Consider the following 277,788-nt stretch of genomic DNA (forward strand, 5'->3'; position numbering starts at 1 on the left):
TAATCTCTCATTATTTCTTGTCATGGTTGAGGCATCTTGAGAGGACTGATAGTATCAGGAAGATAGATAACTTATGATTTAAGTGATGAGAAAGACCAACATTTACTAATGTGGGACATCACTCACAGCAACAGCCCATTTCACTCTGTGAACAGTTAATATAAAACTCAGCCACCTGGAATACTCTGGCCAACCTCCTTTTAAACCTGCTAGCACAACAAGGCCTGTGCTGGTACTTTCCCCCATTCCCTTTCCATACCTTTTAAGTTGAGGATATGGAGTGAGTCAGAGTACATTGTATATGCCTGTACTTCATTTATTCAGTGATTATGTAAAGTGAGAAGGTAACAAGACAGTCCTGTTATTCTTTGTCATGGTTAGTATGGATTAAATTTGTTATTAAGAATTCTAAAGAGTTAAATTACTGACTGATTATACATGAAATACTGGAGCTTTCTTGCCAATTCATCTGAGTATGGGTGACTCTCAGAAGATTTTTAAGTTCTAAAAAATGGTTTTATGAAAGGAATAGAAAATACATTGTCTAAGTAGATATATGGGTTAGTTAATATAGTTCAGGTAGAAAACTGGTGTTTCCTAAGGGAATATATTTGCAAAGTAATTGGTTGATTGAATAAAGTACAGGCTTCTGCTGAGGCCTGTACTACTTTTTTTTTTTTTTCATCCTTTTTTTCTTAATGGCCCTTTTAAGTTTTATTATTCTGCCCACGACTGACTTGGGGAATGGGGTCCTTCTGAGTGCCTAGGCATATCTAATCATTATTGCCATTAATCTGGCAGTGTTACTGTTGGGTACTTAGGAAAGTGTTACTCCCCATGTAATGTGTCCAGAGTTGAGATGAAAAGTGGTAGAATTATATGATCAAGGTTATGGAAGGACATAGTACCTACAGCTCAGGATCAACAAGAGGTTTCTATGAATTCAAGTGTAACACGTCATTGATAGGACCAATACTTTTTTCCTCTTAGCTGATATCTGTATTTTCTGGATTCCTGCTGTTTCCCTCTCTGTCTCCTGTAATGTCATTTCTGTTCCAATGGCCTCCTTTTAAACTCCCATCATTGGATTTCCCCCTGATTTCACCTATTGAGAGGGAGAGGAAAAAAAAGAAAACTGTATCTTTACTCTTCGAATTTGCTATACTCTATCCCAGTCATACTTGTTCCTAATATTTTGGAATATTTTTTTGTACAGGTATAATTTCAGAAAAAAAACTGGAACATGAAATGTGAATTCATGTGAATACATGCAAAGGTCCTTTAACAGATGTGAAATCCTCTTCCAGAGGCACAGTTTATTCAGCAGCACACTGTGTGACACTGCATACTGGTAATACAGATCAAGAGAAACGATGTTGTGCTATCAACAGAGTTTAGTATTTCAGTGATTTATTATCTCTACTTTTCTTTTGATAGAAAGGTGCTTTCTATCAAAACATAAGAGCAGAAGTGTTCAAAATCCTACTCTATGATGCCTATTACATTCAATGACAAAACTACTTAAAGGATGAAGCAGAAAACTTCTCAAGATATCATTGGTAAGGTGAATTGTGATAGATTGCAAGTATGTAAATAACATGCTCCCATAAACTATCAAGAAATGCTCAACCTTTGTTGAAAAACTGCCAAAGTACAAGTTTGTTGTGATTTGAGCACTTATTGTGTGAGAGTGAGACCTCTTATGTCTCTCTAAATCGTAAGTTATGTAGGTTACATGAGGATCCTGTGAAATACCTCAGATCCTGCTAAGTGGTTTTATACCCATTATATATTCAGACTGCCTCTAAATGAAAACATGCTGATTCTCTGGATGCTGTAAATAAATATTTTGTTCTGTAAACTCTGACATTAATTCAATTTCCCCCTCTTCACCTAGCTAGATTTTTGCTCTTTAGAGTGCAGTATGCTGATGATTTTGTGATTTGGTTGCCTGCTCACCATACAGAAGAGAAGGAACACTTTGCTTTCTTTGAGTTTGCCCTACTTGACTATCACAGCAAAGTATTAGCTTTGCAGTGATATTTTTGGATTCACTTTTTTCTGACTGAATCTAACCTCTGTTTGTTTCAAAGGTTAATACAGCAAATCCCATCATACTGAAACGCTTTCTGCTTTCAGAAAGCTTTTCAGAAATTGTCTTGTAGTGTGTTTCTATGTGTCTCCTGCAAGGTGTAGACCCTTGTCTGGGGTGTCTGAGTTTTTGCAATAAACATTAATATCAGATATGTGATCTTGAAAATTTGTCTAGGTTGTGTGATGTCCAACTGATAATGTGGTAAAATTTGATGTGATAAAATTTATTTGATAAAATTTATTTGAGGGAGCCTGTAGAAAAGACAGACTCATACAGAAAGGAGAAGGTGAGAGAGAGTGGAAAAGCAAATTTGGAGAGATACTGGCTGGAGAGATACTGTTAGTGCCAGGGTAATTTTTTGGCTTTGTTGTTAAATGTTGTAAATATTGCAATAAAGATTCTTTTAATATGTGACCCAGTTTTTCATAGACAGGTCTGATATTCTTGATTTTGAGGATTGGTAGTGTTAAATGTGTGACTATAGACAGGCACTACAGTAAAGTAACTGCTTGTTCAATTTCCATGAATTACTTCATGTGAATACAGATTATGAACAAAGTTGGATTACTTGGAGTATAATTTAAGAAAGCTCACAGCAGGATCATGTATGCTTTGACCCCTATTCTCTCTAAGCATTTTTTAAAAGTAACTTTACTTTTTTTTTTTAATTCAATTTTTTTGTAAAGAATCTTTTATCCTCTCACTTTTCAGCCCTGCCATCATTAGGAATTCACAGAGGGCACTCCCTTGATGAACAATGATTTTTCCTTCTTTTTCAAGTGAAACTTCCAGTTTTGAAAACACTCTGTTTAGAGTTTTCCACTGGTCTTGAAAGAAAGAACTGTCATCCTTTAAATCTGCCTTTAAACATCCATTCTTCCCAGAAAGAAAGATCCTGCTTGTTTGCTGATTTTGCTATCATATTGTATTCATGTAATATTGTAATATTATATTAATAATTTGATTTCCACATAAAATTTTGACTGAGTCCCTGTGAATCTCTTAGGTGGGACTCAGCCATCAACCTTCTCTGATACTGTCTCAAGGGCAAAGAAAATGTGGAAAAAGGACTGTTCCTTTCTGCTAACTTAAATTGCACTAAGTAGGACTACTTTTTTTTGCTTTAAATATCAGGCTTAGCTGCATGTGGGAAAGGTAAGGGCAAAGGTCTGAAGAGGAAAGGAGAATAATTAGTAGAAGAAAGGAAGGAGAAGACATGGGAAGATATATTCAAGAAAAGGGGGTCATTTAAAGGGTCACATTTGCAGAAAGCAGGACAGTGATACCTGAGCAAAAATGTATTCTCCAAGCCAAACACATTTGGATGCCTAACACACAGTCTGCTGTTACATCTGCCCTCATGTGGCTTAGGTATTTTGAGGTTGATGTTTAAGGATGCCAGGCCTTGGTACCCCACAATGGTCAGTGGAAGGAGGTGGTCCCAACACTTTGCATTAGGCAACACTCCAAAAAGTTTGTGTGTATACATCTTGTGAACAGGTAATTACATACCATTGTGGTCAGTTCTGGTTAAAGTTGTAATTGTATTTTTCCCTATACTTTACACTGCTATGATAATTAGCAACATTTTTCCCATGGAGGTGGTACTATTAAAAAAAACCCCAAAACTCCAGTATTCACAATCATTAGGTTTCTCACTGCTGGTTATCTTTGTAGATACTCAGGAACTGTTTTGGGTGTTTTAGTGAAATACTATTATACCATTTGTTACTCTAAACAAACACATCTGTGTCCAAGACCACCATGTCACAGGGCTGTTGCTTTACTGGGTTGATATATATACCAGAATATCAAGAGAATATCAAGGATATTAATCTTCATAGGGTGCATGTTCTTAACAAAGGCATGTTTTCCCCTTTAATTCCAACTTTGGAATCATGCAACCTTTTTTTTTTACCCCAGAATAGACTGTTTGCCTAGCACAAACACACACACACACACACACACACACACACACACACACACACACACACACACATATATAGAAAATAGCTCCTTCTTGAACAGCCTAATGTATTTTTTACTATTTTGAAAGCTCAGGGTATGGTCACCAAGTTTTAGAGTATTTAAAATACTGAATATCTCTAATAGAATGATACTCTGATATAAGCAAACTTACATTTATCAAGGCTGAGATATGTGTGTGTGTGTGTGTGTGTGTAATGCATTGTAATGAATTGACTATAGGATTGCCTTAGACTATTTGCCATACTGCTGTGTAACACTTTGTGGAATAAGCATAATTTTGTCTTTAGAGGATTTTATGGAAAACATCAAATGGGCTGAGCATTACAATTTTGCAGTGTAAAGTCCTGAATGTGAAGTTACAGTTCTGTCAGCCATAAACCTTCCATTTACTGGTAAATATGCATTCAAGAAACAAAAAATATTTCCAAAGAATATTTAGAATATGCTAAATTACTTTATAAATAGTTAAACATTATACCTTTATTCCTATTTGTTGCTGTTGCCACATTGTGTCAGTATGCACATAAACACATTTTTCTCTAGTAAACTCTCATAGATAATTATTCAGGACCTATTTTGATTATAATATACAGTATGGATCACTTAATAGTAGCAATGTTGAATATAATTCAAGCATCTTAGTATTTTTTCAGATTCTACAACTTCCTTTCAGTAAAACGCAGCATGTTGAAAGTGAAATTTTAGTCCGTTCATTGACCTGTGCTGTTGATTTTCTGCTAGTGAAATTCAACCTAAGAGACATTGAAGTCAACAAATATCTTTGTCTTCTCTATTCTTTACATATAACAGTCACTTTTCCCTATTATTGACATTAAATACAGATCTTGAAATGCTCTTATTAGTTCACATTATAAATTTTCACCTTATTATACCAAATCATTGCTTCATTGGCACTAATTTGAGAGGTTAAGTTTTTTTTGGCTTCTTTTGCTCAACACTCTTAGGTCTATAGGTAGGAGAAAGGTGCCTCTTTCCATGGGGATACTGTAATGTCACATTCACATTATACATTAGAACAACTGAGACATTCCATAACACATAAAACATGAAAAACCACCCATCTCTATTCAAAGACAATTCCAGAGACTGGAACCCATCTCTTAAGCAGCCTGAGCCAGCCAATGCTTTTACTCACAAACCTGGCCATGTCCCTTGTTTTTGCCTCCTTCTCTCAGCACCTGTGTTCAGTGCTGGTTGTCTCAGTGCACAGATTGCAAGTTTGGCATTGATCAAGAAACAAACTCAACTTCATAAGCATGACCTCCTTCAAGGTCAGCCAGATGAGCTGTCTTGCCTTTCTCTTCCCAGCTGCTGAAATGCAGAGTTGCATCTTTCTCCAGGCTTTCCAAGGAGAAATATGGCAGGAGGAGCCAGGTTTTCTTCAGATTTGTCTTCCAGTCAACTGACTTTGGTGTAGGCTTTGCCATAAACTCTGTCCTTTGTTTTTCAAAATGGGACTTTTTGTAGACTTTTCCTGCTAAGTTGTCTCTTTTACCTTATTTTCCTGAAATATCTTTGAGATATTTGAATTTTCGAGACCTCTGCTCCTGTCTCATATTTCAACAAGCATTTGAAATAGACCACACAAGGAAATGGGGAGGAGAGACAGGGAATGGACACAAAAACATGCTTGTGAATGAGGTGATTACACACGTATCCTTAGCAAATAATATTAAAAATTTGATGCTAAAGTATAAAATGTACAGTTTATTCAAAGTGCTATAGGTGTGCTCTTATCACAGTGCTGCTTTGTGCTACCTTCTAGTGTATAGGCCTAGTTATTTTTTTAAGATGTAAAAGTACTCTAAAATAGCTTTTTTAGCTGTGAGTGATCAATATGTGTATATGTATATTTTTATATATGTGTCTAGGACATAGCTTGTAAGTTGTTTGCATGCAGGAGAGGCAGTCCTGGCAAAACAAAGCAAGTTGTGTGAATAGGAAGAATGGCTGATGGTCTGCTCCAGCAGAATGATTCAATGATTCCTAATAATTTTCTTCTTTTGTGTGTGCATTGGATGTTTATGCCACTAGAATAGTAATAGAAATTCTTAACTCAGAGAACCTTATTCAAGTGTTTAAGATCATTTCAGAAATAATTTTCTTGTCAGACTCATCACTGTAAACCTCTCTGATATGTCTGTACTGCCATATGTTGAATTATATAAAGCATGTTCCATTCATGGTGAAAATAACCTAAATGGAGAGGCTCTAGCAATAAGCCTCACTTAGGACGCTAAAGCACAACTTAAGTGCCGTGCACATACTCTGACAATTTGTCTGCATGGAAACACATTTAGGCTGCAATTGAAATAGTAATAAGGAACTCTGCTGCAGCTTCTTAGGCAAGCAGCTGGGATATATGCCTACTTTCTCTCTGGTCCCATCTGATTATACTGGCATTTTGACATTTGTCATTTTTCAGCACGTATCTTTGAAGAGCAAAAGCATTGTTTAAAGCCTGCGCCATCATGGCTGTGAAAAATACTTGTTTCACACAACACATACAATATATTGTGATGGTGCTTTCATCAGGTTAGCATTTTTTTCTAACCAAGGTATGAAAGACTATGTGTCAATGCAAGAAAAATGAAAGGAGCAGAGGAAGAAAAAGTTTGCACAATTTTACAGTCAGCCAGAATTATAGATTTTGCAATATTCTTTAATAATTTTTTGTGATGCTAATGATTCATTATCTATTTTTCAATTGCTATTAAAAAAGCTGAATGTAAGTAAAAATTGATCCAGATAGAGAATCTGTCTCTTTCAGCCTGAAAAAATAAAAAAGTGTATTAGTTTTTTATTTTGAATGGAATCATTTAAGACACATATTTTTGTGGCTTGTCAGTAGAATTAGTCAAATTACAGTGCTGCAGCAGAATTTAGCTAAAATGCTAGTTGTCAAATGCTTTTATATTAGTGCTTTGATGCATATACATGGAAAATGAAATTTGAATTAAACTGTTAATGTTACAGGAAAAGATAGTTCATTACAAAGTTTGTTACAGTAGTAAGAGTCCTTTCAAAAAAAATCTCAACAGCATAAAGGCAATGCCTCCTTGTATCAAATTATTATTAGAAGGAAAAATGAAATGTTTAACAGCACTGTCTAAAACACTGTGCTAAAAATGGTGTTTCCAGTGGTCAGTGAGTTACAGGTGTGTACAGATGCACTGTAGAGGATAATCACAGTAGAATGAACTTCATTCTTCTGAATAAGGTTGGCACAAAGCTTGTATGTCTCTTCAGTTCTTACTCAAGCCTTATTTGAAGGGTTAAATTGAAATTTAATGATGCAGAAACTGCTCCCTCTGTCTCTTTGTGGAGGAACCGAGCTCAATTCCCTCAAGGATATCTCAGAACTGCCATGGCTGATTTTTGAACTGGGGGATGGGGGGGGCACAGGCCACAAATAAAGCACAGTCAAATAGGCCATAAATGGGATATATAAAAGATTTGTTAAATAGACTCCAACAAACCCACCCCCAAAACATTCATGATTTGAAAATAGCTGAAATCAAACATTTATTTATTGAGCATGGTGAAGAGCACAGTTATAGAAACTTCTGATGATTTTCTAAATTCTTGTTCAAGGCAGAATAAAAAAGCTGCTAAATTTGTTTTGGTGACATTAGTGAGAGAAACAGCCTCAGGTCATAATCTTTTTATTACAAGTGGGAAATATAATCTAAATCAAAGGAATCTATTCACTTTCTGTCTAGAGTATGTTTTCTAGTGAGCAAGAACTCAAGCTTCAGAGTTGCCTGTAGAAATTTACAGTTAAAGTGCTAAGGTACCTATGGGGTGCATGAATGCACCCCCAGATATTAAAGTATTATGGACCAACTCTGAAACATCGACCCTGTATGTTTATGATTATTTTAGACTCTTCTGCTATCTAGCTGTGGGGAGCAGGGTCATGACAAGCACTTTGAACTTCTGTGTAATTGTTTGTCTGTGCATACTGTGCTGCTATTCAAGAGTTTGAGGGACAGAGTTTACAAGAAAATTTTAACGTTTTTCTCTTGCCATGGTTCATGGTCTAACATACAGAAAACGTAAAATGTTTTAAGATCATAGAGTAGTGGTTCTTTTCAGATTACTTCAGTAAATAACTATTGCTCAATGGCTTTTATGGGAGATACCCCAATCAATCCTGTGTTTGTATAATAGACAGTGCTCTGGTGTATGAATGATATGCTTTGAGGAGCTGTTGTTGATCTTAGATTGAAACAAACATTTTGAACATTCCCTTGCTTTAAACATTTATTATTTACAATGTGGGTATTTGAGGACATTATTCAGATAGAACTTCCTTGATTTAACATTCAAGACAGCCCAGAAGATAACAACCTTGAGAAACTGGAAGGAGATGGAATTGGGTTTTAATCTTAATGAGCTGCAATGGTGAGTCTCTCAGCAAAGCTTGTGCTGATGATCTGTGCTGTCAAAATTATTTCCAAATAATACCCATAGAATTTAAAGAAAATCAGATATGCTGATAATAAAATAATCACAAAATGAAAAAAATACCTGGTTTCAAGACAGGCCTGGTTCATGCAAGATACATCATGAGCCTCAGAAGAGGGCAATTTTCTGGCAGACTAGGAACCTGCGTAGGCAGCTGAATTTCACTAGATAGGTTAAACTGTAAACAATCTTAATTAAGTAAGCAACCTTACTAATGAAGTTTTGTATGTTTCAAATAATGAGACAGCGAGGTCTTTTCTCAGGTTGTCTCCTGACAGAAGGAAATAATTGCAAAAATATAATTATGTCTTAATAGATGAGGAATATAGTTTTAACTATGAGGAACAAGAGAAACAATGATGAAGAGAAAGAGACTTTCTGAGTCTTCTTTTCCCCTCTAACCATTCCCTCCTGCACATACTTCCATTTAGAGTATCTACTGTGCTAAATTTAACTAAAAGAGCAGATTATTTTAGTAGGGCTTTTTTTTTTTTTGGAGTGGAGACTAATCATATATGTATAAGATACAATTATTTGAGGGATGAGGGGGGCAGCAGGAGACAATATGTAAGGAAATTCTCACTCACTGTATAATGTCATACATAAAATTGCTTTAATGAAGTTGTGATATTTACACCAGGCATGGACCTGTCTCCTGGGATTTAATTCTTCTCTCATTTACATTGCTTTAAGCATGCTTAACTGCTTAACATTTCAAGGGGTTACTACAGATTTGCACAGTGATGGGCTAAAATCAGAGTGACCTTTTCCTTGCTTTTGTAGCAAGATGTTGATTCTGATTAACCATAGGATAGGGGCAACTTGCTCTTTGGCTTTTGCAGGGTTAGAAATATAATGCTCTGTCTTTAAAGCAAGACACGAGCACTGTGTCAAAGGAGCATCACACCTGGGCTCCCTTTGAATGCCTTGTAAGGCTGGCCCTGCATACATCTCAAATTTAGCGTGTTCTCTTCATTCCAGTTTTGCTTACAGCTGTTTCTGTCTAAAATTATATAGTTTGCTAAGCTGTACCCTTATATCACAGTATGGATTCTTCAATTTTCTTCTTATTTTAATATAAATATATGAAATGTATAAATATTAAATAATTTTTATAAAATGCATTTTTCTATAACTAAATTAATTTACATGCCATTATGTTTGTGCAAATTTTGGGCTTTCCACATTTTGTATATCAGACTACTGAAACAGACCTGCTTTTTAAACACAGAAAATAGTCTGATAAGTGTTACATTGTGCTTTTCTTTTATGAAAACTTGCAAATAAGAAAATGAGAATTTAAAGGGCAATGTCACAGGATAGGTTAAAAAAAAAGTGTCCTTGTCTAATTATTTTCAAATGAAAATACACATTAGGTATATAAAAGGAGTCTTCACATTAGCTTCATGTGCCCTCTTTGCTACAATCTTTACCTTTTGATCTACTTACATATAGACAGATATCTATGTATGTACAAACTCTCCAACCTGCAACTTTTCACATACCTCACACATTTCAAGAAGTCATATTAACACATTCCAACTACAGATTTTGGTTGAGCCAGCTATTATTTAGCATTTGCCATTAACATTTGGATTTTTGAAGGCTGGTTAAAACTTTTTTGAAAACAAAAATGAAAAATAATTGAATGTGATTTTTTGGAGGGACTTCCACTGAAGACTATGAGGTTTTCATTGGCAATATGAGATAACTGCCGCCTATTTACATCTCTGCCTGCTTGCTCACCCAGACTCCTTTCTGTGTGTTAGTTCAGGAGGCATCTGGAACCCAGAGAAATTTCCATCCTGTCAGGAATAAGGGAATATTAGGGTATATCAAAATGGAAAAATATTTCAAATACTAGAAATTGTTATTCAGAAATGCAATTAGATTTTCTATTTTGCTTCATTCTCATCAGTATGTATGGAAGATAAAGACTTGGTCTGTATCTTCCCTTCCTAGTGTCCCTTAACAGTCAGCATGCACATCTCCTTTTGTCTCCCATCAGTGCTCCAGGAACAGCACCTCTCCTTCTGTCAATGTTTTTGTTTGAAGGAGATGATCTTCCATTTTCACCAGTAAAGCTGCAGAGTATCTCTGAAAGCAAGCAAGGAGGTGATGAGACAAGAAAGCTTGTTCAGTTTCAGACCTGACTGCTCAAGCACGACAATATTACCTTGGATAAACAGTGTTTTTTAAGCACAAGCTTGAGCAAACAGTGGTATGTAAATTGCATCAGCCTACAAACAGCTCTGGGAGGCATTGTGTTTTGTACCACAATTCAGAATAATTGCCTACTGGCTTCCTTTTGCTCTTGGGGGATAATAATCAGCTGCTTACCTCTGTCTGTAGTAAAACTACTAAACATCAGCACAGAAAGCCTAACACAAATGTACACTTGCTCCTCTGCTTCATTTAGCTGCTAAAGCTTTCGTATCACTCACTCCTTATTTGATGCAGAGCATGCAAGTCGTAGCCTGCTTCCTATGTATTTGGAATCTTTATCTCTCATAACCATATAAAGTTGTAATTTTTCTCTTCTTTCACACATATGAAGTTTGTGCAAAACTGCAGCCCATAATGGTCTGTTTGCCCTCCCCCATTTGTAGAGAGGAGATAATAAAACTCACTCATAGTCCTAAAACATTAGAGAAACACTGATTTTCAATTCTGTGTAATATATAACATGTATGTACACCATGTTTATGTTATAATAATGTTATATGTTGTTATGTTGTTATGTTATAATAATGTTATGTTACACCATGATGGTGTAAAGCATCCTCTCCTATATATGAGAATCAATCTCAAACAAATAACACTCAGTGATATGTTCAGGTGGAAGGCATAGAACTCCATACTGTGGGAAGTTAAGATGCTAAGAACTTCATGTAGTTAATAGCTTGTGTCACTCTGTGCCATAAGATTGGATATATTATCCCTGAATCATTATAGTTGTATTTAACCCCTTTGTAATTTCACATAGAAATATACTTACTGGGTTAGTCTAATTTCTTACAAGTACATGACCCAGTAGGAGTCATTTAAGAACTGGGCTGAAAGAGAAAACACAATTAGCCTTCAACTTAAGTGGTTCTTTTGGTTTAACCTCCAAAACTTCTGGTTAACCCCTGCAGTCCAAAGTAAGTGCACCAGTGTAAAGCTCCTTGGAACAGAAGCCATTTGCGTGGCTGGGCAAAATAGATCTTGAGGGGTTTTATGTTGTTTTGCTTTCCTTTTAAAAGTTTTCAACATAACAACTGTGATGTTTATAGTGTTTTATTCTGAAGAGCATCTTCTCATTCTAGAGGAAATTGAGACTGCTCCACACCTGCTCCCAAGCACATCCTGACATTTTGAAAATGAATACATACAGGACACACAACATGCTCAGGTTGAATAGCTGTTCCAGTATATAGTTAAATTAAAATATATTGATTGTACATCAGGATTAAAACAGACTTAAAGTTCTCTGAAATTAGAGCCCAGAAAATACTAATCCTTTACCCTGTCAACTCCTTCTTCATTGATGGCATTGAAGGGAACAGATGAATATGCTCATATTAATTTCTTCAATCAGCACCAGATTTGTAATTCTGCAAGTTGACAAATAGGAGTAAAGTTGTAATGGATGGTGGTATGCTAAGCAGTATGCCATAAATTCTTATAAGTGTTTTTAATATTAAAATGTATTGATAAAATGTTCTTGTCTGGGGATTATAGACATGTCAAAGTTAGTATGCGCAGTTGTGGAGGGGGCAAAATTATTTTTAGCAACCCACAACATTTTGGAAGTGTTATCTGCTACAAAATGTTGGTCCAGTCACCAGAGGGATTTTGGACAGTAACTATTTTTCCTTTTCTTCATCATCACACCATATGCTTATTTTAATATTTGAGAAATAATGCCAAGAGCAGTAGTGTTGTTTTATTCCCATGGGGTGGGGAGTGGACTTGGCACATTTTGTTTGACATTGCCATGTCAACATGACTTTATCCTGAGGTCTCATCACACCTGAGCAATTCTTCTAATGTGACAGTATTTTCTTATTTTCACCATAGGGCATTAGGAAAGAGAAGTGTCATCTGTTTGTCTTTAACCCCAGTTACCTAATTTGAAATCCAGGGGTGCAACTAATTACAAGTAGTGCCTGCTAGCATAAACTTTCTTGTCGCTGATGGAGTTTAAATCTTTAAACAAACACAAGTGTTCTATTAACTTAAATATGTTCTGTTTTAACCTTTAAATATTCTATTTCCTTATAGAAAATGAGCTGAGACTGTATACCTATTTCCATAGGTTTGGTCTTTAGCTGTTTTATCTTGGTTTCATCACCAGCTTTGATTTCTCTTATATCATTGTGACAGGACCAATTTATTTACATATGGTGTTTTTACAGATACTAAGCCAAATGCAAGGTCCTAATTTTTTCATAATTCATATCAGGTGAAGATTAATTCATTTGAAATGCAGGCCTTTGACTGCAATGTGTTTCCTTAAACTCATTTATTGTCCTCTTTCTAAACTGTGATTCAGGCACTTGCTTAGTAAATATTGTTCGACACTTTACTGCATTTCCATAGCAGCAAAAAAGCAGAGCAGTAAAATATAAAAATATAGGCTCCAAAACGTATAGTTTTATTTCTCATAGTGTTAAATATGATTTTTTTAACAGCAGCTATTTATTATTCACCCTGTCTGCCCTTTTCTGCACACACTTACTCATAGCAGCAGAGATTTTGTAGTAGTTTAGTTCCCTCAGGCTGTGTCAAGAGGTCCACAATAAAATATAAGACCAGAATTAGTGCTAGCATAAAGCTGTGGCAACTGAAATCTTGCTTCATCATTGATTAGTGATTGGTATCCTGCTGTAGCCATTTCACTAATATGGAAATAAAGGAAATTGGCTGAAAAGGGAAAAGGAAGCAATAACTTCCTTTATATAAGAGAGGTTTTTCTCTAGTACATCTCCTTAGTTTGCTTACAAAGAAATTCAGCAGGATCATAATGAGGAAGGATCAAAGCACAGTATCTTTGTAATGTACAATCTAGTAGATTGCCTGAGAAGTTATTTTACATAATTATAGGGCAGAATAGATTTTAACAATTCTAAAAGTATTTGCCATTTCTGTATAAAGTTCTAGAGATCTAAGTTTATGATATGGTATGATGACCAAGACCCTATATGTAGAAATAACTGAAAGTTTCAGATTTACTTCCTTCGTTTAATAAATATACAACATATAAAACCCAAATGGCTACATAATGGTCACATTATACAACTTACTGGGCTTTTGTCTAAACCACAGAATGTACATCTTAACCCTTGGGAAAAAAAAGTCTTCCTTTTCTTTTCCCTTAAAACTCAAGAAATGAAGGTCAAGAAATAACCCACTTCACTTAGCTTTATGTTAACAAAAAAATTATTAAATTTATTGTATCCAATGGTAGCATTTGAACATACATAGAAAGGAAAATGAAAATATATCAGAAAGAGATCGATGCATATTCCAGCATGTTGTAGAAAAATACGTATCTGTGTCAGAAGATTGCTGAAATCATCAAAAGAGGGCACTGAAGAAAACTGTGGCAATGGAGATAGAGCACGGAAATAAGTATTAATTTTGAAGCAAAAAGGATCTTAACAGGGATGGAGATCTCTAGAGCAATGATAGAATAGTCAAATTGCTTAAAAATGTATAAATGACAGAAGTGATATCTTAGTATTTCTTCTCCATTTTTGAGAAAAAATTAAAGCAGTAAATGATAGGGGTGTTTGAAAAGATAATGGTGGTAAAATCTTTTTCAATCTTGTGGTAATTTAAGAGAATGCCTAGTACTAAATAGTAAAATGATAGACATTTTGAAAAGAGCATTTGTCTTTCATTTAGAGGTTTTGAAAGAGTTCAGTAGTTGAAGAATTCTCTCAGGATCTGATCTTAATTTTCACCATATTTTGGAACACCAAAGAAGTTCTGGAAGAGAGATAATGTTAGATAATATAGTTTAGAAGGAGTCTTAAGGAAATTATTTATGTTATTTATATTCAGTGCTTAACAATGTTCTTAATTGAGCACCTTACAAAGTTTCAATCAAGAAATAAAAGTGTTACAGAAATTATATGGCATTCCTCAAATGCACTCATAATACATTATCTCTACTTCTCCAAATGTAACCACTTCCTCAGGGATTTCTGTTTAAGAATATTGTGTTTAAAGGCTAAATTCCTACTGGTTGTATAAGTGTTTTGAGTACTTTGATGCCGAAGATTTCAAGGATGGCCAACAGAATAATAATATTTATAACATTATGTAATACAATAATTTATGAGATTTACAGGAATGAAAAGGTAGGGAAGTAGCACATAACAAAGATAAACATTGAAATTCTAGTGTTCTTGTTTTTAAAAAGCCTTGAACCTCCAAAGTATTTAGAATTCTGTAACTATTATATTCATGAGTGCTTGGTTATTTTTTGAGTATTTTTTAAAAACTAGCATGATTTGATGACCTGATACCTTCACAAATCTACTAAAAAAAAAGAACTTTATTGCAGTGGCTTTTAAAATGGGTATATCATGTCTTGGGAGAAGAACTCTAACTTACTATGTCTGACATGCTTTCGTCCAAGAAGGACTTAATCTTGTAGTATGAGGCTAATTACAGTACTTTTGTTCAGTCAAAGAAAGCATCTTTGAGAAAAAGTTTATGTGGCAGTTTTGAGTAATTGCTTTATGTCAAGTTGTCGTTGTATCTGAAGAAGCAGATATTCCAAGTCTAGTAAATATTTCATCACATCAAAGTGATATTTAAATTCTTAAGAAAGAACTTTAATGTTAAATTCTTGGAAAAGAACTTCAACATTAAGTTCTTTGAAAATAACTACTTCTAATATATTAATGCTGTACCCTAATTTAATCACTGAAAAGTCATTTTTTACTTCAGAATACATATAATACATAAACTTTGTTGCTTTCAAAAGAACAATTTATTTCAGATACAGGAGTTTAATTCTTAATCAGGCAGTGTTAGACTTCACCAAATATGAACCAATTTAACAATATTTCTGAAAGCAAGTTAATATGAAATGTAAAAAGAGGAAAACATATTGAACAAGTAAACTCAGAAAATACCTAAGGAGTTGTGTTTGATGCAGGAATTCAGTCTTTACAATAACTATGTTATGAAATTACTTGGAGGTGCAGGTGTAGATATGGTGAGAAAAGGCTCCCTGAATAGCTGTTCCCCATCTCCTGCCCACACCTTTTCAATATTCTGGCATTGTGGTTGTCTCCGGGATTTGGATTCTGTGGGACACCGACTGACTTAAGTGAATTTGTCCTAGTGCTTGATGGAGATGAGCCACAAGGCGGTTCTTTCCCCTGGAATAAGGCCCTCACAGCAGGTGAATGGATCCAGTGTTGGTGCAGGGACCATGTTGATTATTCTGGGTGGTTCTGCAGTTGTCCTGGTTTGGGGCAAATTTGGGAGAAAAACTCCAAAAGGGTTCCTCTAGAAAGCTGATTCAAGTGGCCCCTACCCCAGCTGGTTCAGGAAAAGATTTACTTGGAGAAATTGGAAAAAAAACCCCATTTATTTAACAGGCAAAGCATTCACCAGCACAAAAAATGAACAATATTAAACAACAAAACCTCTAACTGCTCTGAAGAGATGACAAAGTCAGAAAGGCCCCTTCGTGGGCTGTAACTCGTCTCACTCAGTCTCTGTTAGTCCCTCCGGTGCTGGAAATGCTCTGTCCCCGGTCCCAGTGAGCCACAGGTGTGAGGTCCCAGTGTTCTTCTGGGTTTTCAGTCCAGAGCAGGTTTAAACAGGTCCAAGAAAATAAAAAAAAAAACACAATCCAGGTTTCTTCTCTGCCTCAGCTGGCTAAAAACTAACTAAAAAGCAAAGGACAGCTCTCTCTCACTGTCCACTGCAGACAACACAGTGCAGGAGGAGGATGTGGAGGAGCAAGTGCAGTTTCTGAAAACAAACTGTGTGTTTCTTCTCTTCCCCACACTTTGCTCTCAGAACCAGTCCTAAAGGTACAGAACTTATTTCTGGGCTAGACGAATGGAGGTGCAAGCACCATAAAGTCACCCCAGGGCATGAGTGCATCCTCTACTGAACCTAGTAGTTTTTTTGAGGGTAGAGCTTTTGGGTTAAATAACATTATGATTATGCTATTATAATTTTAATACTTACAACATTTTCAGGATTTATTTTATTCAGAAAATGTAACTGTTTTCTCTCTAGATAAATTGCATGTGTGATTGGGTCAGATTTCAGAATGAATTCTATATAATTGCTTGTTTATTCAAAGAGTTAGGGACACTGAATTAATCACACACACATACACACACACACACATGCACACATATATGTATACATGCATACACATATATGTATATGTTAGCATATATATGCAATCTATATAGATATGAACTAACTCCCTGCATATTTGGGTATTTGCATGAACATACATGCCTTGGCTTTGTGTCTCATATTAGCTTTCTTAAATTATACACAGCTTTATGGGGAGAAGATCAGGAGCTTTTTGTGTCCCCTTTGTTTTAAATACAAGGCTCTTCCTTAATAATTAAAAGAGAGTTTGCATACTTTGGGGCATATTGAAAGGAATGCTAAGAAATAGAAATCAACTCTGTTCTGCATCCAGCTCTTCCAAAGACTTGATTATATTACTTCAATGGAACATTTTGGTATAAATTATATTGTTTTTTTTTAACTGGCTTCTTAGAAATTTAGGATGAGAAATGCAAAATGGTAACTTCTAATGCCATGGAAAAAAGGGAATGAACACTGAAGGTGGATGAAAGCGTAATGCAACAATGTAATATAGTTACATAAACTTTGCAAACAGTAAAAAAAAAAAAAAATCAGTCATGATTTCGCATTCCAGTAGACAGACTCAGCATTTTTCACAGATTTATGATTGAAATCTTGGCCTTATGGTGTAATCCTGTGTTCCTGTAATGAGAATGAATCCTCACTTAAAAAAAATGGAAGATCATTATTCCCAAAGAAATGCTTGCAATAAGACAGGAACAGAGTATGTGAAGAGAAAAAGAAGAGAGATAATGATTCCTTGTGTGTTCCCACAGCCACGAAGCATCTCCAGGCTTTCAATATCAAGTGACAGCTTTAATTTACAGTTGAGCTTGGAGACATTTTTATAGCTCTGCATCCAGTTCTTTTATGTGGGCAGTACAAAGTGCTTATCAGAACAAGCACATTTTTTGAACCAGAAGGCACTGTGTATACTGTGTATCAGGAGTAGGGTCCTGAATTTAGGATTAGAGAAAATATACCATGAGTTGGATCATTAGAGAGTCAAAATGGAGATAAGATTAATGGTGTACCTGAGAGCATACGTGCCTTGTACATTATCCCTGTCCTATAATTCTTATTTTTATTTTGCTTTTTAAGACATGGATTTGCTTTGACTCTGGAGAAAAATAGAAGATGGGTATCTTACCTGGTTAAACAGGTGTTCATTGCAGAATAGGCAATACTGCTAACAGTTATCTTACTGTGCATTGTGTGTATTATGTAAAGAATTTTAAAAGCCTAGTAAAAGTTTGTGCAAGTGTAAATGGAACTGAAACACAGGAAACATCCACACTCTCAAAGACAGAAGGGAATAGCAGGCTACCCTGTGATTTCTGTGGTGTACCTGTGATGCAAAACCACAACTCTTTTAGGCGGTTTTCTTCTTTTCCAAGACAGAAACTTGAAATAACAAGTGCAAACTGTGTTGCAGCATCTTAGAGTTATGTTTTTACAGCATTAAAGAGGTTGATACATATTTATTGTCAACCAGTGGTAAGGGAAAAAGGGAGGTTGAGTGTGAGAATAATATATAGAAGTCCTTGAAAATCAAAATCTTCCTAGGGCCAGTTGTGTGCAAGATATTTTCAAGAGTGGATCTAGAAATCAACTATCATGAGCAAGTAAACCATGAGAAAGTTGAATTACATTTGAGAAAGTGAATTTGGATTTTGTCCCTGCCCTTTTTTGTGTAGAGGAAATTACCTAATTGCATGATTCCACATCTTCATCTGAATATAAACAGTTTTTCAATTGGAGCAGCAGTTTTCTCACTTTTGTGGAAGAATACTTCATAATGAAGGAAATCTGATGAGGCTACAGTGGAGAATGAAAGTAGTGATGATAGCCTCTCACAGTATTTTGTAAGTAGTTCTAAAACAGAGATAAAGACAATACTAATCTCATTGAGTTTCAATATCCTTGGAAGTAGTAAGATGGCAATAAATTACTCCCAAGAATTCAAGAACATTCAAGAACAGGAGTGTGGTCACACTGAATCAGGGCAAATATTTAGGTAATCCTAATAAACTTTCTTGTCTGTAACAGTGCCCAGATTTTTAGGAAAAGCATGCAAGAAACATACAGGGACTTCAGGGGGGATTTTGTCAGTCAGACTGTCAGTGTTAATATATTGCCCATTTACAATCAAAAAGGGTTATTGTTTAATTAATTTTACCAAAGAATTGCAGTAATAAAAATTTTATCCCTTCTCAGCATACTATGCAGCTGACTCTTGAGCATGAAACATCATCTTGTTCCCCACATTTCTCTTGTAGGGGATAAAGGATGGACAGATGGCAGAGGACACAAAAAACAATATAAACTACATCTTTCCTGGCTCCTGTGGTTCAGTTTGTTTCTTCAGTGAAAGTAGAGGCATGTCATTAAAATTCACCATTGCTGTTTCTCTCCAAAGTAACCCTAGAGCAGAACACCTAGACATCAACTCTTAATAAGGCCAGGAATAAAAAATCCATAAGTTTAAGTTTCATGGTCAAAGTGGCTGTGTTGTAGTATATTTCTGAACAAATAATCTGTCACCTTGTTGAGCCTTAGGTATCAAAACATAACTTATACCATATATTTGCTGTCCATTTTGTTTGACAAATATAAATTTGCCAACACCTTAAGGTGTGTATGGTTTGCCCCAAACTCTAGGAATACATTAGAAAGACTTAGTACACAAGATGATGGGATATACCCCAGGTGATACAAAAATGTAGCAGTCATTATGATTAAGAGTTTACAAAAGAGTTTGTTGGAGATGCACAAGAGACAATCTGGTCCTAAAGAACTGGAAGGGAGACCTGTGGATTTGGTGGGCAGCATGTCCCTAGGGAGGTGTATGAATGTGCAAAGGCACCATTATAGCAGGACAAAGTGAAAGGTATGGCAGCTCAAACAGAAGGGGGAATAAACATATTTGCTGCCTCTCCAATTCTGAAGTTACAAAGGAAAGGGGACATATGGGAAACTTGCCTCCCATGGAGAAATATGGAGGATTTTATTTGTATCAGCTTCCTCCATGTAACTCCCATCTGCTGAATCACTGGCTTAAAGAGGTTTCTTTTCTGACAGTGGATTTTCCTGAGCTCCTGCAAGATAATAATGCATGTTTATAATTTCTTGCCATGGCATCAGATAAGGCAGGCTCACCTTGTCTTTATGCCTATTCCAGCAATGATAAGGAAAGAGATTAAAGCACACCTTCCCTGGAGTCTGAAAACTTCCTGTCACAGACTGATTGCTTAGCCTTGCTGAAAACAGGTGTCTCTCTCCAGGGAGGTATAGCTGGAATGAATAAGTCTACAGTGACTGAAATCTACTGGATGTATAATTCTGTGACAGCCTAATGTGGTTACTGGTATTCACGAAGACACCTAGCATTTTCTCTTCACGGTTTTCCCTTTCTGAGCTTGCACAGTAAAATTAAATGAGGCAGAAGGTCTGAAGCAGGATTTTTTTCCTGGGTTTAAAGGCTTCCCTTCACATTTTGTACTAATCCATCTATTTGGGGTAGATAAAATTTGAGTAAGGGAGGAAGGCAAGTAACATTTTTATCCACTCAGTCTTTTAAAGATTCTTTTCACTAACATTTAAGAATCACTTTCACAGCAGTAAGACCTTCTTCAAATATTATACTAAAGATGAAACATACCAATTTGATAGTCATAGTTTTGGTCATAATAATTTCTCACTTTTTGTAGTATTTGTGCTCAAATGAGATTTTGGAGTATTCTGAATAATTTCCTTTTTTTTTTGTTTTCCTGATTGAAATTAAGTCATATTACTGAAATTTCAAGATCACAACTCTACTTCTCTGGGGAAATGGTGGACAAAAATCTCATAAAGGCCCCTTTTTGAGATCATATAAATAGTACAACTTCTTCTAAATTTTGAAGTAGATAGAACTTAGTAAAGTCATATTTGGTAAAGATATGTTTTCCAACCTTGTGCATATTGGGCAGGTGAGAATATATTCTGGCACTGCAAAGTAAATGCGTGTAATTTGTATCTTTGGCAGAAAAGCAGGCAAAGGAAATGTCCTCAGGCATGCTTAATGGCCTGCTCACAGAGGAGACAAATGGTATTCCAGTGTTCCAACTGCTTTTGCTGTCAGTAATATGAACTTCAATACTTCCATAGTAAGTATCTCTAGATGATGTCTTCCAAAAGTCTCACAGTGGCCTGTAGTCCCAATAGTTGGGGTAGGAAATGTTGAAGATTTCTGCCCACAACTGTTTTTCCCAGGTATAATTTTTTTCAGCCATGGAGCCAGCAAGACCATCTTCCTTATACAGCCGCTTGAGATACGTTAATTTTTTGATCCATATATGATATTTATTCACTTATCAATTGATTTCTTGGTCTTACAATTTTCTTCACTGCAAGAGCGTCTAATCAGATTCTGATTCATCTGATATTAATTTTGCTTAAGTTAAACTCATGATTCAATAGAGAGAATTGGATAGTGCGGTGAAGTTCCAGACACATTATAAAGATCTTCCTTTATTTCATAGAGATGAGAGTGAATTTTGAGAGTTCTGCCATTTAGCACACTTACTATTCAATCATTGATGTCATTCAGTAGCTCGTGTGTTCCTAAAGGACATTAACAGCGTTATTTGGGTTACTGATGAGACTAAGGGTTCCAGGTTCTGAGTTTTGCCAGGGCCTTTGCTCTAAACTTGTTTTAGCTTCTTACTTGGTACTGTCTCCTTTTGTTCTCCTTATGAAAACTAACTTGCTCAAGTTTACAAATTTGATGCTGATTTTGTCATACCAGATGTACCACAACAATGAAACCAGCATGTTTTGAAGACAGAAACATGCCTTGGAGTTTCTTGTATTTTCTAAAAGTTTCCCCTTTTCCACAGAGACTGTCATAGCACATCTGATGAATTCACTAGAAATCATATACTGAAAGGCTCTGAAAAAGGAAGTACTTTTACTGTGAGAGGGTGACCGAGCACTGGCACAGGTGTCCCAGAGAGGAGTCCCTATCCTGAGAGATCTTCAACAGCTATCTAGACATGGTCCTGGGGAAATGACCCTAGGTGGCCTGGGTTGAGCAAGGGGCTTGGACCAGGTGACCTCCAGAGGTCCCCTCCAACCTTTTCCATTCTGTGAACCATTTTTGCCATATTAGTGCTCAAGTAGGACCTATGCATTAACTTAAACTTTGGTCTCCTGTAAAACTGTCCAATCTCTTGATGTTTCTTGGGCAAGTTCACACAGTTCTGGATGATAGCCAAGAGGTATTTGCACAGCATCAACCTATACAATCCGAGTAGTCTGGAGGAAACATGATTGTGCTACAGCTCAGAAAAGCACAGCACACAGAGGTGTGAAACTAATTAAGGCTGTTTTGGTCTTGCCTCAGTTGTGTAGGAACATTAGGTACATATCATTAGCACAAACTGACAAACATTTGAGGAATTTTGCAGATCCTGGGGATCAGTATTCTGAAAACCAAGGAAGACATCTTCTACCTTGGGAATCTATTATTACTATATGACTTAAGATCAGTCTCTGTCTTCACTTTTGCCTGTGTAATCTTGCTGTAACCTCTAGGTAATTAGGAATAATTACCTCCAGCCTTTGAAGAGCATTGGTGTCTTTTGTGACACTCTGGTAGCCCCCCTTCTTTCCTCAGCTTGTTTGTTCTGCTCCAGGCCTTTTGAGAGACAATTGACAAGTACAGGTATGTTTTGGCAGTGCCTAGGAATGGACACAAAAGAGCTGCTGGAGAAGGTTTGACTGATGGGATAAATAGAAAGACCACTGCTGAGATAAGTGAAGAGCACCACTGAATATCACTAGACATCATCTTTTTGTAGTGCATACTGAAATACCAGCAGTGGGGCTAGTGGATAGTGGCAGGAATCAGGAAGGTATAGGGAGATAATTACTGCATCTGTGGTTTGCAAGGACAAGGCTAGATAAACTTTTTTGAAACACTGCAGTCCAACTGCTATGAAGAAAAAGCAAAAGTTGGATGATTAAAATAGACCTAAGTCACTGAGAGATTAATTACATCCTGTTAAAATCAGAGAAAAAGTTTAGATTAAACAATTTGAACACTTTATGAAAGAGATTAAATATATAACATATACAGAACTTCTACACTTCTAACATTTACCTTTGAGTTTTAAAATGACCCTGAAAGGTATCATCCCTACGTCTAAATACTTGTTTTAAATTCAGAACATAATTCATCCTTCTCTCTTATAAATGATAAATTGGCACTTTGTAACATGCCAAAGTCAAGATCATCTTATTTGATCCCAAATGAAAATATGCATTTCCATTGGAAAAGGAACATGAGGGAGTTTGTCTGCACATCGAGAAGAGTGCTGGCTGCACATGTTCAGGGAAGATGAATTCAAAGTGAAACGGATGCTGCTTGAACAATGACGTTTTGGAATGGCATTTTGAAAGGGTTAGAGGAACCAAGACAATTTATGGAGAAATTAAACTCCTTGAAAGGAGTTGAGTGGATTTAATTTTGGTATCAAAAAATCTAGCTTAAATGACCTGAAAGACATCTTTTATTTCCCTGTAGCTCTATAAGAATATATTTCCAGAACGAGTGTTTCTGTTGACAACTTTCTAGTAAACCATACATATACATACCTTGAGAACTTTATTTTCCATTCTGTGTGAGTAAGCTGCAAAACCACAGAAAATAATGCAAATTTGGAGTTTTATTTCAAAATAGAATGGCGAGATCTTACACTACCTGTAAAAGAGTGAGATTTAAAGCAAGATAGGGCTATGTTGTCACCCACCTCTAACTACAGTATTCTTCTTTCACGTTTGAGAATCATCTCATACTTCCCATTCTTTTTAACTAAAACATACTTACATGTCTTAATGAGAAAAAAATTACCATATAGCCCTCTATTGTAAGTTATTAATACAATAATCTTCATTGATTAATTACTTAAGGTAACATGAGGTCAAAATATTTGTCATGCTATTATTCAGTCTTATTCCAACCCTTCTTCCTGGCCAAATAAGCCAGGAGGTGGAGGGATGTTTTTGCTATGCTGTAAACAAAGAAGGCTATTTCTGTATTTTACATGACAACATGAAATGATCCAGTATCAGAGAGTCTTGTTGTCAGTGCAATGGCAACATCAATGCAGTCTCATCACATGCAATGACAGAGTCAAAGGATCCATGAGTGTTGCTACTATGCCTGAAATTGGCATGTGAGAGCAAGTGAATGACCTGCAGTGCTGGGACCTATTCAGACTTCTGAGCTGGTGCTAAACTGCCTTTTTTTTTTCCTTGTGTATCTATTGAACATAAGCAGTCTCTCGTTCTTCTATTTTTGCTTGGCTGGCATTTGAGAGATGCATTGGAGAGATGTTTTCTGGGGGAAAATATTGGAAATATTATCCAGGCAGACATCTGAACTCCTGCCTGCTGTGGAAATAAGGCTCTGTGCTGTGGCTCAAATTAGGGGTAACAGCCAACACATGATTTTTATTACTTGGCTACCTTGGCTTTATTTTGCCTGAAGAGAGTTGGTGATTAAAGATACACTGCCTTTTTGGAACCACAAATTCAAGATGCACCATCCTGTGGGAAATCATGTTTCTGAAGATCTGGCATGAATCAGTTTGTGCCATTTGATATTTCATGCCAAAGGCTCATATAGAATAATTTTAGTTTGTTAAATTTGGATTTGTAATTGTACAACTTGTCCAGGTCCATGTGAGCTCTGAACATGTATCTTTCTTAGTCATGGAAAGAGAGTTCCAGCTGGTTTAATTTCTGTCTTCCTTTGGAGTCTGCATTAAAACACAGGTTTGGAAGGCTTTGAAGAGTCATAAAAGAGTTATTTCAAGAGTGGAGAGTTGCTCTTTGGCAAGAAGGAGCATGACATTCATTTACTAGAGGTTCTAAATACTGTTTTTACTTGTTTACCTTACAGAGATTTCAATTCTTCTTTCACCTCACATTCTGGGTACCCATCTCAGCATCTCTTCCCTCACAGTCAGACTCTTCATGCTCTGGATGGGTTGGGTACAGATCCTGCTTTTCCCACCTTTTTATTTTTCACTCATTTTTCTCGCTTTTCTTTTTTTTTTTTTAAACTGGATCCCATAGTCATCAGGATCTAGGAGGAACTTAGGGCTGTCAGCTTCATTGTTATCAAGTTACTTCCTTATCTGTTACCTCCTTACCTTGCCTGCTACGCCTTGAGAATTCAAATAAATAGTAAACCTGTTCAATTCTCACTTTTGTTATTTTGTCAGTAAGTACTTCACTGTGTCTTAAACCAGTGCATTGAGGAAGCCTGTAAAGTTGCAGAGATTAACTGAATATGTTCAAAGGTAGAAATAAAGAAAAAACTCCATTACAATTACAATAATTTAGTATTTGAAGATGTGAAGGGATATAATGGTGTGGCAAATGAAAACTTTCTTTTGGACAAAATTCACCACATATGCAGCTTGATATAATTATAAAGAAGTCAATTGTAATTTGCTTTTCCATTCTCTCTAGTATCTTTTGACATGGACTTTTTCATTCATTTAAAGATTTTTAACCTATAACCAAGTCTTACACTGTCTTTTGCTGTATGTGGGCTGGCATTTAAATGAAACAACCAAGGGAGTCTTAAATGCCATTATAAGCACGTTCATTCCAGTTGTTTGAAGGATTTTATAGGTCAGGCAGCCAAGGGGCTTGACTTTAGTGTTTTGGGATCAGTTACAGCTTCATTGGAGGGTTGAAATTCAATCTTAAATCACTGTCCTGTAACGAGTTGGTGCTATGGGGTTTTATTACAATAGCTGGCTTCTTCCCTATCGTGGCTACCCACAGACTGTAACTGCATTTTTATGGGGTCTGTTTGGTACAGATGTAGCCATCAGCCTCAGACATATCACCCTGGCACCCGTAGTGTGCTGGGAACTGGAACTATCTGATGCCACCTTTTATATCAATGCAGTCAAGCAACCCTGCAGAATAAATATTAAACTCTTCTTCTCATGCTGATGAGATTCTTAAATAATTTGCTATTGCTTTTCTGAGCCAGATCCTGCAGCCTTGATGCAGTCATGGCTTCTTTTGATTTCATGTGAGCTTTTTTAGAGACAAAACTAGAGGTCTGGGCTCAGTTTGATAAAATATCATATCAATATCATAATATATTATGATATTGAAATATAATATAACAATATATCAAATCCATCACTCAAAAGTTTCCTGTACATCACCAGTGTAGTTTCAAGACTTTTGTAGTACACTTAATTAGAAAAACAGTTTTTTATTAAGAATTACTTTTGTTTTGTGTCTGTCTGATAATGTTTTGTGATGATAATGTAATGATGAATGATAATGTGTCTGTCTGATATTAAATGTATGTATATATTTGTTAAAATGTGGAAAAAAATAATCTTTTCAGCACCCTCTAATTACATTTATAGATTTTAATGATCTGGCATTTACCAGCTCATTTTTTATACTAGGGTCCAAATTACCTGATGAGATCAACTTCTTTGCCATTCATATAGTGGGGTCTTTTGGTTTGAGTTGTTAAAGCAGTGTATTGGCTTTCAAAAATCATTGAACATATACTGCTTGCTCCTTATCTGTCTTTTTCTTAAGCATTTATCAAAGAACAACTGGTACAGTATTGAGGAGTGAATTTTTTTTCTCCTCAGAAATTTTTGTTTTGTTTTTTTAAAATACCATGTCTTCAGTAATATTATATGCTGTCACTACCATCACCCTCCACTGAACTCATTCACCAAAGCAGTTACCAGAATGGTGGGAAAACCTTTACTTAATTCTGAGTGTTTTCCATATGAGTTGAACAACTGAATAAGAATAGCATTTGTTGTTGAAAAGCAGCACAGGCTGTCTTAACAAAGACAAGGTATTTCTTATTGAACCTGCATTTATTTTCTTTGATTTTATGCTTTGGCCTTCACTAATCTTGGCTATTGCTCTTTTATCAAGCTCCTTCAGCACATATATTTCTTTTGCTTTACATTTTACTTAAAATTACTCAAGTGACAACCAATTACCTATATGTCTGACCAAGACTGCAAAGGCACTTTTGATCATCAGGTTTTTTCTTCTCCAACAATTATTTGTCAGAAAGCCAAGTTTCTCCTTTTCTCCATTAAACTGAACTCACTATAAATATTTGTGATTTACTCAGACTCTTTCCTGACATTCAATAACCTCCATTACACATAGTCTTATAAATGTATTTAGTGAGCTGTTATAAGGGATTACCACCTTAAAATCACCCCAAAACTAGTATTTCACCTGGACAAGTGAATGCAGCTCATTAAAAAAATCTAATAAGAGTTTCCTCTGTGGTCAGATGATTCCTTTAACTGTCACCAAAGCTATGAAGTAGTGATCTAAGTCAAAGTTAAACATTTAATTGTGACACTGACTGCATTCATTTTGGTAATGAAGCCTCTAGTGAAAGATGGTAACTTACAGATAAGGAGGCTGTAATATTTAGTTGAGGAACAGTAACTTGCTAAATAGCATTCTTCACCTAAGAGTGATCATCTGACCCCTCCCTTCCTCTTCAGGTTGAAATGCTCTCCCCTGCATTAAAAACCTGGCATTTCTCTGGTGTTAAATCTTATCTTCCTTTTTACTGAAGTCAGTCTGTCAGTAAAATTCTGATATCACAGCAGGAGTATAAAAAGTTGTTTATGCATTACCATTGGTCTTTGATGAAACTTATTTATTTACTTATTTATTTTAACATTCTTCTTTCATCACCTGTTAATTTCCTCTTAGAAATCCTGGGGTTTACCATGTGGTAAGTCAATCCAATGCTGAGGTTTTATCCAGAGTAGCTTGGCAGCTTTTTGATGTCTTTTCCCCTTAAATTAGAAAGTGCATATTTTCCAAATGTGAACTTTGAGCATTCACCCCAAGGTTTTACAAAAAAATGTTTTCTCAGTGGAACATCTGTCAAGGAAAAAGAAATACATACCTAAGAGCCCTGGAATATGAGACAGACTTTAGGTCAAATGTGCCTAGTGCTAAGAGTGACCTTGATCCAAGGTCTTGTTTATTCCAGCCAAATGCAAAGGATGCAAGCAAGGTGGTGTAGGAGACTCCCACTGCTCCTCTCCAGCCTCGCCATTGCCCTCTCCCTTGTGTTGGTGTGTAGATTTTTGGGAGTGCCCACCAATCTGGCACAAAATAACAAAGAGAGAAGGGAAGGAAAGAATGAAGGAGGGAGATGAGAGGAGGGGATGTGTTGGGATGTGTTGGCATGGGATGGGAAAATAAGTTGGTGAGGAAAAAGTGATTGCACTGCTGAGATATCTTGGGGTTTCAGAACAGAGGGCACTTAAAGCTGCAGGAGGAGTTCCCTTGGAGGAGGCTGGGGAACCACTTCAGTTTTTATCAGCTGCACCTGCCAAACTGCACTAAACTGAAAATTCAGCACAGCACAATGCTAATGGTAAAAAGGCCAACAATCCTCAGAGATTCATCATGTCCAGGAAACCCTTCCTGAAGCCACAGGTTAAGTTTATGATCATTAGATGAAGATGAGAATTTTGGAGAAAACATCTTTATCCTTAGAAGCAGCAGTTAGTACAGATGATGCACTGTGCCCTGGAACTTCTCCTGTGATAAGTATAATCAATATCAGCCAACTCTGAGTTTTACATGCATAATTCAAATGTTACAGATAATTCCTGGCCTGAATTTAGAAAATGAATGCTATGAACAGTAACTTTTTTATTGACCATTTTTTCTATACTATTTTAATTTTTGAAAGCCATTTGTAACAGTAACAGTGTCCATTTGTGAAGTCATAATTTTTCTCCTTTTTTTTACCTCTAGCTTGTATAATTGTTTTATTTTCAAAAAGGATTTCAAAGCTATATAGTTTTACACCTCTTCAGTTATTAAATATTTCTTTGATCTTTGTTAGATTTCTCAAATACAAGATTGTTAGATAGTACTGATATTTTTCTGGTTGCTATAATTTCTAGGGATTGTTTTACATGACAGATTGAAGCAATTTTTTAACATCAAATGAAGAGTAGATTATGCCTGCCAGTTTCTTAAATTTAGTAATTTATAGGGTATAAAATTTGCAGCTGCATCATTAACATTTTATTTTTACATTTAGCAATTTTACAGTCTTCTGTTTATATCATGACACTTTTGGGTCTTTTCTTGTATGAAATGATCTTCATCTTGATAAAGTGACTTCTGTTATGGATTTGGTTCTATTTATTAATCTCAAACTAACATGTCATTTATAAAACTTTTCCATTAAACTGTAAAACTGACTGTTTTCCTTGATGTTTTTGACAGAAGAGAAAATTGAGTTTTAACATGTATTTGGAAAGTTTACTTTATAACTCTGCTGTGGTGTCTCATCACTCAGACAGCTTCTGATATGTATTTTGAAGTATAATAGGACCTGAGAATTTAGAAGAGGGGTTTAATTCACAGGGCACCCTGTTGAATCCTTCTCTCAAAAATGTTTTTTGCTTTCTCTTGATGAGGAACATCTTGGTGGTTTCTTTCTGCAAATCCTATGAAGCACGGCCTTTTATTTTGGTACTCCTTTGCCTTAAACTGCTTGTGAAACATTAGTGCTACAGTTGCAGCTATTTTTTCTGTTCAGGAGGTTTCAATTGTCTTGTACATCTGGTTGACCCCTCTAGATGAAGAAGCTCAGAATTCAAACAGATTAGTTCACCTAAAGTTTTTGCTGCTCTCAATAAAAAAGGTCTTGAGCACAGCTGGAAGAGAAAGTTCACCCTGAGTAACTTTATTGCAGCTCCATCTTACAGCTTAGTACCTTCTCCTTGTGCTCTGCAGGAAGTGGGAAATGGGAAATGTTTGGAAGACTTAGTGAAACAGAGTTAAAATCCCAAGATTTCATTAAGTGAAGTGCTACAGTCCCACTAGAGCATTTTACTGCTAGTCCTGGTCTCCCGAGTCATGCACTTTGTATTACAAAATTGTCAGTGATGATGATGACTAAATAACAAAGCACTCCCTTGACAGCTGTAATAAGAAATATGCACCCTTTTGCAAGTGTTGTTATGATAAGAAAATGTTATTTCCCATCAACTTTGATAGACTATTTAATTCTCATGAAAATATTTCACTCAGCTGGACATAGCTTTCATTACGTATATACACCTAATATCTAAGTTGCCAAAACAAGCCCTCCTCTTATATTTGCAAGAAAGGTTTGGGTTTTCATTCCACTTCTATGTTACTCATTTAAAAAAAGTATCAAACAACAATTTATTATGTACAGTCACAAACTTGGCTCTCTTAGTTGTCACAAGCAGTGGAGGTGCAGCCTCTCCCAACTTGGAAGGGAATTTATATGACAGTAAGCCCTCAGAGGACCTCAGTCACATTTAGCATGTCCCAGCTGCAGCCTCAAGCTCCTCTGCCCTACTAAATTGATTATCTGTCTACTAACACTGGAAGAAGTGGAGTCAGCTAATTTTGGGAACCTCTCCCTTCCCTTTAGGTTTCAGTTTTTTAGGCTATTTTCAGAAGAATCTAAAAATGATGATGAAATTAGAAATTCATGTGGGAAAATATCTTGTTGAGAAAAAGAAAATTCTTGAGAAAAACAGCCTCTTTATAATCAAAATGTTTCTAGTATAACATTTTGAAGTACTCACATGCAACTAACTCCAAGTGAAACCATCTTTCATAGAATCTAGGCTAGTTTGGTAGCCACCGATGGACAAAAAGAATTTGGATTTGGGCAAGCATCAATAGTATAGGCTCTTCATATCTGTGCAAAACCAGCATCTAATTGTTCACAGATGCCTGTTTCCTCCCCTTTATTCTGATGATTTCTGTCAAATCACCTGAATCACAGCCTGTGTTAGGGATTGCTTTTTCATTTGCACAGAGCTAAAAACTTTGTGGCCTTCACTGCTTCTTGGAGGCTATACTAGACATAAGAACAGCAGCAGTCAGATGCTTCCTCTATTCAGTCCATATTGATCATGGTATAAAGAAAACAGATCTTAATATGTTTCCTCAGCCATGATAATGAATTATTAGGTTTTTAACTTCTGCCTGTTTTGCCTGCAAGGTGTTATAATTTAGAAGAGAGTAGCAATTTGAGGAGGAAAGATGTGCCTCCTACCTCTTTCTTTTCTTTAGATTCCCCTTGGCCCTGCACCACCCATGCTAATGCATTCTGTGGGCTTTGGCAATGAGAGAAATTACTCTGTGTTGGTGACAAGAGTAGGATAAATGAGACTTACCTGTGCAGGAAAGTCTCTCTGCATAGCCTGATGGTGAAAGCACTTCTTAGTGGAGAAGGAGTGGTACTGTATGCTTGGCATCCTGCTTCCAGGGCTCCTTCAGTGGCTTCATGCTGTCAGTATATATAAAATAAAGAGCGAGCCCTGCAGGCAAGAAACATGAGCAACTCTCCCAGTTTTGTGCAAGTGCCATAGGCAATACTCTGTACTCTCATGTTTCTGCTTGTGCTCTCTTTTTGACTCGTGAAATACAAATTTGTATTTTTTGCCTGTGACACAGCTTCAAAGAGAAGCTCTTTCCCTTGGTATCCTAATGGATAGGAAGTGGGAGGAGAAGAATGAATAACTCATATTCTGGTTTGAAAGCAAAACCAGTGAGAGACTCCAAGTCAGAAATACAATTGATTAGGAAAAGGAAAAAAAAAAAAAACCAACAAAAAAACCAAACAAAAAAACCCCACCAAAACCAAAATTCATGCAATATTTCAAAAGAAAAAAAAACAACCCACTGACAAAGTCAGACTACAACTGACATCATTTTGGTCAAGGTGATGGTAGCAGTCCAAATTGGAATGGCTGCAGTCCTCCTGGAGTGGCAGATGTGGTTCTGTTGGAGCAGTGATCCTGTAGAAGGGTGTAGGCTTCCTCTGAAGGTCCAATCAAAAGACCCAGCTGTTCCTCTTGGGAATCCAGTGGAAAGGCTAAATCTAGTGTCCCAAAAACTCAGATTATATCCAGTTAGGACTGCCTTGCTCCTCCTTCTGGGCAGAGCATCTCACAATGGGATGCTGTAACTTTTACCAGTCATGCAGTGACATTCAATAGGCCATTAACAGCAGATGTCTCCTGGGGGAGGTGGGTGAGAGGATTGGTTTGTGGAAGAGATAAAGAAAACTGCCCAATTAACAGAAGATAACTGCCACACCTCCAACTCAGTATGCAGCAGGAGAGGAAATTGAACTTTATTCTTCTGTGGAGTGTGCCTTAACCACAGTAATCCATGAATCCATGGAAAGACAAATAATTTTTTTTTAATGTGTAACAGTCTATGGTGAATATATATACATGTGCACCCTTATCTTTGGGAATATATTTGTGGCCACTGAGGTGTTTCGTGGGAGCCCAAACCTGCCTAATGGATGTACTCAGAACTTGCTTGGCAGGTATCAGGGAGATGCACATGAAGGCAAACTTTTTATGTGATCCGGTTTAGGCATGAGCTGAACACTCAGCCTTTTAGCATGAGTCTGGTGGCAAAGTGCAGTGGTTGTGTTCATTTATGTTCCAGTATTGCATTTTTCAGGCATTTAAAGTGATTGATCTCAAAATTTATCCCAAGGGTCAATTTAAGAAGGAAGGGACAGATACTGAACAGCTTCATTCATATCTGTGCTGCAGGCTTCTGTCTTTCAGCTAGCTCTACATATTTCAAAGCTACATAAAATGCATAATGACATCCATGATCCATCAGTGTGAATTTCTCCCATACCCACTCTGGGCAAGCTCTCTGCTCCTGACAGCAGCACATTCTCATGCCTGGGGAAGTAGCCAGGCAGTGACACTGTGTATGTTAGTGAATCATTAGAGTTTTCTGTCACATTAACCCAGGTTATTGTAACCAGTGTTCTTCCCAAAGAGAGGGAAACCCATGGCCAAGGCCCCTTTTGAGTAGGTAAGTATGTCGTTTGCACACAGCTGCCCTGTTTCAGAGCCAAGGACACTTTAATGGACACAATGCTAACTAAGCCAGCTGTCTTCAGTGCTGGGAGTGTGATAGGACACACTCAGTTTATTGGTGCAGGTGAAGACCAAAGCTGCAGGAGGATTTCAATGAATGTCAGGGCAGAGGTGGCACTAAGCAAATCCTTGTCTGATTTGATAGCTCCAACTTCTACTTTCTTGCTAATGTCAGGGCTCCAGGAAGAAGACACATTGTCTCTGAAAACTGGTGGTCTCTGAATTGTTTTAGCTATTTTGCTGATCCAGAAGATTTCCACTTGTAATGGGAATGAAAAAGTCTCTGGCTCTGGTCATGGATGTCATTAATACCTTTCTACATGATACAGGACTCTTAGTATGTTGTCGCTAGAGCATAAACTGCAAGTTCTGCCTGTGCCAAAGAGTTCTCTTCACTGTCCTGCATAAGGGATTTGGGGTATCCTTGTATTGTACTGTGTGATTTTTCATATATACATGCTGGGTCAGATGTTTAGCTGAAAAATGTCAGTGTAACTTCACTAATTGTAAAGGAGCTGCATCAAGTTGACGATTCAACTTTTATAAATTTCATTGTTTAGATTTATCATATTTATTAAGCTTGGCAAGAGAATATGGTTTTCATGTCTGCTGTAAGGGAGGGTTTTTGTACAGAAAAAAATGCACTCTGCTCTCAGTGACACCTAGCCTCATCTTGCAGGTGAAGATTGAATCTGGCCATAATGTGTGAAATTAAATAGTTTATGTGAAATACCCACATATGATAATACTTTGGTTGATATTCATAAAGCCACACTTGCTCCATCTGTCTCAGCTATAAATATTATAAGTGTATATTTCAGTAAATTTTAGGGTTTGTAACAATGTAGTAAAATCAAGAAGATGTTAATAAATTCTAGCAAGCACAGAAATTCAGTTGTTTCTCAGTAGATTTCTATTTAGCTGCTCAAGATTATCTTGCTGCAGCTGCAAAAAATATTGAACTAAGTTTAAACTCCAATAAAAATGCTGCTAAGAAAGTTTATTTTCTACTTTTAGAACAGTGGATTGGATTGTCAAAAATTAGTAGCAAATGTGTTAGCAGAAGAATTTTATGTCTCGCTTTTTGTTTTTCTTTTTTGTCTAATGTTCAGAAATGCAGAATTACCTAAGAACCACATGCTGATGCAAAGATGAAGGCTGATGTTTCTTAGTTTCCTCCTTTTTCATACACAACTAAATCCAGACCCAAAATGCCCTGATACAGCAGAAGAACTTTTAGCTGCCACCATTTCTTTCTGATTCATAGTTGCCCAAAAGTTTTGTAGCAGCTTTTGAACAGCACAGATGGATCATTTGGCTGTTGGTTTTGAAGCAGTTTGCTCTGAGGTCTTCCAGCATTTTCTGCTGCCTTTCAGCCCTGAGCCTACGTCTGTGCCTCAGGTAGTGAGGAGCTCCCAGCAGTCTCCCCTAATTCCTGCATTAAGGAACCCCTGGGATTACAGTGGCCACATGGGGGACTTGTCTGGGCCTTTTGGACTTTTAGGAACAGATTAAGGAACTTGCAGTAGAGTTTAGTTGAGAGTAAATCTTAGTAAACAAAGAATTGGGAAAGGCAGGGAGTGTGATGGTGTTTCAGAAGCAAGGTTTGCATAGCTTTGCTCACTTGCTGGTGAAGCCTTGTGCAAATAATAAAATATTGAGTGTTCTGTCCAACACATAATTAAAAAGTGGATGTTCTGTTTATGTGTTTTCTTACAGCTGGCAGCATTAGAGAGACAAATCTTTGACTTCCTCGGTTTCCAGTGGGCTCCTATCCTTGGCAATTTCCTACAAATAATAGTTGTCATTTTGGGTTTGTTTGGAACCATCCAGTTTAGGCCTCGATATATAGTTGTGGTAAGTCTCATTTATTATATTTCTTTTTGGTTTTTTTGCCATAAAACCTGTCATATTACAGAACCAAATTTTCTTGGTTTCAAAACACCAGATGGTATTTCTGTAGAAACTGTAGAGGTCTCCATGTCTTTTTACAAATTTAGGACTACTAAGTGAGCTTTTGTTTTGAGATTTTGGACATTATCAAAAGCAGTTAACCTGGAGAAAGTGCTGCAAAAACTATGACTATGTTACAAGTAAACTAGACTATATGTAAATAAATAAAGTACGAACTGTTGTTTTTGTAACAGACAAGCAGAATTGATGGTGTTTAAAAAAATATTTGCAATGGCCAAGTTATATTTAACTACATCTTTCTCTTAAGCAGAGAGGAAAAATAATTATAGAAATTTCTCTAGTTCTGTGACCCATGGGTTCCAAAGAAGTCTCCTTCTCACTTACATGTAATTTTGTCAAGACCTGTACTTATGGCTTTCACCCTAAGTTATTGTAAATACTTTTAACTTGAAGCTTCTTGGTTGTTTTTTTCCTATGTTCTCCATATAGCCAGGAATAGAAAGAAATTTCAAAGCTGTGAAGTAAACTGCCAACACAAAAATCTCTGTTCCTCCCCCATGTTCATTTTTGAATGTAAGAATATTATGTCTTTACCTAGTTATGGCTGTATTTGGAACATTTTTCTTGTGTTGTCAGTAATGGATTTTAAGAGGCTAAAGTGATCTTTTTCCTCACAAAGGAATGAAATAAATGTCTTCTGGGGAAAACTCATTAAAAAGTACTTTAAAAGCTTCATCTTTTCTAGTCTAGCCTGGAATCCTGTACTTCTTTGTCATGTCTTAAAAGAAAATATGAACAAAAAATGCATCCAAGATTTATACTCATGTTAGCTAAGCTTACAAGCAGACTATAATGAATTGAAATGGATTGATATAAAAAACAGGACTTTTATCTATTATCTGTGGTCGAAGAACTGGGAATCCATGAATTGATGACTCACCTTTCTGCTTCATGATCTCCATTTTATGCATAAGAAGTGAGTGTAGGCATCTGTAAAATTATGTGGGAAATTCATGTCTCAAGTGCAATACTACAAAATTTCTTGCCCCTCAGGTTCAGCAGTGCTGTTCAATGATGCAAGCTCTGTTTTAATTTTCAAATGAAATGCAACAGATGTTGACTGTTTCTATATTTTTTTCAATATAATTGAAGATTTTAGGCTATACAAAGTGGTTTTAAAGTAGAGGTAGAAAAGTCATAATTAAACAAAAGAAACACCTCCCCAGTATCTTCCTGTTCCCACTGTTCTCTGACTGAACACTTCTCCAGACCCTCTCCCCCACTTCTGGTAAGAATTAAGTGGACCTGTCAGTAAGTCAGTTCCACTCTAAGCTGTCAGAAAACCAACCTAGCAAAAAGTGGAGATTTTTCTGTAAACTGGTTTCCTGGATCCAGTCTGTGAGGTTCCAATGTTTGCCAAGGTTGGCACAAGGCAGGGATTGGGACTACATGTTTATGAACAGCAGTGTGGAGGTGGAGGGGAAAGGAGGAGTTGCAAGACTTCTCCTGTTGCTAACTCCAAACTTGTCAGTTCAGCCTCATGCCTAGCCTTGCCCTCAGGTTGAATTCAGTGAATGCCTCAAGCCAGCATAAGAAAAACTCCCTTTGCTGAGCTGCTGCCTTCAGTCCCTGTGCTGTTCCTCTGATTGCACCAGCACAGGTAACAGTTCAACCACTTGGTAAACTGTCAAACCAGATCCAGGTGAAAAGCAACTATTTTCTTTACTGGTGTTAATTTAAGTGTAGGTCAGCTCTTTGATGTGCTTTGCTTGTTCCAGGAGATGGGGGAGGGGAAATGGGTAGAATTAGCCAGAGGAAGGAGAAAAGTGCATGGAGTTACACCAGTTTGAAGTTCTTGTTGAGCATAGCCTAAGGACCTTCCAGTCTATATCAGCACAAGCTCCCCAGAAGCTGGGCTTCCTAGGGCTGGGCCAGCCACGGTTTAGCTGTGTCCACTGTCCCCAGAAGGAGTCAGTGATACTGGCAGTAAAGACCCCTACCAGTGCCAGCTGCATACTGCAGTATTCACTGAGCAAAAGTCCACCTGTAAACTTTTACTGTTGACTTTAAAATCCGTTTAATGCAAATCTTCAATAGTGTTCTGAATTTCAGTATTAAACACAATGCAGAAAGATTCTTACCAAGTTTCTGAGTGGTGAATTAGGCTTCAAATTTATGGAGAGGCTTCATGGCCTTCCATGTTCTTAGGTCCACTTTCAGCCACATCTAAGCCCCTGGATTCATTAGTGGTTGGTATCCCAAGAATTTGGTACTGTGTCTATGGCTGAAGTATCATGCTTTTATGTACTCTAGTTGATGAAGCTTCTGGTTTAGATTAAGTTTAATCAAGTTTAACTGGAAAAGTAACTAATTGCTTCAAGAAAATTATGCTTATTATCCACTTTCTTTTCCAGAAGATGTCCCTGGAAATCAGCTTAACTAATGCAGATGATCCCATCACAATATGAAAAAGCTGAAGTAAAGAGAGAATCTTGTCAGATACAATGGTTTACTTCTGTAAACTGTCTCCACACAATTAATTGCACACAAATTATCCTCATGATAATCTGTCATACACTGGTGGTGATCTTGACTTCAGCTGATCAGCTCTAGAGCCATTGTTTAACCTCAAGACAATGTCTTTAATCTATCTTCTGTGCGATGAATTCTGTGCCTGAAGGTTTCCCTGACAAGTAAAGTTACACAAAAGCTTTCACTTTGTCATAAGAATGTTGTGTATGTCATGTTCAGTCTCCTCAAATTTTAAAATATGTAAAGAATAGGAAACTAAGTGAATAAATGTAATACATGTCGGGCCATAACTTGAAGTACATCTATACTGCAGTCAAATATGAAACTGCTTCTGCAGGCACAATTGAGCAGGTTTTTGTTGCAGGTACATAGAGCCAAGGAGTTCGGTGAGGGCTGCAGTAGAAACTGATAAAACAATAGCAGTTGCATGCTTCTGACTCTTCCACTACCATTGAACCTAGGTTAGCCAGTTTAGCACTAGGACTTAGTGACCACATAAACTGCACCATAGGCATAGTCATTGTAGATTAGAAGTCTGAATAAAGAAATTAGTGTGAGTGATATAAAATTTATCATGAGAGCTTTCTACCAAAAATAAGTCTCACTGTCTAAGAGCTGACATGCTGTGGCTGATACATGAGGCATCTCTGTTGAATAGAATTCTCATTCCAAGTAGTTAAAGATAGTGGTTAATGTTCACTGTCTACAGTCCCTCAGATACAGGACTATATGGATGGTGACTGAAATAAATTAGGAATTTCACTTGTTCATACTTAAAATTCCAAGTCCTCAGAGCTTAGGAAACAGGGAGAGAGGGAGTGACAACATTGACTCCAAGTGTACTAATTAGTTTAAATCCAATAATTATTTCTAATACGTTTTGTATTAATTAGTACTTTAGATAAATGTTGTGAACAATTTGTCCTGTCACTAAGCGGATGTGCTATTTTCAGTATTTGAATATTTTGTGACTGAATTAAATATGTGTGAAGTTCCCAGGGGGCATAAAAGTGCAGAGCTGATTTCTCATTTTCCTATATTAGCTCATTTGAAACTTACCCAAACATTTGCAAAGAAGAAAGAAACAGATGAATTTCAGTTCTAACTATGCTGTTGCACTCTTGTCATGAAGCTCCAGAGCTCTGCTATGATCCATTTCCTTGTTCATGCTTTTCCTTTCTTAGCAGATCTTGCTTTCACCAGCAAGATTTTCAAGCTGTTAAAATTGATTCATGATGATGACAGGATGCTTGTTAAAGCTGGGGATCTTCTCCCTCTGCTACTTCTGATATGGGACTTCAAAAGGCTTCTGAATGATGAGTCATATAGCTAAAATTGCAAAACCCAGGCTCAAAGCTGAAAAAAATGTGTTAATAAATAGCGAGGGATGAAAAGAATACATTTAAATAGGGAGAATCTATGGTGGAAATCTCTGCTTTACTTGCCTTAACGTATTCCATTAAATAATATGATACATAAGCAATGAATGAAAAGCCAAGAAAGACTTTCTTAAAAAAACCCCAAACAAATAAAAAAACAGAACAGCAGAAGAAAGGCGGCATAGGATACTTTATTCAGTATTCAAGCAAATGTTATACAGTCAGTGAAAACATATATGAAATATTTAGGCTTCCAAAATTACTCACTGACTATCCTTTCTGGTAAGTCCTGTGCTGTTCCTGCTCCATTGTGCTGATTTATGTCACTTCCCTTGCCACCTTTCATAAATATGGCTAATAAGGCTCTGCAAGTACTGATGCCAGGTATTATAGGGGGATGGTTTGACAACTCAGTAGTTGCTGCTTTCCCTTGAAGTATCCCCAAGCCAACATTCATTCCCTCTCATGCCATGACTGACACTGTCAGAGTAGTTGCTGCACTTCAGATTTAAATATACTCTTGAGATAGTTTATTCATTAAAGCTAAACTTATCCCACATTCCTTGTAATATTCAAACCTAGAAAATTCCCTTTTTTATTTTACCTTAACCAGTTGTTCTTGTGACATTGTGTCCATCCAGTGCAAATGTTTTAACTCTAGAAATGTTTGCATTTCAGTGATATATGAAATATATCTCTGCATTGGTTTCAATGTGATTGTAGAGTCAAGAGGTATAGAAATCTCACTGTTGCAGAGAGGCTGATATTATGAAAGGGGATATTTATTAGATGTTTAAACTATAAGGTTTAGTGAGTACTCCCTCCACATTATCAGTAACACTTCAAATACTTCCTCACTCCACATCATATACAATCATTTGTGTAAAAGACCAAGAGTAAGAAAAGATATAGTCCATCATGGAGAGAAATAAGCAAAGAATATGACCTAGTCCTAGGTCCTTCTTCTAGAAGGGATCTGTTACAAACAAGTCTAGGTGATTTTTAAGTGGTGCATCATTTGAGTTATAAAATAAAAATACCAACTCTTCTCATTGATTCAACCTGTGTGGAAAATTCCTTTTTCACGCCAGATATAGTGAGGGTTGTGACACTGAGTATGAGGCCAGCTGAGCTGGGGTGCTCAGAATGTGGGTGGCCAAAGAAGTGGGCAGGAATTGCTGGGTGTGGGGAAGGAAGAGTGAGCAGACCCAGCAGGATGGACAGAATAATGTCCAGGACATGGAGTGGTAAAGGTTAAATAGCAGGTCAGATCATGAAGCAGGTTAGATGCCTGGGAGGAAGGTGAAACCTGAGGGTCTGTGTGAACCAGATGTCTCAGACCTTAACCATTCCTACACTGAGAGAAAATTGCCAGCATGCATGATATGTCCCTTCACACAGAGGATGGCAATTTGGACTGTTTCTCTGCTAGCAAAAATAAGAAATCTGCATCATGGATCTAAAAGTTGCACCTTTCTTAATCACTCAAGCAGGTGTTGCTGTGATGCTGCATAATGGAATATTGCTTGGTGGAGATTTTTTTAACCTAAAAGGTATATACATATAAATTTATTCAATGCATATAATGTCAGAAAGCATTACAATTTTTTTTTTTTTTTTTCAGGAAGACACACTCAAAATGATAGAAAAGTTGCTTTTAAAGCCCTTCTGTTCAGTCTTACTATGATTCTTTCATATATTTGCAGATTTAAACTAGATAGGTACCTACTAATTCTTACATTTTTGCCTCAGTTTCAGTGAAAAGGATAGACATTTTGGGATTTTCTGGTGATCATAGATGTAGAATAAAAACCAGATTTTCAGAAAACAGAAGACAATGGGAAAAGTGAGGCACATGCTACGAAGAAAAAAAGGATTGCTTTTGCTGTGAAGGCTGTGCTTGGTAGCTGAATTTTATCTCTGCTCTCAACCACTGAAACCCCTTTTGACACAAAGTGAGTCAGTTTAACAAAACCTGTCACATGCTTTGATTTCCCCTTGCATTCTGGATTCTTGTCTTGAGACCTTGTGGTCTGATTTGCACAAATGCTGCACGTTCAGTCACAGGGAGCTGTACACTGAGTTTATAAACTGAGTGTATAACCTCAAGCATTCTGAAAAATGAACACTTAAGGACTTCAAGTTGGATGGTTATAATGTAGGAATACTTCTAAATGTAATCTCTGAATGTATCAGAACCTTGTTTGCATTCTGAGAGCTGTATCATTCCCTTATAACATAAAATAAATTAGTTAATGTTTGTGCAGCTCTCACACGTTACAGAGAGGAGCATCTTAGTAAACCTCATGAGGAAATTAATATTCTGTCCTCAGAGCAGGGTCTGAGCTACAAGGAGAAAAGAAGTATTGAGCTAGCTGCTCATAAAATGTGTTAGGGGAGGTAAGATATTTTAAAATAAAAATATATCTCTGATGATTTTGCTAATGTTTGGATTGTATTGTACAGCCACAAAATAGAAAAATGAAGTTGGCATGCACAGCCCAAATTCTGACATATCCTAATTTTTCTTTCTTGCTTTTCTGTCTTATAACCTTTCCTTAAGTACCTATAAAACTATGCAAGGAACGAATTTGCTTCTTGAATATCCAAGAAGACAACAACTTTCCTACTTAAAAAATTATATAGTATTAATTACTGAATATAATGTAATTGTTGTGTTTACAAAACAAATAGAGCTCAAATTTATATCTCTGACAGATCAGAGCTCAGTGAGAGTGTAGGAAAAGCCTTTCCATATACTGGGTTTCAATGTTCACACCTGGATTGCACCTGCACATTCCATTTCCCTTTCAGCTTCTCTTTCTTTTCACTTCTTTTTATCCTCAGGGTGGATCAGAAACCAAACTGGTCCTAAATGTGTGAAACAACATAGCCTGGCCTGGGAAAGAAGGCTCTGACAGTTTTTGCTTGCATAGGTGCCCATTGGACAGAATGAGGCCATTAACAGATTTGGCTTGGCCTGGAAGATCAAATAGAATTCCTTTTGTTGTGGTGACAGATTTAGTTCATGGAGAAATAAAAAATTCTTTCTTGAAAAGGAGAATACTTCCAAATTGTCTAAATTCTGCTTTTTACGTGCAATTTGGATTGTATGAGTTGTTCATTAATTTTTAACTCTCTGCACATAATGTTCTGAATATAAATGTTAGAAAATCAGTCGTTGATGATGGCATCAAGTAACTACAAAGTCAGCAAATACAGTAAAATGTGATATGCTCTAGCTTGGTCATACGAACAGTACAGACCTCATATTGCTCATAGACCACAACAGCTTTGTCTATTTTATAATAATCCAGCTTTCAGTTGTCACACTGCCCTTTGTATGACAGAGGAAATGGCTCAGGAGTGTTACTCTTGCTTTGGCTCTTAGTGACCTACTTCTTGGGCCATTGCCCAACTCCCTACATACCTCAGAAGAAATTGTCTTAAAGAAGTCAACCTTTTTGATGCGCAGAAATGTCCCTGTGCAGGGGGGAGTAATCAAGGTGGGGAAAAAATTCCATCCTCTATACCTGAACTTTTCATTATACATGACAAGGAGAGGAACAAAGAGGGGAACAAAACCCAAAACTGCCCAAGAAAGCCAAACTGATGGCACCTGTGCAATGCATTGTAGTTCAGTATGTGGAGCTTTAATGATTATATTGAAGCAAAACAATAGGAACTAACCCTCATCTGGCCACAGCTAAGTAGACTTGCAGAAGCTCTTAGCAGCAGTTCCCCACTGTGAAGGCTCCAAGTGTGTAAATGTGAAGTGGCAGTGCTGCTGCTCACTGCCCTTGTTCTGGTGGATGTAGCTCCAGCATGGCTGCGTGGGCACTTGGCCCATCAGGATGAGATGCTCCTGAGGTGGAGTGCCTGGAGAGTTCCTTGGGAATAGGGTACAGCTGTATGTCAGTAAATAGTGCATCCATAAAGAAATGATGCAGTCTGTTGTGCTGACAGTTAAAATGCAAAAAAAGATTCGGAGTACTCAAATTAATGTCCCATTCATGCTGTGGGTGCTGTATGAGTTCAGTATGATGCTGGAGAACCCAGAAGAGTTATGGATATGTTCAACTGTTACGTATGCTTTTTAGGATCAGGTTCATGGTAAAAGGCTTGGAGAAGTAGTGAGCTAATTTTAATGTAATAAAGTTCGTTTTACTGTGAAAGACTCTCAAGAGATCAGATTTACACTTTGCATATTTGTTTAAAAAGAAAAATAGCTAGATTGCCAAATCAATAGAACTTCTGTTTTGTTTGGTGGTGGAGTTTTTTCTTGCACCTTTCTTCATAATATTTAAAGGTTATTTCAATAATATTTTTTTAAGGTATTTTTCTTATATGAAATTTTTTTTAAGAAAGGTAAATTATGATTTAAAAATGACTCAGAGCTGTCCCAAAACCAGTGTTTCAGTCAGCATTTTGGACTTAATTGATTTCAGTAGGATAGGGTAAAACTGTAAAGAATAATTCTGTTTTATTGGTATTTATTTAGTACAGCAATGAATATTGAATTTGTAATTTCCTGTGGTTCTTAGGGGACTTCTGCAGGGGGAGCTCCTTTTTTGAACTCTCTATTCTCAGCTGTTCCCAGAAGAACAATGCTTATTGATAACAGTTTTTTATTATTGATCTGCTCAGTATGAAGTAATTTCATCTTAACGTTTTATTTTTCTCTCTTTTTTGCTCTCATCCGGCTTTGTGTTCAGTACACGGTGTGGACTGCCCTGTGGGTCACCTGGAATGTTTTCATTATCTGCTTCTATTTGGAAGTAGGTGGGCTTTCTAAGGTAGGTCACTTACCCTTCTTCAGATTTATGGGAGGGTATCTCAACAGCAGGACTCTCAGATTTCAGAAGACTTCAACCACAGAGGAGAAATGTGATTGTTTGAACATACAGTTTGATCTTTGGAGTTTCCTCCAACAAGAACTGTAATGTTTGAACTTGTCCCTGCTAGTAAATAGCCACAGGTTTGAAGTACATAAATGCAATGGATCTGAATTACATTGCCTTCTAGAGAACCAATCCAAGGTGAGAGGTGGGAAGGTATTCAGTTGTAAATTTGCGGTCCTTTTTGATTGTTGAAAAGCAGGCAGTGTCGTTTGTCATGTGTGTGTAAAAAGTGTGAATTTCCCAGACTGCTTTGAAAAAAAATTACTAAGAAGGTTAATGTTATAACTTGCTGAGCAAATTGATCTCGCAGTGAGAATGTTAATTCGTTATAAAAAAGAACAAATGACAAAGGGTGACTTTTCTCACATCTGAATAAAACTTTCCTTTATATGACACTCAGTGTTTTAGGTCACCAATTCTTTATTCAGTCTTCTGTTTAGAGCAGAAATATTTGCTGGAATTATCCAGAGATGTGTGCTTGTTAAGGTAGCACTTATGTTAGCATAGGTTATGTTCAGCATTGTATCTGCAGGGAGTTTCACACAACACCTGCTGGTTTTTATGCTCCAGTTGGACACAGATGATACAGACCTTGATTTACCACATTTACCACATTTAAATGGTTCTAGGCACAATATGCCCATGGCACATGTTGATCCTGGCATTCTTACTAGACTAAATGTCATTGTAACTGGTTATAGATTTAATGATTTGAACTGCATGACTGTTAATTCATTCAATGATTTTAGAGAATGAAGTCCTGTGCCATGTGCTCTGGGAAGACCCTGCTGGAGCAGGGAGGTTGGACCAGGGACCCTGTGGTCCCTTCCAACCTGACCCATTCTGTGATTCTGTGAATTGTTTACTCCATGCAGTTCAGAGCAGAATGTTTATGAGTTACGTACTTTCTAGGATTAAAGCTCCTAGATTTTGGTTGACAACAAACAGAAAACTGATGAAACCAATTTAATAAGAAACAAGATTTAATTTACTCAGTAGAAATGCTGTTTACATTTAAGCTTTCAGTGATAGGTTCCTTTGGTGATACAATTTTGTCATGAAAAGCTGCAACAGTTTATTTTTCCTTCAATTATGTAGCTCATGAAAAGTTACTGGCTTGATAAAGAAATTAGGACACTTCACAGAGGATCAAAATAAATGATCCTGATCCTAATGGTATGTTCTAACTTAAAAATCTATTAGATAACAGAAGAGCAACAGATAGAAATGATAAATAGCCAAATAATTGTTCAGTCTTATGATTCATAGAGGTTGTATACTTTTATTTAGTTGTGTCATGTCTATTTTTGTAGTGACTATTATATTTTATGCGTAAGTAATATATTTATCTATGGGCCTAGGAAGTGAAGCAAAGCTTTTAGTCTGATCCTTGAATTTCTTTGCAAATTCAGATGCAGATTCTGATCATATGCTCATTTAAGAAGTTTATAAATCAGCAAGTATGAACTGAAGTCCTTCCTTCATCTTCCAGTTTCACTTCCATGTTTCACTTTTTGCTTTTTATACTTAACATGACAAATCACACTGCAGAGAAATAGTAGCAAAAATAGTACTTGGCAGTTGACAAAATTCCCTTTTATTAGTGCATACTTCAGTTAATCTCAACATTTTTGTGGAACTTTTGTCTTGTGGTTTATAATTACATTTGAAAAGTGTTTCTCAACAAGGTGATAGACACAAAATTATTTCTGTGGAAGTTAACTGCTCTTGTATAAACTATGCCAAGGGTATGAGTATAGAGACCAACTTAGTAATGATACAATTAAGAAAATTTTTCAGTACATCATGGTATTTTGGGCCTATTTATTTGTCTTTCTGAAAATTTTGTTAGATATAATGAGACCATCAAGAGACTAAGGTCTTTTTGCCCCATATACACAAAATAATGGGTATTTATTATTTGGCTAATATGTCACACCAAATTTAATTGGGACCCATATTTTATCCAAGATTCTAGTTAAAAATTCATAATTTCTTCCTTTAGTATGTTCCTGTGGTGTCAGACATGATAGAAAACTGTTGTTATCAGAGTAGATTAGTGTGGCTGGGATATCAAACACTGTAATATGGTTTCCAAGTATGGCTCTTTATTCAGCATTGAAATCTTGGCAGGCAATAGTCACTTTTTTTCCTTCCTATTGTTCTCTTTTTCCATTTAAATAAGAAAAAGAAACTGTATCTCTGAAATGAATACAGATTGATTACAATTTTAAATTTCTGTTGACATTCTATCAGGGAAAATTTTAACGCCATCTGGCAGGTGACTTATTTCTGTTGGCTTGTTTGCTTTTAAGCACTACCATGTTTGCATTCACTCTGACCAGAATGAGTTAGCTCTTGGTTGGCATCCCATGAGTTTATTAAGACTTCAATCATGAATGCTTCTGAAAATCTAACTTCATACAATAATAAATGGTAATTTTAATTCAATATCTGCCCATGGAGTAAGCAGGCAATAGGGACAGACTTTTCAAATGTCCTAGTAGAAACCTACCACTGCTGAAATTTTGCTCAGATCTTATTTCTGAAGTGGGGAGGAGGATCTCCTTTAAATAGTTACTGTTTGACTTCTGCCAGGAAGTTCCACTGCAGGAAATTTGAATGAGAATTAGAAAGACATAGGTAATGTAAGTCTGTTCACTGTGAAAGTTTGAAATATTTTCCCTTCAATTACATTAAATTATAATTTTCTTGATAAACTAAGCACCCTCCAATAGCTACACTATGGTGATTAAGGCAGTCTCCTGGGAAAAGGATGATATAGATTCAAGTCACCTTGGGTGTGAAAGGGAAATAAACACAGCTTTCCCACAGTTTCTGATGTCAGTAGAAATCTAATGAGCAACTGTTTCCTCTTTAACTGCCTGATAAACAACATAGAGGTCAAGATCCTTCTTCACTCATGTTACAGATGTGCAAATAAAATTGTAATGCTTTTTTCAGGGCTAAAGAAATTGTATTTGATCAGAAATAAAATAAAAATACCTATATACACGTCTTTTATTTGTATTAATTTTTTCCTGATTTTCACAGCAATGAAACTACCCATAAGAAATAAATTAATTTTGCCTGTCTTTTTACATTTACTTCTTATCTGAAATTGGAGACATAATATTTAGTGTTAACCATTCCATATGAGAGAAACAAAGCTGTTATTATAACATGACCTTTTAATTCTTTGCTGCAGGATGACAGCTTGCTACAGCCATACATAAGCTCATTAATTGTTTTGATCTCATTCTGTCTTGAAATGAAATTAAATTTTAATTGACACATTCCAGAGTATAGGCATTAAAACATGTAGACAAAAACACAAACTGTTTTCCTGAAGTTTTGTATGTGCTTAAATATGGACTGCATAATTTCTAATGTGTGTAAGCCAGCCCTCCATCTGCAGCAATGCATGGTGCAATGTACTCCTGTACAAGGGAGTCTTCACCTGTTTAGAGTGTACAGTCAATAATTCTGTTGTTGTATCCCTCAAGTATTTCAGATCCAGTATGAAAATAGCTGTATTAATTTGTATTTATAATTTGCTATTCCAATTTTGGTTTTGGAGAGACCATTTTTCTACTGCTTTTGTATATGTGAGTTACTGGCATTTCTCTGCATGTGTTAAAACCTTTATTTGGTAAATGTATAGCAGCACTGTGGTATTATGTACCTGTTGTACCTTTCCTGTTGTTTCGTATGCCTTACCTAAGCAGCTGGGGAACATTGATGAGCTCTTTTTTTTTTTGTAGGATACTTCTGCTCACCCTGCATGTCTTTTCCATGGCATGCTTCTTTGTTGTGAACTGGGCCTCATTCCGGATTTATGTTTTGCTCCCAAAATTAAGCTCTGTGTCAACTGACTCTTCTTATGTTTTTGGCCAAGGATTTGCCTGACACACTCTCATATATTCAGTAGGAAACTACTTCTAAACAGCTTATGTTTATTACCTTGTTCTTAGTTTTACACATTGAATGAATGTGAGCTTTCTGATGTGCTTGTGGCACCAATTTAATCAGCCTTTCTTCTGAAGCCAAAGGAAGTTTTGCTTATGTCCTTTAATTAAATTTTTTTTCATGTGTTTTTTCCTAGTAATATTTACTTTTGTCAATGAGCGGTCAAAGTTTTTAGGGCTCCCATCCAACTTTATTAAGCTGGAGACAGAAGTATAGGCCAAATTATTATATGGATCTGTAGTTGGAGGATAGAATTATCTGACAAAATTAATGATTTCTTCCATCTGAGGAAAAAATGGACTAATAATTTACCTATTAAAATGCTGAGAGACTGGAAACCTAGTGCTCTTTTCAAAAAAAAATTTTGTATGTCAGAATGAGAGTTAATTATGTGAACTTTACACTGGCTGCTTGCGAAATCAAATTTATTTCATCTGGTGCATGTCAGTCAATCCTTAATTGTTCTGCAATTATATCTAATAATCTCAAATGGAGTAAGTTAAACTCAGAACCAATGCTAATTTGTATTAATAGAGATGTTATGGTGTATGCTTGGGCTTGTGTCTTTTTTTTTTTAATGAGAGATGAGAGCATTGGTTGAATTTACCAATAGCAATCATTAACAATATGGAAGAAAAAATTATTCTCTTTCTAACTTGTGCTGATATAAGTGACAAAACAGACAGCATTATTTTGCTTTAATTATTATCATAATTAGCTCCATAGAATTACCCACTCCAAAAAGCTCAGGGACAAAGTTGGCAACATCCATAAAACCAATATTGAAAATCAATAGATGAAGGAAAAAGGACTTCCTTAGTCTAAGCAGAGAATAGATCATTGAGCCTCTACTCATATGTAAGTGACTTTTATGTGGAGGAAGGGTTTTTTGTATCTATTGGGAAGAAGAGCAAGAAATAATTTGCTGAGCATGTGGCAAAAAAGATTTGGTTGGAGGTCAGGAGAAGCATTTTAATAATAAGGACACTGAAGAGGATCTAAAGCTGTTATGAAGCCTTAGTAATGGACAACTCTTCTACTGCACTATTTTTGATCTATAGAAACAAACCTCTGTCAAGATATAAACTCAAGTGAGTGTCTATGGATGGTTTAAATTCAAAAAGTTAGTATAATTTGAAGACTCAAAACCTCATCTTCAGAGTCCTGAACATTTTATCATGACTGTCATTCCAGTTGGGGAGCTCAAAGTGTCTCTGGCTTTTCTCCCCAGAGGATGTGTAGGGACACAGAAGATAGGGGACCCTAGAGAAGTCTCCTGGGAGGCTGACAGAGGGTTTTGGGTGTGCACAGGTGGGCTTATACTGTTCAGATGTGTGATAACAAGAGGGAGAAAACACTGTCATTGCTGCTCATTCTTGGCAGAGATTAGATCTCTGTTACAGACAAAACTCATGTGCTGTCTGTTCGATTGATGGATTTTCAGCTGAACACAAATGACTGCCTTCACTGAGAGCAAAGCAAGAGTGATAACAGTGCATTTTTTCACTGCTGTACATAGTGTATACATTCATGTACAGCTCAGCTGAGAATATCTTCCCACACACCTCTTATTCATCATCACATCCTTTTGATCACCATCTCTCTTGGGAGACTACACACCCTTAACTTCTAATTCTCCCCACTGCTGTGTGTTCATTTGCTCCAGGTGATGCTATCAGCTGCTACCAGCTGAGATGTGCAGTGATGGATCATGCACTGGATGTGGTTGTAGGCCTGCAATTTCTAGATGTTACAAATTACTAATTTTATAGCAGTAGTTAAATACAATCTCTTCTGAACATATGCACTAGTAGAATTCAAATTGCAGAAATTAAACCTGGTGAAAAGGTTGGGTTTGTTTCTTTGAGGTTTAGACCCTCTCACCTTCTCCTCCTTCCTACCTTATTTTCCCAAAGTGTTTAAACATTTTGGTTTTTTGTAAGTAATGCTCTGAAACATTTTCTGACATTAAAAAAGGAGGAAAAATAATCAAATAGTACTTTAGTAAATAGAGTTAAGATAATATAAAGCAAGACCAGACCAAATAAGAGTTTTAATGTTCGCATCATATAATCCATTTAACTCCCTTGGCCTTCACCCTTTCTTTGAACCAGCTCCCAGAAGTAATTTTTTGTTTTGTTTTGGTTTTTTTTAAGGTTCTATAAACAGTTTCTTCCTTTTACTTTTTCTTGTGCCCTTTCCTACAGTAGAGGCTTCACTGAAATGTGTTTGCTAAAATATGAACTTCTAATATGACCTCCTTATTCAAGTTGCTCCTCCCATCCTACTGCTCTCTCACTATAAAAAGAAATTATCACCAGGTTCAATTGTATTTAATACTTTTCCATAATGTTCTGCTCAAACAGCAACCTTTTGAATTTTTAATTACTTTGGCAATAAACCTGGAAACTAATTTACTGTGAAGTTATGCAGTGTAATATTGAACAGAAACAACATTTCAGCACTTCAGAATAATGGCTCTGGCCTTGGCTGGTGTTAGGTACTGTTAATCACAGATTAACTTCTTGTTGGGGTGCCTTCAATGGTATTAGCAAACAGTATTTTTAATGTTGTGTTAGGCTGACATCAGTATGTGCAGGAGCAGAAAATCTGTGTGGTAGTTTCTTATAGAATACAATGACTGTTTCCATGAAAAATCAAAGAATTAGCTATGAACTGTGAATTCATAATGATGAAGATATGGAAAATAGAATTTTCTTTTTATTTGCAATTTAAATTTCTCAGACAAAAAAGATGACTTACAAAAGATGACTTAATATGTGCTGTCTTAAAAAAAAATTAAAAAGGAAAAGAAGGAAATTGAAGAGCAAAAAGGTGTGAATCTATTGTAGCTGAGGAGACTTTGTTGCTGGTTAGCCACAAACAAGAGACTTTGATGTTCCAGATTTCATGTTCCAAAACTAATTTGCTGGTCACTCTGTTTTATTCTACTATGTAAAGGTGTTGCATTGTGTAAGGTCTAATGAAAAATCTTCTTGAAAAGAGAATTAACATGCACTAGCTTCATGGCACTATTTAAGCATAAGGTCATTCTGGGAAAAAATTTACATGGAATAAATGGGACACAGATAAATGCCAGTGAAACTGCAAAATGGGTCATTCGATGTTAATTAGTTTGTTTAGGTGATACAATCACATTGCTGAACAACTTAATCAGGTATACATTCCAGATGGTGCAAAAATTCAATTTTATATCCTTTCAGGTGACATTTACAGTGGTTAAATTTATTATATGCAAGCATCATTAAAATGGGTATTTCAACAAAACTGGCTTTCTTTTATAGCCCCTAATGAATGCAAAATTCTAATGTTGATATCTGGAGTGGAGGATACCATCTTCTTCATTGGCTTGAATCACTGAGGTTATATCTCTGTGGAGGTTTTTTTTAATAATGCATTTAATACCATTAATAGTAAATTACAAACATCACAGTCATATTTGTTTGAGTTTATTGGTTTAATTTCTAGGATCTGTTTAAAGGAAAAAACCTAAAATGTCAGCTTATGACAAGGAGATAAGTAACTCAAGTAGCTTGGTATATTTCTCCACTGAGATCTTTGGATATGAAAATGTGTTCTTGTGATTCAGGAATCCATGCTGCAATGGCTAAAGGTGCAGGAAGGGTAAATCCTGCATACCTAGGGTTTGTGTCTTAAGCCCAGGGCAAAATGCCTGAAAAACTTGTGGGTATTTACATGAAGAACCAAAACCATACAGAAAAAGGAATGAGAGAATACAAGAGTAAGAAGGACCATCTAGACATCTATTCTAATCTTATATTTCTGAAATAAGTAAAATTGTTCATGGAGTGAGGGAAGGAAATTTCCCTGAGCTGTGGTTTGGTTGTAAACAACTATGACACACTCATCTGCAGGTAAAGTGAACCTAGATTTCATTACTCCGGGGATTTTTATATCTACTTATTGACATTTTGATATGTTTTGTAGTATTTATTATGCTCTTTTTGTAGAAATAGAAAGGCTGTTGCTGGGATTTCATTTTCTTGTTTGCAAATGTGATGCCCTTCTGGTAAAACTGCAGTGAAAGATATTTTGATTATTTATTGAATCATATTCTTGTTTAGACATTAGATCAACCATATCTGCTGGCTATCCAGCCACTTCTAACTATGTGTAGAGATTTTTGACCCATATGTGAAGCAGTCTACTTATTGTAGTGCTACTGCCAGATCTATTTGTTACCTACTAAGGTCAAATTTATGTTTTTTTGATAAAAATTTCTATAAGGTGTTTTTACTGCTATAGTGTATCCTTTGGGATTTTAGTTCCAACAATTGCCAAGCAAGGACTTCTTCCTAATTATGGAGTGTTGTATTGTGTTTTATATTATTATATTGTATTATATTTCTATTTTTCACATTAGCACAGCAGCAATGGGGAAATCTGTAATTTCATTAGTCTTCCGATGAAGATTTAATTATTTAATTGATGTCTAGTTTGAAAGGAGTTTAACTGTTTTGAAGGGAGTTTCACAGTGATTCATAGGTTGTTTGCTTGGGTTTTTCCGTCCATTAGAAGACATTGCTTGTTAAGAAGAAAATGTAATTTTAAGTTTGTTTGGTAATAATTTGCACATGAGGCAGTCCTAGACTTTGATGAATGTACAGGGCATTTGTTGTTGATGATAGAATCTGAAAAAGTTATTCTCGTAAATTGTGGTGCTGAATCTCATAGGATTTTTAAGTATGCTGCATGTTTCTTATGGGACTTCATAACTATAAAACCTTAAATCATTGAGATTGGAAAATACTTCCAAAGTCATCAGGTTCAGTCATTAACCTAACTGCCAGGTCCACCACTAAACCATGTCCCCAAGAACCACATGGACACATTACTTGAACATTTCTTAGAAGAGTGATTCTGCCACTTCCCTGGGCAGCCTGTCCCAATATTTGACAACTCTATGAGTGAAGAAATTTTTTCTGATATCACATCTAAATCTCACCTGGCATAACTCGAGGCCATTTCCTTTTGCCACTTGTTAACTGGGAGAAGAGACTGATCCCCACTTGACGGCACTCTGCTTTCAGGTAGTTGTAGTGCATGATAAGATCTCCCCCAAACTTCTTTTTTTCCAGCTCCTCATTAGACTTGTGCTCCAGATCTTTCATTGGCTTTGTTGCCCTTTTGTGGACTCACTCCAGCACCTCGATGTCCTTGAGTTGAGCAGCACAGGATCTAATCCAGCATTCAAGGTTTGGCCTCACCAGTGCTGAGTAGAGGGGGACAATCACTGTGGTGGTCCTGCTCACCAAACCATTTGTGATCCAAGCCAGGGTGCCCATTGGACTTCTTGGCCACCTGGGCCACCTTGGCACACCCTGGCTCCTGTTCAGTCAGCTGTTGACCAGCAGTCCCAGGCCCTTTTCCACTGGCCAGATTTCCAGCCACTCTGCCCAGCCTGTAGAGCTGCCTGGAGTTGTTGTCACCCAAGGGCAGGACTCTGTACTTGGCCTTATCAAGCCTCATAAAAATGGCCTAGGCCCATCAATCCAGCCTGTCCAGACCCCTCTATAGCTATTACTTGGATAGATGTGTTAACATGGGCTTATTTTTGAACTAGAAAAGAAATATAAGAAGCAGGTTATTGTTTATCATCTCTAGATGTCATCCAGGTGGCTTCTTACATCCTTTGGGATACATAAACTCTAATTTAGAGGAAAAGGAAAGGAAAAACCTTGGCTTACTTTTCATAGATCTACATTTGACAACCAAGGAGATTTTTCCGAACTACATAGATCCTCTATATCCACTCAGAGCTTTCCTTATTCTCCATTCTTTTCTAGTGTCTTGTCATTAGATGTACATAATCCTGAACTTTCTTTGTTAACATCTTCTTTAAATTACTTTCCATGAGTCTGGTGTAGTAATTTTGCCTTTGATTTTTACAAACCTTATAACTGTGGTGTTCCTACCTGAAACTGACTTTCTGCAGATATTTCAGAAGAAAAAGTGGAAGCAAAAAATTTGCACTTCAGCTCCTATTTAGTGGTTCTTTCTTGGTGGACAATATGGCAGTGTCCCTGCCTTTACTCCCCATATTAATTTCTTTTCAAGGCTTCAACAAACAAAATGCTTTAGTTCAATAGCATAACCTTGGTAAGCCTTAAATGTATTTCCAACATGTCTGTTTTGGCAATCTTTTCTTCTTTCATAGAATGCTTAATGTTTGTGTTGTGTTAAATTGTCTTAATTAGAAGATTTTTTGATTCTGTAAGGTCATAGGAAGAATTCTCATGATCTTTGTGGTTTGAATCCTGCAGCAAGTTTACCTCCTAAATCTGGTTTTCATCTAATAATTTATTTAACCTCTATAAGGTGAACGGGCTTTGAGAACTACTTTTCAATTGCATAAGGGAATTGGAGGGATTGTTCCTTCTCTAGGTTATTATATATACTCTCTTTCTTTTTCAGCTGTCCTTCAGGGAAACTCCTTGCTTATGTTGTGATGTGACTGAATTTATTATTCATGAGTATCAGAATTCCTTTGAGCAGACTTCTTCAGTTTGGATTAATGGGGAAAGGGTGAGAGAATCCTATTGGGGATTAAGCTGCTCTCCTGCCCTTTGCTTTGCTAGGAGGTTTATTGTCTGAGTGGCTTTAGTACAGCAGGAATAATGCTGGGCTTCTTGACCTATTCAGTCAAATGGGGAAGGCAGGAATGTTGGAAGAGAAGTCACAGGAATGGCCACAGTGCCTGACTAACACTGTCTTCCAAGAGTAAATGCTGCTTGAATAATATTATTGTCTCTGGGTCATAGCAGCATTGCATTCTGTACTTAGATTCCCTTTCTGCTTATACCTTTAGAGAGCATGTAAAAGTTCTTTAAAATGTTGTTTTGAAAGATGTATTCGATTCCAGGGGGAGAATATGTTCTACCCATCTGCAGAGGATTGCTACTTCTGTGTTATTGTGTTGCTGTTCTACATGTTTAGAAGCTGGTTTTTTTTTTTTTGTTTTGTTTTGTTTTGTTTTGTTTTTTAGTGCTTTCTTGGTAAATCAAGAGCTCATGTTTGATTTGGAAGTTTTGGCTGAAGATTTTTGTTGTTTATCTAAAAAAGTTTGAAGGCTTGGATAGATTTTATGCTGAGACAGTTCCAACATTCTGAACTGCCTACTGAAGTCTGTCTGGTTCTACTTCAAGGGGCATAGGTGTTATTCCTCAACCCTTGATTACTTATTTGTAGATATAACACAGTTGATTCACTTTACTTTTGCTTTCTTTGAATTATCAATGATATCAGGATTTCTTTCAGCTTTCTTTTCATTCAGTTTAGTAATTTTCTTCAGTTTGATCAGATATGGCCAAACTACTGGCCAGCTTGCCAGGACATTTTTTTCCTTTTGATCTATGTAATCTTGACTAAATTGATGTTTCTTTATCTGTTACCAGGGCATTCACAAGTGCTCTTATTTTTTCCATTTCAAAGGTGGGCCATTGAATAAAAGACTACAGTCAGTGAAGAAAAAGCTATGTACATGTCCAGCTGTGAATGAACTGATTTTCACTAAATCTTCATCTCAAGCACACTTGTACATTGTTAACTTCAGAGTAGTTCATGCTGTGTTGGGACCATTTTCATGCGCTTCACATCTACCCTGATTTGCAACTTTTGTTTGCTTTAGAGTACCTTCTGTCCTTATGTCTTGTTTTTCCATGAGGTAGCTATTTTTATTCTTAAATGTTCTAGGCATGTGGATATTGTGTACTCTGAAAATATTAGCACAATCAGTGTAAACAGTTAATTTGGAAAAACAAAAAATTGTTAATAATTGCTTTTTAGTTAGTATTTCTTGATATTTTTATCTATTTTAGATTTAGATTGCATATATTTTATTCTTATGAATCAACTGAATACCTGATTAGGTAAAAGTATAGTTTATATAATAGGTGCAATTGCCTTTAAAAATGAAAATAATTTTGTGGCTTCCTTTTCTTTGAAAACTTCTTACTTTACTCTGATACAATATGCTAATCTTTGTGCAAATGTCTCCATCCTAAAATATGCTTGGGACACAAATTTACCTTGTTATAATGCACGAAATAACCAAATGGTTTTGAAAGGTATTTAGAGGGTTTTAAAATGTTCCTAGATTTTCGTATCCTAGGATATTAATTTCTGGATGTCTAAGTAAGATCACTTTTTATATCTGTAGCTAGGCAGCTTGTTAAACATCCCAGGATCATATTAACCTTTATCCAAATATTTTGTTTTCTAGAATGCAGTTTACAGATCTGTGTCATGACTTGTATTTCCCATTTCCAGGCTCTATAATTTTGCTTGTGCTTGCCTATAGTTTAATGGATTTTGTTTCACTGATCTCAGCTTACCAAGTAGTCCAGATGGCCCTGTACAGCTGCCTGCCTTTTCATTATTTTCCCTCCTCTCTCTCTTTGTGTCATCTGCAAATATATCCACTGCAAGCAGGGATTTTTTATGTACTTCTAGATCACTGATGAAAATGTGGAATAACATCAGAACATGCATCAATCCCAAGGGAGTCCTGCTAGGAACACTCTTATTCAGCTGTGATTTTCCATTGAAAACTATATTAATTAGCTAGTTTTAAATCTATTTAAATCTCAGTCCATTAAATTTTATTTTCAATAAGAATGTTTTGTGAATGCCTTATAGATCTCTAAGTATATCACCTTCTTACAGCTACTATTAACTCAGCATTTAACCTCTGGAAGCAAAGAAATGCAGTTTGTTTAACAGGTCCTAATGTCTTAAGAAATATTATTGACTGACATCAATTATACTGCTTTTGCTGGATCTCCAGCATGTTTTTAAGCCATTTTTCTAGTTTGCTTTGGGACAAAAGCTTGATTAATGACCCTTGAACCATTGCATGTGTATTTTCTGTAACTTTTATAGGCTTTAAAGTTTTTCAGTCTTATGCAGTTCCAGAGATTTATTAAAAAATTACTTATTTGCATTCATGGATCTTGATACCCAGTGCTTTTATGTGGTTGCTAGCTGTCTAGGCCTAAAGATTGCCTGTGAGTTATAAATTCATAGACCTCTTACTAGTGGTTTAGAAAATGTTTGTTTCTCATCTTGTAATTCTTTATGGGGAAAAAAAAAAAACAACAAAAGAATGTATTACATGGTCTACTTCTTTTGCTTCTTTAAAAAGAATCACAGTAAACATTATTTAGAAGGTCGATATTTCCTCTTGCTTGTAATAAGCTTAATGAACAACTTTTTGCTGCCTTTGACCTTGCTACCATAGATCCCACCTGACTTACTTTTCTTCACCATTAAATATTCTCTACTATATATCTTCTAATTTATATTGACTGAAATAATTTCGCCACTTTTATTCTTGTTTCTTGAGGAACGGGATGACACAATTTTTTTGGGTTTTGTCTGACACTGAAAGCTTTTGTACCTATTGACAGGAATATTCAAAGGATGAATGTTTCATTATTAAATTTTTGTATATATGTGCTGTTAGAAATGATAAAAGATATCCAGAAGAGGGTGGGCAAAAGGACTTTTCTCATGCTGCCAAGGAAAACATTGCTGCAATATCTCATTAGATGCTCTAGATTGCTGTCTTTAGTTTAAACCATAGGGAAAACCACAGCATCCTAGTTCTGAACATGGAACAGTCTTTAACGTACAGACCCCTGAATGTGCCATTCATCTGAAGTCTCCACAGCCATCCTCCCTGTATTGTCCCTGAACAAATTCTCTTTGAAGAATGTATTGTCCCTCATTGAAAAGTCTTTTCTGTGTTCTTAATTTGCACAGACTTTGCTTCAGAAAGGCAAGGAGAGCATCACCCCTCCAATGAGGTGCTATAGCCTAAAGCACATGGGTAGTGTGTGCAAATTGTCCTGACACATCGTGCATCCCTACTGCTTAGGTTTCTGTGTGGGGGCTTTTTCTGCTGCTTCAGTAGCAAGATTAATTTAAAATGCATGAGTGGTCTCATTAAACTCAATGAAATTACTCACATGCTTACCATGCATTTAAGTGGTTTGTAGGATCAGCATTAAAATAAGGGGCAATCCATAGACCTCTCCACTTCTCTTATATAAAGTTTGAGACAGGAAGAGGGCTTTAATAGAAAAGCTGAAAAAAACCCTAGGAATTTTTCAGGTACCAAAATCTTGTCTTATGCAATGAAGTTGAAATTCTCAGGTTTGACATAAACTGTGTTAAATAAGTGCTTTGTATTGGTCTATCTATATAATTCTGTGTATTATGCACAGAAAATGCTACATCAGTTGCGTATTATGCACATTACAATATTGCCTAATAGTATCTCTTAACAGCCTTTTCAAGTAATCTAGGTTGCATTTGCTTGTATTGATCTTGTATATATTATGGTGGCACCTCTTCTGTAATTCTGTTGTGCTTTTGCTTTATAACTTCTCCCAGTATATAATAGGAGGTGAGAGAAATCCAATGAATTTGAGTCAAAAAAAGTCAGGGAAGGGTATGTACATGTATGAAATTTGTCTTATATGTTTCTCTTTTTTTAAGCAAACATCTGCCTTAGTTTATTATTTTGGTGCATTTCTGAAACATTCAGTATTTTAAAAGACAAATCATCCTTATAAGGGAAAATAAAAAATCGCTACATGTTAGAGCCACTCTTAGAACCCAAAAAAGATTTAAAGATGAAGAAATTTGTATTCTATTATGATCAGTATTACATTTGTGTGAAAAAGACTGCACAATATGTTGCTTTTTATGTTCTGCAGCTTAGTCATTACAGTTTGTCCTGCTACATCCTATCACCAAGGTCTTGAATAGCTTAATAAATAATCTTTTTTATATAGATTGCCTTTTAATTTAATACTTACATTTTGAGTCCCTTTATTAGCATGGGAATATAAATGTGTTTCTGTGTTTAAATGTTTTGCCAACAGTGAAATAAGTTAGTGCATCAAAAAAGTATGATCTAATATTTCATGGGGTTGTGTTCTTTCTAGCAGAATATATTATATTCTATATATTTCTTTTATCCCTTGCTTTCCAGACAGCCATTTCTTAGGTGCTTGTCTCATGGAAGACAATCTTGGCTTCACTGTGTTTTTAAGAGGGACATGGGTACTGTAGTTTTCTGGATCACCCTTATTGCAGACACCAGTGACTCTGAGGTACCTGATGTACTATACAAACATAGTCTAAACAACTGTATATGTTGGGGGTTTGGAAAAAGCATTCCCCACTTACCCTTGATGAGTAAGATCAGATATATCACAGATCTTTGGTACCAGGACAGACTTTCTGTTTTACACTTGAGAAGAAAAGTCAAACATTAGATTTATGTTTATCTAGCAAAAAGGTACACTACAAGTTCCTGAAATCAATGACTCTCAAAATTGCTCAAACATTGAATGATATGCATGAATAATTTAAGAATGTTTTGTTAAATGTGCAGGAGTCAAGTTATCCTTGCAGTGAGACTCATTGCAAATCGCCAGCAATTTACTGCGTTTTTGAAAATCACAGGCAGCAATTTACAAAAAAGATTGGGCCTGCTACTATACATGTGACATTTTCTTGATTTAAACTGTCATTCTGAAAAGTGTTTACTGACAGTCAGAGTTTGGAATGAGGTTATAAAGTTTACTGAGGAATTCCTTACCACTTGAGGTTGAACTATATTTCTGCTTGGGTAGAGAAGAGCATGTAGACCTCCTACTGCAACTGAAGTATCAATGCATGCAAATTAGCACTTCCAAGAGAAATTATACATGATCTTTTGAGACATTCATGTGCTGTAATGGTATGTGGTGCTGTGCTGACATTTTACATCTCATAAAAAGGAATGTATTTCCAACACATCTGACTATAAGCACTACATACACATGCACTATAGTGATATGCAGTAGCTTCATCATTTTTGGTCTCTAAGCAATGGTTATCAAAATAGTTTCTGAAGATGATCTACTGCCTTCCAGAATATCATGTTGGAATAGAGGGGTGAATATTCATCTTTATTAATTTTTTTTAATTATTAACTGAACTAGGAGTTGTTCCACTGCCTTAGTTCCTGTTACATTTCCATGGCATGTAGACATGCAGTATATGGCATAAGGAATATTTTCCATCACTGTCTTCACTGCCTTCTCTTTGACATTCTGAGAGCAGTTTCAGTATAAGTATACAAAGATATAAGATACTCACTGTGGTTCTCTAGTAACCTTCAGAAATGAACATACACTCAGACATGCACTAATCTAGATACCCTTATGTTCCTCAGAACTTAATTTTAACATAAAATAACTTCTGCTCAGGTTCCCTGTCTTTTAAACAGTTTCAAAGTATAGTCACTCAACCACACCTGGCCAGTTTTGCAGGCTATTCTGGATAAGTCCTTGGTATGAAGAAGTCATTTTAGTTGAACAAAAGCTGGTCAGCCTAAAATTACATTGCCTGGAACATTGTAGATATCATGTCCAAGTGAGTAAACCCAGAAATTAACAATATTGACAAGACACTCTTTCCTTTGCCATTTCTCTGGGGATACATCAGACTGTTTTTTTCTAGGAGATGGACACAAAGAAGAATGTCTTATAGTGCTGCTTACTTTGAAACTTATTTGACCAATATGATTCAGACATTAAAGCAGAAAGTGATCATAAACACTGGAGAACATTTGAGGAAATGCACTGTAACTTGAAAGTTCAACATTTTCAGAAGAATCTCTTGTGAAAAGAGATACTCAGATAGTACCATATAACAAAGAGACAAAGGAAAACATGCAGACCACTGGGATTGGAATTACATGTGCAAGTGCTTTGGAGATCTAGAGACAGCTCTGTTCACCTGTATGAGTCAGGAATGCCCAGGACCTGATGAGCACTTGTGTTATAGGCAGGTGGTTAAAAGAGACAATGGAAATGTGTGGCAAACCTAAGAGAGATAAGAATTTAAAAAAAAAAATGGGCTTCTCTGTAAACCAAACAAGCTAGAGTTGTTGCAGTCAGGTGACAGTTTGGTCTTCTGGAAACAGGGACCAAGACTGGTCATTGCCAAACCAGGCATTGCCATTCCTGTTACTGCAGCCAAACTGGCAAAAGGTTTCAGCCATTGGGCATTTTGGGAACACATCTGACGGTGGATTTGAGTTTGTTTGTATGGAATTAATGGATGCTGGTGTTATTCTCCAGCAGTGAATTCAGTGTTTCCTATGCACTCTATTGGTATTAGTGCCCATTTGTATTAGCGTTCATTAATAGAGCCAGGCTGGGATTCCATTGCCTTCTTCAGTTGTATTGTGTGGCATTGTCTTTGGAATTCTGCTTTTGTGAAGAATTTAGCGAGGGAGGAAAAAAGCAAGTGATGAGCCAAAAAAGGCAAGCATCAAGGGAGAAATCAGTTCTCTTTCCTCTTAAACAGCTTTGTAGGAAGAACACACTAAACCAATAAGGTTGAAACAGAGAGTAGTTGGTACTGGGATATTTCATTAAAAGTAAGTTCTTTAGAATATTCATGAAAAAATAGAGGGAGAAATAGAATGAATTGAGTTATCCTTCTGTAAGTAAAAGTCTAGCTTCAGAGAGAGCCTGGATTATTCATCATGCCAGACTAGACAGGGTGTTGAAAAAATGTTAATATGGGGGAATCTAATTGTCTCTAGCTGATATTTTAGTCACTTTCTCTGTAGTAAAAAGTCTCTAGTTCCTGATTTTTTGCAAATGCAAAATCTTAACAGCACGCTTTCTTGCTATGACATTTTACTGATGCATCTTTGATTCATAATTCAGTTCTAGTACCCCAGATATGCACACGCCTACATGCAGAAATGCACCTCTTCCCTCTTGCTGTATTAAAAGCTTTATTTTTTGTTTCTGTGAGGTAGGTGTACAGTCCACTTAGTTCTGTTTTCTTTGGTGGAACATTAGTCTGGTCTGTCTGGACGACACAAAGCTACCACACTGCTAATGGTGATACAGAGTTCTGCTGTTGTTCTCCTGCCTCACACATAAGTACAGAAATTTACCTCACTGGGTGCCAGTATGAGTTATGCAGCCTCCTCCGGAATTCAGTGACGCTCCTTTGTGGATAAGCAAGGCACAAGAAAAGTCTACCTGAATCTGTCCTAGAATAATTTTTTTTTTATTCCTTGCATTTCAAATCAGCCTACTCCAAATTAGTACCTCCTTTCATCTCTGGTTTGCCTGAATGGCAAACTTCACTCAGTTTTTTTCTCAAATAGGAAAGCTGTGGCAGTTATTTAATAAATTACTATTTTTCTTTACATTTTTAGCTTCCATGAGCAAAACCAGGAAATGTTAGAACTTTCTATCAAAGGAATTAACACTTGAAGTGGTCAGTGAATACAGATTAATGGTATTCCAGTATTCTGGTATTACCTGAGTTATTTCATTAGTCAGATCAATATTACACAAACTAGTTCAAAGTGGCCTCTGAAATCTTCCATCAGCATTAGGTTTTTTTCACAAATATTAAAAGACAGCTTTAAATTGTATCTGCTACAGTAAGTATTTTACCAGCCAGACTTCAAGTATGGAGCATATCTGGGCAACATATTATTTGCAAAGTCATAAGGTCTGACGTGATAACAGAATCATTACTTTGAGTTATGGGGAAGAAACACAGTTTCTTTACTCATCTTAAAAAAAAAAAATCCAAACCTACTTTTCTCATTGATAAGCACTGAATTCAAATCTCTAGCTCTTTTGAACTGCTTTAAACCAGCTCTATTTCCAGTGTTAAATCTAAACAAGGGAGATAGCCAAATTAATTTTTGTAAACACATTTTTTTATTAATATTAAATACTTTATTCACTTGTGTGCGCTCATTTGCTCTATCTTTCTGATGTTCTACAAATGCAAGTCTCTCCAAATAACCATCCCTGAGCTGTTTGTTTTTGGTCTCCCTCTCATCTTTTGCAATGCCTTATTCAGTTCTTGGTCACCTGTCATGAACAAACACAAGGTATTTAAACAGATACTTGTGAGTACCAAATAACACCACAAAAAAAAGCAGTAAGTTAAATTGCTACCATATTGCCCTTTCTCAAGTATAAATATTTGACTTAAAATATTTTGACTTAAAAATCAACTTGATTGAAACCTGTTTATTTAGAAGAACTTGGTTTTAAAAAGTTAACTGTAGCACTGTGACTAAATGCATCCTAAAAATGCAGTTGGGGATTCTTTTATGTTTCTCAATATATACATGCACCACATCTGACTTTGATCTGAGCAAGGTGCAACTTTTAGTGTGAATTTAGCATTCTTTTAAAATATGCTGGAATCCTCAGCTTCAAAATGTGCTGTAATAAAAAGCAATCCTGCAGAGAAGCTATTTTTCTTTTAGTTTCATTACTATTTGAAATGAAAACATGTAAAAACAACATAATCAAAAAAATAATAAATCATGAGTGAATATTTATTAATTGCTGACTTGTTTGAAGATCCCTGGATTTTTGTATGTAATTAAGAAATAGAGCAGCATCTTGTGGTATTCTCTATCAATGTTTTAAAATGTGATGCTTTAAATGTTCTGCGACACGTAATTTATAACTTGTTACTGTCAGTTTCTGATTCTTTACTTTGTTTTAGCTTTGGTTTTTTAGTGGATGTAAGGAGGATCTTATTTTATCTCCTACCATGAAAAAGAGCATAAATGGAACCAAGAAACTTTGTGGAAATCTCAGCATTGTACGGACTGCTTTTTTCTATCTGTGGATTTTTGTTTGCGTATGTCAGGCAATATCTTCCCCTAGAATCTTTGAGTGCTCTCAACCCTGGCATTTTATCATCAGTTTTTGTATTGGAAAATGTAAGCTGCTTTGACATCTTGCGATCAAATATTTTTTAGGGGCATGAGTCATCTGGGGTCAATTCACTTGGGAAAATACTTTTTGATTAATAAAGAAGGTAAAAAACTGCTGAAAAATATGAAAAAGCATATTCCTAATTTCAGTATGAAAATAACCAAATGTACCGTGAATTTTTAGGAGATGCTTTAATGAACAAATTAAATAATTTTGTCATGTGTTGCCTTTGAGCATATTGTGTGAACTTAGGAGTTCTGCATGAAGGAGAGTTGTGAAAAAAAAAAAGCAGGATGTGGTGGTGGTTGTGAACTCCACATGAAGGTGCACAAATAGAGTGGTTTGAATTTAGTTTGTTATTCTCTTTATCTAGACTTCCATTGCTTATTCTACCCAAGCAGTTATCTTTGTACACAATACAAGCATGTGTCTGAAGATAAGGGAGAGCACTATAAATTCATCAGATTACTATATTTTTTGAAAGTGTCATATAGGACTTCTATGTGATGTACATTACATTGCAAATTAAAACAATATTGGAATTTTCTACCTGAGTAGCAGGCTTATATTACATTCTGGAGAAGAGAAAACAATCAAGAAGATGCATAAGTGAAATCCCTGAGTAAACATGTTTAAGTTGGTGCAGGTGTGTGAGGGGTTAAGGGACCAGGAACACAAGTTTTAAGGATACTGTTGTCTAGAGACCATTCTTGGTCACGAGGTGGTTCCTGATCATGAGCTATCCCAAATCACATCTTCAAAATATTTTTCCAGAGTCAGGTTTTTTTTTTGGCTTAGAATTCTTTAATTACATGCAGGTATGATAAATTAGTTGGGAGGGGTTAATGTTTATTTTTATATAAAAAACTTTAATGCTTACTTTTAGAATAGAATGGAATGGAATCTTTTGTTTGAAAGGACCCACAATTACCACCCAGTCCAACTCCCTGACCAATTCAGGGCAGGACAAAAGTTAAAGCTTGTTGCCAATGACATTTTTCTAAAGCTTCTTAAACACTGACAAGCTGGGGGCATCAACCACCTCTCTAGCGAGCCTGTTCCAGTGTTTGACCACTCTCTCAGTGAAGAAATGCTTCCTCATATCAGGTCCAAACCCCCAGTGGCACAGCTCTGAAGCATTGATAAAATAAAAAAAATAAAAAAACAAACAAACAAAAAAAAAAACCAAAAAATAAAGGAAGGAAAAACCAACAACAAATTTAAGAAGCAAACAAAATACTTGACAAATAAGAAAACAAAAAAAAAGCCTTGATAGTTTCTGTGTAATTAGATTCACTTGATGGAACTCCCTTCACAGACACATCTACATATATGAAACATAGAGGAAAAGTTTATCTGAAATTTGATCTTATATTTACTCTATCAAAAGTAGTCTTTTTGGATATGACTAACTGAGAGTAAGATGTTTCTGGATTGTTCATAATTTTCATTCAGAAAAATCTATTGGTTCTCCAATTATTTTTTTGCAAGTCTTATTAAGGCAGATGTTTTTGTTGTTTTTCTGGAATTTTTCATTCTTTTTTCTGGTGATTTGGAGTTGAAGAAAGTTCAGTCAGTTTTAGAAGACTTGGGGCTTTTGTATTTTATCCAGTTATTTTATATCAGAAAATGTTTGATATAACATGTAAAGTCTCTTCTGGGGCATACTAAGCAGCAGCCTTGTTACTGTTACAGCTGAAAGAGAGTGAAGAATATAATTTTAATTTTACTAGAGTGTCACCATTCCCAGCCATCAAGCTACTGACACACCTTTTGTATACTGAAATTGTGGATATATCAAAATGTGGTCCTAGAAAGGCTGAAATTTACATTTTTTGGGGGGGTCAATGCTTAAAATAATGAAAGGTGCAAGTTAGTAATTTGAGAACCACAAGATGCATTTACCTGAAAGGTCAGGTAAATGGAGGAGCTGGTGCAGAAAGCTGTGAGGCTGGGCATTAATTCCAGCCAGTTTCTTGGTATTGATTACACAGATTGCAAGTGCTTATTTGTAGGCCAGAAGGCAGATACAGCTCTTTGCAGACCATTTGTCTCCTTTTGTTTCTTAATTAATATCACAGATTTGAAAACCTGTGGTAATGAAATTGGCCTGTTAATTAGGCCAGTCTTTAGCAGTAAGGTTTTGATGGCTTAGTGTTTTTCCAGCACAGTTAACAGCAGCCTTGTTAAAATTCATGTTTGTTTTTCTTTTGCAAAAATGCCTATCATGGAAATACAATGACATGAGGAATAAACACATTCTGTGCTTGGTAATAATTTTAATGTTAGATTTTAGGAAAAAAAAAATGCTGATTATAAAATTCACTTTTTCTCTGGATGTCTTTAACCTGCTGCTTTATACAATTGCATTAATATCTTACATGGGAAAAATATATTTGTATTTTCTTTATTTTGAACATTACGCAATATTTTGACTGTTACTGTATTGTGATATTTTGATGCAACTTTCCTTGGTACAGTTATTTTTTTCTGATGATTGTGCAGGTTTTTTTCCAGAACAGTGGAAGAGATGCCTTATTATTTTTATGAATCTAAAAAAATTAAGGCATAGCTAAGAAATGAGAGAAGGAGCAGGGATGCAAATGGAAGATACACTTAGACTTTTTGTTAAGTGTTTTGTGAGGAATAAGTTCTGTTTTATGTACATTAATTTTCTTCTTTGACTTTTGGCATGAATTAGAAGACAACTCTTTAATTTTTTTTCCAATTTTCTGGTTGGTTGTGACTTCATGATAAAAAATAAATAATATCATTTTGCTTTGTGTTAAATTCTGAAGAAGTTAGCAGTAGAAATCAATGGTGAAATCCCATCTGTGTTGACATTTCATTCTGTGTGCTGTGTACAGCCCTTGCAGTTCACACTCAGTGATGTAACCTTTCGTTACCCTCTCATATTTGCATCCTTTAGGTCACTTAAATTAGTATTGCTTCATTTTTGCAGATTTTTATTGGAGTGAATGATATTTACATCAAACAGAGGAAAATATTAAGTCAGAAAATAGGAGTGGATTTATTAGAAGGATGTTATCCCTCTAGAGTGTTAAGTCAGAAAACATTTTTACATCATGAGATATTACATGTTTTCAATCTCCCCCAGGAGAGCTGAATGCAGTCAAGTGCAGTAGGTATGACTGGTCACATACACAGATAAAAAAAGCATTTTTGAAATTACTCTTTTTTTCCCCCTCTGTGTGCTACTGAGATATTGTGATCTTCCTTTAGGAAGCATACATGATACTATGTTATTTTAAAGCATCTGGAAGGGGTAGAAAATATTGTTGAAATTCAAACATAAACTACTCAGGAATTTGTTAAAAGATGCTTTTGTAAAACATAACTTTTCACAGCCTATGGCCTTAGGTATATGCAAAGATAAATATTTTGTCTATCAACTCAAGTGAGGAAATAAGCTACTTATTCTTTCCTTGAACAGCTAAAGAATAGGTTTCCATACTTGGCTCACATTTTCTGAAAAACATTGTGATTAAGAAGAAAGATTGAATATATAATCTTCCTCAAACCTCAGTTTTAAATTGTTTTAAAGTTGCTATAGCAGAAATTGCACACTAGGTTTAACTATAATGATTTCTACGTTTCTACTGTATATTTTACATTGCTTTTTCCACATTCAAACCTTTCTACCTTTGTAAATCTTAGATTTCAATAAAATCTAATATTCGTCTGTCAAAGTAACTTTGCTAATTTAAAGTTTTGTCTCAGTGGCATTGTTTTTCCATTTTTAATGAATCTTTACAGATGTCATACATAATTTCTGTATTTGCTTTATTATTTTTCCTCAGGATTTGCAGAGGAATTTTTCCTGTTTTTCAGAGATACTATAGTGCAATGAGGCTTTTGGATTACCAATCCATTAGCTGTGACCCAGGCAATATGAGACACATCCAGCTGGTATTTCCTAGGCCAGCCAGGTGAAGTAAATATCTCAGAAAATAATCCAGGAACAAGTAGCATCCAATGGGACATCCTGTTAAGAGTATTTCCATTTTGTGAGCTAACCAGTAAAAGGGGGCTGGATTAAAGAATGGGAACATAAAAGACACTTAGTCACCAAATGCAGTCGTGGTCCTGTCATATAATCTCCTTCATAAATTAAACAATTTGTTATGTATCCGGTGTGATACATAACAAATCCACAATACTGTGGATTGTGTGATCCACTCTTACGTTATTTTGCCATATCATAAAATACACAAATGTTATGATCCACATACCACATAATCATTTGCAGTTGTGAATTTTGGATTTGGTGGATAACATGATGGACTTCTCTTGATCCTAAGTATTTTTTATAATCATACGAAACCCCTTTTGTCATCTTGTCTCTTTTTTTAACTCCTTCTCTCACTTCAGCATTGTAAGAGAGAGCATTGCTCAGAGACTCTCATTCCAGGCATCTGCTCTATAATTTCAGCATACCATCCCACTTTGCACAACAGAAAAGTGAGAGTTGTTTTGAACTTTGTGCAGACTGAGATTTTAGTTTCCAGAGAAGAACCAATAGAACACCTTAAAAAAAAAAAAAAACAACAGAAAAAAAAACAACAAAAAAAAACCAAATTAAAACCAAGCCAAACAAAAAACAAATGCAAAAAAAACCCCCAAAAAACCCCAGCAACAACAACAAACAAACAAAACTTTTTTTTTTTTTTTAAACCCAACCAAAAAATCCCCCAAAGAGCTGAATCCATTTCAGATAAGCAATTGGTCACAACTATGTGAAAAGTGCTTGCAATAGTTGTGTGCCATTTGTTCCTAAACTGAACTTCACTGAGGGTCTGCATATAGATCTGATAAGGTTACAGCTGAGCCTGGGTAATTATATTGTTTTATAGGACTATACAAGTGTTACATTGCTGTAAAGGAAAACACCTTTTTTTTTTTTTTCTGAATTCAGAGATAGCTGTAACCAAACCTCCAAGAGAAATTGACTTTTTTCAGTACTTTCAATACTGAGTTAGAGCTGTTAATTACAAGCTATATCTTTTCAGGAAGTGCTCCAAGTACATAACTTTAATTCTTTCTGCTGATTCTTAGCCTTCTTTCACAACAGAGATATAGAAAATTATAGTTCATCACTTTTGAGATGAGAAATGAAAAACAAAGAGGAATTGGAAGGTTAAGACATGGCATAAGTGATCTTTTGATGCGTGTTGGGGAAATATTAAAAGCACTGTTCTCTATCCTAGGGTCACACGCAGTTGCTGCATACAAGACTTTTCAGCTTTGCTCGTGGGCATAGGAAATTAAAAACATAAAAATAAACCCTGGACTTTCAAAGGAAGTGAAGGATGTTGTTGCCTACTTCTCACTGTGTCAGTACTGTTGCCTGTGGACAAATATGGCTGGGACCACAGTTTTCAGATATAGCTCAAAGTAATAGTGTTCCATCTGGTACATTCTGGGTTACAGCACTATCTCTGACCTCGTTGAGGGAAGGGTAAATGTGGAATATAAAAATAGTTTTTCCTATTGTATTGTCATTTTTTTCAACATTTATGCTACAAAATTACTGTTTCACCCTGAATTGAGGCAATATTTACAGAAATTCAGTGCTGCAGTAAGGTATCTCATATAATGTTATAAAAAATGAAGTTTTTATTATGATGGGCAGAGTTTTGTATGGCTTTGAGAAGCATCCCTGCAAATACTGAGAATACCTTTAGGGGTAATTCATGATTTTCAAGACAAGTAAGAATTTCCCGATGAAACAGCACCTTTGCTTGAAATCTGATCATTTTGACCCAGATGTGTTCTACAGCATCTCACAGGACTAAAAGTACAGCCTTGTGTCTGAGTCTCCTTTCTGATATGGAGATCTGAGGTGAGCACATCCCTTATTGAACCATGCTCTCCATTCTTGCTGAACCTCTGTGACACTGTGGTCTGTAGTCAGCTGAAGGAGGCAGAATCAAAGTACAGTTGCCATTAATATCAAGATGATATTTCAAAATCCTTTCTTTTCCACTCCAAATTGTTTTCAGAAAGCTGGTAGTTATGTGTGTGAGACTTTATTTCTGTATATCAAGGCTAAGATGTTACTAAACAGGTATTTTTCACTCTCCAGGAGTAAACAGAGTACCCCTATAAAAACAATTTTAACAGGGATGTTTAAACAATGTGTTTGAACAATTCTTGTTTAAGTTTTGTCACCTTCTTTGGTTTTTATTTATCCAAACTACTAGATAAAGCTAAAGTAGTAAACAATCTATTTATTTCAGTTGTATTTACATCATCCATATCCATATGGGACAGCTTACAGCTAACAGCTTACAGAAGTGTGACTAGGTACAGAAAGTCATTATTTCCTGGAACAGAGCCCAGCCATTAGGGAGTCATTTTTAACACTGGCCAAAAACTAATGAACTGCATTTTTAAATGTACTTTTTCAAATGCAGTAACTGGCACAATTCCCAATGCAGACATTAGGGAAAAAAAAAATTAAAATATATGTACAGCACATCATCCATATAGGCACATATATTTTCACTATATTAATACAGCATTAATGTATTAAAACTATTTAGTAAATTTGATGAAAGAATAAGATGTAGTAAAGATTTTAATAACATTTTCTGGTATGTAGTGCTGATTTATAGGAAGCAGAAGCAGCCCTAGGGTACTGCTCCCATCAGGTGAAGACTGGGGTGCCTTAAATAGGTGACACGTGTATTGTGCTTCCTCTCATGCCAGCTAGATAAGCTTGCTTTAGCATCAAGAATGAACTGTTTTGTTCTCTGGAATGATATAGATAGCTACTATAGCAAATTTTAAATTTTTGTGGTTTTTTTTTTTTTTTCAACAAAAGGTTTGTCTCCTGAATGAAGCAGCAAAATTGACTGACCCCAACTCCCCCAAAGTTTCAGGAGTTTGGTTTATTTTGGAGATTTCTTCATCAGTCCAGATTCTTGAACTAAGTGCAAGTGATATGCAAATATGTCTGCTTTTTTTTTTTCAGTCATCAATGACCAAAGCAAGTAACCACAACATGGGACAAAGGGGCTCATGGTATAATTTGCTAGTGCACAGGTGGCACTGCCTCAGTCACAAGGGCTGTCTGCAGCAAGACACAACATAAGAACAGATAATTAAAAGTATTCCATATTTTTATTCCATACAAATGCTATATAAAAACTTTCAAAGGGAGCTGGTCTCCTCCTAGGGGCAGATACAAACCCAGATTTTGGAAGAAAAAGAGTTTCTGCTGCCCTGGACTTCTTGCTTTAGTGTACTTTGAAAAAGATATATTGGATGTCAAGCATCCTAGACACTGAGCATCCATTTAGTGGGCTGAGAATAGTGGATTATGCTCTGGCATACCTGCACTGTGTGTCAGAGTAAGACACTCTTGTGTATCACTCACTCAGTAAGATCTGTCTCCCAGGGATCCAAGTGCAAGGGCACTATCTTTCAGCTCTTACAAATGGGAGAGAGGGAAGAAGATTGCAGGGGATCACATCTTTCATTCGTGTTATAGATTAAGTGCCACCAGTCAAATGCCTTGCAGACTCCTTTGTCAAGCTGGGTTCAACAGCCAGTTTCTTATTTGCTGGCTCTTATATATTATTTCAGCTCTAAACAGATATATAAGGATGCTGATTTCATTTAGTACCTCATTTGTAACAGGGGAGAAAGCCAAAAGAAAAGGCAGGAAGATTTTCTGCATCACTCCTGGATGGATACTCTGGGTAATGCATTAAAAGCACAGAAAGTAGACAGTGTATAAGACAACAGAAAGAAAATTTTTCAAGTTGGTGAGATGTGGTTTTGCCTTTTCAATGAACAGGTATGACTAGACCGCTTCTGCCTCCTTATGAAGGCAAAATTATCTTTCATACTTTGACAGCTGCTGGGAGAAGTCTTTTTCCCTTTCTAAAAGAGGAATGCTGCAATAACACTGTTCTAACTGGGTGAGTCAATTGTCCTTTTTGCTTCAAAACCTGGTCATCATGCAACTACATGAAAGGTTCATATGTACTCCTGTCACACTTGGTAGTAAAACAGAGGTACCATGTGGCTGGGTTTTTTTTCTGTACTGTCTTTCAAACAACCATCAAACTAGGTAGTAAATCCTGTGTTAAAAATTGAGGCACAATTAATAATAAATGCTATCAGAGAAAGAGGGAGTTAAGGGAGAGAGAACAGAGGAATTTTTAAGCTGGTCTAGAAAATAACTTAATCACACAGTGAAACATTTCTCCAATACACCTTTATTTTGACTTTGCTGCAAGCAAGAAGGAATGGCCTGCAAGGTTGCAAGGCTGAGACCACCCTGGAAAAAGCTTTATAGTGCCATAGGATTCACATTTTAATGACAGTAGCTACTATTTTGTATAAGCTTCCAGAACAAAAGAAGGGGGGTATTTATGCCAAGGAATATTTCTTCTAGCTGAGTATCTGAGGATTTTTTGACAGTATTAAGAACATTATTAAGTGTATAAGATTGAATCATTAATTCTTATGCTCATACAGGTTTCAAATCTAACTTTCTCCTATAGGCTGCCCTGGAAAATCCCTGAAGGACACTGAGATTTTAATTTATATTAGTTACTCTATCTTTACACTCACTGTGCAAATCCTGAGTCCCTAAAATTTATTAATTAATTCAGTTCACTGACTACATACTGATACCCACACCAAGAGTTAAAATTAGGTAGTGAGCAGCAGACTGACTTAAATTGTAGCAAATTCCAAGAAAAGGCATGTATTCCAAGAAGTCCTTCAGCTTCTGATAAATAGATTCATTAACTCTCTCAATAAATATTTCTGTGTGTTTAACAATTTCATCCTGTGATTTTTAAGTAGCACAAAGTCTCATTCCAAATTCCCTGAATTTCATTTTGTCATCAAACTACTAAGCACAAACCAGCACAGAAGGAAATGTGCTATTAGGCATTACTGGATTACTGATGAGTTTTTATTGTTGGGATTAGCCCTTTTCCACTAAATCTTATAGCTGCAAAGATGAATGCAGACTGTATTCTACAACACAAAGCTTACTCAGCAACTCTTAAAGAAATCTGACTTCCTGGGGATGGAATAAGGTTTATGCAATAGAAGTTGAAGCTATTATGAGCATTAAAAATTTAATGCCTACAGAACAGTTTCTGCAAATGTCTTGGTTTCTGGCACCTTTTTTTACTGCAAGTTACCAAATCAAACACTGTAGAAACCTAAGTCTGTGCAATGATGTTTTTCTTCATTCAAGGGAAGTTGAGTTTGAAGAAGAGGAACTGACATAGCTGAAAGCTCTCTGAATATTATCTTTTAATATTCCCTTCCACTCCTCCATCTCTTTTAGATCTTAGACATGGAAGGCTTCTCTCAAATGTAATGTTCACTCTTATGTTAGAGGTTAAGATTTTCTGTTAAATGATCTATACAGGGTTCCACTTCAAAGTTCTACAGATAGAAGACTATGAGAATCTTTTAAACTTTTGACATATTTTTTCAAGATCCAAGAGTATAAAACCCTGAGCAACTTGGTCTGATCTCATGGCTGACCCTGCTAGAAACAGGAGGTTGGATTAGAGAACTCCTAATGCTCTTTTCTACCTGAAGTATCCTATGATCCAATAACTAATTTAGTATCATAATTTTGCTTTCTTGCAGTCTGGTTATTAAACTTTGTAAAGTGTGCTTCTACGGGTTTTCATGTTGTCCTTGACTCTTCAGAAATTCAGAGTAAAGGAACACTATTAATTGCCACATTTAAGGAAATGCCTTCTGTAAATACTTTTGGTACCAGCTGGACTTCCTGGAGAAACCATTGTGCAAAATTTGTCATGGAAGAACAGGTCCATCTGTGATTTTAAGCATTATCTTCAGATGCTCCCAGGAGGAAAAAAAGAAGGAAAAAAAAGCTAGCTGAGGCATGCAAAATGTCTCTTACAGCAATCTGAAATTATAGGAGAATCATGTCCCAGTGGTATAGGCCCATCTATGTGAAGCTTTTTCTCATTTCTTCTGATTAAAGCTTCAAATCAATTTCTTGGTTTGTGGGTTGGTTTGTCTCCCAGCAACTGAGTGAAATCTTTTCTTCAGCCTCTCATTAGGCGAGTCTGCACAAAATTGCAAGAGGCCAGCTGCTACAAGATCAGCTGTGACTGAACAGGAAGAAATTATATAGGATGATGTGGAATGATGTCTATGGCCTGAAGCCGTCAGCTATTACCCAATACTACTTGTGCCCAGCCACTGCAGTGGTTCTATTAAGAAGAAAAAATATGATTGGCTTAGGTGTGATAGCTGACCTTCTTCTCACAACCCAGTTTGCCATTTTAGCAAGGCCACTCTCACAGCTGGATACCACGAGCTGCTTTTAAGTCAGAGCATGGCAGTCTGCTTTTGTGTTCCCCTCAAAATAGTGTAAAGCACTTAGTCATAAGCCTCACTCCATACAACTACAATTTGTCATTTGGAAAAATAAAAAATAAGCCTCTTCAACCACATCTTATTACTGAGTTTGGCTGTGGACATCAAGGGACTCCGTGGTGACCAAGGCAGTGCTGCCCAACTCCTGTAAGCTGCTGGAGCTGCTGTCCTCCTTCCTTCTGGTGTTACCACCTTTGGCACTGGCCAGAGCAGTTGGTGTGCCTGTGTTTGTGCCACCAGAGATAGAATTGTCACTTTGCTCTGTTTTTCACCTGGCTCTGTGAGTTTTGTGGTCCACACTGCAGGTCTAGGGATGATTCTGGATATAGGTGAGCACAGAGCTTTACCTGCCCCTGGCATTTCTCCTCGTCAGAGTTGTGCTTGTTCTTTCATATCTCAGCCACTCCAGAATGGACGGGGTCGTGCAGGGAAATATTTGTCTCTGTGGCAACCCCATCTTCCCATCTCACCCTGAACTTTTCCTATTGCTGGATAACCCATTAGTAACATCCAAATAGATGAATAGCTTCTCCTAATCATTTTGTTGCTGGCACAGCACAAGACAGTTCCTGATACAAACATTGTAATAATCATTAGTTGCACGTTCCTCATTTTTCTCATTTACTGATTAGACAGAGTGGCATAAGTTCTGCACAAACAAAGTGTATGTTTTTGTGATGGTTTTAAAAGCAAAAAACAATACTGGTCTTAATCTTTTCATGCTTGATCTGCTTTTGCTTCTGTAAAATGGGGTTTATGATACCCTTTCATATCCCAAGGAAGTTGTGGAGGCAAATTTAAGGCATACCTCCTTGATCAACATCCAGTATAAGTAAGTAGATTGTTTGCAGTAAATATTATGTGCTAAATAACAGGTATGAAAGGAAGGAGTGAATAATTATGCAAATACTTATTATCAAGTACATAATTTTTTTGGGGGGTAAAAAAGACGTGTGCGTAGAATTGAAGTTTGTATCAAACTGCAGATGCACAAAGGGACCAAGTAAAGGCTTATTGAACAAATTTAATTCTTGAACTTAATAAGTTTTTATGCTTGATTTTGCAAAATTGAGGTGCTTTAGGCTTCTATGGAGGAATTTGGTAGAAATACTAACCATAAATTAGGTTGCTTACTGATGAATATCAGAAAGGAACTACTGTTTTTAAAAACAGCACCAGTAAATAATACACTTTGTTATTTTTGGGGTGTATGAAGTGTTAATAAGATTTGTAGGAGCAATTGTTATTCTAAAAAAAGCACAGCAATTTATTGTTGCTAATTACTCTCTTGGCACTGCATATATTTCAGATTAATTGGAATGTCTGTACTCAGTAATGAGGTCCCATGTAGTTTACAGTGACTGACAACATCTTCCTTTATCTGGAAAATTACCCCACTGAAAAATTTGTAAACAGGGCAGTAGCTCTTGGCAATCAAATTTTCAAAGTCTTAATTGATACAGTATCTACTGAGTTATGGTAAAAAGATCAACCAGTTCCAGCAGTTAATGACAATAAAAAAAAGTCCAAAGGAATTGTCATGAAGGTATAACTTGCACTTAGAGAAACAGATTTTTGACTCCTATGTAATCCAATTTAGTATTCAGACAAAGACTAATTTCTCAGGATCATACAACATCATGAATTAAAACAGCAGAATTTCTCTGAAATTTATATTTATCACTATTTTGCTAGTGTACATCCACCAAAGGGTGGATGCTGGAAAAGCAATCCTTTCATCTCCATCTTAAAAAAAATGTGAATAAACAATAGTAGGTGTCAATGACAGAGAGGATTGTGTTGTACTGTGCAACTAGAATTTTTCTGAAATGCTTTTTTTCTGTGTACATGTATATGCATATTTGTACATGTGATTATTTCTTTGGTGATTTCTTGCCTATTTCTGCAATTCACTTAAAAACAGGAACATTGTGTAATTCTTTCTTTGATGCATTTATCGGATGGGACTGATAAATAATCATTACTACAGTCTTTTTTGTCAAAAAAAAAAGGGGAAATGACTGCTAGTGGTAGAATTCATTATTATTTGAACTAGAAATCTGGTCTTCCCAGCCACAGCCTCTTTTCTGGTGTTAGACACACAAAAAAATCCAACCACCAAAAAAAATACCAACCCAGACCCTGTAACCTTGTCACTTCAACATTGCAAAATTGAAGCAACATTTGTAACTCTGTCCAAAAAAAAAAAAAAAAAAAGCTTTTTGTGAGCTCATAATCTTCTTACAGAAATCATAAGTTAACAGGGAAGTATTTTGCAAAAGGTATATGGATGCAACTTTTCATGCAGTGTTTGGAAAATTCAGACATCAACCGTTTATTTTGGTTTCCTTCCATTTCCATATTATGCAGTCAGTCTGTCCAATCAGTCAGAATTGTCTTGAGCATTTCTTAGATAAGCTCTTGAACTAAACCAACAAAGTTGTAACATTAATGACCAACAGATATAGTATTTTACTATCTGCATATTTTTATTGTTTCAGTGTTCAATTTTATAATTTCTCATTGGCTCACCTCTCTGCTTAACTGCTGATTAGAACTGCTAGGACCGAAGTTACTGCAAAATTAGCAGATATGCTATGAGCAGTACTTGCTAGGAGCACTGTGTATCCAAGCATTATTGTTGATGCTTGAATTTAATTTGGAATTGCATTTTAAATGGAAAAAGCATGGATATTTACACTGGTGTTTAATGGGACTGAATTAGTCTCAGAGCACAATTCTATTCTATTGATTTTTTTCAGGGGATGGGGAAGAGACAACTCTTCTGGTGATTAGTTACGCATCTCCACAGCATTTCAAAGCTAAACTGTGTCTAAGGCAATGTTTGCTGGTACACATTAGTTACGAGAGGTTCTGCCCAAAAGAGATAACAGCATGCAGTCTCCTTTCAGCTGCCCAATACCCCAGTGTGAGTCAGGACTGTGGATGAAACACTGCTTCTCATTTCCAGGACACCTCTGGGGAAATTCGCACTTCAGGGGTTGATACAAGAGCAGTCCCTCCTTTCCCCAAAGCCTGGCTTTGTCCAAAGGGCACAAAAAAAGGCCAAAACTCCTCATGTGCTTGTTTATAGCCCTGTGCATCTGGGCAAGGGCTAGGGAAAGTCTGTCTCTTGATTAACAACACTGTTCCTTATGCACCAAATGCTTCTTTTCTCCTTGCTAGCATCACGCTGACCTTGTTCAGAGAGCTCAGAAAGAGTGAAACCAGAGGTGCTGGTTATTGTGCACAGTGGCTAAGTGTGCCCAGTGCTTTTGCTTGCTGGCATTTCCCCTTGCAGGCAGCCAGAGGAACCAGGGAAAGGGATGGTGTCCAACTAGGTCAGTCTTGTCACCCATTTTGTCACTGTGTAATCTTTGTTACCCAAATCAGTACATATCTGTAGGCAATAGCTTTTATCTGAGTCATTTGTGAGATAATTCTTGAGTGGCTGTGCAATGTGAAATTACTATATGGGCATCCTTTAATTGAAATGCTGCTGTCATTCTGTATTGTGAAATACCCAAGGATTTTTAAAGACCAATTATTTATTTAGATTTCTTTTGATATCTTTCAAAATAATTGAGTCAATTACTATCTCAGAATGATTGGTAAGGTCAAGTACTGCTAACCTAGACAATCAAAAGTAATGAATAAAGCCCATAAAAATAATGAGATTTCTAAATATGATATTAATTCTATTAATTTACTTCTATATTTCTCATATCTCTAGATATCCTCAATAATAATGTCTATAATAACAAGGGATAAATCCTTGCATTTTGATCAAGGTGCAGTTCTTAAACATTCTTCTGCTGAAATGGTAGCACAGCATTTTAATAGAATAAATATAATAGTATATATATTATACATTAATAATACAATAAATGTTTCAACTACTGATAAAGTAGTGGTATAACTATGGGTAAGAGGTTACACAGGGGGACTAAAATAAGCACACTTACTGAAAAGAAAATAGAGTAGAGTTTCAAGAAGAAGGTACCTTATGACTCCTGAATCACAATGAACATGTGAGATGAGTCAGGGAATGTCTCATTTTGCTTCAACAGTAGAGTTCTGTCCACATGGGATGCTGACAGAAACAAGTATCAAGGAATTGCATGGATCAGCCATTGTACACTTTTGCTCTGCAGACAGCTCCAAGGCTCCAATGATCTGTTATGCAGCACTGAAATAAAAGGTTTACAAACATTCCAGTTATCCTCAGGGTCTAGGTGAAGCCATTCATGTCCAGAAGCCTTCCCTGAAAGTGCCAGAGTCTAGTAGGAGAGCTGACTGCTGAGCACTTCCAGCACAGAAGGTGTTCCCAGATGAGCAGATGAATAGTGCCAACAGGTCTACTGAAGCTGCAATAAGGAAAGTTTCTGGCTGGTAGTAATGAAATAATGGGATCATTAACTTAGGTGTGCATGCTTCTACTGAGGCATTAGAGACACCATTGGCAAGCTGCACTTCATCCTTAAATTTTAAAATTTCTTGTCAATGGCTTAATTTGAGTATTACCTCAAAGAAACTACCAGCTTTAAACTCAGATGAAATTTAAAGCAAGAGTAGCAAAATCTCTTAAGGGGAGCTAATAATGCAGCACAGTCTTTGTCCTTCATCCTCTGAGGTTTATAAAGATTACCTCCTAGTGACTTTCTAGTAATAGGATTTTTTAAAAAATGGTTTTCACACAAGAAATATCTGATTTGCAGGTCCAAGCCTGTGTCAATCATTCATGGTTTATTAATCCTTAATTGTTATTGCTTTCTTCCCAGTGCCCAATCTCTTGATTAAAATTTTGTCTACTTCTTTACTTGCAGTTGAATTGGTACATTGTATTTTTGAACATTCAAAATTATCAAAACTAGAGAAATTGAGGGTATGAATTAATTTTGCAAAATACTGAAAGCTATGACCAGTTTGGACTCTTGAATGATCTTAATATCTTATTAGTTTCTTTAAGAGTTTTCATCTGACTATTTTCCCTCAGTGGGCTGTCAACTACATTAGTACCCATCACCCAAACAAATCAAGTAGAGATAGGTCACTGCAAAATAATGAGATTATCTTTTCATTTTGCTCAAGTACTCCTACTCTTCCCAGGTTATTTTAGTATTTCCTACAATTAAAAACTTCTTTTTAAACATAGTGATTTTGAAAGCTGAAAAGTAAAATTATTAATGTTATTTTAAAAATATAGAGAAAAAATGGGGCATTTATGTAAAATGACGATGCTTTATCTGTTATTGCCTCCTTGGGGGTTCCCAGTCTATGGAAGATAAATTGAATCATTGGAACTTGACAGCTGATGGCATTGGAGAAGAAGGTAATGCCACCCTTTTAGACATTTCTTTTGAGAACTTCAAAGTGAGGAAATGAGTGAAAGAAGTGTTCATTACTGTTATGATCTTAAAGGGAAAGAATTACTGGGTTTATAGGCCATAGGGAGAGATAAAGCTGTGTTTGTGTAATACATTGTACTTCTAGTAATATGTGGTTGTTCAGATGCTTGTTGTCTTGATGTTACCTTATGTTTCTTTAGCCTTGCAAGAGTATTCTCTTTGAAAGAGCATTCTGTAAGATTAATTGACTGGGTGCTGTAAATCTTTTTGACCAGTGCAAGACAGCACATCCCAGAATTGCATTTATGAGAAACAGTGGATGCCTTAATAATGTGAAGATTTTTAGTCCCATAATAGATACTGTATTGCTGTTCTTTGAACATCTTGTTCATGGAAAAACAAAAGGATTCTTATTGCTTTGCTTTGACTTAAACCAAATAAAAGAAACAAAGCAGGAATCCTCAAATGACCATTTTCTTCTTAAAGCAATCATCCAAGAAAAGACTCATTGTATGCTTTGTTTCTTCCAACATTTGAAATAAAATAAGTAGCTTGGCAACAATCGTGCTTGTGACACTCCTAAAAAAGATTTCACAGCAAATGCAGGTCTTGTGCTTATATGAATAGCACCTTATGCAGAGAATCACAGAATGGTTTGCACTTGAAGGGACAAGGGACCTTAAGCATCATCTAGTTCCAAACCCTCCTGCCACAGGGAGGGATGTCATTCATGAGATCTGGCTGCTCAGGACCCCATCCAGCCTGGCCTTGAACACTTCCAGGAATGTGGCTTCCACAGCTTCTCTGGGCAACCTGTTGCAGTTCCTCACCACTCTCATTGTAAAAATCTTCCTTATAGAAAATTTTCCTTCCTAATCCAAATCTACCCTCTTTCAATTTAAAACCACTACCCCCTGTCCTAACACAATGAGCACTGCTAAAATGTCTCTCCCCATCTTTCTTACAAGTCCCTTTAAAGTGCTGAAAGGTTGCAATAAAATCTCCCCTTAGCCTTCCGTATAGACCATCTTTCAGCCAAACACTTAAATGCCTGTCTGATTTCTGAGTTATTGTTAAATCCAAGACATTCTTGAATTCCTTGATGCATTATCTCAGCAGTGAAATGTGCCAAATACAGAGCAAGCAATAAGATAGAGTGTTTTGCTTGAGCAGCATATATGTTGAAGCAGTGGTCCCTAATCTTTGCTGGCAAATAACCAGTAAGACCAGTGATGCATTGCAGTAAGAATCATCTCTTGCTCTTCCTGTGGGATTCAGTTTTCTTTGTTTTAATCTCCTTGCTCATGAAGTACACCAGAGGGATTCCTGGGCTATATGCTTTTTAGCTGAGGACCTATGAGCAAATGGCTTATATTGTTATACTATAAAGATTATACTTGTCACTGATGCCACAAGCAAATATTTCCACTGTAGATCAGGACACTTCTCTCTCTGAGGATGCCTACCACTGCTTTTCTGTGTCTACATTTTCAAGTAAACATGCCTTCTGAGCATTGCCAGTTGAGCCATACCTCATGCTGATGCAAGTTGTTGGCAGCAGTCTTTTTCTTTTCTGAGATGAGCTCCTACTCCTCCTGTCATTTACAATTTTATATATGAGAGCACAGACAGTGTAGCCTCAAGGTCATTGAATTCTATCAAGTACATTGTTTGACTGTGTGTGCTCTGGCAGAATTGGTAATTATCACATGCTATTGTTCCACCATAGTAAGGGGCCACAGAGTCATGAAGTACAGCTGAGCACAGCCAGTTTACATTAAAACTAGGTTTGAGCAATTAAAATTTGCCCACTCTTTCTTCCCTAGTTGAAAACATGCTGTAGGAGTGCTACTGAAGTGTATTAAACCAATGCATTAAAATAACTCTAAGTGTCTCCATTCTAGAATAATTTTACTGTTCACAGACACCATGTAATTTTTATGTAAACTACCTATTACAAGACAAGCTATTCATCAGCATAGATGTGGTGCATTAGCTACATTCCCTGACAAGAACAAGAATACTTTTTTTTTCAACTTTAAAGCTGAAAAGTAAGTTATAAATCCTATGTCTGTTGCTAATTTATTATGTTTTCTGAGAAGAATCTAGGATTCTATGAATCTTTTTAACCCGGAATAAGTAACTGTTGCATTAAAATATTATGGTTAGGGCAAATGTAGTAGCAAGTGATAGGAATTCAGATATGCACTAGAATATTCTAAAGGAATGCCAGAAGTCCATAAATTATGTAACAAACAAGAAGCTGATAACAATTGGTAAAACCTTTAAAGACAGAAAGAAGACAGTGAGTTTAGTTCTATGTTTTAATTCTCAAGCCTGGCTTGGCCTTTTAGACACACCATATAAACCTTTATGCACAGCATTTTGCATGTAACTATTTACTTTTCTGGCAAATACTGCTATCTTGTAAATGCTCCAGCAGTTTTTTTACACCATCCCCATGGCATCTGGGTTATGTGTGTGATAGGCACTGTATTTGGGCTTGTGTATACATATATGTGTGTATAGATTGATAGATACCCATTTGATCTATCTGTATATAGATATATATGTACATTTACCTGTATAGAGATGTATAGAAATGTATTGTAAAATCTGTGACCATTAAAAAAAATTTAAAAGAGGATACTATCTCCCTTAACGCATTGTATTATATGTGAGATACCTCACATTATCCAGAGAACCTATTGTATTGCCTTTGTACCTATAACCTCCATGAGTGTTTTTTTGCTGAATTGGAGGTGATAATCAGTGGAAGAAAGGATGGCAGTCTTGCTTGTGGTAATATGAAAAAAATGTTTTAAATTGTTTATCCAAGTAACATATTTTTTTCAATATTTCTCCAGCTATTCTTAATTTGAATCTGCTGCAGAACTGAAGATCAAAAAATTGAAATAATTTGAAAAATATCATAATCAGATGTTATTTAGTAGCAGAAAATAAATCTGCAGGGTAACAATTGTACATGAATGTAGAGCAGTGACATTTCTCCTTGGTAGCACATGGAGCATATCTTGTAATGGTTTAAACAATACCACTAATAGAAAAGCAACTTGATGTTGAAAAAACATCATGACCAAGTATTTTAGGAACAATAACAAACAAAATACATTATAGTAATGTGTTGATGAAAACAGAAATAAAATTAAGAATACATAATTCTCATAATTCCTTTCTCAGAATAAAGCAGTTTAATTGGGTTTTAATATAAGAACTACTAGTATAAATATAACTAAAATAATTAAATTCAATATAGTTAATCCTGGAGATAAGGCATAGTCTCTGAAGACCTCACTTCTGAATACATAATACATTAGCTTGTCTTATGTTTTTCTCCAGCATGGGGGAGACCTAGGAAGTGAATTTTTAATGGAGTTGTGTTGCTATAGTGAAGCAGTGGAAGGGTGCTCAGGGAAGTGTGCAACTCTGGCACAGAGCAGGGATCACTAAGCAGTGGCTCCAGCTGGAAGAGTTTTGGTGTAAAGGCGGCTTTAGGGTTCAAGGTGGGATGCTGCTGACCCCCATTTCTCAGGGCTCCTACACCACCACAGCAAATGAAGACACTTCAAATGTACGTTCCCTGTGCTCTGAGACTTCTGGAAAGTCAGGGGCTCAATTGCTGGCTGACATAGTAGGTTCCAGAGACTTCTGTTTGGATGGATTTCTTAGGTGGATATGGCTGCTGAAAGGCACTGGAGAAAGGACAAGCAGTTGGAGTTGAATGTGCATAGCTGCTCTCATTCCTTGTTTAAACTGAAAATGGCTTTATCTTTGGGGATTTCTACATTGGAAATGTTGTGGCTATCAATAGCCTGACTTTTCCTTTTTCATCCTCTTCTCTCTTGTGTTGATGGTAGTGTAAATCCACAGCAGTAACTCAGTCTCTGACAAGGCTGAGGGTGGTGGTGCTGTTCTGAGTCACCAGATTAGGTACTAGAAAGCTTGGGACTTTGGAAGAGAGGACTTCAAGGTCTGGTCACCCCACAGGCCCAATACACCCAGTTTATCTGAGGGTTGCTCTTCCAGAGATCCAGCAAAGTGCTCCTGTCCCTGGATACTGTTGAAAAGCTAAAGAACTTGCACACACACCTGGCAGTCCCAAAACAGACCCCAGCACGACAAGGGAGATGCAGGCAGTGACAACAGCAGAAGTATATGAAAGGGAAAGATGTTCCTTCTCTATATTGTTTTGTGTGTTCTTCCTTCTGTGTTTTTTTTTTAATGGATTGTCATATCCTCTCTCCCATACTTCAAGTTATTATTGATGAAGAAAGCAAGCAATCCTTTTGGATGCTCACCAATGTTTGTAATCACTTAATGCCAGAATTTTAATGTGTCAAGTTGGTAGAATATATACATTCAAATATTGGATTCTGTGTGTGTTTCTGCAACATGTTTTTTTCTCTGTGTGTGTGCATGTGTATGTGTTTGTTCATCACTTATGGAAGAATATTTAAAATAAAGATTTCTGTGTCTCAGCTACGCATATACAATTGGCTGTACAAGACCTTACTTTTAAAATAACAGTCTTTGCTCTCCGTGGAAAGAAGAGACCTCTATTAGAAGAGCCTCATCTTAGTTCCTTCTTATTGTCTTAATAGAACCTTTGAATTGTGGTCAGAAAAAGCTCACAGCAAATACAGTATTCAATCAGATGTATATTTTTAAATTAATCTACATTTGAATACCTTCCCTGATTTCCCACCAGCACCTGAAAAGGAAAAAAAATAAGGGTGGGGAGAGGGCGGGGGGAAAGGACAAATGTTTGAAAAGAAAAGGAATACATTTGCAAGTTTAATTTCCCTAGGGAGAAGTGAGCTTTTCAGAGCAACTTTGATATGTTTCTTTCTTCTTTGTGTAACCTGTAGTTTAATTTTGGTTCTCATTTTTGCAGTGATATTTGCATGATAAAAGAGGTTCCACTTTTCTTTCAAAGATTGTTCCAGAAAGTCAAAATTATTCATAGGCAAAAACCATTAATAAAATGAAAATTTAAAAAGTGTTTCCTTTTTCAGTAATTTGTATATGCAATCCACCATGATTGCCAGTGCTTTCACTGATCTGTTCAGACATCTATGTCTGATCATCCCTGGAAATGTTCAAGGCCAGCTTGGATGGGGCCCTGAGCAACCTGGTCTGGTGGGGGACCTCCCTGCCCCTGGCAGGTGGGATGGAAATGGATGATTTTTAAAGTCCCTTCCAACCTTGCAAGATATATTGTTGCACTGCTGTTTTTGAAGTGATTCTGTGAGTCTTCATTTTTAGTAGAATGAGGCATCCCAAAGATGAAAATTTTGATCTTCAGTGATCTTCAATCAGCATATTTCCTCAGACCCAAGCAGATGTTTGGTGTATTCAGCATCCCTTATAAACTATTCCTTCATGCCATCCATCCTGCAACTGAAATTTGATTGTGAAACTGGGACTGAAAGGAAATAGAAAATTCTTGGAGCAGAGCAGAAAATTTCTGTGATCTGTATTTATTAGAGCCAGAGGCCTGTGGTTAATTTTCTGCTCAGGCATGTTTTACACAGGGATTTCCTAACTTGCTCTTGACCACTGAGAAAACAAAAGCAGCACATCCTAGTAACTTTTATACATCTCTATATCTATGCACTTATACCTGATATGAGATGTTTTCTTATCACACAGGATCTGTGTTTTGCTTCCCTGTGGTTCACCTGTCATGTAGAGATATGTGGAGCTTAGTCTGGTAACATATTTTTGTCTTTTAATGTGATGCCTGCCTCTGCCCCTCCTGCTGGGTTTCTCGGCCCAATCAAACCTAACAGGAGGATTGTAAAGCAACACAGAAAGCTGCAAAACAAAAACCCTGTTTATGTTATACCTCAGGAAGCAGGATCACAAAGAAATTTCTACCTGTCTAGAGCTAGAAATCTAACATTTACTAACTAAAACTTCTTTCTATGCCATATATTGCAGGACATTATATTACAGAACAGATCTGTGCATCTGTTCAGGTGCACAGATATGTATGTACATACATATGTGTCTTCTGCCACCAATTATCACCTGCACACCCTTGCTGTGTTTGGAGGAGCTCCAGCTTGCAAGTGACCTTTTCAAGGGGATGGCATATATGAGGCTATTCACAAGCCCAGCGTCATCTGAACTGCTGGCCCATTGTGTCCTTTGCCTGGCAGCATTCAGTCTTATCCAGCTTTATTCAGCATTGCTCAGCCCCATACTGGGTCCTAGCTGCCAGTTTCTATCTTAATTATCAACTAAAAGATTGTGTCAACCTCTATCATATGCTGATTAGCATCCTCACCTACAGTAATACAAATTTTATAAAGGATAATTCTTTGTGTGTTAAGTGTTATTGTGTTGCAAGGAGTTTGAATCCTACCTGTTTACTTATGTGGTATGAAAAACACACAGTAAATGTGTGAGAGAGAGACAGGGAGAGAAAAATGTATTTAGTGGAAAATGTGAAAGTAATTCCTGCAAATGGGGAGCCATCTGGTATCCTTTCTTGGTCAAGCTCATATTCAAGTTCTTCAAGTTCCGGTCCTTCACTTTAGAATTTTTTTATTTTTCTCTTTGCCAATACTAATCAAGTTTGACTGTCATTTGGAAGGATTTTTTTTCCTATTCTCTATTTAATTGTATTACATGGAATACTTTCCCCCAAGTTCTGTGTGTGGACATTCATGAGCACTGTCTGTTTGAGATTCAAAAGCAGCTCCCAAATATCCTGGGATTTCAACCACACAGGTGAAGATCTTGTCCTTAGTGGGGAGTGCTGCAATGAAATCACATTCTTCAAAGAACATTGTTTCCTCTGGAAATCCTTTGCTTCAGTGTTTTGCTGAAAAGCAGAAAAAATTAGTGAGGTTTCTTGGTCATTAAGAAAAAATAAAAAAAGGTGGCTTGTTTTTATATAGAGGATTCCTTAAGTTTTAAATTTTAGAAAGCATCCTGTATTATCTCAGACACCTGTGTGCAAAAGCAGGTGCACCTGTTCTTGCAGGAGAAGGTTTGATGTAGACAAAATATTGCCTATAGGGATTTGGTCTGGGTGATATAAATCTTGTGAAAGTTGCTCCCAAACACCCTTACAGCCTCTTCAAAAAAATGAAAATATACTTGGTGTTTGTCAGCAGCTAAGATTGAGGAGAGCTCTTGGACACTGCATGAATGTACACCTCACTGCTCTGGGCACCAGCTTCCCCCTTAGGATCAAGTCCTAAACACAACTCTGAGAGAGAAAGGGTAACCTGCACTCCTGAGTGCCAGGCCAGCTCAAGGGTAAAGGAGAGAATTCACACTGTACAAGAACTGCAACACTGCTGGAGGCCAGAGATGTCCATAGACCCTGGAAACACTGGCCCCACCTGCTGCTGCTCCTCAAAAAGGTCAGGGTCAGAGCTGCAGACCATGTCCTTGGTGGCCCAGATTGTACCAAATGCTACTGGTGTGCTGTTTGAAAGCAGATCCTTCCTATTCTCTGGCCTTCTTCTGGCTGTGGGGGATGGTGTTGTTCAGTTGTGTTGTTCACTGGTGTTGTGCAGTTTTTATTTTCCTGATGACTGTCAAGCCATTAAGGATGATGTCTACACTTTCATGCTCCTATCGTGTGCTAAAGCAGATAACCTTGGGCCAAGGCCCTTGCTTCTTTGTCAGTAGAGTCTGTTCTTCCCCAGCACTGATCTCAAAATCCTGTACCACTGTAAGTTTCACACACATCCTAGGAGACACTAGGTCCATGCAAAAATTTTATCTGTTGGAAATATACAACATTTTTAAAGAATCCTATGTACTCCTGAAAGAAGTGTGTTGTTCCATTAAATATTTTTCACATTTAATAGCTTTTCCTATTTTATTAATGCTTCTCCCCATCTGATATGTAGGCCAAATGTTTCTTCTTTGTTCAGGAGCTTGAGCAATAAAACTTTTATTACTCACATACTTTTTAACTTTCTGTTTATGGGATACTTTCTGATTAGTTTTTTTCATTATGTCCTTATTACTTATAATGGTAGAATGTCGGGATTTTCTGTATAGTTGGTTATCCCACATTTAAGTCCAAAATTTACTGCCATCACTAAGAGTTATAAAATAGAATGAGCAAGATGGAGAAAAAACAAATCTTATAGAGAAATCTTAGCATGTAATTTTAAATTACCATTTTTCTTGCTGCATTTTTAAAAATCTCCTCATTGATATGTGTACATACAGCCACAAACCCAAGGCCAAGGCTTACTAATAGGATCACAAGAAACATTTCCTCTTATTAAAAACAATTTGATATTCTGGTGTGATCTTCAGTGATTCTAAATTATCCTTCAGCCTAAGCCCTCCTCTTCATTCTCTACCGTAATAAAAACAATAAATACATGTCTTCCACAGCTTTTTAAATATTTTAATCCCCAATACCTTACCTAATAAATGCAATGGAAGTCAAATCAGCTGCAGTCATTCCTGATTTCTTTTTACTTTTCCAGTTTATATTTTGAAACAATTGTCTATTTTACATTTTGTTGATTATAAACAAGAAAGCTCATCTCTATGTGTAGATACAAATATGATTTGATTTAATTTAGTGTCAATATTAATAGGAAAATAGCTTGTAATTTTCCTATATAAGACATTATGTAATGATTTTTCTCTCACCTACTCTCCTCTTAAACAATACCTTTCTTTTATAAAAATAAAATACTTTTCCACCAGATAGGAAAACTGTATGTTATTGATTAAAAAACAAATACCAAAGAAAGAAAGGTACTATGTTTATATGAATAATAAAACCATCTGGTGTCAGAACACATTAACAGAAATGCTGTTGCAGGGCTAAAAGTGTGATGTTTCAATATGTAACACTGAAGTTGGAGTAGGATTCAATTTTCATAGGTGGTAGTTTATTTCCTGATAATGGGCCTGTTGCAATTTCACACACATTCGCTTGATGTTCAGTCACTAACTGGTCTTACAGGGAAAAAATGAGCTTGGATAGTGCTTTTGTTTTCACAAAACTGCTGGTTCAGTAAGAAAGAAAAGCAAAGTAGTCCTCACTCTGAACCAACAAATTTTGGGAGTTTCCAGTGCATCATGTCACTGTGAAGAGGAGGTAAATAAAGAAAAATGTAGTTTTAGATGGAAGTCCAGGCCCAGGTGGTGTAGAGGCACAACTCTAGTGAACTAAAAAGTGACCTGGTGACATCTTCAATATTTTAAATATTTTGGCTTTAGGCTATTTGTTTGGTAGTTTCTATTTATTTATTTATTTACAAATGAATCCATCCTACTTCACAAGCAAACAGACAAAAGCATTCAAAGGAAATACAGTTTTTTCTGCTACAATTAATTTTGACAAAGAACTTGTATTTGGCCATAATAAATGTGCTGAAACACTCGAAACAAAGTACATTGCTTGGCTTTGAAATAACTACAGGCTAACTGGTGACACTGAGGAACTCTTCACATATGCATCCATTCCCTGCTGATTGTGAGCAAAGGAACATGCTGAGAATGAGATTTTCTTTCATTTTGTTCACTTAGCAGGTGGATGATTGGGTTAATTTGATTTAATGGTGCATTGCAGCACTGATATTCTTCCTTGCAGTCAAGAGCAGCTTCCCTTTATGACGGGAATATCTTTGTATGGTCTGCTGGACAAAATAGGGAGCAGCGCCTTCCCAAAGCCATCACACACAATTTTCTCAATCCTTAGGGCTTTTGGATCAAAATTCAACAGTACATTTGAGTTAGATCACATAGAGGTAGAATGTTTCTGGCTGAATAAGTGAAAGTTTTTATGCTTAGATGCATTTGAGCAAAAGCCTCTGTGCCTTCACCGAGAGATCACATTGTGTGCAAAAGCTCCTCTCTGTCCATGGGTGTGATCAGAAAATGGCAGTTCAAGGCAGCAAGGGCCTAATGTATCAGTTAGTTAACATTTGGCTAAGGCTTTTTAAATGACCAAAAATAACAGTTATGTAACAACATAGTAATGTGTTAATTGGTTCCAAGGTGTTGATCATTCCCATCCAGTTTGGAAAAACAACTGAATAGCCCCACTAAAACTGATTACATTTCAGCACTTTTTCTGCTGTTCAGAGTTATTGTAAATAAAAGTTGTATTTCAATTTGTTTTTATAAAACTACTTGTGAGCATCATTTCCAGACCTGATGTCTGAACCTAATTTGATTTCTAGAAAGTTCTAGTTAAATGGTTCAGAAACAAATACCTGTGAGTAAACACATTGTAAAATAATTTATTGCAATAAAATGTTAAGTTCCTTTAAATAAAAAAGCCATTAGGGAAATTCATGGCTGTTCTGCTTGACTTCTAGTATTGATTTTGAGATTTTTTTTGAAAAAAGATCATGAAATTTAAAGCACTATGGAGAACATTGAAGTAATTGTCAGAAAGAAGACTGTGTTTAGTAGAATTGTGTTAATTATTTTCAAAGTTTTTTTTGTTGTTGTTGTTCATTTGTACTATTAAGGATTTACAAGACCCTACTTGTGATGTTGGGACATATTCTATGATTCTGGGCGTGAATGAGAGGGGGAAGAGGTGGGAAGACACAACCGCATCATTTCTCCTGCACAAGGTGCAGCCAGCGGCCCTCTAATGTCTCTGGTCCTTTTCATTCCTGCATCAGTTCTGCCTTTGCTGTGACTACTCCATCTCAGGTTTGAAAAGCCTGCTTTGTATCTCTGAAAACAATCTGGGCTGCCCTTATGAGAATGACATGATTTTTTTCATATTGCTTCTCTCTGTGATTATTCCAGTCCAATGTGGCAAATTGTTTCTGCATGTCCCTAACTTTTCAGAATAAACAGTCCTGGAATGGACTCATGGTCTTTAGATTCTATACATGAACAAGCCCAAGGATTGTCTGTTATAAAAGGAATAATTCAGCACTGCCTTTCCAAAACTCTCAATTTGACCCAACTGAACTTTAAACTATAAAAACATTCACTGGACAACAGAGTAGATAGATAGGAAGGTAGTTCTCATTCTGCATGTGTCTGTATCAAACCCCAAAGTTACAAACCCTGTAAACAGCGTATCTAGAAGAAAAAGGTGAAAACTCTGAGTAATTGATAGGATTAAGCTGACAATCAGCAACTTTAGGAAAGGCTTCAACCCTGTCCCACCTGTATGGAGAAAATAGTGCTTGCAAAACATCTTTCAAGAAACAAAAAGGAAAACAAGGCAAGGTGTTTTCCCCCTAAATATTAGTGACATAAAATTTTGATATTTAATTTATTATTTGTTTGTTTATACATGTGTTTGCTCACTAAGTCAGGCAGTCATTGAATTGGTCACTGTAATCTTTTGTCAGTAAAGCAGCAATTATTTCTGATTGTAGTGCAATACAAATAGATTGTGTTGAGAACCTTCATATCCTTGAACTGAACCAGTTTGGTGCTGAGTCTCTGGGCACAGATCCTGAACTCCTTTTTCTAGGAGTTAGCTAGTCAGCTTTAAAACAGCTAACCTTTGCACAGAAAATATTGCTGTAATGGCAGTGTTCAGATACACTGACACTGTCTGAGCCCCAGTTTTCAGACTGATCATTGTATTGCTCCATCTTAATGAACAGTTATAGTACACTAAATGTGCTGATTATACATATGTTAATGCATATTTATAATATATTTATTTTATACTATATATATTACATTTATAACATACATACTTTTTCTTGCTTTGCTTTTAAATAAATCCCTTCAAAGCATGCAGAACTAGTTTATTCAATTACCTTTCAGTATCACATACTGATTCATACTCAAAGGCTGTGGGTGACCTCAGATCACAGCTTTAAGAGTTGCTTTCCTATGCTTTGAAATAAACCTCCATGTCTTTCAGAGGGGCTGTGAAATTCATTTATATAAAAATTCTGAATGTTTCCTATAGAATGTATCCTTCACAGGACAAAATGTAAATGTTCCACTCTGTATTTCTGAGACTTAAAAGATTTAAGAGTGTTATATTCTCTAGCTCTCTCTGGCATTAATTTAATCAACATTTTAAGGCTTCCTTTAAGTGACAGTTGTTTGTTAGGTTTTTTCCTAGCTCATCTTCTGAAAAAAACCCAAAAAGTGTTATGCATACGACTATTAGACCAGAGACCAAAATCTGCCTTCTTGTATTCATTTAGTTTGCTGTCAGTCCTTCTTAATCCTATTTTCTGTACTGTAATCTCTGTTCAAAGGAGAAAGTGTGCCCTGCAACACAATGTTCACACTAATGTCTTGCTGTAGAAATAAATATTGCAAGAATGGCAAATAATTAACTTGAGGCAGACAGAGAAAGAGAAACATTACCAAGAATTGCTGGAATGTCCAGAGAGTTTATATTGTGCTTTCACTGTCTTCTTTCCTATGACTTCCTAGAGCAATTATAATAATAATTTCAAAATATGCATTCATTTGGTTGTAACAGTTGTATGGAAAGAGATGAACCATGATAGATGGAGCTATCTTAAGTCCTGCTGAGCTGGATATTTAACTATTGGGCCAGTGGATTATATTTGCTAGCAGCTGTACCGTGGGAAGTTGGAGTTGCCTTCATCTTCCCTTTTCAATCTGATAAAGCAGTGTATAGGGGCAAAATCTATACAGATTTTGAAGTAATTTAAGATAAACTTTTCACTTATGCATAGGTTAAGCATATCAGACAGATGATTTCACAAAGATCCTGTCCTCAGAGATTTTCAGTTAAAAAATTAATAGTGCCCTTCTAAACTAACTCAGATCAAAAAATGAATCCATGACAGTATCACATATTATTAGGTGAAACACAGAGACCAAGTCTTAGGCCTCTGAGTATTTTAATGAAATGAAGAAAGCAGTGCCATGAAAGGACAAAACAATAATATTTTCTGGTTTATGGATCCTCTCCTAGTTCTTCCTTGTAAAACATATTACCTTGACATTTCAAAATAAAGCACTGGATGCTTTCCTTTTAGATACCTTGTTTCAGTCTCTTCTTGTTTCTGGGAAAGCTGAACTTGCATAGTCCATAAATTTTCTGAGTGATATATTTTAATTTTATTTGAAGTGTCTTCCTTCCATAGTGGAAAGTGATAAGATTTCTGTATATTTGCTTCTTTTTTTTGCTTTTTTTTTATTTATTAAAAATATATAGATCAATAAAATCATTATTTGTAATGTAGAATTGAATAATTGTAAATAAAAATATTAAGGTGGTTTCTTTCAGTGCTTTGAAAATCTTTGTGACCTGGGACATGTGTAATGTGTAGACCTTCAAAATTATGTTAGGTCTCAATTAGCCTCATTTTATTCATGGTGAGAGTTGAAGTTACTGTCCTGTAGTTGGGCTGTGGGAGAAAGGTACCCAGGAATGCCTCTGATTTTCAGAGCACCTTCAGCTTGTATGTATTCCAGGGAGCTTCCTGTGCACCTTCTCTAGATCCTAGATTCTGGGTTCTGATCCTAATTAATACTATTTAAAGGGCCACACAAAAGTGGTGCTGGTGCCAGTGGTGGGGCTGGGTTTGTGCTGATATCTCCTCTCCCCTTGCCCCTGACACCAACATTTTCCACTCCTTTTTCCCTGATCAGTGCGCAAACCCTATAGCTTTCATTTTGTTTGGCCTAAACATGACAGCCTGCTGATCTCCTCTCAGTCTGCTCTTCCAGTCCTCCCTGAGCAGTCCCATAAATCTTTGCCTCTGCTCCAATTTTTGAGCTCGAATGGTCTCAGCTGAGCATTTGTGACCTGACCAGTGTCTGCATCACAGCCTCTCTATTTCTTTGGAAATTCCCTCCAATGGATCATAGCTGCCTTTTCCTTTCTACACTAGTAGTTCTGAATCACTCCAAAATTTGCTACCATGTCTGGTCCTGCTTCAACTCAGCCATTTTCAAGTCATTTTATAGCATGGAAAATTTGTCATTTAAAGTGAAAGACTTTAGGAGGATTGGATTTAATCTGTTACTAAAAATTAAGTTCATTTACACCACTTATTATTGTGATTCTAGTTTTTTTAAAGATATTTCTGCTTCTGGTGTGTCCAGAGAATACATTTTTACTAGGTCATAGCTACTTTTTTGCCAGAACAGGTATTAATAGGTGACACTACTCATTATAATCTTTGGTACCCCTGCTAAACTTTTATATTCTGTTATTTTGTAGTAACAGAATAAAACTGTCCATGGAAACAGGCTGATACAGTGTCTTTGTACTTCATGTGGACAGAAACAGATATGAATTCTTGCAACTTCCTGGGTCTGACCTATACCTGATAAGGAGGAAGGGGATGAAGTTTCTTGACATCCTGTTTCAGTGTTGTGTGCCATAGGACTACTCACTCCAGCAATACCAAACCCCTCTTCTGACTGTCACCATTATATGTTCTTAATCAATAACAACTTAGAGGACTTTGCTAAATTAAATATCTTCCTGGAAAAGAGCTTAGCATGATAAGGATGTTTTCTGTCAAGTCTAGGTCAGGCTTGTATGGCATATACTGTTCAAAGTGAAGATCTTTCTGTCTGAAATTTGAAATGTATAGGTATTTCAGCTAAAATAATAGACAAGCAAACAAAAATCTTTAGTCTGTAAGTTACCTACATGTGAGGAACCATTGACTGCTTTATGCATATGATCACACAAATGTGTTGTATATAAAAGTGACCAGAGCATCTGTAATTTATGACAGCCTAAAAGCAGAGCTTTAAACCATTAAATAACCCGTGGGCAACACAGCGTAAATTGGAAAAAGTAGTACAAGACTAGTCCTTGACTTCAAAATATACAATAAAGATATTATTTTGTCTGAAAGTGTGGTTTATTAGTTTTGAAACTCTCAATTTAAGAGAGAATCTTATTTCCCTTGGATCCAATTCATCTCTGTTCTCTGTATAAGAAACAAGAACCAGGTCTCTGAAACAACTGCTGTTGTGGCAGCCACAAATTACACTGTGGTGCTGCTAATTCCTTGTGGAGCACAATGCATTTACAGCCTTCTTTTTTTATTGATTCTTTCTGTTAGTCTGCACTCAGCTCTACAATAGAGATACAGAATTTCCAATGTAATTTCTAGCAAAATGATGATAATTATTGCATAGCTGTTATCATTATGATTATTATTACTATGTTGCCATTGAAGATGCAGTATTGCCAGAAGAAATTGAAATAATTGTGGTTTTCATCTATGGGTAATAATCTGTTTTCTATAGTTACTGTTTTGTGAGGTTTAAAGCAGCTATCTGTGGCCAAGAAAATTCCAGTATTTTTTCTGCCTTTATCCTGAGTGTTTTTTGTTTACACACACTTTAAACTTTTACCTTATGTGCCACTCTACTATCATTGGTTCTTTGGAAGCAATGTGGTTCTTGGCCAGAGTTACATAATAAAATAGAAAAAAAGACATTTCAGATTACAGTGGAAGAGTCCAAGTAATCAAATGACTTCCCTATTCAAGCTGTCAGATATGAGCCAAGTATTCAGACCAAAAAATCCCCCTCTACATGTATTTATATTTATGCAGATGAAATAAGTTTCTTCCTCCCTACATGCTAGCTGTATTTCTACATGCAAGTGCTTTTCTTTTTTCCCTTTTTACATAAATTTCAAGAGTATTGAGTCATGAAAATTACATAAGAAGCGAAGTCTAATAACAAAAGCTTAAGTCCTCAGTCCATTTTAGTATTTGGTAATGTATTCTTTACGGAGTGCTTTGACCTGATTTTTTTTTTTCTTTGTTAAATTAGCTATCTTAAGAACCAGGGTTTTCTTAGCTTTACTTTTAAGAATCTGCAACTCTACAAAAGGTATTTCACTGCTTCATTTCTCTTTCACTCCTGTTTCTCACCCAGTAGTTTGTAAACCCTTTCAAGTTCTGCAAAGTACTATCACCTTCCCACAGATTGGATAAATACACAGGGAGGGAAATACTCTTTTTAAAGGACTGACATTTTACTTAGAATTTACATTATATAGTCAATTCATTACAAATATCTAGGCTGTGGTTTCTGATCTTTTATATCTCCTCCTTACTTTCTATACTGCATGACAGAGATCCCCTAAATATTTTTTTTCCACATTTATCTATCTATGGTCTACTATTGTCTATTTTTGAATGAGAGACTAGTCTTTTACTCTAGAATCCTTCCTCTTCAAGGAGGCTTATTTTTGACAGAGACGTCCGCTCAATTTCTTTCACGTCTCTTTGTGTTCTTCTACTGCACTTTTTTTCTTCCCCTCTCTTTCTCCTTCTCTGTTTTTCACTCTATGCTAGCAGAGGAAGGATGTCACTTGTCAGTCCCACTCCACCATGTAGGAGCCATATCCTCTCCCTGATGATGCATTCCTTTGGCACCTCTGTCTTTTCCTTCTTCCTTCAGTGTTACATTTCTTCTGGACCAAGACTAACAGTCCCAATCTCCCTCTTAGGACCTTTTGTTCCCTTCTCACCTTCTCTCCATTATATAGTATACTTGTAAACTATTCCCAGCTCTCCAGCTGCACATAAATCAGTTTCCTACGCTGCAATTTGAAACATCTTTTAGCTTGACATCTTACCTGAACTTTATTGCTGGTAACAAACTCTCTCTTCTGGATCGTTAGTGAACACATGAAATGTTACAGAGACAAATTACATTACATGCACTCGGTGAGAAAGGTACTTTGGGAGGGTTTTACATTTTATTACATGCTTCTCTGCTGCTGAAGATCTGGAAGAAAGAAAATTAAATACAATTTAACAACATGGCAGTAAGTCAAAGAAGGCAGCATTAAAAGTTTAAATTTGGATGTGTCTGCTAACTATTCTATTTCTGTCTTGCTTTCCAAAGCTATCATAAAATGTCCTCTGTGCAAATATTTTCTGAGTATGGACAAATAAAGGTGTGTATAAAACACAATGGAAGAGTCTTCAGCACAGTGAGCTAATGAAGAGACACAACAGAAGTTAATGTGCTTGCAAATTAATTTTGAGTACCTTTTTGCTAAATGGCTTATCTCAGCAATGGAATTTTGTGAAGAGGTGAGCAAGTATCTGAGAACATGAAAAAGTGATTCTTCCTTGGCAGGATGAACAGTTATGAAGGTCAGTGTAGCTTCAAGATGGACTTTTTTAAACAATGAGTATGGGAAATAAGGAAGTTTTTCATGATTGGACTTGCTTTCCCAGAATTACCTGTAGTGATGTCTTTCCCCTGCTCATCTCTCTCTGTTTCCCTTTCCAATTTTGTTTCCTCCTTTGTCATTTTTTGTACACTTCTTTGCTACTGCTACTGTCTCTGCTTGCTAATGACCTTTTTTTGAGCTCTAGCCCTCTTTCTGTCGCATCCCATCATCCTTCCACTACCTTAATTCATCTTTCTTTGCCCCAGTATTATTTCTTATTTATTTCTCTCCTCTTCTAGTTTGATTCTGTTACTTAGAGGAGTCAGAACACAAGTGAGTGCAATATAAATGACATTGCTGTTCTTTCTCTTCTCATCAATTATTTTTCCTTCCACCTCACTTTTCTACTTGACTGTACTTTAAAACAACTTTATATTTTCCAACTGAAGCTATTAAAAATATGGTTTTGCACACTTAGCTTCAAAACTTAGCGATGTCTGTATGTTATTCCATCTCTTATGGTGCACACAGAGAAAACTGTAGGATCCACAGTCATCTGAATGAGATTGTGAAACAATTTCATATCAGGACTACCTCACCAGTAAACATGAGTGGCTACAAGAGGGAAGTAAAAAAAAATAATCTTTCTGATGTGGCAAGCAAAGGGCGGTATTTCAGGAGGGTCAGAGCCTTCAGGACCATTTGGCAGGTATAAATACATAGAAGAGATAAAGCACAGATGCCCCAAATCTCCCCCAGCTGAGGTCTACTCTGTGAGCCTGCCAGGAACCCAGCTGGAAGATCCTAATGTATGCAATAAAATAAAATAGATTGCTCTTGGCTTTATAATTCCTCATCTCTGTTTCAGAGATGGGAGGCATGACAGGGCCATGATCCTTCTTTTGCCAGTATGAATCCAGAGTGAAACAGTTTTCCCCGAAGAAATGTTAGAAAGGGAAAATGTACAAACTATATTGGAAAAAATGTTGTCTGTGTCATTTAGTACACAATGAAAGATGCACTCATAACCAGGAAACCCACAGAACTCCCCAAGTGTTCTAGAGGAACTGAACATATTTATATCTCCTAATTCTTATTTGTGAAGTCCTCCATGAATGCAGAAGATGAAAGAATCTGGATAAAAGGCAATTTCTTGAAGTAGATGTATATATTCAACCTCATCAGTGCCATGATTAACTCAGAGCAACTAAGCTATGTTTTTATCAGTTTTTATCAGTTTTGGTATTTTGTACTGCAGGTCGTACATTTTATACAAAGTTCTGGGAAGGGTTTTGTGGATAGATACAGGAATTGGTTGAAAGATAACCATGTGGTTATCTTTCTGAACTGAAAAATCTAGTGTGCAGTTGCCCATAGCTCATAAAGTTAAGTTGAAAAGTTGGAAAATTCTTTGTTATTTAACTTTTGGCTTCTTCTCTTAGTTAGGAGACATTAGAGTCATGAGAGGGAATCTGAACAACTTCGAGCCACACCTTCTTCAACTGTCAGCCAAACTTTTCGGTGTTCCAGAACATTTTCAGTGTTCCAGAATAACTCCTAATAACAAGGGGTTGTTTAGTCATGAAATGGAGGATTAAGATTTGGGTAGCTAGAAATTAAGAACCAGCTTGAGGTACACAAAAAGAACTTTGCATTACCCTCCCTATATGGTTCTCTGTGAAACCTTTAGTATATTTCTCCCTCACAATGTTCTTTGGTGCTTGCAATGGTATTAAATGTCAAAGCCTGGGCAATGACATTGACTCCGCTGTCCCTCATTGAATTAAATCCTATTTCATATTAGAAACAGCACTATGGGAGTGCATCTTTCTGGGAGAAGAAATTATTTACTCTTTGGCCTTTCATCTGGCATAGATACTGAGGTGGCATCCTAATTGTGCAGCCTCACTGCCTGTCAGCTCTTATTTTTCTATACAATAATGTAACATTGTCCTAATTATACAATAAAAACTGATGACACAGTACCCTTAGTGGTACATAATTATCCCTCCTTTTCATTTTTCTATTTTTTAAAAGTCACCATTTTAATGAGAACTAAAGTCTGCAAGTTGTGTGATAATTAATCACTGAAAAACTGGATTATTTCATATATGCCTGACAAATGTTCTTCAGAAATAGTTAATTTCTCTAGGATGTACAAAACACTTTTCATAGAATTATAGAAGTTATTTTTCATGCTTATGCACACATTGAAAAAATACATAGGAAAAATTCTCCCAAGTGATGTAAATTAAAGCCATGATTTCTCTGAAATTTAGCAAAGAAGTTACTTATTGCAATAGCCATTTAGAAAGTGATTTACATAAATGTCATCTCTGATGTTGCTGATTATATAAGGATGCTACTGGTAACTTGAAAATATACCTGATTACTTGAGGATGGCATTTTTCAACACTTTGTGTTTGTGGATCTGAGAACACAAGTCTGCTGGCAACTCTTCACAGCCAATGTACTCATTCAGTCATTTGTCATCTAAAAGGAGTTGCACTTTATTTATTTACATGGAGATAAAGGACTTTTCAGTTGGTGTTTGATGTCAGAGCTGCTTTGCCTTTATTTCAAAGATTCCTGCTGGTACAGCAAAAGTTTTTTGTTAAAAGCAGGTATGTATTTTGCAGTTGATGCAGTGATCATCTTGTTTGCATCCACACAGAGTGTTATTTATGGGGTTTGTACAAAGTCTGATGACAGGCAACAGAGGGCAGGTTTTCCAGAGATTCCTTTTAAATGTAACTGTAAGGTCAAATTCTCATCCTGACTATAATTATAGGAAAGTTCCAGTACATCTGGAAAAGAGAGGAACTCCTCTTTTGGTTTTGCTTCACTACTGACCATCAAGAAAGAGGACATGTATAAGTCCTCAATGTGTATCTTTCCTATTTTATTCATTAAATTATTGGAGGATTTCGTTTTCATAGGGGTGCTATATAAGTTTGGGCCTCTTTACCAAGAGCTGCATGGTGATCACAAGTCAGCAAACTCGAGACTGTGGTACTCATCAGACTGGAGTGTATGAGATGTCTCCTGAAATTAACCAAGAACTCTTTGTTGTTGTTTTATTCGGAAAATTGTTAAGATTTTGATCTTTTTTAATAAATCATAGGAGAAAGAAACCACATTTATTTCTGGTTTTGGTGTCAGCCTGGACTCCAATGAGAAATACACTACTGCACTGACAATATACACCACTTAAGCAATTTCATAGCTATGCATTTCAATTTCATACCCATGGGCTGGATTCAATAGACTAAACATAACCTTACATCATATCTTTCTTTCCACATATACATGAGAACTTTTCTCTGAACTGTTCTAGAAACTTGTATCTTTGCAAGAATAATTCAATTATCTTGGTGTAATTATTTTCTTAACATTTATTCTCCCAAGTCAAATTTTTCATGAGGACAAATACTGCTGGTATCATTATTATCTTAGGAAAATGTGACTTTTTGCAAGAGAGCAGAAATTCTGCCAGATTCATATTTGTATTTATCCCTATGTGCATAAATAAGACTGGATGCTGTTCAGAGAAAACATGAATTTTTATTTGATTTGGTTTCACAGATATGTCTGACTATGTCTGAATGCAGTAGAACTAATTTTTGACTATTGGACAACCTAACTTTGTTGACCCAGTTTGCTTTTAACTTATATAGGTGAAAAGAACTGCATCGCATTGGAAAAATTAATATTGTTTTCCTTTTTCATACAGCAAATTTCACTTTGGGAGTTTTTAGCTATAAATGATGAAAAGTTAGCAAAGTAAAATACTGAATTATTGAATAATTTATTTCCATGCTGTTCTTAAAGAACTATTTGAGGGTTTTTTCACGTATTCCTCATTATTTGAAGTCCAGTTCTCTGGACTTGAGCAAACTGTCATTGATATTGCTTAACATTATCCAGAGCCCCCTGTTCACTGAGAAAATTGCTGATTCTCGGGCATGGGGTATTATTTGGGATTGTATTTTCACATATTACACAATTCTGTAGCTGGCATTAATTAAGTGCAGAATTCAGGCACTCTACTTGCAAGAGTAACTGCAACTATCAAAACAGGCACACTCACAAAATATTGGCTTCTGGAAGTTTTCAATATTTTTTTTTCATTTTTATGGAGATTAATGGTGTGATTTCTGTGCCTGGAAGCTGTACAAGAAGGAAATGTAGAAGCAACTTCCTTAAAGCATTAGAAGTGCTTTCTGGAGAAAATTGGAAAGCAGTATTTTTGCAAATTTGGTTTAAAACCTACATGAACTAGGTCTGCATAATGCTATACAGAAGAGAAGGTTAGGGATAAATCTAGTTTATTATAAGGCAAGGAGCAGAAAGGATTATGCACCCCTGAGGAAAGGTTCTTTTCAGTTTGATAAATGCAGCGTAAGTTATTTGCTACAAAATGCCAAGCTATTCTGGAAGTACACTGATCATGTCTACTTTGGGATTGCAGGCTGCTTTCACATTTTGTAGTTTGGAAGAAATCAAATAATTATGAAATGGCTATTCTGTAGATACTGATAAATTGTGAGTATGCAAAAATCCTTTTTTTCCCCTAACACATGGTACAAATATAAATGTATATAAACCATTCCTTTCAGAAGCTCTTTCTGGGGAGATTTTAGAACCCTGAGATTTTGGGTTCTAAAATGTCTGATACACCAGGAGAAGTAAGGTATATATGGAAAGCAACAGGGATCAGGTTAGGTAAGAAAGGAATGGCAGTCCAGTGCAACAGTATGAAAGAACTGGAGATTTGGTGTTGGACCAGCTCTAGACTAGAAATTGGGCATGTTTTGGTTGCTTCCACAGATGGATGGCCATCCTCTGATATCACATAATTTAAGATCTTTGCCCTTTCTGTGTGAAGGTGGATTCTCTTACAGATTATATGATATTTCCATGGGGTTTTTTTTCAGCATTTTATTCTCCTGGGAACAAATCAACCCAATCTTCAATGGTTACTATTGAAAGCAATGTGGATGGAGGGCTTGCAGCCTTGTTGGGTTGCCCAGCATGCTACTCTTCCTGTGCTCCCAGAGACCCTTTGACTTTCTTCTTAGGACCCCATTATACTCTTGTAAAGTCTCCAAGTGCAGTTTATTCACTTGAACATATTGTCCTGCTTTGGAGTACCTGGTACTTAAAATGTTTGTGTCTGTCCAGCTCCTCCAATGTGCCCTCAGAATAGCCTTTTCAGTTGCTTAATAATTTTCTTTCTCTTCCTCTTTATCCTCTAATTGTCAACATTTTTCAAAATCCAAAAATCTCATAACAGCATTATTTATAGGCTGGAAATTGGATTCATTTTTCACCACTAAAATAAAAAAGATGGAAATGTCAACTTGGAATGAACTGGTTTATTAAAGGAAAATATTATTAATAAATGCTAATATAATTTATTGGTATGATTACTGCATTTAAAGAAAGCCAAGCTGTTGCCTGCTTCTTAAATTACTACATTTCAACTTTTCAACATGTTATTTTAAAATATGAAGTAGTCACCTTATTAAAAACCATCTTCCAGGACTTGAAAGCAACTTATACATATAAATGGATTTAGCCTCATCAGTGCTTCTAAATGATGAAAAAAAATGACATTTATTAAGTAAATGCATATAGTGCAGATCCTGTCTGCTGGATTTAAAGTCTTGATTTACATTTCAAAACACTTTGGAGGATTAATCACCTCAAACTAGTCTAGGCTGATTATGTGGGCTCCTTCTACCCTCAGCAGGAAGAAGGAGAGACATCCTCCAGAGTCCTGTCACACTACTTTTAAATACCTATTTGTAGGAACAGCCCTAGAGCCCTTTATAGGTACATCTCACTTTCCAGGAGGGATAGACAATTGGGTGAAATGAGGTATTAACTTTTTGACAGTACAGACCTACTGAAGATAGGTGAGATTGATCTCTGCTCCTGAGAGCCTATTCATTAGTTTCCTTTCAACAGCCTGCAAGAGAACTCCTACTCTGTGTCATTGAAATACTTTAGATAAGTGGTGAATGGGCTGCATGGTTCTACAAATTGGATTCACCTAATAAGTAGTAAGAATTAGTAGAATTAAGCATAAGTTTAAACCAACAAACTGATAAGGAAAGACAAAATTCTCTTTTTGTCTTTCTTGCCTCCGAGATGCTTAAGATTCTTTGTCACTCTCCTTGCTATTAATTGACTCAGAAATTGTTATCCTCCATAAAAATCTTCCTCCACTTTTTTATTTGAGTGTAACAAGATTATTATCAAGGAAAAATATTGAAAGTTGGATCATCCTTCCATTTAAATACTAATTCAAACCTTTAAAAATGGATATTTGTTTGATATAGAGTAGTTGGAAAGCCAGAAATCAGATGGGACTGTTCTCCAGTAGCAATAGTAATTATTACTTGCATGCTGTTACAAAATTTGGTATCCTGGAGTCTACCTTCTAATTGGAGAAGGCTCAATTATGATATGAGATGATCATTTCTGTGACAAGTCATATCAGGAACAGTGCACACCTTACCCCCAGGTCACCAATTCAAATTGTTTTTTTCTGTCCTACCCAGTTTCATTGTTTGCACCTTCCTCTGAACTAAGTGCAACTTCTTTAACAAACAGTAACTCTTTTCATTATTTCCACTTCCACAGTTCAAACTTCAGCAGTTAATAATCTCCTAGTCCTCAGTCTATACGATCAGCAGTCAGTTTTCCTTCAGCTGAGGAAAGAGATGTTGAATTTTTTTTCTTTCTTTGTCTTTGAACTAATGGTAGTTTTCTTTCCTTGGTTTTTTTGTCTTTGTTTTTGCTATTTCTCTTTTGCCTGTCAAGAACTGGGTTTTTGTGCTTTTACAGTAACATAGACATTCAAGTGTCTTCTGTAAAACTTTAAGGAAATCAAAGTGAAACCTACATGGATGACTTATGGGCCATTTAGAGCACAGAACCAGCACATGGAAAGGTCTTAAACATATTAAAGAATAATTAACAAAAGATCTCAAACATAATTAAAGAATAATCCCATACTGTATGAACATGCTAAAGCTTTACTAGAGACCAAAGATAAATGAACGAAGAGACTGTGCTTGTCCTTGGGATCTCTTGAATAACCTTTTCAGCACATCTGAGCCCGTGACTGTCTCAAGATGTGCCCTGGTCTTTGGGGAACACACAAATCAGTGCCTTAATGGGAGTGCAGAACAAAGCAAATCCCATTGCCAATACAGAAATTATTTTCTACATAGAAAGAATAGCTATGAGACAAAGCTGTCCGTGGCAGCATTTAGTGTTAGTCTGGGTTTTTTTAAGAAATTCTTTTAAGGTTATGAAGTGGGCTTTCACTGAACGGATTACTTTGGGAAGAGTCAGGGAAAGAGAAAGGACTGGAAGGTCTGTCCATGGAGACAGTGTCCCCTTTAGCCATATACAGAAAAGAGAGGCCACTCTCACACTGTGTTACACATATAGAAATAGACTTCTGCAAAACATAAAAATTCCTTCTGCAATAAACAAGGATTTCCTTAAACGTTCTGTGGGTTGTGAAAGAAACAATTTTGCCTGTTTTTTCTTTCTTACTAAGATTTTCTTTATCTCACTCTCCTCTGAAGGAAAAGGCAGAGCTGATTTTAGAGGGAAAAATTGACTGCAAGTGTCTTAGGAAACTCTAACTTTTTCGCTTTTTTCAAACTTATGGAATTTAATTTAAGAACCTGTCAAAATAAAGCTAGTCAGCCTGTATAGATTGTATCTTTTTGTTCTTTGGCATTTTCATAGAAAAATACACCCTTGAATATTTGGTTCTTGTTTTGTCAGAAATGAGAGAAAACCTTAATATATGCTGTGATTCCTATTTGTTATCTGGAATAAATACAAATAATTAAATGAGGTCATGAAACTATTTACTTCAGCATTAATCTTTTGAACATTACATGGCTATAAATGCTGAGCAATAGTAATGGAGATATTCTAAAAATTAAATTCTATGGGAGAGAAAAGACCCCATATAGAATTCTGTGTCCATCTCTAGGACCCCCAACATAACAAGGACTATGTAATAATCTATAATAATGTATAACCTGTTTGACTGAGTCCAGAGGAGGCCATGAAAATGCTCAGAGGTCTGAAGAACCTTGCCTGTGGAAGCATCCTGAAATACTTGAGGTTGTTCAGTCTGGATAAGGGAAGGTTCCAGGGAGATCTTACACCAGCATTCCAGGATATAGAGGGGACTGCAAGAGAGCTGAGGAAGTACTTTTCACAAGGGCATAGAGCGACAGGACAAGGGGGAATGGCTTTAAACTGGAAGAGGGAAAATTTAGATACGATATTAGAAATAAATTCTTTACCAAGAGGATGGTGAGACTGAGCAACAGGTTTCCCAGGGAAGTTTTGGTTACCCCATTCCTCGTAGTGTTCAAGGCCAGGTTGGATGGAGTTTAAGCAACCAGGTCTAATGAAAGGTGTCCTTACCATGACAGGAAGGGTGGAACCAGATGATTTTTTAAGGTTGCTTTCCACCTAAGAAACCAGATGAGTTTTTTAAGGTTTTTTTCCATTTTATGATTCTATAAAATTGAATCTGATATTTTTAATACAGAAAAATTATCCAAAACATCAATATCAGGGGCAGTACTTTTTGTGTCTTGACTTTAACTATCACCTCCCTATTACAACTAAGCACAGAAACACAGGAAACATCTGAAAATATCTCAGAACTGAGATAACAAAAGAAAATATCTTTACTATTTTGGAGCTCTGTCTGTCATAGGGCTCTGTTTCTACTCTGCTCTTGGTATTGCAACTGGAATATTGGAAACTGGAAAGGGACCTACCTATGGCTTCTATAAAATATGTTGTTCTTGTTCTCACTGGCTAGCTGGATTTTTTTTTTTTTTTTTTTTTTTTTTTTTTTTTTAAGGATAATTAGCAGGCACAATATTTGAAATGGAGAGAAGAAAAGCAGCCTACCCACTTGAGTGTAAGTGTAGCTTTACTCACTGCATCTCCAGTGAGACCCACTTTCTGAAATATTGTGCCAGGACAGATGTGGGATCTGGGAAAATTTCCAGAGAAATCATTGTAAAATTAGATTCTCAGCATTAGCTGCTGTGTTTACCCTTTTTCCTCTCTTGAACTACCACTGGCAAGAGTGAAAACACTGGCTGATGGACTGAGAGCATAAACAATTCACAAAAGACCTCTGAGGCAAACACAGTCTTCCAGCACACTTTTACCCTTCCTTGGAAATCCATAGCCATTTTTAAAGAATAAGAAAACTCTTCCACTGCTATTGCACAAATTTGGGCAAACAGGCCACATGCTAGAAAACTGAAAATTTAGGCTTTTGCTGTAATGTCTGAGAGGTAATGCAGTGGGAGCAATTATGTGATTGCTGATGGTACTCATGGTATTTCCCTGCCTGGCTAATAGTGCTAATTTATTTTACATATTGTGCTTCTGGGAAAAAAAAATAATTTCTAAATTGAAGAGGGAGGTGTTAATGATGTTATTGCCTCCAGCTTTTTACTTGTGACATCTTACTGATGTTCCTGTCAGTACAGATGGTGTCTATCAGGTGCCACCTATCTCAAATATTTGCAATATTAAGAGTGTAAAGAAAAACACAGAAAAGTGCATTATGTACAGGAGATTCCATGACAAATGATTACTTTGGCTAGTGAAATAGGGAGCTACAAAAAGATTGAACTGAACTAGTCTGACATGAAGATCTGGCAAAATAGTAAGTCTTAATTAGAGCTACTTTCCCCTTTATTAGACAGCCAAAATGCACATAAAAACTGAACCTAAGCAATGGATAATATGCGGAGCTATGAAGACTTTGGTCAACATTCACATGATTTCAGACTTAGTAATTTATACAATTTACAAAATGAAATACTGAAATAGGAGACATGTTTGTGATATTTACAATTTCCAAATTCCAAGTATTTTTTCTCAAAAAAAAAAAAAAAAAGTTAAAATATTCCGAATCCACTATAGTATTCTGAAAGCTGAAAGCAGAAAGATAGGACAACAGACTTCTCTGAACATGGCAGGGATTAAATATTAACAAGATCATATTGGGATCACTGTATCTTTCAGTTCAGTCACCTGTAATTATTAGTGGCAACAGACAATATTGTAAAATATGATGGCAGTAGTTATCTGACTGGAAGTCTAATGTGCAACATTAAACCTAATTCCCAGGAGATTTTTAAACTTTTAATAATCACTCTATGGCTATAAATGGCAATGACATTTATACCTAGAATATTGCAGCTGCAGAAACTAATTACCCAACTGATGCTGTCAGTATGCACAGCTGTTGGTATTCCTTATTCTTTTACTACTGGCTTTCCCAAACAAAATCCCATGCCTTATTTCTGTTCTTCCCTGACTGCTACATTCCCAACACCAAAATTGTTAGTGTGCTAAATGTTCTTTCCCTCATTCACTTCAGTGCAGGTGCATCCATGCCTTTAATTGCCCACTTTCTCTAGCAGAGAATCAGATTTAGTGGGAGAGGAAAGGAAATATCCTAGAGAGACAGTCTTTTTTTCCTGGAGATACTGTTCCATACTGCCACAGTCTCATGTCATGTTCTGTAGCAGTAATTTCCATGACTTTATAGTTTGTTTGGACTATGATAGGAAAGAAATTCTCTGATTGATTTAAAGAAGAATATTTTTTAACTACTGTGATTTTTAGGTAAGGGTTGTTTTCAATTATTCTTTACTTCTTTAGGTTTTAAAAAAACACAGAAAAAAAAGTGCTTCTAGTTTTTTGGTGCTTGGCAAAATTTAAGGGAGCAAAGATTGTTATAAAATAACTGTTCCAGAATGGCATCTGAGTTGGGAATGAGAAGGATCTGGAAGACAAGGACAAAGTTTCAATAGAGGACATGGAAAATTTAGACAGAGGTGGAAGCAAAAGTAATGCATTTGAAGGTAAACTTCAGCCCCAATGGAATTAACAGAGAAACATATGTTGGTTTCAGTAGACCAGCATTTCACTGGATGCGATTATTAATTTTTGCAGCTGTTCTCTGCACAAATCAAAATATGCAAAATAAACTGTATTATGAAAATAGAACAATAAAGAATGAATTGGTCATGTTTGCTGAATTAACAACTAGAACATGATATAAATCTAAAAAATATAATGACACAGAAGACCCAGATGGTTTCTTTAGGATAATACTTGTGGCTTGATGTAAAGTCATGGTGGGCAATCAAAAGAAATCATACTGAAAGTGAGTATTACAAGAGTTAAGCTGGAAACTCTCTTCTGATGACTTCCCTACTTCAAAAAGGTGTGCTTGCTGTTAAGTGGACTCAACAAGTCCTAAGCACCTCTGATTTCTTGGATATATTCCCTCTTTTCTCATTCATCAGTTCCCCATGATCATGACAGTCCAGAAACCTGGTGGATTATTTTTAAGACTCTATAAAGACTTTGCTTTAAACTTCCCCAACCTACAGCTTCTTCATTTTCCTCATACCATGATTTTTTTTTTCACTTTCTCATTTAAATTGAAGTCATATACTCTTCAGAATAGTAAGTATTGTTTACAGGTTTGGGAGTGAGTTTCCTAGCTTCCTCTACTCTCTTCATTAGATCACTTGTTTGTAACTGATTGTCTATTCAGAGCCTTTCTTCTTTTTTTTTTTTTTTTTTTTTTTTCAACTATGTTTTCTTCAAAACTCTAGACTGGACTTCTGTTTCTTTTTCCATGTGTCTTAAAATATCAAAAAGGGAAATAGGAACTACCAATCCCTTTTGGTTGGGAATACATACAAAGAAGCTGAGACCTGAGAAGCTCCTTTGTAACTTTTCAATACAGCTTATCTAATAATTTTTGGGATTCTTTTTCAGCCCAGTCTTCAGACATTCTCTGTACCCATAAAACTCAATGGCAACATGCTCTTTGACTGCTTATCCTTATTGCAACAAACAAGGCCTGCCAGGAAGGTGTACTTCTCATGAACTTGGATCAACCACGAGCAGTTTTTAGGATTTGGAACCTCTCATCTGATACATCTGTATGTTTTGTTTCAGCTTTGCTTGGTATTACAGAATCTTCTACATCCAGCAGCCCTAGACATCCTGCCTGAATGCAGTATTCAGGAAAGCGTCAGCCTGTGCCTCTCCATGCCATTTGAGCAAGCTTTTTTTAAATTTTATTTTTATTTTTAATGGGTACGTAATGTGTATTGATAATTTGATAACAATTCACAATTCCTGGTGGCCATTCTCACAAAAAAAATAATAATTTAATTGCTTGAAAACATTCAATTTTAACATTGTTGAAACGCCAAAAATATGTACTGTAAGTGGCTGTAGGAGCAGCAGAAGTAATTGTGCCTCATTTTATACTTGTGCATTGACATCAATCTCTCTTATGATTTCACAGTTATCAGAAAAAGACAAACTTTCCCTAGGGTTCTTACTCTTTTCCTGGGTTCTTATGTTAATGAAATCTTGAGATTAAGTTAATATATATGAAATGTTTGCATAGCTGCTAAAATGCTCCAAAGGACAGAGAGGAAGAAACTGGTGTGTATTGAGATGCTGTGAATGTTCTTTCTTTAGGAAACCAAATGAAAACCAGATAGGGTGAGACTAAAAAGCATACCTGATTTTTTATACACCTGTGAATGTTGGCCATTCAAGACAAATAGGTCTAATACTTCCCACTAGGAATGTATTTCCGGAAACTTGACACACATCACTATCAGAATTTAGTAGATTATTGGTGAAGCTGTTAGGTACAGATAAAATAGGCTTTCTAATTTCCTTAAAAAGTATCTGTAAGTACCATGTGCAGAAGAATTCTTCAGTCGTGCCTTCAGTGAATGGCCAGTTCTAATCTAGCCTGCAAATGAAATTTACTCTTATAGTTTACAGACAGTAAGGGCTTGGGCTAAACAGCAATGCTACTACAAGATTAGGGGTTAAATTTATTTTAAATCAGCTATTAAAATGGTATGGTCACAACTGGTCATTATTATGCCTCAATTACAAAGCCTCCTCATCTTGTTATGGTTTATTCTCCATACTGTAGCACAATAAGAAAGGTGGTTAAAATGTCTTTATAACATTATTAATTGTTTCTGTGGTGGTGGAAGTCATGACAACTTAATCATAATAATTTAGCTGGAAAAGTACCTCTCTGTGATGAGGCTTTGGCTGCCACAGTGTGTGATTTACTTCTGTATGATTTCCTGATACTGTATTAATAGGAAATTTTTGTTCGGTAAGGATTTTGTAATATTTTTCATTCATGAGTTAGTTCAATATAGACATGGAGAGCTCTTAGAGATTAAAGACTGTCCAAAGAAGCATCTGTGACAGCATTTAAAGTGAGTGTAAGTAAACCTCTTTGTTTAGAGGTGTTTCCTCCTTTTTGCTTTACTATGAGAACCTTGAAGAATTTATTTGACACATTCCTATATAAAGTTTGTCAGGTTTTATGGCTTTTATTTCTTGGAAAACAAATTGTTTGCTTTCTGAGAAATAAGGTGTTTTGTAGAAAGCGGGCCTATTCAGAGAAAAACTTTGAGACATATGGTCTTTTAATTACTGGGTTTTAGTACTTTTACTTTGGAAAAACATTTTCAGCTGAAAAATTGCTTCATTTCAAACGCATTTAAAATTCAACAGAACAATGTGAATATTCAAGGATTTTTTTGGGGTGGATTGGGGTGTTTTTTGATTTCAATATTTTACTTTTTTATTTTCAGGTCATAAATCTTTACTGTATAGTATTCACTTTTCTTGTTGGAAAGGGGAAAACATCATAAACAACACTGTTTAAAAGGATTGCCAAGTTCCAATGTGTGGCTGTGTTTACCTTGTTTTCCAACTTGCAAAGCTAAGTACTCTCTCCCCACAACATTCTGCCAGCTGTGCAAACACCTGCCTGGTTACAGTGTATGAATGATTTAATGCTCTCTGTGTGTTTGCATGAGTAGTTGTATTTTTAAAAAAGGACATTTCAAGTAGGCAAAATCTATTTTGATGCCAAGGAGGAAAGTTCAATGGAGGGCAGTGAAGGTGTATCTGTTTCCTAGGTTGTGCCTTTGTAGCTGTGCTGTCATCTCCAATCCCTCTGGTTTTGTGGTGCGTGTGCTTCCCTGTCCCACATTTATGTTTAAAGGGATCCAATCCAAAGCTGTCAGAAGTCCTGAGGCTCTGCATTCCCAGTGGCTGATTGAACATATCACTGCTGTGCAATTCACTTTTAAAGCCAAGTGTGTGGGTGTCAAGACTTGCAATATTTTAGATGTGAAGATATGAGTGATACCCAGAAGTATCAGGAGGGCTGGCATTTGGTGAGATTTTTCCATTGTGTTTCCTGATCCCTTTGTTGGACAATATCCAAATGCAAGACACTGAGGCATAATTTCTGGGCAGGGCTGATTTCTGTTCTTTCCTACAGACACCTTCACCTGAGCTGGCAGTGCTTTGATGCCCACAGCCTGTGCCCAGCCAGCAGACAATTAGAGCTGAGCCATCCTCTCTCATCCTCACAGCCCTCAGCAGAGTTTTAAGAAGCAAAACTCTCACACAGTCTGTGGCTCTGAGAAGAGGTAATTAGTGAAGGAGCAGCAATGGGAAAGTCTGCAAGGGCCAGGGAGCAATCAAGGCAGGAAACTTTCTCCCATCCTTCTTAATATCTCCACATCATTAGATTTCTCTGCTTTCTCCTAACTGATACTAACTAGATACTAATCAGCTTACAGAAAAAATGCCTGATATTGACAATATTTTGATTCTTTTTTTTCCTCAGGCAAACTGAAAATTCTTTATATATATATATGTGTGTGTGTGTGTATGTATGTATATGTATATATGTTTGAGGAAAGTGTTTATATAGTAATTTTGTTTTCAGTAAATATGTAAATTGGTGTTAATATTATTTGTCCTTTTGCTGTTGTGTCCTCCTGCTGTCATTCACAAGTCTATCAGTCTATCTAAAAATTGTTCATCTTTCTTCTCTTTGTTAATATTATTTCAAAATTGATAGTGAAATCAATCAATAATTTCAAATATTAATATGGTCTTATATCTTTGTTCTGGTCTCATTTTGTTCTTCTTTATTAGAGGAGAATATACTAAAACTTGCATGATGTTTGCAGACAAGTCTGTGACGTTAAGGAGAGAATGGGTCATTAGGTTTCCCTGCGACTTTATGCATCTGTTAAAATGACCAGATTTTTAGAACATCTGTTAAAGGATCATTAAGTAATCCACCTAGACTTGTTATAAACAGAAACTTTTATAGTTGCCTCTTGAATTAAAAATATTTCTGGGGATCATAGTCAACTGCTTTGATAAAAGTAGCTTCTGTGAGAAATTTCTTCATTATGAAAAAAAGGAAAAATTAGAAATTAGGCTTAGCACCTCACTGTTTTACTTTGACATGGAAAACTTGAAATTGTCCAAAAGGTACTGGGCACTGTCAAATACTTTTGATTAATCTTGTCAAAAGAATTTGAGAAATTTGATTATGATGATTATAGACTTACCCATAGAAAGGTGATGCCAGAGCAAAAAGGATCCTTGTTTCTGAAACAGTCCTCTGAAAACATGAAAATTCCTGAGAGAACAGATAAAATCTCTTTTGTGTGAAAGTCTGTGAGACTTACTGTGGTTTGGAGGTGGATTAAGCTGCAAATTAAATTAACTTGATTAAGATCAGGGGACAATGAAGTGCTGAAGTAGATTGGTAATGCTGCCTTCTTTGACTACAGTTGGCATTTGTTCATGGGAAAGCACTGTTTAGTCATTAATTTGTACAGCTAAATATGAATATACAAATACATGCATACTGAATATACATAAATAAAATAGACTATGCATATTTTTAGATATTTACATAAATGTATAAAATGTTTCAAGGAACCTAAAATATGGACTAATGCCTGTCATAAATGTAAAATGAAAAATTAAATTAATTGTATTAACTGAGTTCTCCTGCTGCAGATTCTCTTTTCTGTAGTCATAGGTACTTCACTTCTGCTGGGAAAGGGAGGATTTCAAATTTCATCATCTGACCTAAAATTTTCTCTAGGAACTGTCTTTGCTGTTTAAAAAAAATGTTAGCAAATTCTTTTTGGAGACTGTCATTGCTTCAGCAAAATGCAAATGAAGCCTGTGATTAAAGGATTGCTGTGCTAAAGCCAAGGTCACTGTCAAACAGCACCACAAAAATTGAGGGACTGGCAAAAATCTGATGACCTTTTATCACAGAGAAGAAATACAGAAACAAAAATGTTGCGAGAAAAAGTATTTTTCTGAGAGCATCTTGTGCTTCTTTGAAATGAATGCAAGTAAGAAAACAGACCCCTCAGAAGCTCAATAACTTCTGCTGCTTATTGCTTCTTGTTTCTTTTTGCATTCTGAGTCTTCAGAAGAGCTTCTGATAGTGAGTACTCTCACTTCTTGGCAGTCTGTTGCGGCAGACAGCCTTATGCAATCAGCTGTATGGAGTTCATTCAAAAGATGGAGTGAATTAGCACATCTTTCTCATTGCCTTTTGTACACACTCTAAAAAAAAAAATTGGATCTTTTTACAAAATTACCATGAATCATGGAGTTTGATTTATATATTAATATTCCTTAATGCCTCTTTTAAGCTATTAGGGTACACTTGGGTCATTACCTTTGTTTAAACATTGAAAAACAGTTGACTTTTCCCGATATCCTGATGTATCCATGATTGCCCAGGATGCGGGACTATGGTAGGTGATGTCCTAGCTAGCTGTAATCTGAACTTGTGATGCAGAAGCCTCCCTTCTAGACTCCAGGATCCAGCTTAAAGGAAACAGCAAACAGTGCAAATTACAGCACAGAGTGGAAGTGCCTAGCAGCAGAGCTCATGAGTTTTGAAGTTTTCCTATTCAGCTCACTTTTTCACAACAAGACAAACTTCTTATTGTAATTTCATGTCCCTGGGAACGAAGGCTTTAGCAAAAATGCTGAACATTACCAGAATTGTCATAAAACAAGAGCTGGCAATATCATGAGCAATTGCATTGCTTTGAGCAAGCAAAGCAGAGAACACAACAGCAGTTGCTTAAACTGGCCTATTAATCTTTAAAAGTGTTCCTGGGTGCAGGTAGGAGCTTTCTGGTTAGTCTTAAAACAGGGAGTTATTTTTCTTGTCAGAAACTTTAATATTCAAGGGAGTTTTTAAGAGTCTTTTTATGGTGCATTTTAGTGTCATCAGAGTCTGGGACAAACCTTTAAATTTAGGACCCAGGCTCTCATGTGTTTCTTTCCAGCATAGAATTTTTCTCTTTGCACAGCAAGAGATGTTATTGTATTCTTATAGTCAAGATGGACAGACAAATATAGAACCCAAAAGAAAAGAAGGCAAATATTAAAATTAACTGTAATGTGGTTACAACATTATATTCTTAATCATGCCTTTATCCCCATGCTTTGTCTTTGTTCACAGCCACTGTGAACAAAATAATGTTATTTGGATAATAACAAAGTTAAATCCTGTTTTGACTAGAGGCTACATTGCATCTGTTCCTCATATAGGATTATGTGGGGTTTTGGCACAAACTGTCCTCTATTTCCATGCATTTTATAGTGACATTAAAACTAAAAGTCCATGCAGAGTTTGTAATATTTGGGTGTCCAAATATTACAAACTCTGACATAGTGCTATAAAGGATTAGTACTTTTAGCATGACCAACCCAGGACAGACCTCTCCATTTTAAGTGTAGAAAAATCCAGCTCCCACCAACACTGCAAGAGTCTTCTCCATTTCTTTAAGTAGTGTATTTGTTGAATGTTTAGAGCCTGTAAACATGGCGAAGTACTCAGGCACATGAGTCTGATCCTGTCTGCTTTAATGAGAAATATTAAATAAGAAAAATTAATAAGAATAATTTAATAAAAAATATTGTAAATATTATGAAATAGTGTAGGAAAGAGTTTGCTATAAAGGTTGTGGCAGCTTATTTTTGAGGCATCAAGTTTTAATTTCGTGATATTTCAAATGTATGAATGACTCCATAGGGATCTCAGCAATTTTGCTCAAAAACAGCAGCAACAACAAAAAAGTTTAAATGTTCTTGCTGAGCTTTGAAATTGTTTTATGTTATAAACTAATTTTTCAAATGCTTATAGTTTATAAACCTTTTGGACAGAATTTTTATGGCACATAATTGTAATGTTTTCCCATTTCTGTACGCTAAGATGTTTCAACCTTTTTTAACCTTTCCCATCTCTCTGGCTTAAGGTGTTTTCCTACATCATTGGTATAGGTGGTTGTACATGGCTTGCCAAAGATGTTTCTAATTCTTCACTGTGTTACATTTCAGTCCTGCCTTGCTTCTTCATTTCAGCCCAAATCAGGTATGGCTTGAGTGAGGGACACACTAATCTGCACAAACCCTTGGCTTTATACAAACCTTGTCATATTCTCAGCCCTCAAAACTCAAGGCAGTGCTCAGAGTTTGGCATCACTCCAAGTCTGTGTTCTGTCATAGCTCTGGGTCATCAGAGGTAATAGGTGAGAGCAATTTTCAAACTAAGTGCTCAGCTTAATCACATTTCCACTGGAGCACTACAGCTTTTCTGAGCAGCTGTGACTTCTTTGTGTTCATGTTGAATTTCCTATGACAAGTGGTAGGTAAGACTCGTATTGATCCAACTGCCCCATCTCAGCTGCTTTTTCCTTGTGTGCTGAAGCTTTCTCCTGCCATACTCTGTTACCTCTCTGAGCTGTTTCTCAGACAGACTGCCACAAAAGGGAGGTTGAACAAGGAAACGACATGGAGCTGGTATTTGAACATAGATCTGATTATTGCCAAAGATCAGGGCTCATCTTCAGGGGCAACAAGTTTCAAAAAGAGCCCCTTGCTAGTTCTCATAATTTCTTCTTGCAACTGATACTAAGACTGCATGAAGAAGACAGCAGTATGCTTCTCTTGTTGACTTCTTGCCTTCTGACTTCCTAAAGACATTCCACTGCATTCCACTTTTCTAGTAAGTTTGGTAAATCTAATTTTAAAACTGTTTGCTTTGCGAAAGAGTATACAGATCCCTGAGCATGTAGCAAATAAAACCATGAAAGGAAACCATTTTTATAGCATAGGTAGATCATCTGCCTAATTTCCAAATAAATTTCCAAAATTATTGTGTTCACTTAAAAAAATAAAATAAAATCTGGCAACACTCTCCATAGCCGAATGAATAATAGTAAAAGAAGGAGAAGCCAGTACTTGGTAACCTTAACTCATACATTTTTTTGGGGGAGGTTGTAGATGTGGAGGGTAGCCTGTCAGCAAATGAATAAAAACTATTGTAGTGTAGATAGATTTGAAAAAAAATAATTATGCTTAATATAGAAATCTTTCCCTTTAGTCATGGTCTGATGCCATGATTACAGTCTGTGAACTTCTAATCTCTGTCAGTGGAAACTATGAGCCTCTAATCACACCAACCAAAAATTACTTTGCCTCTGTACCTCGTTTAACCATTCTCAGCCCATGATGCTGGGGTTACCTCATTGTCTATGTCCAAAGATTTTCATCCTGTGAACTTTCTCTTTTAGTGGTAATTAATTTAGGTGTATCACATGATTGCTCTGGTTTAGTGTGCTCTGCTAAGCACAGAGATGAATTTGCTATGTCTTGTCTGACATCCAGTTCAGATGGATGAATAATCCCAGTAGAGTCAACCCTTAAGCTTCAATTTAAGAATGCTCTTCATGTCATTTATTCTCCAGAGTGCACAGGATAAGGTGAAGCTGCTGATTGTGTTATATCTTGAGCAGCTTGGAATCAGCATGGTTCATTGTCCCATTAGCAGTTGAGAGGGTTACCACAATTATTAAGTGGGCTACCTTCAACCTCTAGCTCATGGAATAGGTAAAAGTCATCAGTGTAACACTGAGGTAAGAATTTAAATTAAAAAACAATGGGAAAAGATAGTAGTCAATATTCAAAAATTGTTATCCCAATAAAGACAATGTGAGAGCTGGTGATGCAAAATTCCCCATTTGGAAATGGGAAATGGCCTCAGTCTTCTTCAGTATTGTCTGCCCAGGCCTTCAGAACTGTTTGTTCAGCAGTACACTCCTCCTTCAGTGAGAGGAGATTAAATGTAACTGGTCACACACAGAGTAAGCTGGAATCAGAACCTGATGTTTCAAGCAAAAGCAGGGTGGAAAAGTAAGGTGATGCTGCCAGAGGGAGTCTTTGTCTAATAGCTGATGGTCATATTTCCAAGTACTTGCACAATTAGAGTGGATTTCATTAATGCTGAGACACATCATTTATATCTAATGAGAATTAATGTCTCCTTGAGATTAGATAATAAGGAATGTGTGTGTCCCTTGTCCCTGCCAACAACCCTGCATCTTAATTACAAATATAATTTGGTCTAGGGAATTTCAAAGAAATGTACTATTCCTTTTCTAGCATTATGCATATAAACTTTTATTACCTGTTGAACAGGTGTTTGAAAATCTTTTCTCCTCACTGCTTAAACAAAATATGTGTAGCAAGTCAGAATAGAGCATCCTTGTTACACTTAGGAAATGGAATGGAAATATTTAATGTCTCAGCCTAATGTCTATTCATAATAATCAATATAGTATGTATCAATAAAATAAGAAGTGTTGGGAAGGGCTAGGTACCATACAAGCAACATACAGTCAAAATCTCTAACATTATGTTTTGCCAGGCCTTTCTGCTCCTTCACTTGTCTATAAAATTTCAAGTGCTGACTGCTGTTTTCTGAAGAAAAAAAGGGACTTTCCTCCATTCTGCTCAAAGCACTGTTTTGTTATACTTTTCCTAAGAGTGTATTTTTAAATACTAATAAAAGAATGAAAGAAATAGAAAATAACATGTCATAAAGCAGAAGAATACAATGATAGAACAAACAGCTGTGTTGGTAATCATGTTGAGTATAATATTTGTTTGTTATGCAAGGCAATCTTGGTGCATTGGGTTTTCTCCTTGGAGTTTCAGTGCATTCTTTTTGTATTCCTTAAAAGTAGCGAATTTAGGTAGTCCAAATTTCTTATTAATTTTTTGTGTTGTTGTTATAGACATTGTGTGTAAACTTTACACAAATAAATGAAAGGAACATCATTTGTAGTTTTAAAATAAACCATCTTATACTATGATTTGTTAATTTTTACCTAGATTCACCACCTAAAAATTGAATCCAAAAAAATCACAGAATTATTTGGATTAGAAGGCACCTTCAAATATCATCTAGACCAGCCTCCCTGCTATGGGCAGGGACATCTTTCACTAGATCAGGTTTCCCAAAGCCCTGCCCAATAGAAAATGTCTGCTTGAAACCAAATGTAGAATTTAAGCAGACATAAAAAATTAAACATTATCCCCAAGCACTAAGAAACAGCATTACTCAGATTCACAGGGATTACATCTCACCTTAAAAGGATGTATCTGCCATAGCAATGATTTCCAATAATAATCAAAATTAATCCTTGGTCTGACAGCCGACACAAATCCCATATATAGTTTAAAGGCTTAAAATGCTGTAGACAGGTAAGTGGGACTCTACATCAGTAAAGTATGATTATGGGACTGATCCTATACCCAGGAACAAACTTCTTACCACAGACTGGAGTATTGCTTTAATGCTGACTAAAGATGGGAGGAGTAGGAGATGGAACTTCTCTTCCCTGTGTCACTTCCCCAAGCCTCACAATCTTACTGGAAGACCTGTAGTCTGTGTTCTGCCCCTCTCTGTTCTTGGTGTCTATCTGAGTGGTTATTAGCTGAAGAAGTATATTTTATGTGCTGATGTATGGTATTAAATTCAAGATGTATGCTCAGAAGAGAGCAATTTTTCATCTATGATTGAAATTTCAACTTTTGAATGAATCCCAGCTGGGTTAGTTAGAAGGACAACTTGGTTTCTCTTGTACAGAGCCTGAAATGTGAGTCTCTTGCTTTGAAGCAGCAGCATTTTTTCCTAAGAAAGAAGCATTTGAATTGTCACTGATGATTAAACATTTTATACAATTTTTTTTAATATGAAAAATTAGAACATAATAAATGATTTATTGAAAAACTTTAGGCATCTGCTTGTACTTTCTGAAAATTCTTAACTTTCATTTAACGTAGAACTGAAAATAAGCTACTTGGGCAGCAGCTTTTCCAGCATGCTCAGAGTTTCCAAGATGTGAATTTACTAATACCAAAACACTCTCAGGAGTTCACTGATGTTTTAAACCTGTTCATCCCAGCAAAGAGTCTTTGAATTTTCTATGGTTCTGTAAATTACTATAAAGATACAAGTTAATAATTTTTTTAATGCTTGTTGCATTTGACTCACTTTATGGATTAAGAATCTTAAAGTAGTCAGAGAGAAGTGTTTCAGCTGCTAAAAAAAATAAAAATTGATTTTTCCTGTTGTCAGGCTTTCTTTTATTGGTTAACAGCTTAACATTTATCAGCTCAAAAGGCTTATGGCTGCCATTTTGGCAAGTGATATCTCAGAGGTCAAGCAAATGCACCAAGTGGTTTGTTTGCATTTTTAAAACTGATCCTTGTTGGGCCATCATTATCTGCTTTTACCTGCTTTGAGAGCTCAAGATGTAATACACAAATTGAAAAGGAATTATGAAAATTTCCTCCTCTACTTTATTCAGAATGTCTGAATTTCTTTTTTTTTAAAGGTAGCAAGTGCTGTGTAACTCTTTGGGGGGTTTTTTGGGGTTTGGTGTTTTTTTTCCTTCTTACCTGAATCATCAGGAGCCTTGAACATGAATAAGACCATCAAGTTGGCAATTTTGTTTAATCACGTCAAGAGCAATACATAACAGTATTCCAGAAATGAAAGTTTTTATTTATAAGGGGGTAAATTGTACTATTCATATGCCAAAATCTTACATTTTACATGTGTTGGCAAAATTGTTCTATTTCCCTATGAGATTTTGTCATTGGCTGTGAACCAGCCAAGTATGAATATCCAACAGACTATAACTGTAAAAAAAATAAAGACAAAAACCAATAAAGGATAAATAAACCTTCAAGAGCAAAGAAATCTGGACACCAGCACCATGGACTTCACAACTTTTTCCCACTGTTGTGATAACAAAGTGTTACCTCACATTATTTGATCCACACTAACCCACCAATCCATATTCCTTCTCAGCAAAGGGCTTCTGAGCTAGGTTAGACTGAATATGTGTGTGCTGCTTGACAACTGGCATTTCTGTGAGTTGACAATTTTTAAAAGCACTTGATAACACTGTGCAATCTCTGGCATTGTTGTACAAGGTATGCCCTGGATGTTTCCTGTGATTCTATATTTATGATTATATTTTCATTAAACTGAGTTGTCTGTCAGCTTCTTATTTCACAAGCTGTTTTCATGTTGCAGCTGAAAGTTTTCTAAACCAGTATCAAGGATTGACATGCAAAGTCAAAAGATGAATGCCTCATCAACTCAAAATAATGCATTTGGAAATCTAGCAACTCTGTATTTAAAGGGTAGAGAAGTGGTGGAGAAAAAACATGCAGATCACAAAGGCAGATTTCTTACTGATAACTAGGATATAGTTAGGATGGCAGGATTTAATTCCCATGTTAATTTTCAGGTGTAGCCAGAATAAAGGCAATCAATGAAGAGAAATAGCAACCACTTCTGCAACTGGAATTTGGGCTGAATTTCCCTTTGGTCAGGTTGGAAGTATATGGGCACAGACAGAGCATATTTGTGGGATGCAAAGGGTGAATTGGTGTCACGGCAGTGCTCACAAACTGTCACGTGTGGAAGCCAGGGGTATTTTGTGGGCATATGGCTGAGAATTTTGCAGACATTTTTTACTTGGAGTTCAGAATGCAAAGCATGGGAATATAAATCTGAATTAATTGTTTCAAGTATCAGTATAACTCAACTCTCATTTATTTCCAGTGAGGAGGCTGGGGTGTTTTTTGCATTTAAATGGCATTCATTCGACTTCAATATATTTTTTTTTTTAATACATGACCTGAAGAACCAAATATTTTGTTAATTCAAATGAATTTTCTTGTTTGTACTTAATAGGTAAGCTCTTAGAAAATCTTTAGTACATTAGTAGGTTTACCACTTCCATTGCTCCAAGTGGAAGTGGTATGATGCTTACTAAAATGCACAGACATTATATATCCTGTGTGGGTTAGACGGCAACCAGTACTCATCTGGGTAGGTTTAATGTCTGATCTGGAAGGTGATTTGAGTGAAGAGAACTTACTGCTTTTATTTTAAACCCAGATCTATTCACAAATGTATGTTCCTCCACTAAGTTGCGAATCTTGTAATCTGGGTGAGGGGCAGAGGGAAGAAAAGAGAGCAGGGTTCTTGGCTGGGGACGTTTGAATCTGATGATGGAAATCATCAAATATTATGTAAATTTGATTTAGTTAAGTGACATTCTAATCAAATAACATTAAAATTGCTTTTCAGACTGTATGTCCAAGGGAACATGTATTTGTACAGTACCTGGTATGATGGTTCTTATGCCAGGCAGAAGTTCCTGTGCACAACTACAGAATAATCAATGCATGTTTGCCATTTCCTCTCTCCACTTTAACATTCTACTTTCATTAGAAACTACTGGGTTTAGGATTAAGGATAATTATCTCATTGCCTTTATCTTTTATTTCCCTTTTCTTTATCTTAAAAACAGAAAGTCAAATATGCTCACACCTTTCCCCTCCCTCTTCTAGGAAACGGATCTCATGACCTTTAACATCTCAATGCACCGCTCGTGGTGGCGGGAGCACGGGCCTGGCTGCATACGAAGGGTGGTGCGTCCTTCTTCCCCTGGCATCCTAGAGGATTACTCCTACGTCTCTGTGACAGGCTGCATCATTGATTTCCAGTACCTAGAAGTCATTCACAGCGCTATCCAAATACTCCTCTCCGTAAGTTCACGGTTCTTCTTGTACTGGGATTCCATTGGTCCTTTCACACACACCCTGCTGTTGTTGCATGTCCTGAAAAGGGGATGTAGCTGATGAAAAGTGGTTGATGGATGGCTGCAAAGACTTTTAATTGTGTTACACAATTAGATTATTAATAATAGTTAATTCATAATTAATTATTATTAATAATATTAAATTATATTATTTAAATGTGCACTGTTCTTTTCTTTCCTTATATTTCTTCAAGCTCTGTACAGGCATAGTACCCATTCGGGCCATAGCTGGGATAGGTGGAAATTAACTTGAGTCCTTGGCTCTCATTCATTTAGATGTCGCACAAATCAAAACAGATTTGTCCAAAATTAATTTACCTAAACCCTTCTGAAGTTCACAATCAATGACACCATTTTTTAGCCCTGATTGTAAATATATTTTACATGATGCATAGCTAAGTTTCTTCCTATACTCAGCTATGGATTAATACTTGAGAAAGGTCAGAAAAATATTAGGAATTAAAGTATGTGTTCATATTTAGCCATGTTATTTTTTCTCTCCTTGAACTCTGCATTATCAGAACACTTTATCTCCATTGTCCACATTTGTTACAACACCAATCAAAAATGCAATTACAAGAAGTTGTTGCAATAGCCTGCAGTGCAGGGAAGTGCTGGGATTCAATGAGTTGCTTTGGGAGAGACAACCCAGTCTTGGCCACAGTTTTTCCTCTTGGCTGCTTCACCTTGTGATTAACAGGTTGTTTGGCATGAGCTGTGTGTGATCTCCTAGAAGTGATAGCTCTTTCTCTTCATAGCTGTGTGTAGTGCACTGCAACTGGCTGACTCTACATGGTTGCACACAGGATTGACCACCCACCCCAGATATTTTGAGAACATAAATGCTCGTGACTTGTGGCCCTAACTATGGCCACCAGGTCCTGTTAGACAGTGGGAGAAGAGCTGCAGTCTGCAGTCCACACGTGCTAGTGAGGTGAGCTACCTGGTCTGAGCAGCCAGAAGGGATGCACATTTCTGGTCTGTTCAGTATTTCAAGCTGTTTCAATATAAATCTGGTTTATACTACCACTTGCAAAGTAAACAGCATCTGTGAAATAAATCTCACTCCTTCATTTAAAATGATTTTTAAATTTAAATTTTTACTTTTCAGCATAAGGGCATTTCTCTTTCAAAAGAGAAGAAATCAGTATATGTGGTTATATCTATCATTCTGTCCAGCTGTCTGAAAGCTCAAGATAATTCCTCTCCACTACTAAATGCCTTTTGTAAGATGCCGTGTTTCTTCCTTGCCACTAGTTTTAGTCAAACTTGGATAAACTTATACATCTGTAATTAGTGAACTTCCACTTGATGATCCAGGTTGGAATTAGTGCACTTGGTGTGCATTCCAGTGACATCACTTGCACCTACACAAGATATGTGTCTTATCCTGGTCTATCAGCTCCTCAGGCATCAGGAACATCACAAGACCTACACAATCCTTCTCCTGACCATCCTTCAGTTGGGCAGCAAAGACTTTGTGTCGGGATCTTTTTCAGTGAAGACAAAATTACTTCTCTTGCGGCCCTGTTTATGCAACATTAATTATAATTAATGAAAATGAAAATCGGCCTTCCAAAACAATTCTGCATACTCAGGCTTAACTGCATGCACCTTCCTTGTATTTGTGGGGCCCTGATACTCAAAGCTGGTTGCTTCTCCCTTGAGTTCATCTGCAGCAGATCTCCCTCTCAATGCAGTGTCATCCACTCTGCATCAGCGAGCCTGTACAAAGGAAAACAAAGTGTGGTAGTTTAAAAGGGGAAAACCATAAATATTTCAAACACTGCTTCACTTCTATAAGAAAAAATACTTATGTTAAAATTTCTTCTAGTATTTTTTGTGATTATCAACAAATTTAGAATTGTATCGAAATACAGCTGGTTGTTGATCACAGTAAATGTTTTCTTTGGCACTTATTTGTGCAGTACAGTTCTGTCTAATGGCATGAACACAAATATTATTAGACTAGCACAATTAATTGATACAAACTAAAAAATATTAAAATTTAAAAATATAGCAATTCTGTAATAATTATAAATCATAAGATGTAACTTACCTTCCCTTTCTAAAGAAGTGATTGCTATGATGAATTAAATAATAACTCAAAATTTTAATTAAATTGAAAATTTAAAATGTTCCAGGAACTTATAAGTCATGACTGTGAATTAGTTTCCCATTTCAGATACTGCTTTGATTAATATAAACAATGATAAAATTAAAATACTGTATGGAAAGTAAGGTTTTCCTCCAGTTTTACTATCTTGCTATGCCATCTGTGACATATTATAATTAACATCTCATGAATCTGTACTTCAGTTTCCATTCTGAGTTGTAATTTATGCCTGTTTCATGTACTGTCACACAAGACCGAAGTCACTACCTGGATTACCAAATAATTTGCAGTTTCCTTCCATTTTCTGAATACTACTGGCTTGAGGAAGTTCCCATCTCTTTTGGATGCGTAACTGCTTTCCTAATTAGGGTACCAATTTCTGTTGTTAGTTAAAAGGTCGTTTAGGTTGTCTTTTCAAAGGACTGGGGAACTGTGGATCATAAGATCATTCTTTTTTTTCTTTTCCTATTAGCTAGTCCCAAAAGTAGACTATTTCTTTTTGGACCTTACAACCTACTTAATTTTCATAACATTTTTGTGTAGCAATAGTAGTGTAACAAACCATTTTACACTGTAACAAAAAACTTTATTGGCATAACAAATCATTTTATCATGCTAAGCTTTGTCCAAGTGACTGGGAATGCAAAACACTTGCATTTGGTAGGGAGTTAGAACCTCTGAAAGAAGAAACACCTCTGAGGGGTAAGTATTGGATACCTGTCAAGATATATGTAACTCAGTAGCAGCATTTTTGAAAGGTAACTTTTTATTTTTTATTTTTTTTTAACTGGTATAAAGATTTTTATATGCAGAGAATGCTGCAGCTGTGACTACATTAAACCCTGCTTCAGGAAATAGGCTTAACAGCCATTTATTTAATTTTAACACAGTAAATTTATTTTTATATCTGCTTTATAGTTGTTTCTAAATATATATTTTTATTGGTCAAACAGTAAATTTGCATCTCATCCTGATTCTGGATGCCTATTTAAGTGATTGGTAGTTGAAGATGTTAAACATTTCTTTAAATTCGGGGAGAATCAAGAGAAATATGAGAGAATAGGATGCAATTAATAGTAAAGAATAATTATAGTTAAATTTTGTGTTTAAAATCTATATTTATTTGAGGTAGAGAATAATATTTATATTATTTTGATGAATAAATTCTTCTGCACAACACCTTTAAAATGCAAGGCAGATAATCATTACAGAAACCTCAATTTTCAGGGAAAAATACAGTCAGAATGGTGACAGCTTAGCATCTTTGAGAAAGACATTTCATAAAATTTTTGCTGTTATTTTAAAATAGATAATACACACTGACATTATTAAATGCCAGGTACACACTGACTTCAATAGCCTGAACATTAAAAATTTCTCCAAGTTATTGTAGAGAGATATGTATTAGACCCAGATCCTAATATGACACTAGCACAGTGCAGCACAAACCCAAGCCAGGGTTCACTGTGCTAACTCTGGAATTAGAAACCACATAACTTCATCAGTGCTGAAGAAGCAAAATTAATACATTTTGGTAGAGCAATGGGCTGACACAACTAGATGTTTCTGGACCAGGAGACATTACTTTATTTCAATGCTGTGTTGCACGAGGTAGAGTTATCTTTCCTCCCATTCTCATCGAGGTATAGAAGGATAACCTAAAATCCAGACCACTGAAAGAAGGGGGGCAGCAAAGATAGTGAAAACCCTAAGCCTAAAAACACACAAGCTCTTTGGCATGTTGATGCACATTCAGGATATTTTGAAGGAAGCTTCTGGTTTACTTCGTGGAGGTTCATCTGTTGCCTCTCATAAGTGTAAATTATTGTAACCCTCAGGCTGCCTGCTGGACCTACAGAGGAAGAACAGCCACAAAAACACCCTGTAAACCCTTTCTTGCAGAGTCATGTATAAGTTCAGACAAAGATGTGATATAGGGAGATTAACAATATTGAAATTTTTCCATAATGAAGTAAAAAGCAGTGAGCATATCTGCCTAAGATAAAGTTATCAGTGGTGTACAGCTTATCACATGCACTGCCAAGCACAAAACATACATTAAGATAGAAAAATACATTACTTTCTACAGAATCAAATGAAGTCATAATATCAGAAATATAAGAAAAAGCATTCCTGGTAGCCAAATTGGGAGCTGGATACTGTGGTCACTGTGAGCAGAGTCACCATCTGCTAAAGTATATGTCCCAAAAAGATGTTTTCCCAGTGCTTCTTTCAACTCAGGAATTTATAAATGTCATATGCTTTCCCTAAGAGACAGCAGGCTTCTAAAGCAGCTTCCAGCAGAGTGTCTGAATGCTCAGTAATTTGTCTACTGCTAGTAGAAAAATTGAAACCTCTGTATCACAAAGTCACACAGAAAGGTTGAGGTGGGAAGGGACCTCTGCAGGTCATCTGATCCAACCCCCCTCACACTTAGCTGGTGCACCAGAGCAGACTTCCCAGTACTGTGTCCAAACAGCTCTTGAATATCTCCAAGGAGAGACTCCACAATCTCCCTGAGAAACCTGTGCCTTGGCTTGATAACCCTCACACTGAAAAAGTGTTTTCTGGTGTTCAGAGGGAACCTCCTATGTTCCAGTTTGTACCCATTGTCCTGGTCCTGGCACGGGGCACCACTGAGAAGAGCCTTGCTGCATCCTCATTACCCCCTCCATACAAGACCTGGCTGCAGGTGAGGCCTCAACAGTGCTGAGCAGAGGGGCATGATCTCCTCCCTTCATCTGCTTGCAGTACTTTGCCCAATACAGCCCAAGCTTTTTTTATATTTTCCATAAAAATGGTCCCTACCTGCCCAAAAGATTCATAATTATTGATATAAATTGATGCTAAACACTTTTAAAAATGTATGTGTTAGTACTCTTAGACTTGTCATCCATATGTTTGCAGTGTTATCTTGCTTTAATTAACCAGGTATGATTATTTCATATATTTAGAGTTGTTATTGTTATTATTATTATTATTATTATTATTGACAATAATAAAATCATATATGTCATAAAGACCATGGCATCCTCTTGTTTGTGAGGACTCTAGTCCTCTTGCTTTTTTCTCACAGTTCTCTGATGTTCTTAATCTCTATTCTTCTCTCCATTACACACAAGCATCACATCCATAGGGAAATGATAAGCAAGAATCTGACTTAATTTCTGAATATCTTCTACCAGTCAGAGCCTCATACTGACTCTATGCAATTGCCTTGCTCTGTGAATTATTTCTGGCCTGCTGTCTTCAAAGAATATGCCAAATGTTGATTGTTTGACATAATAATTAATTATGACATTTGGTAGACCTAAGTGCTTTTTTTTCATAGTCAGAAAAAAATATAATTTAATTTAAAACTATATTTAGCACAACAGACATTAAAATGGAGGTTATGAGTCTTTTGTAAATAATTAATCAAGGGAAGCACTCTGACTACTGAGCTATAGAGAGTATGATCATGGTCAGTGCTGGAGTGGCTTAATGTATTTCAGGTCATTGACCAAGATTTTACACTGACCCATAAATTTGAATGCTTTTTGGGTTGATTTGGATGGCTCTTCCTCTATCCCTGATGTTTAGATGACCTTCTCTATGCTGTTGGGAAAGCTCCAGGAATTGCTCCAAAAGAGGTTGCAAAGCAGCTTTTGCCCCTGCCTTCAATTAGCCAGAGGTGCAGTTTGCTTTATATTTATTTAAATGTAATGAAAGGTTTAATGATATTAATATATAATGTGGCTCCTCTGGGGCATTGCAGCAGCCCCTTTCTTCCCATTAGTTTTAGCCCTGCTATTTTTATAATTGGACAGAAAAAGCATATCATGTATGTTGTTCTCCAAAGAAATCCCTATAGGGGCTGATACCAGTGCTCAGGCAGGTTTCTTGCTCTCATTCCATTTCTCTGAGTGACATGTGATGATTCAGAAAGCCAGTCAACATCCACATGTGATAAAAAAGCATGACGTAATTTGGACTTAAGGGCTACAGGAATTACACGAGTAAAATGTAGTTGTCCTGAAGGTATTCCAATTTTATTTAATTTTAGTTTGCACCCTTTCCATATTTTTCATTTCATAGTTTGTCTTCTTTTTCATAATAAACAATTGCAAAGTGATATGGAAATTAACTTTTTCCATTGTTCTGCTAAGCTGAACTTCAGCATTTCTTCAGAAAAGGTATGAAAGATAAGCCTGTTCTTCCTCACAGCTATCTTCATAATCATCATCTTCACAACAACAATAATCCCCAAAATAGCCAGGAACACTTCTGTCTTGGACATGTGACTAGACAGTTTTGGTAAACTGTTGGCTTCTCACAGATTTTTTTAGTAAGTTTAGTGAGATCACCAAATTATTTGAAAATCAGAAGAATTTTGTGAGCCTGAGCAATATTAAAGAGGAGTTGTCCATCTCTGAAACAGACTGCAAAGAGGCTACAGTGCAAATTTGACTTTACCTCCACTGCTTTGTTGTAATTGTATCATTGTGTTTGTATCATAATCTATGCCTTGTGCTATTCCTCCAGTTTGTGATATTGGCTCAGGGTTTCATACAGCCCATGTCACCTTTGCCATTAACAAGCCTTCAGTGTTATAAAAGCATAACCAAGAGAAAGAAAAATAGCGAGAGACTGTATCTGCACTAACATTCTAGAAAGACCATATCTTTTCATGCTAAATTTAGTTAAAAATCATTATTCATGTTAGTGTGTAGATAGTGAAATACACAAGGATATTTGTCTGATTACCAGTCTGGGTCAATAAAGCAGCTATGTGAGAGAGGATCAAGATAAATCTGGGTTTTTTCATCTCAGTTGTCAATCCAAGAACGTCTGCTTTTTCAAGTGGCTCATTTAAAAGGAACAGAAAACTGTGATATTATAGCTACTTGCATTTTCATTCATTAACTATTATGATAAGGATTTGTCAAAAAGACTTGGCCAACTTCTGCACCAGAGCTGGCTGAGACTGAGGGTTCAAGCATTAGCAATATAGAAGTGCCCTAACCTTGACAGTTAATCTACATGAGAACTTAATTGTTCTATATATTTTCTAGTAGTAGATATAGAGTTTTTTGCCATTTTACACAACATTGAAAATTACTGTGACAATTTGTGAATTGTCAAAAATGTTACTGAAATTCTGTGCAAGAATTCTGAAATATTTTTATTTACACTAAAGTATTTATAGTAAAAAATAAAACTTGATTGTTTCTTTTAATTTTACAGAGCTCATTAATATTTCGCTGCAAATTATGCAGAAAAACTGGAAGTAAATGGGAGATTTGGAAAATAGTTGGTTTCCCTCCTTCAACCTGTGCCCATAAGTGCCACGCCCATGGCAGAAACACTGCAATAGACTAAATTTCTGCAATTTAGTTACTGCATTTCTCAGACAAATACTTTCATTTTGATTCATTTCCTTCATTGGACTTTATTTCTGAAGTTAACCTGAACTAACACTGAGCAGGGAACTGCAGCTGCCCAGTGCACACTAAACATGGTGACCACAGATTCCAGTAAAAGTGAGTATCTCTGCAAATAAACAGGAGAGGTGCTGAAGGAGGTAAAACAGCTTAAAGTGCCTCAGCAAACTTGTATGCCTACATGCTATTTTTAGAGCTGAGCAGAGTGCTTAATGTTGCACTAGGCATTTGGAAATCATAAGAGAATAAAGTGAAAAGTGTAACAGATATTGCCAACATAAAAATTTTTTTAGAGAACACATAAATCAAAAAATTTTCATTAAGAAAAGTAAAAGCAGTATTTACTTTGAATTTTAGGGATATTTTCTTGACTATATCATTGGAAGTATTTAACTCTTTGATGAACTACTGGAACACAAAATATCCCAGAAATTCAGAAAGCCAGAGAACATTGTTTCCTAAGATTTTTGTCTTCATGCCGCTGAGGCCACTCACAAGCTTCAGTAGCCTCTGGGAATCAGTGCATGATAGTTTACTTCTAAGGTGGAATAAAATTTGTATTTTTCTGCCAAGCTGCAATTCAGTGCAAAGAGCTTTCTTGCATCAGGTTTGCTCCAGCTGTGAAGTTGATAAACCAAGCAAGGAAATTATCTCCTTCTCTAGGCTAGGAGTTCACATGGTGATTGACAGCTCTGGATAGGCTTGACTTTGCTGGGTTTTTTTTTGTTTGGTTTGGTTGGGTTGGGTTTTTTTTTTAATTATTTCCAAAGAACATAGTTCCCTAACTGAATTTTACATTCAGATATGTTTTGAAGTAGTTATTTGACTATTTTGCTGATTCCTTAGCCTGCACATGTAGTGTAAATGATACAGACAAACTGGAGGTGAGTGTCCCACTGCAGTCTCACTGAGCCTAACAGCAATAAATGTGTGCTCAGCAGCATGATCCTTTCTGCATATTGTAGTTGATACCCATGTGCCCAGACTTTGCTATGTGGGGGAAAAACATCCACTGATTAAAACTCATCTCTGTGTGAGCTTCCACTGACAGGACATTTTTCTTTTAATCATGTACTAAATCCACAGCCTAGCTCGTCCACTGAAATTTGTTGCCTGAATGTGACTGGACTGCAGAAAGAATTCTTTTCTCTCAAATGCAGTCCCCAGTGATTTGCAACGCTCTCTGTTTTTTTCCTAGGGAAATAGGAGATGGCAGGGGAAGGATTTCCCTAAACAAGCATTGAAGCAACCCATACACCTCAAGATTTGAGGAAATTATTTGATTTTCACTGAGGAAGGAAGTCAGGTTGCATATGCACTCATGGAACTACTTTTTTTCTGTGCTGATTTTGCATTGGAGCTACCCACAGAAGTTTTTTTTTTTTTTTTTTCTGAGACGAGCTGCTGGGAGGTTCTTCACCATACGAAGCATGGTCTCCTCCCTGTCATCCCACTTCCTTCTGCTGCCCTAGAGTATCCAGCAGGGTGTGATAACATTTAGCCAGCATTGAACCCACCACATTAATTGGTGCATCGGCTGGGAAATTCAAATTGGCAAACCAAAACCACTAGACACTCAGAGCTATGCACAGAAAGACAGATGAGGTTTTCTAGGAAAACAGATTTTGATACAGGAAGATTGCAGTGCATAGTAAGTTTTAAAAGCCCTGTGCTCTGCAAATGTTGCCTTCATGCTTTTTTAGCTGTGTCTTCTTGCCCAAATTCTGCAATAAAGCTTCTCATCTTGTGACCATCCTTTGTTTGCTATCTAGTATTATGGAAACTGTTAAAAATGTAATTGTTTTCTTTATTTTCTTCAAAGCAGAGCAGAGAATCCCACCAGAAGTGTGAGGTCAAGCTCAGGATGTGTTTTCCCATGTTGGTGACGCGTTTGACTACAGGGCATGGTGGACTTTTTAAGGGAATGTTCCATCCTTTGCCATAAATACTTATCTCCTCTCAGCTCTCCTATGGAAGCTGCTGGGCATGGAAAGAGCCCAGTTCATACAAAATCATTGGACACATTGTGCAAAGAAAGACACTAAGCTGCAGTAGTGATGCAGGCATTGTTCTTCTTCTGCTTCTAAGCCTACCTAAAGGAGATGGCTGCCACAACACTCCTCATTCACAGATTAGGTGTGTGAATAGCTCCATGGGGGAGGAAGGAAAGCAGGGAGGGATTAGAGACAAGGTACCAGGGAGCAGATTTTGGTGCCACCACAATATACCAAGAGAGACCAATAAGAAGTTTGTACAGGAGTGTAGTCAAGATGCATGTTGATAAAAAACTAAAAAATTATGCTTTACAATATTACAGTAGTAAGTTACATAGAGTTACCTAGTGAATTTGCATTTTTTAAAGTTCAGATTTTTCAGTGGTTTCTAACTTGCCTAATTTAGACACTTTTAATACACTTTTATAGAACAAAAGAAGTGAGACTTGGACTTGTCATTGAAAGAAAAGCAACAAACACAGATGAGAAGGACAGGTTGTGTGAGGGTATGTCCAGAAATAAGTAACTATAAGGATTTTTGTGTTCTCTGAATGTTCAGAATAGGTAGACACTGAGTGAAATGGATGCTTGAGGCATTTCTTTGTTGTGTCTTGTTTATGAGTTAAATAAGTATGATTTTTAGAGGTCTCAAAAGGGAGACTGATGTAAATTACTGTCAGTTTGTAAGTTTTTATGTGATGTCAGTAAATGCTCTGAAAGGACAAATTCATCTTAAAGGAGAAGCCTGAGAAGCAAATTTTATTTTCACCCATGTAGAAGGCTTAAGTTGAAACAATTGTCCCCAGGGAAGGAAAAGAATGATGAATAATGATGTTGTTCCATAATGCTGCTGTTTGTTTGAAAATTATAGTTGAATAATTCAGGTGTGGCAAAAGACATCTGCTGGATCTGTCTGAAGCTACACTATAAGTAAAGATTTTTCAATAAATAATTCCTAGTGATGTGAAACTTTCCAGCTTAACTTTCCATTACCTCCTATGTAAATTAATGCTATGTAGATTAATTGATAATCATTGTGAATGACAGTAAAAGTGATAGGAAATTAAACAGCCTCTTAAAAGAACATGATCATTTCCATTTTTACTTATGATTTATTTAATTTATTTTTATCTTGTTACTTAACTTATAATGTACCTGATATCATCACACAAATACATACATAATATAAAAAATATTATACTTTAATAGTAAATTAAAAAATAAAGATCAACACAGAAAACTAAAGTTACATCACGATTAATTATACCAGATACCAGCTTGAGTGTTTATTCAAGTAATATGCTGGTTCCCAGAAAGAGTTTTCAAGAGTGAAGTCCTGTGGGTGTTTGAAATATCCTAGTCATTGTCCAGAGGTTTTCCTTAAAAATTTCATCTTCTTGGTATCTCTTACCACTAATGGCCAGGGATTGCCAAATTCTCCACCCTGGATATTGATTTTTACCTTGGCAATCAGGAGTGAACTGGAAAGACCCCAGTGTTTCATTACTACTTCTCCCTTTCCTCTTCCTGGGACCATGATTCTACCATAACCTCACATAAAGATGCTCTCCCCAAACCAGCACAAAGAGCACCTGAGTCTAGAACACAACTGGACTGCAAGCTTTGCACTTCCTTCTCCACTTTATTTTCTTATTTTTTCTACCACTTTTGCAGTGAGATCTGGCTTAACTATGAAGAGAGACATCTTTTCCTTCCCTCACATGACTCTGCCCTTGCTCTAGGCCACAGAAATAAATTTGCTACATGTTTTGTTATGGATACAAATGACTAAGACTGGGAGTGAGTTATGGAAATCCATGCTATGCTGGGATTGCTCACTACCGATCTCACACATAAGAGGCTCTGCTAGAAGTTGCAGCTACAATTTTTTGGCCCTGGTGTTGATTTCTCTCTTGTTTTGCATGTGATTATCTTGTTTTGCCTGAAAAGGGTCTTAGGCCTAATCAACAAAAGCAGCTACCCTAGACCGCCTAACTTACTTTAGAAAACAACTTTAATGCCATTCCTTAAACTTTCAAATAGAGAAGAGGATTACTTCTTAAGAAAGCACACAAGTTTACTAAGGTAATTTGCTTTAGCTTCCCCAACTTCAAAATTCCTTTTCCCACCCAAAATGCAGGACAGCATCTGGGACTATGCATGTGGGATCATGTCCTATGGTCCCTACACAGGGTCATTGGTTCTTAGGTTCTTGGAGACATAGAATGGTCTGGGTTGGAAGGGACTTTAAAGGGCACCTAGTTCCCACTTACCTTCCACGGGCAGGGGCACCTACCAAGTTCAGCACATATTTGATGCTTCCCCTTTATTGTGAAAGGCAGTGAGTTTGCTGCCTATGTTAGCAGAAAATGAACCATCAATGTGATTCTTGACCAAAACCTAACTATAAAAGAAAAGAAAATTATCTGTGTTCCATTTGTTATTTTTGGAGCATGCTCATTTGTGGGCTCAGACTGGGGCCTCATTTAAACACACTTCAGTCTTCAAAAATCAGTCTTGTTATTGTGCTGTCTTCTTGTTCACTGGTAATGTGGACCATATCAGCCTCATGCTGCCACGCTTTAACAAGTGGTACAATTTATCAACAGTCTGGGAGAGGTCCTTACAAGCAGAAAACTTAATAGATATAATTTTAAAAATAGTGACTATCTTGAGGAATATTCCTATTATATGGGGGATTTTTGCCTTAGCTCTTTTATTTGCTTGTGCAAATCCTACATAGTTATGTAAAGATGGTACTTTAATCAGGGCTTGTTATAACAAAGTTTGTCTGCTTTTTTTTAATCATGGATTTTTTTCTAATACAAGCTAGAGTATTAATATACAATTATATTGATATGGTACAATGTGTAATTATATTAATATTACCATATGATATATAATTAACAGTAGTACTACTAAAACTCTTCCTCGTAATCTTATCTAATTACAATATGTTTGAAGTCATTAGATACCAAGGAAAAAAGCACAAAAGACTTCAGATTATTTTTAATCTGCACATCTTTCCACTGACAGCTAAAATGGATTATGAACATTTTAGAAAGAGCAGTTTGCCATTCCCTTCCAATGCTCTGCTTTCTGTATTCATCATACTTATATTAGCAGGACATCCTCATGCTTGCAACACACTTGCTGTGCATTGCAGAATTTCAGTAGCCTGGACTGATGATCCCAACAGGGCCAGAAGATGAGTTTGAGCATCATCCTCTGTTTTTCCCGTGGTGTGTGCATATTGCTATCATGTTTTTCATAGGGTCATAGTGTCCAGCTGTGCACAGTGATAGACAATATTAAAAGCTTTACTGAAATCTGAAAAAAACCCATGTTGACCACAATAGTGGACACAACACAGGTCAGGGATTATGTCCAGGAGCCTGGGCACAGGTGCCCATCCTGTTTTGTCTGTGCTGGGAGAGAGACAAGGAAAACAGGTCCTGAGGTGTGAGCCATGGCAGACACACCACTTACCCTGGGGTGGCTGGGATTGTGCTTTGGCCTGTTTCATTTACTCCTGCCATGTTGTCCATGGAAGCGAGAGTGCTGTGGAGTTTCTTTGCTTAGTTTTTTCTGTGATTCAGCATCAAAAATGGGACATTTCTATGGTGTTCGTGCAGTCACAAAAGCTGTTTATGGTTTGGGACTGTGTTGGTCTTTTTGATTCCTCTTCCCCTGTTTTCCACACTGCCTGTCTGATTTTCATTGTCCAGTACAAAGAGACTGCATTGACCAGTTGTGAGATTACGCACAGCCCCACATTAATGAGAATTCATACTTCACCACTGGAAATATACTCAATTTCATAGGAACACGACTGCCTGGTACCATGCTCGCAATTTCATAAAAACTCTTCAGCTCCTTTATCAAACATGGGGGGATGTCCAATTTACTCTTGTAATAGAGTGCCTGAAAGAATTAGGTGTTTGCTTTTGATTTTAAGCCTTTAAGAAGTTCTTTTTACTGTAATGATTTGTGGTTTTTGTCCACAGACAATGGATATGGGACTCCATAGGAGGTCTGTAAGCAAAAAGGATAAATAAGGTTGTAATCTCCTAGGTGGTTGTTTCTTCATGATCTGACATTTGCAGATTCTTATACCTCTAGGCTAAGAATATTTTATAGTTACTGGTGTTTTCTCCTTTGGTCTTTTAGTTTCAATCTAGAGGTGCTGCTTGAAAATAGCTGATGTGGGATTTTTCTTTATCATAGGGGAGTAATGCATTTTTATTAAAATATTGTGAACTAACACCACTAAAACACACCACCTTTTTCACCAGAAATAATTACAATGTAATAAATGGAAATAGAGTTGTAAAGCTGATACGAGTGAGGGGAAAAAAAATGTCCCTAGGTGCTCCTTGATAAAGAATTTATGTAGCAAACAATAAATAAGGAGAAGATTGTGTAGAGTTTGCAGTTTCCAGGATTCTCACATGTTTCCTAGCAATTTTGTTGAACCTACAGCACTTATTGCAATAGTCAGTGTGTTTCTAGACACTCATTTCTTTGTAGGATTTTACACAGGGAGTGAAAAGATTATTCACTCTGGTAAAAAGGAGGGAATCCACACATTAGCTATGTAGGGTGCCAGATTTCATGAAGGACCAAAGGAGTATCATCATGATATATTTCCTATTGCATATTTAACTGCATATCAAGTAATATGAGGAAATAATGTTATCCAGAAAAAAGGCTTTATTCACTTAAAGCTCTCCTAACTTGAATATATTTTGCTGTTTGAAATGCTTAGAATAGAAATGACATTGAAAAGTTCTTGATCTTTAAACCCTTCCAAACCAGCTCTTTTGCTTTCATATTAATATTTTTGACCTCTTTCTTGGGGTTGAAAGACTTTCAGCAGTAGAGCTCTAATTTTTGGAGTCTCTTTTAGAGCCTGAACCAAGGTTCAAAGACTTCAGGGAGGGAATGAAGAAAACTGCCAGAAGAGTCACCGGACTTCTCTGCTCCCTGTCATCTGGAAATGTTTTTTCTTTGAATGAAGGCATTTTACAATTGCAGCTATTTCTTTCCTCCCTTGAGCAAGTCACGTCAGGCACCACATCGTCCCACAAAGCCTGCAGACAGGTGATAGGAAACCTGGGGACAGACTGACTACTCTCAGCCTCATTTTTCAGTCTCAGGGATCAGAACGGGCAAAAATGTCCTGCAACTTGGAGTCTGAGCTTGCTTTTGTTGACACCTGCATTGCAGGCTGATTGACAATGACTGTCTCGTGCATCAGAAACAATTTCATTCCTCTGGCTGCTCCTGCTTCAAAACCAGCACCTGCTCCACAGATTAGGAATCCCCTGATCTACAGAGGAAGAATTTTTGAACATGGTGGAGATTGATTACTTCAATTCAGTGAGAAATTGAAGCACTTTATCGTGAAAAGTAAGGGTAAGAGACACAGTAAATAGAAATATCCTCAAATGAGTTGGAATCTTTGTAACTTAGCCTGGTTTAGATGAGCTGAAGTGATGAGGAAGGTTGTAGAGAAATTTTGCAGAGAAGAAAGTATGAGCTTTGATTTGGCTTTTACTTTAGCAAAATTAAATATGCAAACAAAGCAAATGGGATGTGGGATTATCTTTAGAGCTTTGAAGTGGCAGTTGGAGTGTGTCCATTCTTATGATCCAGCATATTCAAAACAATAAAGATAAAAGTAATGCTTTACATGGAACATCATCTGTGCCTTTAGCATATGCAAAGACTTGCCTTGAAAAGTTTTGCACATTTCCATGGTGAATTAACTTTTTTTTTTTTTTTTTTTTTTGTCAGATTGCCTTTCATTTGAGGAAACAGAGACTCTTGAAAATGAAAGTACATCTGCACAGTACAGGCTCCCTTTCCCACTGCTTTCATCTCTTATTTTTCAGTTTCTAATTTGTGGCTGAAATCAGCATTTTAGTCCACAGCTCAGTTTATGATTTTCTGATAAAAGAGAACTTTCAACAGCAAATAAACTGAATACTAGGGAACAAACATGAAAAAATACAAAAAGACAAGACACATTTAGGGCTGATCTTGACTGCTTACATCTGTCAGAAATAGCAGACTTTGCCAATTGCCCCAGTTATGAATATGTTGAATTGAAACTCAAACCTACATCTGAGCCATATTAATTTTGAACATAACATAGAATAATGAAAAGCAAATGCAGCATTCCTTTCTGGAAACTGCGAAGTTAAGTTATTTTTGTGGATTTGGTCTATTTGGTGATAAAATTCTCTATCAGGAGCAAAAAATGTAGGAGGTACACTTATAATATATTAATTTGCCCTTACAGAAAACATTTGTTTGAATATAAACTGTGCAGTATATAGTTTTGTCCTTGAAGAATACATGCAACTATATGATGACAGGTCCCTGGGTATTTGGAGTCTTACATTGCCAAGTTCAAATTCTAGGGGCTTCAAGGAGCTCAAGTATAAATATGAAAATTAAAAAAGTATTTTGTAATTGTGTTCCATCAGACAGACAATATAAACACAGGAGCTGTACTGGTTTACATCAGAATGCATTTGGTTATTCACTACACAATGGACTGGATAATCCTTTAAATATTTATGAGTAAACCACAGAGGGTTTACTCTTTCTTCCAGCATGTGGAGATTTTATAATGTGCACCATGTTAGTTTAAACCCTAAAGTTTTGCTTGCTACTTAATATTTCTAACAGCATGACTCTGTGTCACATATGCCTATTCTCTGGATAGTTACACACAATATTTTGGGGTGTAATTCAGGAAGAACTAGGCTATGACCACCTAATTCTCAAAGCCAATACATGCAGCATATATTTGAGAGGATGTAAGGTAGGAACTGCTTTGCATTTCAGCCTGAGGCAGCAACAGCTGAGCTCTGTGGATTAGTAGTTTTTAAATGAGCAGTTCACACTGAACAATAATCCTAGTGAAAGGTAAACAAGACAAATAAATAAAACTACAAAAGAAAATCAAGTTAGACTTTATTGGTTGGATTTTTATAGGTGCAATGGCTTTAAGAATGTCAGCTGGCAACTTTGTGAGCCTTATGGTCTGCAAGGCTGCCCTGTTCATGAAGTGGATCTTTCATTTCATTTCTGGTATTATCACATGGATTATGCTCAAGTCAAATTTATTAGTAATATCTTGCAACTGAGACTAATTTCAATGGTTCCTTCACTAACCTTACTATGATTCACCTTTATTCATCAAATAGACTAATTTACTCTCTTTGCAGAACAAGGCATGTGGTCACTTCCCACTTTTCTCTTACCTGTCAACTTTAGGATTTTTTTTCATTTATCAGTTGCTCTGAACTGAGGGCTAAGTCATTAACGTTCATGTTTTGACATTTCTCTCTTCTGCTCATGAATCATGTCATTCTGACGAGTGGACATAGGCACATTTTGTTAATACACATTTTGTGTATTAACCTTGATACAGCTCCTTCAATAATACCCTTAGTATTGATACCATGCATGTGTGTTAGTGTTTCATTTCTGATGAGAGTTGGCTTTTACAAGATACCTCTCAACCACACCAGCTTGTTCTGCTGGGGTTCACATCAAGGAGACATCTCCACATACATGATCTGGATTCCTTCTGCATGAATCTGAACTGGAAGAGGAACTCCTGAAGGACACATGAAGCATGAGACCCTGAAACATTCAGCTGATGGATCAGACCAGAGACAGTCTATAAATTAAAGGCAAACCAAATCAGAAGAACCTGGTATGTGTGGAGCTAGGGTATGAGATTCTCAGGTCCAGCAGTTTGGCTGTACAGTTCTGTGCCTGTTGGTCTGCACCACTGGCTAGTGTAGGCACATCCCTGGTCATTGTCATTAAGGCTGCCTAGCTTTACAAAATAGCTTCCACTCTCACATAATTCTACCAAATTTGAGACATTCTGCCTAAAATTTTCCCTAGTATGATAATGCCTGAAGCTTAATTAGCTCAGCTATCCAAACTTTTCTGAGACTGAGACTGAGATAAAATATTCCACTGTACCAATTAGAAAAAAACAAGGAGGTCTTTGTTGTAGAGCAGGAGTTTGAAGTCTGCAGGAGAGAAGAAATGAGGAGAAGTCCAGTATTTTTGATCTCTTGACTACACAGAAATTTAGTGGAATCCTGTTTCAGTAACTGCTCTTAAACAAGCTACGTTCATTCTCTGATTATCATTTGATCATTATTATTATTAAATTGGAGTAGATATTAGGAAAAAAATCTTAATGGTCAAGTACAGGAAGAAGGTGCCCAAAAAAGAGTTGGGAAAAAACATATAGCTGTAGTGCTTCAGGAGATGGTTTAGTCATGGGCCTGGCAGTGCCAAGGCAATGGTTGACCTTGATGATCTTAGAAACCTTTTCCAATCTTAATGATTCTATAATTATGTGTTAATTCAGAGCAGGCTTCATCCCTTAAGGTTGTCTTGCACTGACACCAGAGGTGCGTTGCAAATGCCCAGCAAATTGTTCACGTAGAGCAGCACCTCTAGGAGTGATCAAAAGGCATTGCCTCATGTTTTTGCTGATGACAGTGAGGAAGGAAGGTAAGCAAGGACTCAGAGAGAAGGTAGAAATGTGAAAAATGCATGAAGATGCTTCTAACATCAGGTGTGCTCTTTACAGAAGACATGTAAGCAGACTCTAAGAGTACATTCACAAAGTATATGAAAGTACAGATGCTCTATTTCTTGTACATATTTTGATCCATCCTTCAGAGTTAGTGTTAAGCACCTTTCCATATCAGTACCTGAACTGTCATGCATTCCTAACCTAGCCTGACATTTCTAGGTTAAGTGTTAGCTCCAGTTAGTGTGCCTGAACTCAAGTGAAAGAGCATTACTAATTAAGTACCAATTTTGAAATACCCCAATTCTCTTCACTGTTCTTCTATGCATTTATGTAGACAGTAATTGACACTGGGCTGTCTCATACCTGTTCATATTTAGGACTAATTGCTGTTTATTCTTAAGGAAAAAAAAGGATGCAAAGACTAAGAAGAATTGCTACCTGCTGCTCTGGTGACATGTACTCTACAATCTAGGACAAATTAGACTATCATTCTTTTTTTTCCTTTGTAGTGTCTTTGGTAAATTTTCTCTCATCTTTTTGATTTTGTAAAAACTTCTTAAGAACTTCAGAAGGTGATGAGCACCTCCCAGACTGAACTCTTTGATATAAATGTGTTGGATGAGTGATTCTGTTTGTACTTGTCCAGGTAAGCACAATGCTGGTGCTTAGCAAAAAGAAACAGCCTCATCTGCCAGTGAATGAAATAAGACAGCCCTGGAAGAAGGGTTCTCCATACACGCCGACCAGGCTCCTTGTATGCACCAAATGATACTGTGAGGTTTTTTCCCACTCTTAGCTGTTTTCATTTCTACAGTGAGCAATTGCTTGGGCACTGTGTTTAGGCTTTCTCCAGTGAGAAATTTCAGGAAATAAGTACTCTGTTTAAGAGAGAGTGGGTCATTGCTTTCAGCACTCTGTTTGCCTGATTATGGGCTACTGTCATGAAGGCACAAGACATGGTTGGTAATAATCAGAGACTTACCAGATCTTGTGGACAATTTAGTGACAAAAACCCCTCATGGTTTAGATACTGAAATGAATCTATCTTGGAATATATAATCCTGAATAAATAAGAATACTTGCATTTATCATTTCCTAATTACATCCTAATGCCTAATTGGCATTTTGGTTTCCTCTGAACATTCATTCACTCAAGCTTTACTAGTGTCTTTTCTGTGAGTTATGATTTACAGTGAGACCTGTGGTATGAAGCAGACAGAACAGTGATGCCTGTCACACAGGCATGTACTATTGCTTTTTAACTACCAGGCAAAGATTTAAATGAGTAAGCAGCCTTCAAAGAAAGCATCAATCTCAGTAAGCAGTAAAAAACCTGCTGTCATTAACACAGTTTCAGCTGAGCAGACATGCTCAAAGCAATGCTGAAGATTTGGAACTGGGCAAGTACAAATCATCAAAGGAATGAACAGACACCGTAGAAATTCCTCATGGCTTTTTGTTAGGAAGTACATCACAAAGACAGAGGACAACAGTATTCCGCTAAAGAGAATTTTCTGGTTCTTTTCCACCATTAATATCCATGATGATGTACTCACAGCCTGTGTCTGTTACATTTAGAAGGCCTAACTACTATCCATAAGTAATTACAAATTGTTTTTTCTCACATTCATTTACAAATCTTATGTGAATAGACTGTGATCTTTGTGCTTTTATTACAAAAAGTTGTTCAGGAAATCTTCCACATAAATAAATTTTAGACATGACTTTTTGATTGTATGAATTATAATTATTAGCTGGAAATGGGTTATTCAGCCGTATGCTTTAAGCCCAGTTTTCTAGTTATATGAAAAAAAGACTGTAATAGAGAAGAAGTGTATTAAGATATAATGCCCAAAACCCTTGATTCTCTCAGGGAATCAAGAGGAAAATTTCTTGTGGGAATAATGATATGTCAGAACTTCAGCTTTCCTGATGATGAGCTAGGATTTATTTTCATTGACGTGCTTTTCTTTCATAAATAATTTCTGGAGCTGGCAACAATATGTCATCTCCATGAGCATTGTCACATTTGCTTTGAAAACTCCAGGTTTGCTCTTCTTGTTAGCAAGCTTTGGTGGCTCCCAGCCCAGAAGGGAGGTGCAGTGTCCATGCCTTCTCATGGCTTCCCGACAATACCTGGCTTGCTAACTTGGCTGTGTTGGAGGCCCAAAGATAAGAGGAGACTAAATTTGATCACCACAGTGTGATATTGACATGGTTGCACGAAGGGTTAAAAGAGATGGGTGGTGAGCACGATGGTATCAGCACCATTCTATTTGTCTTCCTGCCCTTCTGAGCTCTCAGACTCCTTATTCCCACCCTGCTACCACCTACTGCTCAAAATGGGATAGGTATGGGAAAATATACAAATGCCTAGAATTTCCCTAAGCAGACAACACAGCCATGGCACAGCATTTGTCTTCTCAACCACTACATAGGATTTTTTTGTTTGGTCCTTCTTTTTCTCTGTGCTGAGAGCTAGGGGACTTCATGGGCTTCCCAGGTTAATATCTAAGGAAAAATAGAATATTTATGGCACCAGGCAGAAAAGAAAAACTAGCAAAGAAAAAAGTTGTCTTGTGGTTGCATACAGGGACTCTCCTTTGACCAGAGATGAAGTACTAAAAGGAAAATTGTCCAACTTTTATTTGTAATTGTTTGTAGTCTGAAGTGTCCCACGTGTTGCTTTGCTGTTATGAGAATGAACACCATGGTGTTCTGTATTGTCTCTGTATGGAGCCCAACCTGCCAGGCCCAGCCATGCAGCTCTCCTCATCCTGCTGCCATTTTTTTGCACCTTCCTCTTCCTCTTATATTAGCTCTGGAGTTAAAAACAACAACCACCTCTGCCCTGTTTTCTTGTTGCCTTTCTGCAAAGAGCTCTTTGGTTCCTTTTTTGAAAGGCAGCTCCGAAGAAACAACTTGAGAAATGCACAAGGAATTATTTGCTTTGCTTACACCCTTTTTACGACTTCTATCAACCAACCCTTCAGTAGGTCATGGAGAGATATAAGCAGTAATTAACACCTATAGCCTGGGAGGAATTCCTTCATTCTTTCCTCCTTTTATCATACACTATATACACATTTTGCTCTTAGCTTCCTAACACACTTCATGCATTTCACAAAAAAGACATGTGTGAAAACACTGCTCAAGCTCCCAGAATTCTAGAAAGCCTTTGGAATACGTATTTATGAAATAGCCAAGAGAAAGCAATGAATGGACATTGACTTATTATCTTCTTTGTATCATTTTTCTGTGAAAAAGTAGTCTGTGGAGTTAATTTACAGCAGATATAGCTGCTGTGGAAAACAGGTAAATAAACAACTGATCCTGACATATGGGAAACAAAAATCTGCTCTCAGTTTATCCTTTTCTAGTCTGCAGTGTTTATAAATATGGTTCAGCACTACATACGTTTGCTGAGGAAAAAATTACTGCTGCTAGCAAAGCTTCCTTTGGTAATTTAATATTTGTTTATTTAGCTTATAATATTTGTTTAATAAGACATTACTGAATAAGTGAAAAATGTTCTGTGGTATTTCAAAGAGCTCACTGGGTCTTGCTTTCGCACTGAGGCAAGATCAAGTAATGTTTGCCATCTTTTATAGTTGTTCATGCAATCTGTTCTGAAAAGTCAGGCTATGCCAGCATTTCCAGTCCTCCTAGTTAAAAATTCTTATAGATAGAAAGTTTTCCAACCTAAATGTATTTTCCTAAAATTGAAGAACATTTTCCTCCCACTTTTTTCATTCAATGGACCACAGATTTTTTTTCTATTTCTCTCTGATTTTTTTCCACATATTTAAAACTGCTATCATATGTACAATAGCCTTTCTTCTCCAGATTACTTGTACTCATTCTTGCCTTTGAGACTTTCAGTCACAATTGCCAAGTCTGTGATCATTGCCATTGCACTCTGGGTCTTCTACAGTGTTTCCTGAGATAAGCTGCCCAGCAGGAAACATGGTAACTAAGGTAGTCTTCAACCACTGATGTCCTACTTGTGTTGAATTCCAAAATACATAATTTAAAAATTTCACCCAGTATATGGTGGGTTGAGTTCAGCTTCATTTATATAATGGATAAAGTGACCTTCCTTCTTCATAGGTTGCTTCTGTTCTTATGGTACAACTGCAGAGTGTCCCTGAGTCTGGGACTCTTCTGTCTTGCCAGTCTAATCTTTGGTCATATCTCTCTGCTGGCACACGTGAGGCTTTAGCCCAGGCACCTACAAAGGTTGTACAAAACACAGGAAGCCAGTATCAAACCAAAGGTTGTAGCTGGTAAGAACAAAGTTCCAGACACATGATTCCTTCTTCATGTCTAGTAGGTGATTTGATAAGCAGTCTTATCTTGTTATCTCATGTTATTATTTTACTACTGAGGAAATTGCTAAAAGTCACTTTCTCCCTTTAGAGACTCCTTAATATAAAAGGAGCATTGGGTAGTAATCCTAGGAAATGTCATTTCCCCCTATTATACATAGTAGCGAGAGGCAAAATTATTTTACTTTTGCTGTAATTGAAACATGCAAGAGGTATAGATTCCCTCTTAAGGAGGTCAGTGTGGGAATACAAATAGTTGTGAGCCAGTAAGAGATATGTAAATACTATCACCTTAGTCATGCCTTAGTAAATATTTGTGTGAAATGTGTTATGCACCACCTAATGTATCCTGAAATTACCTTGTGGATTAGAAGCAGGAATATTCCCTCTTCAGGTAGACCATGACTACTGGTTTAGGGCAACTTTTGGAGAAAAGCCTCACATGGAGTCCCTCTAGAAATCAAATTCAAGTGGTCCCTCCCCCAGCTGGTTTGAGAAAAATATTTCCTTGGAGAAAAGTAGAAAAAACTGTTTATTTAACAAGCAAAGTATTCACAAACAGAAAAAAATTGAATAATACTAAGCAATAAAACATCTTGCTGTTCTGAAGAGATGGCAAATTCAGAAAGTTGTGCAGTGTAGTTCAGCTCACTCAGTCTCCATCAGTCCCTCCTGCTCTGGAAAATGCCGTGTCCCAGGCCCCAGTGGGCCACGGGTGAGAGTTCCCAGTGTTCTTCTGGGTTTTCAGTCCTGAGTTTGAACAGTTCCAAGAAAAAGAAAAACCACAGTCGAGGGAACTTCACTCCATCAGCTAGCTAAAAACTAACTAAAACAGCAAAAAAGCTTTTTAGTTAAAAAAGTTAAAAGCTCTCTCCTGCTGTCCATCTGTCCTGCAGACAACACAGTCTAGGAGGCGGAATGTGGAGGAGTGAGTCCAGTTTCTGAAAACAAACCCCACGCTTCTTTTTCTTTCCCTTTCGCTCCAGAACCAGTCTTAAAGGTGCAGAACTAAAGGTGCAGAATATCCAGCATAAACAGAACAGACAACTGGGAATACAAGTATCATAAAGTCACCCTAAGACACCATGGTTCACCTCCTACCCCACACCCTCATTCTTTGAGCCCATGCTTTTCTGGCTGAGCAGCATCCGAGTGCAGAGGGAGCCCAGTAACATCCCTGAAGGAGTTGTACAGCAAATAAATCACGCAAATGTGCACAGAGACAATGAGATGTCTCCCATAGGCATCTCTTATGAGCTTTTATTCTTTGGTGAGGCACCGCCAGGGTCATCCCTTCCCAGTGCTGTGTTGTGCAGCCAGTACTGTGTTAATAAGTGGCTTAGTCCTGTGACCTCTCTGTGGAGTTGACATAACCTGTCACACAGTATGTCAACATGCTCACAGTGTTAGTCACAGATCAATGTCCTCCCTGGCTCCCTGCTGAGCCACAGGTGGTTGCAAGAAAGGTAGAAACTAAAAGAAAAGCCAAGTAACAGTAGGGTTAATAGTGAACAAAGACAAGGATGTGAGTCAGAGGCATAGGATTCACAGATGTGTTTCATGCAAGCTGTCAGTCTGATTTGAAGTAATTGAGGTTCCCTTTGAAGACAAGTGCTTGAGAGAAATGGAATGAAAAAAACCCCGAGCAGCTTTGAGACTGCTGAAAACTTGCAGCAGGCTCCAGTAGCCTTGCAAAGCAACAACAGAGAGAGCTGTGAGCAAGTTAAGGTAATCAAGTCAAGCTGGCTGTTTCTGATATGAGAGTCAAGCGTACTGCCAGGGCTGCAGCACAAAGCTGTGCTGATCTTACTGCCTGGAGGACTGGTCGAATTCCTGAGGGGGCTCTTTGAGCCAAGGAGCACTTGCCTTCCCTTGTTTGCCTTCAGTCCTATGTCCCATTGATGGAGCTGTTACTGAAAGGGAGGAGGAAGCATGGGCACAGCTGGCAGGGCCTTTAATTCTCCATATTGGGATGAGGCATGGCAGCGACACTAAGTGTGTATGGTGGCAGGCAATTAAAATCAGCTTGATTCAGAAAACGTGAACGAGCTTCCCAACCTCTGCTTTTGCAATCAAGCTTGCTCACCATTATAACACCGTGCTAATGAGTGCTTCACAGCACTGAGCATGGAACACCTGTATAATTTAATAGGCATCATAAAAACATCTAATTGAGCACCCACATGCTTCAAATGAACCTGTAGACCAGTGTCAGAGAAAGACCTGCAGGTGGAAATGAGGCCGGGAAGTGATCCCAGTTTGAACTTGTCTCATTATATTGGTACTATCTGGAAGTGTGATTCAAATGCATGCAGGCACTTTTTTTACATTTATGGTCTTTTCTGCCTTATTACCTTTTCATAAAAAGCTTTTACAAGCAGAAAAAGTGAGAGGGACATTGCACTTTGCCGACCTGTGTCTTAGCTGGTTATGTTCTAATTACTCACAGGATTATACAACCTTCATATATTGCAAGCTGATATATGTCTCCAGGAAAGAAGAACCAATGTAAATAAATTAAGAGTTCCATAAGACACTAATTTTGTTGCAAAATTACATTAATAAATACTGTCCACCTCAGAACAGCAAACTTCTGCAAGAATAATTTTGCAGGTATTATAATGTGCCACCCTTTCTCAGGGGTTGTTTCAATTGTTAAACCAGTTGTCTTTGTGGACCAACTGCATTCTGCTCCCAAAATGTTAGAAGAAAAAATTTATGTTAACCTAAACGGTTTATATAAATAAGAACATATGTTCTCAAAAATTCTAGTATTTCCTTCTGAGTTTTGGTTTTGTGGTTGAATTATACGGATATGAGCCCTTAGAAGAACAATGCATTAAAAATATTATTATAATAATAAAAGTACAGAAATATTATATATAGTATAGATATATTCAGAAATATATACATTTGTACAATTATTTCAGAATTTTAGGCTTGTGGAACAATATTTAAAAGTAGGAAGATCATTTTCTTAAAATCATTTCAAACTGTGCTTTGCTACAACAGTAATCAATCACACTCTAAATATTTGTACTGCTACAGGGAATAATGTGGCTCTCTTGGCCAACTTGTCCTCTATTTTATGGCTAAAATACCAAGAACTTTAGAATTATTATGACCTGTAGTTTGTTTATTGAGTAGAATGAAATTTTTAGTTAAGTAGAATTAAATTTTTAATTTTTTATGCAATCATATTTTCCAAATAATCTTTACACATCTTAATTTATTAATATGCTATTTAAATGATAAATAGTTTAAAGGTTATTTGGTTTCCTTTTCAAAGGTCAGTTTGGTAAATTGCTTTCAAGGGAAAAAGTATATGCTGAAAATACAATTTTCTGTTTAAGATAAGTTAGCAGACTTTTATGTGCATATTTTTGTTCAAATAATCACCAGATGTATTTAAAAAGACCTATGTTTTCCATATTGTATGAAGGTACACTGTATAACAGGACCAGCTAGCAGCATCTGCTGCTAAATTTGCAAATTTCATAAACTCGTGATATACCTGCTTAAAACAAAAATGTTCTTTACTTTGATCGGTTTGATAAAAAACACCCATTAATTTCACAACATTTTTTTCAAAAAGGTAAATTTTGAGGCCCAGCCTCTGACCTTAACCTCAAGAGGTGTTTGACCATGCATTCCAAGTGGGTTTGAATGGCATCCTGGTTCAGCTGTGCACCTGCCCCTGTATCCCAGAGCTGGCACAAGACTTGACCTGACTGCTTGGCATCTGCTCCCACCAGTCCTCCCCATCCCCTGACTTGCTGTCACGTGTGTTACTGTGCTCTCTTTCCATTCTAGCCATCCTTTCCCAAGGGCAGCCACCATTCCCTGATCAGTGCAGCTCCCTTCAGAAGGTAAAGGCCTGAAAGGATGAAGTTCTAACTGCAGAAAACAGGCAAGAACCAAAAGTTCCTCCTTGCACAAGTCCTTAAGAGAAACTCAGTGAGTGTATAGGTCAGTCCAGGCAAACACAGTGTTCTTTGTGGATAAATTTAAGGTGTTACTGCCCAAACCAAACTGACAGGGGAATTGTCTGCAGGAATTTTTTGTGAAGAGACTGATAAAACACCCCTGAATCACAGAAATAAAGATACCCCTAAGTGTTGAGCATCTCTGCACCCTCAAAAACTCTACTCTTGCTTTCATTAAACATCTTTTCTGTGAGATCATTCAAGTTTGTCTCACAAGCCTTCTTTTTCCAAGTTGAATATCTTTGTTGGAGTCACAACAATCAAAGTAAGTATCAAATTCAACATGTGATAGCCTTGAAAATCTATCAGTGTTTGATTTAGAAAAACCTTTGAAGTGACCCTTGCTTCTGGCTTTTAAAGGGGTAGATCTCTGATCAGCTAATTAACTTGCCTTAAAAGTCAATAACACTAACAAAATCTCCTGAAGGAATCTAGGATGACAATTAAATATTGCTCTTTTCATCAGCAATCCACACTTATTTCTGCAAGATAGCAAGCAGTTTGTTTTCATATATTTATCCAAGTCACAGATATTTATAGATGTTACCTGCATTTCAGAACACACACAATTTTTGCCATTAAAATTAAATTCTGTATAAGCTCAATATTAATCACACTTTTCCTTGGGCAGCTTTTCTAACTGGACTCACTTTGTCTAGTTGATGTTTTCTTTGATATGAAAAAAAAACAAAATAAAGACCTAGGGCACCTGAAAATATCTCCTGAGTTACTTTAATGAACCCAAGACACTGCTCTATGGCCTAATATTTGGTTAAAACCATCTGACATTTTTTTCTGGTCATGGCTATAAATTGTAGTAAATCTCTCAGCTTAAGGAAAGAAAAATGCTTGGGGAAACCAGAGAACCCAGTGTCTTTCTGTCCTTGAGAAAGAGTCATCAGAGGATACTAGGACTGTCAGGAAATACTAGGCAACCCTCATTTCTCTTCATGACCTCACTGATTTTCACATTGAAAATGGTGAATGAAAGCAATTTTTCACTGTGTCCTGCCCTGAGTAGAGGCTAGGTTGGCTCTGACCTCCTGCTCTCTTTCTGTCACTGCTCTTACAAGAGAAGGTAAAAATTAACAGTAAATTTAAATTACAGTTTAAAAAAACCCAACCCAGTTCTTCTATTCAACATCAATAGAGGGCAAAAGAAGTCTGCTTCAAAGCAAATCCATTTTTAAATTATGGTTATAATATTTCCCATTGTTTAATGTATGGGTAAAAAATCTGGTTCTCATTCCATCTCACCATCACAAATACTTTGAGATTCTTTCATCTTTTAAAAGTGTTTTTACTTACATATGTGCATATGTATACATATGTGTGTATAAAATATTCTGATATCCTCTGATATCCTCTCCAATTAACACACTGGAGCCAGGAAAAGATGCTACAGCTGTAAGAATTATAAATCATGAGCACTTGCTCAGAATATACTGAAGTACAGAAAGCCTAAAGAAATTCTATTAACTCTATCATAATATATTTGAACAAAATTATAATTTTTCCTTCAATTTTGCTCCTCCTGAAATATTTTTTTCTTGTTTCAGCACTACATCTAAACAATGCATTATCACCAGCAGCTCAAAATGAAAATTAAAGTAAACTAATGTGGGTTTATCTGACAAATTTAAATATGTGTTAAGTTTGGCTCTTGCTTATTAAGTAGCTTTATTTTAAAGGTGTCAAGGAGAAATTATTGTTGTTATGCCAAATGAAGATATATTAAGTCATAAATATAGGAACAGAGACATAAATTTAGGAATTAAGTGTTATATTCCTTTTTCTTGAGTCTTGTTTGGACTTTTCTTATTAATTTCATCTTTCTGCGTATAAAAACTCCATTTTTTACCTGCATATATTTCTTTATTCTCCTCAAACATTCTCTCTGTTGGCAGTTTCTAATACTGAGATGGAATATGGTTTTCAGTGTTCTAGGCATGGTTTTCAGTGCTCTGTAGAATGTGGCTCTTGGTGTTGTTGCCTACACTATGGATATCCAGCACAAAATCTTCCTGGCTTTCTTAGTTTCCCAGTACAGAGTCACAACCAGTTTACAACCTGTATATCCCTTTAATATCTCCTAGGATTATTGTTTTCCAACTATTTCCATCAGAAAAAGTTATGGTTTAGGTTGTTATTTTTAGAATGTGCTGGCCTACTTTTTTTTTTTTTTTTGAAGCTCAGGCTCCTAATTTTGCTCATATTACCCCTCTGTTCCTTGCTATTCTCTTTTCTGTGCTCATAGCTTTTCCTCATTTAACATGATGTGGATAATTTTGGAAACTATGTATCCATTATCTACACCACCACCAAATCTGAAAAAATGAAAAAACATTGACTGCTGTGTGGACTCAGTGGTTGCTAATCTAGAGAGTCCGCTCAGCCTTACTCCCAGTTTACTGCCTGGTTTTGGACCAAAAGAGTAAAGCTAAAATTATGACTTCAGAGCAATAAATTTCTTTTTATAAATAGATATAGTGTTTGAAGGTTGAGTAATTTAATTTCTCAGCATGTAAAAATATTTTTTTTAACCTTCTAGAGTTTAGTGGGGTGAAGCAAGGTCAGTTTACTCATGGTGCAACTAATTTATGGAATTGTGTGATACAAATGGATTCATTCTGCTGCTAGTTGGGAAGAGTGAATTAAATAATTGGCTAATGCACATATACATTTATTTTAATAATCCATTTGTTACATGCATTCACCTTGCAGTATGTATTTTAATTCACAATATCAGGCACATTTTGAATAGAAGTTTTTCATTTAGACAATATCTATTAATAATATTGTGGTGCACAGAGAGTTACAAATAATCTTATAGGCAGTGGTAATATGTTGTTCCAATATTAATGAAAATATATTAATTTAATTCCTAACCTTGCTCAGTTAATCTTAAATGGCATAATACTATCCGTCTCACAAGGATAAAGCCTGCACAGATACTGCCCATAAATGGAGATAAGTATATGCCATTTGTTTAACTGCATAACTGAAAGTTCCCTCTGGACCAGAGAGAATAAAGGTCTAATTTTCTGCCACTAAAAGTGATTTTCTCTTCACAGACAGCTGAAGGATCTACTGTTTTCTATTCATTGCTGCTACTGCCAGGCTTTGTTAATATCTATTTTCTGAGAAGTGCCAGCTAAGAGCCAAAGGCTTAGACTGTGTTAGAGAGGCTATAAGGAATATTGCTTTGTTAGAAAGGCTATGAGGAACATTGCTTAAGGAATTAACATGCATTTTTAATGAGTGTGCACTCTTGTGTACGTCCTGTGACAGATTACTCATTCTAGTTTTAGGAAGCACGCTTTGCCCTTCCAGATACTGCCCTCCACTTTTGTTCCTATAAATAGGTGTAAATTCATTTCTGAAAGAAGAGGTCCAAGATGACTAAGAAAAGAGGATGATTTGTTGTTCTGATAAAACACAAAGAAAAAATAAAGCTGTAGCCATAACACAGTTTTAGATAATAGTGGAGAACAGAAGAATTTAGAACAGTTATAAGGGGAGAAGTAAGAAGATTAGTTTGTGTGCAAGAATACTGATATGAACATAAAAGGAAGGAAAGGGAAGCTAATCAAAACCAACTTTAATATTTTATATCAAAGTAGCTGAGATAATATAGTTAAAAAAAAAAAAAAAGGAATATAAAAGTACTTTCTGTAGAAGAGGTGAAGTATTGCTTTTGGAAGTGTCAACATTCCTGAAAACAGGGAGGGGGAGAGAGAGAGAGAGACATAAAGTGACATGGTCAGGCAGTCACACCATGGATTAAGAGATGTGTTTGAGAGCTGTGAGGGTGGGTAGCATACAAGGGACTATAGGAGCTGATGGGGATTAAAAACAAAAGGAGAAATTTTGGGGCAAGGAGAGACCATGAGAACTTCAAGTAGAGAAGGCAAGGAGGTAACAGGATAGGTAACACTGAGACCCTGAATTTGGCACAAAGATGCAGCTGATATCATGATCACATGATCTGAGATGTAAGAAGTTCTAAAGTATGGAGCAGAGAGCATGGAGCTAACACGTATCTTTTTTAGAAAGTAAAATATTTAACCTTATGAGAAGAAAAGGAGCTAATATGGGATGAGGAAAAGAACATGTATCCTATCTCTGTCCTTCAGTCTCAGTGGAATCATCCATTTTATCAGCAAGCTATAGAAAAAAAAGTAGTAGGATTGCAACAGTAGGATATGCAGTCTCTTTGACTAGGACAGGGCTGAAAAGTGGTACAAAGCAGTAGCCTGTGATGTTTAGAGCTCCCACTAAGGAGAGGAAGTGAAATGCTCATTTTATTGTAGCCTGTGGTGTCTATGCTATTTCTCTTGACAGACCCTCTTTGATTTTCTTGAATTTTGGTTGAGTCAGATGCTGGATGTTTTTGGTTCTCCACAATGTATGTGGGAAGAGTCATGACAGGTTTTATTTTCTACTTCTTTGCCCTGAAATATTGGTGCAGTACTGCATTTGAGTTTAAAGATTGTTTTCAGAGTGAGGAGGTCTCTTGGCTCTAAAGAGTAATGTTTTATCTCCTCTTTAGCAATACATCACTGTGGCAACTTTTATTCAGACGTTTAGACAGAAAGTACATCCTAGAGCTCCCTCAAGAGTTGAGTAATCCAGGACTGCAGAGAAAGAAACAAAGAAGGTGTGCTTTTTTATAATCTCTGGGGATATGTTAGGCATACTGAAACTCAGACTTCATTGCAATAATTCTTATCAATCTGACTGTGAAACAATGGAAGGTGTGAGATGGGATTGAGGAGCTAAAGACTCAGTCCTAGAAATCTTCGCTCATGTAAATAATTGTTCATTTTGTTCATAGACTTGAATTACGTGGTTCTAGTTGCCAGAGAATTGTTAATGGGAATTAAAAACAAAATGAGGGTCAGAAACAAAAAATTTAAAATTTTTTCTGGGCAACTACATTTCCTGGTATATATAGGGAGATTAGACCAGCTCGTAGACCTGAAGCTGATTCATAATAAGTGCTGTTATTTTTTTATCCTTAATATGCTTTCATTTTCATGTGAATTTTTAAATGGAAAGCCCACAATAAATGAGTTCCTTAGGAATATCAAGGACATACTGGATGCAAAACCACTGAATACAGAGTTATAATAGCCTCATTAGAAATGGTCAGTTAGAATTCAGGAATATTTCATTTAACCAGGCTCAATGTTAATAGCAGTCTACATCCCATGCTGTAAATTATTAGCAACTTCAGAAGCCCCTGATAAAAATTGACAGGCTAAACTTTTGCGAAAAGCCTTAGATCTGGATCCAGAGATAGTCGTAGGATAGCTGCAAAATGAATTAAATCACCATAAAAAGAGAATGAGGATGCAGAAAAATGGAAATCACTTTGTCTTTTCAGCAGGTCGTTTTGAATCCCTTTCTTTTCTCTCATTACTTTGATAGTGGCTATGAAAAAACCTGGCCCATTTTTATTACATACATATTTAAAGGATGTGATTGTGAAAGATCAGTCTGTACTTTTGTCTGTGAGGTTTCATGCACATATTTAATTGTGGAAATTTTTTTCCTAATTGAAAAGTGATGTGTTCAGAATCCAAACAGGATTGATTTTCTTTTCAACACAGGGTTTACTTATCCAATTCAAATGTGGTCTATCAATATAAATGTATTTTAGCACAACGAAAGCAAAAAGCAGAGACATGAAGAACACATAAATGCATATATTAGGAGAGCCAGGAGCTGACAGAAAAATCCTCTAACATTAATTGTGTTTGAGTGTTACTTTTATTCTGCTCTAAGTATATTATTCTGTTCATGCTAGATAGTAACTTGAGAAGAAATATGTTCATAAAGTAAACTTGAAGGAAAACAGATCTGGAACAGGTGCCTGAGAATTGCAAGGCCATCATCACATTGAGAGCTGCGACTATAGTAAATGGTCCAACAGTCACAGCTGAAGAAATAAAAACACTGAAGCTGTTCAAACAAGAATTAAACTATATTGTGAGGGAGTGAAGGATGTTGAAGCCCACTGCTAGCAGGTGAAGCAAGTATTGCAAGTACTAATTGTTTCTGTTCAGCCCTTCTCCTTTCAGATATGAAGATAATGACTCTCTAAGCTGTTTGATTAGAAAAAAAAGGGGAATGGGTAGTTTGAATGAAAACTTAGAAATACTCAATGTGCTCCCTAGCAGCCTATACTTTCTGCATACCATAGTAATGGATGTAACATCCTATGCCTCTGACTGATTTCAGGAAACTTCATCTCAGCTTTCCAGTGTGGGAGGGTACTAGAGCCTCCCTGATACATGTGTTAGACATCTGCAAAATAAACACAGGAAATTACAGGGTAAGGTGGTGACGGCTTGTGACACTTCAGTAATGCACACTGGAAATACAGCTCTTCTAATGCTCCCCTCACCTGGTCAGACCTTTGCTCTCCAGAGGTCTCCCAGAAGAATTGCAGTGTGTTCCTGCTTGCACCACTGCTAATGGTTTGATTTCAAAGCAATCAATCATTTAATTACTAATAAGAATTAAAAGTCAGGAATGACAGTTTTGTGCAGCATATTTCACTCACACAAGCCAAGAGCACATGGCAGCAACCATATGTGTGCGTAGTTCATTAAGCATCAAGGCTTTATGAAACCCTAGGGAAATATTTTTCCTTTAAATTGGTGATTAAAAATAACTGAATTTAACAAAATAAGAATGGATATTGTACAAGGGTTTCACTTTTTGTGAAATTATGTGGCAGAAATGAATCTATTTTTATGATATTTATGCATTTTGGCTAATGGCCAAAATTTGTCTTTTCAGAAATCGGGTGCTTTTGAGGATACAAGACACTCCAAATCAAGGTGTATATACGTATCAAAAATGGCATTTTTAAAACAAAATCCTTGCATATTCTCAGTGTTTTATTTTTCTCATATAATATTTTCACTATCTCATTTTTTTAGATAACTATGAAGAAGCACATTTTATGTTATAAAATGTCAGTCTCTCATTACGTGCTGGTGTCCATCTTTTCTCTCACGAAAAATACATAACTCTATGACTCTTTGTGCACTCTTTTATTTATGGTGCAGGGAAGCTCATACTCCCCGGGCCATGACACTTTCCTCTTTGATTCTCCACTGGACATTATTCTGGAGCACCACAGTGAGGTCTTCCTTATGTTGTGGCTTTTTTTGTTTTTTGGTTTGGTTTGGTTTGATTGGTTTGGTTTGGTTTGGTTTGGTTTGGTTTGGTTTTTTTAAGCAATGAACCTGAAGGAGAGAAGTTAAAGGGAAGGGAAGAGACATTCTCTTGTTCTTTTCTAACATCTCCTTTTTTCATTTTTCTTTGGCCAGCTTTCACTGCTAAAAGTCTATGAAGTGACTCCTCACCTTTTTTCCAAGAGCACTGGCTGTTCAAGAATAGAGTACTCTGTACCCTTATGGTCTGCTCTGTCTTTTATTGTACTTGAGCTTCTGACACTATTTCTAAATGTTCTTATGATACAATTCTGCTTCAAAACATTTTCCCAGACAGTTTTTATTTCTCTCCTGCATACTTCCCTGATTTTTACTTGACTGTATAAAGAAGGGTGGGCATCCAATTAAAAGATACTGCATGTCTATCAGAAGGGACTGAATATTGCCTCTGGCTACCAGGGTATCAAAGAAACATCTCTCTGGGATTTTTTTGGTCTCAGTCCAAGTTGCTGGTTTCCTAAACCACTGCAATAACTCAGTAAGTGAGATAGTTAATGAAAATGGTAATTATCCTTTACTATGTTTTTCAGGAGTATATGGCAAAACAATTCCTACTCTAAAGCATCAGTTTTACATTAATATGAGGGATTTTTTTGTGTGCCAGACAATACACTTTATGCCCTTGGCAAAGATATTGTATTTTTCACCAAGAGAACTGCACATAATCCTACATCTCAGAAAAAACAAAATTCTGTGTAAAAAGGAGAATATGGCTTAATTCTTACTTCACAGATACATTTATGTATTTCTCGTGCTGTTCACTGAGTGACCATTGATTTGTGCTAAGGAAGATTAAAACCAACTCCTATATATATCAAATGCTGGCTTGATGTATATTTTTATTATTTGTGCAGAAATGAAATCCCAAAGAATTAAATTACTGTTTTGGTTTCATCTGGGATAGAGGCAATTTTCTTCATAGTAGCCAGTAAAGTGTGTTTTGGGTGCAGCATGAGAACAGCGTTCATAACTCTGTTAAGCTGTTTTAATTGCTTATTGCTAAGCAGTGTTTACCCTACATCAAGGGCTTCTGAGGTTCCCATCCTCTGCCACTGAGCAGGTGTACACGAATCTGGGAGGGATCACAGCTGGGACAGCTGACCTGAACTGGCCAAAGGGATATTCCATACCTTAGAACGTCATACTCAGTATACAAACTTGGGAAGTTGGCCAGGAGCCACCAATCCCTGCTCAGGAACGGGTTGGGCATCAGTCAACAGGTGGTGAGCATCTGTGTTGGGCGTTACTTCTTTCTCTTGAGTTTTATTGCCCCCTCTCTCTCCTTTTCATTACTATTAATAACTTTATTGCTATCATTAGTATTATTAGTATTACATTAGTGATATTAGTAAATGACTACTGTTATTAATTTTATTGCTGTCATTAGTATTATTAGTAGTATTATATTTTACTTCAGTTATTAACATGTTCTTACCTCAACTAATGAGGCTTACTTTTTTTTCCCATTCTCCTCCCCACCAGGGAAGAGGAAGGAGTGAGCAAGCAGCTGCATGGTACTTAGTTGCTGGCAATCCACATCAATAACTTAGATATAAAGCTTGTTTTGGATTTCATAGTCTAGCTGTTTAAGAATCTCATCTGGAATATGCTACTGAAATTTGATTTTATAGATAACTCTTATCACTGTCAATAAAGACTATTTTGTTATATTTGTTGTGGGCAAAAGTGTAATAGATATATTTACTAGTTCAAAGACTATCCATACATTTACAAGCTTGTAAAGAATAAATCTAATTTTTTATGGAACTTGAGAAATTTGGAGCTTTCTTTCATTTGCTGCTAACAACAGAAAAATATGTAAATGAGTGAAGGAATAAAGCAGGGTCGATTTGCAAAGACGAGATATAAAGAACCTGATATAAAAGGTCTTTTATCTACTGTAATGCAGCGCTTCTGAAACAAATTGAGCCTTTTAGTCACCATATGGCACTTTTAGAGCTCTGTTATTGTCCTTATATCCTAGACCTGTGTTCTAACCAACCAAATTTCCCCTCACACAGTGCCTTATTTATTTCTTTATGTGCCATTCACATTTTGCATTTGACCGCTGGTTCTGATTGGAAGGAAGAAAATGAATCTTCCCATAAGAACAAATGGGGAATGTTAGTGAAGACAAGAGCTGTAAAACTAAGCAGCTGTCTCCTGCTTTTCTTTATTGACAAAAAAAAAAATCCAAACTGCTTTCATCCTGTAGGTAAAACTAAGAACAAACTGTGCTCCCTTGCAGACAGGTAAAATATCCATTCTATGCATACATCTCATGAGATATTAAATTGTTATAGTTGAGTCATCATCTCTGGAGGCATCTTCAACATGTGTAGATGTGGCACTCAGAGACAAGGCTTAGTGGTGAACTCGGCCATGCTGGTTTAATGGTGGGACTCAATGATTTTAGGGGTCTTTCCCAACTTAAGCAATATTATGATTCTAGAGGTCTAAGCATAAATCTACTGGATTAAAAATAATCACTGTAAGTATCATAAGTACATTATAAAACATATATTTAGAGAGTTAAAAAGAGTTAAAATAGAGCCTATATAAAGACATGACTTATGAAGGCATTTTCATTTTATTAATAACTGTTGGAAAATTTACACAATAATTTATTTCCAGGGAAAATTTCACACTCATTCAAAGTCATGATGAAAGAGCATCAGACAAAAATGTGATTTTAATCCATATTTTCGTAGAGAAAAAAAGAGTGGGAGAAAAGCATGAAGGATGAAGACTCTTTGAGGTCATAGGTCCCTCATTGGAAAGGAAAACTCTGATAACTTAAAAGAGATAATCTACCCTTTACATAAGGACTTCCAGCATCTCTGTGTTCTTTCTGAGAGTTATCAATTCAAAGTAAAGATATTTAGATTAATCCTGCAGCTTAACCTGTCAACAGAGTAATAATGGATATGAAAAGAAGTGGAGGAGGAAATGGTGCTATTTTTTTTGAATGATAAATATGCTATGGATTTGATCAAAAAAGAAAAATAAATCTTAGCCAAGCATCAAAATCCATCCAAATCTTCAATTTAGTTAATGTTGCCATAAAAAATAGGGTCATGACTAACAAACAAGGAATGAATATCCAAGATGAGTGCTCTGCATGGCTGATCACTGCTTGTGCAGTGCAGACAGAGACCCTCAGCCTTCACACACCAGGAGAGTTTTCCAAGTGGGAGCAGTCCCTCCAGGCATGGCAATATCAATCTGCTTTCAGAATGGGAAAGCCAATTTTGGAGAGTTCTGACCCAGCACACTTCAACTCTGTGATTTTTTGATAGAAATTCTTGTGCTGACATACCTTAAATATTATTCTTCACTATTTATTAAAGATTTTTTTCACCTGTTTCAAAAGCTCAGAATCTCAAAAGGTTGGATATAAGGAAAAATTTCTTCATGAAAAAGGGTTGTTAAGCATTGGAACAGGTTGCTCAGGGAAGTGCCTGAGTCACCATTCCTGGAGGTATTTAAAAGATGCAGATGTGCTGATTAGGACATGGTTTAGTGGTGGACTTGAAAATGGTAAGTGAATGGTTGAACTTGACCTCAATCTTAAAGGTCTTTACCAACTTAAACTCTACTGTGGCTGAACATTTCTGCCATCAGTCTTTCAGCCTGTGTGCACAAAGGTGAGAGAAGAGCAGCAGATCCATGCCACAGGCAAACAGGAGACAACAAGGAGGATTTGAGGATTCAGGGTGAGGAGTTCACTTTGTTGGTGATGGAAGTGGCTGGGTAATTTCAGCCTCCATTGCTAAATATTCTACATGCTGAAAAGCAAAATGTTTTGCTTTTTTCTGTATAAATGAAGACAACCAAAGTCTTTAAATCACTCCTCTTGTTTCCTTGTCAGATGAAAGAAACAGAAGCAGTTAACAAGAAAAGGCAAATTCGCTGCTTCTGAAGATGGGAAATTAATTTTAATAATCACTTTTGTTAGCATAACAAGAAGAAAGAATCTGAGAGAAGTTAAGAGTGTGGATGAAAGCCTGGCTCTGGTGCAATTGATCTCAAAACTCCCACAGAAGTTTAAATAAGAAATTATTTTTTTTGTACAGATTTACCACATATATGAAATACATTCTGCAATACTATTTCAAAATCAAAAATGCTTCAAGTTTAAGTGATAAGTGTAATTTAGATTAAGTACTAACACCTAATGAAAAGGAAATAGCACATCAGTCTCCAATAAATTTTCAGGGACCATTTCCTTTCAACAGCAATAATAACCATAATAATGATAAAGGGAGAGAAACTCTTCACTCGGTACATCTGTCTGCTGCCAGGAGTGTTGCAATCAGTACAGAACACTGTATTCTGCTCACTTTCATATTAATTCTTCCTCCTCACAGAGTGTCTTGTGTTATTGCCATCCCCAAAGTGTTCTTTCCCTTTTGTGCCTTTTCTTTGGCTGTTAGTCCTCCTTTCATGGCCAACTTCAATGAGGCCACACAAAATCTGAAAGGCAGCTTTGGCACCATATCAACTATAGAGGCTTTTCAGCAGAGTAGGCAATGTCTATTGCAAGGACATAAGATTTTACAGAATACATATAAATCCTTTTAAATATATAATTATTTACTTATTTGACCACTGTGTCTAAAGTATTTAATAGTATCTGTCAAAAACTCTGGACAAAGATGAGTTTCCAATCTAAATCAGCTTTGAAATACAAAACAAACAAACAAATAAAGAAGTAAACAAAACAGAAAATGCAAAATAATTTGGGAAAGTGCCCTGAGACCCTCTCAGTGTTTGACCTACTGGATTCCTAGACATGAAGCTTAAAGACTTTGTTCTGGATTTCCATGTGAAATACCATATTGTTTAGCTCCATTGCAGTGAAGCTGTGAGGACTGAAAATATGGAGCTATTTTCCTTTTATTAAAGGAAAGTAGCTCCAGTCTTTAAAGACTGAGACTAATTCCTCCACACAAACACACTATTTAGTGATATGCTGAAAACCCACTGCTAGTTCTGTAAACACTATATGAGATAATCCTTAGGGAAAACAAAACATAATGGATAGAAAAACTGTTAAAAAACAGTGTGGCCAGACGACAAAAAAAAAAAAAAAAAAAAAAAAAGCACAATAGAAGGTTCATTGGAGTCCTGGGAATTTTGAATTTTGGAGACCCTAGATTGGCCTAGTATTGTGTTTTGAAGTTTCAGCACTATTTGCAAGGGCTGTTTAAAAGTTGATATTTTTGCATTCTTCTCTATTATGTTGTGAATCATCCTCAGATCATATTTCCTTGAGTAAGGAGGGTGGAAACCAGGGAGATAATAGAAGAACATAGGGTCTGAAAGGCAGAAGAATTCCTGCAGCATGGCTGGCTAAATGGTCAATGAAAAAGCAGGTTGGGGAGGCTTTTTCTGTTACTGTGAATTATGACTGAGTTTCTAAATGCAGAGGGAGCCAATAGTGCATCTGCACGTTGGCATTTGTGAAGTAATTTGTTCTACAAATGCAGTATTGATTTCTTAGAAGAACACAGCATATACCTTTAGAAAATTTTCCCCCATATGATGAGATTTTGGCTTTTTGATTTTCCTTTCCTTGAAAAGGGGTCCACAACTTGAAACAGGCTCCCTAGTTATTACAATATAGTTCTGTTCTTTTCTTACCCTTTAATTTGACCTTTTTAGATGCAGTTTAATAATTTTCTGTCCCATAATGTTAATTAGGAATCGAACATTTCCACCTGTTAATGCAGTAAAGTGCAGTTGTTCTTTTGACAGAGCATAGTAATAATGTCACTAATTGAGACCATAATTGTCATGACACAGGATCCCTCATTTTGCTCTGAATGAGTTTTACCTATGGGAGTTTTACCAGGCTGTGACCTGACATGGGACTTATAAAGTCTCATAATTTGAGAACATGTTATAATCACCCTATGAAGCTAGAAATAGGCACAGCAGAAATAATTACCAGCAGGCAGGAGAGCTTGTGTGGGGCTTCAGCATCTGTATGCAGTTACTGGGGACTTTGTTTCATTAATCTGGCCAATATTACCTGTGGGGTGCATCCTTATGCACTGGCATGCCTGTGAGAAGTACGGTGTTACAGTGGCTCGGATTCCTGCACGGAAGGATTTTCCCCTAGGGAGCTGGGATAGGTGGGTGGTGTGGAGCCACCACAAATCAGCCTCTAGGAAGCCACAGAAATGCTGTTATAAACATTTGGGTACAAGTGGTTCTTATACAAGGTTTTCAGAGGATTATGAATTGTTGTTCTCAGAAGAATTGCACTTCCAGGGACTAACTGAAAGATACAGATATTTTCAATGCCTCAGGTCATGATGGGATGACACAACCTTAAGAGAGAACTGAACCCTTTCACTTGGTTTTGCTGATGCACAGTGGGATGATTTAGCAGATCTGGGCAAAGAACCCAAATTTCTTTGATCTCAGAACAGCTTCTTATTCTCTGTATTTCAAGACCACTCAGAAACTCAGAAACACTCAATTCAAGTGTCTTTATTAGTCAAGGCATTAGATTGTCATCTGCTTCACTTTAGAAAAAATCAGTGTGAAGTAGTATCAAAAGTATTTTAAAGTAAACAAAAGCAGGTGAAGATGGTTTAGAGACCTGATTTTCACCTGGAAGGTTTCTTTACCCTGTTTATGTTAACTAACATGGGATTTGGGATGTTGGCTAGTATGTGACATGGAATCAGGCTCACGTTTCTCTTATTCTACTATGCTTTAATTAAACTCCTGTATCTAACTTTTTTTAATATAACTTTAAGACCTCATGTCTCTTCGGGCTGTTATCACAAGAGCTCTAAACTATGTTCATGAGTTATCATTATTTGACTTGATACTGTTTAACACACTGGGTGATTTTTAACAGCTGAGACGAGGTCTAAGTGGTTTGCTGATGGAAATGCATAAGCTGGTCCTTACTATTGTTCTGTGTGACACTCAGCAGGGGGAGGGAATAACTGGGCAGTTGTGCTTCCATATGCTTCTTTACACAGCGGGTGCTGAGATAGTGGAACAGGTTGCCCAAAGGGAACCGTGGATGCCCCATCCCTGGAACTGTTCAAGGCCAGGTTGGATGGGGCTTTGAGCAACCTGGTCTAGTGGAAGATCAGGGGATGATGATCTTTAAGGTCCCTTCCATCCCAAAGTATTCTATGGCTCTATAACCATTCTGATTCTATAACTATTAAACTAATACTTCAGTATGTATCTATGTATGAGGGTTAATTAGCAATGTGCTTTTAGAATTAAGCATGATTTTTGCATTTCTCTGAAAGGGAGTGGCAGAGTATCTGCTCTGGACTTATTCTAGTTTGAACAGCTTCTGCCCATAGCAAAACAGGGACAGACATTTGCTATATTCTGTCAGTAGCCAAATGTTAGAGATAGTGATTACTGTCATCTTTGCCTAAAGGTAAGGGCTGCTCAAAGTATTAAAATAAGCATTTGCTAATCCTTTATATATATGTCTTTCTTTTCAAGATTTGAAGTCTCAGCCAGGTAGGGAAAATCAAAAGCATAGCTTCCTGTCTCAGTGACACATTATGCTTGGCTACAGTGGCTTTGCTTTTATGTGCTGTTACTTTTTGCTTGAATTTAGCGCACTCAAGCATTCTCTTGATGCTCATAATGGCTGCTGCCTATTATTCAGATATCTTCATCAATCTCTTCATGATTGTTCCCAAGGATTTTTTCTCCCCAAGACTCCAGGCTCCTCAAAGCCCATTGGTTTGTTCAAAGTCTGATTAAACTTTTGGTTTATCTGACAGGCCCATCTGCAGGGATTCCAGATTAACCATCTGGAATCATTTGATCTTAAACTGTATTAGAATAACATTTCAATAAACCCATGTTTGAATGCTACCATGTTTATCCAGTAAATACTATCTCAGTAGTGGCTTCTATTCACTGAAGAAATTAATTCTATTTCAGCTGCCTCACCTGCAATACCTAGTCAGGTTTTTTTGTGTACTTTTTTTTAAATTTAGCTTAGATACTCACTCTGCCCAATAGGGTGCTGTATTTTTATTAAACACTTGCTTATAATATATTTTAAAGATAAGAGCTCAAACAGGTTACGGTCAGGCACTTTAAGCCATCTTTAGGAAGATGTAAACCATTTTTAGGAATAGAAAAGCTTTTCCCATATTGTGTGAAAACAATTTCTATGGTCACCAATTCTTCTGTTCATAAATGAGCCACTAGAACAGTGCAGCTGGATTCACCTGAGATTTGTTGTCCATCCCCAAGGTCCCCAACAGCCCCAGGTGTGCCTCTCCCTAAGAGTTGCCAAGCTGATCTAGAGTGAGGCATCTTTTCAACATAGAGAAATTGCTTTCCATAAGTGCTTTTCTTTGAATTTAGCTGAGCTTTGACTGCTGGGTGATCTAGATAAATAAATCCTAAACTCTGGGCTCTCTCTTTTCCTGAGCTCAACTTGCTGCTCTGACTACAAGTTATCTTTGTGAGAGCTGAAGACAGAAGATTTTTAAACACTGTGATGGAGTATGTCCTTGAGCTCTGCAGACACTAGCCATAATATCCAAAGCGTGCCATCTATATGCAAAATAAATAAATAACTTTCCAGTAGATCCTCCTTTGAAGGGTAAAATAAGCAAGGCAATAGCATTAGAAAGCACAGTTAGTCTGAAATCCTTGCTAAGCTGCAGATTATCCACAGCTATTTCCATAGCCCTTTGTGGAGTCAGCTGGCCTCCTGCAAGTAAGGAATGAGAAAATATAATGAAGGATTTTGCTCTGGTTTAGGCAGGCTTTTTTCCCACACAACCTCTGGTTCATTTTAGTATCTCTTCTTTCCCGTGGCATTTAATATTTTAATATTTCTTCTTTCCAAATCTCTCTTTTCTGTCAATTTTCATCACCCACATAAAAAACACTTTAGGAAATAAGGTGAGCTAAGCTGTTAATGCCTATTGGGTATTAGTTGTGTTAAAATAACCGGGTAGAAGATCAAACTGCAGCCACTTACCTAAGAGAAAGTTATATTTTTATATGCACTGCACTTATTAATAAAGAATAAATAATAATTCTTTATTCTTGCTAGTCCAACCCTCTAAAAAATAAGGATATTTTGAATAGATGGAACTTGATCTGTAAAGCACTCGATTAAAGCACAAAGGATTCATTATGCTAATAAGATGCTATTAAAAATACGGTAAATGCATGTTTGAAGAGTTGCCTACCTAACTGCCCATGTGAAAATATCTTTTATATCTGTTTCTGTTTGTAGCTTAGCACCTAAAATGATTTTCAGACACATTAAATCTCTCTTTGAATTAAATGTGTCCCACAGGTAGGAATTCAGCTTCAGTAGGAATTAGTTTTTACATACTGTAATATGATTGGTTTTCTGTGCAACTCATCTAAGTTTCAGAAGAAGTAAACATATATAGTGAGTATTTGGGAGATATATAATGCTACAACTAACAGTAAAAGAAAGTAGAAATATCAGTCAAAATATCTAATTTCCCAGGGTTTTGTACAGACAAATAAAAGAAAATTCTTACCATCTGGATTTTTCCCCTTCTGTAATGCACATAGGACTCAGCATGAGTTACAAAACAGATGTGAGAGGCATGTAGTGAAAAGGGAAAATAAGAAAATGAACAAAGCATACTATGGGAATGGCATTCATTGTTGTTTACCACAAAAATGACAATTTCACTTTCTGACAAAAAGATAAAACAGTGGTTATTTTGCGGTGTAACCTCTTGATCCGTGTAGAAATCTGAAATGGATACAGCTTTCAGAAACTTCTGTGTTGAAATGTTGCAATTATAAAATATTATCATTCTGTGTAATACTATTTCTTCAGCTTGGTTTGTGCATTTGTTTCAGTAGTTTTTCATTCTCCCCAGTTGGGAAAATATCTTGTGGCTTCCAAATGAAAATATTTGGTGTCATTGTCCTATCCCACCAAGATTTCAGTTGGCTATTTTAAATGCCTTATATATCTGTTTATGATAAAGGGGTGTGAAGTTAGACCTACAAGATATCAACCACCTGGAGTGGCAGCTGGAGGCTTGGCAGAGCACTTTATGATTCCTAAATTTATAGTAAATGCATATGCAAGGTATTTATTTGCCTTCTGGGCGGGTGTGGACTTTTGGACATCTATCTATCTGATGTCAAAGGTGTTTCTGAGAAAGAATTACAGAGTTATTCTCATGTACAGCCCAGCATCCAGCAGTAATTTACTCTTTTTTTCCTTTTAATGTTGGAGACATTTACTGTTTCATGGTGGTATTTTATTTAGCCTGTTGGGAAGGTAATATCCCATCTGAGTAGTATCTCTTCACCATCAGAGAATAATACACCCACACACAACTTGTTTCTGTTTTCAGCCTTGGACAGATTTCCTGTGTGTCATATTTTTTTCATAATAATAGAATCTTTCCCACATAGTAGCCAGTACAAAACCTGAAGCAATCAGATTCTGCTTTGCATCTCATCTGCTCTTGTTACAGCTGTCAGACAAGGTTATACCCTGTCCAGATTCATAATGACTTTAATTATGTTTTTCATATATTGGTCTGAAAAAAGACAGTTCAACTGTCTTAACATTCTCCCTTACAATGGGTACTCAACAAGAAGTATGAATCATTATTGACACACTCAAAATAATCTGTCATGCTGCTTTAAAATATTAATGAGAAAAGCCTTGAGTCTTTTGATATTAGTAATTGTTTCATGTTGTAATTGAATTTGAAAAGCTCTGTTAAGATTTTTATCCTCTGACAGTAACTTATTATTTCTAGAATAAAATTGTTTGATAAGTGGTTTAGGTGGCAGCATTCTGAAGAAGCCCTTTGCGCTTCATTTCTCTGTGAACAATGAAAATTAACAATGGACTGTAAATGCAGGCTCCCAGGTCCAGAAGTTTTAAAGAAGTGTGTAATTTAATATCATAAGATTTCCAAAGAGGTCATGTTTTCTAGATGCTTGATCATCCTTATAATTCTCATGTGAAATCTCTCAGATTGGTTCTCCTCTGTAATAAAGGGAAATCTACAAAATATACACAACCTGTCATCTGATGCCACACTGCTGCTGTGTTCCAGGGCACTCTGATTCATCTTGAAATTCAGTTTTGCATCCCAGCATGATGTCTAGGTTCTTCCTCCATCTGTATGATATTATGCAGTCACAGCCCGGATGTGGTTCATTATGCTGTGGAACTGCTATATAGCCTGTTGTTCACCTATTTGGTCTTCAGGTAGTTGGTTATTCCTCATTCCTACTCAAGTACAGCAATTTGCACTTGGACAATACTTTTCTGCAAACCAATTGTCCATGTGCCAATATTATTTTAATTCTCTTCTTATCCACCATGGGGTTTGCAACCACTGCCAGCTTACTCCATTTGGAATTGTGAAAGGCATAGTATATCTGCAGATAGCCCAGTGACTGCTGAAACTGCCGGGGAGCACTGGGCCCAGGAGGAATTCCATGGAACCCCATCAACAACTGTTTCTTAATTTGATGGAGGACAATGAGTAGCTATTTCTGAGTGCAATTTTCAAGCCAGTTGTTCAGTCTATACAACAGTACTGTGGTCTAGGCATTATTTGCTTATAAGAATGTCAAATAGCATCAAAATGCTTACTAAAATCAAGATTTGTCACATCTCCTTCCCTAACTACAAAGCCCATTATCTTTCCTAAGAAGGAGCAGACTTGCTATAACATGATTCTTAGCACCTTGTCTTCCTACTAATATTTTATTTACAAACTAATAATTTGATTCTTTTTTTAAAGAAATTTATATTAAATGAAGTTAGGGATAGAATTCTGTGTGTTGTCTTTCTCTTCTTTTTTCCTGTCTTCGTGTAAAGAGATGGGTACAATATTTGATTTTTTGATGTCTGCCCTCCCCTGTTTTTATTAAATTGTTACAAATATCTTCTAACACGCTTGAGACTGCATTAGCCAGACTTCTACATGCTTTGAGGTAAATTTACCAGGACTAGTATATCTGAATGTTTTCAGCTTTCTATTTTAGGCAGATGATCAATAACATACTCTTCCTTATTCTCACCTGAGTCTTTTATGAGTGTCAGTTGCATTACTTCAATCACAGGTAACCTTTATACTGAAGAAGGGAATAAAGAGAAAATACACTGAGTTTTTTGCCACCTTAAGGTCTGTAGTCCCCTGAAGGCAATGCCATGGAACATGGCCAAGCCTTACATCCAACTCTCAGAACCATGCCTTCAGTCCTGGAGGAGATGTTTCCATCTGGAATATAATTATTGCTGCCACATGAACCTGCAGCCTCAGGCAGGGTTGTATCACTGGGGACTTTGACAGTTCATTACTTGAGTTTGCCCTTTATTAGTTTATGCCACTGAGTATTTTTTTTTTATTATTATGCTTTATTCTCTTTCTCGTTGTATCTTGTCTTGACCTTTCTGAGCTCACACTGAGCTATACATGTCTAGTGTTATTTTATATTTTCTCTGCTAATCTGTATGCAGGTCACCCAGAAGACTGTTATTGAGCCAAATCCATCATTTTCTATGTTTCTGCTTGGAAAAGTTTGTACTTGTTCAGTGTGTGTTCTTCCAGTCAGTCTGATCACTTTCCTGAACTTCACTTTTTCATAGACCTGATAGACCTGGAAGCTTTGTTCCATCTCAGGTCACTGCAATGTGATTCCTGGGTGATTGATGTCCTTATCCCATGTTTCTCCTTCCAGAATTCTCATCTCCAGTAGTTCAGAGCTGCTGTAGTGTAAGTTGTTTTCCCATTCAGTGTTATCTCTTGTAGATATTATTTGGTTTATGTATTACAACCTCAAAAGGAAATATCATCCCTCTCTCAGGACTTTCTTCATGAAAGTAAGATCATACAAATTTTAAAGTTTTTGTAGTAGCACTTCTTACCTCTAAAGAAATGTAAGAAATACTTCATTTAGTTCTTCACAGTGGTGCAGATTTTTAGAGAAGCCATACATAAGACAAAATTACTGTGCTCTAAAACAAGCAACAATAACCATCTAAGAATATTAAAATTTACAAAAACCTCCAGCTATTAGGTTTGTACTGGGTTCCTGAAATTGCCAAGTTTAATAATTATAAAAAGCTATATAAGAATTTGATAAATTGAAGGGTATATTTTATCCTTTCATCCAGGTCATTGATAAATAAATTGAATTAGTAGACCACCTACAGATCCCTGGGGAATGCACTGACTACAGGGCTCCAAATGGATTCTACTCTGCTGATCACAACCCTCTGAACTCAGTTCTTGACCCACCACTGTGTCCCTTATCTGACCCACATTTCCTGAGCTTACCTATGAGGATGCTGTGGGAGACAGTTGCTATGTATTGCAACATATTTAGTAAATTGACAATGGATTAAAAATCTGAAAAATACAAAGAGCTCATAGGTTAGTACTGGCCAGACTGAAATCAGTTTTAGAGATGGTACTGAAAATGGGTCCCACAGTGAGCTGAGTAGTATTTTAGAAATGTAACAACTAATGTAACATCACACTCTTTTCATTTGAGAGGTTCTTTTTTTTTTCCTTGCACTTGTTTTCATTCTGAAGTATTAATTTTTTTTATTTCTGCAAAGACTGCCTGATTAATGTGGCTTTTTGACTTTTTAAAGACTGCAGAATGAAATCTATAAATTATTTTGACATTTTGTAATAGCAAATTTAGTCTTAATTAAACAAAAAAGTTTTCCTGGCCCAGCTCCAACCACAACCTATTTTTTTCACAATGAATGAGGTTGCAAGGAAATTTTAGATTATGAACTGCGAGGAGTAATTCTTGAAATCTAATGTAATAGCTGATCATCACTCATAACTATTCTCAATATTTGATGTGGAAGCACCAACATCATGTCTTCCTCTTCATCTGGAATAGGCAGCATACCTAACTAAACCATTCCATATGAATTTCAAAACCAGATTGCAAGGGACTTCAGCTTATTCATTTTAATTCAACAATGTGTACATAAAATCTATAGTTATTATTTTAATCTTTTTCCCATTGTGTGCATTAGATTTCCATGCTTCTAATTTTCCAACTATAAAATTACAGCAAATTTAGCAAATGTAAATAGCAATAAATTGACATGTTCAATACAGCAAAGATGAGGGCTTAATGTCTCCTTGGTATATTGGCTGGGACTTCCCTGTCAGTCAATCTGAAGTCTGGTTTCTCACAGCCTTTGATGAACATTTTTCCTGGAAAGGAACAGCTTTTGATCCATCCATAGGACTGATCTTTCCAGCATGTTTGGCGCTTTGGGTTCCATAGTTTATTTCTGATTTCTGTGGAAAATATCCTTCCTTCATTTTGTGATGAAAGGCAACACCTTAGTCTGTGATCTAATAATTTGGTTTGATTTCCCATTGTCCTTATATAATGAAAAGTGGGATTAATTATTTTGTATCATTTCCAAGCCATTCATGATTTTATTTTTTCTGTGATTCTGTCATTAATTGTCTCCTTTCCAAAGGTGAATTTGTCTAATCTCTCCCTTTTCTAAACTCACCCATATCTTTGATTATCTTTGATGCTTTTCTCTGTAATTGTTCTGATTCAACTACTTTCTTTCTGAAATGAGGAGAAAGAACTGTGTGTAGCATTGAGGATGCAGGACGCAAGGGATTTGTATGGTGGCATAATGATGTATTCTACTTTCTTTCCTACTGCCTTTCTACTATTTGATTCTCCTTTCTGACTTTCACTGAGCACTGAGCTAAGGTTTATAATGAACTATTCACAAGTTTCCTGAGAGCTAATATCAAATAATATTACTGTATATGTGTAGTTACAGTTGATTTTCCTTATGTGCATTACTTTGCATTTATTGACATAGCATTTCGGCTCTCATTTTATCACCCAGTCACTCAATGCCTTAGATCCATCTACAACATTTTGCAGTGGGCTTCTGTTTTGTTTTGCTGCATCAAGTAAATAAATCATACATGGCTTTTATACCCTTATACTTTTGGGGGGGCTGGTTGGAAGCAGGCTTAGGAAGAGTCAGCGGTGTTCCCTGGCAGCCAAGAAGCAAACTCCACCCTTGGGTGCATCAAATGCAGCATCACCAGCCAAAAGAGGTGATTTGCACTGTGTTTTGCATCAATGTGGCCCCACCTGGAGTGCTGTGGGCACTTCTGGGCCCCACAGTTTAAGAAGGATGTGAAGGTCCTTAGATGCACCTGGAGGAGGGCAGCAAAGCTGGTGAAAGTGTTGGAAGACATCCTGTCTAAGCAGCTTAAGACATTCAGCTTGTTTGGAGAGAAGGAGGCTGAGGGGTGGCCTCATTACTCTCTCCAGTTTTCTGAGAAAGGCAAGTGTACAAGCAGGTGCTGATCTTTTCTTCAGTTTTGATATCCTGTGATAAGATATGTGGGAATAGTTCAAAGATGCACTGGGGAAGGTTTAGACTTGACATTAGGAAGCATTTCTTGACTATGAAATAAATGTAACACTGGAGCAGGCTCCCCAGAGAGGTGGTCAATGCTCCCAGTCTGTCAGTGTGTAGGAGGCATTTGGACAATGCCCCTAACAACAAGCTTTATCCTTTGGTCAGAGGTGAAATGGTCAGGCACTTGGACTAGGTTGTAGGTCCCTTCCATCTGAAACAGCCCAGACTTATTCTGTTCTTTCCTATGAGGTTAAGAGACAAACAGTTTTTATTCCATGACAGCATGTAATTACTGAGAAGCTGTGGTTAGGGATCTGGTCAAAGAAATTTCTGGAGGTGTAAGTGTTCTGTATCAATTGAATTATTCCCCCAAAGGGCTTTAATATGGGACTTGGCTTTCCCTTTACATTATTTTTCCTTCTAGACCATTCTGTCATGTTTGTCCCCATGTCCTCATATTGAATAGTTACAGTTTGTGACAGTTTGCTTATTACAGAAGCCAGACTGCTTCTTTTTTACTTTCCTTTTGGTCTAAACTGGTTTTTGTAAAAGCTAACATTTCAAAGAACTGTGAGAGTGGCCATTAAAATAGACCTATCTGTTTCCTTTAAATGAGCCAGCTCTGCTTCTGCTCACACTATGAGGGAAAGAGTGATGTAAAGTTTAACCTCCCAGGTATTTATTCAGCTAGTCTGAGATGCACAGCACGGTTTAGTAGGCTTAAACTTATTTGTACCTGAAAGGAAGAAGAGTTCAAACACCCTGTCCAAGAGGACAGGAGCCCTAGAAACACATACCAGAAGTCCAAAGGTTCCTGCTTTGGTGATACCTTCAGCTTCCCCCGTGTATAATAAGGTCTCTTCCAAGGACTAAGGACCAGCTCTTGAGGCTCATGTAAAGGGGAAGATTTCTTGGCAAAGATGCATCCCAGTTCTGGATGCAAGGAGAAGGAGAAGTAGGTTAATATTTTCTCTGCCTGACATAATCTCCTTCAGGCTGGGTGATTCAGAATCTCGCTTCATGCCAGAACATGACCCAAATAAGCACCATCACCTCTGTCCTAGATTAAATCTGAGCTTGTTTCCCAGAAAGAAACTACCTGTGGTAACCAGAAGCTCAGCCTAGATGAGCCAGAGTCAGGGAGTCCAAAGAGGCTTCCATGTGAAACCTGTCTCCAGTCAGGATAAACTCTCAGTGCAGAAAATGAGCAATTACTTTTGCCAGGTGCAGGCTCTCTTGCTGCACTTGCACTTCTTTGCAGGAGCAGCCTCATGGCAGGAGTTAGGGTCAAATCCACCTCCCAACTGCTAAAACATCCTGACACTTGGCTCTGGGACAACACAAGAAAATGCCTCCCATACACCCCAAATGTGGGGAATGTGGAGACATACTCACCAACCATGAAGTGATGCTTGTGATGGTTTTGTACTGTAAGTGGGAGAAAAGTCCTTTCTAGAATGGCTCCAATGTAGCTTGTGTATTTGCATTCTGCCTGATTACAGGCTGAGCTTAGATACATTGGAAAGGCAGTGCTGCTTTAGGATGCACCCTGGGTTCAGGCTGCAGGACCAGGCTCAGATGAAGACAAAGGGAGCAGTGGGGTGCAGTGTAAGTGGAAGCTGCTGGTAAGAAACAGGAGTGAGCAGGACATGAAGGCACAATACATATAAACGGACAAAGGGACCATCTACTGCAATCAAATAAACTGTGCCAGGGACATGTGATATAAGAGATCACACTGGGTCAGACATGACAGGAGAAGAGGCTTTGGAAATTCATTAGACACTGATAGAAAGCAAAGCTTCACTGCAATTCTTGATAGCTTTTCTGCCCAGTGGGAATCCAGCACAAAAGCCTTTTAGCCCACAGTTTAACTGGGAATACCTGAGCAAACTGATAACATTGCAGCTTTTATGGTATTCTTGTTTCTCACATATCACAGCAGACCACTCCATGAAGGATTATAAGGACGTGTGTGTGTGTTTATTTACATCCCTCTGCACATTCAGGTAGTAGCTTGAACAGATTAAACAGTGTTATCCTTAGTGAGAACTACAGGGGGAAGGATCAAACAAGGACGTGGCTTTCCCCTTCCACCATCTTTCATCCTACACCATTCTGTCATGTTTGTCCCCATGTCCTCATATTGAATAATTACAGTTTGTGCTGAGTGAAGAGGCTGCTATATTTGCTGCCAAACACATAAATTCTGCCATGTTCCTAATTATAGTATTGTTCCTTCCAAAGACAGAGAAGCCCAGTTCAGCTGTGGCTCAAAACTGAATAATTTGTTCTGTGGTTTAAATATGGTATATTCATGCACAAGCAAAAAACACGTGGGGTATATCATCTACTAAATATGCTGTTAGATGAAAATTGATTAGGAAAAACAAAGGGATGATCAAGAAAGATCATTGTATCTCTACCTCTTCTACCTGTCATCTGCTATTATTCATCACCCCAGTATTTCAACAAACACACCCAAAAAGGAAAAAAAACATCAAAATCTAGTGGACATAAAGGGGTTTTTTTGGTGTAATTTTCCTTGCAAATATTAAACAAAATAATAATAGAAAAAGAACACTGAACTATGTAATGTCCAAAAATATTTTGGAATTGATACCCACAGAGTGAAATACTGTATGCTACTTTTCTGCCCTGCCCTGCAAACCAGATTATAAGAGAAGTTTTCAGACAACCTGTGCCATTCGTGCTGCTTCATATGAATTTCTACAGTATTGTGAAATTTAACCAGCTCTTGGTTATTATTCACAGCTTTTATTTCTATGTGATTTGATTAATAGCTGTTCTAAGGTACTGCATGTCATTCAGGCTTTGGAGATTACTTCTGAGGTGCATTTCTGTGTCAGCCACTCCTGCAAGTCCTCTCAGAAGGTTCCACTTGGGTCAATAAAATGAGCAGACTGGTAAGGGTAGAGGTGAAATTCTTACTTTCACTGGACCATACAGCATTTCCACATCATATCAGATGATGTGATGGGTTTGGGTCTATCTTTTTGGGTCTATCTTTTTGGGCTGTTTTTTGTTTTTCTGTCATGCTCTGAGGTATTATAGAATGGTTTGGATCAGAAGGGACTGGACCCTAAAGGTCATCAGATTCAACATCCCTTGCCGTGGGCATGGACACCTCCTGCTAGACCAGGCTGCTTAAAGCCCCATCCAGCCTGGCCTTGAACACTTCTATCCACAACTTCTCCTCTGGGCAACCTGTCCCCCTGCCTCAACACTCTCACACTGTCACTTGTAAGAAGTCCCTTCCTCGTAGCCATCTTCAGGCACTGGAAGTGCTCTGATGTCTCCCCAGAGCCTCCTCTTTTCCAGGCTGAATAGCCCCAGCTGTTTCAGCCTATCTTCATGGAAGAGGCTCTGATCATCTTCATTACCTCATCTGGCTTCACTCCAGCAGGTCCATGTCCTTCATATATTGGGGGTCCCAGAGCTGGACACAGCACCCCAGGTGGGGTCTTGCAAGAACAGAGGAAAAGAATCACCTCCCTGGACTTACTGCTGTGGCGTAACTATTGTTACTGAAAGCTTTGCAATTTTTTTCATATGATTTTTAAGTCATCTTTATGGGTTAACAGGAGCAAGAATAATATTATGTTCAGTTTTAGCTATTATTACATAGGCATTTAAGATATATCTACAAAGGTGCTTAGCTAATAGTGGGGATCAGACTGCTATAATTCACTGAAATCTTGAACTAGACATTTTTGTTTTCATGTCACAGTTTGTCTTTAAATGGGTACTGCCTTATGGTAATGTAATTGTTTCATGCATGTGTTATTTACTTTGTACATGAAGGGAAAGAGATTATTCTGTAGAAAAAAAGTCATTCTTACAGATTTCAATGCATTATTAGAATTAAAATACATTTTCTGTGTCTGTTGTAAGAAGTAAGTGAAAATAATACTCTCATAATGTGCCTTCAGATCTAATAAGGAAGAAAAAATATCTTTTGGCATTCTATCAACAAAGAACATCTTTCATAATTGCAGTATAAGCAGTGAAAGAATTTTAAAAGGAGTATTAGCATAAAAAATGGCCAAGATTTGCAATATTCTGCTGTTCTGAAAGCAGTATGCACCTGCATGCATAATCAGTTTCCCTAGGATTCAAAAACCTTCCTAAATCACACACCAAAGAGATTTACACATGCCAAAGAGATTTACACTGGCTTTAGTCATTGGCAGACATTAGGTATGTGCAGCTCAGGTGGAGATAAATTCATTACTGATGAGTTCTTTAGGAAATACATTGGGTTACAAGATACCATCAAACTTGAATTTCTTTGTTATATCAAAAGATGTGAAATATAGTGTGATCTACAAGTAGCTCTGAAATTATCCTTAACACTGATAAGTAAAGGTGAAAGCAAATAAAAGCAGGTATTTAGAAAATATAAAAACAAGTAACACAGTCAATTTGGCAGAAATGAAGGAAGGTCATATTTTTGCCTGCTTATTGTAAAATTAGATGTAAAGGCTTTTCTCAGTTCCTGTTATTCAGTTGACAAACTAATTGGTTATTAAATGAAATATGAGAACTTTGACCCTGTTCTTAGGATGACTTTTATTTTCTTTGCACGCTGGGGAAAAGCTAGATCTAAAGTCTCACTTGTTTATCCAGTTCCTTTCTGGGGATTTTGTTAAGTCTGCTCAGATGTAGATCTCCTTTTCTTCCTTGTTACCACCCTCATCCCCTTCTCTTTCCATTGTTTCACTCTTAAACTTTCAATATTTAATGTTGGCTTTATTTTACACTTTTGACTTTCACTATAACCAGTTGTGTTGCAGTGAGCTCATGGGCACCCTATTCCCCCTTCCTCGGGACCCTGTGACTCTGATCAGGATAACCCTGGACCCCTCCTTCCTGCCCCAACGGGGTTGGCGGAGAGCCAGGGAAGCCCACCCTGTCCAAAGTCTATATAGACCCCTGACATTTCCTGTTCGTCCTCTTTTGCCCTACTCTCCCCTAGGACATCACAGAATAAAGAGAGCTGAACCAACATATATTGGGGTAAGAGCCTCTTTTGGAAATCTTTGCCTTCTCCTGATATTCCTCCCCTCAAAGCCTCGGATCTCTGGGCTAGCCTGATAATTCAGGGGGCTGTGAGGGGGGAACGTCACAGTTGTATCATTAACAATCAATTAATATATTTCAAGATAAAACACTGTTCTGACCAGTCATGTTTAAGTACTATGTTCAGTGTTTTTACATAATGAGACTTCCTTTTCATTCCAACTAGGAAATTTAGATATCTATCACACAATAGACAAACAAATAGATAAGAATTAAGGCTTGGGGTTTATTTCTAATCTCTTCTCTGAATAAAGAACAAAGGTTGCCAGATCACTTCTGTTACCATAACTCATCTTGAGCACCAGGACCCCAGCCTAGTCTGTGAGGGTTGTTCTAACATTATCATAGTGTTAACAGAGTACCTGGGTGAAATTCTGTGACCTATGTAATTATACACAGAATTGGATTACACAGTTTGCTCAAAGTCCTCCATCTTTCAGGTCTCAGAATACAAAATATTATTTATAAGGACTTGCAGCAAAAAAAAAAAATGGAGGGAGAATAACACATAGCCAAGCTGAAGAGCCAGAGGGGAGAGAGAACGCACTATGTTTCCCTTCCTGCTCTCAGCCCTCACAAAGCTGGAATACCTCTTGGTAACATAACACATCAGTCCTCCCTCTTAACTGGTAAAGTCATTTTGGGCAGCTGCATAACAGGGTAGTTATTAATTTATGCTGCTGGAGAAATAAATACCCAGACCAAGTGCAAAGTTTCTGATCTTGGCCTGGTAAAATTAGATTGTCAATACAATTTTTAATTTAAAGCCCAAGAGACACAGTGGGAACAAGGACTTAAGAACAGATACAGGGTACAAATACAAGGTAGAACTTCAAAAATACAAATACAAATACAAATACAAATACAAATACAAATACAAATACAAGGTAGATCTTCAAAAAGCATAGTAGTTAACAGGTGTAATTAATCTCTTCCAGCCTGCTTCTGGGCTCCCAGTTCTAGCTAGATGGTGTTCAAGAGGAGTTGTCTTCTGCAGTATTAGCCAATAACAACTTCTGTGTCTTTTAAGAACAGATAATTTAGTATATGCTCAATTGTTTCTCCATGGTAAATATGTAGCAAAAGTCCCCACTAGCTCCTGTCACCCATTTTTAGCATCCTTAGCACATTTTAAGAGCTATCAGGGTTGTAGTCTCTAGGATATTTCCACCACAGACCGGCACTGTGCAGTGCTGATTAAATTAGTAAAGAGTACCTCTACAGCCTGAATTTTATTCAACTCAAATAAAATAGATTTTAGGAAGATGAAGGAGAGGAAAAAAAAAAAAAAAAACAAAAAAAAACAGACAGAGTACTTAAGCTATTGCTGCTACCTTTTCCTGCTCTGGACAATTTGCCAGTTGTTTGTGCACTTTTATGGTTTTAGATTTCTAAGTACTTTCAATCTGAGCCTCCCCCTGCTACCAGTATAAAATGTTACACATTTCATCATATAATTCTGGAAAATGCCAACATATATTTGAGACTCTCTGTTCTTTAATTTAAAAATTGCATTCAGTTTTGAAATTATCTATAATGATACAGTTTTACTACATTTCTAGTAAAATGCTTATAATCAAGCAGATAGAGTGCATAATTGTATAGAGTCATATAATTGGATAACTATATATACTATAGCAGTAAATGATTGTTATTATGCTCCATCTATATACTGTTGTTACTCTGGATCTTTTTCCTTTGTCACTGTCTTGAAATATGTAGTGATATTATTTCTTTTCACATTTCTATCGTGCTGAATCATGAATACACACAGATACTGGGATAATATCCTGTTTCCCTTCTGTATTTCTCATTCTGATTTAGCACTTTTCTAGTCTTTAATGGAGGAAAAGGGCTTTACAGTTCTCTCTGCAGACTAATAAATGTGTTAGTGGCAAGTAGGTAGCTAAGAAGATTAACTACTCATGTTTCAGCTTCTCCTCAGTAGTTGTTAACTCTTCTGAAAATGCTAATCAGGAGACATTAATAGGTAGGATGCTTTGTAACTTAATGTATTTTTACCTTTTTGCTCACTAAATTCATTCTTTCTACACAATTTCCAATTTATAAGTTAAATTTAAGACATCTTGTCAATCTTTGTATCCTACAAATTCTGAATGCATAAAGATTCAATTCTAAAAGTTTATTCTTCTCTCATGCTCGCTCAGTCTTTGTGGGAAACTGGGAAATAGAGAAATTCCTTGCAGAATAAAAGGAATTGTGTTTGCCAAGTTACACTTTTGAAGAACCCCAAGACATAAATAAGAAATAATGATTTTCAGTTCTCAGCAGCAAAAAAGAAGTCAAGAAAAAGCCATATTCAGTGTGATGACAAGCTGGGCAGACTAGATGTGTACAAGGGTGGATGTAAAGTGCAGTTTCCATTTTCTCCAGATGGGAGAAATCTTCCAAATCTAGTTTACCCACAATGTCACACACATCCTCTTGGAGCCAGGTGTGCTGTAATTTTATTTTGTTTATGTGGATGGTTTGATTTGTTGCAATGAGATCTCTACACAACTCTGTAATTGCCTAACAGTGGTAAATGACCTGTTGTACACCTGACCTTGAATAGTAACCCTGATAGCCCAGGGCACTGCTTCAGGTAATCTTAAATACTTAGGGAAGAATCACATAACTACTTTGACCAGTGCAACTGCAGTATGTGAAGCTGATAGGAAAGTAATCTCATACTGTGAGAATGTATTTAAAGGCCACAGCTGATGATGATAGAGCAAAGCAGGAAGATTTAAATCAAAATTATCCAAATCATCAATTTTAATAAAAAGTATTTCAGTCTTCAGAAAATGGCCTTGATTTAAATAATCACTCTAGTTTTATTTTGCATTTGTCCTTGCTTTCCTAAGGAAAAGTTAATCCACATTAAGTAGCAAATATTAAAATACATTAATTAGCAAGTAAACATACATTTTTGCAATCAGTTTGATTCTTATTTTTAATAGGATATGTTCTACTAATATCCATTTATTAAAGCAATTATATGTCACAGTATATATTTGCTCAAATGATTAGTTTTTAAATTTCTTCTATGTTTTAATAGTTTCTCTCAGTTTAATGATGGACAATTATATAATCTAATTTCGATTCTATTAAACTAGGCATTTACAGTTCATGCAGATGTCCATAGCTTAAGCCTGGAGATTTTAGTTAGACTAAAGCATTAAAGTCTTCTTGAGAACCTACTCCTTGCATGGGAGAAAATTAACAGAGACTACTACTATTTTATTTCTACTTAAGGATATCAGCAGAAAATAAATTATGCATCAAAAGCCTTGATAATAGCATAATATCAATGTACGCATATTCCACTAATAAGAAATCCCTTTGTGGGCTGAAGTCTCTGCCAGTTTATAGCCTAAGTGACAACTCTTTCTCCCATCCTGAGCCTATCCTTCACTATGACTTTGAGAATTCAGTGACACTTCTCAGCTAGTCATTGAAGCAATAAGGTTTTTGGTAGGAAAATTCTGATGGGTCTAAATAGAGTGTGGTCATGTCCAAAGAACTATGGCTCAATGTTCAATACAAGTGGTATCACTCAGGGGCCCACAGTGGGACCAGTGTTTTTTCATGACTCCATCACTGATGTAGCAGCATTGTGTACACCCTCAGCAGGTTTGCTGATGGCACCTTGCTGAGTGGTGCTGTTGGTGGCTTTGAGGGAAGAGATGCCACCCAGAGGGACCTTGGCAGGCTCAAGGAGTGGGCCTGTGTGAACCACATGAACTTCAAAAAGGCCACGGGAATGATCTCGTACCTGGATCAAGACAATCAATGATATCAGTACAGACTAAGCAATAAAGGGCTTGAAAGGAGCCCTGCTGAGAAGAACTTGGGGATCATGGCAAATGTCCAACTTAACAGCAGTCAGCAAAGGGCACTAGCAGTAGTCCAGAAAGCCAATTGTACTGCATCATAAGAAGTGTAGGCAGCAGGTCAAGGGAGGTGATTCTACCCTTCTATTCTGCTTTCATGATACTCCACTTGGAGGGCTGTGCGAATATTTGGAGAGTTGAGAGAGTTGGGGCTATTTAAACTTTATTTTGGCCTTTTCATTTATAGAGGGGGCTTATAAGAACGATGGTTATATAATTTTTACCGTGGTCTCTGGTGAGAGGGCAAAGGGTAAGAGTTGTAAAATGAAAGATTGAACATAAAGAAGCCATTTTTTACAATGAGGGTGGTAAGGCACTTGAACAGGTTGCCAAGAGCAACTGTGTATGCCCCATACCTGAAAGTGTTCAAGGACAGGCTGGATAAAATTTGAGCAACCTGACCTAGTAAAAGATGTTCCTGCCCACAGCAGGAAGGTTGGACCAGAAAAGGTTTAAAGTCCCTTCCAACCAAAACCATTCTGTGTTTCCCTGAAATGTTTTATGTATTGTTTATTCTGTCTAGAGAAAGGTGTGTACCCTAACCACTGTGTAGATGGAAGAAGGCTGGGGACAGCAGCCTCTACCCACAATTTCCCACCTGATTTTCTGAAGAATAGCACTGACAGGTGTCTCCTGAGACACTTAACTAGCCTGGGCTCTCCAGGTAAGACAGGCAGTCTAGTACACTGCAGGGATCCCAGAAGGTTTCCGTGCCTTGAACTCAATGTTGTCAAGAAAAGGCCTCCTGGCCATCTGTATTTCTCTCTGGATCAAGCCAGACAGAAATTTATATATTTATACTATTTTTTTATATAGTGTATTTATATAAAATTATATGAATACTATGTAAATATACTAATACATACTAAATTTATATATTTATGCTATACTATATATATCTTTATCCTATTTATACTTTCAGGTGCTAGTGATCTTTGATGCTTTGGGCATCCTGTTCCAACCACTTAATTGGTCCCTTTGAATGATTACTGAAACTCAAGATAACCAAATTAAGAATCTTCCAGCTCATGTGCATCATAATTGCTTTAGTTATCAGGGAACACACGTTTAAGTCTATCACTTGGTGCCAGGCCAATAGCCAACATTTCCAGCACCAAGACTGGCAATTAGCCTGATGGCTAGATGGGTTCACATGAGCATAACACTATTAATTAAACAGCAGATGTGTTAATCAAGATACCAAAAGTAATTTGTTAGAATAAATATTTTATTAGCATGTCCATCAATAACGCAAAATAAGAGGTTTTAATTGATTCATTTACAAAAATATTCACACAGTGGTGACTGCAACTGTTTAAGGACCTGGAAACAAGTCTCATCTGTCAAAGGGTATATTCCCACTTTATCAGTTCTTGTTAATGGTTCTGTACATATCACTTACCCAACTGTAACTACTTGTTTGTTGGTTACAAGCCAAGCATTGCTGACCCCTCGAGCAGCAATACCTGACAATTGATGGTAAAGGGCTCTTTTTTCTCCTTGTTGCTTTATTCTTTCAGAAAAATGCATGCTGACTTTCAACTACAGAAAGATATTGTTGGATTATGGAGGGCTGTGGTTAGTCACCTCATCTTTTTTTTCCCCTTGAAAAGATCACAGAATTGAAAGGGGGTGTATATATGCTTTTTATTACTCCTAGTATTAATAACTAAACAGATGGGGGAAATGGTGTGTTTTAAACAAATATGCATCATAAATACAACAGCTAGCAGTGATTTCTAATGCTGAAGAATATAAAGAAATATATTTCTGAGAAGTAGAGAAAGGCTGCTGATTTTGCAAGAAGGTCACAGATTAGGCAAAGTGTGTTTCAAACTTTGAAGAGAGTAGGAAAAGATTAAGGAGGAAGTCTACTGAAAGAGCAAGATGTAAGCTGTTAGGATTGTTAAAACTCAGGCTTGTCATGACCCACATGCTTTGGAAGATTTTTTTGAGTGCTTTTCCCTATTGCTTTCTCTGTGTCAGATCATTTATTACTTGTTAGAGTGGAAGTCTTGCTGTGTTTTATCCAGTTGTCCAACACCTTAGACATTTGCAAAATCTGCAGGAAGCACTTACAGAGATACGTTTTATATAATATGCATGGATATAGAGTACACATGCACATATAAAAAAGGAATTGAATTTATAAAAATAAAATTAATTTAATACAGAATACCACTAATAAGAAAAAATAAATACATGATGGGGAAGGAGTACATAATTCTAATATTTGATCTTCCTTCACAAACACTTAACCCACAGCCTGTACTACAATTCATTTCTATCATGTGCATTATTTATTCAGCAGTTTTAATCTTCAAAATATTTTTGTCATGTTTAGGAAAAAGAAACAAACCCAAGTGACTTATACAGTCAAATTGCACAACACAAATGGTGATTTGGAAACATTGTAAATAAACAGCTGTTTATTTGCTGCCATTTACAATTTACAGCTGTTATGTTCCTGTTATGAAAAATCACCTGTGTTCTGGTTTTTCCATGGTACTAATGCAATATTTTTTTAAATTATATGTAACTGTCAGGTGTCACAAGCACTGCATCTCAGATATTGAGTCAAGAGGTTGAGCTAGGAGTGCAACTAAGATAGTGAAAACTATATATATTTTAATTAAGAGCTTAAGTGAATGAAGGATGTAGTTAGCGAAGATCATATACTGTGATTAGAGCTTAACAAGGAAACTAATTGATACCAGGTGGGGATAACTGAAACAAGGTTAGGAATGACAGGTGATATATGAAGTATTGTAAGAGTGCAGGAAAAACTGGCTTCTAAGAATGAGAGGAGGTTTGGACTGTGACCAGCAGGCCAAGCAGCCCTGCCAGCTTGACAAGGGTGAAGAGTTTACCATGGGGAAGATGTCTTATTTCCTCTTCAGAAGCCCACCAACCCAATTGAAGAGGACAATTGCACAGCCATAATGGACATCCAAATAATTATAATATGAGGCAAGAGCTAATGTTTATGTAATAGACATTGTAAAAACTGTCCTGGAAACCATTTGAATATGTAAAAGACTTTTGGATAAATAGAGAGCAGGAGTTTGTGACTTTTTTTACACGTGTCTTTGGGAGGTTACTCCCCATGTGTCCTGCACTGTAATAAATATGCCCTCTTGTCAACTTCAATTAGTTGAAGAATCATCTGTCTGTGCTTCAGTATGATTTGTCTTTTGATCTCTTGGAAGCCTTTATATTGTATTTATATTGTTTTAGTTGGCATGTCTGAAAGGTGCTCTAAACTGTGTTTTTAAGGAAAAAATATGCTTAATCCATCAAGGAATCTGTAAGCCACTGCTGGCCCTGGATATGCTGGTAGCAGAACTGTTAGATCCCATTGTCATTAATAGCAGGAGCTGGAGTGCTCCTAACCACCCACACAATTCTCAGCAGGTCAAGTGAGCTCTGCTGTGTCAGTGGGTCCCATCCTGCTGCAGCCTCCATGGCACCAGGCTCATGGGGATGGATCCATCCTGGCCACCTCCAGTGAGTGCCTCTTCCAGAGCTGGGTTGCATTTAGATGGCTTAGAGCATCAGTGCCACAGAGCAATGGTCACCTGAGAGAGGCTGTGACAATAGCATGCAGCAAATTGGACACCACAAAGCAGTCAGGGAAGCTGTAGTCTGCTCAGAATGAGAGAAGAGTTGGATTAAAGTCACTTTGTAAAAACAGTAGTGAGGTGAATGCCCTGGACAGGAAGCTCTGACAGGACGGTGCCACAGTACTGTGACAGCCCTCATTCACAAGTAGCATACTGTAGCTTAATTCTCCATGGGAAGATTAATCCCTTGGAGAAGGATTAAGCAGCAGTGAACTAGGGCCACTTTATTTCTGAATGGGAAAGGCCACACAGGGATTTGATGTACTTTATCTTATGTGCATTGATTTCAGAGCTTTAGTTAATTCATCTTAACTTCTCTGAATTCCCTTGTGTGGACAAGCTTTTTGTCTGCAGAGAGGCTTTTGGAACTGCTTGTAATGCTCCTCGTGCAGCCCAACCAGAAAGCAGGTTAGAATGATTTCTCTGCTTCTGAAAGAGCTTATACCTGTCTAGATACTATTAAATTACCTCTTTCTCAGATGGTTGATCTGTGACATCCTTAGAATAACTATTTTAATTAGATTTTTTGAATGAACCAGAGAAAAAGGCGTGTTCTTAACACTAATCTCTAGGCTATTCTTGAAATCTCTCATGAAGTGTCATTTCAAGATTTTGAGATAGCATGAATTGGGTACAGCTGCACAAACAATATTTTCTCAAGATTGGACATGTCTGGCCATGCAGTATAATTGGTTTCCTTGCCCAGTGGGATTTTCTTCATCTTTGGTCTTGGTCATAAGAAAATATTTTGTCTATATGGATAAGGAATGAGTGGAGTTTCTATTTCTTGATCGTAAAGATCTTAATCCCTTCCCCTTGATGGAACAAGTGACACAGATCTGGGTTAAGGAGAATGTTTTCATGTGTGCTGCTGTTAAAATAATGGCATGGTTTGACTGTTGTCGTTCTTTGGGGAAATGATACTGTTCATATCCTGCATCGCTAACATGAATTACATAAAATAAGGTGTTTCCTGATGTCAATGAATCATAACCCAGTTTTACTGTTCAGTTACATCATGACAATTCACATATCAATTTTAAATTTTGCCTAACAGTTTTTCACTGGGATGCTTTATGTAGCACCAAAAGACATCTCTTGTAGACTCCATAGAAGTATTACTATTACTTAATTCTGTAGCAGTAAATAAATATTTTGGCATTTTAGTAAGCATATGAGGTGAATAGGGGCCACATTCATGTGGGAAAACTATGTGAGAACAGAGGTATTGAAGAACAAAGAAATGTAAATAATAGCTGAACATCAGGGTACAGATGTTTTCCACCAGTATTACTCAATAGCAGTATTCATCAATACTGATCCCAGTGAGACTAGGAAAATAGGAAAATATTTTAAACTATAAAATGTGTATTTATATATAAAATATAAGTTATGCAACATGAGCAAAAAAGAGAAAATTAATTTAGCTGTTTGACTGAAATTTGTAAATTCAGGAAATAGAAGTAAATATCTAAAATTTAGCTGTGACACCTGTATATATCATTGTAGTAACAGCTTTATAAGTGTTCAATGTGTTCTAATGATGTTTTTTTCCTCTTTTTTTCACACAGCTGATTGGATTTGTGTATGCCTGTTACGTAATCAGTATTTTCATGGAGGAGGAGGACAGCTGTAAGTACTGATACACACCTCACCACCTCTGGAGCCAAGGTACCTGGGCTGAGACTTAGTCTTGCATTAAACTACCAAGGCAAAGAACAAATTTTGAAAAATGGCCAAATCTGGCATTCATGTATACAATATACATATGTCTTTATGCTTAAAGACATACTTCTTTAGGTACTAATAACTTATCAAGCTGGGATTGCAATTTCTGAACTTCTTAAATATTTGTGAATCTTTTACATGAGCCAGTCACAGTGATAAAAATTATGTGATCCATGTTGCATACATATATATATATATATATATATATATATATATATATATATATATGTATGTCTTTATGTATGTACATTTATATTTGAATCAAAGTTCCTGAAGCCTCTTAATCTGTTTTTTCAAATGACATCTTTATCAGCATTAAAATTAAAGGAGGGGACAGACCGAGCCATTTACAGTGTGCAGTATCACTCTGCTCAATAATTAGATAAACCTGATCTATGCTTAGAGACACCTAGACTATGTATTTAAAATGTTGATCCCATATGCTTGACTTGCTTTTGTCAATCAAACCCTTATATACATACTCATGTTGTTCCAAAAATTTGAAAATGTGCACACCTTAGGAAAGTATTTCTCAAAAAGTCATTAAGACACCATTGGAAAACCCTGAATATGCTGAACATTTTGGTAGGATGCTGTGTGAACAGTGGTTGTGAGAATTGTCTGAGTATGTCACCATACCCACATGACTGGAATAGCCACTGGTAAAAGCAGTAGAGAGAATGGAAAAGTCTTGGATGAGCAGAGGAGCAAATAGAAGAACAAATTTTAAAAAGGGACATGGTGTGATTATTTTAATTACTTCCTCTCATTCATAAGGAGGTAAACAGTAAAATAGCTCTCTCTAGGGGAAAAAAGAACTAATGTCAATAGCATTTTTTGATTACAGCATAAATAACATACAACTAAATATTTATTTATAAATCTTTGCACAGTTTGTTCTGTTTCTTCACAGAATAGGTTTAGTGGGTGAATATCATAGGAAAAAATAATTTAGTTTATAGGAGAGTATTTAGTATATAGGAAAGTATATAAGAAAATATAATACCTGAAAAATCTTATTGAAAACATAGTTCAAGTAATTAATTTCTGTGATGGAAAAGAAGATTTTTTTTCATTGAAAACAGTGTGAAGGACTAGAAAGACAATATTTTTCCATTGCTACAAATAGCACAATGTTCAGTTCTCCATCATAATGCAACAAACATTAGTATCAAATCTATTTTAACACTTTCATTTAAAGGTTTTTATAGGAAGAAAATATATCAAAGAGATTCTCAGGTAAAATTGAGTGGTAAGGAGCCATAAGCATGTTGTGCACATAGTGTACTGTGGAAAACTAAAAGGAGCCTGGATAAAGATGGATGTTCTAAAGGAGAGATATGAACACTTGGAGAAGTAACATAAATAAAATGTACGGCTCGAGAAGAAAAGTCCAGAAAATGCTTCCTGGGAAAGCTGGAAACTGCCAGTTAGGCAGGAACTGGCATCAGCAGATGGCACAGCAGCACAACGGCTGCGTGGTTTGGGATGTATAAACACAGCCTTTGCTCTGTGGAATCCAGACACTGCTCCTTCCCATATGGCTGCGATCAGTCAGGGCAGTAGCCAGGGGTTCACAGGGATAGCTGGAAACTTTGTTTATGAGACAGTTACTAACTAAATGCCTGGAACCAGGAGGCTACATCAGGTGTCAGGGGATGTCTGTAGGCTGATGAGGAAAACACAAACTACAGTGCCTTTGAAGGATAATTGTGTGTGCACACGCACACCCATATGCAAGCACAGATGCATCTGTACCTGGGAAAGCAGACTCTTCCTTTTTACACAACTGTTGGGTTTGTTTAGCCCTTTATAGTGTGCTTCACACACCCTGTTTTAGGCATGTGTGGAAGACAAAACTCCCGGGAAACTTTCCATGTTCATGGAAACTGCAGTCATGTGCTACAGATCATATGTGGCTTACACACTGAATGCCTCACGAGAGGGTTTTTTCCAAGTTAAGGGCTCTGTTCACTTTGAAAAGATGTCGATTTCAGAAGAGATGGGGGCTGCTTTATTTTCCTTTGATGGTGAGACCACCTAATTGTCTTTTGAGGGTTTTGAGCCATACAATAAAAATGGAAATTCAAATCACTGAGAATGGAGAACAGGTAACATATTTATCAACCAATAAAACACATCAAGTGCTAAGGTGATCCAGTATGCAGAACTAACCCAGTTCCTATTCTTCTCAACTGACTCAGGGGTCTGCATTTAATTTCTGCTTGTCTTTCATCACTTCCACTGACAATTTATTCTGTTACAAGTGAAAATCACCTCATTTGTCTTGGAAAATATGGTGCAATGTCCTTTGTTAGGAATGGACAAATTTCCCATTTCACTTGTATCTTTACATTTGATCTTCTATACTCTTGTGTGAATAGTTTTTTTTGGTTGGCAGAGAATGACCTGGGGTAGAGGCCAGACCAATGCACAAAGAACAGAAATAGAGGAGCAAAGAAGTGGAATAGATGCAGCTAGGAGATTTTACAACCATTGAAAAGAAGTAATTTCTGACTTGGTGCTTTTTTATTGCTTTCTAAGATTCTGAATTGGATCAAAAGTGAATAAATAGCCCTTTAATATCTCACTTTGTGTCTTAGCACCTATATGTATTAGAGCCCTCTATGCTTGTAGATAAATACATTATAGACAAATGTTAGCCCCTTCATAGGAATCCCACAGATTTGTTTTGAATAAAGGAATGTATGTTTAAGGCACAATAAGAAAATTGTTTGGATTTGATAATTAGTTGAGAAGAACAGGACTTATTGTGGAGAAATTCATGTTGCTAGCTTGCAGCATAATGAACAGAATCTAGATGTAAACACAGTGGTGCTTCAAAACAGATTGAAAGTAGACAGTGTTTACATTAGGATAAAAGTCTGAAAACCTTCAACTAAGACCAATTTTATGCATTTAAATATGATGCAGGGGATCTTTTTCTTAGATAGATGCAGCTATTCCATCATATTTTAGGCAATAGTTTGCACAGAATAAATCCTCAGCCATCTGAGTGTCAAAGCCTCCCTAATTAAATATACTCTGCAATATTTAATGCATTGAGTTAACCCCAGTTCTTGGTCTAAAACCCATCAAGCAGACTTAAAAATTAATAATAGCTGCCTGTTTAGCCTCTATTCAGTGCTTAAATGGATTTGGAGCCTGACATTTCAGCTGATGGACACTTTTCTGAACAGTAATAATGCTTGAGGAAACATTTATTTCCAGCTATTGCTCATCCTACCTACATTTCATACTGTAGTTAACTTTTACTTAGAAAGAAGATGGTAGCAGGTCAAAAGGAATGAAAAAAAAAAAAGAGACATGTAAAAGGCATACTATGGTAGTGGGGTTATTACCTTCCATCATTCATCCTAATGAAAAAGTCTATTTATATCTCTTCCCTTCATTTTTTCATTTCTTTCTTTGTAGATCTATCAATCTCTATAAGCCCTTTTGAAGGAGTAGAATATGTGAAATCTGTAATCATAAAAGCCTGTCACTATCCTGTTTGTGAATCATTTTCTCCTAAAAATGAACTCAGAAACTGATTTCCACCTTGACAGAGTTACTGTTTTAATTCAGTGGAGTCTGGAAACTAGGCAAAATACATTGCTAAAATCATGATTAAACTTGTTTCTGGACTTCTTTGAGTTGTTAGCACTACTACTAAATACTAGTTCATAAATGTGGCACTGACACATGTCAGAAGTGATAGTTTTGGATTTGGGGAGTGGAAACTGATTTGTAAACAAATTGCATAAAGAAATAGCAGTGAAATCAGAGGGGAAGGTTTGCCACAAAAACTACAGTTGTGATTTCAGCATTTTTGTATAAATCAGGCTGAAATGCTAAAAGGCCAATCCAATTAAACTTAAACCTCTTTTGTGCATGGGCAAAAATAAAGGAAAAGGCTTCCATTCACCATGAAGATTTATCCTCTGAATGAAAATACAAGAACAAAATTAATAAACAAATAAAAGATTATTTTTGTCTGTCCTCTATGCTAGTCATGTTCACAGCCCAGCTGTACTTTCAGAACAGAGGGGAAGATGAATTTTTTTTACAAATTACAAGTTTTCCCATATTGTGGTACCAATATGACCCTCCATATGCTATTATTAGAAAGATATTAAGTAAAGCAAGATACATTATTACTTCCTCTGAAAAACTACTGGATTGCCTTATCTGACATATGGCATTACATTCACAAACACCATTGAGCATCTGTTGTCAGTAATCAAACAAGAGAAAAAGAATTTTATATCTCATTTAATTTAATATTTATAGTTACACGGTAGGTCCAGCAATCATAAATTTCCTATAAATATGCTAATTTTTGCAAAGTGAATGAACAACTAGCTAGCAATAGCTAATATTAAAAATATCTGATTACCTTTGTATATAATTATCCAAATTTCCTTAACTAAGGAATTTTTGGGAACCCACTACTATCTTTACATTAATTGCAATTGTACATGCAGTCGAGTCCATTTACATTCTAAGAAAATAATTTCTGTGATAAAATGTTTAATATCAAGGACCACCAAGAACGAGAATTCTGTACTACTCTTCTGTTGAGCAATACAAAAATCAAACATCCCCAGTCAACACCTGTCCTAAATTATCTTCTTGAAAATGAGGACTTAATGAAATTTGTCAAACAGCAGCACAGGTAATCTCTGGGCTTTAGCACTCACCACTCCCACCTTTAAACCATAATTACTTGAAACAAAATGTGTTGTTCCTGGCCAGTGGATGAGTATGCTTGACACAGACATTTAAATTATAATATGTTTTAATGTTTGGCAGAGAAACAGCACTATGAGCTGCCACATTGACAGCATTCTCCTGACTTTAGCATTTCTGGAAAATGGAAGTGATTACCAGTATTTTTGGAAGACGTGAAAGCAGTTTACATCCTTCTGTTCATATGGACAAGAAACCCAAAACCCAAGAATTTTGATTCACCTGTTTTCGAAAAAGACTAAAACCAACTATTTTTGCCAGGTATACATATTGCTAGGTATAGAATAATAGTGGGTTCTTAACCAGAGGTATTCTGTAGTTGAAGTGAACGGTTTTCTAAAAACAAAAAGTGGCCTCCTGCAAAGGTGAAGTGTCCAACACACCTGTCCTCAAAGGTGGTCTGTGACATCTGGAAAGCCAGGGAGCCCAGACGATGCCACGGGTGGTTCCTTGCAGTGAGGTGCTGCCCACATTTCAGGGTGGCTCATTCCTGCAAACAGCCTCTGGCATCATCTTGCAGATGCCTACCATGAACTGAAGGAGAGGCTGTGGTGTGGCCAGAAATGTCACCAGGCATATCCAGGGGGATATGTGCTCTGTTCAGCTGTGGCCCAGGACAACCCCACCAGACATTTAATGGAGACAAATGTCAAGTTGCAGTTTCTGTAGACTCTAGAGGTCTGTCCAGCTGGAGCTTGTTGATTAGATGAAGACTCATCTTTTTACTACCCTACTTATACGTGACTCCATTTTCTCTTGTAGTGGGAATACAAAGGATAAAACTGTTCTAACAAGATTTTATGGTTTAACAACATCATATGGTCCTACAGTCCTACTGGTGTCCTCTTTATTTATCATTAGCCTTAGTGTGTGAATTAGCTGAAAATGCATGCTCATTCCTACACTAAATTAACCCAAGGAATTCTGAAACATTTAATAAAGGAAGAAATACTACAGGGATGTTACACTATCTAAATTACCTCTACATACTATTTCAATTTTTTTTTCTCTTTTCTTTTTTTTTTTTTTTACATTCAGTTATCATACATCGCCTGAGAAAGCATTTATTCTAGTTCCTATGGAAACATATTCATAGATATATTGCACACAGCCAAGGGTAAAATCTTTGAGGTGGTGTAAAATAAAAGCAATTTAACAATATAAACACAAATACTAGGGGGGAAAAATTTGATTCTACATAGGCTATTGGCAAAAACTGCAGCAAAGACATCCTTTTCTTTCTGCTTAAAAACCTTGAGTGAATAATCTGTTACAGGAAAGCAAATCTAAAAAAAAAGCATATACTCATACAACTGTCTGCTTTTACATTCCCCTAGCAAAATGAACAACATGGTCTTCATTTCCAGTTTTATTCTCCATTGTCTGTTGCAGCACACTGTTCCAAAAGATTGTCTTTAAATAATAGATGGTGCAAAATGTGCAGAAAAGGAAGTCTTAACTGTGGAGTATTTCTAGCAGCAGCAGAGTTACCTGCTTGAAAGTACCATACGTACCATAAGTTTCATGTGGGATGCAACATGTAAGGTTTGTCCAAATAAGGTGCAGACAAAGTGTGAGGAAATTACATCATTTAAATGAAGTGTAACCAATTTTTCATTGGTTGGACATAGTTTATTCTAAGGTGTGAATCAAATAACTTGAGGAAATCCCCCTTGAGTTTCTAAACCACTTCAGTAAAATATTGTAATCTTCAGTATAGAATTAATTTCTTAATGTTGAATTGCTTGAATAGGTATGGAGATAATAGTCAAGACACCATTTCCATGCAAGCCAGAAGCTCATTGATTTTTCATTAAGGAAGGGGATAAATCACTCAAATAGTAAGAGTACCTCCAGCACATTCCCACAATTCCTCCCTTAAGCACAAGTCAGAAATTTCTTCCTGAAATTCAGTAGAAAAGAATCACCTCAATCACTTTAGCAAACATTATATTATTGGATATTCTCCAGAATATTGTAAGGTCACAGCAGTTGTGATTAAGTCACAGTTCAGTTTTGAAATGTTTTGTGGGTGAGGAAATCCCAAGTGCCCAGAGCCAGCTGTATCTGGCACTACAGACAGCTCAGTAGGTGAGGCGTATTCTCTCCTCTGCTTCGTACATTGAAGTGATACTTGGTAATTTTGATCAAGTTAGAGTTGTCTAATAATTTTTTTTTTTGTAAAAAGTTGAGGAAGAGTTCAGGAGAGTAAAATTTAATATTTTTTAAAGATCTCTCTTTTACCAATAAATTGTGTGAGCATTCAGGTGACAAAAAGTGCAGAGCTGCAATCACTAGCTTCTATCCACAGTTCTGGGTTCTGACTGTAGAAATATGCACATATATTACATGTAATCATTTAAATGAGACTTCAGGAGCACAGGTAAAATATTTAGAAATATCTGTAAGGAAAGCAAAATAGATTTTATGTACTATTTCAGAAAGTACTAACACAGTTTTCTGAAGAGAGATATGCGTCAGAATGGTGTTATACCATCATGAGACAATTTACCTCTTTTGATAAGTATGTACATGTGTATATATGTGGGTAGGTGGGTATGTATATCCATATGGATGGGTGTGTAGTTGAATATATACATATTTTGGTTCAAACACAGGTATATACAGACTCCCCTTAACGATGAATTGATTTCAGGACTGATAGATAGCTTTTAAAGGCTAGTTCATTACTACCTGATCAATTTATGTTTTGCAAATACAATTAATGTTAAGCATTACCACCATTTATTCAGAACATTAAGACTAGATATATGGAAGAATTTTTTACAATGAGGATGTCAAAACACTGGAATAGGTTGTGCAGAGAAGTGCCAGGTGCCTCAGCACTAGAAACAAAACTGAAGGTCAACAGTCTGATTTAGATGAAGATGTTCCTGCCCAGTGCTGGGGGATTGGACTAGATTGTCTTTAAAGATTTCTTCTAAACCAAATTATGCTGTGATTCAGTGATTCTATGAATATTACATTCCATATCACATACACACACACACACACACACACATATATATATGTGTGTGTGTGTGTGTGTGTATACATATATATATATATATATATATATATATATATATATATATATATATATATACACACACACACACGCACATTTGTGCAACTGTGTACAAATTCAACCAAGGCAAATGCCAGGTCCTGCACCTGGAGAAGAGAAACCCTCTGCACCAGCACAGATTGGGCACTGACCTGCTGGAAAGCAGCTCTGCAGAGAAAGACTTGGGAGTCCTGGTGGACAACATCTGTCCATGAGCCAGCAGTGCCCTGGTGGCCAAGAAGGCCAAAGGTGTCCTGGGCTGCATCAGGAAGGACATTGCCAGCAGATTGAGAGAGGTGATCAGGCCTTTTCAGTCTGGAGAAGAGATGAATGAGAGGAGAACTTATCAATGCAGACAGATATTTTAAGGGTGGGTGTCAAGAGGTTGGGGGCAGACTCCTCTTGGTGGTTCCCAGTACACCAAGTACAAAATCAAACACAGGCAGCTCATACCTGAGTATGAGGAAAAAAAGTCTTTACTTTAAGGGAGGCAGGGCACTGGAACAGGCTGCCCAGAGAGGCTGTGGAGTCTCTTTCTGTACCTATTCACAAATAGCAACCTGCTGTAGGTGAAACTGCTTCAGCAGGGAGTTTGGACTTCACAATCCTCAGTTGGACTTCCAACCCCAAGAAGTCTGTGATTTTGTGATAGAAGAGAATTATCTTTAAGTAGGAATATACTTATAACCATGCAGTTTTCTTTAAACTGGAGATCTTAGCTTCCCTTAAATTTTTTTGTTTACTACTTTAGTAAATAATATCCTTATTAAAATGGAATGATAATTCTGATTTTAGGGGTTAGATCATTTAATGAGAGTTCCTCAATAGTTCTTAAATCCATGCATTGCTTCCTTACTCCCAAATACTCAGTATGCCTTTTTTTTAACTGTCTCATTTGATTCTAGTTTCTACTAACCTAACTTAATATTGATTTTGTTTTAGTCTCCACCTTCCACCTCCTTGGCCTTTCTGTTGAAATTAAATCTGTCTTTAAATGGATGCTATCCCAACCCCCAGTTGCCAGCACCTTAGCCTTTTCACTTAAATTGCATCCATTGTTAAATCAATCTTACTCCAGCATCCAGCGTTGCTCTCTTGAGCTTTCAATATCACATACAGGCCTAAGTGGTGCCCCTTCCTGTCTGTACCTTTCATCCAGCTGCTCTATTAAAATGAAACCTCTTTACAAATCCATTTTCCTCTTCCAATAGCAATCCTCTTACTTCTTCATTTCTCAATGGCAGCAACCTTATGTCTGTTTTAGTTTGTGGAGCCTAAAAAGAAACTTTTCAGACTCCCACACATCTGCGAAAATGCCATTTCTCCCAAAATCTTAACTGTCATGCAGATAGGTTATCCTAATTTTTGGGTCTCACCTTAAGTAACATGCAGTTTATTGTTGCTGCTGCCTGAGTGGTAATTTCCCAGTCAGCAAATCATGTCTAAGAGCTCTGCCTGGTAATAAAATGAAAACTGCTGCCGTTGGCGTGGGAAGCAGAAGCCTGGAGCAAATGATGTGCCCCCATAGTGAAAAGGTGTGCTGAGCCACGGGGGGCACAGGATTAGTCAGGCTCTACACTGGGCTGTAAACTGTCTTCATTATATGCTGATAGGGAATCTGGGATTTCAGAGAGCAATGAACAGTTAACACTTGAGACAACCATACCCACAGCTTCCCTGATATGATGTGTAACTCAGCCTGTCTGACAGACCTGACAGACTTGCAGATGAATTAGCAGTTTAAGTGGTCAAAGTTCTCAGTGCCTTTTCCTTTATGCCATGCCTGGCCTGCAAGAGAGATGGTGAGGTTTCATCTCAGAAGAAATAAAAGTCCTACATTCTTCTTTACAGAGAATAGCCTCAAAAATTAAAACAGATCCATGCAGAGCTGATCCACCTCACAGAGAGACTGCCACTGACTTTTCCTGAATATAACATTTGTTCACAATTCTAATAGCACTAAGCTTTGAAATACAGCAGTAGAAAATACAAAGCTGCTAAATTCTTGTTTTAAGGGAGTATTCATGACAAAAATTATACAATATGAGTCCTTTTTTATCTAGTGGGTTCCAATGTATGTAATCATACATTATAGCCTTAGAGGATATTCAAAGTACCTAGAAAAGTGGGTACTATAAATTAAAAAAGAGATGAATAACCAGCAGTCAGTGAAGTCAGTGAAGTACATTGAACCAAGCCATGAATTTCAGGTCATAGTCAGGTAAATTTTGAAGATAATTTTATTTTGTAATGTATACTTTCTCAAAATGTGGAAAAATAGAAAAAAAGTTGAATAAGATTTAACTATCCACCACTTTATACATATTTGAAAATCTCAGGTCTGAATCTCATAAATCTAAAGGCAGGCAGCATCATCCACCAAGAAAAATTGATGGTTTTGTTTGGAAGAGAAAGGGATAAACAATGATTACTGACAACATCAAAGCAAGAGATCCTTGAAAATAAAGACCCTTGAAAATAAAGTATTGCTAGAAGTTCTTAGATGAACCACCATCACAGAGCAAGAAAAAGGAGAAATTATTAGTTCAGTCAGAGCATGATGCTAATTAATACCAAAGTTGTAGGTTTGATCCCTGTGTGGGCCATTCACTTAAGAGCTGGACCCAATGATTCTGGTGGGTGCTTTCCAGAATGATCTGTGGTTAAAATACTGAAAATAATTTAGGTAATGGTTGGTAGACATTATTTTGTGAAATTCTTACCTCTTCTTTAGTTCTCTTTACTGTGTTTCTGATATCATCACAACTTCAACCTTTCATAAAGAAACCTTTTTAAATTCCTCCTATTTTAAACTTTGATTTGTTGTCTATATGTTGTGCTTTTTAGATTTTATTGTTGTGCTATTTCAACAGCCTTAATGGTTTCAGTACATAAGATAAGCAAGATTTATAGCAAGAGGTGTTGTCTTAAAAAATCAAGAAATATAGCTTTTATAGTTTTCCAGCTGGGCCAGTTGGTCAAATAAAATATATTGCTTGCTCCTAGAAAAGCTGTTTTTCAAAAAGGCTACATTATATTAATTGCATTCAGTCTGTGTTGCTGATGTGCTTTATTAACTCTGTATCATAACAAGTTTTACTCTGTGATTTGGGTCATAGCTGGACTCACTTCAAACTTCATTTGAAATTCTTTTGCCTTGAATCAGTAAATACACATTTGGTTTTGCTGGCAGAAATTTAATTTCAGTTCATCTGTGTTTTTCTCAGTATCACAGACTAGATACAGCAAAATTAAGTGATACTGTGTGACTCTCACGATTTATATGATGGCTCTTATTCCTTGGCATTGATTTCTACTCATTCTCTTTTCCTCCTTAATCACAAAAATCTTTTGTCTTGAATGACTGAAGTTTTAGAGTTACAAGATTTTCTGAAACGTGTGTTTTTATTTCATCTTTCTTCTGGGAGAGTTTTTTGTAATGACTGAGGGCAGTATTGCATTATCTTTCTTTTTCATTAGCAGATTGATTCGCTGGTGGCTTCAACGTGAGTGTTAATCCTGTTACAGACTCCAGACATTCATCTTTCTCCTAATATGAAATGATGCCACTTTCTAACAATGAGAAAGCCATTTTCCTATCCATCATGTTTGCTAACACGTGATATTTCTTTTTTCACCCCATCATATATGAGAAGACCACTAGTTATTGTAAGCTCCCATTTTATAATACTCTACCTTCTCTGCTCTATTTTCAAAGCTGAAAAGTCATTTTATATTTTGGGGTGTTAAAGAGCTAATTTGAGTTGGTGATAAAGATGGTAATCTCTATCCAAAAGCAATATTAAGAGATGAGAAAGTTGACTTGAAGGTGAAGATAGACCAGGGGAAAAAAAGGAATAAAAATATGAGGAGCAATAGATTTCCTCATTTGCAGAGAAAAACTCACAGAGAAAAATGGGTACTCATGGATGCACTTGGATGTGATTAAGTAGTAAACTCAGCAGATATATCCAGAATGGCTCTAAAATGCTTGATGGTCATACATTCTGGGGTGGAATGAGGAACTTAGTGCATTAACTGGGGCTGAAAAGAACCCGCACATATTTAAAATGTAAAAACAGAAAGTTACTGTATCATACAGAACAGAAAGGAGAGAACTGTAGCATTTCCTTCATTGTTTTCTATGTCTCTGTAGTTGGAGAACCATTTGAGTCTCAGCCAAGTCTCTGGTTTCTTGATTTGCAGGTATTCTGCTTGGCCTCCCAAGTTCTTTCCACTGTCTCTTAAGCCTGCCAGGTTTGCTGCTCCCCACTGCAGACTCTGCTTGAGCAGGCTGGCAGCTCCTTCTCTCTCTGGCTTGCACCCTGTGCTGTGCCATGAACACAGACACACTCCTTGGTTCACTTCACTTTTTATGAGACAACGATACAAACACATGGAGCAAATATCATGTCACAGAGGATGATAGTAGCAAATTTCAGAAGCAGCCTTTCATCCCTAGGAAGGTGGGAAGCTGGGAAAATCCAGAATCACCCAGTGATAAGAAGAATCCTTCCAGTCCTGTAACCTAATTTTTAAAAATGAAATTAATGTTCTGTGAATGTGTGATGTGAACTTTCTTCAATACAAAGAAATCCTTTCCTCCAAATGTCATGTGTTCTAATATGTCATGTATTTGATCTTGCAAACACTTTTCTCTAGGATTTTTTTATTTAATTATTCATTGGGGTTGAACAGGTTCAGCATTAATTTTAAAAATAGGGAACACTAATCTCATATCAGTGGCTTGTAGTTAAGCAGCTGTGGTATTCTTGGGTGTATAGTAATGAAGCAGGTATAAATATTTAAGTGTTGCCTCAAAGATAAATAATTAGATCATACTGACAAATAACAGAAGCCAAAAGAAATTCTGTGGATACAAATAAAGTCAGGCCAGGAACAGAGCCCTGTGGGACTCCAATGATAGGGAAAAAAAAAACCTAACATCTTGAAAGAACAAAACAACTAACCTGCAACCTTGCAATGAACTCTAAGTGGAATAGATCAATTCCAATCGGTCTGAGATCTGCACTGAACATGTTTGAAAGAATGCTGTAGTTTATGGCTTCAAACTCAGCAGTAATATAAAGACACACTAATACATAGCAAGTATTCCTGAATCAGAATACCAAAAAAAGATCAAAGCATAACTTCAAAAAGCAGATTCAGAGTTGTGTCTCTTTTGAAGTCAACTTGGACACATTTATTGTGAAGATCACATGTCTGGAGGTGTGCCTGAAGCTGTAACAGCCTTCTGTACAATAGCCTTGGGACTATTTGAGTTGCTATTTTATTGGATAGATTGGATGGATTACTGGATAAAACTCAATGACATTTTTCTCTCCCAATATTGTGTGAATGTAATTGATAGATGTAGTTTCTGGGCATTTAATGCCTTTTATGCATGGCTTATTTTTCCTTTGCAGGGCTAATTTCTACATAGGCAGTATAGTAACTTAAAGAGGGAATCACAGAACATTCTGCACCAAAAGGGAAAAGATCAAAAAGGGTGCCAGAAAGGGAAAATAATTAATTAGTGAAGACTAATTTTTACCCATTTTGCGTCTCTAATTTTCTCACTGTATTAAAAATTATCTAGGAAGTTTAAATTAGAATTGTTTACAATTTAGTTTGGTCATTTCAGGAAGAAAGCTACCCTTCACTGAGATTGAAATCTCAGACTAGAACTAGCAATTGCACCTTTAAGTACAAGCCTCAGATAAAAAAAAAAAAAGCTTTAACTATTTGAAATGCTTTTAAATATGACTTCCATATATTAATATTCTAACTAGAATGCTAAAATTTTTATTAAAATTAGGAACAGAAAAATACAGAAACCTATGAAGGAAGAAAATGTATCAACTGACAAAGTTTGAATTGCATTGCTGAGAGATAACATAAGTCACAGCCATCTATGCTGAGATGTACAGGATGGTTGTTGCCCAAGCTGATAAATATTTAGAGTACAGTATAACACTTTAAAGTAGAATGGAAAATTATTTCTCATCAACTCCATGGCAGATAGCGCCATGTCAGGAAAAATAAATGTTTTCTAAAGCCTAACGGAAGCAATTTATACATACCTGCAGTGTAAAGTATATATTTTTCTTTATACTAAAATAGTGATAATGAACTTGTAGTAAATTACTTGATAGTAAATATTTTCCTACATGCCTTATGTGTGATAACCATACTTTTCTAGGAACTTTTACCATGTAGTGGCCAGGAGTCCTTAATGACTTGAAAGCAATCAAAAAATACTTATTTTTAAAAATAGGGAACATTCATTACTTTTAGGGGGGGATAAAACAGCAAAATACTATAATCAGACAGCCTGCCACTTAGTTTTAGTAGTGGGATGGTATGCCTGTAAATAGTTTTCAAAGGCAGAGAAGAGTTTTGAAAGATACTTTCAGATTTGAAATTACTGGGGAGGTCTGGGTTAAGAAGCTTTGAACAATTTTCATTTCCTAACATCTTGGATCTTCATACTTCCTTTGTCTTACTGGACCGTCATATTCCTTGGAGAATAAATTATATTGATATCTTGGGTGTCACATCACTGGTAAAATGATAACAGAGTTTCAGTAGCAAAGATCATATATAAAATTTCCATGCCAGTGCCCTTTCTAAGGCACCTTCTGAGAGGATCCTTCTTTTAGTGCAGCCCTGTAGAGAAGTGTGGTACTTCCATGTTACAAGGTAAAGCAGTTTTTAAAATTATGATCTATCCCACTGGTGAAGACTAAGAAGAAAATCTGGTGCAAATATCTTAATAATTACTGTGGGACATTGAAATATCCCCCCTTCTAGCTTCCAGTAATAAAAACTTAAATAAAAGGTTGTCTCTTAGTAATTTTCTGCCACTTTATCCTGTTTTAACCTGATTACCATCTGCCAGTACTTTATGGAGACAGAGCAGCAATCAGAGTGCCACAAATGATTACTGATGTCTCTTCTTCTCACTTGCTTAATTGTCCTGCACATATTTTCTCTCCTTTAGTCCTCTGCATAAGTGAAAAGCTATTCCTGTGATCCTGCAATGGAATGTGTGATGCTTCTGCTACATAGCTTGAAACTTAGGTGCTCAGGCTTAGTATGAAGAGGGGAAAATGGGAGTATTGGCTCCAGAGAGATAACTGGGTCAGTCCAGCTTGTGCACTGAAGGGTGTAAGGGCAAGTCTTCTCTTGAGGAGGGAAGGCAACGGGAAGAAGTTTTACCAGGAAAGAACATGCTTATCTGGAAAGTTTATATAAGCTACAAGTACAAATTTTGGAAAGTCCAAAGTTCAGACTTCATGCATGTAGCACTGACTTATCATCAATCCCCAGTTTTGCTTCCCATTCCTGATTGATTTTTATTTCTTTTCTGTGTGTTGCACCCTCTTCAGTTTCATGCCTTTTCTTAATGAATGTAATTGCATTGATATATTGCAATTCAATAAAAAATCTCAGTACAAGGAAAATACTTTAGTGCAAAATAGTATTTGGAACCCCATAGGTTAAGAAAATCTTCTGTAGGTAAAAATACAAGTTTAAACACCTGTTAGTCTGCCTCTCTTTTGGAAAAGGGAGGTGCCAACCATTCGAGGCATCAGCTTTGGGTCTTACTCCCATTTATAAAATAGGGAAGCAAGCACAAATAGAACATAAGCTATTCCAGGCTAAGAAACTGCAGCATTTCCTAAGAACTATGCTATGCCATGTTGCTGCTCGGTTCATACTCTGCACCTCCATACATGCTTAGAATTTTCCAAGTTTGAAGGAAGAAATTAGTAATATTCCAATGAGCTGACAAGATCTGGCAGCTGTTTGCACAGGACCTGCCAGCAGATCAATGGGATATTGCCAGAGAAGCTGAAATCCAGATGAGAGGGTGGAAAAGGAGATTGTTTTTTTCTGAGCTCTGATTCTTTAACGCTAAGTTCAAAGGAAAGCAAATTTTAACTTGCATATGGGTGAATGCACTGGATAAATAGTAGTAAGGCAACCCAAAATGTCATCTGTCTAGAAAAGAATAACCCTCAAAATCACTGATGACAGTGGATACACTTTCTTCAGCCAGCAGCATACTGCACTTCTCTCAGTCGGGCAGATGATGACAGCCGCTGCTCTGATATGGCCCGTGAATGAATGAGCATCACTTTAATGGACTGCCTGCGGTGGACAGCCAGCACAGATTTGCACTTCCAAGCACAGCAGGTAGTGAACTCTAAAGGAACATTTCACACTGGCCATTAAGCATCCAGCATGACCACAAAACTGAGGTGGCACAAGGAGAGAGCAATTCCCTGGGAATAGGGATCATGTTTTGCAGCCAGCTGCAGATAAAATAACCAGCTTCTGCTGTAACCTGCTATTATCTGTGGGATGCTAAAAAATCCTCTCCCTAGGATTTTAAGTTTCTCTCTGTGTGACTGTAGTTAATGACTGGACTACATGGGGTGTTTGTTATTTAGTGACTGAATATCCCTACTGCTGACAAGTTGTACTTGGTTTGGTTTGAGTTGTTTTTTTTTTTGGGGGGGGGGGATTTGGTTGTTTTTTTGTTTTGTTTTGTTTTTTTAATTTAAAGCATAGTACTATAGAACTGTACAGAACACGCTTTTTAAATTGAACTTTCTTCCAGGTTTATGCAACTTTCTGAAGCTATTTAATGTAGTCCTGTGACTCCATGGCAAAAAATTATCCATAATCCATTAACCAGGCAGAAATAAACAAAACCAATTATTTTATATCATCCCTAAACCACTATTTTCCTCTTGGAAAACCTACATAAATGTTGCTGTTATTTACAGCTGACCAATTAAATAGAGGTTTGTATGCATCCAAAAGTTCATTCAGTGTAAAGTTTTAAGATATTTGATGCCTGCTTAGACTGAAATGAACATAATAATGTCTTTGCCTCCAATGAAAATAAAAACTCAATTTTCTATGTTTAATGGCCACATGTGGTCTTAGTCCTGGAAGACTGTTAATTATAAGGGACAAAAATACCAGATAAAATCAAAATTAATTTTTAAAACTAGAAGTAACTTATAATTCAAATAATTGATGACAAGTCTTCAAATTAAAGAGCTAGAAGCCGTAAAATAGAGTGCAGAATGAAAAATGGCACATTCCATTGCCTTGTGTGATAGAACAGCCTCTTTCCTTGAGAATGAACTTCAAACAAATTTTAAGGTGAACTTCAGTTTTAATACTGCAAAAGAGAAAGCCTTGGCTAAACAGGCTTGAGCAGCTCATCTCAACACTTGCTGGATCGTGCTATTAAATATATTCTCCTTGTTGGAACAAAGAAATGTCTGTATTGTCAATCATTAATACACCTCAACTTAATTTCTTACTCAAAAAGATTTGTTAGTAGAAAGGCAAGTTACTTTAAATTCTCTCCCTGCTTACAATTGCAGATAATGCTTGTGACTGCTGAGAGGAATGATGTGAGCTTCTGAAGTGGTGAATTGCCTTAAAAACATTATTTTAGCTCCTTGTGTTAAAATGTGTTCAATACAAAAAATTTTTTAAAATGACAAAAACTTCCAGACAATTGTAAATCACATTACACTAAAAGGCATCACCAGAAAAAAAAAAAAAAAAAAAAGCCCTAACAACCTAACAAAAAAAAAAAAACACTGTGGACACAATTTCTTCTAAAATATTATTTAGTAAATATATACTGTATTAGATATCTAACATTTAGCTCTGAGGTTCCCAGCAAATGAAGGAGATAGATCTGTTAAAACACATCCAGAGGAGGGACACCAAGCAGATTAGAGGGATGGAGCACCTCTCTTATAAGGAAAGGCTTATAGGAGAGAATTGGGATTTTTCAGCCTGGAGAAGAGAAGGCTTCAGGGTCACCTAATTGTGGCCTTCCAGTACCTGGAGGGAGCCTACAAGAAAGATGTAAAGAGACTTTTTATAAGAGCATGTAGTGACAGGATGAGGAGGAATGGCTTCAAACTGAAAGAGAGTAGGTTTAGATTAGATTTTAGGAAGAAATTCTTTATTGTGAAACTGAGGCACAAAAGCAGATTGCCCAGAGAAGTTGGATGCCCCATCTCTGGAAGTGTTCAAGGTCAGGTTGGATAAGCAGCCTGCCCTAGTGGAAGGTGTTCCTGTCTGTGGCAGAGGGGTTGGGACTAAATTACTTTTAAAAACTTTTCCAACCCAAACCATTCTGTGATTCTGAGATTTAACAATCAACTTTTACAACAGTTCATCTGCAACTATTTCCTCTGTTAGAATTTGAGCCCACTAGTGCTGAAGTAAATTTTGATGCATGTTATGGTGTATAGTGACAACATTCTGAAGGAGAGCTGCAGATAGGCTGGGGCAGGCACCCAGGCTCGGCAAGCTCTTCAGCACATTATGTCCTGCTCAGGAAGTTTTACGAGCACAGTCTTGGTGAAGAGGTGATGCAGTATGGTTGAAGTACATCAAGGTCAGTTTTCAGCCATTTCTGGACTCAGGAGGAGAAGCAAACTGAAATCAGGAGCATTTCCACAGATTTCAGTGGGTATTTCATTAGTCTGTCAGTCTCTAAGCCTCATTTCCTCATCACCTCACCCTGGATAGGCACTCTTTTTTGGTCTACATAGTGCACACATTGACTGGGAAAGAACTGCTTTTTCATTCATTGTTCATCCAGCAAGTAGCATAATGAGTACCAAAATTCTGCTTAGGATTTTTGTCTATGTGCCTATATATAAACAAGTGGAGAGGTTGCTTTCCATGCAACCAAAGAATTCTACTGTACTGTGGATTTGTCAGCTGTGGACATGTCTGCAAAAGGTCCTTTGAAATCAACACAATAATCTTTTCCACTAACCTGCTTTTAAGATACCTAGGATAGCATGAAATTGTGGCCTCTTGGAGCTGCTTAAAATCTAACCAAAATAACAAAATACAAGACTCAGATTGAAATGTCTTTTTAAAAAAATCATTATTACCATAGAAGGATCTAAAAACTTCTCAAGAGCACATTATTTCTGACATAGAAAGTGGAAGGATTCTGAAAAGGTGTCCTGACCCCACAAGTTCGTCCAGAGAAGATGCTGCTGCATTTTCATATTTAGTGATCACTTGTTTATTCTTAACTCAACTCTTATGTCTTTGATTTTTGTTGATGCTTTTCTACAAGTCCATTGAACCTGTAGAGTTTAGATGAAATTAGGTTCACACGCTAAACTGTTTCCATTGCCTAAATTTCTAAACACTTATAAAGGAGTTTAAGGGGAAATATTCAATTATGTATATATATATATATATACACACACAGACACACATATATATATATACATATATATACTGCGATTGCCCTAATGAGAATCAGCTATTTTACCCCATAGTGGTTTCACTTTACATGCTCTGCACATCCATGAATGCTCCTTTTGCACACACATGAGTGTGTATGTCTGCTCATCCAACTGCTGCCTGTCTTTCCAGGCATGGGGCTAAGTAGCCCCCAAGGAAGACAGAGCATGGAACCTTCTGTAAGCAGTTTCCACAGCATCTTTATCTGCTTGGTTTATTTCTTGTATGCAAACCTGTGCATGAATTTTTTTTTTCTTTTTAAACATAATCTGCCCACGTTTCTTTTTGAGTTGACATATTTTCATTTCCATTTGTTCATTTCTGGAACTGTTGTATTTTCAGTTGATTTCATAGGTGGACTTGACACATACTCCTACCGACAGCCCCCCCAGGAACATGTTGAGTTAAAGCCTGTAAAGCCTGTAGGTAAGGTTCTGGTCCCATGGACCACATTAATCCTTCTAACTGAACTGAACTGAAAGCTAACCTTCTCCTAAAATAATTTGGGCATCAGAATACTGATAATTTAATTACATTTTAATTAGAACTTAATTAAAAATTAATCCACATAACAAATTTGAGTAAGGACACTTTGTCATTGGTGGCATATCTGCTAAAGCAAGGATTAGGAGATATCATCATGTCTGCCACATCGTGCCTCATCTTAACACAGGGAGAGGCTCTCACTGAAGGATGGAATTGCCTCCTTGCTGCATTTTTAGCAAGAAAAGAGCTGGTTTAGAGATTCTGCAGCTGCAGGAACCTTAATGAGATTAACCCATTTATAGAAAAGCAGTAGTTATTACTTGTCTAGCTACTGAAAGAAAAAGTTTTGCTGAAAAACTGCTTGTCATCTTAAAATCTATCTGTAGATTTTCACTGAAAGTTAATTATCTCTTTGTCATCACTTATTTTTTTGCACCAAAAAAATCATTTTCATAGACTCTTTGTGCTTTGCTACCTAATGAATAAGGTTGAATGCGTATCTATTCTTTTTATCTGGAAAAAAATTGGATATGGAAATATGGGATGACATTACTAGTCATTTTGGCAGAAGCTCATATAACTTCAAGTAGATGGCTTTTCAAATTATTATTGGTAAACCAGAAGTTGTTAATTTGGATATTCTTTATGGCTGGAACTTGTTGTGATGTTGCTCTCTGTCTTTAAATTTACCTTTGGGGGAACTTGTTGTGATGTTGCTCTCTGTCTTTAAATTTACCTTTGGGCCTTTCATGCCTCTTAAATGCAGCATGAAATGCACACACAGCTAATTGACTGAAACTGATTTAATGACTCTATTTTACTTATCAGTTAACACAATTAGAATGGGATAAAGGTTTTTTCCTGGTGTATGCATGTGTGCACGTGCCAGGAGTTTTAATTTAAAATGGACAATTGCTAAAAATTTTTTGGAGTTGGAACTTGACACCTTAACTTCGTGATTTTATTAATTTTTGCAGGTTTTTATAATATATTTTAGTCATGATGCAGCATTCAATTTGTAAAAAATAAACAGAAACAAAATTTTGCTAAAAAGTTTTCTAAATATTATAGAATATGAAGGCCCAAAATTATGGTGTATACTAGAACAGGAGCAAATAACACATTAAGACAATTAAACAAAGTTATGAACCTTCTGATTTTTGACTAAGTACATGCTCTACATTGAAGTCTACATTTCTTTAGTAATATTTCATTAAGTCTCTATTTTGCTGCATTTTCTGTGATAAAGGTGACTGCAAAATGGGGTTTTAACCTTCCGAATAAACTGCCAGACTAAAAAGTTAAATTGATATCCATGAGCAAGAAGGCCACACCTGCAACATTTACACCTCTCCACAAAAGATTTTCATCTCTAAACCTGCATTCAGATTAGCTTTAAACATCAAGTGCATAAATGTTTAGTACTTTCTTAGCAAACTACTATAATTAGAGAAGATAATAAAAGACTTCACTAAATATTTACAAATACATTCCTGCAAAATGTATTCATTTGTTTTGCAGTAGAAAAGTCACAGCATCTGCTAATTTGTTCTTGATAGGAGATTTTTGATAAGTAGCTCAAGGGATTTGGGGGTTGTTGGTGATCTTACAATACTGGAGAATAAAAGTTATCTTCCCACCTCCTATAAATGTGTATCCTTGTACTGCTGGGGGCCCTCTCTGGCCTCTTTATTGCTTCAAGTAGTATAAAATTGGGACAGAAATTATATTTGGTTTTCTTCTTTATTGATGTTTCAATTGTATGTACTGAAAGATATAGAGGACCTTTATCTAAGCTGGGAGGGAAATAATGTCAGTGATCAAACTCTGAATTAAAAGCCATATTGCTGGAAATAATTTGGTCAGTGGATTGTGCCAGAACTTTGCAGATGCTTATCTCTCTGCAGCACATTAGCCTTCTTGACTTCTTTTGATAAGTTAATTGCTATATGTATCAGTTATATACAGTCTGAAAATTTTTAGTATCTCTAAAAAGTGACTTCTGGTGTCTAGGCTGTGAAAAACTCCATTTCTGAGAGAATTCTCTTAGAACTGAACATGAATAATGCTTGCAAAAATTCATTAAAAGCCTTTATAAATGTTATTTTATAGATGAAAGCTTGGCTATATATGCCTTTTTCTCGTCCCTTTTATTTCCCTTATTTCACTCAAAAATTAACTAAACATAGCCCACTGAAAATACAAGGCTCTATGGTCTCATCCAAGCTATGAAGACAGTCTGCTTGTATCAAGTGCTCACATTCAGTATAATGTCTGCTTAGTGCTCCCGTAATTATTAATGATTAGCAAGACTAAGATTAGTTTTCCTTCTCACCTCTGAGAAGAAGTTAAATTTGAACTTGTTCCCATGGGGAACAATTTTTAATCCAAATACTAATGATCATGGCTTGCCTGTTTGTTCTTTGTTCTGCCTGTAACTCCATTAGGCTATGGGACAAGGAGAAGCAGGATCTTTGCCCTCAGCCATGCAGCTTCAATTAAGATGTGCGTAAGGCAGGAGACAACAGGGGGAGTAGGAAAAAAATCATTGTGTTCCCTTTGTGCCTAAAGCATATGGTCTATAAAGAAGACTGCTGTGCCTGTTTGAATCACAGAATCAACAGCCAGGTCGCTCAGTAATATTTAGAAACACTTCATGTACTGATCTGTGGAAAAGAGAGGAGCATTGTGGCTAGCAGGAAAAAATAAGAAGCTACATTTTGGGTTGCATTAGAGGTTATTATTTTTAATAATAATTATATAATAATACATGTTAATAAAATAATATAATTGTGCTGTAATGAGAACAATGTACTAATATGATAATGAAAATTTTAATTATAATTGTAATAGTAGTAATAATAATAAAATTAAATAAAACTACTACAGCTTTGAGCAACTCTATCTGGACAGACACTGAATCCCTAATTCCAATTTGGCATGTCCCTAGCCTTTTTAAGAACAATACTAATTTGTGCTTGTGGAATTGATCCACTATATGAGAAACGGTGCCAGTGGAGAGGTCACTACTCTGTGATAAATCTGGGTGATCCTGTCCTGTTTGTATCTTCTCCTGAGACTTTACCCACCTTTAAATTGCTCTGAAAGACCAACACAAATTTTCCAAGATTACACAAGTGAAAATGGTTACAGGGAGTCATGTGAGAATACATAGATTCAGCAGATGTGTCACTGTGGTGAGGACTATAAACAGCTCAAATGTCTCATGCTGTTGAAATATATTATTCTAAAATAAATCTATTATTGTATGAGCTTCAGGTATGCTTTACCAGTTATGGGACTTCTCCCAAATGTTTTCTGCTTTTGTGGTATGCATAGTACAAAGCTACTTCTTTGTACCAGCCATTTATTCTTGACCATATAGGTGAGTCTCACAGCTGATGAAATTATTGACCTTGTAAGATTTATCCACTTGTTCAATAGTTACTAACCTCTCAGCTTGTATGAATTTACAGCTTATAAACTAGAAGATAAACAAAATAGATTTTCATTTGTCAGTAATTCTTATATCCTGCTTTTTAGGTCGAAGTAAGTAATAAACATGGACTCAAGACTTCTGCTGCTGTAGCTGAAGAAACAGATTTTAGAAAAAAAGACCAACCTTGTGGCTCATCATTCTGGAAGAAACTCACCACACCTGTTCCTCACGGCATGTGGATTGTTCTTCCCCCAGGCTCAGTGTCATTATCAGCGTTGTTATTTCATAGATCCTTGTAGATGATCTTGAATTTTTAAATAATTTACTTATATGGACAGTTGTAAATTGTAAATTTTTTTCTTTTTTAATTTCAGTATTTTTACAATGTTTAGTGTTGAGGCATGAAAAGAAAACAACTTGTGAAAACTAGGAGGAGGGTGCATCTTTCTCAAAAGTTCAGTATTTTTTGACTGAGAGGATCATACTGTGCCTGGTCAAGATTGTGTCAGTAAACAGTAATTTTGACTCCAAAATACACAGCAGGAGTCAAACCCTAATAGTGATCAAGAGATCATTTCGATGCTGTCTTTAGAATTCACAGTGTCCACTCCTTGCATTGTTTGAACTGCTGAATGCAGTAGGAATTGATGTATGACTCTTCTTACCCAGATGTTCAAGCACTAATGTACTCACCTAATTATTACAATTGACATATGACTCCTCCTTTCCTTATCTCTTGTGCCCCAAGTCCATCTTGAGTAGCTGTCTCTAGTTGGAAGAGAAGTAGGACAAGTGCCCAATGGATGTCCATCTCTAGGAACCCTTACACCCAGGGCTGTTTAGATGTCTGTGATTTGCACATTTTTAAACTCCTTTCCTCCCTTCTCCCAGGAAGAAGCCAAGCATGAATGTACAGTACAAGGCACCAACTGAAGCCTTAGAAGCCTCTGGGGACTAATTTTCTCTTAATTTAAAAGTAAACAAGCAAAACTGAAAAAATGCGTGTAAAATTTTGTAAAGTTATTTGTAAATACTTCTAGACAAATATGTATGTAACTGTGGTACTTTGTTTTCTATTCTGTCACCACTAGCATAAAGTGATACACAAAGCTATTTTCTCTGGAGAGCTGGCAGTCTTTTTAACAGAACACTTTGTTTCTTTCATCTTAATTACAATATAAAGTGCTGAGTAGATTTGTATGCCCCAGAGAGACTCATCTCTCTGCAGAGCCTATGTGCCTCAACATTGAGCAGAAACATCATGTGGATTTCGAGTCTGTTTGTGGTTTTGCACTTGTATCACTTAAACGTTTCACTGGGGAGACAGCCAAGAAGGCTGTTCCTTCTGGCACGTGTTTCTCTACCTCTGCACAAGAGACTGAACAGATCAAACAAATTCCTCCATAGAAGCCCTAAGAAATCCTCAGCTGGTCTAAACAATATTCAGGTCCTAAATTTACAGTCTTCTCAATTCTGAGCAGGTGAGAGCTAGAAGAGAGCTTGTCTTGATTCTTTCCTTCCTAAAATCTGTGTAATTTACCAAAATAACCTATTGGGGATGCTAATAAATACAGTGGAAGTAGAGTCTAATATTTTCAGATGACAAGTCTAGTGGTACGTCCACCTGCTTTCCAGCTGGTTTACTTAAAGACCTCACCAACTTTGGAAAAAACACAACCTGAACTCCAGTTAATCTTCCCTGAAACTGAGTATGACATAAGTATTAAGACAAAGTCAACAAGAAATGGCAACTAAAACAAAACCTCTTCTTTAGTTTCTGTGGCTGGATATACCTCAAATAAAAGACTTAACTGAACCCACTGCTGCCCTCAGGACCAGGTGGATAGAACAGGAATGAGTGCTACACCCCCATTGATGGCACAAGCTCAACACACAGTTCTGGCAGGGGTTTGGAAGTGTATGTTTGATTTTCTGCCAAGGCATGTCTGTTGCACCATGTTCTACAGATTTATCTGAATGTGTCTAAAGCATGTCTTTCTGTAGGTGCTTCAGAACTGTGTACATGTCACAGAAATTCTGAGTTCTCTTCCATTTGAAATATCTATCACTTTTTAACTGTGGAACACAAGCCAGTATATCCCAAATACACTTAAAATCTCAGAATCATTGCCAATACAGTGAGTGTGCCATCTGTCTCACTTAACAGAACAATCCTGATTGAGAAGAATTTGTCTTCATTAGGACCAGCCAAAATGCAGACTGAAATGCCGAAGGAAACTGTCATTCTTTTCTAAACTGAGACACCCAAAATAGTATCAATCAACCTGTACATGTTGGGGTAAAAAAATCTTGAGAATAATAAGTACATTTAACTGTTAATTGCTATGTTCCGTAATATAGTAGGACATATTGGTGAACATTTTTGTAGGAAGCCTTGAGTAGTTCCTCTTTTTTTGCAGAACATACTTTCAGTAAGGTATTAGGTGAGTCCCAGATCAGGCAGCTATGTAGGAAATAAATGTTGACTCTAAATAAACTTGGATAGTTTTCTTAAGCTTAACCGAACCATGCAATTTCAGGAAATGACTAGGTTTGTACTGCAAAACGGAATTTGCTGACAATCTGAAAAACCTCAGAGATTATCAGTTGCTACAAACTGTTACACTTTAGGGCAGCTGAAAATCTGTCCTTCAAACTTTTAGACTTTTTTTCCTTTTCCCAAGTTTCTGTTTAATTCCAGTTTTTTGGAGAATCAGATTTGCCACAGTACTTTAGCTGACAGTAAAAGTGGGGATGAGACTGCAGAAATATGGCACTACATGTTCACTAAGGACTAAGCCAGGAAACCGAACCAGTGTCTTAAAAGAGTGGCTGATGTCTTGAGGATCTGAAAACAAAAACTGTAGCAAGAAATTAACAGATTTTTGCCTGGTGCAGTGACAGACATACCATGATTATATATTACAATTTGTTGAATTATTGATTTGACTCTTTCATATCTATAGAGATTTTTTTACATAAAATTTGAAGTTTTTTGAAATTCAATTTTGATCTGAATGAATTCTCTAAAAGGAAAGACTTTACCACTTGGATTGGCTGAAGGGTGTTTTTTTAGTTTTAAGATATGATATTATAGATTATTTATATTATTATAATATATGAAATTACCTGTTATAGATAATTTTCAATAGAGCTCTATCAGTTAAATCCATGGGAATTGATACCTGGTTTTATCCAACAACTGCTTTCAGTAGTGCAGGTGACATTGTCCAGAGAAGAGCAACAAAGCTGGTGAAGGGTCTGGAGCACAAGTCTTTGAGGAGCATCTGAGAGAGCTGGGGTTTTTTGTGTTGAAGAAAAAGAGTCTCAGGGGTGATCTTATGACTCTCTACAACTCTCTGAAAAGAATTTGTAGCCAAATGGGGTTCAGCATCTTCTTCCAGGCAGCTAGTGATAGGATGAGAGGATATAGTCTTAAACTGCGCCAGCAAAGGTTTAGGTTGGACATCAAGAACAATTTCTTTACAGAAAGGGGGATAACGTTGGAGTGGGCTGCCCAGGGAGGTGGTGGAATGACCATCCCTGGAAGTGTTTGAGGAAGGGCTGAATGTGGCACTCAGTGCCCTGCTCTAGTTCACATGGTGGTGTTTGGTCACAGGTTGGACTCAATGATCTCAGAGGTCTGTTCCAACCTATTCTGTCATTCTCTGTTTAAGACAATGGTGTTTACTGTATATTATTAATTGGAATTTGAAGCTAGGGTATCTGGTTGCTGGTTAGCACAAGACAATACTAATTTTTCTTATTTAAAACCTGAGAACATATACTTGGGTCACTAAAAAGCCTGTAGTTCTGCACCAAAAAAATGGCAGATTTTAGCCCAATCAACTTTAAGTATAGGCTTTCTTTGTTCACAGCTGCCTGTAAGACTATCCTCCATGTTTGAAACTTGAGTTTCACCTCTTTATCCAGTTGTCCACAGCTCAGGGGTTGCAACACCACTGTCACCTCCAAGCACTATGTTGGCAGATGCAACCCTTTTTCTCAACGCCGACTGCAACGTGCTTCTCTGCACCCAGCTGCCTGCCCGTCTTTCATGTGACAATTAGCAGGTTGAAAAGGCCAACCCAGCAATCTATCAAGATCCTTTAACAAACTTGGACACTGGAAAACAAAAATTGAAGTCCCAAATTAATTGGCTTGCCTCCTTCCAGTATCAGTCTCATCTGGTTTAATTATAACAAATTACAACCTGGCAGCTTTTAGACAAAAAATTTCAGGGTGGGAAAATGTTCCTTCTATGTTAAATCTTCAACATCAGCAGGAGGTTTTTCGCAAATCAGTTCATCTCTTGCCTGCTATTCTGGGCATTTTGACAGAAACCTTCTTAGTGCCCAACACAGTGATGGGTTATGTTGTTGCATGCCACAATAGCACTTTTACAGCAGCGTGGTTGGGTTGCATCCTGAGGTCATGCCAGATGGGTTAGGGTTGCATAAGGTGGAGGGTGCCCTCACCAATGCAGCCCTAAAGAAGTGGTCTATCTCCTAATTCTGCCCAGGGAGCTGACTGTCCCTGCAACCATAACTGGGGATCAGCCTAAAAGGTTAATTAGTTTGCAGAAGCTTCTTGAGCAAATTAATATATGTGTTATAGATAGTCAGGGAATTCAGATCTGTGAAAATGGCCCCATAAAGAAGACATTTTATATCAAGACTACTACTGCCGTGTTTGCCCCTTAGAGCTATGTCTGCATTGCATGCTGGCAGTGTGCTCCCAGCGTGTCAGCTCTGATCACCCAGCATTACCAGCAGCACTCTGCTTCACTGTAAGGGGACACAAGGCTGTTCAGGACCATAAATAATTATTCAACAGCTAAGGACACAGGTCTAGCCTGTACTGCTTGCTGTTTGACCACTATGTATAAGTTGTGCTGTTTTCCCGAGACTGACAAACCATCTTTATTTGTCTGCTGATAAATGATGGTTTCTTGACATAATTTCCACTTTCTTCTCAGAAGTCATAGTTTGAATGATTATCTTTGATTTTAAACAAATTAAAGATCTGTATTTAATTCCTGCTTCCTAATGAGTACCTGCTCATCAGTCACACAACACAGTCCTGGATGTGAAAGCTCTGTGGAATAGCTGCCCTTGCATGGTCCGCTGCCTCTCAAAGCCAGCAACAGACTCTGAAGACAGTCTCACTAAGCAGCAGCCATGCATAAATAATCCCAGGAATGCAAGAAACATTCTCCTTATTTTGCTTATTCCTCTAGGACCCAATATCACTCCTTCAAGGTTTCTGTCCCAGTTTCTTATTTATTTCACACCCTCACACCCAAATCCAACCATGCATTCAAAGCACTCCTGTAAGTCAGTCCCAAGCAGTCTTGTTGAAGCTTGAATTTTAAGTTAGCTGCATGTGAATCATGAGTAATCTAATTTCTCACTTTCCACAACATTGCATACCTGCCCAATTAGGAGAGCATCATATACAAGGAGGAGTTACAGCATCCCCTAGCACATGATGTATTTGGAATGAGAACTGTCCTACACATGAGCAAAGAAATCAGCTTCCTGTGTTGGCCCATACTATTCATGAAATGTCACTGGTATGTTCTCATACTGCTTTAATTGCACAGCCAGAACCCGAGTGGCAAGCAGGTAGAGTCCCAAGTGCTGGGGCAAATGCAAGCCAACAGCTTGATTAAACAACCTTGATCTCATGTTTATAATCCACCCTGCAATTTCTGGGTTTTCTCTTGGCAAGTAAAGCTGCCTGGCTTGTAAACTGCAGGCAGACCTTCAGGTGTGTGATAATGAGTAACCTATGCCACTCTTACACACACACACACATATATATATCTATAATAATAGTCATGGTTTGGTTTCTAAACACTTTATAATTCAAATAAATCTGTTTTCTCTGGAATTTTAGAGGAGGGTATGTCTGGGCTGCTTCAGGAAGTTTTCCTCCAAGCATTTGGAGGTTTGGAGAAACCTCTCCTCTCTCTGGAGGAGACCCAAGTTGTGACTGTCACAGCAGGTCTCACTGCTGGGCTCTGCACCCTTCAGCAGCCTCCTGGGGAACAGCCCTGGGAAACCTCATGGGACCCCTCTCCTGCTGTGCTTTGGGGCTGCATTTACCAGCCTTTAACCCTTCCTCCTGGGCTGTGGTGCTCACCTATGCTGTGCTGTGGTGGCATGGCCAGTGTGTGCCTGGCCAGTGACCTCCCCTGACCCCAGAAAATACAAAAAGCTGATCTCAATAAATGGGTCCAATGATGTGCTTTTGATGATGAAATATTAAATTCATGCACTCTGATAAAGATCTTATCTGAATTAGGACTTCACCTAAGGTAAGCTGTGTGCTTGGGGAAATACTGAACAGGTGTATATCTAACAGATGTATAATATGTATCTGATTTAAAAGGCACTTCTCTTAATCTGCCTAGCTAGTAAAAAACTAGGCTTGTGGCTAGTTTAGTCTCATCAAACCTATTTCACAACACAGTAATCTGAAAGGAAAAATCAAGCCTGGATAGGCAAGCACTGAAAAAGAGATTCAGGAAAAGAAAGAAATCAGACTTAGAAAAGGCAGCACACTAAAACCAGGACTTTGTAGTTGAAAGCAAACAAAACAAAACAAAACAAAAGGCAAAGAACAGTGATCTTTATTTTTAACATCACCCTGTAGCAGAATGTTCAAAATTATTATTTTTTAGAATGAAAAGCACCACAAAATACAAGCAAACAAATATGTATCTCTGTCATTGATTTTCTAATAGAGTAGGGTTTATAAAAGCTCAACTAATTTTACAGCTTGTTTTTCCTCATTAAAACCAAATATGCCCAGAAATGTGACTTACAAAGGAATACTAAAAGAAAGGTTTGGCTGCTGTTTTGCTGTGCACGTTGTGCCACCTCATGGTTACTGGCAGAAATACCAGCACACTCACTGCTGTTTCAGAAATAACAGCAGAGGGAAAAGGTAGCACATCTGAGTTATTGGCATATATTACTGAAATGTCAGAAGTCCCACTGGGATCATTCATTGCAGAGTGCTAAATCAAATCTTTGAATTATATATAAAGACAAAGCGCTGTAAAACATATCTCCTTTTAACAGTTGAATTTGCTGCTTTACTGCAAATATATTGCTAACATAACATATAATTCAATATTGACCTGGTACTAACCCATAAATGCTTCCTCCTGTGGAGTATCTGTGTTTAGCTTGTTTCAGAAGGTTGCCATTATCTGGAAGAACACATTGTTATCCACTCCAGGAAGTATCTCTTTGCGTCTTTAACAACCAGACATAATGTTAGTTACAACTGGATAACTAAAATGAAATTACAGTCCTGGATGTATATAGCATATATTTAATTACTGGATTTAGGTTTTACCATGACATAAAAGTGCTAAGATAAAAAAATCATCCAGAACCTCAGAAGAATATGATTTCACTTGAGTCAAGAGTTCACATGCAAAGAAATACCAGGTTATATTTTTCCATTAGAATAAATTATACACAGTAGAAATGAAGCTGAATTGATGTGACCTGGAGTGCAGTCAGTTAGGTGATGGCCAGACTCTTAGTTACACTAAAGTTACTTTGGAGAAAATGTTTGTTAAATTCAATGAGTTAGGCTCAGATAGGTCATGCATTAATAGAAATAATCTTACTAAAGCTTGGGCATTTCATTATACAAAATATTGAAGTTTAGCAGTCCAGTGGCCTAAAATAAGCAAAGAAGCACAAGGAAAGGAGCTGTGTCTCTCTCGAGGTTTGTGACAATCAAGCTCTTAATTTGGGCAACTCAGTCCAACCCAAAATCAGAGGAATGTGAAACAAATGTACTTCCCAATCCTTTGATTTTACTTCCCTGATCTTTCAATGAAGCATACTTGGCTGCAGAAAATTCAGAGTATGGTCAGCTTCTGAGAATTTGAGGAAATGGAGATGAAGTAAAAACAGATTTAAAGAAAAATTTATTAATTAGGCACAGACACATAGCATCATGAGAAGTGGAAGTGAGGCATGAAAAAGTTAGGTCTTCAGAATTTTTTCTGTGACTAGGTTAACTCACAAACAACATGACCTATCCTGGACACATGAAAAATGGCTGCATAATTTAAAACTCCCATTCAAGAGAGAACCACAGTCATTCACCCTGAGAGGTGATAGAGAAACCTTATCTGGATTATCTGTCAGCAAGATATTTATAGGTTAAATTTTTGCAAAAGTTAATGTGAAAGTCTAGCACTGTTCACATTTTTAATATTCAGATTCTCTTATTAATGTAATTGAAAAAAGGTCTGTGCCCTGTTTTTTGATGCAGACTCAGAGATAATAAAATACTTTTGATTTATATCTCTAGAAAGGCTATGGATAGATTCTATCCCTCTTGTCCAGGGAATGCACTTCTTGGAGCAGTAATCTGCAGCACAAAACTACTGATACATTTAGGAATTTTCCTCATTTCTCTGTCTGGCCAGAAAGTCATTTAAGCACAACTTACTATGCAAATAAATTAAAATGCCAGCCTCATCAGAAAAAAATATTAGTTATTTCCTGCTCACTAGCAATTGATAGTTACAGCGAAACAAAATACTTTAATTTAATAAAATTTTTGTAGTAATAGTAATGTTATTGTTAAAAAATGTTGTAAGCTTTAAAACATACAATGCAAAAGTATCTAATCACCCTGAAACATCTTTCTAGAGGTTGCTTAAGCAAGGAGATCATGCACAAAGCAAATACGACATTGGAGTCAGAATTTTTGGAGAGTAAAGAAAGCCATAAATTATCCCTTTTTCTTGAGCTGATTTGGCCAGCCATTAATAATATATTGCACTACTAACTTCCTGCCTTTTGAAATTCATTCTGTTCATCCAGTGTAACTATTATGACTCTTGATCTGCTCTGTGTGACATATAATTTTGCATAACATTAGGCAGCATGCTGGAAGTGGAGACTCCTTAATAAATACAATTTCTGCTTCCAAATTACATACAGATTACTTCCTGGAGCTGACTCAAATATACACTCCAAAAGTGGTCTTCTGAAAGTGCTCCCATCCCCTATAATGACACTTAAAATGACTGATGAAAACTTGCTTGGGCCATTGCATCAGTAATTAATGGTATGTAGATCTGTCTTTGTCCTTCTGGAGAAGAATGAAGATTCAATTTCCTCAGTAGATGTGGCTATTTATTTTAACACAGCTATTACTCTGTGTTACCTGTTAGTCCAAGCCTAACTGGAAAACCAAGAAGAAAATACAGGCCTTTTCTCTTTGTGCTATGAAAATATAAGGTGTTCTGCTAGCCTAGATCTGCCAGAGGCACTTTAAGGGAACCGCAGACAGTCTGGGACTTCTCCGAAACAACGCCACTGCTGCTGAGTGAGACCTCAACCTCATGGCCCTCATTGTACTGTGGCTGTGACACCGTGGGACATGCCCTGTCATATTTAATTACTTGGTATCACACTCTGTGGAAAGAGAAAAAGAAACGGGATGTTGCTCAAATTTGGCTTATTTCATTTAGCAGAGTTGCTGACTACCAAGCATGGAAGCCATACTTATAATTCCCAGGTCACCTTCTCGATCCAATTTCCATTTACTCCAGAGTGTCATGTTGCTGCAAAGACAAAGGACCAAGACTGTGCTTCAATCCAAAAGCAAACTTATGCTGTCATCAAATTCCTCCATTTTTCCCCTTTTCCCCCAAATCTAGTCTGGAGAGGGGAGCCAGGGCTGCCCATAGCTGTGCTTGGCAAAGATGGGGGCACAGCAGCTGTTCAGGCTCTGCATCACCCAGAGCAGTGACACAGGACAGGGCTTCAGGCAGCAGCCCTCACCCAGCACGACTGTGGCATTGCCACTCTCCTCAGAATGGTTTTCAGTCAGGCTGGCTCAGAGTCCTGGCAAGGCTGGCACAGGCCACGGACAAGAATTTTGAAAAACACATCAGAGAAGAAGACATAAGAAAGGGAATATTCCATATTCAGAGAGAAGAAGCAATTGAGGAAAAAAAATATTCCAGTCACAGAGAGATTAATTCCATGGGCTCTGAGAGGAGAAAAAACAAGAGAACAGAAAGAGATATGCAGGAAACCAACAGAGAGGGTGGGATCCTCTACTACATTTATGTTTCTGATGCCTGTTTCTGGACATATTATGGGTGTGTGCAGGTTGACAGTGAGCTGCCCACTTATATAAAAAAGTGTTTGTACTTTTTTAAGTATGCTGATTATAGGAAAAGTTTGTGCAGTTTTCACACACCTTTTCTTAAGGTGTTCTTCAGAAACAAACTAAAGGGTTTAAGATATTTGGTGCTATACATGAACACATATAGATGTAGGGCATGGGGTTTTCTTTTTCATTTTCAGCTGTATAAACTAATTAAGCATAAAAGAGTTCAGGAACTAAAATAATTTGTCATTTACAGTACTGGGTTTTACTTGTGTCTCTTTTTCCCTCAGGGGAAAGGTAAGAGATGTTATAAAAAATCCAAACAAAAATAAAAGAAAAAACACCAAAATAAACAAACACAATGCTGAAATCCCAAACAAACAAAATCCACTATAAGCCACAAAACCACCCATGGAATAGGTTAAAAAATTCAAGTACAAACATACTATAGTTAAGAGTGCTTTCAAACTCTTAAAGAAGATTGAAAACACTATAAGGAAATCTGACACAGTCCTCAGGCTCCCTGATTTTGCATCCACTTCAGTGCTTAGTCAAAAAGTGAGCACTAGTACTCCATGTGCCTGCTGCAGTTACACCTCAAGACATCCTACTGCCCTCCCCAAAACTCAGTGCCATGTAAGTTTGCTGTTATTATTTTTGCAACATCAAACAAAACCCAGAAGAATTTATTCAATGTTTTTACAAAGCAGATGGAAAGACTTTGCCAAAAACCACGCTGCAATAAAGAGATGTAGGGGGAAAATACAGTGCAAAAAGTATAATATATCGAAACTGATTTTAAATTATGGAGATCCTTTGTGTAGGGCTACTTCATGATCATTTCCTCCTGCCCAGAAATTGCACCTGCTTGGCACCACTTGGGTTCATTATTAATGTTGGAGTATTAGCTTTGATCCAGCCACAAACAAACAACTTTTGATTTGTTCAGTATGACTCTACAGGCTATTGGTACAGTAAAATTAAATCTGGTGCTAAAATGCACCTGTACCTTAGACACAGCATGATTAATGCTATTTGGGTAACCATGAACAGCTATAGGAAATTGTCTTTGAAACCAGCCCTAGTGACAGTAATAAAAATCAAGACCTGGACCCAGCAAGACACATGGATAATCTCCATAGCTATTCTTTACATCTGTCAGCTCCTGTAACTCTCATCTGCCTCTTCAGATGGTCTAGCTCACTCTGCCCCACCTATCTGCATCAGGTCCTGGCTGATCCTGGAAGGTGAGTGGGAAGCCCTGGTGCAGCTGTAGGTAAAGACAAGCCCATGTCATACAGGGTTTGATGTGAAAATTAATTTCATACTTCACAAATGAGAAGTTACATGCTCCAGTCTCACCTTTTTCTTTACTGAATTAAAATCTTTGCTGTGTGGCAACAATGACTTCCCCTCCATGGGCTAAGGGGGTTGACTGATGGAGGGGGGAAGCTGAGATCTGCACAGGTAGAGGCTCAGTGCCTCAGAGAGAGACATTTCTATGATGTGATAGGCCTGGTATGATGGAATTACATCTCACTCATCAGAGTGGTACCTCCTCACCACCACTTTTTCCCTCAGGGGGCTCGGAGAGGACCCCAGCATTGGTGCTACACAGCAGGATCACTGCTGCAGAGTTAAGGAATTCTCCTGGAACTTTACTGGTGGAAGAAGATTCTACCACTGAAGGGCAAATGATAGATAACTATTCCATACCCATCCTCATCTCTCAGACACTGGCAGGCAGGCAGATGACTGAAAGTCACAAGTACATGTTCAAATCAAGAACAAGTGTCAACTGGAAATCCATTGCCTGAAGTAACACAGTGTTCACCAGATGGAACTGCCATGTTCAGCCTCCATCCAGGAACTAAGGGCCATTTTCTTTCAGGGTGCTGACATATTCCTTCTCATTTCCATGTTTGCTGCATTACTGCAGCTGTCCCAGCAAAGCTCAGCATGCTCATTACTGTAGAAATCATCAGCAGCTTTCAGCAGGCAGAAGGCAAACAGAGTCAGGAGAGGGTGGCAGCTCACTGCCAGCTGTGTGGCAGGTCTGGATGAAGATGACCCAGGCTGGGCTTCCTCCCACACCTTTCTGCAAGCATGCTTGTGCCCAGGAAGGGTTGTAGGCTTTCCTTGCCCTTGCAAGAGGGGAAGGGGCAGTGCTAAAGCATGGTTCAGTTGACTGTAGTTGTGATAGAGGGTGTTGCAGCTGGGAGCCAACTGGGATGCTCACCCAAGCGAGTCCCTCCCTGGGCTGTCTGACACCAACACCAGCAGACAGAGCATCCTCCTCCATCCGAAACTCCTCACAGGCTGTCATGCTCACCTGCCCACCCTGGCACTGTTAGACCATGATGTTCACCACACCACAAACAGGGTTCCAGGCTGCTCTGTAGTCCTGTAGCTGAACTGAGCCAGGGCCCCATCTCCAGGTGGAAGCTTCCACATTGAGCTGAGGAAATAACTGGGATAAGTAGCCCAAACATGTTGAGAATGACCCACCGCTGTCACTTGGCCAGTATAATTCATCACACCAAAGCAGTCTGCAGCTCAGCTGTAATAATCAGAATAAAGCTGTTGGGGACAAAAGAGGAAAGATTGGGCCATAATCAGAAATGTCTAGAAAGCATCAGCTTTTTCTACTGGAAATTTTCATTCTCAAATTTCCATAGTTAATGGCATCAAATGAAAATGCTTTGCAGATGCATAATATACCAAGGCTCAGAGAATCTGAGAACAGCAGATGGCTTATACACATCTGAGGAGCTTTTTAATAATAAACAAATAAATAAAGATTGGAGAGGAGTGTCAGTCATGCATCTTGTTAGATGTTTAATCACGCAGCTGAGACATCCCAATTTTTAATTGCCTTTATTTTTTTAGAGCAACAGTCTAGTTTCAAATTGCATAAATGAAGCTCTTTAATTTTTCTTTTCTGGTTTGAAGTCTTGGTATCTAGATGATAATTTATCAGGAAGTTCTGCAGGACACAGAGAACAAGATAAATAACAAAAATTCTGCTACACATGAAAGTATGAGATCATGTTTCATTTTAATTACTTCTCATACAATTAATCATCCATCTCCATTATATTCTTCAACATTATGGCCCTGAGTGTAAAAAAACTTTCACTGAAGTAATGGCAAGCTTAGCAGGAGATAAACTGTGTTAAAGAAATAAAAATGATGTGTGGTAGTGATTTAGGGGCTGCAGCAAAGTTCATAAGAAAAACTTCAGTCTAGACCTTCATTTACCATATGGGGTCAATCTGTCTTGTAACTGAAAACTGAGCAGAACAACCAAGCTCTGCTCTGAAGACAGTTTTGGTTTGGGTTTTTTTGTTTGTTTATTTTTTTAACAGGATTTTTTTTTCTTCCCACAGTAAATGGCACTGTATAAACATGCTCCCACTCTTCAACCTGGGGACAACAGATCCCAGCAAACATCTGCTTCATGTCATCCAGAAACCAAATAGGTTGGCAATTCAAAATATACACAGGCTTTGTTAGCAATGACACAGCATGGATGAGCATTCAGTTTCAGATAGTGCCCAGGAGGTCTATCATGGGCATCCAGAAATTATATCCTCCTTGGATATTATTTCTACATAGAAGTAATTTCATTGTGTTACATACACATTCATTTTCTCTTGTAAAGAATGAATTCTAAAAGAGCATCATTTTTCACCTAATAACCTGTCTAAATGTCACTTTAAGTCCTTCTGAACAGCAAAAATACATGGCATGGTTTGTGCATCTGTCTGCACTCACTGGTGTGGCAGTGCAGGATATGAGCCTCAGGCTTGCCCTTCTCTTGGGAAATCAAAACTCTCCTAATTTGTCTAAACGTGAGACATGGCAGAAATGTTGTGTTTTGTGAAACCCTCACTTGTCAAACATCACCTGGCACATGACTTTATTCCTGTCCCATGCAGTTCTGTGGCCTGACTGCCACAGACAGCCAAGCCTCAGAGGGAGACTGAGTTTAGCACCAAAGGCCTAGAGTGACCGTCACTATCCATGCTGAGCATTTGCAGGAATGGCTGCCAAAAGGATGGTATATTATACAGTACCCTGGACTCTGCAGTCAAAATTATGAAGTTAGAAATTTGGCAAAATAGAAGATGCCCAGCAAGCCCTGCTGTTCAAAAGGTGTTATTGACTGGACTGGTATTCCCCATGCTGATGTTATGCAATTCAGCTTCTCCTAAAATAAAATTAATGTATAAAGATACATGCTTCATCTGTATGATAACTTTTCCCCATTCACTTTTAAGCAGAACTTAAAAGCTACAGTATATTCTCAAGTTTCACTTTTTGTTAAAAGAGTTGGAGGTTAATTCAGAGGAAGTGATTTCATGTGCCTGACTCCCTGAGTGTGGAAAACAAAGAGAAAACAGCTGACAGATTCTGAACAGATTTCTTAGGGATACCTTGCAAATGCAACTAAGGGAGGGCAAGGGTCTTGACAGTTAAGAATAAAAGGAAATTAAAGACATCTTGGGTTGTGATGGCTTGAGCTTCAGCTTCAGCTGACACAGACTGGCCAGGGAGCTACTGGGCCTGCTCCAACATCTAGTGTGTTCATGGAGCCAGTTCCCTCATTTGCAAGCATCTGAAGCAGAATAGTCAGTAATTTGGGAAGACTATGGTAGCTGTTCTGGAAGAAGTAATAATTGCTGCCTCAAAGTTCTGGTACAGTAATTAAACTCCCTAAGGAGCCACAAGGTAGCACAGTCTGCAAAAACCTAAGTGGGAAAACTGCAGGGATGGGAACAAACTCATCCTGAGTTTGACAAGAAACCTAAGTAAAGTTTCAGAGACTAGGGATGAATGGTGAACTAGCTTCTATTCCTAACAAAAGGAAAACTTTGTTGTGTTCAGCTTAGTGACAAAATGAACCTAGAAAACTGTTTCATTTTTAAGTCCAGAAACAGAAGAATTACTGGTACTTTTTGTTGAAGTGGTAAAATGAGATGCTCGTTGCAAAGTTTAATGAGAAACAATCAGTACTAATACCTCAAATTACAGCAAAGGAGATAACAGGTCCCTCATGTTTCTCTCTTTTCCTCAGGAAGCCCAAGACATGTTTAGATCTGCTTTTAGATCCTGCAAATATCCTCCACTAGTGGTACAACAGTTTAAATGCCAGCAATGAATTTACAAGTCTACAAGGATGGAAAGGATTAATTTCATCCAAGGTGAGAATGTGTTTGGCCTAAAACTTTGGAGTACTTCCATTCTGACATAGCTCTTTTGGAAAAATCTCAAATTGTCTGTAGCCTCTTCACTTTACTTTGTGACTCCTCTATAATGCCAACTTCATTATTATTAATTAAATCTAATACTACATTAAAATTAGTGATTAATACAATAATAATGCAGTAATTAATCACAATAGTATGTTCCATTGTCTTTTAAAAAAGCAGGTCGTTAGGTGTTGTTGCAAGAGGTACAAGACCTGCTGCAAAAATCCTGGTCAAGTACAGTGATATGAAGTACAAACTTCCACTTCTGCAGTTGAATTAAGGTTATTATATATATATACATAAAATAATTACATATATATATATATATATATATATATATAGTTTATATTGGTGCATCAAGAAGTCACAGGGAGAAACTAATTTCCTAATGTGCTTCTACTTAGAAAATTGCTATTTTAGTCTTTCTGATCTTGCTGATCTATTCTTCAGGAAAATGGCAAGAAACTACACACATATAACCTCAGCTCTTAAACCTACATACACAAAATGAAAGAGATCATCAAAGGCAGCTTGGGAGCTACACAGTCACAAGCTGCTGTGATTTAACCCCAAAGACCCACACAGTCACTCACTCCTCCCACAGAGGGGTAGGGGAAAAAAACAGAGGAGTAAAACTGAGAAAATACGTAGGTTGAGATAAAGACAGTTTAAAAGGTAAAGCAAAATCTGCACATGTTAGCAAAACAACACAAGGAATTCATTCACCCTTTTCCAGGAGCAGGCAGGGGTCCAGCCATCTCCAGAAAAGCCAGGTTCCATCATGTCTAACAGTCACCTGGAAAGGCAAACACCATCACTCCAAACGTCATCTCCTTCCTTCCTTCCTTCTTCCCTCACATCTATATGCTGAGCATGATGTCATATGGTATAGAATATCCCTGTGGTCATTTGGGATCAGCTGTCCTGGCTGTGTACCCTCCTGAGTCCATGTCACTCTAGCCCTCAGGCTTACCTTGCACCAGGTGGGGTGAGAAACTGAAAAGGCCTTGAGGTTGTGTGAGCACTCCTCTGCTGTAACAAAACCATCCTTGAATTATCAACCCTGTATTCAGCACAAATCCAAAACATGGTCCTATCCAAACTATGTGAAGAGAATTAATTCTGCCCCAAAATCTAGCCCACAGTATTCAACCCAATTGTTTTGATGCTCAGGAGCAGCAACTGCTAGGATTTACCTTTTTTAACCTTTCCGGTTTTTGCTTTTTTGCTTTTCATTTACAGAAAGCTAAGTTGCAAGGGATGTTTGTTCACTACATCTCTGAAAATCAGATAATTGGAGGGTTTTTGCTTACATCTGGAGTGAATGCTTTGTTCGAGTGCTCCTCCAAATAGTGATAGCTATTTTTAAATGGTCTAGGCTTTTTTTTTGGACGAAATTGTCTTGGAAATTTTTTTGGTTATATAAGAACTAAAAGAGGAAGCTGGCTCTTAAATCATACTGCTTACTTTATGAAACAGATACAATAAGGAAGTGATGAAAGCTGGAACAGTATCCTTATCAACAGGTGGCCCAGGGCAGGATAAACTTCACTATTTGCCCTATAAATAAGCAGTGACTTAGAGAAGAGGCCTGCCCTAGGGAAAGACACAAGGCTAACAAGGAAAGGCAATCAATCACTTCACAGTATCTGACAATGTGTCTTTCACATAAGTACTCAAACCATAATAATTTGAAAAGGCACTTAGAAACCTTAGTAGCCTTGGACTCTAGCCAATTCCCAAAGCTTTTCTGGTAACACCATCACCAGATACATGAATGGGAACTCCACAGTAAGAAAAAAACCCAAAAGAACCCATACAAGCCCAGATAAAATATTATTTACTGTGATAAAAGTGACTGAAACCTTGTGTACACCTTCCCACCTCAAACACAAACATTCTTGATTGAGCCCTGGCACGCAGACTTCAGCTACCTGATTACACTCATGCTTCTCCTCTTTCAGGGCTCCTGGCTCATAAAGGCAGTGCAGGATTAACACATAAATGGGAAATTTTTCCTTATAATTCTTCCTTGTTCAAACTGTCCCCATATTTTCCTCACTGTTCCAAGGAAAGAACCATCACATTCCTAACAGGTCATTGATTCCTACAGAAATCTCCCCAGTACAGTCCAGTTCTCAATACTCTTTTGCTGAGCAGCATCCACAGAAATGAATATGGTGGCGCTGATGGGGAAAAGGTTAAAAGTTAACCTAAAAATACAGTATTCAACATAGAAGTGGTTGGACAGTAATCTCTGCTTGGGACTCACTACCTTGCCAGGGAATTTTGCATAGGCTTGTCAACCCAAAAGTGGCAGGGATTTGGGCGAGTTGTTTGTGATTTGTTTTTCCCTTCCTTTTACTCTTCCATACTTACAGCACTTACTTAACATGTTTCTTCCATTTAATTTCTTCCTTACCTGAAGGAATTCAAACTGGTCCTTCCTGCCTCCCAGCCAAAGGTTTTCTGAGATCAAGTTCTTATTTCTTCCCATCTAAACTCTCTGTCCTGTTCTGCATGAGCTAGTTTCATATTTATAGAAAATGGAACCAAGACAGATTCTATAGCTAAAGGGGAGGAACAACCACCTGGAAAGACAGATGTAATTCCAGTCACCCCCAGGTAATGCTTGAATGTTTTAAATATTCACTGGAAACAAGAGTTAATCCCATCTGAATTAATTCAATCTCGTGCAATCCTGCCAATATGCCCAGTTCTGTTAGTACGATTCCAGTTCTATTGCCTCCTCTCTTCTACCCCCACATCTCAAACACCCCACTACATACCATAGTACAGTAAATATCTGACTCAACTTTAAAGACACAACCACACCCAATTACAAAATACTGGAAAATACTGGTTCTTGGAGGCCATCTAGTGGGAAGAGCAGAATACTCCAAGGAGGAAATTATTTCAAACTTTTGTTTTTTAGAGTTTATTTAATATGGTCTGCAAGATACATATTAGGGTTAACTTGCTGATCAGTGGATCTTCTTCCCACACAGCAACAAGCAAGTTGGTTAGGCTCATACACAGGCTCAATAAGCTGTGAGTATAGCCACAGGCTCTCCTTCTCTCCCCAGCATTTCTAAAAACTGTTTTAGTTGGGAGTTCTGCCTGTGCAATGAAAAACCACATTGTACAACAGAGAGCAGAGGGAAGAGTTTCCATAAAACAGTTTTAAAGTTGCTGTTAGGTGACTGCTAGAAAATTTTGGGTTTCTGCAATTTGTTTCTGTCTGGAGAAGATGATGGAAGGTATTGGGTATTATAAGGAATAGACATACATTTCTTTGCTTACAGTTTTCAGAGCCCTGAGAGTACCATTAGTGCTTCAGCCCCTTCCCACTTTCGTGGGGGTTTGGCTGCCTGTGTTGAACAAACTCTGACACTGCCCCTGGGGTGAGCCTGCTCTGTGAGACTGGGCTGTGGAAAGGCTCTGTGAGAATGATCTGTGAGCAGCCTTCTTGAAAGGTCCTGCCTCTGTCTCAGCAGCCACATTAAAGTGCATTTAAGCTCAAGCCCTGGGCAACAGTACTTGTGCTCTGGGCACGTCTGTGCCAGGCCATGGATGTTACTCATCCTGACCCTGACTTGCTGGCATGACCACAGAAAGTGGATACAGGTTGTAACCTCCTGATTTATGACTATCACAGATGGAAATAAGAAAACAATGACTATTGTCAGTGCTTCATCGGTGGTACCTAAAAGATGATAAAAATATAAGTCTGCTTGAAAGAAAGTTTATTCCAAGTACCATGGAAAAATCATGCATGTCATCAAATAAGACTTTACAAGAGGAAGGGTATAAAGGAAAAACACATATAAAATCATAATATATAAACTTCTCTCATCATATTACACATAATACTCTTTATAGTTACACATTTAGTAACTAATTAGTACCATTACAGACATTTCCCTTGCAAGAAAAGATAACCATTTACTAAGTTGGCTGATATGACAAATGTGAAAATATCTCATGTTTAAGCTTGTAATTACCTGGAAGTGTTTTTCTGCTAGTCACAGTTAATGCTTCCTCATAGGTTTAACTGACACATTTCACATTCTCTTATGCAGTTGTTTCATGACAAGTTAGAGAGTGTTTTACTTGGAAAACCTGAGAAACTTACCAGACTTATTCAGATATGGTACCTGAGAGTATGAAGTTCTACAAAACAGAGCTGAAGTTTATAAACCTGAATTCTTCATAAACTCGAAATCCTTGTTAATGTTAACAAGAGTTTGGAAGCTATGCCGGAGAGGACAATTGCATTTGACTGTCTAATCTTAGTTCCTTTTTGGACAACACACAAAACCACTGAACAAAACTTTCACCACGTCTGGAGCAAAGCAGAGAAAAAACAGTGTCGGTGTATTGCATGCAACTGCTATTATCACATTGTGTCACCTTTAACAGGTTTCTCACATACATTCATCTGCTGTTTAAATTCTAGCTGCACAGAACTATTAAGACAGAAAGAAACTACCTTGTTTTCTAATATAGTGGCAAATTACCTCTTGACTTAAAGTGAAAATTCTATCCAGTTATGGTAAAAGTCAGACACTTTAGAGAAAAAATTAAGTTTACATTCTTTTAAATACAAAGGAATGAGTGTCTGCATCTCATATCTGACTGCTGACTCCAGTTACTCCAAGACAAACTCTTGGAGAATGTATAAAACTGAATTGAAAAGAACTGAAAGTGGAATCAGCACAGAACTACATCTTCCAAACTTACTTATTTTATGTGATATTTGTGTATGAAGGCCTCACAAGGTATAAGGACTCCAAATAATGCTCAACGTACAAGAGAAACAGTTTCACAAATGGGACATAACGTGCTTCTTAGGCAAAAATCTGTTTGCTATCATGCCTTACTATTTTGGTCAGTTTTTGAAATGACAAAGGAGTCCCTGTCAGGAACTCGGCTGCATACACATATCTATGACAAATTAAAGTCTCATTTGCTAAATCATTTGAAAAGGACAGGATTTTACTACACAATGTATCTAAGAGTCTAGTGCTATCACAGTCCAGAACATTTTACAAAGGTAAGTCCCATATTTTAAAATATATGAAAGCTTTTCCTTGTACCAAAGTGATTACTTTAAAGTTTATAAGCATAGTCAAGTCCTCTTTCCTGGAAGAAAAATACATTTTTCTGTAGCTTGCCTTAAAGTGTGATCCAAGATGATTATGTTATTGAATGTAAATTTATATATTAATGTTTCAATAGTGCAGAAGATGCACAGAATAAATCATTGTAAAGGAAAACTGTTCTAACTTTCTGTCACTATATCAGTTTAATTACATAATGCTGGCAAATAATTCCATTTATAAATAACAACACTGCACCTTTGACAAGATACTCAATCAAAAAAATAGGTTTGCTGAAATGCAGAAAATGTTCCTGTATAAACGGGATTGTAATTATAGATCAATTCTTTTGTTTCTTCTTCTTCACTGGAGAAATGGTGCATGCTCTTCCTGGCTGTAAAACATTGTAAAAGTACATATCATTTTAATGTTATCCTCCTCAACAATATTTATATTGGTAAAGTAAGTTATTTTGTGTAGCACACCAACAAATGGAATTACAGTAGCTTGTATGTGAAGAACTGTGAAGACACATCTTCAGAAAACTGGTTACAGCATATTTTATAACTGGAGAGGAAGAATTTAAAACCAAGACTGTATAAAATAGTTATGCATGAGATACTAGCAGTATCTACCAGAAATACCAGCACTTTTAAAGATAAAATAAATGCATCAGAGTAGCAGCCTGCTGAAAGCTGCATGGACTGTGCTGATGAAGAAAATAAAATTGAATCCTCCCCTGGTTTATCAAGTTGGCAACTCTACAGAAGTCAAAATTAATGATGGATGGATACAAAGATGGTATTTCAGTAGAATGGTTTAGTTACTAAGTGATCGTACATTTTTACCAGCTGAAAACAGTTTACATTTTTCATCTTGTGGTTTATTTTCAAACTTAGGGAAGATATTCTGCCTTACATTAGCTAAAAATGTCAGTTACTCATTGCAAAGTTATGACATGAAGTACTCAGCAGGAGCAGCTCATGCTTCAGTACCTCTCCAAAACACTGGGGAGGCCATGAAGAGTAACAGGATTTGGTAGAAGGGATGGGGTAGACAAATCTGGCTGAAGAAAGTTTGCTCTACCAGAATTGTAGGTCAGTAGATCCAAAAGCTGTGTCACACTGCACAAACTCCTTGGATGTGTACACAGTGTAACAGAACTCACACACAGTGTGTCTCAACTGGATCTACAAGCAGAGCTGGCACTTGTTTTGCCCCACTTAACTTGGATAATGGCCTCAGCAAGCTTACTTCTATTGGGAATATAGTCTGTAAAAAGATACTAGACAAAATACCAAACAAAACCAGAGAACACATTGCATTCCAGTATTAGACTACAAAATTAAAACCAGACTTATATTGTACTTTATCCTTTATACTTTTCCCCCCTTGTTTTTATCACAGTCTGCCATCTCATAAAATGGTCTGGGCTGGAAGGGACCTTAAAGATCACTTTGTTCCAATCCCCCTGCCATGGGCAGGGACATATTCCACTAGACCAGGCTGCTCAGAGGCCCAGTTCTCCCTGGCCCCAAGTTCCCTATGAAAGTGGTTTTGCTACATTTTCACAAAGAGGAGTAAGACTACTTTATGCAAAAAAGCACCTTGAATTTGTATGAAATGCAAATTTTATTCCTACGCTCTCACTGATCAGGTCAGCACAAATTACATTTCTTTACATCACTATCTAGTTTCTTCATTAAGTTGACTAATTTGATTTGAGACCAAATCTAGAGACCAAACTCAACCAGCTTAATTATTATGTTCTTCATAGTCCCCATCAGAGGTAAGACAATTTCATAAAATAGTCCAGCAAAATTATTTAGTAGGGATAAATTAAGGAATAAAGTTTGATTCCTTCAAATACTCCTCTATTTATATCCTGCTTATTTATAACAAAAAGAGGGGAAGTGTCATAAACTATCAAAATGTTATGCGTTAGTTACTTCCAGATTCTTAGATTATAAACAAAAAAAATAGCATCTCTGTAAAATTCAAAAACTCCTTGTGCTGTCTATAGTATACAACTGTAGGGCACATATTGTACCCCTCTGACACATCCATACTGACCAAGCCTATTTATAGTCCTGGTGTATGCATTTTGCAAGCAAAACTGAGAACACGCTGAATGACTATAAGCCAGTTTGGAACTGAAGAAGCCCCTGGAGTTACAAATGGGTTATTTTTTTGTTTTATTGTCTTTGTGCAAGAGAAGCCAAAATGTTACAGGGATATTTTGAAATGGTAGAAAGTCACAGAACAATGTTTTAGAGACAGCCTAGTAAACAGAGTTTGTAGAATGCTTGGCCTTTTCATGTTACTTTCACTAAGTCATTCTCTTTCTAGCATCCTTTGGTGTTTTATAAGCCTATAAAGCTTGCAGGTACTACGAGGTACTGAACTTTGACAGCTGAAAAAGAAGTCTGTCATCTTCAAAGTTTTTCAGTACTGCTTCACTCTAACCCACACCATTTATATATAATATACTTTTTACCTTCATTAACGAAGAAATCAGCCATATAATACGCTGCTCTTACAGCAGATGGCGAATGTGGAATGCCTGGAGAATTCTTCCACTCAAAAGGGTTTTTCTCTGGATGCCATTGCATACCATAAATTGGATATTTGTATGCTACAACAAAACACAAAGCATATAAAGGTGTATGCCTTAAGAATCATGTAATTAATCTTACTGCAATGTAAACTCAGAGAATAAGCTACAAATATACCTTGATTATTAACAGTTTCACAAAAGCTTAAACATCAAGTTGAAACATTGTTAAAGTCACAGTAGAACTGAGGAAAACAAATGCACACTGTAAAAGAAGGGTCTCATTCCACGCAAGAAACTATTCTTACATAATTTTCATTTCAATATGAATGTATATACACACTAAAAAATATAATGTTTGAAGTATATCAGTCTCAAAGCTTCCCATCTGCTTGCCAGCATCACTCAGCATGCACAGCTGTACAGGATGCCAGCTCCATGGGAAAGATCCAAGTCTTAATATCTCCTTAAAGGCCCAGTCAATCCAGGGCAGCTCCCATCTGCTCTGGCCCGGGCTGGTACACTTTGGGGGAGTCAGTCCTTAGTCCTTCCAGGAAATAGCGGCACAGCAGCTGATGACTGCTCTGTGATAAACCGCTGGAAGGCATGGGTGATGCCTGTCATTAGCCTAATCAGGTTTGCTGATCAAAGAGCTATTCTTCTCTTTTGGAGGCCAGCCAGGATGCCACACAGAAGAACCCCATTGGTGGCAGCTGGGTCCTATGGCAGGGCTGCTAGCGGTGCACTCATGAGGATCAAACACTCCCTGAAGAGCTAACTTGTTCCCTGAGCTGAGCAAGCCCAGTGTGAGACAGGCAAAATAAGTCATGCAAAAGGCTTTTGGAGGAGGACAATTCCCAGCATTGCTGCTAATGTAATGAGGGATATTGCTGTTCCCTCTGCAGCCTGGATTGCCCTTCCCCTACAGCAAACAGAGAGCACCAGGGAAATGCCAGCCTAAGCAGGCAGCTGGCAGAGGCACACTGCACTGAGCAGGGATTCAACTGCTGCAGCACGAGCTGAGCAGCTCACACCACAGCGCTCAAATATGCCAGTGCTAATGTGTAACAGCATATCTTGAAGGAGAACAGCAGGTGGAAGGAATAATAAGGCTCACAGTACTCAAAAGATAAAATATCCCCGCAAACAGAAATGCTCCTCGTGGCCAGAGCGCTGACAGGGCTGATGCTCACCCTGCTATTTTAACAACTTGCAATACTAATTCACATCCATGCCACAGCACCCCTGAAGAACAAGGCTGTTACAGTCACAGTTTCCAAAGGAAATGAATTTCTTTACCTTCCATGGTAGAGATAAACTCCACTTCATCATCAGTGTTAGTGGTCAGAACTTTATAGAAATTACGAAGCTTTTCATTATTGGTGAAATTCTGTGATAAGGAGAGGGGGAAGAAGGAAAAGGTATTATTTGCTTATTTCTTTCTAGGTATAATGGAAAAAAAAGTGTTTATATGCAGGAAATGAAAAAATCAAATACCTCCATGGAGAGGCTCCATACATGAAAGTTTGATGTCAATGGTTCAGTAGCAAGTGCATATAATACATCATCAGGGAAATTCCTGAACATTTTACTGTCTTTTGCAGCTATTACAAAGAAAAAAATTGTATTTTCCATTACCAAAACTGGTCTCAGATGGACTTACGCTGACAGAAGACAATTAATAAAATGCTGTATTAAACATTTTTGGCAGTAAATCTTTATTATTTTAGAAAATCCTGCAAGAAATAATAAAATAACTACAACAGATTTCCAATATGCTGCTACCGGTCTCGACACAGAGAGGATCTGACTTAGGTAACAAAGTTCTCAGCAAAATAAGCACCATTCTTTGACACTCATATCAGCAGCCTTTCCACTCACAATGAGCACAAGTGACAGAATTTGTGAATGCTACATGTTTTTTGATTACCCACAAAGGGTAAAGTATCAACAGAGGCCATCAGTGCTGCCAAGTGCCACAGCTCTATCTCAAGAGATCTCTGTGATTCCAACACTGTTCAAATGGGACAGTAATGCTACTATTCATCATGAGGAAAGACGTGATTTGAAAAATTTAAAATCACCTGCTCTCCAAGCTTAATAGGTTTTGAACCTGTGAATTTTGTCAACTTGGTAACAAAAAGCAGACATTATTTTGTAGGTCTGACTTTTCAAATGACTCAGAGCCACAACTTTGTTTTTTGCTGACTGCTGTTGGTTTCAAATGGCTTGTGCTCACAAGTGACAGCTGCACTGACTTTACAAAAACAGTCAATGCAACTTAATAACAAAGAATTTAACAGAAGATAATCAGCAGGAACCTCACAAACATTCACCCCATAATATTTATCAAGAACAAAACACAACACCTCTTAGCAAAACTCATACATGAGATGTAATGAATTTTTCACCTGAGGTAAAGTTCAGAGGGAGTGAAAAACCATTTGTCTTGGTATGAACAAGTAAAATTTCACCACTTGTGAGATATGTAAGCTCTTCGTGTCCAAGACATGTTCCCCATATTGGAAAATAATCTCCTTTATCATTAGCCTACAAAACAAAAGCAACGATATAAGGAAACAACAATGAAAATCTACAGAAAAGACACTGACAAGAACTTCCTACTCCTTTTACTTGCTTTTGTGTAGGTGAAAATATATGAAGGCTAACGGATATATATGAGTTTTGAAGCAGCAAACTGAGCCTAATGTAGATACTGATTTCACTGTTCCGTTCTACAAGTAATTTTGAGAGCAGCCTAAACAGAAACCACAAAATGGCAACATTTCTCTGAAAAAAGCAATTATTAGAAGAGACACAGAAGAGTCCATCACCATTTTGTGGGAAAGCATGCTTGTTAGAATTCAAACTTTTCTAAGAAGAATGCTATGATCACACAGCAAGGAGCCTTTGCAATATCTGTGCCCACCCAATTTTCAAAAAATGTGAATCCTACTACTAGCATAGCTGTGGTCTTACATGACATACCTATATGATTGTTTAGCTATCAGGTTTAGATCTGTGTACCAAAAAGACAAAAGGTATATTTAAGCAACATTAAGAAGTGGCAATCATTTTCAAAGGAATAAAAATTGTCAGGTCAGTGTAAAAACAATATGAAAAAAAGAAAAAAGGAGAAAAAGAAAGCAAAAAACCAAGAACACAGCTAGTTTCTTGTGACTTAACTAAGCATGGTGCATACATGCAGTGGGAATCTGCATTTTTAAATGGTTTACACTTGATAGTATGTTAGAGACTGGATGTTTCAGAACTCCTGTTTTTATGAAATCTGACTAGATTTTCTTGTTTCTAAACATTTTTAAGTTATGCATACCACAACATGCACACCACCCATGAAGAGCTGCTGCTCAAAGCCACTTTTGAGAAGCTAAAATGGCAGGCTCAGAATAATAATGCTCCCCTACTGCATTACTGACAGTATGCAATAAAATCTCACAGACCTACTTCTTCTCACAGCAAAACAAGGAAGATGTACGGAAAGAAGGCTGATGGGGCTGCAGAGTCTTCATGACCACTCTTAATGTACAATGAGACACAGAACTTACATGAAAGACAGACAGTGGAGTTGCAAGTGAGGATTAAAACTACTGAAGGCAAAAGATAAACTACAGTTTAAAACCAATTACAACAGAAACATAAAGATTTAGTGCTCCTCCTCCCTTCTTTAAAATAAACTAGAGCCTGAAGGCGAAGTATGTATTAAGCAGCACTCAACATTTTAAAAACTAATTTAAGAGCTGGAAAATGGTATTTCATTTAGATTTTTGCCTAACTAGTAAAATTCTATTAACTTGAACAGGCATTAGCAATTCATGTTCTCTATTCATATTAAAGCAGTGCCAGATCAAAGTAATTTCTCATTGTGAACATTTGCAAATGAAAAGGACCCCTGTTTTAGAAAAAGATAAAATTCAGTCATTCCATACGTGTAAAGATACTCTTGACTATTGTAGCTTTCCTTACATAAGTAAAACTAGAAATATTTTATAGTAATTAAGATTTGAAAGATGAATATCAAAACACAAAATTATCACAAGCAGCAAGAGAAAAAGCCCTCCTTTGTTAGAAAGGGTTACCCAGGATGAACTGAATATTACTTTCTGCCTTTCAGTCACTGGTAGTACACGTATCAGCTAATAAACCTGTCTCTCTGACCATAAAGTGACATAGGCAATTCATCATTGTGAAATGTCAACATAATTTCATAATTGTACAGCAAACCACAAGAAACCCTTGCCCTAGTGTTGCATACCAAGGCATAGGCTGCATTTCATACAGTGAGCAGTTCCAGAACGACAAATAAAATCATCTCACATAAAAGTAAGATAGTCTTTGTAAGACTCACTCTGAATAAAGACAGATAAAAGAATAAAAACATTTGTTACACAGGGACTGAAGAGTAAAAGGAGCTCAATTACAGAATTGCAGCAGCTGACTGGTCCTGTGAATGCCACTGCCTGCACTTTCCTTGCCTGCTGTTGGAATGTCAGCAACAAAGGTGGAAGAGCAATTCCTGTTCACAAAATGTTCAAAAAATGTTCACAGAGAGCCATAATGCCTCAGGTACAATGAACAACCGTTCTCACCTGAAGAACTTTGGAGTTTAAGACTATAACACAACATATAACAGGAGTGGGTGTCACAAGTCTGCATCTTAAGCTATTAATGCAGAAGTTTTATGCAGAAGCAAGAAATAAGCTACCTCTTTTCAGGCCTACAGTTAACCCACTGAATGACAGTGCAAAACTATGAAAAAATATGAACCTGCCATTTTGATCTCAGAACAGCGATAACAAGAACCTCCAAGTAATTACCTCCAAGGCCTTGTGGTAAAATATCTTAGCAACCCTTGAATACTCTGAAGTCCTAAGATCCACACCACCTCCTGGAAGAAGTATCCTGAAAGGCAATATCCAACAATAGGATTAGCAACAGTGATCAACCCAAAACTTGGACAATGTACACAGAGAAATGGCTGATAGCAGTTTTAAGGGTATGATTTAGGTCTAGGTTTCAGAAATCTACAGACAGGCATCTATGCTCCCATTATGGACAGCAGGAATCTAGTCAGGAGAATCACTGGAGATTCAAATAGGTTTTCTAGAGTAGGCACCTGAGTGGTGGGTAGCTTAAACAGCCCTGTCAGCTCCACTAGCTAGCATTCCATTAATTATTTGAGTTTGGACAGCTAGAGAACAGGCAGACAGCAGAAAGTTGGTTTCAATCTTTAACTTAATCATAGTGTCTTTAACTTAATCACAGTGTTCAGTCTTTAACTTAATCATAGTGTTCTTAGTGTTCCTCTACTGAAGAACAGTAAGTGATCTAAATGTTCTCTATCACAAAGTATAGATCAAGCCTAATGTAACATAAGGAAGAAGAAAGTAAACGGAAAATACATAAAACACACCTATTTCAGCTGCTATACAAAAGGTTTGCAAGCCATGACTGTCATTTCCTATCCTGACTCTCAGCTGGCTCTCATTATCACTTTAAAATTCAAGCCCAAATCTCAATTAATTCTGTCCAGTTTCAGAAAAATAGAATTGTGGCCCTAGCGTAGTACCTTCTTATTGAAGACAACAAAGATCAAAAAGTTCCTATCAAAAAGGAAGAAAAGTATATTTGACCATAACCTTTGGTCACACAGGATCCCACAGAGCTAAGGAAGACAATCTCAGGGACAATTTCATAAAAATACTGCACAAGCTTTTTCCACCACAAAATATAATCATCAGGAATGGCAATTCCCTGTGTGGCTCCCCAAACCTGAAAAAACACCACAGAAGAAAAAGTTTCAGCACAGTCTTGCAGAGAATTCACACAGACACAAGATGACATGGAAAATAATCAAGTACCATCAGAAACAGTAACATGAATGAAGCCTCTTCTGGCTGTAACTGGAACAGTGCCTGCAGAACCAACAAAACTGGATGTGTGAGCATTCCTTAATCCACTACGGCAGAACCTCACTGGATTTACTCAAGTTGCATCCATTAGTTGTTAATTTTTTACTGAAACAGGTGTAGGATTTTCCCTACATGTCTATGCTCTGAAAATGGCAATCTGAATCAGTGAGATACTAACAAGCAGTTAGAAACAAATAGCATCTCAAATGATTCCAAGCATTTGCAAAGCAAATATGCATTTTAACCCTTGTGACCAGGTTTTTTTTTTCAAGTGAATAATGCACAGGTTCATGTAAAAGCCATCAAGTATTTGGTGGAAAAGTAGTATTCACAAAAATACAAAAAAAATTTACTTCCCAGTGTCAACACTGAAAATTAATACAGATGAAGGTATTTTTAAAACAGATCAGATTATAGGTTTCTTCAGAAATCTAATTAGAGAAATAAGGTGATTTTTACCTGGAAGTGTTAGGAAATTCACTCCACCTGTTCAAACCAAAACCTGGACTATACTGATTAAAACTGATTATCATTTTTGCTAATGAAAAAAGGAAATATCCCATTAAGTAGCAATGATAATGGCTTGACATTGTCATAAGCAGATTGAAATGCAACTACATGTATTCCAGTATCACTGCCTGGTTAGAGCTGATGATTTCCACTGGGTATTTCAATGGCTATCTCAGGAGTATATTCATAAGATTATGTCTTTAATATAATAAATTTCATTATTTTAAGAAGGTAGCATTTAATAGTAAGTAATTTCTAACTTCAAAGAACAATGTGAAAGATCAATGTATCTCCTTCTTATTCTGAACTTCCACAGAATATAAGTCATTCCTCCAGAGTTCCTTTTTGTTATTTACACCCAGTTTTAACATGGAAGCCAACAGGTGACAGTGGAGGGCCACAGAAGGAAATATAGACCATCCTCACTCACCTACAAAACACAAACTCAACTGACTTCTGACTGCAAAGACAGAAGGATAAAGAAAGTGGATGTACTTTCCAAACACTTTCTTCTGAATTGATATAGGTGGTGAGGTAGAAACAATAAGAGACCTCATTGGTGGAAAACCCTTTTGGCAACCAAAGTGAAGTTGGTAGCCATGAGCAAGGGAGGAAATTATTCATCTTGTCCCCAACAGCCCACAGCAGAGAAATGCATCACTGTCTTACACTCACTTAGAGCACAAGACTGCAAAGACCCAAGTCTTAGTGTACAGGGCACGTTGATATAAGAGGGCAATGCACTTCCCAGCCAGCCAAAGGTATAAATCTGCAAGGTCTACACATGCTGATTAACATCCTAGTTATATGCATAAGCTTAACAAATGTATTCACTGTTTAAGATACTCATCTCATGACTACAAGTAGCCCAATCACATGCTCTGGCCTCGCACACCATCACAGCTGTGAAGTGTAGTATCAGCTGATTTTATTCTTCTAAAGTGCACTTGTAGCACAAGGCTAAAAAAACATAAAAGGTTCTGACTTTGTTTAGTCCACAATAAAATCTGTTAGGCAAGATCACATTATCCCACATTTGAAAAGGAAAAAGAGAGTTGGCCAATTGCCACAGATCCCCTGAAAACCAGGAAGTTTTTCTAACAAAGATCCAAGACACAGAATCACAATGGGCAAGACAGACCATTCAAGCAGCAAAAGAGAGAACACACATGGAAAAGAGAGAAGCAGAGACTGGAAATGAGAAACTTTTATAATAGAGGAGATATGAAAAGGACTTAAAGAGGGAAGAAAGGGTAGAAACGGATGAAATACTAAGCAAGTGCTATTAACCATCAAAAAGAAGGTGACAGGTCAAAGAAAAATTAACGAAGAGCAAGTTGAGTATCTCACTTGCAAAACTTCTCATAACTATAATGTCACTTTTCCCTGTCTGAAGACATGCCAAGATGAGCCTTGGCACTGTTGCAGATTATCTGACATGTTCCTCAAGGAAAAGGAAGCACACCAATACCAGATGAAATAATGCATTCTGTGTCTTAGAATATATTTTTATGTCTGCAGTGCCCAGCCCAACCTCTCAGGAGAGCAGGAAGGCAATGTTCTTGAGAACACAGCAGAGCTCAAAAACAGAACCATCATGCCTTTCAACAGAAAGTCAGTGCTCAAGACTTACCCATTAATAGAGTGGAAAATTTTATCATATTCTTCATCTGTAAGATTTAATCTGAAACATCAAAAAATAATTATAGAATGCATACGATGTACATATATTTGACCACAAAAACATAACCTCTATTGAACAGAAATGTCTGACACAGAAAATATGCAGAAGACATGCTTTAAACAGAGTAAAATGGACACAAATCAAAAGAAACATTTCACTTCAAACAACTCAGTCCACAAGACTGAAAACAGGGCCCTGTCACATAGAGATTCTAATGAAGTATTTTGAGACCCTTATGCAAGACACTTGAGAAATGTATTATTTACATGAATGGCATGGTTATTATTTCCTGCAGACCGGCAACTCCGGTTTCCAACTGATTCCCAAGAAGGGCAGAGCTGCAAACAGTGGGTCACGCCCATGCACCCCCAGCCTCCTTGCCAGCGTGGCAGCAGAAAAAGCAGAAAAGGCCTTGGCTCTGTGTAAGCCCTTCTCAGTGGTAACAAAAACAACTCTTTATTATCAACCCTGTGTTCAGCACAAATCAAAAACACACCCCCACACCAGCTACTTTGAAGAAAATTAACTCTACCCCAGCCAAAACCAGCACAGATAGCCACACTTCTGCAGAGGTGTGATAAGTTGGGTGTAAGTGAAAGTGTTCAGCTTTGCTGCAAGTAACTTAATTGCCAGAATTAGAAGCATCTATTCATCGGTGAAGCCTCTAGTCAGCAAACATTCTGAATGCTCCAGCACTACATGAGGAATGCTGGCTTCTAATTCAGGCACTTAAGTGGTGCTCTTATTGGACTGTGTATATACATGCTATTCTGTTTTTCTGCAGCTGTATTAGTATTGTTTTTAAGTATGGAAATTTATAATTTCATCATCTGGTTTCAGTCCATTTCATATCTTATAGCTAAGTGTTGGTATGAAGTACTGTCAGCTGTTACTTACTCCGCAACTTTTCACCAAACAACCAAAATAAAAGAAAGTGACCCATAGTTTGAACAGAACTGGAGTTTGTTTTCTGAAAGGAGTAGTGATAGCCTTAAAGATATCTATATCTATGTATCTATGTATATCTAGGTATTTATGTGTGTTTGTGTGGCACTACACTGTAGCTAACTTCAAAAACCATACATGCAAACCACAGAAGGCAATTTTACTGGTAAAAAAAAAATTAGAATTTTTCAAAGAAAGACTAGCAACGTAAGTAGAAGTATTAAAAAGTACATGTTCCACTCTGCTTTTCTTCCAGTTTCTGGAACTCTCTGAGAATTGGGGCATCTTCAAATCATTTTTGAGGAGCAACAAACACTCAGAAAAGCAGCTGAACTACTCTGTATGCCTCTAAAATCATACGTTCCTTACATAATACAATTATTATCCACTCCTAAGGATAAAAAAAAGTACCTTATAGGCACAGCTCGAGCACCAGCAGATTCCACAAACTTCACATATGAAGCCGCAATATAAGATCTTCCAAATTGCTGGTATTCATCAAAGTGACATTCCTGTGACAATATCCCTGAAGGGCCCAAGGAAGAAAATTAGCACCATACAAATGGCAAATGCTACACACTGAAAGAAAAGTCACAAAATCGCTGAGTCAATTACCTTGGAAAAGACCACTGAGATCATCAAATCCAACCTACAAATGAATGTCAACTAGACCATGAAACAAGTGTCATGTCCAGTTTTTCCTTAAACGCCTCCAAGGACGGTAACTCCATCACCTACCTGGGCAGTCCATTACAGTATCTAATCACCACTTCTGTGAGGGAATTCTTCCTAATGTCTAATCTACACCCTCCATAGGTAGCTTAAAACTGTCCTCTTGTCCTATTGCTAGCTGCCGAGAAGAGACCGACCCCCACCTGGCTCCAGCCTCCTTTCAGGCGCTGGTAAAGACCGACAAGGTCACACCGGAGCCTTCTATTCTCTTGTCCAAACCACCCCAGCTTCCCAGCCGCTCCCCGTGCTCCTATTAATTAATTAAGCTCCCATTTCCTACATGCCAGCTAGCAGCGGTACATTTACTGCCCAGAGGAACTGCAGGCACCGAGACCACGGGGCATCATCAATTACGGCGCCCCGTCACGAGGTACCACATAAACACACATTACCTGACTAAGACGCGGCTTCCCCGCTATGACTGCTCCGCACTGTAACTTCTCTCAGGCAAGCCTGACTTTTAGAGAAAGCACGCACAGCGTTCGGCTGCTTACACCAGCTCCAGCCAAACCTCGGCTCCGGGAGACGCTTCCCCTGTGGCCAAGGCGGGGCGCGGCCCCTCGCCCTTAGCGATGATGGGTCTGTCACCGTGCCCCGCCGGCAGCTATGGCCAAGGCGGGGCGCGGCCCCTCGCCCTTACCGATGATGGATCTGTCACCGTGCCCCGCCGGGAGCTATGGCCAAGGCGGGGCGCGGCCCCTCGCCCTTACCGATGATGGGTCTGTCACCGTGCCCCGCCGGCAGCTATGGCCAAGGCGGGGCGCGGCCCCTCGCCCTTACCGATGATGGATCTGTCACCGTGCCCCGCCGGGAGCTATGGCCAAGGCGGGGCGCGGCCCCTCGCCCTTACCGATGATGGGTCTGTCACCGTGCCCCGCCGGGAGCTATGGCCAAGGCGGGGCGCGGCCCCTCGCCCTTACCGATGACGGGTCTGTCGTTGCGCCCCGCCGCGAGGTCGCGCCGCGCCACGGAGGCGGCGGAGCCGCAGCGCAGCAGCAGCAGGAGGAGCGCGGCGGCCACGACGCCACCGAGCCCCGCCGGGCGCCCCATGGCCACCGCCGGGCACGACCAAGGCTGCGGGCACGGCTCCCGGCTCGGCTCGGCTGGCCTCCGGGCACGGCTGGCGGCTGGGCAGGGCCGGGGCCCGCCCCGCGCACGCAGCCCCGGCCCGCCCGCAGCGCGGCCCGCTGGGAAATGTAGTCCCGGCCCGCCGCCACCGCGCCCGTGACAGACGAGGCTGGTTCAACCAGAAAGCGTTTATTAATTAAAACATATGTTAATACATTTTAAAAAGAGGGGAAAATTAAAAATTGTGCATTATATCGTGCTTACAGTCAGTAGTAAGTTGTATTTGTACCTTTTAACAGGAACTTTATTCTTTTTAGAGGCACTCCCGATGTTTATAAAGAATAATGCACTTAGGGATCTTTGTTTTGTTGGCTGCTGCTGAAAGCTGCAACGCCACCGCACATCATACCAATATCTTCACTATTCGTTATGTAAATGTTCCAATTATATTGTGTTCTTATTATTAGCGGCAATGGCAATTAAGAGCCCCACCTCCTATATAATATGTAAACATTAAAAAATAACAGTCCAGGAAAAAATAACTGCACTCAGTGCTCTAACTGCTGAGTTATGCAAACATGCTACGACTTAATAACAGGATCAGGGTATTTTTGAAGACATTTAGGACTTTATATTCATAGAGCTGGTGAAGTCAAAATAAAGATTAAAAAGCCCCAGCTAAATATGCATATACATATGCAATGAAATGAGGTTTCTGCTACATAAACCAGTAGCAATCAAAGATTGGTTTCATAGGAAAAGTTTAAATTTTCTTGTTCACTGAAACGTGGTTCATTCCTTTGTGCAGTTTACATTCACAGATTAAAATTGAAGGACTGTAATATTAAGACAATAGCTTCGGTTCTCCACCTGGTAAATTACTTGGAACGTGAGTTACACACTTGAACAATTGCCAGATACCTGACTACTTAGTCTAATTTCTTGTAAAGAAGAATTTGCAGTTCATCGAACCCCTCTATTTAAGGAGCTTTTGTATCACAAAACAGTGTATCACAAAATAGTACCACAAAATCTGAGAAAAAGAAATAGAAATGAAATACATTTTCATATAATCATATATCTGAATAAGGTTTATTTAAATTTAGGCCCCATATCAAAAATATTTTGAAAGAGAAAAAATTAAAAAGGCACTTCAGGAAATTTGGAAGAAAAAAAAAAGCGGTTGTTGTTTTGAAAGAATTTCTGGCATTGATCTTTCCACAGCAGAAGAAACTACAACCAATAACTACTCCAGGGGGTCTTTCATAGGTGCTCCTCTTGCTAATAAGGAATAGTTTCCAATGGCTCTTACAATGATGCATTACTAATCATAATCTAAAGTAAGGCATTTCTAATATAATAGGACAGTTTCATTTCTGTTCCCTATGTCTATATACCTTTTCAATGTCCTAAAAATTACACAAGAGCTGAAGTTATAATTTCTAGCTACCTGAGATAAAAGCATTTTTAATATATATTTTTGTAGGAAAATTTATATGTAATGCTTAAATACATATTGCTTGTGCAAAAACAAAACAGAGTTAAGATCAGTTACTGTGCTGAAAATAAAATGATGATAGCAATAATCTCCTATGTCGAGGTCCAATGTGACCTCAGAGCACCCTTAAAACATGCGACAGCTATTTCTAAAGTACAGGTCCACAAAGGATAACATACTTTTACCCCCAGAAACAAAGAGATAATAAAAACAACTGAAAACTTTTGACCTCTTTAGTCCTCTACACTAGGGATTAAAGGATCATAATCTGAGTTACTTATAGTTGATATAGACAGTATTACTTTGAAGAAAAAAATAAGAATTTTCAAGATTGTTATGACTCTTTTTACCAGTTCCTCCCCCTGATTCACACTGTTCTTTGAAGAATGCATATGTAGTGTTTTTCTATAAAACTTGAAGATTACTATGTTAATTAGGATAAAAAGGGAAGCTGCACAAGCAGAAAAACAAGTAACACAAATGTCTCACTATTGCTGACTAATTTTCAATTTGATACAAGCTAACAAAGCAGCATTTTTCCCTGAGAACCAATCCAAAATGCAGCCTCTTCACCCCTTGTAAATTAGCCCTGTAGTCTTATTTCTGCAACAAACTACCCTATTCACAGTCTATTCTTTGTTTTATATTGTCTTGACAAGCCAAGATACAAGAGCTAAGTGTAAGGTTCTGGACTGCATTATTACAGATGAGTTGTCTCTAAAGACCTAACAGCAGCAGTATCAATCTGATATCCAATGCACTCTTCAGCTATCTAGCATACAAGTTACTCAATTAGAAACAGTGCAACAAACATGCAAAATTCATTAATCTCTTCAAACTGATAGACTCCAGTTAGTATAACAGTGCAGCCAATAGAACATTCAGTGAGTGCCCTGCAAAGACATACTGGTTTCATTCACAATGGAAATTTTCATATTAAACTTATTTCCAATTTCAGTGCTCAAGCATTGATAAAATACTGTATTAAGGTTATTCCTCGGCAGCCAGAGAAATGCTCTGAAGATAATCTGAAGATGCCATTATGAAGTCAGTCCATTCCTTGGCCAGCTCTTCAATGGAGACTTCCTCCCCCCCATATTCCTGTGGGAGAATGCTGACGGGGAAGTGTTCGGTCAGACTCTGCAAGTAGTTATTTCCATGCATGTACACCTAAACCAAAATATTAAAAGCATTTACTTGGGTATGAATGCTAGACAATTGAGTGAGAACAGGCAGCAAAGCATCTCAGTGCAAGAGCTAAATGCACCAGCTTGGTTTAACTAAGTGTATTTGTCCATAATGAATTCCTTAAAAGGAGGAACTACCCTTGTGAGTTTCCCCTAGGTACTCAAACTCTGTCCTCTGAATCTGAAGGCTGGTGAAGGATGGACTACAACCTGAGAACTGCATTTTATGTAGCTGTGAGCACAGGAGACAAAACTAACTACACACTTGTTCCAGACTGGTTTAGCAGACAGGTTTAGCTGATGAGAGTACACACTACATCCAAACTGCTAAACTGAGCTAAACCATGAGAATACTGGTGATTTGTTTTGCCATGATATCTTGTACTTGCCCTTCAGCCATTTCCAAGAAAAGAGCCCTGTCTGGCTCATGGCCATTACTATCTGGTTCTGCCACATGACTTTAAAAACAAGATGATGTAGTATGTATGTAGGTTCAGATAGGTGACAAGGCACATAGTCAACAGAATCTATATATCAGTCCTTATCTTTCAGTTCCAACTGGAATTGGATTCCGGACTACTTCTCCACTTTTACCCATGCAATGCTGTAGTTTTGGTTCTTCTCATCTAGCTCATGGCCTTTACTATCTTGTCCTGCCACATATATTTAAAAACAAGGTTATGTAGCATGGATGTAAGTTCAGACAGATGACAAGGAAGATACTCAACAGAATCTATATATTAGTCCTTTCAGTTCCAACTGGAATTGGATTCTGAACTACTTCTCCACTTTAATCCTTGCAATACTGTAGGTTTGTTTCTTCTCCTCTTGCTTTATTGTAGCTATTTTGAAGCCTTGTTCATTACTTCCAGTCTGATAGTTTTCTAGGATTTACTGTCCTGACATGCAGTGGCTATTGCAAATGCCCAAAATCCATGTGTTGAGAAAAGGAGGCTTCAGAATGGGAACATCAATAGACAGGGCTGCTTATTTTGTACCTTACTCCTGCTGTTACCATTTCACTTTTGTGCCAGATGAAAACTCCAATATTTTTCCTATGCTGCAATAAACCATATTCCTTGGCATGTTTTGTATCCAAATACAAATCTATTTGCAGATCTATAACTGCAAAACTATTTAAAGCAACTAAGGAGCTATTTGGAAAAAAAAAATTAAAAATTAAATCTGACCAATTTTGGATGCATAAATGCCTCTGGAGTTCTGTCAGAGCTAAACAGTTGTCTTCTACTAATTCTGCACATCTTGGACCATAAACGATTGCTCAGTGATCATTTTTCTCCATCATTTATAGACAGAGTACTGGGAAATCCAGGGCCTATTTCTTTCTATTTCTGCAGAAGAATTATTAATTTACCTCAAACAAATTATTTAACCTCTTTGTGTTGCTGTTTTTTCTCTTCAGAGTAGTGATAACAGCGCCACTTGCAACTCTCATGTTAATAATAACTGCAAATGCTTTACTGTTAGATTCTGGAGGTCTGTATGGCACTAACAAACAAAACTGATTTATGTTCTTCAGTACTCAAGAGTAACAGAGCCTAAGGAAAGTGCTGCAGATTGTCATATAAGGGTTTTGTGGCAGAAAAAAAATATTTGTGTGCACTCACCCGTTGCTTTATTTTTTCAGTGAGAAAAGGCTTAATTAGAGCGAAGACTGGGTGGAAGAATAAAGGCTCATTAATAAAGTGGATACCTCGAACTTTCAGTGGAAAGGAATCCTGTCAGCATACATGGAAAACAGAATAAGAAAAAGAAAACATTATAGAAACACCTCTATTACTAAGCACAGGCCAGTAAAAACTGTCTAGTCCATAGGTTAAAGTATTTCTTCTGACCATGCCAATTCCTGCATTTTCTAGCAGTGTAAATTAAGAACAACATTTAGAAAAATCCTATCTTGTTCCCCCCATTAGAGGGAAAAATCTCACCATTTTTTCACCTCAGTAGGAGGTGAGATTGAATACCAAATTGCACATAAATATTGTACACAGACTTTGTGCTCAGCCTTTCTTCTAAAGTATATAATTTTCCACAAGATTCTGCTACTAATTTACAAAATGCTATCTAGCTATGTGTTTTTATTGACAATTTACAGCCTAAAGTATAATAAAAAATATATATAAACTATTGAAAATACTAACTTTAAGTTAAATAAGTTATATTTATAGTTTACAGATAAGCCTTGAAATTACTAGGAATTTGGCCAAGAGAGAAGTTCAGCTTTACAAGAAGATTACTGTTGTAATGAATTTTTTAAAATATCTGCTATACAGTCTTTATAATATAAAACAGCTTGGATTCTACTTGCATTCATTTAAAAGTTCCAGATCTTTGAAATTTAAGAGAAAATATGGCAGTGCTCAAAACAAGCTTTGTGCAATGAGGAAAGTACAGCTTCCCTTCATATCCCATCTGATACTACCTCTGACATGTTTTCTGCTTATAAAAATGGTACTTCTTACAAACATATCTCCTCACTAGTTCAATAGTTCTAAGGAAGAAAAATCCAAAGCTTATATATTTCTTTAGTGCCAGTCCTTCTAGATTTTAATGTATGATAAAGACCTTAAAATTATCAGCTTGTATGTTCACTTAATGTTATTATGGATTATCATATACTTAAACTCTACTACCATGATTTTCACAAAACATTTTTTCCCTGGGATAGCAGATTTTTCAAGATATTGTCTGTGCTATGCTTTCCATTCCTTAGAACATACTTTCTTTCTATTAACTTCTGTTTCTTGATACCGGATAATAATTTGTAAGACACATTTCTTGAGTAAAATACAGGGTTAAAACTAAGGTTTCCTAACTTTTATTTTTAAGTATATTCTGGAGTGTATTAAGCATGTCCTGGGGTGCATCAGGCACGGCATTTCCAGCCGTGCGAAGGAGGGCATTGTCCTGCTCTGCTCTGCACTGGGGCGGCCTTGCCTTGAATACTGTGTGCAGTTTTGGGCACTATAATATAAAACAGGTATTAAGCTATTAGTAAGCTTCAAATGAGGGCCAGGAAGATGACGAAGAGTCTGGGGGGGAGTGTGAGGAGTGGCTGAGGTCACTTAATCTGTTCAGCCTTGAGAAGAGGAGACTGAGGGGAGATCTCATTGCACTCAGCAATTTCCTTGTGAGGGGAAGAGGTGGGGAAGATTTCTTCACTCTCCTAACCAGAGACAGGACCTAAGGGAATGGCCTGAAGTGGTGTCAGAGGAGGCTTATATTGGATATGAGGAAAAAGTTCTTAACCTGGAGGGTGGTTGAGCACTGGAACAGGCTCCCCAGAGAAGTGGTCACAGCTCCAATTCTGACAAGAGTTCAAGAAGTGTTTGGACAATGCTCTCAGTCACATGGTGTGTCTTTTGGGGTGTCCTGTGTAGGGCCAGGTGTTGGTGTTGATGATTCTGATGAGCCTCTTCCAACTTAACATATTCTATGACTATATGATATTGAACAACACTAATATAATCTCTCGATAAAATTTACAAACCCAGTTAAAAGTGAGGAAAGTAATGGGGGGATAAAAATTCTTTTTCTTCTTAAAACACTGGAAACACACAATTTTTAATTGTCCTTTTCCATACCTAGAATAAACATTTAGAAGCTTGAAAAACATTGAAAAAATCAGAAATAGGTCAAGATGGAAACATCATAGTCAAAGAATTTCCTGCTTTGAAATAATGCATTGAAACCTTTAGATGTACTTGCAAATCCTATTCTGCTTCCTTTCTGCTCTATTTCAAGCAATATGTTTACTACCTCAGAAATCAACTGGAACACTCTCACTAGTCCTGTTTTCACGAGATCTGGCCCCAGACTACATAACATGAGGAGTTCTTATTCTAGATGTACAAAGTTGGGAGTACCTAATGGTTTCAATAAAGTTTTACGGTAGATATCAGAAAGTAAGAACATCTGAAATTCTGATGATATTAATTCAATGACTAAGCTTTGATTGAATCTCAGATTTGAACCTTACTAAATCAGAGCAAGAGATTATCTCCCTGGTTCATTTCCACATCACAGGCTAAGAGTTTTATTATTACTGACTTTCAACCCAACTTCTGAAGGAAAATAAGATTATAGGTCTACACTGTAGCTTGCCTATCAATTCTCTGTCCCCTTTTTTCTTTAATTTTTTTTTCCCCCTCAAATCCAGTGGCAAAGCTCAACTGAATTTGGCAGAAAGGAATAAGCCTTAAAGACAGTAAAGTTCTGAGAAATTCTGTGAAAAAGCAGGAGGTGAGTTAACAGTGATTTGCACAAAACAATGCTCATGTTGTGGGGAAGAAAGCAAGCAGAACAATAATGTTATACATTTTTTTGTTAGCAGATGGAAGATCACATAAGCATCATCCATACTGGTAACAACCTAGAGGTGTCTTGCTCTTAATTGCTCACAATGCATGCTATTTTTAATATGCTCTGAGACAGGAATAAATGCTTTAAATATTGAGATAATGCACAAAAGAATGGAAGAGATTAAACAGGATAACAAACAGAGGTCCTCTCAAATATGGGCTTCAACTGCTTCTCCAGACATAAAATTCTTGTCTTGCAACAGATTGGTGAAGTTCTTATAAAATAGCATAATTTAGAGAGCACTTACTGGTATAGAATAATAAAATTTAGGTAAAATCAAGCCCAACTTGTAATTGGTTTAGGATTTTGTTCTTCTCAGTCACATAGTCTGAAAATGCCTACAGAAGGTAAATTTACTATAGCTTGGAAGAGAAGAAAAATTGGAAGTCATAACAATGAAGCTGCATAAAGCATAATGTCATACTTACTGTGAGAACAGCAGCGATTTTCTTGGCCACTGCTGGACTGATTTGAAAAGCATGAGAAAATCTCCACCCTTGAAGGTCAAAGATGGCCTTGACTCCATTTCGCTGAGTCTCGGTCTCCTTCACAATAAGTTCAGACGTGATGAGACTTACACGGAACACATCATATGCTGTAAATAAACTGGGATCCCATTGTCCTGAGAAGATAGATTATTCTGCATCACCATGGGAAAACCCATACACCTGCACTTTTTCTTCCTACAGCTTCTAATGTGCTTCTCAGGAGCAAGAATTAATCAGCAAGAACAAAGTTCCTGAAATAAACCGTTTTGCCTGTGCATAAGTTAGTTTTTGTACTTGCTCCCTCATTCATCTTTGATACTCTTTTAGTATATGGTACCACATAATGTAGCATGTTCTACCCAGTACTAGGTACGATTCAGTAACAATCATGCTAGCAGAAATTGCACATCATCAATCCAATCAATTAACATAATTGTTTTTCAGCACCAGAATTCTGGCACGATTCAGTGAATCTCACTTTTTTTTTTTTTTTTCCTGTGGCCTGATTGAAAAATTGCATGAGAGAGCCTTAACCCTACATGAAAGCTTTAGAAGGCATAACTGCCTACTAGACTGGATGATAATAAGACACTTCTTTGAAAGTTGGCAAATATAAAGCCTCTATCCAAAACAAGCATAGAGATATGGTGTTCATTTAAGTATGTATTTTTTGAAAATATTTTTGGGAGGTGCATCAAGCATTTTCCAAGTGTTGTTAGCTAGGGCTCTTTGGCTACAAGTAAACAGCAAAACCCTAGTGAACTGCTCATCCAAGCTTAAATATATGACAAAGGGTACACCTTTGTTTGCGTTCTCCCTGCTCTGCACTGCATCTGCATCAGTACCACAGTCTTAGCCCATGGCTTTGACATTTACATGAAGTCAAATGGTTTTTGGGACACTCAGAGCCAAAAAAAACAACATAATCTTACAAGTTTTAACCTTCAAGATTCTTTTGATGCAACAAGAATTTCACTAAAAAGAAAATCAGGTTCTTTGTAAGGGATTGTACAGGCTTAGCCATACCAATATATAAGTAAAATTATTTAATTGTTACAGCTCAGTAAATTCACCATTATATTACTGTAAATGCATTTATAGCACGGAACATAAATATATTACTTTTCAAATTAAGATATTCTGATATGATTAGTTTTATCAACTCCTGCCGTTGTAACTCTAAAATATTTTTGGTTTGCTGCTGAAATGGTGATAATTAAAAAACAAACAAATCACAAAACAAAGCAAACAAACAAAACCCAAAAACTTCAGTGTCAGAATCAGGTGTGAAATTGTTCCAAGCAATTTTGTCACTCACCAATTCTGTATATTAGAACTTTGCTTCCATGTGGGTCTCTTGACCTTAGGACTCCATGATAGCCAGCTTGCAAAAGACCAAGAACAGAAGATGGTTGTAAATCTGCACTTATTTCTGGGCATTCAATTCTCCATTTCTGATAATTCTTCAATAACTGGAAAAAAAGTTAATGTGGATGTCAGGTAAGCATCTGCTATTATAGGAAGAACACAAGTAAAAATATGCTTTCCAAATGTGGTCACAGTCAGGTTTAATTAATTAAATTAGCAATTTAATTGTATATTTTAATCAAATTACTCCTAGAAACATAAGGTTACTATGCTGGATCAAATAAGTGAATAAATTGCCATGATGAATTTAGAACCCAGTCAAATCATTAATGGACTGCAGTTGTCATTTTGTGTCAGAAAATTTGATGTACAATAAGCTTGTAGTTTCTGTGTAAAAAATGCATCTAAACCTAATTTTTTTCTGCTCAGGTTACCTTTCAGATTGTCCATTTTGCTACTGCATCAGACTCATTCAGGATTTTTTTAAATTTAGACATGCAAAATTTTATGGAGGAACATTCTCCTTCACTCACTCACTTCCTTCCTCCCTATTTTTTACACAGTCATCAATAATTCCAGTTTACTATTTGAAACAAGGACACTCATCAGCATATCCAGCACCTTTTTGGGGTCCTCTACCCCTCTGAAATGAGAGAATATAACACAGCAGTGCATCCAATATACATTTGACAATTTCCCTCCCATTGAGTGGAAATAATGAGGACCTGTTTGGCTAGAGATCCTATCTGTTGTCAGGGACTTGGTCAGCCTGGTTCCCAAGGCTGGGAGGCAGCACCATAACCAGAATTTCTAAGGCACAGGAGGAGCTGTGTGTAGAAAGGCTGTGGACTAATGCGGAGGAAGAGGCAATTAAAGGTGGTCCTTTGTGAGGTACCATCTGTGTCGAGGAATTACAGGCAGCACTGTTAAAGGTCATCTTAGAAACGGATTGTGAAAAATTAAATTGATGATGCAGTAATTCTAACTTCCAAGTCTAATTACTGTTTCTCTTTTAATATTAACTAAGTGGTTGTGGGGAAAATGAACAATGCCCTGCAACTAAAATTTATTCAGGACATTGTGCATAAGTAGGAAGTTATGCAAGACTGTCTTCTAAAATGCTTCCTCTCTGCTCATCAACTAAAATTTGCCTGTGCTGCATCACCCCTACTAACTTCTCCATCGCTAAGTCTGGAAAGTAGAGAAATAGCTGTTACAAGTAATTCACATTTTGTATTAATTTCTTCAATGGCTATGACTTAGAGGTCTAACCCAAGACCTTCAAAGTAGCTAAGAGAAACAGAATTTTTCAATACCTGGTTTCACAACAAACCAAAACATAGCTTTAAATCTTAAAGGTTGCATGTGCAGCCTAGCTTTTAAAATTGTTTCTATATTTCATCAAGAAGGGAAACCCAATCTGATCCTCACCACAGTTTTACAAATTCTGTTCACTGTACTGAAATCGTCAATAAAAAGTATTTTATTTCCTATAATTTGTATTTACAGAAATTTTTTTCCTTTATCAATTACTCCATGTTTCACAACAAAAATACTAAAATTAAAAGAGCTGTCAGGTTCAACTAATAGAATATAACCTTAAAAAATGACAAATTTCTTCTATCTATGTAAGTATATTTTTCTTCAGTATTTTTATCGGAAGACTGATCAGAAGTAAATGATCAGTAAAACTGAATTCATCCCAACAGACTCTTAGAGGGAGACCTGAAACTCACCATCCTGTAGCTCACAGCATGTTCATGTCACATAATTTGTCTTCTCTCTATACTCTTCCCTTTATTTTCAAGCTTCTTGTATCATTTTACATAAAATATACTTTTTCTTCAGCTTAATGTTTTTCTGCTCACTTTAAGGTCTTGAATGATTTTGAAAGTCTCTCAAATGAATTGCCATGAGGAAATTATTTATAAAACATTATTGTTTATCAGCAAAATTTACATAAAAATATATGGTACATTGGTAAGAAATTAGCTATATTTTTAAAGGAAATACAGCTTATAAATATGTACTTAGATCCAAAAAACAATTAAAAAATTATATCCCATCCTAGACTCCTACTTGATTTGGCAGTGAAAAAAAAAAAAATTAATCAAAGCCTCATCCTAAACCATCACCACAGAAAGAAACATTTAACTATTAGGAGAATTTTATTAGAAGTCTCTTGGCTGCATTCAATCACTTTTAGCCTAGGTTAAATTTAAAACTAACAAACAAACAAGGCAAAGGAAAGAGGAAGGAAGTAGGGAAAGTAAGCTAATTTATGGAACAGAACTTCACTATAATTGCAAAGATAGGCCTGTTGAGGTACTCTGATTATCTCACTCTGTCACTACTTGACTGTCTACAAAGGGCACTGTTTGAGCAATCCCAACTGCTTTGTGCCAGACAGAAATGTCAACATGCTTTATCCTTGGTCTTTCCAAAACAGACTGAAATAGGAGAAAAATACAAAACCACTCTGAAAACAACTATACAAACATCTGTTGCTTTGTAATTTGTCACTTCTAAAATCTGTGGTACCACAACATCATGAAGATATATATTTTAAACACCTCTCTGAAGAACTCCCTGCCAAAACTAAGATGAGAATAAAAATGACACATTAATTCAATACCCTAAATAATCCTGTCTAGTCAATACAGTTAGTTTCTCATTTTCATGATATTTACATTTTCCAAGTTTGAAACAAGGATTTAAGTTCTTGGACTTTGGAAGAAAGAGAGTGGTGTTTTCAGCTTGTGATGCACTCAGGATCCTTACAGAAGGCATAGTTAACCTATGTGCACACCCATTAGGGAGCAAATATATGGTTGGGATACTTCTGACACTTTCCATGACACAAGAAAGTAGTGCATCTTTCAGACACGTAACTTGGCTAAGTCTAAAACATACTCCCCTTGGCAAGAAAATCATGAAGTGCTGAAGAGTTCTCAGATTTTGCAAACCAAATCTAATTACCTAAAATTATTTAGATCTGAAGTAAAGGTCAGCATTAGAGAATCTTCCACAAAATCTACAGCTAGTTTTGGCAGATATTCTGTAAATTTTTATTTACATAAGCAACTCCTTTCTTACAGCTGGACATAGTCAAGTTTCACATGGCCACTTAAAAGAATAATCCTTAAACATGTAAAGGATTTCAAACACTAGCAGTGGTTTAGAGATTTTCTAGTTTTACACTGTTTAAGCATAGAAATTCATGTGAATTTTTTAAAGTACGATTCTTTTTTAGAAGGGAAAAATATAAATGTGGTGTATAACAATCAGTTTGGATATAGATGAAGCAACCTAATCTCAGGAAAACCAGACAGATTCATTACCCAGTATAAAAAATGGCTCATGCACTTAACGACACAAGAAAAATATCTCAATGTATAATTATCTGTGTTTACAAACAGAATAACCTACTTAGCATCTGCTCAGCATCTGAAAATAGATGCAAGATAACTTGATAAAGGGGGGGAAAGCTGGATTAAAAACTCCGGTGTCTGTCATTCAGCATTAATTAAGAGTTTTTTTCCCCCCAATGTCTGTTGGAGATAGATCCAGATTTCTGAACAAGATTACAAAGTTACCAATTAAACTAAGATTCATGTCCCACAAACCAAAGTGAACTTTGTACTTTACTTAGACACAAAAGAACTAGAAAACACTGTGCTTGTTAGAGAAGCTAATGCATCTGTATATGTAAATGAATTATATTTTTCTTGATTAATTACTATTTATTTATATTAACATGGATGATAGGCAGAATCAGGCCTCTATTGTGTCATAAGCTGTACAAATGCACACAATGCTAGGGAAAAAATGTTTTCTACTGGCATTCTTTGCAGGAGAAATCACAGCTAAAATTTCAGAATATAAACCTTTGCACATACGTATTTTATACTTCTTTTTATATATGTGTGTATATATGTGTTCCCAGAATTTAAACATACAGTATACACAGAAAAAGAATTTAAGATATTTTATAGAGACACAGAACTTTCCTAATTCCTCATGCATTACCTCCTTGTCACTGGAAAAAGCCTGGCACATGCTGGCTTAGCACAAAGGGAAGCCTGGCTGACTTACTTGTATTTCCTCAAGAGTCAGCTCAGAGAGCTAATAAGGGCTCTTCCATCCTTTTCAAGGAATTCCTTGGGATTGATGGAAGAAAAGCAGCCAAGTAACTGATTTCAACTGAGCATTTATGTTTGAATGCTGTGCAGATCCTCAGAGACCAAGCCTGAGACTCATCAGTGTGTTTGACACTACAGAAAACAACACTTCTTGTACAGCATAGTCATTCTAAGTGACTTCCTTGCAACAGAATGCCCCAGGAAATCCTCATTCCTCCATAAATCGAATGCAAAACCAGTCTGGCTATATGCTTTGGTATCAACCAGAACTCTTAAAAGGATCCTAGATATTTAGAGAGTTTTCAGTGCCACAAAAATTATGCTTACATATGTATGTTATGAAAATCCTTTGCATAGCGTTTCAATGCCAAACATTTTTCTTCTGTTCCCCAGAGTATAATCCATTTCAGGTACAAAAAGACAGCATTCCAAGGTCAGTGACAGTCAGTCCTATACAAGAATTATAGGATGTAATGCATAATAAAGCCAGAAGTAACATTTATGTCCAAAAAGAGTTGCTAATTATCCAGATGTCTCATAGTGAATCCGAGTGACAGTGGTTTTGGTGATAACAGCAAAGTCAAATATACACACATAGCTGGCACATTCAAAAAGGGGCAGACACTGATCTCTGTGGTGACTAGTGACAAAACATGAGGGACTGGCTTGAAGTTACGTCAAGGGGAGTTTAGGCTGAGTATTAGAAAAAGGTTCTTCACCCAGAGCATGGCTGGGCACTGGAACAGGCTCCCCAGGGAAGTGGTCACAGCATCAGCCTGACAGAGTTTAAGAGGCATTTGGACAACACTCTCGGGCACATGGTGTGATTCTTAGGACGTCTGTACAGGGCCAGGAGCTGGACTCCAATGGGACCCTATGGGTCCCTTCCAACTCAATATATTCTGTGAGAAAGTCTGTTACCAAGCTTGACTGAATAATCACTGTCTTCAAGAAATTAAGACAGTTTTATCTCTTCTTTGAGTCCTTCAATTCCAGTTTCAGTGCTAGATTTTCTTCTAGCATGAGAGATATCAATATATCATTAGTTAAAAGCAAGTCTGGAATTGCCATTGGAAAAATGGAAAAATATTGCTGTTATGACTCACCATAAAGGATTTAGAAATTGAATGTTTTGACACAATCTACCTGATTACTCTTTTCTGAAGCATTTCCAAATGTTGATCAGATAAATCTGTGTCAATTATTAACCAGAAATGAATCAATAAAAAGGTCTGGTCAGGTGCCAGACTCTTGATTCATAGTTAAGGCTAAATATAAGCCCATACTTATACTGGACAACCTTTGCTTATATGCATTGACAGGGCCATTAACTTTGATTATCCCTTAGCTGCACTACAAATACTATGCAGTAGTACATGGAAGCCCAGTGGGCAAATAGAATCTTAATGGCCTGAACTCCAGAAGAAGAGACAACATCAAATCAGGACAAGATGGAAGAGCCACTTTCTGGACTGATGGCAGGACAGCTCTGTCTAGGATGAAATACTAACATAACTTCTGCATGAAGTCACACTTGGGTTAGATCAACATACAACTTAGGACCACAAGAGATTTTTGCATAATAATTCTTTTTGGCCTTGATACACCAATTGCAATAAATACATTCCTGTGGGGGAAAAAAAAGGGAAGAAAAAAAAAGAAGTGCTTCTGTTATTCTTCTCATACTGTAAGAGAAGTATTCTAGAAAATGGTGTCAGCTGGTATGTAGAAGATTAAATGCAAGTGGGTACAGCACTTAGAGAAATGAAATTCTAGACAGAAACATTAAACACAGGTTGGTTTTGAACATTTGAATCTCTTAATTCAAATGAAGGTTTGAAATTCAGAAACTTAACAGTCTGTGGAGACACAGAAAATCTAAAGAGGTTTTAAAAAGACAACTTTTTCAAATAAGGTCCCCAGTGTCTAGGGCTGATTCTCAAGAGAAGGGAAGCATAGGAAATTTGCTACTTCATAGACTCCTATCTCTATACCTAGTCTAGATTCCATGCACCCAAAGATTAGCCCTACCTACCTAACACACCTCACAATCCCATCAAAGTGCAAAACCATGTGGGCCAAATTCAGAAGTGCCACCTCCCTGTCTATAGGATCACCAGTAACAACCAATTGCAATGCAATTAGGAGTCTATATGTCCTCATTAAGCCCTTTAAGCATTTTGGAACCAAGGAACACAGGAAAATAAAATGGCTTTTGTTTGGAAAGAAAAAAAAGGCATGGTCCTACAATGGTTAGTTGCACAGCTTTGATAATCTCATTAACAATCTCAAGTAAAAGTAATATACATAAAACCCAAAGGCATCTGCCATGACTCGTTGGTTCTTCTGTTGAGGAGGAAAGGTTTAAAGCTATGATGCAAATGTCATGAGTCAAATGAATAGAACAAAAATACAATTTTTAAAGCTATTTATGATTAAGGGCCTAATTCAATTTCTCAATTTCTTTTTTTAGCTACCTTGATCCTGCCATACATCCATATGCACACAATCATCTCTTATGGTGAGTAAATGTTGACAATCCACAGTCCAGAGAAGTCAGAAACTAATAGGTGAAGAAAGTAATAGGTGAAGTCTGTTGGGCAATACTGTGTCAACAACATAAAATTCCACGGAAACACAGCTTTCAGTTGGCACATGTGAATCAATGCTTTTGCCCTGGGAGGATTTGGAAATACTTTCTATTCCAAAGGTTTAACGGCTGTCAAACTTTCATTAAAAAAACAAACTGATAAAAATCTGTGCCTTTGGATATTAAAAATATGTGTGTCCTGAGCCAAAAAGGCATACAAATAGCCGGGAAAGTACCACGACTTATCAAAGCCTGCAAGGAGTGCTGTAAAAGACTAAACTCCAAGCAAGAAGAAGTTTTTACTCATAATTATAAGACCGTAGTGAAACTACTACGGCTCCTAGTAACCTGAGCCTGATAAACCTGACAAGGGTGTCCTTTGAAGGATACTATTTCGTAATCGGAGCTGTGACCTTACCGCGCTTACAGTATAGGCGAGTGACTGTAGGGCGCTTAGCACAGCCTTTATGTTACCACATCGACACCGCGCCGAGCCAGCCGCGACACCCGCGAATCCGCGCTCGGCCTCGCCCGACCCGGGCAGCGCCGGGCGCGGACCCACCCCGCGGACCCACCCACAGCCCGAGCCCACAGCCCGGCTGCTCCCCGGGCACCGGGACCTGCCGCCGCCGCCCCGCTCCTCACCCTCCAGGCCAGCTCCAGGTGGAAGTCCCGGGCGCGCAGGAACCGCACCAGGAAGGCATCGGAGAGGGGCTGCGGCCAGCGCTGGCCGGGCTCTGCCTCCGCCCGCCGCCGCAGCTCGGACACGGCGCCGCGCACCCGCGGAGAGTGGTCGGGCAGGTCCTGGAGCTGCCCCGCGCCCGGCGGAGCCTGCGACATCCCCGCGGCACGGCCGAGTGCGGCACGGCCGAGCGCGGCCCCGCCGCCGGCCCCGTCCCATTGAGAGGGAGCCCGGCCGGGCTGCCCCCGCCCCCGCGGGGCTTAACTCCTGAGCGCCCTGCCGCGTCCGCTGCCCCGCCTCTCTTCGGCTTGGCTTCTCCACTTTTACGGACCTGACTGGGGTTTAGAATTTTGCGCTTTAAGCCCATTTCCTGTTTTCCTTTTCCAGCCCCAAAAGTGAGCTGTACCTGCTCCCTCTGGATGGCGAGGGGCAACCGCCCCGGGTACCCCCGAGCTGTACCCCCCACGCCGCTGGTACCCGCGGCGCCCACCGCAGGAGGGTCGTCCCGGACCCCTGGGACATGCTAAGGGTGGTGGCCGCCCCTTTTTGGCGAAAATAATCCATCTTTAGGTACTAAATCGCAAAACGCTGCAGCTTCATTTCAGCTGGAAAAAGAAGCGCAAAGAGGGGATCCCTGCTGGAGCAAAACTGTCTTGGAGCGCCTCATCCTTAACGTGGTTATGCTGTAATGAAAATATATTCACTCTGCCGGGAGAAAGGCAGGGGTGATGAAGTTGAATTCAACCTTAGTCCAACTTTTCTGCCCAACAGTGAGTTTAATTATGAAAGGTAGAGTTCATTGCTGTTATTAGTATTTTTAGTATAACCTTTTCCTTGTATTAGGTTTCCTTTGAGATCTCTCTGGCCTACTTAGGCTAAAAGACTTATTCCATTTAATATAAAATTAATAAGGCATGCTTAGGCCTAGTAAAAGGTTTATAAAACTTTGTTCCATATTACTTTCCCCTTTTCTGGCTTTCTACAGTTAATACTTTTTGATCAGCATTTTGGTAATATCTAACCATGTCTTGCACTTTTATACATAATGTCTATAGGTATCCCTCTCACCTTTCCAAATGTGAAAAAATATCTGCCTAGCTAAAAGCAGATAGGTAAAGAGTAGGAGGAAGGGTTTTTTGAAAAAAAAAAAAAAATTAAAAAGTCAAAAACTTAAGGTATTGAATAGGGAATACAAGCTTGCAGGGAAAAACTATTGAAAGAGAGCATAAAAACTGAGAAACGAGTGTGCAGTCAAGAGTACTTAGTTGTGGACATCTGGGCAAAGAGGTGTGAGGAAGTGTGGACTTACCCTGTGATTTTAAACACCACTTCATAATTTTTGAGCACCTCCTTTTGCCATCTCAGAATTCTCCCAGCTTAGTGCTTCATCTGTGAAAACAAAAAGGGCAAAAGAATACAGATACTTTTCATTAGACTGATCAGCTGAGCAACTCGTAGCTTCTAACTAGCTTTTCTACAAAATTCATATGGTGATTCGTATTGTGATGTGGTTGCTTTATATATGAACAAAGTTAGTTATACAAGCAGTTTCAGTCATTTCCCTCAGGACTGAGCTTAAAAATATCTGTAAATTTGAGGTTTTTGTTAAAAATCCTGCAAAGGACGCTGTATTTGTAAGACTAATGAGAACACCTTTCTCTGACAAATGAAGAGGTGATATCATGAAGGCTGCCTTCAGAGGCACCAGCATGTTGCATACTTGACCCTTCACCAGAGCAATTAGGATCTGTTGCAAGATGAAGCTTGTAAGTAATGTTTTTGTTTTGTTTAATTACATCTGGAAAGGAGCTCAAGTGTCTGAGAGCTCTGTCTAAATAAATTATGCCTGTTTGAAAACTTTACTTTGTGTCCTTGGACCAGGATGATTACTCTTGCAAAAAAAGACTTGAAAATGTGACAGCAGCTCTTTTGGCATATTCCTGTGACAAACAGATTATTAACATATAGCTGGAATTTGCAGTCCTTCAAGAGAATACTTACATCTGAGTAAAACCTAGGCAATACTTCAACAGGTCTTTGACAAGTGTTCAAGAAGTGTGGAGGCAACTATCTTAGATTGACTGTAACATACACATGCATTTGTGCTTCTTTCTTTTACAACATTCTATAAAAACTGTAAAAGGTTTTTGAGTTTCACACCTGCAGAAGTAGTGGCATGTTTTTTCTGTGAATGATATGGATAAATAGAAAGCCCTTGTCTTTCATGCACATGCACTTAAGTTAACATTAATATACAAGTTTCATTAGGGTCAAGATTAAGTGTTTAACTTGCATAAATGGTGAACACTTAATTTCAGACACTGATGTTTGCAGGAGGATAACATCTCTATAAATTAAGTTCTAGTTAACTTGCTTAAATTTGTGCAGAGAACAAGGAACATCATGGAATGTTTAATTTTCAGGTCTTTGATTTTTTTACTAAGAATTCACATATTTGAAACATGTAAATGCAGACTTGTGAGTCAGGAAATCAAGATAAATATTTCAGGAGTTGACTTTTGGTGCCAAACAGCTTGCTCTTTCCTCTTGCCTATCTAGTCAAAGAAGTGCACACCAGCTGAAACAAAGTAACCCTACACTCCTAATAGAATACAAGTATTAATTATTCAAGATTATCACATATTCCAGGGTGAGAAAGCATTTGGTATGAATTACAATAATATTTATTAACTAGAGAGACATGACATTCCATGCACATGAAAAAAAAAAATTATCTATCACTCTGGTATTTTTTATGTACAGGTAAAAAAAATCCAAAATGTCTCCAAACCAAAGTCCTTGTACAAGCAAACTCCTGTACAAGTGCAAACTTCCAGTGAAATCAAGAGCAGACAGTCATATCACTTCAAGCTTGTCATAGGAATGTGTTCATGTAAAGTACTTTGGAACTGGAATATTATTGTTAAATCTTTCAAGCTAAGCAAAATTGAATTGAGAGCTCAAGACTATCTGAAGGGTGACCACTTTGTACAGCAAAAAGGAGTGTAAATCATTGTCAGCCTTCTCTGAATCGATTCTGTAAGCATACTTCAGCACAGTAGTGCTGAAGATGTCAGCCTTTCACTGAAACACTAAAGTGTAGCATGTCTGTTTACAGTGTATACTTTCTGAATTTCTGTCTGAATTTCTCCATGGCCCATCCTTCTGCTGTCTGTCTACTCAGTGGTGCTGATAGCATTGTTTGAAACTATGTCAACCCTTTTTCTATTGTACTGGACCAAGAACTTATACCGTGTAACAAGGTTGGTTGGTGACTCAGTGACTTAGTAACAGCCTTTGAAAGTCTTACTCTGTAGTGTAATTCTGCAGTCTCACCAGACAGTTGATGGTAGGTACATGGCAGAGAACTTGTCTTTCATTTTATACCACAGCAGACTATTTGCAAAACCATCTTGGTGTAAAAATAATTTTTTAAAAATGTGTAATATAAGCACAGCCCAAGCTTCTAATTAAATTAAACCTCTTTGCTCTGTAAGACATTGCAATCCTCAGTGGGTGATGAGATAATGAAAAACATTCAAGGCCAGGAACTGGCAGGGTCACTCAAGGACTGAGTTACAAAGTCTTTGATCCTGTTGTCTTGCTGTAGCAAGAATATGAATCATCTGCACCAAACTGCATGCAGAAGTGATGCTTATTCACTGCCAGGTTTATGGACATCCCCTCAAAGTCTGAGCATGTTCTGCAAGTAATAAGGGCTCGGTAGACCCAGCCCTGTCACATGGCTGTGAGAATATGCATCACAATATATATAAGGGGAGCAAAGACTTGTGTAGGTTCCTTAACTCTCATCTCTTCCTCCTACTCTGCTATCATAATTTTCCTTTCATATACTGAATTAAAAATGGGTCTATGCTGCCTTCAGTTTGTATTGTTTTAACACATAGAAAACTTTGAGTCATTGACAACTTAATTTCAACTTTTAATTTAACACCAGCTTTTCTGTTTCCATCTGAAGGCAAAACATCTCCACTGAATTTTCTAATGTACTTTTATTAACATGTAAAAGCACTGTCCGTTGCCTTGATGGCATAAAGCTTCACAGGCTTGGGCATCAATATTTTATTTACAGAAGAGCCCAAGTGTGAGAAGTCATGTTAGAAACCTAGCCTGTGGATAGATTTCTGTTCTTCTTAAAATGGTACCCATCCTCTTTGCTGATCACCAGGGATCACAATGAGGTAAATCTGGGGGATTAGAAATATTATCCAGCATGAAATAAAAATGGATTATAATATGTCTGTGGCTGATGGCATGCCATAGAGTCAGTCTAGACTGGAAAGCTTTCTGCAGGGTAGGCACCAACATCACCTCTTCAGTATGGCTGCTGTCACTGGGACATGTCAAAATTTCTTCCCTTTGCAAGACAGCAAAATTGTGGAGGTCCAGAGAACAACTATTTTTAATAAGTCTGTTGATACAATTTCAGAGGAAATGTGTTGTTTTCAAGAGTGTTTTTCCAGAAGCTGTGTTGAGAAGCGACTGTCTATTGTTGGCTCTTGCAAGTTAGCAAGTGACAGGTTTTAGATTATGAAATCAATGTAGTCTAGCTTCCGGTGGACCAGTGTTTCAAGTTTCTTCACCATCCTTGGCAGATGGTGCAGGCCTGCTGCCTTCTCTGTGTGGGTTGCTCCTGGAGTGGAGGAGATCCTCTGCCTGACAGGGACAGTGGTCCCTGTGCTGGCTGTGACCAACACACAGGCTGACCCGTGAGCCTGTGTGGACAGGAGAGAGGTGAGGGCAGTGGAACTCATGCTGCAGATCGCCTTTCTCCAAGCGTTATACTTTGTAAGGACTTAATATCTTTGGGCCCTCGCCTTTCTGTTTGCAGTCAACATTAACTCTTGGGTTCAAACGTTATGAGAGAGAGAGAGAGAGAGAGAGACAGGTCGGAGTCTGACTGACACACATAGAGAGGGACAGGCAATGTGATCTCATTTATATTCCTGAGAATAAATATAATCATACACAAAATCATAGATTGTATGTTGGAGGGTGGGATTTTCTAAAGCTCCTAGACCCAGAGTGGTAACTTTATTTATGCATGTTATCTTAACTCAGATAAAAGGAGAATTAGGAACCTAAGTAACAGTTAAAGTCTAATCTAAATTACTTTAATAGGATTTTCTGTATCAATTGATTAGCCTTAACTCCACTTGCTGTATTTAAAATGGTAGATGATAAGAGTTTTGGCACTGATTTTGAAGAGTCTACCATTTAATAAAGCTTATATAAAAGAAATTAAAAGGCCCGAAAATCTTGAAAAGTGTACAGTCACAACATTAGGTGTCCTAATTCATATCCTGGTAAAAATGTCACTGGGGAAAAAAAGCTTTTGATTGCTGGCAAACAGTCAACACTGAAGCAATGTTGCTACAAGTTTTTGCAGTGATAAAAATAAATAAAATAAGTATCGGGTAAGAGATCCCTCATTTTCTACAGCCAGTTAAAACATACAGTATGTCAGAGAAATGTTGCAAAGGCACAATCAAGGCAAGCCTTCATTAGGTGTTCATTACTTTTACATGCAGGGTGTGCAGCAAAGAGCCATATGTCATGGTAGATAAGGTGCACTGACACGGTCAGGACCTGTCAGCAAATTCTGGCTGATAACTATTTGCAGCAAGGATTGCACATGAAAGTAGGCAGAGTGACGAGAATTAGAGATGTAATACCTGTCTGCTGGGCATTGTAACATTAAGACTGGTATGCCTCTGTATCAAAATTAATTTCTCCTAGTCAAATGGAGAGCAGATTTAATCATTGGGACCAATATTTCACTCTCAGGATTTTATTTCACAGGAGAGACAGAGAGAAAGAGAAAGACTAATTAGCTTTAAAATGCTATTTCTTTAAACTGTGAACAAGGACTTTTCTGTATGTTTTTCAAAAAAAAAGTTAATTATAGTGAATGCAAATAAATCTGTCCAGAGTACAAACATCCATTTCCTGCATTCCAAGATTTAAAAATTTGCTTTCATTTTGTATTGTAAACCCCAAAACCTATGAGAGCATTCTTTGTCAAAATATTTTTGTTTGAATTTAAAATGTCAGATGGATATTTAGATACTGTACTTGCACTGACTAGATCATCAGCATTGGACATTTCAGGACAAAAAATCAAACCAAACTGGCAGATCTCTCTACATGCAGATTGGTAATTCTCTGTGAAAGCTTTGAGTTTAAATGAGGAATATTTTCTTCAAAGAAATTACTCTAAGTAGCTTTATTGCAAAACCTAGATGAATTACTTGATTTTCAAAAGTGTTTTAATTTGCACATAGTATCAAAGGAGGATATAGGGCTTCTCAAAATTACATCTATCAAGAAGCTTATCTCTAGGAACTTATAAAGAAGTTGAGCAGTCTAATCAGTGCAAATAGTTTGACCCATGTAAATTTTAAGCATTAGGGTATTATTTGCCCATCTCCCTGACAGTAAAACCAAAGCTAATAAATAACCACATTGCATCATATTATCTTTCTACTTTCAGGGAAATCCTATTTACTTAGACCCTTGCCTGCCAACTGAAACAATATTTGAGTCCTTCAGTGAGATATAAACTTCAATCCATGTGGGCAATCACTGGGTATTAACTGAGTCAGAGTTAATAAATGAATTCGGTATTTTTATTTTTGATTTTTTTTCCACTTTCTTCAGTAAATTTAACTAGAAAAGAATGCTTTCTATATTGCTGATTGTTGCCCTGATTTTTAAAAGTGTTTTATTTTATGGTTATTTTGAAAGTTTTACGGTTCTTTTAAAAGTTTTATATGCCTTCTAATATTTACATATTTCTACTAGAGTTCTCACACACTGTTCATGTAAATTATGATTGTTTTGCATTCTTTGTAGGAAGAGAGAATTAATGGACTGTTAGTTTGACCAATGTGGTTGAAGAGGTGGCAATTTCATCCTCCAATCCACTGTCACTTTTAGAATTCTATATATTGTGAGGTCAGAAATAAAACTGGCTCTTTTTCTCTTTTGAACGTACCAAGCTTCTGTGTACTCATTTCGTGTCCGATAGTGACAGCTGATAATATTCCTATTCATAATCTCAATGCAGCACCATTGAAGGAAGCATGCATGAGCCATTTCTACCTTCAGTCAGTGTGAGCCATCTTCTGTCTTTCTATCTTCTGTCAATGTTCTCCTTTCTTTCAGTGCATGAAGGTAGCCAGATGACAGACCTGTCCCTAGGCAATGAAATAAGTCTTCCCTGTGATGTCTTGTCAGCTGCCCAGGCAAAGGAGCCTGGTATCGTATCAGTGAAATTCAGTAAAAGGCATGAGCACGGAAGGACTTAAAAGGTCCTTCCTTTTAAGATGTGGTTAACCTAAAAAGATACTTGTGATTCCAAAAAAAGCATGCAAAAAGATGAATAATATGCATTGACAGTACTACTACTATGGTTGATGTTGCTCTGTTCTCATAGGTTCTGTGCAGATGCAGAATGAGTTTGTCTCTGACCTCGGGTAGTCTATATCTACACATAAGAAAGACACAAAAAGACAGAATTAGAGGACAAGAAAACAGTGGAACTATACTGGTCAAAAGAAGTCCAAATTATTGAATGTCTGCTAGAGAAGCCTAGAAATGGCCTAGACAAGAGCTTTGAGGAGAGACTGCAAGCAGCAGACTCCTTTTGAAGAGCTTTTCCCAATGGTGAGGCAGCAGCTGTCCTGCCCCAATTTCTAACTCGCTGGTAAAGAAAAGCTGGTGCCAGAGGTTAAATGGACACAGTAAACAGTACTTTGACTTGAGGATAAGCATCTTAGGTTAGATGTCACAGATAAATTGGAGTATACAGAAAAACACAGAGAGCTAACTCTTTCAGATGTGCACAGTATACCAGCCACATGGGTGGGTGTGAGCAGGGCAAGACTGAATTTGACAAAACCAGAATAAGGTCTCAATAAATGAGACAACCACAATGTGAATGAGAAAATGATAAATTCAATTTACGAGTAGAAAAAGAGGATAAGAAAATTCAATCCTGGACACATTTTTTTTTTTTTTTAATTCACAGAGCAAGTTATTAAAAAAAAAAAAAGAAAAAGAAAAGGTATGATCTAGCAATGAAGACATGGAAAAGCTTGATGTTCAGGTATAGCCAAAATGACAGGCAGAAAAATGACATCTGCCACAGCAGCAAGGGTTATGCTGTGAGGATGAGGCTGTTGGCTAATCATCCATCAGAGGAAGCCTGGAAGCCATACAAATATATTAGTTGCCAGATAAATGTTTTGGAAGTGAGAAGTGGATGTGATAACCCTAAAAAAGCATGAACAATTGCACAGAAATAAATGGTATTTGATATATATCTGATGGCAATACAAGCACAAAACAGATCACATACTGTAATCTATCTCAGAACTGTTATTAGTCATCTCTGTCCTGTAGCAAAGCAGTAAGGTATCTCATCTTTGATTTCTAACAGTTATTTCCATCTCATATTAAACTATTTTTAGACTGAATGGGTAAAAAGTTTTGCTTCCAAACAAAAGTAATACGGTCTTAATGCATATATCTAGTATGGCCTGTTACTCACTTCCTTTTATCTGGAGAAACAGCCATTCACTCCAGCTTTTTATTTGCTTGTTTGTTTTTCTTAAATATTCAATGTTTAATTCATCACAAACACCTTGATTATTCATCCTCTTTAATCATCTTCATTCTTTGAGAGAGCCTGGTGAAAAAGTACAAAAACTATGCTTTCTTTACCTGCTATTTCTCTAGCTTTTAAAAAGCTAAGAAACTTATTTTCTCCCGTTTGCAAAGGCTGTGTAGCCTGGTTTTTGATCAAGGCATATTTCTGCAGTCCTGTCTTCAGACTGACTTCTTTGTAAACTTAGCATTTTCTGTCTTACAGATCACCCCAGAAAATGTTTCTGAGACACCAACACCACACAGTTATGTAGATTTATACTGAAAATGTAAATCATCAGAGCATGCTCCTCCTTCATCTTAATTTGAAGATGGTCCATCCTGAGACTGGCACAGGGAGTAACTCCCTCCCTACTTCGAAGACTTGCAGAGCCAAGGGCTTCCTTCTTGGCTCTCTGCTGAGATGACAAACTACTGTTCTGGCCCTGACTATGCAGCAGACTCATGTTGCCATGAACAAAGATTTTATCAGCCCCCTCAGAAGAAAATGAAACAGAAGTGATAAAGTAAGAATTAAGTTGTTAAAATTCACCAAAAACTTAGTGAATAAATAAGCTAAATAAAGAATAAAATCTACAACCTGATCTACCCAAATGTAGGTAAGGACTACATTTAAGGACTTCTGGTTTAAAAGAAAGACTTTAATTTTTGGAAATTTGGCAAATTGAGACAAGGAGGCACTCAAGTACAAAATTAAAACTGGTATTAAACTTTAGCATCAACAACAACCTGAAGAAAGAAAATGGTGTCTTTATAAAACTTGTATATCCATTTCAGATCTACAATAACAAAGAAAAGGAGGAGGAAGCTTTTGAACAATCAACTTTATATTAATTAAGGGCTGCACTAACATTTTCTAGTTTACATATTTCAGATTATGGATATCATCCTTATTCCAAGATGCAATGCAGATAATTAAGCCTATTTTTTCATGTCCTGTAAATTATCTGTCCACAAAATTCTGGGTTTATAATTAATTTATTCTCTTTAGCTTTCCAGTGACCCAGATCCTTAATCCTTTTCTATAAGATCAATATCCTTAGGCTGTTTCTTCATAGACTACAATTTAAACTTGAAAAATACTTTACATGATGCGGACATGTAAAGGTGAAAGCTTAGCTTCCCATGTATAGCATCCTAGTTTGTACACCTTACTCTGCTTCCCACCCTTGTAGTGAAAAGGGCCTTTGCCTTTGGCCATGAGCAAATCAGACTGCTACACCTAAATGATAGATGAAATCTCACTGCAGTGCACTTAGCAGTAATCAGGTCTGAATTCTCTGGGTTTGCATGTGCACCCTTTGGAGATCTTAATAACAAACTTTCTAGAATCTCTTCAAATTGGCAATTCACACATGCTTTCCCTTCACACAGTAATTTTAAACAATTTTTCTATGAATAACAGAAGCCTGACTAACTCTAATTTTATTCTGTGTCTCTTAAACTATTCCAACTGTGGTTAATTTGATTTTCCTAATCATCAATAGCTCCTGGTGCAGAACCTCCAATTCCTGTCCCACCCTCAGTCTCACCCTGAATTTCCCACTTGGCTCTCCCCACTTCAGTTCTTCAGCTCCCTTACCCCAGACCTGAAGCCCTCCTAGACCTGCCTCATCAATCAGATCCCTCTCATGATCTCTCCTTCCTCAGCTTACTCCTTGAGCAAGATTTGAACAGGTGGTGTGAGTGTGTCCTCAGCTGCCTGCCTGAGGTGCACAGGCAAGGAAAAAGGATAGGCACAAGTTCAGTGTTTCCTCCCTCTCCTCCATCTACCCTCCCCTTACAATGTGAATTAAAGGAATTTGTTCTCTTGGTCTGAAAGAAACAGAGAAATCCCTCAAAACCACATGCTGAGGGGGGCCTGGATTACCAGAATTTCACCTTCAAAGCAGAAGAGGAAACTGGAGTGGCCTGAAGGCTACAGGTGTCACAGCTCCTCCTGGAAGCTGCAGGGACTTCAGCAGTTTGAGAGGGAAGCAGTGTTAGGAACAAATAATTTTGCCAGAAGCTTTTATTATCAGACTGCAAGGTAAGAGAATTATTGGGCAACTGACTGGTGCACAGCTGACCAAGAAGTCTGGGGAAGCTGTACTTTTTTTACAGCTCCAAAGAAAGAAGCTGATTTACATTAGGATAAGTGATTGCACAGCACATGGTTAAAGAATAACTTGAGAAAACAAGTCTTGATCTCCACAAGGAAAATGGAATTGTGTCCATAATTCATACCTACATAACTGGCTATAGGGGCCTTCCTGCTCCTTCCCCTGGCTGTGTGCTGTCACATCATAACAGTCTTCCTGTGCTCCTTGCTGGAAGTTAAACTTCTCTGATTGATAAAGCACTCAGGCAATGCCAAGAATTGTCTTTATTTGATGTATTTAAAGAACTACTTATCCAAATCACTTTGAGTCTGGACATAAACTTTTTATTCAAATGCCAAAAATACTAATGGAAAACAATCTATTCTGAGGGTACCAAAGGTGAAGAACCACTGAAATTTATCATGGAGAGCAGTTTTACTTCTGATACAGAAAACTCAACTCTGGAAAAGGAGGAGCCCAAGAATTTGGACAGCAATTGTATTCTTGTTGCCAAGAATATTCCTGTGGTAGTGTTGACTAAGGAATTGTAATTTAATATTTCTTAGTCACAATGATTTCCAGTTGCCCCTGTATTTCAAGCACCACCTAGTGGATTTATTTAAAAGGTACCAAAACAAAAACAAGGAGCAAAATATTTTTTCTTTCAACGTATGAATGGCAGCTGTCAGCCTCCCCGCTTGAAAACTTTTTTGTTGTTTGATTGCTTGTTCATAGCAAGTCACAACAGCTTTGAAAAACACCAAGTTGATACAGGTGAACAAGTACTGCTTAGTATGCACAAAATTTACTCTTACTGAGCCTCAGTGTAGGACATTCTCTTCCCAATTCATTATATCCAGAACATTAAGATGGATATGTCCTTTAATTTTCAGAATTTCCTGACTAAAGAAAAATAAACTTCTTCTTCCTCTAAACAGAAACAAGTGAGAGAGACTGAGTAGTCATTATTTTAATACTGGAAAATAACTAACCAAAGAAAGAAGGTACTTCTAATCTTGTTCACCAGGCAGTCAAATGTGGCCATATAATTATATAAGCATGTAATTTTAAAAATGTAGTATATTAAGCTTAGAGACACTTGATAGGTGTCCTATCTGAGCAATTCCCTACAACAAATATAACATTAATCAATACACTGTTTGTTAAAATTTTTGTTCTTCTTGCTGATTTAATTTAATTATAGAGGGATGGTTACTTATTTAAAATCCTGTATTTGCTCTGAGCAGCACATCTTAAGGTATATAATTAATGTGTTACATATTACCTATGAAGAGTATTTTTTGGCAAGACCTCAGAATTATTATTGCAAGAAACTGAGATTTGATTGAAAATAATAAATACTGAGTGATGGGCAATCAGCCTAGAGTAACTAAGTTTACCTTAACACAAGACTGGGACCAAACCTTGAGTGCCTTATCTAATTAGGGGGCTTAATTCCAGACCTTGCAGTAAACATCAGATAATAGAAATGGCCATGACTAGGCAACTAAAATAGAAAGAATACTGTGAAGTGTCACAATAAGAGAAAGCCTGTCATGCCAGAATCAGCATGAGTGTTTATAAGATGCAGGTACTGATCCAAAAGATCAAAACAGCTGAAAAGAGAAATCAGTGAAGTAACTGAAAGAAAAAACCACTCCTTAGAAAAAAATAATCCTGAGATCTCTTCCCTGTAAACACTTTTGAATGGACTAGAATTAATGGTGTTGATCTAGCACCTGATCAGATGTTTGGTTACATAAGTTAATGAAAAGCTTTAAACATATGGACAGCCTCTATGTCTGGAATGAAATATGGCAAGGATTGTATATCCCTCTTTGATGAGGCAGTTAAAATAAAAATGGTTCACAATAGCCAATGGCTTATGGGTTCCATCATCTAATTAGCTATTTCATCTGTATTTTAGATTTATTCATTCAATTAATCTATATTTAGAAAAAAAAAGGTCTTAGTTATAACTTTTGTATATTGAAAGTATTTTTATGCATTTTACACTGAACTCAGAGTCTCGATTCAAGTTGCTATTTTACAGGAAGGCACCACAAGAAATAAATCCATTCTTGTAACACAGAGCTACAGAGATAAAGAACAGACACTTGTCAATAATGAGGAAATGTAGTTACTATTGGTTGACTGAATTCATATGATGAATGTACTATCTACCAAACAACACCATTTTATCTTTATTTTGAAATGACATAAATTGATTTGGTTTGTATGTGGTACATTACAAGATATCTCTGCTTTAAAGCAGAATTTAACTTGCACTTTTTCTACATATACTAATGGGGGAATCCCACTTTGGGGCCTATTTGTTCATGGCATTGTTTTGTAAATATCCAGATATTTAAATAGAAATAAAACATATTAATTTTGTGCCTAAATAATGTGCTATAAATACCGTAATCCTGGGGATGCTGAGTGGCTGTGCTGACAAAGTAGGTGGAGGGCTTACATATTTCAAAGAAAACAAAACTTCCTTTCCCAGATTTGTATTATTTTAGAGTGGTGCAAATAGAAAATATCAATTGTTCTGATTCATACATCTCCTTCTAAGAACATTAACAGAGAACTCATCTTGCATAGACATCCCTTTATAGACAGCAGGCTCTAGACACAGGGTTTGGAGAGAGGGATTGCTTTAATTCTCTCCAGATCTGTCAAAGCAAGAGAGTTTGGAGCTAGTGCTGGAGATAACTTTCAGTCCCTCTTCTGCTTAGCAGCTGACATCTACAGCACTGTGCTGTACGACTCTTAACTCTGACCGCTCTGCAAACTACACAGCAAAAGGCATCTAGGAAAAAAATGCAAGCATTACTGAGAGAAAGATTTTAGTAAGTTCTGTAAGGTTATAAAATTGATGAAAATTTACCAAGTTTAGCAATCAGATTAATGAAATGGGATGTGTTATGGCTGCTGGGAGTAGAGCCAAACCACTCATTTTACCAAAGACAAAAGTTGCAGGACTTGAGCAAGAATGAAAACCAGAGAATCCTGTGAAAAAGACCCAACTTTCTGCCAGTTCTGAAAAAAAAATATAGCAAAAGTTTTAGGAGAAAAAAAAAAAATAGGGCCCTGCTGTGACATGAAGAGCAGGCAGTAAAAAATATTTATCTAATGAAATAATCAAGAGTGCAGGAGTCAAAATTACGCAATCACATGCAGAATACGACTTCAGAAAAGTTTACAGCTATTTTCCACCATGGAAAACAAAAGATCATAAATAAGGTGATAAAATTGTGCACTCTTTCCATAATGTATTTAATAGTTCTTTTCCAAAATAAGTGCCAAAAGCAAATTTATCAGAGGTGACTGTCTCAGCAAATGAACACCACATCTCACTTCATTTTAACTACAAAGATTATTCTTGAATCAAATGTCTGATGTGGAAATCACACAGTTTCTCTTTTAAATAATAATGGAATTGTTCCTGACAATTTTCCTTGAACATCAAGAAATTATGAAGTTAAATGAAAACTAGAGAATAGCACTCTGTGCATACTCTCAGGCAAGCGGGCTAGCATGTGAGGCTCCTAAAATACTAGCTTTGTGTATATTTACCTACAGCTCATCACAGCCAAATCTTGAGACAGGGATGAAACATATAAGCAGCTGTGCTGGAGTAAAAATGTCACAGCCTAAATAGAACTAAAGAAGCTTTTCTTACTACAGGTCATCAAAAACTACTTTGACAAACAGGGAGGGTATCTAGCAGTGTCTGTACAACAGTTCCATGCTTTTTCTGATCTGGCATATGGAATATCTAGAGACAGGTAGGAACAGGCCATCAGCTGTTTGCTAATAGACTAGGAAAAGTACAGTCCAAATAGTGCTATGATGCAGAGCAGAAGTAACCAAGCAATATAAACTATATCTACTGGGAATCTTCTGTAGCACTCAGGCTGTAGTCAGGATGATGGCAGAGCCCAGCTTCAAGCAGACAATAAGGATGAGCAATTTGTACACCAAAAGATAGATTCCTCTATGTGATTAGGAGCAAAGGCAGTAAGAGACATTCATTTTACACAAAATATGAGTGATATTTAAACTAAAAAATAGACTGACGGACAGAAGGGTTTCACAGAGAGGATGTAAGTAATAAAGGGCATATTTATTTAATTTTTAAGACTGTCTTTCATAAGAACTAACAAGGGCAGATCTGTCAGTAACTAATCATTGTTGTAGACACAGCCTGCTGTGATAAGGCTACATGTTCCCTTAAGCCAAACATCTAGCATACACTGGTATCAAATATACCAATACTTTAGTATACATTAATATCTCTGCGGAGAGGAGCTTGCCTGTGTGAAAAGCTTCTGTCTTGCCTCATGCTCCCAGATAATGAAGCCCACTAAAAATAACACACTGTATAACAAAGGAAATAAAGTATCTAGGACGTGAAATCATTGTTGGTTAAATGCAGCAATTTCTATTTTAAAGACAGTGTACACTAATTTAGCTGCTTTATTTTGTCACAATGCTAGCTTTGAGCTATTAAATTATATTTAATTGTCCGCCAATTGTAATTTTATTCTATGATTATTTACAGTCTATCAATTTTACAATCCTTTCATACAATATTTTACTTGAAATTCTTTCCTTAGTGCAAACTTGTATTTCCTCATTCCCAAAAAGTGCATCAACAACATTAACATACTGTATAACTTTATAATTTTTTTATGACCAGTGTATTTTCCAGAATGCCTGTTGCATATTTTAAAAAACCCTGCCCATGGAGATGCTACTATACATTCAGAAGTGTTCAAATCTTGTGAAAGAATGCTTCATGGAATTTGGGACCTGCCCTGGACTTCAACTTCATAGGAATGAATTTCTCACAGGGGGCAGAACACATAGTTGTTTAATAACTACCGATTATATATATATATATAATATATATAATATATATATTATATTATATATATATTATATATGACAAAATCTTTATTCCTATATTTAATAGCTCAGAACTAGTAAGTCTCATGCACACAGAGGGAAATTATTTATCTGCAGCTGAGCTCTGTTTGTCACTTCTTTATAATCCATGTTTTGAGGACTTTCATTAATGCAATAATCCTTTATGCTAGATGAAGTTGGGCATCCCAATCTCTTGACCAGAGCTAAAGCCAAGGGGCAGCTGGAGGAGTGCTAATAACTGGGACATTCTGGAAGGCATGTTCATCAGCAGTTACCCACGCCTGAGCTTTGACTTCATCTCATGAATCACTCACAGATTTTCTCAATCACAGACAATAATAAAAGTATTGATAGCTGAATGCCACACATAGTCCAGCTTGCTATTTGGAGATGGTCTATCACTAAAACTAGATCATAATGCACTGACATATTTTTTTATATTTTTTGAGACAGGAGAAACAGAAGAATAGTAGTAACATGTATTTTCTACATATTTAACATATATTTTCATAATTCTTTAGAGCTACAGTTTGGTTACACTGAGAAACAGAGGCAGCTGGCTATTTACAGTTTGTCTGTTGTCTAGTATTAGTTTTTAAGATTCTTGGAGCCACTTTCTGTGTGTAGCCAAGACTGGACAAAGCATCTGTTTTACAGTCCAGTGACAACCTTGGAGATTTAGGAGAAAATCATAGTGGTTTTTTTTACATTTTAATGGTTAAGAAGAGAAACTTCTCTGCATTTTCTGAGCACTTCAATACTTGTGTATTAAATCTCAATCATTCCAAAAGAAATTGCTACCATACATTTTTCCTCACTTTCAAAAAAAAAAACCAAAAAAAACCCCAAATGTTCTTCTTCTGGTTTTGTCCAGTGAAGCCAAAGGGGAAAAAGTATCTCAAAATGGTAAATGCAATGGTAAATGCAGTCATCCTTTAAGCTTGCTTTTAGGCTGGCACAATAACTATGCTAAATGCAGTAATGGGAAAATCCAAAAGGTTTTGCTGAATGTAACAGGGAAGACTTTGATAAGGACCTACTGATTTCAAGGTTAAAAAAAGAAAATTGTCCTCCTCCTGAGCACTGTTGCAGTCTAGAGCCCCAATTCTAGAAGGGCCCCAAGTCCTTTCCAGGGTCATGAACACATGTCCATCTGATAGGCATTTCAAAGAACCACGAGGAAATGGAGTGTTGACAAGAATATTCCTGTTGGTTGGCACTCCCTGTCCAATTAAGTCAATTCAGAAAACAGCCAGCAGAGTGGCCTAGAAATGGCTCCATTGGCACCAACACTGCAAGTCATGCACACAGATGACGCAGGCCTTCAGTACGATAGTCTGACAGCAAAGGGTGGTGGAATCAAACCATCATAGTTCTGATCACAAACAATCTTACTGAACATAACTACTGGATGATGGAAAATTAGAGGGATAAAAAAGAGTCCTAAAAGCATTTTGAAAAATGAACCGTATATATTTCCAAAGTCTCTAGAGCCACATAAGGCCGGAACTTGAACTATAATATTACAGAACTAATTGCCACAGAGCATTCCAGTAAGTCCTCAGAGGCTTGCATTATTCCCCATCAAAAAGGTTCACTTGAGCCTAAGCTTGCAATGTAGACTGGAATCCTGCTGAACTTGCACTTTCCTTAAGGATAATTTTCACTCTACCACATTCCTAATGGTATAGATAAGGAGGAACAATGTGGAACTACTTGCAAGCACAGACACCAACACTATCAAAAACTGGAAATATTTGCATCACATTGGATTTTCATCATACAAATCAAAGGAACCATGATAAAATGAATTAAAAAATCATAGTGCCTTTATCTATTTCTGTATTACATCGCATATTTAACTAAATAGATGTAATAAAGTCACCAGGGTCCATCATTATCTCAAAGGCAATACAGTACTTCTACAAAAGAAGCACCATTTAAAACTCCAAATATTTAAAAACAACTGTCAGCCTCATAAAATAAATGGCCTTGGGTCAAAACCCATGAGATGTTAAGAAGTAAATTTGAGTTGTCCTTTCCTGATGCCCATTTTTAAAGTTTTTGGCTGCTTTCCTTCCAGACTTCTTTGTCTAATCAGGAGGGCCAAAGACATTTAAACACTGGCATGTTAATATAATTTTATGATTCCAAAAATAGAGTATTAAGTCACATTTCCTGGATCACAGGATAAAATCTTGAGAACTGGCAATTTTCTATGAACCAGATGGTTCAAAGGCTGTTGTTTCACTGGACCAGATTCCCTAATGGACTTCTGTGTTTGATTCTTTTTGAATGTTATTGATGTCAAATTTAAGGTCTCTAAGATTGCAACTGGAATTCTCAGTGCCGTATTCACTGTGTAACTTGGTGGGATGTACCCATGGCCGGTAGTCCCCACGACCTAAGAAATGCTGAGATCTGAATTCTCTCATCACTGGGTAGAGATTAGAAGCCACATTTCTCACAGCAGTATTATCATCACCACACCAAAATGTGTTCCAAGACTGAAGTTATTTCATTGTGGCTAAATGAAATAAGGATAGAAGATGCCAGGAAAACAAACAAAAAACCCCAACAAAGGCAGAAATGAATGCCTCGCCTATCAGTAAGGACACTGTCTAATGTGGGCACTCCTTCCTGAGCCTGTGCTCTGTTTGCACTTGTACTTTTCTTCTGCCTATTCAATCTTTTTGTAGGTATGCTGTAACACTTCACTAAGAAATGAAAATACCCTCGTGCCATATCTGCCTATGGATTAGGAAAACTGTAAAAAAGAGAAAGAAATATAATTTGAAAGACTGAATCTAAGAGTTCTACCTGCTTTTTTGTTGTGCTAGAGGCAGGAGTGCAGTCTTACTTGTGGATAGTGTTTTAAGGGTCTCATCCAAAGTTAAATTTGCAGATCTACTAGAGGTCAACTAGTTCACCCAGGTGTCATAAAAGATCAAATTTAACCTTGCCAGTTCTAATTTAAATCCATATTTTGTCTTTGTCCTTGATGTTTGAAATACATACAAATATTTTATTGCTTTCTTCCTGTGATATCCCAGCCTCATTCTTCTCTTTTTAACCCAACTAAGGCCATTTTTTTCAATCTTTCCTTTTAGAACCTATTTTACACATCCTGACCTACATCATCCTTGTTGCTTCCCTCTGTAATGTAGGGTCCCTTCATGGGTAGTGGTCAAAATGACAGACTGAGCTGCAACAGAGTAAATGAGCATTCTGCAAGTCTTACATACACAAACTCTGGGTAACATCCAGTATAAAGTTGATTTTTTGGCACTTTTAGAGAAATTATTTGCCAGTATAAACTGACTTTTCCCCCGAGATCACTTTGTGCAATTGTTAAAAAAAAAAGTCAAAACAGAAAAAGAACACTTTAATTTGAGAAGAAAAAAACACATGCAACCAAGTTTTAAAAGGGACTTGGACTCAGGGTCCTGAGGTAGGCACTTTCCCATTGCCCTGACAGTTGTTTACACAATTGTATTTGATTTCAGGCATTCCTCCCTTCAGAGTCTAAGCAGCATATTAACTACAATGCTGACTTTTCTGGTTCAAGTTTATAAATACTTGATTATCCCTGGGGCATAGCTGAAGTGGTCTTGTATTTTACTGACAGCTGCTGCAGGAAGCCCCTACACAATTGCTAAACTCCCATCACTTAAGGACGGTGTAATTCATTAATGATGGAGTTGAAAGCAGCTAGGTAAAAAAATCTGCATTTGATGATGCATCATGTGCTCTGCCACCAAGCCTATACTACAGCACAGGTACCTGGGCAGGAGCAGAGCAGAGGGGTGAGAGCTTGCAGGATAAGGGTTATGAGCAGGCGTTGTCACCTGTGAGCTCACCTGCCTGAAGTGCAGACAGCCTGGGCTCTGAGCTGCAGGCTCTGACCCCAGGCAGCGCCCTGGACCCTGCTTACAACCTGCTGTGGAAGTGCCAGCAGCACCTAGAGTGCTGTGTCCACTTCTGAGCTCCACAGTGCTAGAGAGGCATGGAGCTCCTGG

At 37.1% G+C, this 277,788-nt stretch overlaps 3 protein-coding genes across 3 annotated transcripts; 1 reads left to right on the forward strand and 2 right to left on the reverse strand.

Moving 5' to 3' along the window:
- The first annotated feature begins 43,573 nt into the window (after positions 1-43,573).
- NKAIN3 (sodium/potassium transporting ATPase interacting 3) lies at positions 43,574-208,890 on the forward strand. Its single transcript, XM_085572136.1, has 5 exons — positions 43,574-81,253; positions 121,018-121,215; positions 184,561-184,621; positions 204,195-204,278; positions 207,882-208,890. The coding sequence occupies exons 2-5, from the start codon at positions 121,030-121,032 to the stop codon at positions 207,893-207,895; spliced, it is 345 nt and encodes a 114-aa protein (XP_085428262.1). The 5' UTR covers positions 43,574-81,253; positions 121,018-121,029; the 3' UTR covers positions 207,896-208,890.
- An 18,035-nt stretch (positions 208,891-226,925) lies between these two features.
- On the reverse strand, positions 226,926-241,786 carry GGH (gamma-glutamyl hydrolase). Its single transcript, XM_021555629.4, has 9 exons — positions 241,574-241,786; positions 240,333-240,447; positions 238,926-238,976; positions 235,688-235,772; positions 233,264-233,402; positions 232,350-232,456; positions 232,152-232,242; positions 230,796-230,933; positions 226,926-228,692 (listed from the first exon to the last, which is right to left on the reverse strand). Exons 1-9 carry the CDS (start codon positions 241,701-241,703, stop codon positions 228,571-228,573), a joined length of 978 nt encoding a protein of 325 aa, XP_021411304.1. The 5' UTR covers positions 241,704-241,786; the 3' UTR covers positions 226,926-228,570.
- A 108-nt stretch (positions 241,787-241,894) lies between these two features.
- On the reverse strand, positions 241,895-258,295 carry TTPA (alpha tocopherol transfer protein). The gene is made up of 5 exons (XM_021555627.3): positions 258,023-258,295; positions 250,596-250,749; positions 249,218-249,411; positions 246,035-246,145; positions 241,895-244,389 (listed from the first exon to the last, which is right to left on the reverse strand). Exons 1-5 carry the CDS (start codon positions 258,215-258,217, stop codon positions 244,210-244,212), a joined length of 834 nt encoding a protein of 277 aa, XP_021411302.2. The 5' UTR covers positions 258,218-258,295; the 3' UTR covers positions 241,895-244,209.
- Positions 258,296-277,788: the final 19,493 nt, after the last annotated feature.

The sequence above is a fragment of the Lonchura striata genome, chromosome 2 (genome assembly GCF_050655825.1).
Source record: "Lonchura striata isolate lonStrDom1 chromosome 2, ASM5065582v1, whole genome shotgun sequence".
NCBI classification, from domain to species: Eukaryota; Metazoa; Chordata; class Aves; order Passeriformes; family Estrildidae; genus Lonchura; species Lonchura striata.

Excerpts from the sequence above, each read along its gene's own strand:
- TTPA (XM_021555627.3), bottom strand. The coding sequence starts at position 258,217 with ATGTCGCAGGCTCCGCCGGGCGCGGGGCAGCTCCAGGACCTGCCCGAC. Across the intron at positions 249,412-250,595 it reads AGTTCTAATATACAGAATTG|GACAATGGGATCCCAGTTTA; the intron begins GTGAGTGACAAA and ends CTATCTTCTCAG. Across the intron at positions 246,146-249,217 it reads AAATCGCTGCTGTTCTCACA|GATTCCTTTCCACTGAAAGT; the intron begins GTAAGTATGACA and ends GTATGCTGACAG.
- NKAIN3 (XM_085572136.1), top strand. The coding sequence starts at position 121,030 with ATGACCTTTAACATCTCAATGCACCGCTCGTGGTGGCGGGAGCACGGG. Across the intron at positions 121,216-184,560 it reads CTATCCAAATACTCCTCTCC|CTGATTGGATTTGTGTATGC; the intron begins GTAAGTTCACGG and ends TTTTTCACACAG. Across the intron at positions 184,622-204,194 it reads CATGGAGGAGGAGGACAGCT|TTGATTTCATAGGTGGACTT; the intron begins GTAAGTACTGAT and ends TTGTATTTTCAG.
- GGH (XM_021555629.4), bottom strand. The coding sequence starts at position 241,703 with ATGGGGCGCCCGGCGGGGCTCGGTGGCGTCGTGGCCGCCGCGCTCCTC. Across the intron at positions 240,448-241,573 it reads CAACGACAGACCCGTCATCG|GGATATTGTCACAGGAATGT; the intron begins GTAAGGGCGAGG and ends TGGGCCCTTCAG. Across the intron at positions 232,457-233,263 it reads CCCTCTGAACTTTACCTCAG|CTGCAAAAGACAGTAAAATG; the intron begins GTGAAAAATTCA and ends TCTTTGTAATAG.